This window comes from Ascidia mentula, chromosome 3, assembly GCF_947561715.1.
Source record: "Ascidia mentula chromosome 3, kaAscMent1.1, whole genome shotgun sequence".
Lineage (NCBI taxonomy): Eukaryota > Metazoa > Chordata > Ascidiacea > Phlebobranchia > Ascidiidae > Ascidia > Ascidia mentula.
The window spans coordinates 11,400,116-11,677,587 of record NC_138568.1 but is presented as its reverse complement, the minus strand read 5'-3'; the positions used below and the strand labels follow the sequence as shown (position 1 = coordinate 11,677,587).

Below are 277,472 nucleotides of genomic sequence, written 5' to 3'. Positions count from 1 at the left end.
TCATCAGCTGCACTGACGAGACCTTGTAGGTCTAAATAAATATTATTACCTCTTTTGCTTCTATGTGGAGAAAAGACAACATATTTCTTCAGGCTTATTAGATATTCCACAAAATTCAAAATTTCTTGCTTAAATGTTATATGGACAAACATATAAGAGACACAACGATTGCTATATACTGCACCTCAAACAAGTTTCTTAACTGCGAGCAACACTTTTAATTTAAGCTATTGAAAGTAGTGATTTGGTGCAGTTTTGGTAAGACAAACATAGTCTAATATTCCACATGTTTAAATCTATTAGGCTACTTCACCCGTTTACCATCATAAAATATATTTTGCTGTCAGACTGCTGTCTTACTTGTTTCACACAATTCTACATTTTATGTAAACAAATATGTGGCAGCAATTAATCCAAAATAAATAGGCTAACTTAATTACATCAGTCGTAATAATAGGTTATGAGATCACTGTTTTAGCAACAAGCCTAATTTTTCACAAGCTGGTAAAGTATGTTGTAGTAATTGTCGATCGTGCCAGCTGACGTCATGCAATATAATACGTCATTCCGTTAGCTGCATCACAAGCTCATAAATGCAAGCCCGAAGTTTTTCTTTCTACCCGAAGGCCCAAACCCGACTTTGATCGCGAGCGCAAAACAATGGCATATGCGGTCAGGTACAACACCCACAAATGACAACCGGTGTCTTCAGTAAATTTCACATCAGCATTGTATATTTTGTTGTAAACTAGGCAAAAACAAATAAACAAACGCAACACAAGACCTATTAACAAATGCAAATGCTGTCTTATTATTCAAGATAGTCAAACAATTCAGATATAAAATTGTCTATCACGCTATCCCTATAGTTTTGCCAAATTAAATGATGTTTGAAAGTAAATAACCAGATGTCAAATAATATAGGCTAATGTTCAAATTTCATGGATGGTGTGTTGAAAATTCGCTATGATGGTGCCATTTATCTCTGCATGTGTTCGGTTGATTGGAATCAGTGATATGTCTGTGAGGCCGGTTTACGAAGCGAAGCGTATCCCTTAGTTTTGTTCCGGTCGCGATGGAAAACGAAATTTAATGTTGTTCTGCTGTAGCCTATATAAACCAGGAAACCTATCAGAGTGTGATAAAGGACAAAACGGAGGCAATCCCATTTTTTCGGTGGAGCCTAGCATTGACGATAAAAATCACTACGTTTTAAAGCTAAAAATTGTGTTCATTGGGCTTCTTTTGCTATTAGGGCCTTTCCAATGGGAGTAAACAAACTGTGCAAAACGTTTAAAAAGCTTTGTTTAATCCGATCGTACCACTAGCATGCGGAAAACTGGAAGGTCAATAACTATTCAGCAGAAGTCGCCGCGGAGCACAAAGCGAATGTTTGACAACGGATTTTTGTAATCACGTTGTCACGTTCGTCATAGTTGTGTATTTTTCAAAACAAAAAATAAATACTTTTTTCATCACAACCTGTTCCGCAAATACTTTTCCCAAGTCAAATTACCAACATTGTACAAAAAAACATACGGCTTGTGGCGTGCTTGCTCTTTATTCGTAGTAAATCCAATGATGCGAAATGACGTGACACATGACACGTGAGAGAATCGCAAGAAAAGGGCAACACGCATTGAAACTAACACAGCCCGCGACGGTACATCTTTACAACATATTATGTCGCTACAGGCTAACAGATACTGCCAGCAAACGTATATATAATCTCTAGAAATCTGAAATGCAACATTTTCGGAGAAAAGTGCTGGTTGATAAAAGTGCCTTCTTGGGATGCTGCTAACATACATTTACGATAATATGCGGCTGTCTGTAGGCCACTCCTAAACAAGCGTGATAGCGAAACTTGGTTTGGACGAATTTTGGCGGTATAGTAATAAAACGCGGCTTGGCCGAATTAGGCCGTCAAGTATTTTGACCATCTCGCAATCCTGCTTTTTTCCCGGCAGTTGAATTATCAGGACTGACTATTAAATAATTTGTTGCTGCCTATTATACGTTTGGATAACTGTTCCTCCATTTCCTCACCCATCGTGGCGGAGCTTCTCGTCAAACAGCATCACTTTAGGGTTTACAGTGCATATAGTCCAATCTTTTGGGACCAGCAGCAGTCGCAAAAACCTCTTCATGTAGAGACTCTGAACGTCCGGTCTGCGGTATATTGATGTCAGCACGAAGACTGTAGGTATAAAGTAAAATTACAAATAAACTTGTTGTGGTTGGGTACCACTTTGAGGTAAAACAATTTCGACGCGTACCACCTGGTTGAGTGATACAAACTAACCAAGCGGATTAAGTAACGAATATTTTAAGATCATTTAAGATTTTTCAAATTCGAACCATACCCGAAATTACTATAAGGTGCTCGCGTACCACCTGCAATGCCGACGTGTACCACCAGTGGTACGCGAACCACCGGTTGGGAAACACTGATATAAGTGCTGAGTATGCTAATAACCAACGCGCTGCTCATTGACATGTTTGTTCTGTATTGCTCCACAAGCTGCCACACTTTCTAGAATTTTAACACTTAGCTGTTAGCTCGTAATTAGGGTCATGATTTTAATATTTTCTAAAATTTCGTACCAATCTCTGCAACTTTTGGCGAAAGATGTCCGTTTGAAGTTTTGTCGACAGTCGTCTTACTGGTCCAACTTTGTTTTGTCGCAGGCCAAAAAAAACAGTTTATCCCGCTGGCCAGTATTTTTCGGAGGATTGTTGTTGACATTAGCTTAACACATAAATTTTTCGAAAATCTTGATTACGCATACCAAATCATCTTATAAACCTCAGGGGTAGATTGCGTTGCTTCTAGCATAGTATACTCTATACTATGCCTCTATTTACATAGATTGTGTGACGTGTCGAAAGATAGAGCTAATGCTATTTCTATAGATTGCGTGGTTCTCAATAATTTTTGTGCGACAAAAAAGAAATAGTTTTTGCGACCTCTAGTAAACTACGGTGGCCCACAAGTGCCACCGCGAAATATTAACGAAGCGCGAAATATATTTTCACTGCGCGAAATATTTTGAGACTGCGCGAAATATATTTTCACTGCGCGAAATATTTTAAGACTGCGTGAAATATATTTTCACCGCGCAAAATATATTTCGAGATCGCGAAATATATTTGCACTGCGCGAAATATTTTTTCACCGCGCGAAATATATTTTGACTGCGCGAAATATATTTGCACTGCGCGAAATATATTTTCACCGCGCGAAATATATTTTGACTGCGCGAAATATATTTGCACTGCGCGAAATATATTTTCACCGCGCGAAATATATTTTGACTGCGCGAAATATATTTTCGGTCCCTCTAAAAACCCATTGTAGGCATCGTAGGCATCGTGGGCATCGTAGGCATCGTAGGCATCGTAGGCATCGTAGGCATCGTAGGCATCGTAGGCATCGTAGGCATCGTAGGCATCGTAGGCATCGTAGGCATCGTAGGCATCGTAGGCATCGTAGGCATCGTAGGCATCGTAGGCATCGTAGGCATCGTAGGCATCGTAGGCATCGTAGGCATCGTAGGCATCGTAGGCATCGTAGGCATCGTAGGCATCGTAGGCATCGTAGGCATCGTAGGCATCGTAGGCATCGTAGGCATCGTAGGCATCGTAGGCATCGTAGGCATCGTAGGCATCGTAGGCATCGTAGGCATCGTAGGCATCGTAGGCATCGTAGGCATCGTAGGCATCGTAGGCATCGTAGGCATCGTAGGCATCGTAGGCATCGTAGGCATCGTAGGCATCGTAGGCATCGTAGGCATCGTAGGCATCGTAGGCATCGTAGGCATCGTAGGCATCGTAGGCATCGTAGGCATCGTAGGCATCGTAGGCATCGTAGGCATCGTAGGCATCGTAGGCATCGTAGGCATCGTAGGCATCGTAGGCATCGTAGGCATCGTAGGCATCGTAGGCATCGTAGGCATCGTAGGCATCGTAGGCATCGTAGGCATCGTAGGCATCGTAGGCATCGTAGGCATCGTAGGCATCGTAGGCATCGTAGGCATCGTAGGCATCGTAGGCATCGTAGGCATCGTAGGCATCGTAGGCATCGTAGGCATCGTAGGCATTGAGCCTAGGCATTGTAAGCATCGTAGGCATCGTAGGCATCGTAGGCATCGTAGGCATCGTAGGCATCGTAGGCATCGTAGGCATCGTAGGCATCGTAGGCATCGTAGGCATCGTAGGCATCGTAGGCATCGTAGGCATCGTAGGCATCGTAGGCATCGTAGGCATCGTAGGCATCGTAGGCATCGTAGGCATCGTAGGCATCGTAGGCATCGTAGGCATCGTAGGCATCGTAGGCATCGTAGGCATCGTAGGCATCGTAGGCATCGTAGGCATCGTAGGCATCGTAGGCATCGTAGGCATCGTAGGCATCGTAGGCATCGTAGGCATCGTAGGCATCGTAGGCATTGTACGCATAGAGTCTAGGCATCGTAAGCATTGTAGGCATTGAGTCTAGGCATTGGACTCTATGCGTACAATGCCTAGGCTCAATGCCTACGATGCCTAGACTCTACGCGTACAATGCCTTGGCTCAATGCCTAGGCTCAATGCCTACGATGCCTAGACTCTACGCGTACAATGCCTTGGCTCAATGCCTACGATGCCTATAAGACTCTACGCGTACAATGCCTAGGCTCAATGCCTACAATGCCTACGATGCCTATAAGACTCTATGCGTACAATGCCTAGACTCAATACCTACAATGCCTACAATGCCTACGATGTCTACGATGCCTAGACTCTATGCGTACAATGCCTAGACTCAATGCCTACAATGCCTACGATGCCTAGACTCTATGCGTACAATGCCTAGACTCTATGCGTACAATGCCTAGACTCAATGCCTACAATGCCTACGATGCCTAGACTCTATGCGTACAATGCCTAGACTCTATGCGTACAATGCCTAGACTCTATGCGTACAATGCCTAGACTCAATGCCTACAATGCCTACGATGCCTAGACTCTATGCGTACAATGCCTAGACTCAATGCCTACAATGCCTACGATGCCTAGACTCTATGCGTACAATGCCTAGACTCAATGCCTACGATGCCTAGACTCTATGCGTACAATGCCTAGACTCAATGCCTACGATGCCTAGACTCTATGCGTACAATGCCTAGACTCAATGCCTACGATGCCTAGACTCTATGCGTACAATGCCTAGACTCAATACCTACAATGCCTACGATGCCTACGATGCCTACGATGCCTACGATGCCTACGATGCCTACGATGCCTACGATGCCTACGATGCCTACGATGCCTACGATGCCTACGATGCCTACGATGCCTACGATGCCTACGATGCCTACGATGCCTACGATGCCTACGATGCCTACGATGCCTACGATGCCTACGATGCCTACGATGCCTACGATGCCTACGATGCCTACGATGCCTACGATGCCTACGATGCCTACGATGCCTACGATGCCTACGATGCCTACGATGCCTACGATGCCTACGATGCCTACGATGCCTACGATGCCTACGATGCCTACGATGCCTACGATGCCTACGATGCCTACGATGCCTACGATGCCTACGATGCCTACGATGCCTACGATGCCTACGATGCCTACGATGCCTACGATGCCTACGATGCCTACGATGCCTACGATGCCTACGATGCCTACGATGCCTACGATGCCTACGATGCCTACGATGCCTACGATGCCTACGATGCCTACGATGCCTACGATGCCTACGATGCCTACGATGCCTACGATGCCTACGATGCCTACGATGCCTACGATGCCTACGATGCCTACGATGCCTACGATGCCTACGATGCCTACGATGCCTACGATGCCTACGATGCCTACGATGCCTACGATGCCTACGATGCCTACGATGCCTACGATGCCTACGATGCCTACGATGCCTACGATGCCTACGATGCCTACGATGCCTACGATGCCTACGATGCCTACGATGCCTACGATGCCTACGATGCCTACGATGCCTACGATGCCTACGATGCCTACGATGCCTACGATGCCTACGATGCCTACGATGCCTACGATGCCTACGATGCCTACGATGCCTACGATGCCTACGATGCCTACGATGCCTACGATGCCTACGATGCCTACGATGCCTACGATGCCTACGATGCCTACGATGCCTACGATGCCTACGATGCCTAAGATGCATACGATGCCTACGATGCCTACGATGCCTACGATGCCTACGATGCTTACGATTACGATGCCTACGATGCCTACGATGCCTACGATGCCTACGATGCCTACGATGCCTACGATGCCTACGATGCTTACGATGCCTAGGCTCAATGCCTACGATGCCTACAATGCCTACAATGGTATTTTAGAGGCACCCATATATTTTCACCGCGCGAAATATATTTTTACTGCGCGAAATATATTTGCACTGCGCGAAATATATTTGCGCTGTGCGGTGTATATTTTCTTCGCGCGAAATATGTTGTTAGTTTTTATTAGAAATGCCTGGCGGGAAGTCTAGTTGTTTCAAGTTTTCACGTACATCTATATGCTATAGTCTGTGCATTTAAGTTCAAATAGAAAAATAGTTTGAGTGTTTTATCCCTATTTGTAATCATGTACTGCACAAATTGTGGAAGGCTACTTTTTCAAGAACACTTGTATTGTGCACATTGCGGACGCGGTAAGTGGTTTATTCTTTAATTGTCGTTTATCAGGCTTGTCAATCTGTTGTTTTGAGGTAACATTCTTGTAAATGTTAATATATCAGACAGACATATATGCCAGTAAAATAATATTGTGCAAGTATAATTAGATTGATTCTGTGTTGCAGAGAAAGCCCATGGCAGCAATCATCCTACTTTGTCTAAATCTGAAAATGAGGGTTCTGTGATGGAAAATGTTAATTCCAGTATAAATGGTTAGTATGCCAAACAACCTGTAGCTGAACAACTTTGGTTAACTTTGCAAAACAAAACTTTAATAATACATGTAAAATCTACAGGTACATCATCCATGAAACGCAAAAGTGCAACAGAAATTTTGCCATTTAGTGAATTTAAAGCAATGAAAGGCTCACAATGGAAGCAAAGAGTGTCGAAAAAGGATGAAAATGAGGAAGTGTGTATTAACATAGGCATGCTTGAATATGGAGGGAAAGATTTTAAGTTGAAGCCAGTTCGGGGTCAATCCATTATAATTAATGTTGGAAGAAAAGAGTGTGTTCAATCCATACTGAATAAAGCCAAAGAACGGTACTTTCAATTTTATCCAAAGAGTCAAAGACATGGTGCAGTATACCATCTTGCTTTTAAAGATGGACGAATTGTTGAAGTATTGCCTGGAACAAATGAGCCATTCACTCTAGTCAAATACAAGGAGAGCATTGGTAAAGATTACAAGAAGATCATGTTATATCTACTTGAATGTGACAGTGAAGATGATGAAACAAATGATTCAAGTAACATTGAATGCTCTGGTAATGGAAAACAATCTCCCTCTATTCTACAAAGTTCATTGCCTGATTTTACTGATTACTTTGATTGTAGTGAACTGGACAATATTATTGGCAATCAATGTGATTTGTTAGCCCCAAAACTCGAAAGGCATGATGGCAAAAAATTCAATGATTTGAATGCTGCACTAGAGTCGTTGCATAAAAAAGTTGATGATTTAGACCAGTTGTTTATTTGTGTGCGCCGTGGGGCTCATATTCAACGTCAACTTAACTTGTGGAAAAGAGAAACCAAAAAGAAATCAGCAGAAAAGAAATTGGTTGTCCAATTTCAAGGTGAGACAGGGATTGATTCTGGTGCAATGGCTAAGGAGTTCTTTAGTCTTGTTTTGCAAAGTATTTGTGAACAATTCTTTCCTGATGGTGCCCCAGTTGACTCAATGCTTCATGTCCAAAATGGACATTTCAAAGCATGTGGTGAAATAATAGCTGCAAGTTTGGTGCAAGGTGGGCCTGCTCCACATTGCTTACACCCAAATGTGTTCACAATTCTTGCTAACATGGATTCAGTTGATATAACCAAACTAAATCTTGACCAACACTTTACTGAGAATGAAGTTCAACTGATACAGAGAGTTTGTGCTGACCCACTTGTTCATACTGACATAATTACAGAAAATGGATACACAGGCAAAATCAATATTGATAGCGCTAGTGAAATTAGTCGCACAATCATGGTAAGCATCACTAATAAGCGGCTTTGCTACCTCAAAGAGTTTGCTTCAGGGCTGAGTCTGTTTGGTTTGTTCAATGTTGTCAAAAATAATGCCTTACTTTTTGCACCATTATTCATTCCAGGCAAATTGACTGTTGATGCCAATTATGTGTCAAGTTTACTGCAACCGCAATATTCCTCAAAAAATTCCACAAAGCGGTGCGTAGAGGAGAAGATAATGGATAACTTTCAAGATTTCTTGAACTATATTGAGGATAACTGTATTCGGGCCCCCACAGAAGAGGTTTTGGCTTACTGCTGTACTAACAGTGAAAATGAAGTCAATGTAGAAAATATTGGAGAGACAATGACTGCAGCAGCTGATTGTACTCCAGCTGGTGTGCTAGGTTGGCTAACAGGCCAAAAACATAGGCCAATATTTGGTGACAGTTTGTCCATATCTGTGGAATTTAATCATGACTGCATGAGCAACAACCCAAACCACACCATCTGTTTTCCTGTTGTTGGCGCATGTGCGAAAACAATTACGCTCCCTACAAAACATATGGAAGAACTTCAAGATTTCAAATCCATCTTTATTACAGCAATGTCCAATGGCCAGGCATTTGGTTTACATTGAAAAAATTATTCTATTTCATTGTTTATATTCATAAGTAGTTGTCACTTCATTGCATGTTTCAAGTGTTATATGGCAAAACAGCAATTTATATTTTTTACGTTCTCACTATTGTGTTCGTGACCGTCAGCATTGTCGAAGCAAAATTAGTGTTTTATTTTTTTATTCAACTGCCTCCTGTTTGTTTTGGTGAAACGTATTTCATCCTTTTATACCAAAATTGTTTTTACCTGACACTTACTATTGCATTTTTGAGGTACTGCTGCATAATTGTGAGATTTTTGTGCCACTGCTACTTGCCACTGTACATTTATGCACTCACTTTTCTTCATTTACACTGCATGCTGTCTTTCACACTTTTCTATTCCATCATCTGTTCGCAATACAATGGGAAAAAAATTCGATTTGTATCCTAGCATTTACAAACCACCTCTTTTAGATTCTAGTAGTGCAGTACGCTGATTGTTAATCAGTGAGTAAAAAAACAATTTTTCACAAAGTTGCCTGTGTTTGTTGATGTAATTTGACAATTAACATACTTGCACTAACAACAAAGTTCAATATACTGAAGTACAAACATGCATAAATGGCTGTGTACTTTGACTTTTTATTCTTTTGCAACCTCCATTATCCCTTTGTACATTGCCAGTGCTTCTGCACAAGAGACAAATCCAAGTTCAGTTCGAACATAGTCAAAATATTCCTCATATTCGTTCACTTCTTCGGGTGGGGAAATATCATTGCACACCACTTGAAATTTCTCTTGTGAGACTGCATTTATCATGTCTGCTCTTCCACCATACCTTTCTGGCATTAAGTAAAGTAAATTTGGGCGACCAGCTATAACATTGTGTCTTGATTTTCGTATTCGATGACTATTCCAGTGATCCATTACAAAATTTAAGTCACTTTGTAGAACTTTGGAGAAGCAATACCACACACACTCCTTGCTTAAAGGAAGTGAATAATCAACAACACCTTTAAACTCGAGATCACCAAAAAAGTTTCGCCACCAAGAAGTACGAAACTTGCACAATGTTGACCACCAACTTTCAATTCTCTGATTCCTTGGTGAAGGAACGTATCGATGTGCATTGATACTGTTTCTGAAAAAGCACTGTGCTGCTGCCAATATCCCATTTTCTGTGCCCAAATCAGACACAATTTGCACTGGACAACCTTGTACATGTGAAACAGTTCTAAGGTACATGGAAGCTATAGTGTGTGGGCATTTATTGGAGCGTATAACATGAAGCCATAGGACCTTACGACTAAAACCATCAATGGCTGCATGTATGGAAAAACCAAATGGCTTTAATTTATCATAACCATCTATATGCCAGGCATAATTAGGCCCTGGATTGTTATACTCTCTGCGCTTCAGACGATGGCCCCTCCTGAGTTCACAGCCATCAGGATCAATTTTATTCAAAACTTCTGCAACAAAGGATCTTGGAACTCTCAAACCCTCCATCTCCAAACCATGCCACACAGAACGGTACCCCCCACATGAAGATGGACCTTCTAAAATTTCTTTGATTCGTTTTTCAGCATCATTTATAATATTCGGATCTTTTTGCCAAGCACCACGTCTATGCAGCCCCATTTCTTGTAAGCGTCTTTTCAAGGTTCTCAAACTGAAAGTTACATTGTGGTAATTTTGCAACAAATGCAAAATTTCAGAGTGTTCATATCCTAGTTGAAAGTAGTGGGTGATGAGGTGTGTTTCATCAAAGGTGGTCCCTGCAAGGAAAAATTGTATTGTCCAAACCGAAATAACAAAATTGCAATGAATGTAGGCCAACTGGAAATACACAATACAAACACACTTACCATGGCCACAATGGGTACAAAATGAATGATCAAGTCCCACATAGTGATCACAATTTAAACAATTCATTCAATTGAACAGTCCCTGCCAACAACTGGAGTAGGTAAATGCTTACTTAGCTGATATAGTCGGTCACCCGTCGTGCAAAAATACGAACGGAGTGAAATCAACGAGAACCTGGCCAGTCACTACATTTTGCGTCACAAGAAATATATTTCGCGCGATGTAAATATATTTCGCGCGATGTAAATATATTTCGCGCGATGTAAATATATTTCGCGCGATGTAAATATATTTCGCGCGATGTAAATATATTTCGCGCGATGTAAATATATTTCGCGCAGTGAAAATATATTTCGCGATGTTACGAAATTTTATTTGTAGCGGTCGAAATATATTTCGCGATCTCGAAATATATTTCGCGCAGTGAAAATATATTTCGCGAAGTGAAAATATATTTCGCGCGGTGAAAACATATTTCGCGCAGTGAAAATATATTTCACGCAGTCTTAAAATATTTCGCGCAGTCGAAATATATTTTGCGCAGTGAAAATATATTTCGCGCATCGTTAATATTTCGCGGTGGCACTTGTGGGCCACCGTAGTAAACAACTAAAAGCATGACTGTTTTTTTTGCTAGACCTAAAAATTACATTTGTTGGTGACCCCAAGCCCAAATTGCGTCGCGACCCATAGTTTAATTTGCAAAGCCAAAAGTATTTCTGTAACCAGCGCTCTTCAACGCAAGGGAGCCAACGTATTTCATCATTCGTTAAAATTTGCAAGTCTTCCAACACAAACAAAACATGAGTTAAGTACCATTCATAGCTTATCAATAGTCGCTTGCATTACGAGTCTCTTTATGGTCCCATACAGTGGCTGCAAAATTTGCATTGTTTTACTTTACTTAATAGGAATCATATGTACAGCAAATAATTAAAAAAACTCTATTAAAGGCACATCGTAGATTGTTAAAATTATAGGAGAAAGTCTATTATGAAGGCAAATACATGTGTTGCACTTATCTGGTTGTTGAGAGTCTGCTTACCTGTTGATGCTCAACTGAAATCATGCACTGAGGTGTGTATTCATTAACTATGTTAATTTGGATTTTTTTATTCGCTCTTTTAAAAGACCGACTTGGTGTACACTTATACTGAGTGTGATGAGAGTGGAGAAAGATGGCAAGTTCAGATTCCACGACAACCAGATCTTTGCCAACTTGTAACTCCTGCACCTCCAAGAAGGGGAAAAGCATGTGGTTTGTTGCTTTTGGATTTAAGATGCTTTACACTAAGGCGCTGGTTTCCAACTACATTCTATGCCTCTATTTTGAAGTTTTACCAATTTTTTATTTCAATATCATACTGGCTTTTCCCCTGTTGCAGTGACAGGAAAAAGAGTATCGTTGTAAATTTGTCTGTGAAACAAGTTGATACTTTTTATGTGCATCACTAGGTTACCACTGATAGTTCAATTGTTATTCTCGAAATATACATACAATGATGTATATAACAAGTATTTATACAAAAATCAATGAATATATGTTGCTGTCAAGAAACTAATAAACAGGAGTTTTTGTAGCAGTCTGCATAAAATCATGCTCCATGCTGCCCATTAAACACCCCTGGTCTATTACTATCAAGAAATTGAACATATATTCTATGTAGGTAGAACAAACTAATTTTTATGGATAAAAATAAAAATATTATCTGGAACAGCTTCTACAAAAAGTTAATATGAAGACAGTATGGATGATTTTACTAGCACAAAGATATTTAAATAGTTGCCCCTAATTACACTTTTTACAGGATTTTCATGTCGGGCTGGCTATTATTTGGAGCTTGAAACACAGCAATGCAAAGCCTGCCCTCCTGGAACATATTCATTGGGCAGTGGTGTTCGGTTTGATGACTGGAATTTCATGCCTGAAAAGTTTGAAGTTTATGCAGAGTCTGTTACGTTTGCTCAGTATGGATACCTTACCAAAGTTAACAACTGCAATGGGTTAGTTTTATCACTGTGCAAAGTCCCAATAATTTTTATTAAAATTGTAGCCTCACCCCAATGTATGTTATTTATTGATTTTGTTCTGTTCTGCATATAGAACGGTATATGTTCAATATATTTTAAATTAAATTATTACTTTGATCAGATCATTGTGGAAACCTGCAGGCCAATACGTGCAGTCAAATGATGATGATTGTACAAGTTCTTTGAGTTATTCTGTGAATCTTAAACAGGATGGCTTTGTTGAATTTAAGTATCAACATCCAGACAGCGATATGGTGTTTCATTTCTATGTAAGCATATTATAATTTTTGTTTTTAGAAAGTGTTTGTACTGTTATTTTGCTTTGGTTACCATGTATATATATATGTTTAGGTCCAAAATGGTCAGTGCCAAACCTCTCATGATAAAACAAAAAATGTGTTTTTAAACAATACTGGAACTAAGTGGAAGTCATGGAAGGTAGGCTTATTGTATTTTTAGATTTTTGTCTGTCATTTGATAAAGTTAATTTGTAAAATTCAGCAATGTTGTCAGATAGTTTATTTTATTCAGCAATATGTACCTGAAAAGAAGCATTATTGGTGTTGTGCTTTTATTGTAGGTAAAGTTAACTTCTGGACCAAATGTTTTGTACTGGAAAACAACTGGTATCATGGTTGGGAATAAAAAGACACTTGATCCAGTTAAGATTAAGGATGTTCAAATAACAGGTCAAGTTTATTTAAACAGCCTTTTAAAATTTTTCTAAATGAAGCAAAAACATTGTGTAGGTGTATCTTATACAACCACTTGTCAAAAATGCCATTCTGGTTTCTTTGCTTCTTCAAATGCCTCACAGTGGTGTGATCTGTGTCCAGTAAATACGATGAGTGCTAAAGGAGCAGAATCTTGTCAATCATGCGACAAAAATACAGAATATGCACCCCCAGGTTCTGAAAGTTGCTTGAAAAGACCACCTTGCACAGAGAAAGATTACTTTGCCACTCATTCAAAGTGCAGCGAAAACAAAACAGTTCGTGTTTTATTCTGCTATGAAATTGCAGGTTTTATAAATTTTGTGTTTTGTTTTGTCCAGACCAAAATTATGTACAAGTGGATTGAACCAAAAGTGTGTCTTGATTCGTTGCCATCATCAGCACCTCTACCAGATTCTGGCCAAAAAAAACCTTGTGCTCCATGTAATGCAGGGTTTTCCTACACAAATAATAAGTGTGTCCTTTGTGAGAAAAACTATTACTCTGATGGTGCATCAGGTAACTGTCTTGCAAGATATTAAAAATTTTATTTGCCTGATACCAAAAAAAGAAAACACTTTGGATGCCAGGTTTATTGATCGGGTAAAACGGTTGAGTGCCAGGATGTGGTGACCATGGTTTGATAAGATTTGACAGATTCTGTGTTGGTAATCATTTCAGCAGCTTATAAAAGCATGCTAATTACCTACAAAAATTATTTTGGCCTGTTGATATAGAAATCAGCTTGTTTAATATTAAACCATGCTAATTACGCTACAAAATCAACAACAGCTGCAATCATGCATTGACAAGGCCCCAATGTGTCAGTACTGTCAAGTAAACTTTGGGTTTGGCAACATTAAAACAAACATACAATGGAAGTTAAACTGCTGTCAATAGGTTACTGGCACTAATTTTTGTGTAATGTGTTAATTAGTTTACTATAAACTAACTGTTTACTTTTTTTTTTTTAGGTCTTGGTTATGACCAAACATTGAAACATGTTTTTTTCTTGTACTACATTTTTCAAATTAGGGTGTATCTCCATTTAAATGTAGTTGATTGCAGAATGTAACCCTGCAATTTGAAATTGTTTTGTGTATATACATGATTTTGTAAAATTCACAATATACTTTGTTGGGAATAAACCAATATATTGCTGGATTGGCCCAACTGACAATTTACTCTTTCAGCCTGCAAGTTATGTCCTGCCAATACTGCTCCCCATTATGGTTACTGGTATAACTGGTGGGATGAAATGCCTTCCAACATGAAAACATCATGTATTAGTTTTGACACCCGAGACTGCAGCATAAAAAAAGTAATACCCTTTTGTCAGTGAGACCTATGATTTATACTTGTTGTAAAAGCATAATGCCTCTATCATAATTTTTTAGGGTTGGATTGCAGTTGGGGACCAAATCAGAACTGTTGCTTCAAAATCAAATGATGCTTATTTGATATTAGTGCTACATATTGGTGGTTTTTTTGAAACTAATTTCCAGAATGAAGTTGGAAAAGTGACATTTGTTTTTGCCATGGACTGTGTCGGACAATGTCAACTCTATTTCATGAAGGTCATCATTTAAAATTGTTACTTTAGAAAAATGCTTTACTGGTATAACTTCTATGCATTAACAGGATATTCCCAACAAAGGAACAGTTGTGATTGACAGTTGGAGGGGAAGTCATTCACGTCAAACATATACATACACCAACTCATACCACAGGGGTCCACTGTCTGTTACCTGGGCATTCCAAAGAAGTAAACTGGTATATATATAAGTTATGTCATAATCTATAAGTAGTGTTGTTTTATTACATACTGTTTCTTAAAGGGTTTCACAGATGCAGCAAGACTCTTTGTAGTAAATGTTACTAACACTGTTGATGGATCAGCTGATGTCTGTCAATCTTGTGCTCTTGGACAGTCAAGTAAGCTGTCATATTAAAGAATATTTTGTTTGATTCCAAGTTTATGTTTTTTGTATTAAAAAAATAGTGGTAAAATGTTTTAATCATTGTTCAGATGAAAAATGCATACCCTGTCCTGCTGGATCATATGCAAATACAACAACTCGCCAGTGTATTGCATGTCCTGATGACACACATCTGAATAAGGATAAGACTGGTTGTAAAAATTGTGGACGAGGCACATTAAGCCGCATTGACAAAGTAAAATGCTTGAATAAGTGTTCTTTTATTTCGCCGAAGGTAAACATTTGTATTTTGTTTCTTTTGCATACTCGTTAAACACATATATTTGTAGAATGGTGTGGAGTATAATTTTATGAACTTGTCTTCATCATTTACTGCTGCTACTATGCCTAGTTTTACAAGTAGTGGGAGAAAATATAATCATGTCTACCAGCTGAACATTTGTATGAATCAGGTTCGTTTTCATACAAAACTTATATGTGTTCTTTGTTAAGTAAGTGTATTCAGTGTTTTAAAAACCTCAACTGCATAGACTAGGATTATTACAATTATATCCTCTTAAAACTACCAACCTCCAAGCTCAACGCTGATCGACCTAAAAGCGATGTTTATTTAGGGAGTTGGTTTTGCAAAGTGTGTAGACAATGTAACACTTTCAATGAGGGAAGCTTCTGGTGAATCAGTGCAAGGCATGATATGCCGATCAACAGCTACAGTAATGCAAAACAATAATGGTTAATGCTTTTATGCTTAAAACTTATGTTATACATCTGACTTAATGGAAAATTTGTAAACAGGAGACCATGTTTTGGTACATTCTCAACCAACTGTTGTTGCTGATACATTAGTTGAAGTATATCAAGCTGATAACCAGTCTGTCAACCAAAGTCCATTTGAAAATGATGTTGGAGTTAAGTTGGCTGATGTTGTGTATCATATGAGGTAATTTGCACATGAATGTGAAGTTTAAATGAGAGCTGCCTTTACTATGGATAGTTGCACCTTGGATTTAGTCTAATCAATTGCGCTGTGCTGTTGTTGGATCATTTTATTTTATTTTAGCCACTTTGAAGAAGGGAGCAAGGAGTGTAGCAAAGGTCGGCACTCATATGTTTATCTTCGGTGTGATCCTTTGATGGACAACTATGGTGGAAAAATACAAATGCCACAGTTGAGTAAAAAAAAAACACACCTTATTATATGTAACCTTCTGTAATAATATTTATTGTTAGTATAATATTTTTCTTCAAAATAAAAAAGGTTTTTAAATGTTATATTATTTGTTAATGTTTTGTGCAAAGTACTGTAATGTTTGGGAAAGAACATTTCTAGAGCTCCAAAATTAGTAAAAGACGATCACACTAGTATAAGAGCTTTATTAAAGAAATATTAATTTCGCTTATTGGCATCTTCAGTTTCTGTCTCAAAACAGAATATCAATAAAAAATTAAATTAATTAAAAAAAACACAACAAAAACAAAATAACCCAACATTAGGCCCACTTTCGGGTCTGCCCATGACAAAAAGCGATGTGTTCAGGAAAGTGTACATATGTCTTTGTTTAGAAACTGTCCTGATGGCACTTGTGATGGATGTACATTTAAATTTTTGTGGAGAAGTGTTTATGCTTGCCCTATATGTAAAGAGAAAGACTATGAAGCTATAACTGGATCATGTGTTCAGGGGAAAAAGGTTATCACTTTTTGCAAATGCTGATTATCGAATAATATGCACTGAAGTATTTTTTGTAGTTCACATACTGCATGTTTACCTTTCTTAGGTTACTAAGTATCGCTGGAAAAATTACCCAAAACTATGCAAAGATGGTGTTTTGCTGCCTGTTGAGATTTCTGAACCATGCAGTGATTTCACATTGTATATTGAAGTTGGCAGTTTTTTCATCATGTTGCTTTTGTTAGTTATGCTCACAGTGACATGTCGATATTGGAAGAAGAGTAAAAAGTAAACTTCATTCTTTCGTTATAAACCTTTTGTTGATTAATGTAATCCTAAAGAAGTTCTATATAAGGTTATAAGGATAAATCAGGGACAGGTCCAGGAGGGGTGATGGAGACTTATTTGTCTGGCACCTGGCTATCCCCCCATAGAAAAATCCTGGATCCACCCCTGGAGAATACCAGTTCATGAAGTTTACTGATATGCTTTTCAGGTTGGAGTACAAGTATCACAAACTAGTGGTAAACAGCAAAAACGGCAAAAATGAAGGGGAACTGCCAGCAGCTGATAGTTGTGCTTTAAGTGACACAGACTCTGAATATGATGGGCAAAGTGATGAAGTCATCTTCCAGAAAAAGAAATCCAGAATTTTAGGGAAGGTAATCATTACATTTCATCCACGTTTTTTTAGTTACTACTTTTTTTAGCTTTTGTGCCTAAACAAGAAATCATGTTTAAATATTATTTCTCTCCCAGTTTAGTCCACCGACTTTTTCTGTCCCAGCACAACTACAACCAGACTTAAAAATTAGAAAACAATTTTTTAATATTTTTTTTTCCTTTATATTTTCGGCCTTGTTGTTCTCAGGACTTGTACAGCAAGTGCTTAAAATACATTGTTATGTGGTTGACTGCAGTAGTTTGCTTTAACATGTCTGTCGATGTTTATAAAACAGTTTTTTTAAATGAAATGTGACAATTGTCAAAATTATTGAAAAACATGTGGAAGTCTCCTACACTGTTTTGTTCACTTCAGTTGTTAAATTGATTGAGGTTTCTGATCAATCAACCAATTTTGCACACAATAGGAAACTAAGAATGTGTTGCTTTTTGTCTTTTTTTTTTAGCTAATATGTAAAATTGTTTGGGATAAACTATAAAACATCGTGTGGAAGTTATAGCAGTTGTTGATTAGCATAAGAAAGTGACATGCAGCATGAGAAAGTGACATGTTGTTTTTTTATAGTGACATGTTGATTAGTGTAAAAGGTTGGTACCACCAACAAAATGTTAATGCACACAAGAAAAATCACTAAACTCTACTTTTAGAAAACTGCAAATTATGAAAGTGTTCATCTGCAACCTATGACAAGTGGTGTCTAAGATTCTGATAAAAACATAGCCATATTTCTTGCATAAGCTTCAACACAACTTTGTGGTTAATTGTTTCTATCGTTTTCTGTTTGTAACCTCATTAAAGGACCAACTAAATGTATGCAACTTGCACAGTGCTTGATAAATATCAATATAATTTTTCAACATGCACTATGATAATCTTCAAAATGCGTTTCATTGTAATCTTCATATTGTTAAAATCGTTGACAGTTGTGAAAGTTTACTGCAGTAATCAACATCTATTGTGTCATTTATGATCTGTTTTAATCTTGCTATCTTGTTTAGTTTTACTGTCTGTATTTTGAAGAACTGTTTGTTCGTTAATTTTTTTAAGGCATAGTTTTTTGTTAACTGTTAGTGGTGCTTTTTTAAGTTATGAAAGCTCTGTTACCTGTTGTCAACTGTTACTTACAATCCCCTGTATCCGAATTTTTTCAACCGTTATTTTGCACGCCACAGTTTACTGCCAAATTTAAATTCAGTTTTTTTATTTTATATTTTTTGATTTGATAAAAAAAACGCAGAAGGTTTGACAAACTTTACTCAATGCAAACAAGTTTATCTTGAGTAAACTACATTTAGGTGTGACAACGTGCAGTAATTAGGAAGTATTTGAAACGTTTTGGGCAAGATTAGGTAAAGCGCGAAAGCATATAAAAGTAAAGTGCGTTTGATGACGGCTACAGAGCGCTGAGCACTACACATGTCCTTACGACGCAGCCACTTTTTAAAAGGTAAATTTAGCTGATAGACAAATCCACTTAAATCGGATTTGCCCAAAGATATCATGGAAGCATTTTGGTAACAACACTTCGGGTAGTATTTTGAAGTAGTCTTCTGTGAAATAAAATTGTTTTGTAGTAGGAGTGGCCGCCGTTTCTCTTCTGCCTTCGCTTTTTTTTCCGTCTGTTTTTTTTTCGTGACTTTCCTCTCAGCTTTCCTTTCTTCTTTTTTTCTCCTTTACACGTATGGATGTTTACTCTTTCCTTACATTGTTCGCATTGAATGTCGCAACACCACTCGAATCTGCAGTTGCACGATACTGTTTGCAACCGTTCTTCAGTTTTGTATCCACGTCCACAACACAGTTTTTCGCAACTGTCCCTTCCTCGTGAAGTTCTGTTGCATTGCCGCCCGCTTACTCCCAGATAACCTTGAATTGTAAGGTAGTTTTATGGCAAGAAATTTTTGTTTGCGTGTCTGCAGTGAGATCTGCGCTTGCAGTAAATGCTGATATGTGTGGTTACACAATACAATTGTTTCGACTAATGGGTCTGCCTATTGAAAAAAAGGAAATATATTTGCTTAGTGTTGAAAGCAGCCAGTGTTTGCTATTGTACCTGGGGTACAAATATTTAATATCACCAATAAAAGCAGTGATTCTTATTTAACATCCTACCGAGACAAAGTTGACAATATAAAGTTATGTCTGTCTTTGACAACAGAAGATAGGTATGTTCGCCTCTTTTAAAAACTTTGCATTCATGTACATCGCTAGAAGCTTTCGTATGTTTTATGATGTTTGGAGATTTGTCAAAAATAAAAATCATTTTAGGTCGTTGGTTACAAAATTGCAAATGATTTGCGCATTGAAACTGCTTCACATAATCGAAACAACGATTTTGTTACGTAGTATGTGAGTAACAACGGATTTACCTTCATTTGGTCTGTAGTGGCAATATCGAGGCGAATCTTCAAAATATACGAGACGCTGTTTGTTTACTCGTCTTTCTTTTGGGACTGTCACCAGGGTGTCCTGTTGCACAACCACTTTGATTGCCTTATTGTAACGTGATTTTATATCATCGCTACTGAACCGAAAAAACTTTAATTCATTCCAGCAAGTTTCCATCGTACATGAAGTTGTTGGTCCGTGACATCTACACCGTTGGCGTAGCATTTTTCGAAGAGACTGGAAAAAAAGTTCAATGGTTTCGCTACAAAGCAATTTCTTTGAATTCCGAACTCTTTTTGCAAAAATTATTTGAAAACTAGTGAAATATGGAAGATGCTCGTGAATTGGTAAAACTGTTTTTCCACTGCAACAAAATTGCAATTCAAAATCTGGGTGGTATGAAACGCGGAATTGCAAAGGCCGTAAAGAAAGAATCACTGCGACAGATATTTACTTTTCTGTGACATGATATGCCACAAAAGCCTTTGTCAGGTGCTGGGTGATTGCGTAGCACTTTAACACCAAAGACCTGTCAATTCATCGGAAATAAGATGTTATCGGTAATTTAGGTTACAAGTCAGCCTATTTTACTAACATAATGGTTTAAAATCAAACTTTTATCAAAGTAATCTTTATTATAACGAGCGCGTGTACTTCAAAGAAAATTGAATTTGCCTCGTGCAAATATTACCTGCACGACGGCTTTTACCAAACATCAAACGACTTGTATGAATAGGAACATTACTGTAGTCCAGCCTATACTTATGTTTAGATTTACTCAAGACGGCGTTGAGTCTAAATTTATAACGTTCACTCCAGCATTTTTCCTTCAAATTTGTAAAAGGTTGCAGTAGCAACAAAATGACGTCAACAGACAGACACAGCGAAACTTGACACCGCTAATATAGTGCGAGCGGGTCTCAACCGGTTGGCGGATCTTTCCGAAAACTTTTCAAACTTTTAATGTTGTTGTGGGTGGCGGAAAAATATGTTTTGTAAACCCTGTAAAATGGTACTAATGTCAAGCGAAACCGCGAGTACAGATTTTGTCACCGTTCTAATATATTATGCCAGCCAATTTTGTTACAGAATATTTTTTTTTTTTTTTTAGGCAACACAAGAGTGTTAACAAAAGTATGCATGGTTTAATGCAGAGTAAACTCACCACAATTATATTACGTCAGCAAAACAACTCATTTGTTAACGCACAATTTGACTAAATGGCCAGATTTCATTTGAGCAAGCAGCAGCAGCACCCTGTGCTAAGCCAAGGATGTTTAACACGTGTACAGAAACTATTCCCGAAATCGACAGATAACTTGTGTCAACGTTTACCTTAATCTTATCAGTGGGTAATGCGCACAACTGCTGAAGATGTGACATACCTGGGAAACCGAGATAGTTTTTACAGCATTTGTTGTGAAAACTGTGTGGAGGTAACGAAGTCAATTTGCTACAGTTACACGTGATGTAGTAATGACATGGCATGCTTTTTCGCACGATACCTGCTAACGGGGTCTCCTTTTTTGGTATCAGTTTACAAGCCGTGTCAATTTAAATATTTTTGAGATTGGATGCTTGGCTATGAGGTAAACTACCGGCCTATGACGCGCACAAGTTGAGTTTCGCGTTAAAAGAAATTTTGATTTACCTCTACCACCGTTTGTATTCAGAAAACAAAGGTGATGTATAATTGTTCGACTTTTGTTTGCCTTTGTCCATACAAATTAAAGTATTCTCAAGGAGTTGGCTTCCTAGATAAATAAGGCTAAAAGATTTACGATGTTATTCCATCAGTGATATGCCGCCAAACGTATTTGAGTTTAAATTGCAACATTATGACACACCACATGAGCAAACAACTTTCCAGGTCTGCGTCAAAAGGTCAGAGATTTTGATATAAATTGTCTGATACGATAACATTACTTTTAAACAGGAACATATCATTTTACATCAAGCAAGCTTTATCAATACTTACTTCAAATCCAGTCCCTCTATTATGTTGTATCATTCCCGCTCTATTGTCGCTTTCTCTTTTTTCCAAAATACTTCGTGTTCGATTTATTGCAAACTCGATATCGTCGCTGCATCCGTTCATTCGTCTAGAAGCTGCTTTTAAATCTTAAACAGATTCTAACTTGCGATAATAATAACAACACCAACTTTGTGGCGTACTCACTGTCTGTGTCGTTGGTAGGTTCTATTTTAGCGCATCCACATTCTTCATTCTTTTGACTCCTGCAGCTTTTAGTAATTTTGTACGCAACTGCCGCAGCTTCAATGGCAATGGCAAAAGCAGATTCTTTTGTTCCTATACGTTAGCGGTTAATGTTTCTTTGCTCCCGCGTTTAATCATAATAGCAACCTTTACCGGAGAACCTCTTTAATGACCCTTGTGTAGCTCAAGTGCAGGTAAGAGATAACGAAATCGTTTATTGCCTTAATTTTACTCAACTTATGACATGGCCTACTGGGAGTGCTCTTCAAGCTAGAATAAGGGGTTTCAAAACAAAAACGCAAAAGCTTAAAATAGGTCACTTTTTGTTTTAATCAATGTGCTAAACTGTTATATTTTAAGAACATTTGTCCTAAGACAGTCATACTCCAACTCCGAATGACGTTTGATATTTTTGGCTTTAAGATTGCATATTGTTGGACCATAAAAGCGAATATGTGAGAATTGATAATTCTTGCAATTAGGATGCAATATAGTGCAATAATTAGAATGTTCTAAGTGGTTTTCAACGTTACAACAAAGGTATTCGACATTACAATATAAAGTTGCTATTTACCGTTTTGCATTAGTCTTGATAATTGCCAACGTCCATTGTCCAAAACAGAGCAATTCCACCTTTCATATCTAAATTGGTACTGACATTCTTGAAGAGCCAGTTTTTTTCCTTCACATACAGCAGACATGGTGGCCCTAAAAAAATAAAAATCGTCAAAAAGTATTTTGTAGGGCAGTTTTACACAAACCGTATAGCGGTCTTGTACGTTCTCTCGTTGTCGCAATCTTCCTGATTCAACCTCGGGCCTGAATTAGCTCGACTTCTGAACACAAAAATATGTATTGCTTTATAAAATATCGGAAAGTACTATTTCCTCGGAATTGTTGAAAAAATGAAAAAAAAATTTTGTATAACTTACTCCGATAAGTTTCGACCAGTGGTGACGAACGTTACGTTGACGGCCATTACAATAATAAAAAATTTTGTGAACGAATACACTTGCATTGTGAGAACATTACAAATTACAGATGAAACACGTTCCAGATCATAGACCATTAGGCTAAGAAAGATACCAGGTGGACAATCACAACTCCAAACTAAACTTTTGTATTGCTGCACATTATGTACCTCGCTTATAATTGAATTTTAAAAAAACCTTCACTAAAGTGCACCTGACACGCAATCGAGAAAATCGAACTGTCCTTTCATTTTAGCGAAGGCAAATAGGTCCAATGCAAAGTCCGACACCAAAGGGAGAAAAAGAGATACCCTTTTTCTTCGTTTGCTTTTTTCGAAAGTCGCTTTTATTGGACCATATGAAGATCCCCAGATACCTGTCAACTACAACAAAGTTATGTTATAACTTAAAACTTTAAAAAACAATAAAAAGAATAAGTGTTACTCCGACTAAACCTGTGTAAAACAATTCCTCGTTTACCCTGATTACTTCGTTACAAAAATTAAACCTTTTTTGTTGTTTAACTCGCAACGTCGTTTTGCACGAAACCGCATTTCTATATGTCAACCCTCACACGCCAGGAAGTGGTGAAACACTTTGATGTAAATCGCTGATGCAATCATTTTCAACGTCGCCTTCGGTAATGACTACTCAACGATCTATTATCCCTAACCCATCTTAGGAAAACAAACCAAGAAGAGTGTATTTGCACAAGGTTACCGCTTTTTCATTTCCTTGGTTTACTAAGTGAGTGAGAGCAAGGAAGTGCATTCATAACAAAGGAATGTGTGACTCCAGTAAAAATTAAACTGTCATGAACATCAAAACCCAAATTTACAAATTCTATCGAATTAACAACAAACAAGGATTAGCATAAAAGCCTTAAGAAACCGTGAAACAAACAACCATCATGGTGACTAATTTCAAGCTCAATGAGAAGTGTTACATTATGCCGAGTATACGATTATGCGAATGTAAAAATATGGCAGGAACCTGAAAGAAAACATCTTTTTGGAACTGTAATCAAAAATTGAAACGGTCGTATTTCAGTAAATATGCCATACACATTAAGCATAAACGTGTTAATGCTATTACGTCATAGTACTTTCTGTTTTGTTCAACTTGTTTGCAAAACATCAGCAGTTCCACAGCTATTGAAATCAAAAAAAAGATTAAAAAAGAAAATAAGAAAGTACGGTAACAAAAGTCACAGTTGCAAGTGCGTAAACTCTAAGATTTTTTTATAAACTTTGGTCAGGACGCAGAATCTCCTCTAGACTTCGTGGTAACAATTTGAGATATTTCATGAGGCGCATGCATTCCGCAAAAACAGTGTGCAAATTTTGCTGAACAATGGTGATTTGTAATCAACGAAAGGTGAGTTCCAATCCTGCGATGGACACGAGCAATAAGTTTAAGGGCATGCCCAAGCTTAAGACCCATTTTTTCCACAAGGTGACGCTCCACAAGCAAAGGAAGAGCGTCTCCATTGATTTCGTTTTCACGAAACACCTTCAAACAAACGTGGCGTTGCAAAAAGTGTTGAGATGAAGCAATACTGTATACGAACCTGTTTGTATTGCTGGCATCCAATTTCCTCCAAAAAAGTGCCGACGGCATCGACGGACCATTCTCCCATTTCCTCTAAAGCAGTAGTAAGCTCTTTTCTTAGCAGCAACTCACTGTTTCGCATTTCAACTGGCAAATCTCCAAACAGTGATGTAGAAGATGTGGGGCTAAATCCACTCGAAATTGGAACAGAATTATTAGATTTTGTACCGTTATGGAATTCAAAATCGTTTGCTTGATGCTTTGACAGAGGGGAAGTAGTTTTTCTTAAAAAATAAGAAACAATTACGAGTATTAATTTCTCTTGTTTTGTTGAAAAAGAACATTACCGTTGTAACATGTGAGCTTGTGAGGGTGGAGCACTAGAACTCAGTCGTCGCAAAACATCGTTTGATTTTAAGTGTGCAGTTTCATGGTGCGGATCATTCGCAGTGTAGGAAGAGTTTGATGAAAGAGCCGGTGGACTTGAATCTGTGTTTCTCTTGCATGATCTAATTTTTTTTATTTGTCTGGTCAAATGCATGATACCTTTACATATAATAACTAACCTTAAAACATAATCTGACTGATGCATTCTTTCGCCATAGCTGTTTTTATAGGTCAGTGACGTCATCGGAATAGCGTGGTTGTGAAGATTAACCATTTTCGGCTGGTTCGACTGCTTGTTTGTGGTACGGGGTCGGTTCTTATGTGATAGAGGAGCTAATAGCTTGGCAGATTTTGCCTTTTTATCAGATTTAAAGCGGTTCCTTCTACCATTGTTTTCAAATTGATGTTCCGCTTGAAATGCATTTGGGTATGATCCAAACCACATGTTATTCGGATCAAGGTTATTTTGTAGAGACGAATTCGTGCAAGGATCGATTCGGTTGAGAAAACTTCCTTCATGAAATCTAAGAGCAACCAACTAGATTATATTTAACACACAGGTTTTTACCACAAAAACATAAACTTACGGTAATATTCCATCAAATGATGCCAGCTGTTCATTAAACGGTTTGCGGTAATCCCAATGAGCATAAAGATTTTTTTTGTCAAAATTTTTGGTGCGAGGCGACGTTAACTCTACCATGGGTTGCTTTTTGACTAAACATACCAAAAATAATTTTGAAAAAACCTGCCAATGGGCAAGTAAATTTTACAAGGCGTGCACATAATCACACAACTGTCAGACTATTTGTTTTGCAAAGAATAATTTATAATCGGTGTTCTATATTGTTAATTTTCGATAAAGGCCTAAGTTTTTTTTTTACTTGTAAGTACTGCTACTCTTTATGGATTCGTTCACCGCTACGCAAGTTTGTGGCATTTCATTAACCCTAATGATGTACATTGTAAGACATTTTTTTCGAGGTGGCGTCGAAAATTGCAAAAAAAAACAATTGTCACATGACAAAAATACAGCCAAACCATAAAAATACGAACGATAGTATACTGCAAGCTGAATAATAGCCAATGTTTTTTCACGCAAATATTTTTTTCTTTTATCCTTGCAAAAGTTTCATTTATCCCAACTTTCAGAAACAGTGTTTCAGATTATTGCAAGAATTAGGTCACAAAATACTAACCCTCTGAACGACAATTTGGTAAGGAAGGTAATGGCATTGAAGGGGGTGGTGTACAGTAACCATTTGCAACTGCTCGCTTCATGGCGTCATACAATGCATATTCGCTGTAGCCAAACCCTGGTCGTGGAAGCGATTTGTGACCGTTTTCTCCAACGTCCAGCCACGGGCTTAAATTATTTGATGACTTCTTGTTAGTCCAAAAAGGAATAGAATGGGTACTGTTAAACAAATCAACGTATCTTCACATCAATGTGTTTGTAATTAACGAATGATCATTAAATTGCAACATACCGGTGTTGTGATTCTTGGGACTTTCGACCATATTGTTGGTTTCTGCAATCTAGAAAATGATCAATAGGAAGTCACAATACTGAAACTCTTATATTCCAGAATCTTAAAACCCGAAACCCGTTATTTTTGTATTCTGTAAGTAAACTTGATACACCAAAACACCAACAAAAATGACATGAACTGTATACAGTCGATAATAAATCGTAAACATTCATACAGTAATTTTTAAACTATATAAACCACGAAGTAAAACATTAAAAATATGTATACTTACTGTCCTCAACATCGGAATAACATTTCTTCGGTGAGGAAATTGACTGAACACCATCTTCGTCGCTCTACAAACATGGTTTTGAATAAAATAGGTTACTATAATCAAAATTCCTATCATGCTAATGGAAATGGTCAGAAGGAAAAAAACACACAGGATATTCATTGTAATCCGAATCAGTTCTTCTCTTTCGATTGCTGGATCCATTTCCGGTTGAATTAACTCGCATGTCAATAGACTCCACTCCATTTGGAGAACTTGCCTCGCACCGAGTATTCGCTTTTTTATTATGCAATTGGGATATAATGGAGTTTAAACCGCCTTCCCGCCTGCACAAACGTTACCAGTATTATGTTGGATTAAATTACTTGTTTTGCGCCACGTTTTGATAAAGTGGCCTTACCCTTGTTTAGATGATGACGAAGTTGAGGCGTCAGAAAAAACCAAAGACAGTGGCTTGACACTTGTGTCATCGACACACAAGGAAGTGTCGTGTTGCATGGTGGAATTTGGCTTCGCATTTTCCTGCGAAAGCGAACCAGAAGATCGTTTATTGGTCATAATCGCAGAGATTATAATTTCACAAACAAATGCAAAAGTTTGAAAAGTGTTGTCAACAAAAATCTTTTACTTCTATTGCCAGTCTAGACAATTTTTGAGATACAAGACGTAAATCGATCAGTATGAACCAAAATAGTGAGACAAATTAGTTTAAATTATAAGAAAATACATCGAATTTGTAAAATACGTCAAAATATTCAACAAATGACTGCAAAACTTTTCTTCAATACATTCACCGATAACCATAACTCAACTTATTTCGTATGTGTTGAAGGTCGGCTGATACAAACCGAACGATACTCTCTCTCCTAAACACACCTTTCCACTAAACCGTAGTGTTATTGCAGTAGTAAACCTGTATCAACTCACTAAAGATTCCAATTGTCACAAAAACATCTAGCCAAACACAACTCTTCCTGCTGAACTGCATGTAGTAGATATAGCATATTACCGCCAATGCTTAGCTATATTCAGTCAAACCAAATACAAACAGCGCAGAGTGGTGCACACTGTGCTTCATCGTTTCCTTCCCCTGCTTCGTTGTGTTCAAAACGGCACAGTTCCTTCCTTCCTGACATGGAACTGACGAGTTGTTTCCAGCTACTATGCTGTTGTGAACGCTGCGGTCCTAAGCTATTCTACCGTACCAGAAGGTGTTGTATTCTGGGTAGTTTGAAAGTCTGCATAACGCCTCTTGTACTTTTAGCCCCACCTACAATCGTCTCGGGACGCCCAGTTACAGCGATGTCAGTAGTTAATTTTTAGTTAATCTACATGCAATTTTTAATAATTTTACTTTCACCAAAACATTTACTATTGAGATTTACGCGCTTAAATTATGATCGGTGAATAAAACGAAACAAACTCACCGATTTTGCAGTCGATAATCCCTTGCAGTAATCGCATTCACAAACTGGAGGGTGAACTTGGAGAACACCTTTAGTCATCAAAGTTTTTAAGCTTTTTCCGCAGTGTCGAATACTCCGCTTCCAATCTTTAGCAGTTTCTCTTCCGCTTATAAATTGAAATTCGTTTGGGGTCAACCATTCGTCATTGAAAAGAATGGACTGTCCTGTAAGGATGTAATTAACAATGTAATACCATATACTGTACAATTTACTTAATAACGACGTATGCTCTTCGTACATCACGCCAAACTTATCTTTGAGGACTTTCTATAACACTAATGCCAATAGAGAATATTTGATAATGGTGGTGAGTTTCTGTCAGTCGAGAAGTCATAAATCGGTTTTATTTTAACTGAAACAGATCGTTCAGTGAGATATTATTATTGCATGCTGTATATCAGAGGTCTCAAACACGCGGCCTGCGGATGCTTTTAGTACCGCCAGTTAAGCAAAATTCCAATTACTTTTAAGTTAGTCGTTTTATTCGGAACCGATTAAAATGCTCGTGATTCATTGATTGTAAAGTTTTAAGAAAAAAAGCCGTTTTGGAAAGCTATTGCTATTGTTTCGTCACAAGAAGCCATTGTTCCTTTGAAAGCTGGTCTTGCAAGTTGGCGATTTTGCAACGTTTACTTTAACATTTCAGAAATTATTGTTAATTGATTATTGTTAAAAACTTTCGCGGCACATCTCTGCCCATTTTGCGGCACACCAATTCAACTACAGTTTATTCCTGTTGTGCAATATTTTTGGCAACAAAAATAATCTCGAGTTATAATTTGGCCATTCGGTAAGTTTGAGTTTGAGACCCCTGCTGTATCCTGTATAGCAGTGGTTCTTAACCTTTTTCTATCACGCCTCCTTTTTGTAACAGACTTGACTTGTGCACCCCCCCAAACTGTAAATAGGTTTCATACTAAAAGCAATTGTGTTTTTGTCGATCTACGTAAATAAGCTAGCTAGCATTAAAGTCACTACAAAAAATTAAGTTTTGGTATAGAGCTTGCGCCCCCCATGAGAATTGGTTGACGCCCCCCCCCCCCCCCGGTTAAGAACCACTGCTGTATAGGGTCCACAATTTGAATATTGTGATAAAAACACATATTAACAATACTCACCCTTGCTGCCTTGGCATAGTTTTGTGACGTATAAAAGTCCTTTGTTGCCACCACACTCCACTTCCAATATTGCCTCATTCAAATCGTTACTTTCCAAGCAAATGTCTAATCCTAACCTCGAAGAATCATCTGGTTTTTCAACAGTGTAACGTGTAACAAAATGGTGCAACGAAGAACCGTTTGTTCTTCCACCTCCAGTGTTTAATGACTCTTTGCAAAAAAGGTGATAAATCAGTCTTTGAAGTTAAAAAAATTCACTTTGACCTAAAAGCGCTACCTGGCCCTGGATTTGACATTTTCGCAGCAAGGGGTCGACGCACCACCATGCTTGCTGAGTCGTTGTGGCGCAATTGTTCAGCAAAAGTTTGTAAGGAAACTTCGGCATGAGGCGGCAAGCAAGACAAATCTTCTTTCGAAACCGGGCTGCCACTTTCATTGTTTGAAGTAGCGTTGCATTCATCCACAAAATTTTTCGTTTCTTGCCTAACACATTTAGACATTACCCAATGATTTGGCTTTTAAATTAATTATTACTGTTACTTCAGTCAAGACAGTTTCATTATTCGTAGTAGAAAATATACAGACTTGTGTTTTAATGACGACAAGTAGTCTTGTCCACACTTTTCGGCGACTGAAACTTCAACCGGTTCAAGCTTCACATTAAAAAATGCCCGAGTTGCCAAAAGATTTAGACTGTAAAAATATGAACATTTTCAATTGATATTCCTAGGGCTCCTAAAGGAGTAACACATTTCTGACGTTTTTTCTATTACACATTTTCAATTGAACAAATATTTTTTGTTATATAGTAGTGGTGGAAGTTCAAATTTAGCTGCTTCGCTTTGGCCTGAAAATTGGTATACTGATGGCATCACACACAATAGCAGCGCATTCTTAATTCTATGGCGCGTGAAGGATCACAGCGAAAACGCGAAGGCGAAAGAGTGACATCACATCCGGTGGAACGAGTCCGAGCTTTGCGCCTATTACTTATACACAAACAATGCGGTGCTGGGTTTTCGCAACAGTGATATACTATTTAAACAAATGAAATAGCATACCTTGAATAAAACCTGGACGCTACATCGGGAGTGGATGTGTGTAGGTCATCTGAGGTAGATTCAAATTGTCCTTTTGCAACGTCACCGGTTTCTTTTATGTCCAATTCCAACTTGTTTTCTGTTGTATCCAGGTTGTTGTCTATGCGCTGGGAAGATTTTAATTTGCTATTGGCGCTTTCCAAATTTCGTATGGGATTCGAAAATTCACTGTTAGTGGAAACAGATTCCGGTGCAATTAGCTCGTCATTATTTTGCTGTTGGCTTTTGTCAAGCTTTAATTTGGTGCCAACAGAGTCCCTGACTTTAACTTGTTTGCAAGGTTTATCATGCTGTAAGTTGTCTTCCGAATTCGCGGATTCATTTATCTTATCTAAAATTTGTTCCTCGTTTTCAACTGCAGAATTTTGTCCTTGAAACCCAGTCCTATTTTTTGAGATCTTCCGCTTGTCTCTTCTCATTTTGCCAACGTTACCCAAAACAACAGTGTTTGACTTTCACTTTACATAACCAAATAGTAGGTTTATGGTAGTTTCATACCCAGAACCTTATCCAAAACTACCATTGTTGACCTATATCAAAACTGACGGATAGTTACGTTTACAAGATTATTACGGAAAAGCCGTAATCCTGTGCCTATTTCTGCACACAGAAGCAACCTTTGCCAGTGCGTGATGTTACTTATCGTCGACTAAGCGCGTACGATGTCGCATGGTCATTTCCTCATAAAGGGCAGTTGCAGCGCAGGCTGTACGGTGTTGCTGACAGGCTGACAGTACTGCTTTCGTCGTGAGTATCTCGTCAGATCTGATTACTGACGTCATTTCCGGCTACGTTTTGTGCGACTGCGCGTCTCGTCTGAGGCTGTGAGCTGACGATGTTTAATTGTGAAAGTAACAAAATAACAGCAGTAGCTCGTTTAGTTCCTGGTCTCGTCGTTCACGAACTGGTCGAACGCGTGCCTGGCGGTTTTCCTCCTTCGTAAGCGCTTTCGCGACCGGAACGCGGAATCTCATGAGTGTGCGCACGGCGCTTTGCCTTGCATAGATTGCTTCCACGTGTATGTGCGCGCGCTTTGCTGTGATTTCTTGTCCCACGGATTTTTCTGTTAAAAGCGTGGCGATCTTAATTAACCAATTGTTGCAAGGGTTTGGCTTATTGTTTTAGCCTTTTTGCCTAGGGGTGCGGTGATTGCTTTAGAAAAGTGCGCAAAGATGTCCACCATAGGCAAAACTGGTAGATCTTTTGTCGTCGGGTGCGGCGGTATTTGCCTGTGGAAATTTGGAAACTTGACGATTTGGGCACTTTTATAAACAAATTGCGCTTGTTGTATATCAACACGATACGGAAGGCGAAAAGAACTAGAACATGATAAAAATAAATATTATTTGATAAGTGTTGGAATAAGATTCAATATCGAAATGTGATAGATACTTACGACGCTTCGGCGACAAACAAGAAAAATTGTTCTACCATCAGTAGACGAGCCATTCAAGAAAGATCGAATTTACACAATGAAATACATTTAAGCGATACTCTTATTTGCAATTAAATCTACAGCATTTCATAGCAAGTCCTATGGTTTCTTTAACAAATAACCATTACAAACAACACGTTCTCCGGATTAACTAACGCTACATGGGAATCTCTAGCCATGCACCAAAAGCCAATAAACGATTCTTATACTAGGTGCACAAATAAAAATTTATTTCACCATTCGGGTTTTGAGAGATGTCCAATTCCAATATTTTCTTTTGTTGTTTTATTGTCTAATTTACAAAGTAAATTCTCAAAAAAACTGTGACGGATCTTCAAATTAATTACCGAAATTTATTGTAAGAAAAAATCCTTTTTATTTTCTGCTGGAGTTGAAGATTTTGCTTGCCATAAGCTCTAAAAATGTTGTCGATGACATATTCGTAAGTTCTTTTTCACAAAGTATAAACATACACCAAGAGTTACACATTAAGCCATCCTTTATTTTATAGAGTATAACGGCACCAACAATAATATACTGCGTGGACACAATGGCAGCTCATCGCTATGTACAGGTAGAGCTGACAAACACAAAAACAAAGCTATGTCACAAACATTCAGATGCAAGTCTTCATTTAAATGCGTCGTTTTAACATGTTACGATATGTAGTTTGATAATGTACAAAATGCGAAAAATCTGCGTGCCTCTTTGCCTCACAAACGATTTAAAAGATCATACAAGCATTCACCGAAAATATACTTTCATCTTAACCAAGTGCTCAGTTGCAGTTCACCACGTATGCAAAGCAGCAAAAATACTAAATATAATGTCATATTGTATTTAGAATTTTTTGCGATACTAAGTTAAATACAGCAATTCATCTGTGTGTCGTTGTTCATTGCACACTAACATGAAACGGACTTCCGGGAATGTGATCTTCTCCCCATTTGACAATGAGCAAGTACTGGCCGGATTCCTTAGCAGTGTATGTGACCGTGTATCTTCGATGTCCCATGTGCTTCACATGAACTTCTTCACACGGCGTACTGGGTCCGTGGATACCAACCATAAGCATGTTACTACCTAAAAAGTAAAATCGTTTTCTACATTTGAGAGAATACACGTTTTTTGCGTGTTGCTATGTGTTGCGTCAAGTTTATCAAAGTACCTGCATTCCCACAATCCACTGTAAATGAGTTGTTTTCTCCAAATTTAGCTCTTCGCAAACCACCTCCGAATGATTTGACTTTAGAAGAATCCGATTTGAATCGACTCTTTAAAACAAAAACAAAATCGACAAACATTAACCACAGGATTTCCATCTAAACATATTAACATACAGAATCTGTCGCCCCACTTCCAACACCACTAACATGAACGGGAAAGGGACTGCTTGGAATATGCTCGTCATTAAACTTCACCGAAACTTCGTAATCACCTGCGAATACGAATAGTTGTTGTGGTTTGTCGGCATACACAAGGTACGACACAACTGATTTCTTGAAAATGCTAACCTGGCTCTGTTACCACATACGATACGCCGCATGATCCATCTTTCCTATCCTCAAAATTGATCTCTGCTTTAGACGGTCCTTCCACAGCTATGGACAAACCTCCAGCTCCTCCCTCTCTCGTCCAGATACAAAAATCAGCTGTCGAAAGGAGTACAGGGAAATGCAAGAACAGTTTCAGAACAACTGACACACTTTTAATTTTTAGTACCTGGCACTTTGACAGTGGCCGCTTCCAAGCCAGGTCCACTTGCAGTGACTTTTTTGGCTCCACCGTCACCCAATGGTCCAACAGTAAACTGAAATGGACTTCCAGGGACATGTTGGGTTAGATATTTTACACTTACTGTGTGTACTCCCATTTCCTGCAAAGCAAATACTTGTTTCACCCATAAAACATATGGAGTAATTACTGATAAGTGAAACAAAATATACAAATGAGGTAAATACTAAAAATCTAATCTAGTTAAATGTAAATTTAACCTTCAAATACCTTTGGTACAAATCGGATACTGTATGAATTTTTATCTGTTTCTACAATTTCTGCATTCTCTTTGTGTCCGCTCGGGTTTTCAACCTGAGCAGTCAGATCCGCAACGCCAGCATCTGTTTAACACAGAAATGAAATGAAAAGTTTGCTTTACAAACGCGACCCATGTTGGTAGAAGGAAAAAAGCTTGCCTTTATTGTAAAACGGATGCTCAAAAGTCCCAAACTTTGCCAAGTTTTTAGTAAATTTAGGTACAAACGTGGATGAAGAAGTGTTAGATAAAGAGGTTGAAGAGATAGGACGGCCAAATTTTTCTTGGACAAAAGTTTGCGTTTGTGCGCCACCTAACGATGAGCTTTTGTACGATGTTTGTTCCATTCTCGAATAGGATTGACTGTATGACGCACTGGATGGTCGCGATTCCGTAGAAAGTGACTTTTTCCAGTTTTCTTTTCATGAGAAAAGTGAGGAGAAAAATAAGGGTTGGAGAAAAGAGATGAAAAAGCGAGAAAATTATTCAAAAGGAAGCGAGAAATTGCACTGTCCTATATCTTACCAGGAATTATCAAGTTAAGATCACAAGTACTTCCAACAGTTGCAATGGATGCTGCTTTTTGCTGGCGTGTAATACTTTGTTTTTGAATGGTGCCATCGCCCTCACCTGGTGAATAACATGTACAAATTTAAGCAAAATTTTCTCCGATGCACAATATTTATCAGTTCGTACATTTCACCGTAAACGGTGAGCCAGGAACGTGTTTATCGGCAAACTTGACGTTAACAATGTAATTGCCAGCATCTTGTGGCGTGTACGTAACTTTGCATACACCGTCTTCCATATCTTCACAGTTGATATCCACCTTACTTGGACCCTCTATGGATAGGCCAAGACCACCATATCCTGTTGAATTGATGTACAAACAAATAAACCCTGTAATCAAGTATACACTGATACCAAAATACATACCTGCCTTTCTCGTGTCTACCATAAATTGGGTTCTTTCCATAACACAACACTTTTTGCATCCATCACCAGTTACTTTAACTTTACTGGCGTCACCAATTTCCGACTCACCAACCATGATACGGAATGGACTGTTTGTTACATGCTGCCCACGTTTTGTCACATTTACCAAATGTTCCCCAATTTCCTTAGGTGTAAATGAAATGCCTTCATTGAAAGAACGGACTTAGTAAACAGATGTGATCACAAACTAAAATAAACGTTTACCTATGTGACCGTTGTGCAATTTTTTTAGACAGCAATCTTCCTTGTGTCCCGAAGGAGCAACGATACTTGCTGCTAGGACTGACAGATCGCATTCGTTAATTTTTAGTGCCACGTCACTCGTAGTACCGTACGAAAGTTTGGATTTTCTTTGATCTGGGCCTCCTGCGACACAAAGCCAATTTGTAATCAGAGCAAAAAGCCAAACGAGGAAAGTGTCTCTTCCTACCGGCAATGTTAGCGAGAAACGGAGAACCAGGGATGTCTTGGTCGTCAAATTTAACAGTGATGGTGTATTCTCCCGGCGCAGTCGGCAAATAAGAAACTGAACATGTGCCATCCTTATTGTCTTCACAGAATATTTCAGCTTTCGAGGGTCCTTCCACCGCCAAAGCTAAACCACCTGAAATGATATATTAAGGTCAAGATGATAGTAAATATAATTTATCACAAAACAAATATAAATACCCGCTCCAGCATCTTTCGTTACAATCGTGAAATTTGCAGGTTCTCCGACTTTGCCAGTAACGAGTCCAGGCCCATAAGCTGTGACATGACCTGGCGCTACCACATCGGCATAGAATTGAATTGGGCTTCCTATAACGCAATTGTTAAAAAGTTGCAAAAGAAGGAGGTACTTTATCTGTTCTTTTCTAAACCTGAAATATGTTCGTTGTCCAAGTAAATTGACATGTCGTGCAATCCCCGTTCGTGAGGTTGATATTGGACCGAAATTGTACCATCTCTATTGTCCTTAATTGTAGGAGTTTCCTTGTGTCCACTGGGAGTAGTAACTTCACCTGTAGCAACAGGTTTGCGTCAGCATATAAACACGTTAAATAAGCAAATATTCAACGTACTGGAGAGTTTGCCATGTCTAGTGGGAAGATCAAACATGAGCATAACAGGTCGAAGGGAATCGGGTCCATCAACTTGCTCAATAGCCTAAAAGCAGTATTGAACTCAGATCTACGTTGGTCAATTTGTTATAATTCATTCACACATGGCAATAAAACTAATGACACAAATGCTATTTGACCAAAAACACTCCACCAATAAACACGTGTTTACCAGCTTTTCACCATTCATGCATGAGTAAGCAGGGGCAACTTCGGCAACTTGAACAATATCCTCATCAATCGGAATTTGTTTTGAACCACTATTGGCCTGTAACATGGTATGAATGACAACGAAGGTGAAACAGATCATGCATATCATACAATACAGCGCAACAAAAGCAGTAATTAAGTTTAGTCAGACATAAAAATATACAAACACTGGTTAATGTACAAACACGAATTTGAATCATGGCATTCCCAATATGACATGACTTCACACATAGAGCAAACATATCTTAAAACTACTATAAATTGAAAACATCAGATCACAAAAGCCATTTGCATTTAGGTACGTTGTTTCCAAATCGACATACCGTAACTTTGTATGGACTGTCGGGAACATCAACTCCCCCAAATTGTATGTTGATAGAATAAGAACCAGGTTCTGGGGCAGTGTAGAAAATGTCAAATGTGCCGTCTTTGTTTTCGACTACATCGGCTTCAAGTTGGTTCCCATCTGGCTTGACAACTGCGCAAGTTACTTTTCCTTTGCCGGCATTGCTCGGATCAACTGTAATAACCGCTTCTTCCCCAATTACAATGGTTGGACCCAAACCATCTCCTGTCAATGTACGTGGTAATGTTTATTAGAGGATTATAGCGTGCATGAACTCACGGAAAAGTAAAACGAACCTGCACCGAAAGATACTGAAGAAGCAAGAGGAGAAAAGAAAAAGAAATCGATGAATTTCATATAGTGATCGCAAGATATTCGAAGAAATCGAGAAAGTTAGCAATAAAAGTAAATGTAAAGAAAAAGTATTCAAATAAAAACAAAGTTCGTACCGGTGACGATGCATTTGCTTGCGTCTCCTGAAGGATGTGCGCGGATGCGGTATGGCGAATACGGAATTTCATCACCACCATATTTAACGGATATTGTGTATCTTCCAACAAGATCAGGCACATAAGACACCGTGTAAGTGCCATCTTCATTGTCTCGTATTTGTGCTTTCTTAGGGTTTCCATTCGGGTCCTGAAGTGTATCGCAACATTTTTATGTCAGAATAATTTTCAAAATAAAAAACTACATGTTGAAAAGTTTTAGCACAAGAATAAACCAAACATTGCAACTAATTAAGTAATCAATTTTGTGGTAACTGCTGTTAGTTTTGAAAAGATTTAAAGAAGCTAGACACCAACATGCAAAGATTTTTAAACTGATGTTATGGTGATTTGTTGAGAATTGATTGCCATTCATTAAAAAAACACTGAAGATCAGCTTTCTCAAACCACCAGTTGCAGTTTGGCATAAAAATTTGAAGCACACAAGGCACCGAAATGCTTATTGCCACCCAGGAAATTAGGCATGGGTCAAAGATAAAAATGCCATGACCCAACTTACAGTGGCCTCTACCACATTTGGCTGTTTCTGGCTTGCGGGGCCAACTCCCTCATAAGTGACTGCTTCACTGGCCTTAGCTGGCTTATATTTTTCTTTAATTTTTTCGCCCACGGGCATTTCCATTGCATATTTCTGACGGTTGGGATTCTACAATGATTTGGAAACCATTTTCCACAGTTACACGAAAATATAAAGTGGTAAGACTTTCTCAATCGTTGTGTTACGCACCGTGATTTGTACAGCCAAAACACCATCCCCAGCATCGGTCGCATCGATGTTGAATTCGACTGGTAAGGATGCAGGAACGCCACTTGTGGCTAAACCTGGTCCATTGCACTTCACCTGGACAAGAAACAAATATTGGACGTTGCAAATATACTATAGTCAATATGGGATTTGTACTTTGCTAGCGTCATGTGTTGGCTGAACGCGAACACGGTAAGGGCTGCGAGGAATTTCCTGATCAGCATACTGTACTTGAACCTGATAGGATCCTTCTTTACTTGGTGTATACCCAACTGTGTAATTCCCGTCAAGGTTATCAACTATTTCAACATCCTCCTTTACTCCTGGAACACATCAAATATCAGTCATACTTAACCGCAGTCGCGCAGCTTGCGAAGTACGTAGAAACGTCATGAACCTCTTGGGCCTTTAACCGCCACCTGAAGCGGAGCAACACCAGCTTTACTGCAATCGACGTCAAATGTCTGTGGGATATTCGCTCTAACTCCCGGTGATATCCCGGCACCTTTGCAAACGACCTATACGAGCATACGACAAACTTAGTTTGCACAACTTCACAAAAACCCAAGGACCCACCTTTGTTGGGTCGACAACATCTTTGACAGAAACAAGAAATGGGGACCCTGGAATGTTTTCACCTCCATAAGTGATGTTAACTTCATAATCCCCAGGTGCAGTGGGAAAATACTCAACAGCGCATGTACCATTTTTACTGTCCTGCATCCAACAAAAGAATTTGTAACACCCAATCACAATCTCGTAATTAATTTAGTCAACCGTGCAAGTAATTTTGGCATCCGAAGGTCCTTCGATTGCTAAACCAAGTCCACCAGTTCCTGCCCCTCGAGTATCAACAGTAAACTTGGCCGGTTTGTTGGTCGTCCCTTTTTCTAAGCCTGGCCCGTGAGCACGCACTTTGCTTGGATCACAACCTTCGTCAACATCAACGGGAAAAGGTGAACCAGGGACTGCGACATCATCGTATGTTACAATCACTTCGTGGGCACCTACAAAATTGGCGAGCGTTAATAGCGTGAAAATATTTCAGTGAAATGCAAAGTTATGTTTAAATATATCTGTACCCTTTTCAATCGGGGCGTATTTAACAGTGTATGTTCCGAGTCCGTCATCGTTTACATCTGCTGGAAGGCTTGATCCACTCGGGTTAATAACACTTGCTTTTATGTGATCTCCACCATGTGGCGCAAGTGAGCAAGCATCGACAGCAAAAGTTGTGTCGACATCAGCTAGAACTCCTAAAGCAATCAAAGCTTATTGTTATTATCATTACAGGACAGAAGCAATATATTTACCTTTGGGTTCAACTCCAGGACCGTATGTCCTTATGTTGCTAGTATCAATATCAGGTTTGACGTCAACAGTTTTTGGAGACTGTGGAACTCCGACACCCCCATAAGCAACATGAATCACTTCTCTTCCCCGCTTGTCTGGTACAAACGTAGCCCTGCAAGCATATCACGATTGCGTAACATAGGTGTAACATTAAGGCATAGCTTTTTTCATACGTGTGGGTTCCATCACCATTGTCTTTGACGTGTATTTCAGATAGAGGAGATCCGTCATCGTTAAAAACCTCAACTGTAAGAGGTGCATCGCCAGCATCTCTACAATCCACGTCGAAGCAACTAGGTTTTCCAACTTTTCCAGTTTCCAAACCAGGGCCGCTCATTTTAACTTTTGAAGCATCGAACTGTGGTTCGATGATTGCTGAACCAGAATAAATATTTTCTTATAGATGATACAAAAACAGAAGCGTCATGGTAAAGCAGAATATCCTACCGTTGAAAGGGGATCCAGGAATGTGCTCATCAGCAAAAAGTACGTTTATTTTGTAATCACCAGGTTCGGTAGGAAGATATGAAACTGAACAAGAACCGTCACCTTGATCTATACATTCAATTTTGGCTTCACAGGGTCCTTCCACTGTCAAACCCAAGCCTCCGGAGCCTAGACATAATATGTGTTGTTATAAACAGCAAACGCGTGTTTGTGATAAACTTACCGGCATCTTTAGTTTCAATGGTAAACGGCGCAGATTTTCCAACGACACCTTCCGATAGCCCTGGCCCATAAGCCTTGACTTTGCTTGCATCGGGAGGAACCAAAGCTTCCACGTTAAATGGACTCCCATTAACAGAAACTCCGTCGTATTTCACGTCTATTTCGTAAGTTCCTTTAAACAGTAACAAGTCTTGTTAACAAAGCCGCAACATCGTCAAAAGATGAAGTGGTCTTGCCTTCTTCTTCAGGTGTAAACGTAACTTGTTTTCCCAGCGAATCGCTCGTTTCCTTGTTGTAAACAGGAAGTTTGGAAGGTGAAATAATATCAACGTCAACTTTTCCTTTTCCTCCAGCACCTTTTGTCAGCACCTCAAATTGCTTGGGTTTCCCCACATCCATTTCTAAACAACGTCATGTATTTAATGTCATGTGTGTTTACTGTAAATTTCCATTTGATTTTTAATAAAATTATTTGCACGATACTTACTTTCCTCAAGTCCATTAACTTTAACTTGATCTACATTAAGTTTTGGAGCAACATTAACAGCAAAAGGACTGTCTGCAATTCTGTCACCACCATAAGTTACATCCACATCCATCGGTCCATCTCCGTGTGGAGTATAATGCACAGTATACGTATCATCCTGTAAAAACATATACGAGCTAGCATTTTGGTCGACAATGTCTATTTAAAGATAATACCTTGTTGTCAATAATTTCAGGTTCTTTCGCGGGAGCTCTGTAAGACCCACGGGCTGGTTTAAATTCAACTCCCGGTTTAGCTTTTCCCGCACCTCGGGTAAATATCGTAAAATTGGTGGGTTTGTCGCATTCAACTTCTGAATTGACGATAAAACAACTTTTAAGTGAAACTCTATTAACGAACATAAAACATGATCCGCGGTACCATTTGGTTCAATTCCAGGCCCTTCAGCTCTCACTAGTTTGGCGTTGTGTGAAGAAGCAACATCAACAGTTATTGGTGTGTTTGGTACTTTTTGTTCAGCGAAAAGAGCCATGATGGTATGTTTGCCTAAAATTTCAAATGTTGCCGTTTCAATTCCAAGTTGTTTTTTTTTAAATAAGTAAAAAAAGAAGTAACAACATACCCGGACCAGGGGGAGTATATTTCACAGTAAACGTATCGGATGCTTCGTTTTTAATGATTTCAAATTCAACATCCCTTTCGGTTGGTGCAATGACCCCGGCGGCACATTTGATACCAACACTTACATCGCCGGCACCTGCCTTGGAACAATCAACAGTAAAGTATGTTGGTTGCTCCGCTTTCAAACCCTTTTCCACTCCGGGGCCGTAAATTGTAACTTTTTCCGGGAAAGAATCTTCCTGGACCGCCACCTTAAAATAAGGAAAAATAGTAAGTAAACTGCTTATATCTTGAAGGTGTAACAGAAGAAACCAGAAACCTACCCTGAACGGTGCATTTTTAACTGCGACTCCATTGTATGATGGAATAATTGTGTGCTTGATTGGTTTTTTGGGGTTGTACGAACATTCATATGTTTTGTCGCCGTTATCTTTAATTTTAATTGGAATATCTTCGCCTTCAGCAGATTTTGCGTAAACGTCGACAGGTGCTTCAGCTCCAGCGTCTCTAGCGTCCATCATAAACGTGGTAGGGTGGCCACTAACAGGCACTCCCGACTCCAGTCCTGGTCCAAATGCTTTAACCTACAAAACAAGGATTGAATTTGCGTAATTCGAAGCCAAAATCAAGCATCCAAACCAACCTTGTCAGGATTAGTTTTCGAGTCAGCGGGTTGGATTTGTGCCATGAAAGGCGACCCTTTGATGTCGTTGTCGTCACATATGACGTGTACCGCATATTCGCCTTGCTCAGTTGGGTAATATTTCACATTACATGAGCCGTCGCCACAATCTTCGCAGTCAATTTGAGCTTGAGAAGGTCCTTCAATAGAAAATCCTGACGACAAAAGTAATATACTGTAAGTAACTTGTATGGGATGGTAATTTCACTTTGTACCAACCGAGTTGGCCAACATCGCTACCCGTAGTCTCTACAACAAAGTCAGCAGAGTGGCCGACTTTGCCTTCATGCAAACCCGGACCATATGCTCGCACTTTCTGAGGACCAACTTCATTGCCTACCGCCACCTTAAATAAACAGTATCTATTTACATTTGAATGCAATCTTTCGTCATGATAATACGTCCTGGTGAAAGAAGTTTCTAATCGATTTCCTAGAAATTGTGGTAACATCGTAACGTCAGAAGTAATGCGTTTATAGTTTAGAATGCTGTTTTTGCAATTTTAATACGTATGTAATTATACTTGCATAGTGTGGTAACGGTAATATGTTTTGGATTTGAGGAAGTAATAACCTGAAAAGGACTCCTAGGAATGGCTTTTCCTCCATATGTAACAGAAACTGCATGGTTTCCAGGTTTTAAGGGGTAATATTCACAATCATACACGTTCGGCTTGCTACCTTTCTTAATTGTTACCGGCTCGTTACCACCTGTTAACAAAGAGACATCGTAAAGCTCAAATTGCATTTGGCCATCAGCACACACAAAGTGCACTTACGTGGACCCTTGACAGTTGCTTTCAATTCCGCTTCCCCGGCATTTTCTGTACACACGTGAAAGTCGGCCTTTTCTCTCATTCGTACACCAGTCGGTTGGATTCCACGTCCATACGCTCGACAAGCGTTTGCGTTGAATGCTGAAACCGGAAAGATAATTGCATGATAATAAATTACCGTAAATATCAATCATTATCATCCAACAAAAAGTCATGTTTGGTGATATGTGCCAATAAGAACGCAATGAGAGTGCAGCGTTGTGGCCTTATGACTTATTGCTAACAGTGGGTTGTAAACCGTCGCTTCGAGGGAAAATAACTAGATTCTTAACAGCAATAAACCGCCTGTGGCGCAAAGCTGTGGCCTTTCTTTTGTCTCTGATTTATGGTATTTGACGAACAACGCGCCTTTTGTGCAAATAACGTTTGGTATTTTCCTTCAGAAAATGCCATCATGGGTGTGATTGTTGACCAAGAGCAAATGCACTGCACAAAGGAGAACCTGGCACAGTGGCGAGACTTAACGGTGTGACATTAGAACATGGGGCGACCTTGTTTTCTAAATTGGGAAATATGTTGATTGCTGCTTTTGAATATTTTGGTTCCGTCGTCACAACTGGAAATAATGCATGGCTATTTTATCAAAACAAAAACTTTAAACTCATATTCAAATACTGCAGTGTTTTTTTATCTCACAAGCACATATCTACCTGGTTTTATTTCAACCGAATACGGGCTTTTATGCAATGGTTGTCCAACGAATTTCACATCTATTCTGTGTAGTCCCTCCTCTTGTGGTGTGTAGGTGGCGCGAATTACGTCATTTCCCCGGCTTTCTAATTGTACGGGAATGGCATTTCTTTCTCCTGTCGGTCCCACTATTGTCACTTCAACGTTTCCTTTCCCAGAGTCTGAACCACCAAAAAAAGAATTAAAGAGGGAGTGTTGTAGAAAAACAACGCAGCAACACATTGCTCATTTTCAATGACGCATGCCACCGTTATGTGATTATTCAATATGCACCAGTAAGTTTCCTTTTTGAGTCAGCACGCTTGATTTTCTTTGTTTGTAAAAACCACAATGTTGCTACAAATTAACTGCAACGCAAAGCATTATCTCTTGACACAACTGAAAAATTAAGCTCGCGAGTTTTGTTCAGACATGCAATGAATATATCCGCACATAAAACCACATTTGCTTTAAGGTATGGAGATGTTGTGAGAGCAACAATAAACATGCAGAGCATGAACCTGCTCCTGGCTTATGAATACCTCCAGAGTATTTTCCGTATTTATTTCCAAGTGGCCTTGAAAACCGACCAGAAAAAGCAGCTGACAGATAACAATAGATCTATGGTTAGCGTTGGCGGTGTTTTAAGAAGAACAACAAATTCTGACTATCATCCGATTCAAAGGAAGTTAAATTCCATTTCCAAAATAACACAACAATGCAAGAGTATTTACAAAACCAAATTACCGGAAGTAAGAACATCAAAATAAGTCGATTCTCCAACAACGTTTCCTGGTTCCACGCCAGGTCCTTGAACCTTGACCTTGCTTGGGTCTGGCGGGGAAGCAACGTTAACCTGAAAGCCACAAGTCATGTGTGTTGGGATCATTTGTTGGATTTACAGGGTAACCAAGCAACATTATATCCTGGTATTCATTGCAAGTACCTATGCTCAATACATGGAAGTAAATGAGTCGTATTTTTTTTCTGTGAATGACGACATTTACCCGCAAAGGAAATGTTACAAGGCAGCTTCCCGCTCTCAATTCAATGACAGGCATTGAGTGAAAATATTTAGCAGCGGCGTCACTCCAAACTTGGTATGCAATAAACCAGCGAAAACCTACACCACAAAATTGTGTTGCCGTAGGCGACACGTTCGTCGCACGAGGCGGCAGCCCGGCAAGGTTTTTTGAACGACCACCTTACCTTTAATACCAGACAATGATAATATGATCACGCTGTACCCTTCTTCTGTAACCATATTCTACCGTCTGGGAAAGTGATTTTACCACCACGCGTAGACACAACCAAATTTACAACACTCGCATGACTCACAAACTTGCGCACAAACCTGCTCTCACCTTATAGGGGCTTTTGGATGCCGGCTTCCCGCTGTATGTGATACCCACAACATACTGACCAGGTTTTGTAGGATGGTAGTCGCATGAAAATGTTCCATCGCCGTTGTTATGTACATTCAAAGGTTCAGTTACACCATCTAAACAGCAGTGTGGTGTAAATACACATTAATAACAATATAAATGTCGCTACTTACGTGGACCTATGCACTTTACTTCTAGTTTTCCATCTCCAGCATTTTCTGTGTGAACAACAAACTCGGCCCTTTCTCCGGTCTGGAGCCCGTCTGGGTTAATTCCTTTTCCTTCCGCCCAAACAGCAGTCGGATTGAAAGCTGTAACCATACAAAGAAGATGTTTAATGTAAGTATGCAGCGACTACCACTAATTTCAATCGTACGCAATAGAATAGTAACTTCGTGTGGACTCTTCGGGGTTGTTTCTCCTGCAAACAACACGTTGATGCGATGCGGGCCACTGTTTGTGGGTGTGTAAGAAACTCGATACACATTTTCAGCCGTTGGTTTCAGGCTAGGAACAACTGTTTTGTGGTTACCATTCGGATCTTCGATTATCACTTCAACTTCACCAACGCCAGCACCTGCGCAGTTGATAATAAACATTCGTTCATTGATAAACTTGTGCGAAGTGTTTGCAACAAACCTTCAGTAAATACGTCGAAGTGGGTTGGGACAGTTACCACATTTCCCGGTTGAAGTCCAGGACCCTTTGCTACAACCTGACTTGCATTAACCGGCGAGTCCTCGACATTTACACCAAATGGACTCTTTTGAATTCCACTTCCAGCAAACAGCACTTCCACCTATAATACAGTGGCAGCTTTAAAATGTTTTTCATTCAATATGATAAATGACTTATGTGTGGACACAAACGCAAAAAGAACATCAACAAAACCAATTACAACGCATCCAACCTCATATTTTCCTGCTAATGTCGGGTAGTATGTGACCGAAAACGTTTTTAGCTTGTCATTGTTAGGAACCGTTTTTAACTCTTGTCTGTGGCCATCTGGATCAGTCAGATATACCAGCAGTGTGCCGTTTCCAGCAGAGATCGTTTCCACAGTGAAAGGCGCAGCCTGCCCGACTTTTAAACCGTTGGGCTCCACACCTATGTATCAAAGATATTTACAGAGTCTGTTAGTCATACTGAGGATCATTGTTTTGTAATAATAAATAAACAAAGTATAGGTATGTTATATATTAAATAACCTCTTCCATAAGCACGGGCTTTCTTTGAGTTTGTTTTTGGCCGTAGAGGCGCTCCCGGTTTTAGTTTTGATTTTGGAAATTGCGACAGATATGTCATGACACTGAGTTCGTCCACATTAGGGTTGGTAATTTCTTCTGGTGTGATGACCTGTAAGGACAGAGTTGCTTTCAAGTGCATTTGAGGTTGTAAAGCCAGGCATGTAGAGAAGAGGCAATTACTTTCTACCATTCAGCAAATTGTCGCTCTTAGCTCGAGGCGCAAATCGTTACGCGTGAGAAAACACGATGACGCAACCGACCGGCCGATGTAAAGTTCACTGCCTTATTTGGTAAACAATTTTGCCTGCACTTGTCGACGTACTTTTTTCCGTTGTTAAAATTAATAACCCTAAATTACCAATAAGTTTTCAAAATTCTACCTTTTATGAACAAAAAGAGCCGTGCAACAAACACATTGTAAGCTGTTGTGATATTATCAAATTTTCATGCACTTCTTGACATAAACTATGCGCACGTGCATTTTAGTAAAAAATTAAAAAAATACAGAAGTAACATTTGTTATTTTGGCTTAACTTTCAAAATAACAGTGATAATGTTTTTCATCGTTGAAAAAATAAAGCGTACAACTGGGTTAATAACATTACAGTGTTCTAAAATGTCCATAAGATCTGGGCAGAATATTTCTCGACGATGAAAAACAGTCGGTCGCGACATGGCAAGAGTTTAGCAAAAATTTGCGTTGCTGTTTTTATAGGAACTGTTCGAAGTTCTTCAAACAAAGCCAACAAAGTCATTCTTAACGAACCGTGCTATACGATTGATGGGCAAACTGAAAGGGCATGCACTATTAGGGGGAAATGGGTACCATTCACGTTGAAGAGTCTTTACCTGCGGAACACCAAGCCACTCATCTGCAAGCTTCATGGCTTCTGCCGCGTTTTCCTTACCATCATCAGGGTTCCAATCCTCCCAGTCAGGGCACAACCCTAATTGGTACATGTGAAATGAATGTGCAAAACGCAAGCAGATGGTTCATGCAACATATTCCAAAGATGCAACGTTCACATACGCCAATTCTAAGCTTATTCGGTGTATACAGACAAAGAGAAAGATAGGTCCCAATATAACTGGCATTCATGCCCTTATTCGTGTGTTTCCCACCTGTGCCACGCCCAAGTGATCATCAGCAATATTCATAGCCTCAGTGGTATTTTCTACTTTATTAACTGGGTCCCAATCTTGCCATTGTGGACACAAACCTCAAGAAAGATGAAAGAGAAATAAAAGAAAGCAATGAGCCCTTTTCAACAGACAGAGAAAACAAAGGTGAAAAAAATACAAAAAGAGGCGATTGAAGTGTAGTAAAGAGAAACGATTACAGTGTTGTCTGTAATACACCACTTCTAATTACACAAACAAGTTAATTTCACCAGTAACATTTTTTAACCATGTTGCGTGATTTTTTACGTAGTTACCAAATTAAACAAAACTAACTCGTTGAAATATATTAGCTAGTTACAATTTACGCACGCAAACTCTTACCAGGAGCACAATTATCAACAAGGGCACCGAGGGCTATGCCGTCCTTCCAGTTGTTTTTAAAATTCGTAATTGGCATTTGAGGAATTTTGTTTTGAATCCAACCAAGAAGACGTTGTTTAGGCGTAGCTTGGACTTTTTCTTCTTCCTCTTCCTCGTCATCCCACATGGGCATCGAAATTGAATAGTGGAGAATGAGGGTCCATATTAAGCCCAGGATTAGCTTTAAATTCCCATCGACAATAGCTTTGCTGTCTACAGAAACATTTGTATTTGTAATAAACACCAAGCAGTTAAAAGTTGTGAAGTTACATTACGATTTAATAACTTTTGAATAATCTTGAAGCCGCCCATTAAGTAAACATTTATCTTATTGGAGGGAACAGCCGCGATTAAACATCGTAATTGCATACCCACAGACAAAAAAGACTACTCTGAAATACCCAGTGTTATCTGTTATGTCGGTAAACCAGCAGGACCTGGTTAATCCACAGAAATGTGTAAAAACACACAAACGCCGTTTCCGTCGCCATTCGTTTGCACAACAATTAAAAAGTAACACACAAGCAAGTTTTAAGTTAGCTGGCTGTGATTATCATATGAGTCACAGTCTGTCAGGAAACGTGTTCACAGGAAACCTGGATACACCAACCGTTTAAAATATGAATGACATTACTTGACACATTTACACCACAAAGTTTATCCACAATCGTCGCAATTTTACACATAGATGGGAATTGAAGCGATAATAAGGTCAGTTGAGTACAAAGATTGGCAACAGCGCGTCTTTGTTGCTGCCTTGGGCTAATTACAACTGTTTTTGTGTGTGCTGCCTGTGGCACGTCACATCACAGCAAGTAATGTACCTGTACTTGACGCAATTACACGAACGCCCAAACGTAGCAACACAAATAACCTCTAAACCTTATGACTAGTTTTCTTACCAATACTAACGAGCTTTATTCTTTCTCTTTCCAAAAACTTTAATGCCACCGAAACGTTTTCTAGTTTCATCTGTCTAAAGTTGGGTCGTTTGTTGTACCTCTCCATTTTTTTCTGGGATAACACTTCCAGCAAAGAAATTAACCTCAAACCATCTGATAGGTCTGTTTCCAAATTTGCAAGACGTTTGTTGATACATTTCAGGTGTTCATTGCACCACCTAGTAAATGTATTTTTCTGAATTTGCTTCCATGGCGCATCTTCTGCTAACTCTCTTTCCGTAGCAGGCATCTCTTCGTCGTAATAGTCGCCAGTTGAAACGCACGCTTCAGCGTTGTTTTCCATTTTTGCGCCTGCTTATATACTGAGCGAGCAACGATTTGATTGGTAGAAAACACGGTGCGACGTTCCGGCTGAGTAGTTGAGGGCAGTCAAGTGTTGACAAAGACTGTTTTATAGCAAACCAAACAGTATGGTTAACATCCACTACTGAATAACACGCACACTATGCTGTAAGAAAGTTGTTTTACATTTCATCTTACAAGTCATTTAGTGCAAGCACTGGGTACATGATATATACAGATGTGTAGATGAAATTTCCCTTTTTTCTTAAAGTCATCTACATTATAATCTTACAGTTATGCAGAATTTGTCAAATAAACACCACAAAAGATAGTCTCCGTCTCACGCACCATTTAGAGTGTTTTGCTTTATCTATGTGCATCTTGGAATTTTTGAACTTCATATTTTAATAGATAATACCTAAACATTTGTTTATCCCTGCATAAGGTTAAGTCGCTCCATGGACACATTTTAGGCACTTCTAATATCGATGTAAATTTCCACAATACAAAGACTCTACTGGCGTCGCGTACTATTATGATTTTAAGGTATAAATACGCCTATTTGAAATGAATTTTGAAAAGCATTTGGTTATTTGTCTATTTATTTAGGACAGAAGTGTTGGATTGATCACATACTTTGGCTGTTAAACCGTTGCTGTACACGTGACCACACGTGATTTTGTCCCCTGTTACCGACATAACCGAAGTCACTGTATTTAACACGGTCGTAAAGTTTCAAGACAGATAGGCCTGCGTTAAAAGATTATGGAGGGTGACATAATTTGTACTACATTTACTCACATACTGCAATCACATTGTTATAAATTTAAGTTGACACACAAATTTCTTCGACGAGGAATATTATTTTTAGCAATTGCTATTTTAACCGTTTTAAAGTCAAGTTCACATATTGTAATCACATTGTTGTAAATTTAAGTTGACACACAAATTCCTTTAACAAAGAATATTATTTTTAGCAATTGCTATTTTAACCGTTTTAAAGTCAAGTTTGTGAAAACTGAGAGCGGTAGTTTTAATCTGTCAAGACGTAGAACGTCGACGAAGCAAGAGGTGCACTTAACTCGTATGATTCCCTTTTTTAAAGCGAATTTTTATTGCGTAATGGAGTCAAATTGAAAACCAATTAAAAATAGAAATGGCATACGTATCCTAATTTCAAACTGACAATAGTTTTGACAAGCTTTCAATTGCCTTGTTACAACATCAAAGCAATGAGGCTTATAAACTGCGTAGTTCGTAAGGTAATAAGAAACCCAACTACAAATAAAAAAAACAGAGGTTTTTTTTGCCTAAACTCAACTTCACTTTTCTCCTGGAATAAAGCATAAAATAAAAGAAATAAACCATTGAAAATCAATCTCGTAAACTTTGTCTTTACCTTGGTACAATATTTATCATCTTAATGCGATATTTAATACAAAAAAAGTGAACGAAATCTATTTTTTGTTTATAAATTGTTGCCGGATAATATTACTTCTCCAAAATACTGCTGTAACCAAGACCTTAAATATAGACTGGCTCGTCAAGTATGCTAACTCAGAACTATGTACCTCCGGGAATCCTGTGAGGGCGCAGACGAACTGCCTGATACTTTCAGCGTTTGATTGACAATTCGCAGTGTCTCTGTACTAAATCCAGCGCCTTACTAAGCGGCTGTTCAATGGCAAATGTGTCATTTCTCAAAACAGACGTTAAACAGCTGCATCATCTCTTATGTCGCGACTCGGGCACAGGGTTGCCATCAATGATAATTCTGCCTGGCTCCATGTTTATACTTACTCCATGTATGTATTAGCAAATAAATAATAATGAGCATCACAACAGTCGTTTTTAAGTCCTAATTTTATTGATATCTTACTCTGTTTCATTGTGTATAACATAGACAACCTTTATAATTGGCATAAGTATACCTTTTCCCAAATATCTCTGGTTTTGGATCAACACACGATATAAATAATGTCTAAGTCTTGTAAGTTTTTCAAACTATAAAATGTATGGAAGCTTAATCCTCGACTTTTTTCACAAATATTTCCAATAGAATGGTGTTATACCAACACGTGTAACCTCTTTGCAAATATATACACTTTTTATCGCCCGTTTTTTTGTTTTGTTTTTATTTAACTCCATTGGGTTGCTCTATCGTGTCATATTCATTATTTTTTAGCCAACTGCGAATTTTCCGTTTTACTGAAATCCTGTGTTTTTCAAATATATATACATTTATATATGTGTGAAAATGTGATACTTGCCATATTTTACGTTTTGAAAAAATTAGTTTCAAACATTTTGGCCATAAGGGGGCGTTATTCACAGTTCTTTTTGCGCTGGCCATGGCAACCTAGCAACCGGTACGCGGGTAAAATATTCTGCAAGGGTTTTTAGAATTTTCGGTAATTCTTGTTTACAATATAAGGTATTTTTTGTGTTTTATTGGTAAAATGCTTTGGATTTACAGGCTTAGCAGTTCAGGCATTGCAGCCTAGCTGGAACAGCCACTTTCCCTGACAAGTCGGAGCGAGTCTGTAAACCCAAAGCATTTTACCAATAGAACACCTATAAACCTAATGATCTCGATACAATAGCTGTGATCGCCAAGTAAGGACCTGCGCAGTGGGGCGATCCTTTTAATCATACCATTGCATAAAACATTACTGTGTAAAATTCTTGGAAGTAATAAAATATGTAGCATGTGAATTGACAAGGTGTTAAAATTCAAATGTTTATTATTTATCCTTCATCCAGGTTGAAAAGTTTGATAAATCCTCTGCTTATTACATTTTCAATACAACACAAGCTAAAGATGCCTGCAGGGAGAAACCCATTTCCTTTTCCACAGCTACAAAATGATGATGACTTTGTTGGAGCCAGAAGTACACAGGTACAAATTGACATAAAACATGCTTGAAATATACAACATCTGCAATTACTCTTGATGCAGAAAAGCCCTTTCCATGAAAGTGCAAGTGAAGCACAACAGATGAATCCCTGGAATCGACTGAATAGAACTCCAACTCTTGCTAGTGCCCGAAGGGAAATATATCATTTTGACCCACAAGCACCCCAGGACAGTCTGGATTTTGTTATTAAATCACAATATGACCACCACAACAAATTTCTAAGTGGAAATAATGATACACTAATACAGAGAGAAACAGCTACTGATGATCATGGGTGAGCAGTTTTTTTTACATGCTAAGTAAGCGCTAAAAGCATTTTTTTTATTTAGACGACTTCTCAAAAATCGACAAAAGGAAGTTCAACCCCCATTTAATCCACTGTATCCTCCACTTCGGGTTACTGATTCATCTAAAAATGAGAGTCCTCACAGCATTGAAGGCGCAATCCGTAAGTTGATTATGTGTTCTATACATATTTAACATACAATATAAGATTTATTGTTATTTCGAGGTTGGATTGTTGTACACAAAAATCCTGCCTTTCTGCAACTTAACCTTATACATTAGTTGTTTACCAGAGAGGCTCCAGCATTTAACATACAAATTTGATGTTTGTTTGTGAAAGAGCTAAAAAATGGCTTTTTAATTACTTTTTAAAAATTTGTTTTTTTTAGATACCATATTTCTGCTAATATGATAAACTTCAGCATATTTAATATATAACACACTATGAAGATATGTGACTATGGTATCTATGAGCATTCCCATATATGATTGCTCAAATAGTATAATTTGGGCTCTGTACTGATGCAAAGCAATGCTTTATGTCTATAATATGTAATTAAATATATGAATGCATCTATAATCAAAGAATTTGTGGCCAATTTCACCAAACATAAACAGAAAAACAAAATCCTGCAAAAAAGCTTACTTTTAAGCTTTTGATAGATGGTTAAATATATTTTTCATTTGTAGAGAGCCATCATAGTGCAGCTACGAACCGTGGCTACTCCAGAAGACATGATGGAGGATTTTACTCAATTTAAATATAATCTGCACTATTTACCACCATTGCTTTATCACTTATGTGGCAATTTTGTATTTTCAAACTGTAATGCTATTAATGCATGTTACATAAAATTAGCACCAATACATTTGCTTTCATTACAAGCAATAGGCTCCTAAGGAGTTATGTGTTTCACAGCAAACATGGAATAATATCTAGGTAAAGCAAGAAACATGTTAACTTAACACAGTGTATGTACATTGTAAGGTAAAGTGCTAAAGTGATTACAACTTAGGTAACGATATTAAAATGATATCACATTCAGTACATGTTTGATATAGGTATATACACACACAGTTTCACAGTGATGAAGTTATGTTTTTATTAGAACAAAACTATTTTGGGGTTCTGTCCAGTTGCACAACAGTCTCATGTACATCGGTAGAAGGATAAATTTCAGTTAGAAGTGCAGCAGCAATAGTGCTTTTTAACCTTCCTGCAGCCTGCAACAAATACAAGTTAATGAACGAACTCACGCTATGATCACTAAAGTATTTGTTAGCAATAGTGGCGTCTAGCGTGATTTGCTTGTTTAACTGTCAACATTGAAGTAAAATTAATAGGAATATCATCATTTCAAATAAACTGAAAATTGTCACAGTTGTAATTGACATACTGTTTGTGGTCGTTTTCTTGGCACATCTGTTTGACCTTTATATTGTCCAGAAACAGAACTCATTGGGCGAACTTTAACATTAGGCATCTTCACAGAATTGTAGGCAGAAGATGGACGACTCCTAGTTATGGCAAGCTTGGAAGTAGCTAAAAACACAAATCTTGTAAGTAGTAATTTGTATGGAACAGACTGGATAAACCTACTGTATATAAATGCTAAAACTAACCACCACACCTGGACTGACTACAGATGTTGCTATTGAAGGGGTAACATCTCTTTCAGACACCATGACTTGAGCCTGTAGGGAGTCAACACGACCAAATGCATCTAGTTTTAGGCTTCTTTCCACAGACAGTTGTGCATGCATTTGCTTTAAGCTCCTAACAGTAAAAACAGTCCCACCAACCAGTTCAAAACAAATTAAATCACACAACAAAATTACCGTTGGATTTTAGATTGATGAGTATGTTCAATTTGTGCAGTCCGCTCTAAATCAACAGTCATGTTTCTGAGTCGAGCATTTTTTTCGTCCAACTCAATAACCAGCCGTTTCATATTTCTTTGTCTTGCTTGCTCCAGTTGTTGCCTAAACACAGAAGTAAATGGAATTACTATTCATTGATCATTTCTGGTCAAGTACTTGACAATGTTTGACTGACATCTTATTAAATATAAATCCATGTACAAAACGAAAATCAAAATTAGTTTCTAGCATATACTTACTCCATTACCTGTTTTTTTACAAAATCATATTCTTTTGTTCAACCTTTTTTCCTGTTTGATGTTATTTCAGAGAATAAAAAAACACAGGCCACACAACATTGTGTACACTTTTTTCTATACAATGAATAGGATTTGCAAATTTGGCTTTAAATGATGTATTCATGTATGTAACAGATTTTGACAAAAATTTGAAGTTTTTATGCAGAATTGGTAAATTCAATGTAGGGGTTGCATCTTGTGTTAACAGCAATGCTACACAGTAACCTGTTTCTATGTTCTTGTAGTTCTTTGTACTCCTTTTCTTTTTGAATCTTCTTTTCCCTTTCTATTTGCTGATGAGCTTTGGTGAGTCTTTTCTCTGAATCATTGAGTGATTGGCGGACTGATGCAAGTTCTTCTTTAAATGAGTTCGTTTCCTCCTCAGCGATCATTTTCTTAGCTTCACAATCAAGTCGAATTCTAAAAACAATATTAAATGCTTGACTGGCAACATATTGATGAAATGCATAACTTGAAAACAATATTCACCTGTTTACATCATGCTTAAGTTTTTCTGCTGAGGTCCTGTGTCTGCCATTAGTGGTTGTTTGTTTCCAATGGTTTAAAGCTGTTAGTTTGCTCAGCAACATATTGAGCTCATAATACTCCTGTTGCATCATTGCCATCTTTTTGTCCTGATAAAAACATTACATCATGTAAGGAAACAGTATGCTGACCAACTTTGGTAAAAAACAAAATTGCTGTGTGGGTAATTTTCTTGGTATGGCCTCAGGTAATTTTGTTAGTATAACCTCAATGCAGTGAGTAGCAAGTCTGTCATTGTATCATACATGGGCTGGTACTGAAACTTTGTCAATAAACTGTGTTCAAATAATTTAGAGCAAATTAACAACAATGTGGCACAGAGAACATGATCATTCTTCAGGTTAGTGCATTACTTATAAATGTGGCTTATTAGTTTAGGGGGTATACAGGATATTTCCATGCTATTTAATATCAACTGCACTTTGATAAGCCATTATGTTGTTAACTGTTTTCACAAAATAAATCCAGCAAACTTGTTGTACGAAACTTACGTAGGCACTTGAGCCTCAGGGCAATTAACAACGCATAGTGGTTAATTTTCTCAAATTACGGTTGACACCAACCAGCTGATACGTTATCAATTGAACTACTCATTGCAGATTTCAGATGGAGTGATACTGACATAAAGAAAAAAAATTTTGCGTATGCAAAAAGTGAAAACGGAGATCAATTGGACCATTCTATACAGTCTCGTGTGAGTTTTGATAGAGCGGCAAGTTGTATTGGTGGACCATATAAAGTTGAACTGTCACAATTATCAGAACAAAAACTAAGAAAAGCAGTAAATGAATATTTACAATCTTCTGTTGAAATGAATGAAAGCTACACTTTCCCTGTACAAAACAAGGTAATAGGTAACTTGATGGAAAGTGTTTTGGCTTGCCAAAATTGCAACCAAGTGCTCACAAAAATTAAGCAACTAAATTGTTTTCATTTGATTTGCCAAAACTGCTTGGGATTTTTAAAAACTAAGCATCTGCAGTCAGGTAAGATGGTGAATTTGTCACTAAAATCACTAAAATTAAAAAAAGCATATGAACAGGTCAATGGATGATAAACTGTACAATTTGCCATATTGTTACATCATGGTATGGAAACGCACCTAGTGAATTACAAGATATTGACACTGTAAACAAAATTATTTCCCAAACTAAGTGCAAAAAAAATTCAAAATTTGGAAATGAAAAAACTGACTACATAACCATGTACGGGGAACAAGATTTGACAATAAACATTGTATCTTTTAATAAAGAAAAGCTTGAAATCAAAAAGGTGCTTGAAACTGCACAAGAAAAGATGAATAAATGCAAGTTGCAGGTATGCATTTTTTCATTAAGTAGATGACAAGTGAATAACATATGTTTTTAATTTAGTGTAACAAAGTTCAAGAGTATGAAAAACATGTTATGGATTCAAAAACTTTACTGGAAAAACAAATCAAGCATGCAAGTGACTTGTATGTTTCATTTGTGCGGTGTCAGCAAACACAGTTGTTAAAAGAGTTAACCAAACTCTTTGAAAAGGAATTTGAGCCAGTCAAGGTACTCAGCATGCATATCTAGGAAAGTGATTTTCAATAGCTGTAATGATGTGCAATTTTAGTTAATAGCCTGAAGACAATTTAGTCAATTTCACCAAACAACATAATAGTGCAAATGGGCAAAGTGAAAGCAATGTGAAACTACATGGATTGTAGAAAATTGTCAAAAATATGGTTTTATTTCGCAGAAAGCGAAGGCTGCAATTGAGATGCAATCACAGAGCCTGGAGTTAGTGCAGCAATGTTGTGCAGTTGCATCAAGAATATTAGAAAATGGAGGAGCTCCACTTGATTTAAACAACTTTAAAAAGATGGTTTGGAACACCATGAAAAAGAGTGAAACTGAGAAATTACCAAAGGAAATTCAAACACAATATAAATGTCGAGTAAGTCAAAACATTAGTGAGAAAATCAACTTTCTCACTGACTTTTCTGCATATTTTCAGACCTACTTTAAAGGCAATGACTTTAAGTATGAATTACTGGCTGAAGACCTTGGATCACTGGTTTCTAAATCCACAATCCTGAAGGAAAAAACAAACAAAAAGGTATGTCAATCAACTGAAAACTTGACTGCCATCGAACTAAATGATGAAGAACCTATCTACGACATCCCACCAGATGCTGCAAACAAGGTGAGGGAAATTTTACAGTTCTGTCAAGACTTTATGGACATACATTTACCAACTCAATTCTGCAGTATGCATCACTGAATAAATTGAAGAAAAATGATGAAAGCATATATGATGAAATTCCATTCAATGAGAATGTTTGTTTACTCAACTTAGAACCTGAAGAAGTTAATACGAACCCTCAAGACCCTGTAACCAGTTTTCCACATTCAACATCAAACATAGCAACTATCAATAATGAAACTGTATCCAAAGCCATGGAAATCATGATGAACAGAAGAAGGGCAATAAATGGAGACATTTCAGATGCTGAAGAGTCTGATGATTCATTTTCCAGTGACAGCTTTTCTTCAGCTAGTATTGTCCATGCCTCTCTTCCCAAAGCACCCCATTCAGAAGCACAAACTTCCCAGACACACACTTGTACATCAGACATAAATCAACACACTCTACCAAATAGTGGTCAACATAAAGCTGACAGCATTAAAGCCAACTTTGATCCGTCAAGAGATACTGAAGTTAGTATCGACAGCTCTGTGCATCTTATTCCAGATGTGAAAAGTCAACTTATTCAAAGGTTTTAATTATGCTGTGGCAAATGTTTAAAATATTAACATACAGTTAAACCTGCTTAAATTCATATGTTCTAAAACAATGTAGTTAGACTTTAAAAATGGAATTATGAATGTTTTCAAGACTAAACATAACAAAATTTTTTTTTTAACCTATAGCCAATTTTTTTGTTGTCCAGCATTGGTAGAGTTAAAAAGGGAAGATTTGCAACTGATGAAGTTTACCATTTTCCCCAACTTCCTGAGTTTACCGTAGGTTGTGATGGAACACTATGGGTTTGTGATGCCCAAAATCATGAAATTAAAAAATATGATACAAACACATTCAAACTATCGGGTATCTTTAAGACTACTGTTCAAGGTGTCAACCTAAAACCCAAGAGTATAGCAGTTAATTCACTAGAAAATCAGGTACCTAAAATTCAAACCACATTAATACAGGATTGTTTTGAAATAGAATATATTCCAATCAAACAGGTAGCAGTGACTTGTGGAAAATATGCAACAGTTTGGACCTTTGAAGGAAAACTTATCAGACAAATTGGACCGCACCCTGATTTTGGCAATTTGGGTGGAGTTGCATTCGATTCCAAAGCAAATATTATACTTGCAGATGTCGATAATGCAAGTGTTGTTTTTGTGAATCAAAGAACAAAGATTCACAATGTTTCTGAAGGTGGTAATGTGTTGGGAAAATCTCCATGGCAAGGAAGAATTGCTGTCAATCAATATGATGAGGTAATATCATGGTTTTAAAAGTTTCACTCATGTTTTAATGCAACAACTATGAAAAACACTATGTCCCCAATGCTTGCAGGTAATAGTGCCTGACTATGGAGGTCACTGCATAAAAATTTTTGATAAATCAGGCATTCTTCGGAAGAAATTTGGATCATTTGGTGTTGGTAAAGGCCAGTTTCGATACCCAAGTTGTGTTGCTGTTGATTTTAAAAATAGGTAAACTAATCTAAAGCACTATTGGTGCTTGCAAATATAAACAAGACTGCTTCTGTCACAGAATATATGTGGCTGATGAATGCAACAACAGAATATCCATGTTTTCACCCAATGGGGACTTCTTACATCAGATTGTTACAAAAGATGATGGTCTTTCATTTCCACATGCAGTGGGTCTTCTTTCAAATGGAGTTATAGCAATTGCAGATGATAGTAAAACTATCAAAATATACAAAACTTACAAACACCTAAATTAAATACAAAATCAACTTTTCCTGCACATGGCAAATTGTTGCACTTTTTATATGTAACAGTTTTCTGATTGGAACCGGAAATAACATGTAATGAATTATAGTAAAAGCCTAAACCAGAACAAAACCTTCGCATTGTCTATATTTTTTTCATTTTGTTTCTGTATTTTATTTAAAATACAAAATTTAAATAACATGTACTTGTATGTCAATATTAATTTTAAGGTTTGTACCCAACATACTGTTGTTGTGTTAAAATGTTGACAATATTTCAGTGTAACACTGGTAGCTACAAATTGTAATAAAAACCTTGGCAGCAATTGTTCTCAATCGCTCTTCAGCAGTTGATGAGGGAGATTCACTTTTTAACTTTCCAAGAGATCTCATCGCATCTTCCCTTGTTTCACCAATCAGTGTTCTTACATCATCATTGATAGTTAAATGAGATTGTGCAAGCCTTGCTTTCATTTGAAAGCAAACCTCAAACAAGTTTTGAACCAGCTCCTGTCCGAAAAAATCAAATGAAAAGTTATTACAACTGACAAATTCTTTTGTTCAGCTTTGTGATTATTTTAAATCAAACATACAGTTTTTATTTTAATAACAAATATTCCAGTTAAATTACACAACATGTGAAGATATAGAACAAATAAAATTCAAACAAAATTACAAAAAAACAGGGTGTTAGCAGCAAAAAGGTTAACTAAAATATTTATTGCTTATGTGTTATGACAGTACTTTTGAACTACATTCATGAATTCTATTTCATCAAAACAGTACATTTCCGCAAATTTCTGCAACAGGAAGGAAGGAAAATTCTACCTGATAATCTCGTTTAACATCTTCTCTTATATCCTGGTCCATTGCAATAGTTTGATTTCTCATTTCAGAAATTTTGGTCCGCAAAGCAGTGATTTCCAGAATTAGTTCGTGGCTTTGATCCGCTAACTGGAACTAAAGCATTTGCATATATCAAAATACATTTCGTATTATAGGATGTATTATCACCCATACTTCAATTCTATCTGGTATAAATAAAATTGAAAAGCTAATATTTTAAAATAGGGTTATTTGAAAGCTGCTCTCAGAAAGTTTAGCTGCTCTTAGAATTACTATTTTACACTAACCTGCGAGGAAAACTGTTCGGAATCATTCAAAGATTTATAATTAATTGACTTTGCCTCAAGTTCTTTTACATACAGTAAATGGTGGTAATGTTTCAACAAACTTTCATAGTACATTGAGTAACTTTCATAGTTTTCCCTTTCTCTGCAAATAACCATAGTTAACAATGCCATCTGAAATTACAAGTTTAATTAAGCCATATAGAAACAAGAAAAAGGTAAACCAAAATTTACTAATAAACATAAACACATAACTGTGCAGATATAGAAAATACATTACTTTAAAGTTATTGTTCACATACTTCCTGTAGTACTCCGAAAAATAATGATTATATAAATATAGATTGTTGACAAACCTTTGCATTACACTTGTTCCCAAATTGGATATGCAAAATTCCAAATGCTTCCTACTGAATGTGATATGCCCATTTTCAGTTACACATTCAGAATACAGTCTGTACAAAAAATTCGTTTAAATGAAACAAATGCACTTTTTTCGAATTCAGGACGTTATCAAAGTAACGTAAACATAATAACATGAATGTTTGTGATCCTTATTTGTTTCACAAATTTACTTCAGCAATAAAAATACATTGTTGTGTTGACTTACTTCTGCAAAAAGTTCTCCACCAAGAGTGGTCGACTTACAGTGAAATTTTCCTTTACACCATTTTCACCCATTGAGTGCCTCCACAAATCAGTGGGCAAAGCATTTTCTTCTCGGGAACGTTCTGCCAATACCTGTGTATATTCACGACTTACCATCTGCCTTACTTCAGTGATCATTTTGCACTCCATAATTTCAAGAAGTTTTATAAGCTGCATAATAATAAGTTTGCATATATTTGTGTGCAAAATATACTTCATACAACCCAAAACCATTACCATGTTAAGTTTTAGAAATTTTACCAAAATATAATGTAGAAAATGTGACATACTAAATCTATTTTAACAATGTATAACATCTGTCAATGTAAATTGTAGGATTTTTAACAAACACAAACCTATGATGATGCATACAATATCATTTAATGATGTTTTAATGGCGACATACTCACAAGTGCACACTAGTTTTTACATATTGTTACAACAATTAAATTTACAATATTTGAGTTAATTAAATCGTTGTTGACAAAAACTGACAAAACACTAATACAATGGTTCTTGTTAATTATACCTGCAACATTTTACAATGATAAAATAATTATCAAAACTGCAAGGGATTAAGTGATGCTAAAACATTGGGGCGCATTAGCTTACCAAACGAGCTTTTACTGCAAGTTCTGCGGCATGTGGTGGAAGTCTAACAGGTCCATCACTGTTGGCAATATCAGTATACTCATCCAGGTTTCCCATTTGCCTTGCCATTGATGTAAAAACAGGCAAAACAATTTCAGAACGAAATACATGAATAAATTCCCTGTAAAGTTTCATGTAATGTGATTTCAAACTTTACAAACAAAGAGAAAAATTCTTCCAACCTGAATAGAAACGGTGTGTCAATTGCATGAACTTGTAACTTATTTTTTCCCCAATCACATTTCATCATCTCAAGTTGACTCCATAATTTTAAGTACGTATTTTCCAATCTTTCAGAAAACAAAAAAAACTGTTTGTAAGCATTGCAGTAGCACTTTTCTTCCACCAAGGGCAAAATTTGACACTAAAGACACTTTTTGAAAGCAACATAACAAATTTTATCTTGTTTATTAAAACAGACACCTAAATATTTAAGTTACCTGTATGCTTCAACAGATGTTAGCTGTTCATGCAATGGTGCTGTCACAGCAACGTTAAGGCTTTTGTCTGGACCATTTTCAGCAACATTGTTATTCTAAACATAAAATTAAATTGCAGTTGTAATATTTATCACACAAAACTCTTCACCTTGTTTCCACTGTCAGGTCCTTTGCCAACATGTGTCAGCATCAAGTAGCCTTTGGGCATTTCATCTGCTGTACCTAGACTCATGCACAACACTGTCATTGTATGTTTAACCAAAATAAGTTTCTCATACAATACATACCTTGTAAACAGAGCAGTGGGGCATTGCCATCATTAATAATTTCTTGGATGTGCAGATTTACACCAAGAATGTCCCCATTTGCTGTTTTTCGATCCGTGAATGTTAAGCCGGCCAGACAAAGTTGAAGAGATGGCTCAATATTTTTCCAATACTCTGAGTAGGAGGTAGGGAATGGGCCATTGGAGTGGCTAAAACTATAACAACGCAAATACACAATATTTATGTTAAACCTAAAGTAGTTGATTGTTTGGTAAACAAACCTAATCCATGGAAAAAATTTTTTACATTCTTTTCTGTCAGCAATAAAAGGTTGTGGAACACTAAAGTGCATCATTGTTAAACTTCGTTGCTTTTGGTAGTTAAGTTTTGAAAATGCTGGTTCCATGTTGTATGTGACGCATTTGTATGCTGCCACTTTATCAGTTGCCAAAAATGTTTCTCTAAAAACAAAGTACAACAGTGACTTAAACCCTGCAGTGTGTTAAGCCTCCCAGGTGGTATTCAAAAAATGGTGCGAACAACCTAATCTTATGATTTAGAATGTTGTATATTCAGCCCTATTCTAACCAAATACTTAATGCTGTCATAAATTTTGGTTGTAAAAAATCAAGGTCCTAATATAAATAAAGGTTTGTAATTTGGATATAGTACACAATCCATTTTGTGTTGTAATTAGAGAACAAAATTCTTCAGTGTTTTTTTCATCAATCGCAATTTTGAAATTTTTTTTTTCAATACAAACAATTTTTTTAATTTTTTTTTCACACATTGCAATTGCTGCCAATATTAGCATTCTGAATATAAAAAATATACATCCTACCAGATTCCAGGTCATTTCTATAAGAAACTTATGCACACCTAATCATATGGCGGACAGCTGCTTCATACTGAAGAAACATAGCTTCCTTTCTTAAAGTTAGTAATTCAGCAACTTTTACAGGGTCCTTTGTGTAAGGATGTGTGCCCTCTGGTAGGCTGTCAATTTGTTTCTGAATTCCTTGTAATTCAGTTCCTATACCTTCACAAAAGCATCAGCCAACAACTTTTTTGACAAATTGAATGTTTACCTTCAAAACCACCCCAGTCAGGTGCCACTGTGTATTTGTCAAGAATTTGTTTGTCCAATGCAGTGCTTCCTAAATGAGCATGGGCACACAGATGTAATAGAATATCATGTAGTGAGGAAGTGATCATAAGCCAATTAGTAAGAAGTTTATGTTGGGTCTAACAAACATAAATTAAACATTAGAAAGTTAAAAATATAACCAAAGCTACTGAGCACATCAAAGTTACAACCAAAATTTCAAATTTAAACATCCAAATTTCGGATTACCTCATAATCCAAATTTCGATGCACGCATATAATTTCACTAAAGTGTGGAATAAACCAAAGATTAAGAAATGACTTTCCATCAGATGAAAACACTCTTCTTGGTCTTCTATGTAAAGTCTTTGGTTCAGGAACCATCCCATCCACATCATCCTTTACACATTTTCTCAATGAAAATCACAATGTAACATTTTAATATGTAAAAAATCTTACCTGCTTGTGCTTTTTCTCGTTGGGTGTTCCCATAATAAAAAAATTATCTTGCACTGGTTGAAAAAACTTCAATGTATAAATAATACTTGCATAATATGCAATGATTTGGGCACGCATTGCATGCAAACTCATTCGAAAAGCAACCCTGCATAAATTTGACTGGCAGTGTAAAAATAATTCTATGGTTTTAGTGAGCAAAATATATTGCTGTATTGTACATTCAAACTTACTCTCTGCAAAAATCTGATATAAGAGACTGTTTAAGTTTTTCTATTTCCCCTGCTTTTTTTAGCATCATTCCAGATGTTTCTTTTTTCTTCACAAATGCATTGACAACCACATCTCGTGGTCCAGTTTTTTCAAGTTGAATGGATATAAATGCCTCTGGTGACCTAATTCAAAACTTCCATAAGGTTCAAAAAATAAAACAGTTACTGCTAATTGTGAGAAAAATCACCGTTTGTGCTTATCAAAGCCAAACTTCAGTTTTCCAGAATAGGCCGCACCTCTTCGAACACCGCTTGGTGAAGCAGTGCCTGATTTTACGGTGCCTTGTGTTAAAGTAGTAGACACACTGTGGGTACTTCTTGTGTCTGACGCATCCCTGTTGTTTTCCTTTAAGTATGAAATCACTAATGGTATGTTCCTAAGTCGGTTAGCAACTAGCAATTTATACTTTTCCATGATCTGTTGATATTGCTTTAATTTCCTTCCAGTAGGAACAGTTGCTTGCCAAGGTGACAGCAGTAATCATGGCATTCTTATGTACAACTTGGCAAGCCAATGTTACCTGAAGGTTTTTTATTCCACTTTCTTTTAGAACCTGAAAAATTCCACATATCTACACTTTGCATGAAATGGTGCAGGCGTCATCATATGTCAGGAATTAAAATGTTTTTTTGCTCTGTTTTTTTTTGAACTATTAGTGGTTTTCAGCCTTTTTGAACATGGTTTGCACTTTTTTCTGGCACAAAAGTTTCATCCACACGACCAGCCAAACATATTAAACGGTTTAAATTTGGATTTTTGAAAACTCTAGTACATACATTCATTTTCATTCATTCATTGGTTTATTTTGCCCAAAGTATTTCAGAAATCAAAAGAGATAGGGAATGTGAGAGTGTGTTTATCTAACGTCTGTGATCATGTTCTTTTTGTAACCAAACTATTCTATCCTTTCTAGTGTTATTTACCTGTCTGTTAGTATACATCATGAATACTAACAGATGTCATTAATCTTGGTGAATATTGTAGCTTAAATAAGTAACCTAAAAGCCATGATGAGGGCCTTTGAAAATCACACGTTTCAGTAGACTGAAAACAGTTCTCAAGTAATATGTGGCCTTTTGGTTTGCATGAAACAACAATGCAGGCAGTGATGACAAGTGAGGCACAGACAAAAAGTTCCTCAACTAAAATGAATATTTATTTCATTCCCTACAACACAGTTCCATGTAAAAGTTACTTTACAACAGCCAATATAACTGATAATACTTTGGATTTACTAAAATTTAAAAAAAGAAGTCACAACTTGCTTCAATTTACAGCAAATTGTGACAGCATTGGAAAAACTTTAAAAAAAATCAAACTTGTCTCATCCTTCATTTCATTTACACTTGGTGAGTTTTAGATGTTAGTTTGATCAAGTTAACAAGATGTTAGTATGGGTAACCTGTATTATTCCATCTTTACTGTGAAATGAGAATTTTGACAAGTGATTTTCATCCATTTCCTGAATAGAAAGTTGCAGCTGTCCTGGGACATACCTGTTAAAAAATAATAAAAAGTCAATGTGGGTATTTTCAACAATAACATTGAATTCACCGATCAGCATTCATTTCATCTGGAATAAAGCTGCTTTGCATGGATGGTGGAAGATCAACTTTTTCTTTAAAGTTGGCAAATTCAAACTGAACAAGTCGTAGATACATATGATGTTCATCAAACCCCATGTCATCACCTGTTTGTTTATAGAGTCTATGTGGAAAGTATTACAAAAATATAGAACAATTTGCATAGAAAAAGCACTTTCACCTGCTCAATATTTCAGTTTCCCAAGCACTTTCAATTAACCTGTATCTTAAAACCACCATCTCAATTGCTTGTTGCAATATTTGCAAAGTTTGATGTTGATTTTCAGATTTAACAACAGTCTCATCTTTACTACAAAACATTGACTCAATCGTTTCTATCAGTAGATTAGGATCTTCAACATGTTGATCAAAAAACAACTGCACAAAAATATTGAGAATGAAATTAGTTTTTCTATGCAAGTTAAAAGCCTGATACATTTCGCTGTATTTGCACGGAAAATGACGATCCTATTTGGGACATTTCCTCCCATTCCCGATGTGCCAGTTCCAACACTTGCTTCTCCAAGGAAATCCTTTGACACATTGTTGCAGGGTTGCGGGCCTTTTTTGTAAACAGTAACTTTCTGTGTTAGTTGTAAAAAATAACATGCATACTATACATTTTTAATACTTGCACTTAAAACCATTGAGACTTTTATTTACAACCAAGATTGACAGGTTTTTTTTCAAAAGATTTAACATACAATTTATTGTCTACTTCAATTCGTACTTATTTCACCTCAAATATAGTTTCAATTGCAAGTTTTACAGCCAGATGAAATCCTCCAGTCACAGCTCCAAGGTTTGGATGAAACTCAAACATATCCATGTATTTAAGAGCTGGTCTGTAACATACACACAGCAGATTTGTTAAAGATCGACAAACAAAAGTGTTTTACCTTAGTGTGTTGGTTGCAATCTCCTGTTTCCCACTTAAATAAAATGGCATGCCATATGAATGTGGTTGTCGAACAACTTTTGCTAGATATTGCCTGTAGTCATCAATTTGACTGTTGAGAATCTGAGATAATATTTTAACAGTAAATAATGTCTTTAGCTTTTATCACCTGGTTTGGTACCTGAGTAATAATTGATGTTCGGAGGCGCAAACAAGCACATTCAGACTTGTATGTCTGCACAAAGTAATCTTCACTAAAATCATATCGAGGTCTTTGATAGATCAAATTTGTCATCACCTGAGAAAACTTGTCAGTAAACACAACTAAAGTAGTTCAGGGATAATGTAGCTTACTTGGGTCAACTCTCTTTTAGTTTGTGAAGAGTATGTATTCTGATATGCTTCATAAAAGCAATTCAATAGCTGAAAATTAAAAACATTTAAACTTAAGTAATCATGTATTTGAAATTAGGTTTTGGCAAGACACAAACTTTAAATTTCTGGAAATTGAATGTATATTTGTATAAAACTTTTCAATATAAAACTCTAATCTGACTAAAAATATATAGACACAGTACACGCATTTTATCCACAGAATATGTTTTCATGAAATGAGTATAAAAACACAAATCGCAAATTTTTTGACAAAATTCAATGTGAAAAGTAATAGTTATTATCGATGTTAGATCGATTATTACATAATACTTAATGCAGAGCATTGTTTGGTGCAATTAGAATTATTTATATCTAAAACTTGGTTTCTATAAATTTATTGGTAGCGAATGCAGAATATACACCCATGGACAACCACCGGCGCACATAACCCCATAAAAATACTATTGTGAAATATGCAGTTCGTTTTTTCGCTAAAACAACACAACTACCTCAACTGCATCGATTGCCGCAGACATGCAGGTTGGTTTTCTGTAAAACTCTACCTTAAGGAACAATTAAACAGCTACAAAAATGTAGGGGGAATTCCCGACAAAATTCGACCACCCTGTTTTTCTAAAATTGCCTGTAAGTCAATCGTGTTTTACTACGAAGTTTTTATGTCGATCCCATTTGCTGACAAGTGCAACATCCTAATGCACAACAAAAATTACCCATCACTCTTCAAGTTTAATTTTTGCGTCTCTGTCTTAAAGGGTTAATATTAACAAAAACAATACCAGGCAGATGAACTGTTGTTATGACAGAATTTTTAAACCAAAACTTAATATTAATTACCTTTAGTTTATTGGCAAGGAAGTTAACTTCACATGTCCACATATCAAAAAGCACTGCAAATCTATCCACATCTCTGTGCCCATATGATGAAACATCTACTTCACCCGGAGCTTCCTGTCTTCTTTGTGCAGTTTCAGCTGCGGAACGCCTTGGTACCATACGATTTGCTAAAAAAGGTATTAAACATTCTGAGAATACAAAAAGGCTGTATGATATTGCAGACAACATTGACACTTTTTGTTTAACATGTCATTAGCAACAGGAATAAGGTAAGCCTTGAATAGTGTTTATAAATTAATGAAAGTTTAACAAAAATAATACCTTAACATTTCTTTTACTGGCAACAAAATTAAATGTTGTAAAGCAGTAATGTTTTCCTAATATTCTTTGAGAAATTTTGACTTAGTTACTCATGTATATGTGAGAAAATTTGACTTGGTACTCATGTACAATTATCTATTACCTGTATCCTTCTCAATGTAATGAGATGCCACCAGAAGAAGTTCCTCTTCCAACATTTTTAAATCTTGCACAGCAACATCATACATTATGTAATAACCACGCTGATCTTGAACATGGGGAATAAAATTCAACCCCATTGTTCCGCTTGACACCGCTGCTGTAATAAAACTTTGCCATTCACTTCCATCACCCGCTCCAATATTACAATCTTGTAGCTGGGTATTGTCATCCAAATCACAGGCATAAAAATCATCATGATTCTCAACTCCCTTAAACTCCATGAACTTGTTTTCCTCAGTCTACAAAGTGTTTACACACATATTTTTATTGTTTACATTTACAATTATGTTATGACAAAAAAATAATCAACTGCTTACTGCAAAATCTGCAGGTGTATTAAACATGTAATGATGTGAACTGATGCCAGGATCTTTCTTATCTGTGCCTTTCTGGTTTTCCTGAATTGATTTTGATTTGTGATCTAAAGAAACAATGGGTTATCTACAAGATTCACTACAGGGCCCAGACCAGGGGACACCAAACTACAGCCCACAGGGCTAGTTCATCTACTCGCCAACCTTATTCCCCCAACAGAAAGTGCTTGCACTGCATTGTAAGATAAATTCCGGTTTTATTTCGTAAATCATTATATACTAGGCACTTTTGTCATCTTGTTTGGATCTTGTTTTTTTCACCCATAAAATAAGAATTATATCTCTTAAATCCCCTGTACAAGGCAACCGTTTTGGTAAAAATAATCTGATATTGAATCTGGCTCCTAATCATCACTGTCCAAACATATATGGACGAAAGGCATAACCCCTTGCAAGACCACAAAATAAGCAGGCTGCTTTTTGGTGATGCAGTGGGAAAATAAATATTCCAGATAAATTAACCAATTTTGAAGAACATTGTCAATAACACCAGGATTAGTTAATTAGTCAATTTTGGGCCACCAGGGTGCACAAATACGTCACAAAAAGGTCTACTTTTGTAGACATATGTCATATATGTCGTAGACATTCGTCATATCACATACAGTCCGCATTTGATAATGCGCACATTTGGATAAACAACTAAACATGGTATAGCAATCAACGTTACATACAACTACATGCATTTTGTCACCAAAAACTCCATAAAATCACAATAAAAAAAACAGTAATATAATTTACCAAATGTTTGTATATACCTTTAGTTTCAGAAGAACTGGACTTGTGAATTCTTTCATCCTGACCATCTTGTGCTTTTGAGTTAAGAGACAAGCCACCATCATAAATTGTGATGCTGCGCTCAATGCTGTTAAATATTATAGCATTTAAAGTAACATGTCAAGCCATTAAAATAGCCAAAACTTTTACCTGATCCCTTGAAAATAGTTAGTCCAGTTTTTTTATCATATGGTAAAAAATGTTTTAGTATTGTATATATTTGTATTAAATTTTCAAACCTTCTGAAATAGTTTAGGATTCCCAAGCACTGCCTCTTCATGTCTTTGATTTTTAAATGCCTCAAATGCAAAAATGAAAGATAAGCTCCCTGCAACGTAGTCTGTTATATTAGAAAGCTAAATTGAATTTGCAGTCATGTTACTGACTTGTACTACTGTTGGGTCTTGATTTGATGTTTCCTCACCCTCGTCTAATCCTAGCATTTGCATGGTATTTGCATAATCATAGCTTTCACGTTTTTTGTGTCCACCACCCAATCTGGAAAAAAATTTACCAAAATTACATGTTTTTTCACACTAAAAAATTAAAAATAAAACAAAAATATTGCAGCAAATACTGCGCTTCTCTTGCTGCCAGGCATGTTGCAATTTACCATAAAACTGATATTCATGTCAATTAGCCAGAAGATCAGTTTTATTGCAAATATTGCAGCAGTTTTACACTAAAAAATATAACATAAATCACATAGTTGATATAGTAAATGTAATTGTTATGTAATTTACTTCGTTGATGCCTTTTCTGCATAAGTGTCAGCGGGAGCTGAAAGGTTTTCATTGGGATTATCATAAATTCTTTGCCAAACTGATGATGATTTTAGTTTTCCATACCTGAAAATATAAAATATATGCCATTTACAAGATTGTCCACCTCACTTTTTAAATGTTGAGCACTTGTTTGAAGTAACTTGAAGCACTTGAACGGTTGGAGGGTCTCTTACTGCAACAGCATGTTCCTTAAGTGACTCAGTTATAATTGTATGATCATCAACATACAGAAATCTGCAAAAATATACATGAAACATTTTTTGTTTTTACTTAACTTCTGTGATGCATAAAATGAAAGGCAAAAAAAAACTTTAATGATTAAAACCTACTTAAAAATGAAGTTGTTTTGTATATTTAGAGGTATTAAACATGGGCAGATATGTGTGTTGAATATGGTCAGAAAAAGCTCATTATTTTGACAGTCTTGATTAAAAAACCTGTTCTGTGATGCCAGTAATTCATCTACATATTGCTTCTGTTTTAGGGTAGTCATTTGTCTTAGTTGGAGTTGATCTGCATGAGGTCTAATGTTGACAAATTTACTCCAATTTTCTGGTTTTACCAAACAGTGTGAAGCTGAATCAGTTCCCCAGTGTTCCTGGCCTGCAACTTTGTTAATAAGGTATTCAAGATAACATGGGAGAAAAATTACCTTCAGGGGCATTGTCATAATAATAAAAGGTCTGACATTCAACCTGGCGGTTGTGTAGCAGCTTGAAACGACGATTTACGGCGCCAAACAACTCCATTTCATCAGCTGATGTAATAATTTCAGACCTAACTGAAATTCCATACTCATGTGCAAGAGCTTCAAGTTTTTCATTGAACTGATGAAGCTCAGTGAAATGTACAGGAACACCAAGAGTTGTTTCATTGGAAACAAATCCTGCAGTTAGTTTGCAATATATTAATGGCATTGGGATAACAATATTCACCATTCAGCATACCTGAAAAAGCCAGTTCTGTTGCAATAGCAAAAGAGGATTGCCTCACTGATGATCTGGATGGCAAGGAACTTGCTAAATTATGCCAAGCTGACTTTGGATCAAAGGACACTTTTCCTGTTTCAATCTAAACAACAACAAAAAAAACAATTTTATATCATTTTTGTGATAAAACGATACAAAGATATCCACACTTTCCACTGCACAAAATCTACCTGATTACAGCTTGAACAATGTGAAAAACATATGCCTGAAGGCAAAACATACTAAAATTGACTAATTCAGTATGTAAAATTGACCAAAATTGACAATCACAAATAATATCAACCAAAATACCCATGCCTACAATGAACGGAAAATATTAAAACTTACTTGAACTTCATTATTTTTTGTAGTTACTGACTCTTGAATGTCGATGTTACTTTTATGGATTAAAGGCAACCACTGTAATATTTTAAGGTACGCACAAAATGTTTTGGTCAAATGTAGATTTGTGACAAGCCACCGTAAGTATACTGTCATGTCATCAGGTTGAACACTAGACAACATTTTAAGATTTCATTGGAACTAATTTTTTAAATATAGACTTATAAGCAAACAATACCATTTAAAATCTGTACTTTGCCCAAGGATTTTAGAATGATAGGCCATAGCAAGACGTTGTGCTCGAGTTTTCGAGTCACAATACTCCTTGTTAATTTCATCTAATCTGGATTTGTATGTTGGGTTTAATCTTTCAATTGTATCTGCATGTTCACATAATCGGCTCCATCGCAACATGTGTAAATGCTTGCATTGAACAAGTCGTTGCATTTGATCCAAATAATGCTTGAAACAAAAATATATACTTACATTTAAGTTTAACTTTTATCTCTATTTTACCTGGTGCAATAGCAATGGCAAACTGCTCTCACTAAAGTCAGAACTAAGAGCTGCTTCAACTTCAGTATTCATAACATCACCTTGATTTTTGAAAGGAAAAATTTTGTCGATGTGCAACATTTTGTTTATGGCAATTTCCCGCTGTTTTTGAAAGTATTTTAAACTCATTGGAGAGGAAAACGAACTGAAACAAATCATATTACAATTTAGTAACATTTTGTATTGAAAAGTGAATAAGAAACTTATACATTCATGTTTTTAAGAAAAATTTTTTTTTTACCTCATGGGTCTCACAAAATTTCCAAATGACATTTCACATTCTTCAATTTCATTTTTAAGTTCTGATATTTCTTTTGCCAGTTCTTCATCCAACAGTTTGGCCTTTTCACCTTGAGACACTTTATAATGCTCCATGATTAAGCTATTGTGAATGATCATCCATTAAGCACACATTTGTTGTTAGCACACCAAAACCTAGTTTTTTAGTATTTTCTATTTACCTACATAGAAATATTGCAGTGTAAAACTGCACTTAATTGATACCATAATTTTTGTCTAATTTCAAAATCAATAAAAGTGATGCACTGAGCCAAGATTTTTTATTTGTCTGAAGCCAAACATTCAGCAAAACTTGGCTTTACATGTGGCCCAGCTTGGAAAGTTTGCAATTTGACAAAGAAAAATTTAAGTGAAGTTTTTTTTGTTTTTACTGGGATAATTTAAATAACAGAATTTCTAAACTTATGTGATGAACTGACAAACGCTTCAAGGGTATCTTGGTTGAAAAAAAAATATGCTAGCATTATGAAAGTATGCTTTAGTGGTTCCCAACCAGGTACTGTGGCATCCTTGGGTGATATTCATCACTTTCATAGGTGCCATAAGATTATCATTATATTTACTCTGATAATTTTACACCATTCGATATACTGGTAATGAAACGCTAAATTAGGAGCCCACAATTTTAGTTCGATTCTCACCCCGCCCCCACATACATAATCAGATAGAAAGGCTGATTGCAGCATGGGTGGCAGTCGCTTATTGGTTTTCCACTATTGGGAGACGCAATATCTTTATAAATGCAGCAGGGGTGCTGTAAGCCAACAAAGCTCAGGAACCGCTGCTTTACATGTTAGCAGAAATTTGAATTATCACATAAGTTAAGTAATACTTATCAGGTAAATGTTGAATCACTGTAAGTGTTTTAATTATATAACATAAACAGTGGTTAAAATAACAAAATTAAGATCAATAGAACATAAACTACATTTGCCATCGATCTTAATTCCCATGGATGGATAAACAGTGCGCAACAAAACAACGTCTAATTTCTTGCTTTAGCCTACACCTTCGCGGTCGAATCTGATCTGGAAACATTATGCACGGCGTTGTTAGTTGCGACAGGATACAAAGTTGCCGGAAGAAGCCTAAATGATTTTCTCACGCTTTTTAGCGCTTCTTGTGACAGGTAAAGTCATGTCGAGATTTTTTCATTGAAAATTTATTTTCGATTCGTCAATGTCTGGAAACACTTATACCAGGAGAAAGTGAGGTAATGTGTGATCTTACTTTTCAATATTTCTTTGACACAAATGTGGGGATTGCGAGTCATCATAATGTCAACTATTTTAATATTTTTTTATAAACTCGTTCTTTCGATATAACTTTCTACTCTTTTACATTTACACACCGACGTTTTGATGTCTCCGCTAGGTTTCTCTCACTCGCGTTAAGCCTTTCGACGTGCGCTAACCATTTCTTTAGATGGTGTTCACTGTTCTCAGCTACGGGGTCTCTATACAATGAACGAATACAAATACAAACTTTATTTGGATTAAATTGGTATAAGTGGGCCAATTGCAACGTACATGATGCGAATATTTGGTCTGATCTTGTAGACCTATGTGTTACCGGTGGAACGGGGCGACTGGCCACAATTTGTAGCATAACCTATGTGCACAAAAAAATCGCTGCAGTGGCATGGAGAAAAGGTTGCCTTAGAATTGATTTTTGTTTGATGGGTCGCTGATGTTTTAGAGAGGTTTCCATCGCGAGTACCCGACATCAACACTGTCAAGACATTATCAGTCGGACACCACGATGACCGTCACAAAACGCAAGCGAGATAACTAACGAAAGGCGTCAGAAAGACGTGGTGTAAATGCACAAGAGTAAAAAGCGGTTTTTAAAGACCAAGTTTAAACAAAATATTAAAAATTTTCGAAGAATGACAAGCCGAATTCCCTACACGTTTATCACACTATCATGTTTTTTATCTACCATCTAACCTAACAGGGTAAGTATTTATGACGTGCATATGGCAGCAAAAAGTTGTAGGCCTATAGGGTGTCATTTTAAACAAAAAATATTTTTGGATTTAATTCAATTTAATATTTATCTAATTAAAGAATCCAAGACTTTCTACCTATTAGTTTTAAATATTTTACACCAAGTATAGGCCTGCCAACGAGGTAGGCCTATTGAAAATTAGGATTCTTTGATTAGATATAGGCTAGATAGGTCTACTGAAAACAAAGGAGTTACAGCCCAGAGACTATTTGGTGGATTTCCTAGTTATTCGACGATCATAGAGGCCTATAAATTCACAACTGCGCTTTAGAATGGCATAATGGCAACTTTGAAAACTTTCAAAAATATAGCTTAGGTATTATCCGAAAGTTAAATACTCGAAGAGTGATGAGCAAACTGGGAGTCGGTAACCCCTGGTACGCGTGCCATGTTAGGTGATTGTTCATGTCACCTTAAGTGATTTACGAGTCTATATACTTCATGCTGTATTTTGCCATACGTCCGGAGTTGTGTATCGATCAGGAGAAAGGCTAAAAGTGCCTAAATGTCTCCTAAATGCAAATCGGACGTGACTGGGGATAGCTCGGACAGTAAGTTTAACATTTTTTAGTATATTTCACAAATACCCGAAAATCAAACTCTTCACAATACCAGGATTGAGGCATTATAGCGCATGAAATATCAATCAAGCTTTCTGAAATCGGGGCGTGGCCACTTGCCACTTGAATCCTTTCACACGTACAGGATTTTATAACGCTTTGGGTAGTTCTCGCGTACTTTTTAATGCAGCATGGATATCATGGATTTGCGGACCAATAAATGAATTTTAAACTTTGGATCTCTTTTTACTACCAAAATTCGACAATTTTGCCCAAAACTCGAAAAGCGTTTTCTTCTCGCTAATTTTTGTTATGATGTCCGAAGTACTCTCGACCACGTGACAAAATAAAATACACGAAAATATGGCCGTATTGCTGAAAGTTTGTCATAATCATCATTGGCCCATCCAAGAATACGTAGTTGATTACACAATCAAGTAACAATTAGCCTACTGTATTTTGATTAACTGTACCTGATTTTTAACTTTGCAGGTAAAAATCGAAAATCTTGGTGTCGCTGGTAAATTGACGTTCATGATTATAATTTTCCAAACAGACATGATTTAATTCTAAACGTATCCTACATCCTTTTACATCAGGCTTTTGATGATCCAAATCGGTTGATAAAAAGCCATTGTATGCTGTAATGATTATATTTGACACCATAACCTTGTGGAGGAAACATGTAGCCTTCCGTTCTTATGTGTTGTGGGCGTAACTTATAGGACGTGATAAACGATCAATTATCATGTTTTGGTTAGACGTTTATGCTGTTTTTGCGCATTTTTTTGAACAAAAACGTTTTTTGCGTGGTAACACAAGTTACGCGGTTCTGGTTTTCAAGTATAGACTAAGTTATTAGTTTTCTTGGATTGATTAGAGCTGCAAACATCCACTTGGGTACGTTTTAAGTAGTACGAAGAGAATTTATTTATAAAGCCGAAAAGCACGGTGATTTCACAAATGAAAAAAATCCTATATACACTTCGACACAGCATATACGTTGCTTTGAACGTTTTGTTGTGCTTTGTTTGGTTATCCGACAATATCTTGCAATGCTTATAATTATATTTATACCGCAATTTCAAGTTTGTTTCAACGCTGGTAGGAGTTACAAAAGCTACGAAAGACTTTTAACAATTGTACAAAAAAAGTAGAACAGAGGAAAAGATATGTTTGAACTTCAAAGTTTATGGCAGAGCACCACTTGTTCCGCCCTTTTCCAACACTCCAGGAGTAGGGTCGTTTACTGTCTGGCGAAAGAGTAATCTTGCCCGCCCACCCAAAAAGAACCTAGAAATCACAAAGCTCTTATCACAAAATACTTCTAAGGTTGTGATTTCAAACAATTTTTTAACGTACCAACACAATCGTGGCAAGGGTTTTCTAATTAACTTATATCAAAGAATTAATCTAAACAAAGGCAGAGGTCCGTAAAGATTGTGATTCTTATGGCTGATGTCTCATAAGGTAGAAAACGCATAATAGCCGCACCTGAAAATGCTTCCTGCAATAAGTGCACCCAACAATGGGGCCACCCAATAAATCCAGTAATTATTCCACATCCCTGAGACAACTGCTGGGCCAAAGCTTAAGGTGGGATTCATGCAGCCACCAGATACACCAAAGCTATTAAAACAAAGTACAAATACACGATTTGGTTTGGAAATTTATTCCTTGGGACATTACCTTGCCAGTATGTCGATCAGAATGGAAAATCCGATGGCAAAAGCAGCGTTGGTTGAACTTAACTCCACAGCGGCCAACAAAACAACTAGTGTCAGCAGGGAGGTAAGCATGGTTTCCATAAGAATGCCTTGTCCAATCGTAACATGTTTACCCAAGGCGAATGCACCAGAAGGGGCTCCATTGGCGACCTAAACCACAATTTCGTGTAAATTAAAAAAATAATGTGTGCTTAATAGCGTTTGTTAAACTTTTAGAACCTTTCGTAAGGTTTGTGATACTACATTGACTTAATCGGAAATTCAAGCAAGCCCATGCATCCCAAGCGAAATTAGGCAACAAAAACACTTACGTAGGCCAAAGCAGCACCTGACAGGGAACCAAGCAACTGCGACACAAGATAAATTGGAACCATGGCTGTTTTTATGCCGCCACCAACAAACACTGCAGTCGTCACAGCAAAGTTCACGTGAGCGCCGCTGAATAAACAAATAAAGTTAAGTCGAAGTTCGAATAAAACTTACTTTGCTACGTAATTTTTGTTATACAGTGCTAAAAATTTCGGTTTAAAGCTCAACAAACAGATTGTGGAGTGTGCTTTTTTGTATCGGCAAACTGCGATAAACATGTTTACCTATTTAAAAGATATAGATATTGTCCACACCAGCTTTAATTTAGTATATACCATGATCTGTACACGAAATTGGGTAATTGAAACTTACCTAATGTGTCCGATTATCACGACCAGAATAGCCACTGATAAACCGTCACTTATAGCCGGGAGTAATGGATTTCCCATCACAATGCTCAGCGTCATAACAGTGTGAGCAGTGGAACAATGCAAAAAGGCAAAAATTAATTGACCAAAAAACTCAGCAATGGCAGGCTGTATCCATGTTACGTAAAAGTCTGCTGTTGTCATTGTGGATGTCTTGGAAACACTTTGTGAAGTAGGGGTGCTTTGAAAGTTTCTGTATAATGTAAATTTATTTTGCATCAATTAAAACAACAAGCTATGTTTAATGACTACCAACAAAAAGTCATCTGTTTGAAGGCAGGGTAACGAACTGTCATGAAGCATAACACAAAAATCAGACTTTTTTGGAGCAAAACAAAACTAAAATATCACCAAAAATTAACGTTGTAAGAATTTTTGTGTTGACATGCAAAACTCAACGTAGGCTGCTGCTCAACATGTCCCTATCGTTGAACTACGCTGGTATATACAGCCGCATTTGTTATTTTCCTGGAAACCTTATTTAACTGGGACGAAACGTAATTTTGGCATTTCATAAACCATAAAAAAATATTCATAAAACTATAGTAAAACATGCAAATGAAGAAAAGAGGTAACTGTTGCTAATTAATTATTCACATTTATTACTTGTCATGCAAGTCATGCTTCGCTTTGCATATAGTCAGTACTAAAACCACTTTAACAGCTTTCCTCGACAAAACGAAACCTGCATGCTCCCATGGCCAAAAACACACAACAATTCAACTTCAAAAACTTACGAATTTGTTTTTTGGCCCAGCAGTTTCTGTTTGGGGTCATTACTTTGGCCAGACATCTTGCCACTGCCGATTTCACAACGACACAATAACGTATGAAGCGCTTGATGGGTGGCAAGCACCGAGTGCCACCACTTCCTGACAAATCATCCACATGTCATGAGACGGCAGTTAATTTTTGCTTGCGCTCCTCGGCTGCAACGTATGCAAACGCAGCATCGGCAATAAAGTTCCAGCTTACACAATTCATATTATTGGCTCCACATTGCTTATAATAAAGTTCCAGTTTATTCCGAATTACTTAATTATTGTCACACTAGCTTCGCGTCACTGAAACGCCGATAGGAAATTGTTCACTAAACAGATTTCCTAGTTCCTTCACGATTCAGAGAATATGGCCAGGAATTTTGCAAAACATGTTGGAATGAAACAACGCAATTTATACGCATGACTAACAACTAACGAACGAAACAGCAAAACCAATAGATCGGCACAACCAAACAGAAATCGGACAATATTGATACAAAAACAACCTCGACAACACGAGACTTGGGTCAACAAGCGCCAGAAAACAACGGGGTTACTATCTGTCACTTATTTCAATTACCTAGTGCTTCATTGAGCAATCGCCGTAGCTTATGCAGTAGCTTAGAGTGACACAACACTCCAAAATTTGAGCCCAGTTATACCGTCATTGTACTGACGCCCGAAAAAGGTTTCCTTCCTCACTTTCCGTTAAAAACAAGACAAAAGATCAAACTGAAAATCAAGTACTTTCTCCTTTTATTCAGACTATTCACCTATAATGATACAACTGTGTAGTGTAGTTGCTTATTTACTGCACATCTAATCCAAAGTGGCCTTTTATCATGGTAGATTTAATCCAATCAATGCTTGTGTCAATCCTCGAGAAAAATCGTGGTCTATTTAAAGACGAACATGGGGCAACTTGTTGAGTAACCACTCCAATTGCGTACATCCCTCCGTTCCAATCGCAAGTCATCACACTTCCAACATCTTCCTAAATACAAACCAATTTACTGACCAACCGAAAACAGATACATGAGAGAAAAATGTCAATCAGCCAACAGGAGTCAGCCCATTTGCTTGGTGGTACCGACGTATCTGTGTCCTATTTTGTCAGCTATCCAAAATAACCTACAAAGTGTGGTTGACAATTTGCGTCTGTGCGATTTTTATTGAAAATTTATTTCTCCATAATGGTATCGTCACATATTGTGATTTATGCAAAATATAAACACAAAAGACATAAGTTACACGACCTCCTGTCGATAATATATTTCTTCGCCAAACAAAAGTAATTTCAAAACAAGACCTGACAAAATGTTTGTCTTGTGGAGTCGAAATGTCCGGCGCATAGTGTGGACGTTGTATCCACGCGAACACCAAAGTTTTGTGCAGACACTCGTTTGCAATGTTCGTCCGACAGAATGGGAAGTTTGATCTTGGAAAGTTTCGACATGGCGCTCTCTAATAATTAAATCAATGTTGAGAAATTATTACCAAGTTGTTCAAAATAATACGTGGTTGCAAGCGCGACGTGCCAATGGGTTACAAAAACTGACTGCGTGTTGCACTGAACTGTGTAAGATTTAGACACGCCCACCGAGTTGTGAACTATTAATCACGAAAAACTCATTACTTCCACCAACTTACGTGTGACGTCGTCGCTTCCCCATCCCACAAGCGTGCAGTATTTCTTGGGTAAATACAAGCGACTGTTAACCAACATGCTTTGCAGCGATGCAGAAGGTGGCTTCCGCAGCAACGGAGGTAAACAAAGTGGAAGCATGTGACTCTGCCCTTGCCCAGTCGCGATCTGTAAACAAATAATTTGTTGGCACAAATTACCACAAAAACTAACTTTACGCATTTACAAAATTGTTTTACCTTTAGCAAAGCAATGTCGTGATAAAAGTTTTCATTAAAAGTTGGATGAACAAAAACTGTTTCAACGTGAGTAGCGACTGTGTCATTTTCAACCACAATATGAAGGTTGGGGTTTTTTCGAAGTCGCTTGACAAGATTTTCCAATTTCCAAAGATTTGAAGCGCCATAGCCAACAATCAAAAGAGATTTTTGACTAAAAGTAATATTTTTCCTTTAACCGTTTGTATATTCAGCACACAGCTAAATGGGATTTACTTCATCGATTTGACTGAAAACTATGAAACAGGAAAGTTTTAAAGCATTTCTGTTTATGTAAGGGCCACAAAGAGTTAAATAAATGAACTTAAATAAAAAAATATCACAACATATTGTGTACATATAAAAACAGAAGACAAGTGCAAAGAAAAGACTTACTTTCCTACAGCCTGATGGACACACTGGGCTGCCGTTAACAGAAATTGTGCATGAATAAATGCTGCTCCACAGATGGGATTATTGCTCCCCACATTCCCACCAGATGTAAACACAGTTGCAAACCAAGCTACGTTTCTAGCTTGTTGGTAGGTACCACCTACTAAGCGACTTGTCACTGAAGGATTGAGTGGAGTGATTGTTGATGGTAAAACCCTATCACATCCTGCAAAGACAATCATCAACTTGTATTGGTTAACTATTATTTACTTTTGACTTTACCTTTGTTTTCATAATATTCAGATTTCCATAGAAGACTAAATCCTCTGTGTTTTGCAATATTATTGCCTGTGCTAAACTCAATTAAAACAGACCCATGAAGTGCAATTAAGGGACCAAAAGAGGATGATTTCCCTGAAAAAAAAAATTAACGTAGAAATGCTTTCATTAACACACATTGAATACTGGATAAACAATACAAATACAAGAACTTCCAGGTAATGAAACACTTTTTTTGGTTTTACTGCAAAAATATTTGCCTTTACTATTTGTTTATATCAATATTGACAATTTAATGATGTATTTTGCAGGAAAACTCTGTCCAGGCCAAATATAAACACACTGATTTACAGTCATGTTACTTCACCGCTCAATACAAATTTCTCTAAAAGACCAAAAGATTTTATGAAATGGTTTTAGTGAATCCCAGAAAAATTTTTTAGTTTTAAAAATTTCAACCGTAACAGTCTATCTTATTAAGTAACAAACCATACAGTTAAAAAAACAAAGCATACAAATAAAAATTAACCAAGTTTCAGAGAAATAAGCACATATACAAAGGACACTCAAGGAAGTTAGTCTCAAGTTATATATAAGCATGAAATGGTCGCCATAAACATTGCCCTCCATAAAATATATTTATCACTGTACAAAACTTGATATCTTTTATCTGCAGGCTGGTTCAATTTATAATTACACCTCATAAAGAGTAAATTCCATATTTGACGTCCATAAATCAATTTTAGAAAATCCGTGTTTATTAATTAATTTTTTTTTCAATTTATCATGTCTTTTGACCCACTGACACCTGCTGGTTACCATACTAGGTACAACCAACTGGGACAAACCAAAGTAAAACACCATAACATAAAGAGTATTGGCAATATCTGCCTGGAAGAATAAAAACTAAAGCATTGATGCTAATCACGGGGCAATATTGACTTATAAATGGATATAAAATAACCTTAATAATCTCACCACACAAGTTGGCTAGAAAGTTCATGTTTTCTACTTGGAATGAATCACCCTCCCAAATATTCAGATGGGTATGATAGCATTCACTTTCATCAGCCAGGGTAGAAGTTTCTATATCCATGTCGGTTACCCACAATCTAATGAGATGATCTTTAACTAAAACAACAATTGTATTGTGTAAGAAAAACCTGAAACAATGAACTGTAGCACTGCCACAATCACATTATGTAAATCATGTATAAGCAATGGAGCCAATATCTAGTGAGCTGTGGATAGGGCCACTGTTTTGACCTATATGTATATCATCAGTGTAGCTTTGGTGACATTTCAGCTAAATATAAGCAAGCCTTTTCACATGTGCGGACAGGTTGAAACATTGGCTCTGTCGGAATGTTTGGAAACAGCTGCTTTTAATTAGTATGTTACATGCACCACATCCTTCTTGAGTATCTTGAAATGCTGTCTTCAAAATATATGTAAACTACGTTGAGTGGGAGAATAAAGCTTGTCTTGGTAAAGTAAACTCTTGAAAAGAATGAAACATACCCATAATCTTCCACTGACATTTAAGATTGCTTGGGTAATAGTTAGGATATCCAGGGCTAAAGAGAGTGCCTTCATTTTTTGTAAGTGTTCCGCCGCATAGCTGGCTGTAAAAGAATCAAGATTAAACATAATTTTTTAATTTGCACAAGCAACAGCGTTGCATGATATGGTTGGGCTGTTTAAATAATTTATGGTTCAAAATTTCAAACTGACATAATGTATTTTTAGAGGCATAAATTTTTAAAATATGATAAAACAGGAGCACTCTAGTAGGTGATTATCTGAATTGTCCGTACATGTTTGTTTCAAGTCTAATGTAGTGTAGTTAGCAGGATATTGGCAAAAATTGTCTTAATTAAACAAAGCAAAGTCATCTTACTTGCAAATAGATTTGTTGTTTTGAAAATGTTGTTCATCACCCAATGAAAATGCTTTCCAATCATATACATACCTTTCACCATATGGAACCAGGTTAACTGCATTTGAGGTATACTCATTTAGATTACCAGCCAACCACAGGTTTTCAGTCCCAATATTAAGAACTGTTTGCTGTAGGGATGAGTCTCCACATCTAAAACGCTTCAAAGATCATTATAAGTTAGAAACCCTAAACAAACACACTTCATCCCAACCTGTGTTAATAATTGTGAATCACATTGGGCCAAAGTTAAAACAATAAATGTGCCATTATACCAAGGTGACCAACATTTTCCAGGAAAATATACACTTTCCACCATATCAGTTTCCCTCCATATCCACTGAAATTGATTCCAATTGAGTTTAGAATTGTTTGGACAAGTGGCTACTAGTTGTACAACTCTCGCATCTGTCTGTGGAAATTTTACCCAATAAAACTGGCACATATCAATAAAAACTATTCATTTAAGATTGTTCACAAATTACATTTTAAACATAGAAGAAAAATGGGCAGTAAAATTTACTCACTGCTTTAAGACACAATTCTTTCTTGTAAGGATGTGATTGCCTGATGAAAAATGGGAAAGCTTGCACTTCTGTTAAAGAAAAATAAAGGAATATCCCAATTTATCGCATAAAAAACTTATCTTACTGGGCAATGTGCCGCCCACACAAGTGGCTCCTTCCACAGACCATGTGCCCTGTTCAGTACATTTCATAACTGATTCACCTTTAGCTGTCCAACCTAATTTACAACGGACCAAACAACTTGCCCCTACTTTTTGATATTCAAAGCTGCAGTCAGCAGGCACCACAATTCCATTGGTGGGATAAGATACAGGAGGGCACTGAGCTAAAAATATTTTTAAACAAGAGTGAATAAAAAAAAATTAACAACAATTACAATAATAAAACAATCACCATTGCATTGTGGTGTGCCATATTCCCATTGACCATCTGGTAAACATGTTCTGAACAGGATTTCTGTGTCAAGGTAAAAATTATTCTCACATTCAATAAACACTTTTGTCCCATTTCCAATAGCAAGACCACCACGCCTTTTATAAGTGACATGCATTACCCAAATTACAAGATATGATTTGCAAACTTACAAATCCTTATATGAAACCTTTTTGACACCAAAACTGATCTGCGATACATGTGGACACAAATATTTTGGTACACATACAGGAAAATCATGTGTCCACTGGCCATCCATGCAAACAGTTTTGTCAGTGCCGAGCATCAAAAAGCCAGAATTACATCTAAACAGTATTTACTTTGGAATATAAAAACTGAACAATTCTATGATAACATGGTACCTGAAGTTGCAAGTATTTAGATCAAAATTTGGTCCAGTCTTGCATCTATCTGGGAAAACATTTCCACTGGCAGGCACGATTACAGTTTTGCAATAACCTGACAAAACTTTGATGGTTACAAGTATGAAAATCTTTCCACCAGCTCAAAACAAAATGGCTTTGGGTAAAATAAATATTTTCTGATTTAAAGTGAGACTGTCAATGCAGCATAGTCTTGAAACTTTTCAGGATATAGCTATCAGAATGCACCAGTGGTACTAATTAGTTCATAATATACAAATTCTGTCATACTCAATGTTACTGTACAAGAAAATAATGCGAAAATTTGCATCTACCAGTTGATCCAAATTGTATGTGAGCCATGTTCCAGTAGTTCATCTTTGGTAGATATATTGTGTTAAAATTTAATACAAGCTGTCCTTCGAACGTTAGCGGCATGCAAATGACAAAACTAATGTTTGGTTCATAAATGCAAGTATCGTCACCAATTCTCATGTTTTAAATTTTTAAGCATGCAAATAAACTTGTACAACAAAATCGCTGTTGATAATATTGGTATGCAAGAGTTAAACCGAAAATCAGTGAAACAGAGATCAGAAGAAAAAATATCGGCATGCAATACAAAAGTCTGGATTGTGTGGATGGTAATACAAAAAACTATATAGGTTGTAGCTTACAAATAAATAAATATGGTACACTTGGTTATTTCTTAAAATGCTTATTTTCATACACCTACTTATGCATCTTGAGTTAACTCCAGTCCAAACTCCTTCTTTGCAAGTTCGAGAAGAAGAACCAACTAAAGTAAGTGATATTCCGCATTTAAATTCACAAGTGGAACCCTCTCTATTGTTTGAACCATGACAAGAGCGTGGTTTTACTATCCCATTGTAAAGAGGCGACAAAGGTTTGCATACTTGCTCACAAAAAGGAACAGAACTTGACCAAATACCTGCCACAACCTTAATTAAGCCAAAAGTATTTTTGAAGGTTGAAATACTTGCCATCTGTCAGGCAGGTAAGTATATTTTTTCCCACTAATTGATACCCAGTTTCACAAGTAAATTGACACATTTTTCCTTCTGATATTTGCATTCCATAACATTCGATTGGCTCAACATTTATAAAAGTATCCACATTATTAAAACCATTGCATTGATACTTTCCTACATAAAAAAAGGCTTAGTGTCGCCATTGAAATATTTTTCAGGCAAAGTTTGCTTACCAATACACGTAGGTAAAGGTTTAATCCATAATCCATCTGACGCACAAACTGTTCTATCACTGTCACCATTGCTATTACCTGGACCACATTGCAATGTACATTCCATACCCTGGGTTGTGTGAAATTTCAAATAACAAATAGCATTTAGTATCTATAAAGAACTTGTTCAATCACCTTTTTGGTAAAATTTGTGCAATCAAGAGAATGCACATCTCCAGTCGAAGAGAGAGTAAGAGGGGGGCATTGATTAAAATCACGCATTGAACAAACTGTTCCTTTAAATATAATTGATTTTAATACATGCTGGGCAAGTAATAAAACAACCTTACCCTCTCCAAAGTGATGTTTAGCCAACCACTCTGATGTAGAATAATATCCATTTTCCATGACAACTTCGCTAAAACTACTTTCTGAAAATGTTGCAACCGATTGATCCAACCGAACTCCACGATCAAGAAACACATCTGAAAAAAAGTTTTCTTGCATAAAAATAATAGGTATGTAGTCTACTTGTCCTACTCAAATCTTTAACTCTAAGACTGTACAGTAAGTCTGTAGGGTTGGATCCACAATCCCATTGCTGCATTGGATCTTCATTTGAGCAGTTAAAAAGATAAAGCTGAAATATAACGTGAAGCTAAAAACTACTAAAAAGTATTTTTTAGTGAAATACATGCTATTTTTATGAAATGAATGAAAGGGCTCACAATGCCACCATGCACTACGTGGACTTATACATTTTGCTGAAAATGACTTTGACACAATTTGCACACACCCTACATACATAATCCTACATAGGTAAAACATAACAGAAAATCAAGAGGCAAGCAAATATATTAACTGCACTCCAATGTGTGGCATTTCCCCTAAAACATTTTCCAGACAATGGATGCAATAACTGGTTTGTTCCAGGTTTCCACTTGAAGAGTTGGTGACCATCATCGGATTCAATGTGGTTACATGGAAGTTTGACAAGTGGTTTAAAAAAATCTTTGGAAACGGACAAACACAAATCATCTATTTCTGAATTTTGCTTCGACACAATTTGAAATTGCACATCACCTAAAAATCATGGCAGTTTTGTCACAAAATCAAATTTATTGGCCTGTAGGAAAGACAAATATGTCATATAAAGTCAAGATTTGCAAAAATGTACAACAATTTAGTAATCTGAGGCAACAATAATGGTTTACCCCAGCTGTGTGTGAGAATAATTACACAGTATATACACGCTAATCATTAACTGGCCATTGATAAAACTCAAGCTACAAAACCCTGTTATACATCAAGCAATCAAATTGACCACAAAAAAGTTTGGAACCACTGGATTAGTTGGAGAATCCTTTTTATCTCCAACCAGATCAAATGCACATACGTAAACATTTTGGAGTCTCATCATTCCACTGGCTATCAATACATTCAATCTGATACATGGAAGTGCCGACCAAAACATACCCCGGTCGACACTTAAATGTACACACACCAGAACGACATGGTTTTGGGCTGATTTCTCCATTTATTATTCCAAATATTGTGGGACACGGTTCTATAAAAAAACACCATATTATAAACTAAGTTGGCCCGGGAGTACACCTCTAATTTTAGAAATAATCAACTAAAAATAATACATACTCAAACACTGCAAACTGTTTGGCGTCCATTTTCCATTAGGTAGACATGTACGGTTGCCATTTCCATTCGGAACAAATCCGGACATGCATTTTGCCTCACAAAGTTTTCCAACATTTGAAGGATCAAACACACAGCTGGCATCATAGTAATACGAGTTTTCACTTATATCTTCTAAAGCATCACAGGTAACTAAAAAAATAATAGGATTAAGCAATACAACAAAAAACACAAAAATTGCATATGGTTTTAAAAAATACCTGAGCACTTCGGTGGTGGAGTTGACCAGACTCCATTTCCCATACAAACTGTGTATGCTGCTGCACTTAAAAAGTTTTCACAGGAATATGAGCATTGCTGTCCAGCAACTATTTCATTTGCTTTGCATATTAGTGGGTGAACCTGGCCTCCTGGAATGTCACTCAAAGGAGGACACACAGCTGGGTGAGAAAGCAAAACAAATCACATGGAAGCAAAAGAACTATAAAATTAGTGAGCTGCAGACAGTAACGTCTTAAAATTGCAGTTGCTGGTGACCCAAATCATATAGAAGCAACACTGATCATCATGACTCTTGTGTCTCTATATGATTTGGGTTACACCCGACCCTATAACACTGTTGGATTTCAAGCATTTGTTTTACCAAAGATTGCTCCATAATGATCCATCTGTTTGGTACCTAGTTACAGCTGCCCAACAAATTAAAGTTGACTGAAAAGTACCACAAAGTTGAAAAATCTATTTCTGGTTTATTTACCAGATAATCCAGAGACTGTACTGCATTGATGAGACTTTACAGGTTTAGATAGTCTACACAACTGCACTACATGCAACTCACAAAACAATTCATGTTCTTTTCTACATGTGAGATCAGATGTTTTTTGTTTTTTTTGCTGTTAAAACTTACCGCCAGGTCGCCTCGAACATAAACTAGAAAAAGTGAAAGTTGTTAGATCAAATGTACTATAATAGCTGTTCGAGTCACTCCATCGTTCCAGAACGATATCATTCATATCCTTCACAAAGCATAAATTGTTGCAAAAGCAAGAAAAATGGTACTGATGTATATCAAAATTTACCCACATAGTAACAACGATAAATTTGTACTTACACGGTAAAATGTGCTGGGTGAAAGATTTGTTTCATAAAGTACAAGTTGAAATGGGTTGAAAACAGAACAATCCCAATGTTGCAAAGGTTCATTTACATCACATGGAGCAGTTCGTAAAATTTCACCCTCTGTAGTGGACAGAACAGACATACACAATCCACTAAGTCCATTCCTGTAGCACAGTCAATGCAAGGTTTTGAAGTGTATTGCTTAACATTTACACTCACTGTATATTAAGAGTTCCCAGCCAGTGCCAAGCTGCTTCACTTGTAACAGAGCTTTCCAGAATGCACAATCTTTGTTGTTTGTGCTGAACTGTCCTTTTGGTTACATTTTCATAAATACACACCGATTCCATGCCCAATTTTTGCAAAATATACATTGGAACACCAATTTCTGACAACATACTACTTGTTAGCAAACTGCCTGGTATGTTAAAATGGTTTATCAGAATATCATGGGAAAGGAATTGCTGTGATGCATGTTTGGGTAAAACTAACTTACCAACACAATGAGGAATCGCAGGTTTCCACAAACCAACACTTCCACACTTAAACTCTGATGTTGGGGAAGATACAAACTTTGAATTACATTTAACATTACATCTTGTTCCCCATGTTATTTGCCCAATAAATTTAGAGTCAATGATAGTTTTAGTTTTATTTATATCACAAAAGACAGTTCCGTCTGCAACCAATGGGTTTTCACAAGTTTCTAAACACAAATGAAATTAGTCAAACCTTTATTTAGAAAAACATTAAAAAATATAAAACCACACAGCATCAATGCAAGAGAAGTCTAATTGCCAAGCTCATTAGCAGAAAGATAGTCATTGGTCAATATTTTGTAACATACAATTCATAATATCCTAAAAATAAACATACTGTGACATGTGGGAGCTGGATCCCTCCATTCGCCAGAAGGCAAACATGTTGTCATGTGACTCCCATGCATTATAAAAGTTTTATCACAAGCAAACTGACAAGTATCACCTACAGTTATGAAGTGAGAGTAACATGATAGTGTTGGTGATGCCACACCATTGTAAAAAAAGCCAATAGGGGGACACCGACCTAAAAACACAAAAAAATTATTACTATTTTAAAAAAATGAGCATTAGGTCATGGTGGTTTTAAAATGTACGTTTGCACAATGGTGTTTGTGATGACCAAGTTCCATTAGAAGTACAAGATGTAGTGGAGTTCCCCAGAAGTGCATATTTGTCAGAACAAACAAACGAACAAATAGCTCTCTCAACCAAGCTTGCACTTCTGCACATCACTGGAATTACATTTCCATTTAATGGTGGCTTTACCGATGGGCATTTTTCTTAAAACATAGTAACGTTACAAAAACTTAACGTTAAATTTAAAAAAATACACAAAACCTACTTAAACAAATCCCTATTTCATCATTGTAGTTACCATCAGGCATGCAAGTTACTTCTGCTCTACCTTTCAATACAAAGTCCTCTGGACAACTCACACTGCAAATAGTGCCAACAGCATTCCTTAAAAGTTTTTTTAAGATTAAGAGTCAAAATCTTATTATTCCCAAAACAAGGACAAACCTTCCATTAATGCATGTAACAGGATCAATACTGCTGTAATTATGTGCAGTGATATTAAGGGAGTTACAAAATGGCTCACAATCAGGGGTAATATAAGATTCCTCTGTAAGTTCCACACTTTCCATTGAAATCCAGTTTCCAAAAATACAAGTAAAAGTCTTGGGACCTTTTATCATGAACTTACCGTTACAATGGTAAGAACAAACAGTTCCATTAGCTTGTGCTATCTCACTGCAGCTTTTTGGAAAAACCTGTTGAAAATTAAAAAAAAACAATGCTTCTGGCCCATCTGTTAATTTATATGTAATGTACAAGCAGAAACTGCAAAAAAATTACATTGTGGACTTACACAAAAGTCTCACTGCACCTTAGCATAAAAATAGCAACTTTTATGTTATTTGATGTCCAGTAGTTGAACAATCTACACTTTGTATTTGAAATTAAATTAAAGAAATAATGGTTGGATGAAATTATATCTGCCATTGCCCAATATTAGTAACAGAAACAATTTTACTTACATATCCATTACTTGGATGTTGCAACTTCATACACAATGGAATACACAGAGATGACAAACCAATCCATTCCCCATTAGAATCACAAACAAGATGCAATTCATTTAAGTATGTGCCTAACACAGTTCTTCTTGAAATTGGTTTATCAAAAAACAGAAGACAAACACATCAACAAAACTTACTTTCAGTTTGGTTGATACAACCATTTTCACCTCTTTCTGTCACAAGGCCGTTTTTAGATGCAGGACATCCACTTTGCAAAACAACAAACCCAGGTATACAGGTTATCGTACAACTGTAACCCTGTTTGTGCTCCCTATTTAAACAGTCTTCAGCAGGCAGAGTGTTTTGCAAAGAATAAATTTTGGGACAAGTTTCTAAAAATTTGAGATCAGATGGTCACACAAACAAATCCCAATGAAATTTTAGTTAAAACCAAAAAAACATAAGATCTATGAATAGACTGCCTTCAGTCTCACTAGTTTTGTTACTTGATATGATAGTATCTTATCACTAAATGTGTTGGTCAGCTACAAACATATACATACTTGTGTTATTTATGACCAAGTTATATGGTTCAGAATCATGTGGTAAATTAGCAAGTACCACTCGATTAGGTTAAATATATAGTTTAGCCTACTCTCAGGGTAAAAAGTGGAAAACACGTTAAATGTTGACGTACTTAAACATTTTGGAGTTGGGGAACTCCAACTTCCATCACTCAAACAAGTTAAAACTTGTTGCCCTTCAAGCAGCCACCCAGAACTACATTCAAAAATGCACAAATCACCAACTTGCACACCCACAAGTGATCCTGCTCGTGAAGTGCATGTTGGTGGGGAAACTCTTCCATTGGGAAACTCTTCAAAGCCATCACATAGTACTAGCATAACAGTTAACCTTTTTTTAATAACTCAACCACAAGGATGATCTCATAACAATCAGTACTTGAGCATTGTGGTACAGGGTTTGACCATAGACCATTCACTTGGCAAAACAAAACGGAAGGGCCGTCATCTATTCCATATCCTATATCACACTCTACCCTGCACATTGTTCCAGTAACAAGACTTGATGCTACATCTCCACAGTTGCTAGGATAGACCTAAATAGTTGCATGTTAGCACAAATAAAAAAAAACATCAGAAATTTGACTGCAAGAATCTGTCTATGAATCAAATATTCCTAGAGCTCCAAAAGGAGTAAAAGACGATCACACCAGTATAAAATCTTCATAATGAAATATTAATTTCGCCTATGGCATCTTCAGTTGTGGTTTTTAATCAATTAATTTAATTTTTTATTGCTATTCTGTTTTCAGACAGAAACTGAAGATGCCAATGAGCGAAATTAATATTTCATCAATAAAGATTTTATACTGGTGTGATCGGCTTTTACTCCTTTTGGAGCTCTAGGAATGTTAGCACAAATGTTGAAAATTCTTGAAAAGGATTTTACATTGCCATGGTTTGGATCATTTAGTGCAGAACATTTTCCTTCTAAACTGTGAAATGAACAAACAGTGGAAATTTCATCATGGACGTCCTCAACATTCTTTGCATACCTGAAACATATGTTGCCACAACCTTTTATCCAAACCTTGTGGGCAAAAATTAAATAAAAAGAAAGAATTGGCACCATTTAATGTTTTCAGAATCTCCACTCAAATCTGTACTAAACAACCAGAAATATCCAGTTGATGCAAATCCAGCATCAGGAAACAAATTTGTTTCTGAAAGATGGAATATCCAAGATGTTTCTTTATCTTTCATTTCACAAGACCACTGGTTCCAAATAGCATGTTTTTTTCCACATACACCACTGGTCAATTTTTCTCCTGGGTTTTTGGAGGTTACTAGCAAACATTTTCCTGTGTGAACACACCCATTACCACCAAATATCAAAATAAATTAAAATCTATTTAAAAAATACCTGTTCCTGCATTTTTTATGTTTACTTTGTTTACCCAGGACCACCTGTGCATCACACTTTCAACTGTAAACAAACAAACATTTCAAAAATTGTTTTTACTTTACCATCCTAATACATCTAAAAGCAACCTTGGCAGTTTTCCTTTGCAGTTTTTAGAACTTGCCCCAATTCATTCGATGTCATGCATACATGTGAATTTTCAACAGATTTAACACTTCGCTTCAAAAATAACATAAATTGCTTTTCTTTTGTACAGGGTGCAAAGCCTGCAGACCATTGATGATTGGACTGACAAAAAATAGTACGTTCACCACCTTCCATTAAACCAAAACCCACTTCACACTCAATAGAACACTTTTGCCCTTCTAGATAATGTGTGCTTTGTGGAGAATTATCACAGACTATTGTTGCATGTAACATTGGAATTGGTGCTGGACAATTGGGTACACACCAATCCATCAAAGCTAAAAATTATGAAGTGTAAATCAAAAACATTTAAAAATAACTGCATAACCAATAAAGACTAATCAAGTTAATAAAGAGTAAACCAGATACTAACATTGAATTGAGTTTCTCCACATCCCACTATTATCGCAAAACAATGTATCACTCTCAGCTATCAAGTATCCAGGATCACAAACAATTTTGCATGTTGTTTCAAGTGAAACAGCACCACTGGTACATGTAATTGGACTCACCTTACACAATATTTTCATACATTAGCTACAACACATCATGCAAGAACATATCTCACAACAAAAATTACTTTTCCGTTGTTTGGATTTTGTAATGCCGGACAAACACGGGAACACTCAACATCAAGGCCTGACCAAGTACCATTTGCATAGCATGTTTTTGAATGTGATGTTTGTTCAAGAAAAGTGCTGGTTCCTACAATGTTCATGTGATATCCCTCATTACATTGAAAGAGACAAATTACACCTGGTAAATGTGCAACATCACTTGAACAGGAGAGGGGAGACACAGAAAGTTGAGTTGACAAACCAACAGAAGGACATCGCCCTAAAAAGGTACGTTCATATGCTTCAATGATTGTAAAGGTCTGCAATTACTGTACTTTCAAAGTTCATGTTAAAAGTAGATTGGCTATGTTTAGACTTTTGATTGTATTTTTTACTTTTTGGAATATTACACAGTTTTAAACGCTTTTAACATTTCTCATAACACCATCAACCATAACACATTTTATATTTTTACTTATGCAACTTGCAGGTATTCCAGACCAGTATCCATCCCACTGACAAACTCTTTTTCCACTCCCTATCAACTCAAAACCTTCAGTGCATGAAAAGATACAGGATGATCCCTTAACATATGGTGGTTGTGTACACCAACTTGAATGGAAACAAGGGCATAAGTAACTTTTCTTAGCAATATAAAAAATTTCAACAACCTAACAACTTTGTCGAGGTTGTTGAAACCAGGACATGAAATTTCACACAAAAAACTTAGGTGTGACCAAATTCCTTCCGCCAGGCAATGTGTTATTCTATTTGAATAAGCCATAATTTCATATCCATCAGAACAGTAAAATACACATTCCTGACCCTGCAAAGAAGTTTAATTAGTTTTTTTGAGAATATTCAAATATTTGAGGGGAGAAAAACATTTTTAACCCCCTTTTATCATACTTACATACACTGACCACTGATCAATACATGAAGATGGTGATAGCAACCCACCACTGGGCAGACTTGATATTAAAGAAGGACAATGTCTTGATGAGTTACGAGCTGAGCACAATGTGCTCTTTAATGAAGAATCAACACTGCTACCAATGTGCCATGCAATGCCTAGCTTGCTGTTGGATGAAATTATGTCATCCTCCCTAATAAGGCTAATCCTAATTCCATCTGAAATTTTGCCTGAAAATAAAATAATTTTTGTTCGTTTGGTAACTTAAGAATATCGGTAACTAACCAGTAATAAAAAATCCGGAAACCAGAAAGTAGTCTTTATCTGACTGCACAGACATTAGATAAGGATAATGTGCATTATCTGAACATATCCATCGCTGTAAGATGTCAAGTGTGTTGCAATCTTTGGCCAGTACTCTGTTAATATATCAAGGATTGCAAACATATCTACATTATAGTGTACATTTTCCTATTCACAGCAAAAAAACAGTGTTGTACAAATAATTCAGCAATTTTTTTCTCTCAGCTATTGCCTGAATGCTATAAAAAAAACAAGTTTCATGGTAAGATAAACAAAAGTCAGTAAAACTTTAATTTATGCATGCCAAAAAACAAGTAAATCACAGGTGTGCATATTTTCAGGCTGTAATGCGGTAACTTAACAATTAATAAAACACTATTCAGGTATACCTAGATCCATGAGACAGACTGTCAGCAGCTAAACATAAACCACTAGGAATGTGCTTGAGCGAAGAACCTTCCCATGCCCAATTCAAAGACTGGTATTCAGGGGTGGCGCAAGATTGCAAAACAACAGAACCATCAAACAAGGAAAGACAAAAGTTCCCAGAAACTAAACTTGTGTTAATTGCCGTTTGAATTTGAATGTGGAAATCAACTAAAAGACAAATTTAAAGTTAAATCTGTTGAATATCAGTGCTTATACTGAAGCTTGGTCCTACGATTGCACTGTGGTGGGGAACCATTCCACATACCATCAGCCCCACAAACAAGTTTTCCATTTCCATTTGAGAATGAGTGGCCTGTGGGGCAATTAAACTTGCATACATCGCCATCAATTTGTTTCATGCAGTTTGGAGGTATATTTGGACATGTACCTAAAAAGTTTGACATAGTTGTTAACATGGTAAATTTTGGAAAGGTAGCTGATAACAGAATAATTTTCAATACGTTTGCATGTTGGAGGATTCTGCCAAACATAAGTTTCGGCAATGCAGTGGACAAAATTCGCTGATCCAATGCTGTAGCCTGATTGACATCCGTACCTTGCAAGTTAATTTGCCATATTTATTGGCCACATTTGTTAGGTGTATCACTTAAATAGTTTGTCATTGTCCAAAAAAATTAACCCAACCACTTGACATAAAAAACACATATTTTGCCTTTCATGCCTATTGCAAGACCTCAACATCATTAAATTTGGAATTTTACTACCATCAACAGCAAGTTGTATTTAAGGTTGCTAGAAACTTCATTTATATATTGTACAAACATAACTTTTGCTTACGTTGCACATAATCTCTGTGAATCATCTGGCATTTGACACATCTCAGTCTTAACCAGGATTCCAACACTCTGGGGATGGATGGGTGGTACAGGACATAACAGCTTGCTATAAACCAAAACTTGACATACGAAATCAAAGGAGACAATGTAAAGCAAAACAAACTTGTATGTTGTTGACACTGGTGGAATATGACACTCGGGGTAGTCAACATCAAAATCACCACTTGATGTACAAGTTCTCTTGAGAGTATCGACAGGCACATAAGGTAACAAACACGAGTAAAAGCAAACTTCATTTTCATAAACATGATTAGCCAAATGGCAGTTGGTAGATATTGCAAATACAGTTCGATTAGCTCCAGGATGAGCAGATGAAATAGTATGGGTGCAATTTGCTAAACATTGTGGGGGTAAATCAGACCATTTACCATTTCTACCACAAATAGTAACTTCACTTCCTAAAAATACAATGTATATGTCTTTACATACGGTCATGTTAACATATGTATGTTAATGCTCACCCTTCAAATGAAGTTGAGATAGTGAGCATTGAAATGTACATATATCACCATAAAATCTGGTATTATTGCAGGATGACGGACTGACAACAGCATATGTAGGTATGACAATTGCTTGGCATGTCTCCGTGCATTTTAAATCAGGCAAAGAAACTAAATTTGTACTTTGGTTAACCATTTGTTTTATTCTGGTAGGCTAACATACCATTGAAGTTCCATTGACCTTGCTCATCACATGTTGCTGAAACTACAGGGTAATAGAGGCCGCGAAATCCATAACCAGCTTTACATGTTATAAAACACTGTGTTGAAATATTCACAAGGCCACCATCACATCCCTTTGTGACTACGGCTTTGGAATGATCCACTGCAAGTCCAGCACACCTTATAAGACATATAAGATCAGTTTATACTAGTGTTTTTCCGAGATATTGTGTTTACCTGTTTGAATGCATAGTACATAATGGAGCAATGTGAGAATGGTTTGAGCTGTCCACAGCCCACCAATCTCCATCTGTACCAAGGGATTTTAAAGGACCGAGATAGTATGCGGCTCCATGATGGTAGTCTGTGTCACCTATTGTAAGAAACCATGGTTCGCTTACTAGCCTTACTTTTCTGGAATGGGCTTCTGCTGAACACTTCCACTTTTGGTTCGATTTTGCAGCAAGACAAGGTTCAAGTAAAAGAGGTGTCAACCTATACAAGAATTTCATGCAAAAAAAAAAATGTTCAAAACTTTACTTGAAAAAAAATGTTCAAAACTTTTGACACACCTCTCCTCTAGCTTGCTTAGTACACTTAAACAATACCCTGAATCAACATGCCTGATATGATTGTTTAAATACCAAGCCCACTGCCCTTCACTAGAAGAAAGGCACATTGACATATCTTCTAAATAAACTTCCAAAAAAGTGGTACTCTCGTTGTTTTTAGGATAGGAGAGACATACTGATGAAGTAACATCCATGTTGACAATGTAAAATTGCCGCTCTTCTGTAAATTTACAAGAATTATTCCCACAAATCAAATTTGTTTCCAGTAAAAACTTATTGTTGCCTTGACACAGTAGCATAGTGTTAGACCATTGGCCATTGGCTTTGCAGACAGTGTTATTATGACCCTTCAACCCAAACCCGGCATTGCATTTCAGTTTGCAAACAGACCCTTCTGTAGAATATTGTAGAGCACAGGAAGTTGGTTCAAAAGTGCCTTTACAAAAAAACTTTTTGATAAACATGAGATACAACACAGAAAAGGTTAAAACAAATCTTTACAAAAATTAGAAAAATGCTTTTTTACAGAATATTTTTTTTCACATTTTTGTTTATTTTCTTAAAGTATAGAAGATATAAGAACAGCAATTATTAATGTTACACAACACCAATTTTGAAGCGCTAACATATAACTTTTTTAATGCAACAATAGAATGAGCAAACATCATTACCATTGCTGGGATTTGAAATTGGTGGACATACTGATATGCACATAGGCAATACACCATCAAAGAAACCATTAGCTTGGCAAGTTTTTGAGATATTACTATTTGGCCCAGGGTTAGAAAGTAACACCAATCTGCCCGTTGTCAAATTTCTAGTTGCCAATGCTCGAAAGGAAAGGTTGCCACATGAGTATCGACAAACATCACCATTCCATACAGGGTAGGTGTCACAGATAACTTCTCCACCTTCTCCAAGTGGGCTTTCAACATTTAAACAAACTTTTTCACATCTCATAATATTTTCTGTCCATATTCCATTACCAGCACAAGTAACTTTCGTTGCAGTCTAATGTAAAACATAAACAACTTATAGTTTCAAAAAACAATCACGCAACTTGTAGTTTTACTTTTGGAACATAAGGGCTTTGACAAATGAGATTGCATGTAGTACCAACAGTGCTATTTGATTCCATACAATTTTTGGGAACCAGATGACCATTTTGAACCAATGTAAATGCTGAACATTGCACTACATGGAATAAAAACATGACAATAAGTGTAAAATATCTACACAAACAAACTATTTTTTTTAATTTTAACATTCTGTTAATGGGTAGATATCATTAAATGTAAAAAAAACACGATTACTTTGCTTTTCTGATATTTATCTCATAATATGGATTATTACATCAATTCAACTGTTGTTTCTAAATTAAAAAGTTGCTATAACCAAAATATAAAACTTAAAATCCTTTAAAAATCCCAAAATTTTACTTCAAAGCAATGAAAAAGGCAATAATGTTACACAATAAAGATTGATCAACCTTTTAGTGACTAAATTTGTTCTAAAACATTAAAATTATGTAAATAAGTTCTTAATATACTTAAACATTGTGGCATTTCTACACTCCAAGTTCCTGTATGTAAACATGCAACTGTATTTTCACCATCCAGAAAAAAGCCATCTGCACACTTGTATTGGCACAGAGAGCCAGAAAGTTGCTCATTTTTTGTGCAAGAGTCGGTGACAAAACCATTCATGGGAGCTTGCAATTTTGGGCAGGCAACTTCACCTGGGGAAAATGCAATATAGCAACAATTTGAAAAGCATCTGGTGTGGGCACTACTTACATAATGGCTTGGATTCATTCCATCTGCCATTCAGACAAGCTGAAGATGTTGATCCAATCAATTTTCTTCCCTTGTTGCAAGCAAACATACACATGGTGGCATTTTGAAGTGTGATATTTTCAGTACATTCCATTGGCAATATTGAACCATGAACAAGTTGTTTCATAGCAAAGCAACTGCATAATAAAATTGCAAGTTGTATGTCTATCATAAAATTTGAAATTATCGAAACATGCCCTGTATCCACCAAGTCAATCAATAGCCGGCTTCCGTTTATTGAGAGCGCATACCAAGGGAGCTGATCATTTTTTGATAAAACTACTTTTCCTATAGAGGTATGACCATAACCAATATTCAATTCTGTTCCCTAAAGAAACACTAGTTACAACAGTAAGTTGTTTATTGAATAGTAAATAATTAATTTTTGTGTAATGGTACCTTCAGCATCAATGAAAAATTATAGCCTTGATCCCATTCCCACAATTGGTGAAACCTGCTTGTCTTGCAGTCATCAATGTTAAGAAAAGCACCATTAAAGACATTTTGTGCAGTCAAACATTTTCTTGTGGCAATGTTTTGTATGTAACCTAAAAAAAACTGTTAAATATAAATTTTTAAATCTTTTCAAGGTCATGCACGTATAACCATTGTCCAAAACTGTCCACTTGTTAAGATAGTTGTACATCGAACACAATGTAATTGGTTGTTTTTCAACAAATGTAGTCAACAAGTTAACCGTCAGACACACATCATAGTCATTTGTCGTCTGTCTTATCATGAACTGTTTTTCAACTATACAGAAAAATGTCAATGCATTTCACAAAAACTAGCACACTTATTTTCCAGGATCTTTCAGTTACTTGGCCTATTTTTTAAACAAAATACAAGGATCATTGACATCCACTGGGATAAAGTCACAATTAAACGCAATAGAGAACATATAGAGCATTTAGATAACCTTAAATAGATGTAACATGACTGTGTTACATTTGTCCAGGACAGTGCTTTTCAACCGTTTTAAATTCTATCCGCACTTTTCCGTGGCATGAAAATTTCATCCGCACAATGCGACCAAACCGCGCATGAAATGTTTGCGAACCCCAGAAAGTACATAACTAATACCAACAGCCAGGCTTCATGTAAAATTGCCCTTTCTTGGACGTTTCAAAATTTAAACGATTGGAAACCTACCGACGATTAAAGGGGAAGGATTAGCGTTGCTTCTTGAAGCTAGTGTACCTAACCAAATATGAAAAATCTTAGACTAAATAGCCTTTTATCGGGCGGTTGTCATCCACACCATGTTGCCTATCCGAACAACAAATTTTCACATCCGCACCAGTGCGGATGGTCCCACAGGTTAAAAAGCACTGGTCCAGGATATTATGTATCTGAGTTCACCTGATACTAAAACCAAAAGTAAATAAATTGATTATACTTACAAACACATTGTGCTTCTCTGCCTGACCATGTCCCATCACTTAAACATGTCCTTTGTGAATCTCCATTTAGACTATAATCAGAATCACAAAAAATAAAGCAATTATTGCTTTCCAACATGGATTTGAGGGAGCAGTTGAAAGGCTGAATATATCCACTGGTTGGTGGCAACAAAACTGGACAGTTCTTTAAACATTTACCATGAACATCTGAATGTTATAAAAATAACAGAAGGTCATCATGAGTGAAAGTTCGAATGGAAACTCTGCTCAGCTTCATGACCTACATAAACTTAGTATCTAGTATTATCAATGGAACCCTACATCATTTGTCATGGACAAAGTTTTCTTTTGTGGTGTTTGTATGTTGGGAGACAATGTTTTTATTCTTACCACAAAAATCAAAACATTATTTTAAATGTTATTTTCATTTTATATAAAAAAAATGGTAATGTTTATGAATTCAAAACAGCAGCTTTCATTTATTGTTTGGCATACTGTTAAGTATTTTCAGTAAATGATATTGTTTTCATCTTTTTCCAATCTCTATAATCTGTAAATAGGTTTTTGTTTGAAACTGTAACTTGCTTCCTTTTTCATCAACACAAAACAAAAACAGTATTTGTCAAGGTATGGGCACATTAAAAAATATAGAATAATACCAATGAGTAAAAACGTTATGAACTAACAGTCTTGGGATCAATTTATAAAAAAAACATAAACATACAAAAGAAAAGCAAATTACTCCACATAGCATATTATATTTAATGAATTGGTGGCACAACCCGAAAAGCTGGGAGATACGAAAATCACAATTCCAAGGAGGTTTGACAGTGCTTCCAGCCTGTACCCAACAACTATTGATATCATAGGTGTAATTGCATTTACAATGTTTTTACTACTTTGCAATGGTTTCATAAAAATACAAAGATGACATTATTTAGGCTAACATTTATGTCATCATTATGGGTAAAATTACAAATTTGAAAAATCCCTGAAATACACCTAAATATTAATCTGTGCACAAACCTGACCACACTCCATCTGCCATGCAACGTACTTCCTTTGAACCTACAAGTTCAAAACCATTACTGCATTGCACAGAACATACTGTGTTTTCCAAAGATTTGTTGTAGCAAGTTTCAGGATAAAATGCACCGTTTTGGGGTTTAATTAATTCTGGACACGTTCCTGAGTGTAAACATTTTTTAAATTTAATACAGTGGCCTACAAACTTTGGAAAAAACAAATAATGTATAATATGTTATCATTTACAAATATGTTGTAGAAAGGTCAGTGCTCGGTAACTTTTTTTTACTGACATTACACTAACAAAATTTCAAAATTTTGTGTCGCAACTCAACCCAATTTGTAGGATGATATCATAACTAGGGCAATTTTTTGTCGTTAAAGTCAAATTTTTCCAGAACGTCTTGATGCTTTGAGTAGCACAAATATCACATAATTTTTGTTTCAGGGTGACCAGCAAACAAGTTATTAAGTCATATTTTATGCATCATGGCATAAAATATTTTTTAGGTCATTTAATTTATAAATTGAAAAGATTTTGATCAACTTCTACGTACATATGTTTGGGGACACAGTTGCTAGTCATTTTTGGTTTAAAAATAAAAAACATAAATAAAGATTGTTTGTTGATTTACTACTGGATTGCTAAGAATCGTGAAAAGTTTCCCAAAAAAAAGATTGTTTAAAAAGTTTTTTAAAACTGAGGCACACCTGGCACCATCTCCGGAAAAGCTGAAATATGTTTAGAAAATATTTTTTTTATTAAAAATTATATTTGTAATGCTTAAATTCAAACAAATATCAACTCACGAATGCATTTGGTAGGGGTCCAATCCCATGTTCCATTACTCATGCACTCAACATAATTGCTCACACCATTAATAACAAAACCTTCTGGACAAATAATCTCACATTTCTGACCTTCAGCCAATTGCTGAGAGTCTTTAGTGCAAAAACTTGGCAATGCTGTCATTATAGGAGGAAGTTCAATTGCAGGACATTGGTTTAAGCAGATTGGCTGATAAAAATAATTAAGCAACATTGGCATTGGTAATTTTTTAGGTAATTACTAGTGTATTAGTATTTTTTAGTCTAAGCCAATGCTTAGCAACCATTTTTCACATATATATTACATATTCAGCGGCACATCACAACCATCACTTTGCAAAAGGTCTGCAGTAAAGGAAGCTATAAGCAAGTTTCTTTTCCCATATGTTGTGTGTCTTGTGAAACCAAATATATATACAGCAATAGTTAAATAAGCCACCATCTGTTGAGATACAGCAATGTTAAATCACTTTTCAACTAGATTATGCTGGTTACTGATTATCTCTGATGGGCATAGAAGGCAAAGAATAATGAAATGCCGATGAATTTTCATTATTAGACAATATCAATTATGTACCTTATTTGTGGAATTAAACACTAACATTGTCCAATATTGATGGTTTTAACTGTATACCTCTTTGCCAGACCAGGTCCCATCACTGTCACATAATCGCTCACTTGTTCCCTGTAGAATATATCCTTTATCACATTTACTGACACAAACAAGACCTTCCAAGATTAACGAACTGTGCCCTGCACTGTTTGTTATGGCAGTACACAAAGGTGGAAAAATTGCACCATTAGCCAATGGGCTTAATGGAAAACATCCTTTTCTGCACACAGGAAGTGGAAAATTCCACCTAAACAAAAAAAGAATTATATTCTAAAAATACTATAAAGAACATTTCAAATTGTTCAGAGCGAGTTTGTGGTGCATTTCATTTAGCATTCATTTTATTACCTCCCATCAATATCACAATACAAAGTAGGACTTCCAACAAGAACATAACCTTCATTGCAAGTGAAACTACATTGGATTCCAGCTGACAGCAAAGGGTCAGAGGTGCAAGACTTTGGCCAAACTTGTCCATTTTCTGGAATACCTATTGTGGCACAAGTCTCTGCCATGATAAAGTAAAATGTGATAGGACCCAACACCAGGAAATATCTTGCAGAAAGATCCACTAAAAGCCTAATGTCAGGGTTTAGATATTTTTGTGCTTTACCACAAATGTTTTTCAGCTGAGGTGACTATGTGGCCTTATACCTCCATCAAATATCACCATTTGGTTTAAATTAGGGATTGAGTCAGTGTTTTCCACGTTATGGAAATATATCAACAAACACAATAAAAAAATAATCTTGCACTCCAAATGCACTAAACTTACTGTGACAAACAGGGATAATACCACTCCATTTTGAATTGCTTAAACAGGCCACAGCCCTCTGACCATGTAAGACATAGCCTGGGCTACAATAGAAGTGACATTGAGTAGTTTCCAATACTGGCTCAACCAGACAGCTTGTAGGAGTGACATGAACATTTGCCATAAGAGGCAAGGGTTGACAATGGGCTGCAAGATAAAGGACATTTCTAAAAATCAATCTTATAGCATGGGTATTCAGAAGATGCTGTAAACTTCTCACAAAGCTTTGTGGACAACCTTTACCTGGAGACTGTCCACCTCTGGTTTAGAACCACTGCTTCATACATACACAAGACGGAGAGTGTTTTTATACATTTAAATCTCACCTTTACACACTGGTGGTTGTAAACTCCATTCTCCTGTTGATAAACATGTTATTGATTCACTTCCCACTAGTGAATAGTTTGATGAACATTTAAATAAACATGTTGACAAGAATGTGTTATATCTTGAAAGGGTACAACCAAGAGGATACACATCTCCGTTTTGCAATGGCTACATTGTAAAAAGAAATTTTTATGAAGACAAAAAAGGTAAATTTTACCACAGCATTACTACAACATCGGAAATACGTTAATTTATATTCACTTTTCTACTTCACATGCAAGTATGCAAAAGTTTACCTGCAAATGGGGACAGATGATGTCAGAATTATTTAACCCTGGAGAAGCAACACCAGGCATTTCAACGTTTAATAAATCAAAGCTCTCAATCTCACTGTTTAAAAATGCTTCATATGAACTAAAACTTCTATGTGTTAATATCATTTTCTGAAACATACATTATATTAGGACTTGAACCTTTGTGATATGTTAAATATGTTGATTACATCTTGCAACTCAAATGTTTCCAAGTTAATATCTAAATTTGTCTTGGTTTGTAGATATGAAAGTAGTACATCCTTGGTCCTGGATCCAGATTCAACATTGCTATCACCGTACACATCAAGAACAAAAGTGAGGTCAATGCTATTATCAGGCAGACCAAACAACTGAGCAAGATTGTTTCTTGCCATTTTAGAAATCGTGAAAGATAAAAAGTTGTTTAATGCCTCTTGAAATGTTTTTCTTATCTGTAAAAAATGAACAATCTAAAACCTACATTGTCATGGCTCTTACATAAGTTTGTTTTTAATTTTTCAGAATTTTTTAAAGATTTTGGCCAAAAAAAAACAAGGTTCTCAACCGCCTTGGTGTCATAACTGTGTTTTTTTACTTCATGTTCAACTTGAGTCCTTAGCTTTACTGTTGTGTTAAAAGATATGTCCTCTCCTTTGACTTGGTACACCTGCATTTGGCCATATAGTGTAGTTCGGGATTTTGTCTCTCCAAAATCAATCCAGTACAATAATACACCTGTATGATAACAGTTATTCAATCTACACAAGTTCTTATCAGCCCATTTTTCTCCTAGGATTTACGTTATGCAAAAAATATTTCAGCACTGCTGTCAGTTTTAAAGTAAAGATAACAATAACCATAATCAGCAATATATATTATATACATCATGAAAATTACACAATAAGTAAGTCATTGTCATGACTTTCATAACACATTAGTATTTTGTACAAAATACAACTACGCAAATGAACAATAAACACAAAAATAAAACAGCATGGCAGCAATCAAAGATCATCGAGTCAGGCGCCCATAAGCTTATACTTTTTAAAAACATTCGACTTTGCAAACAGATTCACATCCAATTGTTGTAACCATCACTCTGTCCGGTTGGACGCGGTACACTCGTTAAAAAGCAATAAGTTAGACCTTACCCATCCACACAATTTCAAACCAGTAAAATTGTATCATACCTATCGTAATTCCCATTGATATTCCTACAACAAGGCTCAATATCACACATATTTTACAACTTCTTCCGGTTGAACTTGATTTTATTTTCATTTTGTTAGAATTGCATTTAGTCTTTTTTTAGTCTAAGCGCGTCTACTGCAATCGGCGGCGTACGTTGTATGTTGTCTAAAATATTTCCACTAGTGGCAATAAAGAGGTTACTACATGTGTTTTTACATTATCTTCCAGCATGGCACGACATTGGCAATTTACAAGCAGCAATGCACCAATAGTCACAATTTTTACCATTTCGCACACCATTCTGAGACAATCCTCTGTGAAAGCTTTCCTCATGCAGTGCGCAGAAGCATCTACATGACAATATTCTCATTTTTTTTATTACCGTGGCATCGCAGTCACCTATAGAATAGACCTTAGTAATGGCTTACGCTTTCAAAAAAATACGTAGGCCTATTCTTTGGTTCAACCATAGAATACTAAAACATAGAATACTGTTTTAGTATTCTATGGTTCAACCATGTAAAGTCGGCAATAACAAAAACATATTTCGTCGAAAATGCGGTTGCGGAAGAAGTTGTTTTAACGGTCGTTGGTCACCAACCATCAGATCCCAATCAAACAAACGATTTTGTTCATATAACTTACAATGATTCTACTACTTTCGTTGACCTCATCGGCACTTACTGTATTCAGTTGGAGCACTGATCTCGATTAACACTTCTTCTGTTCTGTCGAGACCAGTGCCCAATAATCACATTGCAAAAGCTGATGGCAGAATACTATTTAAAGCGACATATACTATATAATTTCCTGTACACAATGTGTTTAACTAAACATTCACATGATTCTACGAGATAAAGGCAATTACTAGCTTTAGTGCAAGAATGTCAAGCCGGATATGGAAGTGTACCATTTAAAACAATTTATTACTGGACTGTCAATGACATAGGCCTATATTAGGCTTGTAAAAAAATGATTAAATTAGAAACGAAACATGTTGAATATGCACCCTTGAGTATGCAAATCTTGGCACCTCTGGTCCTAAAGCAATATAGGCTGTTGGTGCTGAGCTGGGTAGGATATTGTGGTATCCTATAATCTTAAACCGGTTCATAAATAAAACAGTCGCCCAATGTTACAACTATTTATTTTAACAAAAAGTGATTGCTAAGGTTTGTGAAAACATAATTTAATGTAGAACCTTTCTATGCTGGCCAACCACAAACGACCAACACTACCTCACGGGTAAAGTATGAAATGTTGATCCAATCAACAAGTACCAACGGCGCCACGTCGGCCAATTTTTAATATTTTGAAGATCGCGTCTGTCCGAGTTATCAAAAAATTGGATTTGAGTCACGTATCTGTGTTTGCGGTGCCCGATAGACTTGGATCCGGTAATAGATTTATGTTTGTGTCGCAACGATTTTACCGCAAATGCGTGATGGAGAAACGTTTGTATTCAGACTTTTAATATCTCTGATTGTATTTCTCAATATACAAGAACAATGTACAAGGTGAATAGTTCACCAAGACAATGGTTTTAATTCAACTCGATCACAAAATAAATCCAACCTAATGCAATACTTCATCAGCACTTAACGTTCTTGTGATTTATTGCATTTACAAAAAAACGATTTTTAGTCACGCAAGTTAAATTGATTTAACGCCTCAACGCACAGAATTTATCTTTAATTAAAGTCATGAAGTGTCCTATATTGACACATCACCTTTGATAAACAAGCGTCTCTTTGCCTGTGTTTTGTAGCTATATGCCATGTAAAGGTTTTGGGGCTAATCTTCCGATCGTGGACTTAGGTAAAGTACAATGCGGAATATCGCGGCTTGCCATTTATAATGTCACGTGTGTAAATATATGACGATCCATCTTCCGCTTTCTGTCGTTATCTTTTGGGGTTAACAAATAATTTGTTATATCCATACCACAAGAAAGATGAGATGGACAATGTCGTAAGCGCGCAATATTATCTAAAATTTATCGTTGCGAGATTTAGGAAGAACCAACCAAGTGTAGCAAAACTTGCCAAAATATAGGTCTTAATGAAGTAATTGACATTCTGTTCCTTGACACCAATTTATACACTTCTTGATAATTTTAGTTTCCTATAAAGGAGACCTACGCCATTTTTGTTGCGTTTTCGTTTGCTTACAATTCTAAACTTTGTCCAAAGTAATGGAACACATATTTGGTCAAAGCGATTTGGTAACGTGCTACACGCTCCCTGCCATGCTTCATTGCGTTCACCAACGTAAACACGAAAAATACTTCAACCGATGAAACTTTGCATTGGCTTGGGGATTAGTCTCAAGCGCAGTATTTGTATTTTTGCCATATCTGCAAACACGCCCCAAAGGAAAGGTGTACACAAGTTTTAAAATGCATTCTGTTCTGTCGTGATAAACGTGAATACAAATCAACAGATAGGGTGCTATGAACGGATAAGCGAATTTTAAAGTGTTGTTCCGCAATTGAACCGTACGTAACTGTTCAAAATGCATCAAACCCTCTTATCTTGTCCAGATATTTAGGTCATACAAACTACATTCTGCCCACGTTTCATGTATGTATTGATGCATTTACAAATTCTTCAAATAAACAGGATTTGCAAGTACAAAAACAATTAAAGAATACTTCAGGCAAGTTGAAGAAGTTTGCGAAGAAACAAGTCAGATGCTTCTGAATCAAAACCATATTAACCGAGAAATATAAATATCACACCAAACACATTCGCATAAAATACAAAAGGATTTCGATCAACACAACCAACAATAATTTTTATCGGTAAAACAGGTCAAGAATATAATTCTTGGCGTCACAAAGTTTAAGAATTTAAATTATAATCGTTATTTGATATCGAACTTTAGGCTACATGCTTTTGCGACCATCGATAAAATAGATACCCCATGTTAGTTCAAAGCGAATGTAACACTGATTCGGTGTAAGGTGACATAACTTGACTGTCCGGCGCCAACTTTCCAGGCGCCTGACTTTTCTCCGACATCGCAAATGTCAATACGTACTCGAACGGAACGCGGCTACGAAAATTTTACATTTATACAAAAACGGCCAAACAGCATAAATGGCATGCTTTTAGGAATTATTCCATCAGTCAAAACATGTCCATGCTCATATATAGAAACTATTCTCGTGTGAAATTATGTTTTTGGTGGACAAAATGCCCTGGGACAATTCACAACGGTCTAAAATTGATGTCTTGCGCAATGGTCCCCCGCTGAGGAGCTAGGGGACAACAAAGCTTGTCGGCGGGGCGTTGGCGCCATGTTTCCCGCAATCGGCGACAAACATTAAAACGAGGCCCCGGCTGGTGAAGAGGGCGAATTTCAAAAATCTGTTGCTGACGGCAGTAAATCCATGACGATGTTCCAGGGTAATCATGCGCGAACAGAGGCCTTGTTTGGCAAACTTGCTTTAATTTAGTTTTCGCTATATTCTTGAAACGCTAATTGTTCGTTTCATTTGCCCAGTTATGTTGAACAATTACTCTCAGATGGGTATTGCACTTCTTTCAACCTTCCAAGTTTTTGCCACCCGATTTCATTCTTTCGTGCCGCTGCTCGTCAGTGTTTTAAAATTTCAACACTGACATTTACACTGCGATGTTATCGGGTACTTGACGTCTATCCAAAGGCAATACTTTTGTTCCAAAATTCCCTGGCAATACCATCGCAAAATTTTTATGGACATGTGACCGGCTGACTTGCAATGCATCCCAGTAGGTATGGAACAGGATTTACTGGTGTCGCAGCGGCCTTCTTTCACGTATCGTGGCCAAAATCGGATTCCCAAATCTTTCCATCTGTACATAACCGAGCAGGTAACAGCCTGTGTAATTTGGGATTGAATTTTGCGAATAAGTCGTTTCGTCTTCTTATTCTTCTTTCTGTTTTTTAAGGTCCGAACCAAAACCTTTGAGAGTTTTCGGACTTCCGGAGATACTCGCGTATGCTGATTGTATTGATGTTCAGTGTGATTGTTGTTCGGTTTTGCAGGAGACATGAAGTCAGGAAGGTAATCCACGCCAAGTCGTTCTATCAGCTGAGCATCATTGATGTCACTCGGTTTGGGGTCATAATCTGTATCGGGATCTTCAGATAATGCAGGAATCGGGAGTTTGTCTGTGGGTACTGGGCGCCGTTTGTTGTGTTGGCTCACAGGAAGAGATATAACCGTGGTCGCAAACAAAGCAAAGAGCAATGAAACTATTGCGATCCTCATGATGCAGACTCTTAACTTATCAACCTGTTAAACAGCTATAGAAATAAAAGTGATTGTCAAACTCTGAAAGCTCTTGGTTTATACTTTTACCAACTTCACAGGTTCATTGATTGTTGTGCTGTGCATCAGCAAAAATAACGAGCGCAAGCGCATCGTAGACAGGTAATCATTTCTACCGCTACCACAAACGTTTCGGGCTGTCTTGACGCCACTGTCTTCCTCGATCTGTCTATCGCATCTGCTTACCGCTTTACAACTCGATTGCAAGCAGCTTAAACTCCGACTTGTAACAATACCCAGTAAGCAGCTGTGGTCGTCACATTGTGAAGTCATATCTAAACTAACGGCGGGATTCCGCTGACCTCGCTGGTTTTAATTAAGAGCAGACGAATTCCTTTGGCGGTGCTTTTTTCGTCGGACCGCGGCAAACAGAGAAGCGATTCGGCACCAAAATCGGCGTATCAAGGCGCCATGTAGGCGGAGAGTATAGTATTGAAAAGTTAAAGCATTACCCCGTTTATTCTGTAAAATTAGTGTGAATATTTGTTGCATGAATTTGTTAGAATGACTGCAATAAGTAAGTGGCAATTGAAATTTTGTCGAACATACGCCAACCGAGTGCGGCAAGTTTTTGCTGACGTAATATTCGCATGTAGCTTCAGTGAGACCCCGGGTCGCTGTGTGTGTTTTCATAACCTTTTACCAAAAGGAACACGTGATGACAAGCGGCGACTCGTGCCTCCGCCGGCAACAAACACATTGGCCTAAAATAACGAATTAGACGCCATTGGTTCTGCCATCACGGCGTAATATGTTTGGCGGCAGGCAGGCGAAGTCATAATCTACGGCTCAGCACTTATCTATGGCACCGGTTAGGCTTCGGCGAATCAAAATAAGAAAGTGCAGACCTCCTGCATGTAGAATACAGGAAGGTAAATCGCATTGTTAGTACCATGATATACATCAAAACATTGCATTTGGACATTTTGTGTGTTTTTAAAATGCCTGAACACTTAATCATATCAAATTTACACAAGATCTGAAACAAAATTAGTTAAGCTTGTTTGTTTGCCTCGTGCTTGTTTGATCGCGCCCTTGTCCCCACTTCAAACCTGTAACTGTAGCAGCGGCACTTTGCACGTACTTCTACATTGCGACGAAGGAGCTTTTACATTTGCCTAAATGTGATATCGTTTTACCGCATCACCGTGGGAAGTTTTAGTTTGAATGCGGCGTTAGAGCTGCCAATCCTTGTTTGTACACCACTGGTTTGCTGTAGTAAAGTGGTGAGAGGTCTTCACCTTCAACCTTGCTGTTTATTGTCAGTGCTGCATGGGAGTAAATGCAACCCTCCCGACCGCCCAAATTTCTTTCTTCAGCTTTGTTGGCCACATCAGTCACCAAAGAAAACAAATGACCTGATTAAATCGCGGAAATGAACCACCGTGAGTCGCAAATCAAATTTTTAGGACCCAGGATTTTTAAAGCTCATTGTCAAACTACCTGGGTGGCCTGTAAGACGCCACGTCCGGCTCTCCGCACACAACCACTCAGCATGGAAAATATTGTCAAAAATAACAAACAATCTGAGTCATCGTAGCCAAAGCTATTAAGCGTCATCTAAATAATTTACATTTTTGCAGACGGAGCGTTATACTTTTTTTTACACGACGTGATATAGATGCATGTCAAGTAATACTCTATTACATGACTAATGTTACACTGAAAGACTGATTCCCGAAGTGTGATCAGGCATGTCAGGCACTTTGTACTAGGGCTCGGTAGATAGTGTACAGTTTCGTATTCGCAACGCGTCTTTCTCACAAGACGTGACTGCCTTTGTTCGAACATATTTCCGATACACGCAACGTCAGTTCCCACACAAGCTTTACAGACGTTCTTCAGACACAGTTTTCTCACCGTAATTATTTGCTGCTCGAATAAAATGAGCCATTTTAATAGATCAGTTATAAGCATATCTGCATGTTAAAGTAAGTACGTTACTCGACTCCCTTGCGCCTGGAAATCTCTAAATTGTTTCCGCAAAGCCTAAAAGGTGCATACACGGAAACACATAACAATGTTTTTCAACCATGTTACTACAATAGAAGGAACAACAGTTTCACACGTAGAACAGCAATTAAATCTATTTTCAAAGCGTTGGGAAAGTGTGAACTTCTTTGTTTTGATTCATATCTAGTTACAGCAAGCTACAAACATCTTCAACGGACGAATTCCAAAGCTGTACGGTGAATGGTGGACAGTTGTTTCCTAACATGTCGCAATTGAAAGCACATATTCTATGCTAAATGACTCACATTAACAATTGTAAAGTTTTCCGTTTTGCGCCTTCGTTATTTTAGTCATTTGCTGTATTACACAATCAACACACGGTGAATAATTTTTTCGTTGAATTGTCAACTGGGGTGATAGTTGTTTTCAGTTACGTCAAATATCGAAAAATACAATCAGTCTTTAAACTTCATCATTAAGTCATGTCTGACCTTGCTTTGAGTTGTGAGCCTATAGGACGCATATTGGTATTTCTATAAAAATAAGTTTCTGTGCTGGGAAATGCCCACCTATACGTCACAGAGCAAACATGTGATGCGTATAAGTCAATTTTACGGTTGAATAAGTTGTCATGGCGAATTTTAGGGTGTTTGGGGCAGTTTTAGTGGGGTTTTGGGCTATTTCATAGAGGTAGTTACTTGGTGGTGGGTGCTGCTAAAAATTATGGTGAAAATGGAGAACAAATTTCAGGCTGTATTTGTGGAAAAATTAATTGTTTAAGTGTCCAATTTTTCGTGATTTTATGAAGGATCCATCCCAGATCTAAAAATTTTGATCAAAATTAGTCTCTGAAAAATTGGTTTAGCCACCCCCCTGGGGGCTTTTGCCAACCTGGTTAGTCAATATTCTATGCAAACAAAAAAGCAACCAAAAATGGAACTGGATTTTGCAGAAAAATGAATCGTTTAACTGCCCACACAAGTCCCAACTCTTCTCTATGCAATGGCATCAAAGTCAGTTGCTGAAAAAGTGCCTAAGTATCCCCAAGGGCTGTTTATACCCCCCTGTTGGTCATAAGTTCTTCCAGGATCCTAATAAGTCCTTGCCCTGTACAGTCCCATCCAGAAGCAAATTTTTTTTTAGCTTTGAAGAATATTACGTCCCTATGTAAGTCACAAGACCCATCAACGGTCATTGGGAAACAAGTGGATCAGTCGCCATGTGCTTTATTGCAGAGGGCCTTGAAAACAGGATTTTCCCAATTTAATACCCATATAGGTCCTATGGCGACGTTTATTTCACTTTGCAACAAACAATTCCTGAGTACGAATATTTTTTTTTACCACACCGGGATTTAAACCCAGGATGTCCTTGCCACGAATCCCGATCAGGTTTTCTTCTTGACCAACGCTGCCAATAACCTGCCGAGTACGAATTATTTTTTTTTAATTATTTATTTGTTTATTTATATTTTGACCGCACCGGGATTTGAACCCGGGATATCCTCTGGGCACGAATACCGATCAAGTTTTCTTCTCGATTTATGGGTCGGGCGCTTGACCAATGCTGCAAATCACCAAGCAAACTAACTTGCTAAGTAATCCAGTGCGACACCCAACGGAAAAAAAAACATTACAACTTTTAGAAATTTATCTTTTTTTGCGATGTAACTTTTCAGTGTCTGCCTTTATAACAAACATTATAACAAGTTTTTATAAAAGTTTTACTATTTGTGGATACAACATAGTTTATACTGGTTTTCTGTCTATAGATGAGTTTTGCATTCTGATATAGCCTGCAATTGCAAGCCACAAAATATGCATATTTCTGGTGACTAGGAAGTAACGTCAGTAGTCCCGTTATTTGTGATCAGCTTCACCATACATATTAGCTAGTTGCGGCTCGCAGGTAGACAATATGTAACTGCAGCACTCATTCCAGTTGGTACAATCATTCATCGTACTATTAAATTGTATACTTGGGAAATAATACTTTTGCTAAGGGCTTTCTAAACTTTTCGCTTGCAACCCCTTTCAATCGACCAAAAATTGTTTGCGATCCCTGACGTTTGGTAGTCACCTATTTTAGAAAAACAGTAATTTCAAAACAACCATAAAATTCGTCGTGCGATACCAAATGTGGGAAGTCCTGCTTTAGTTGAATGTCAACAGACATCTCAGCGTTTATGAAGAACATTATGCAAATAAATAACCCCTTAGTATAAAAATTGGAGCTTTCGCATCTGCTGCAGAAGCGTGTTGTTTAGCTATATAGTGCACATACCGAGGCCGCTGGTGGAAGGTGAACTTTTTACTCTGAGTATTGTGCTGCACAACCATATACAATGTTCCAGTTTTGCGCAGGTACGATGTGGAACAGAAATCATATACATTTAACCGTGAAGTGTTATATTCTGGTGCGATTACCACAAGGAAATAAGTTTGCGACGCTGCAACGTTTTTAAGGGCTAAGAAATAAGCCAAAGTGGGGTTAAAAAATTTGTTCGTTAGTTAATCTTTTTGTCTCGTTTTATTTCAGTACATATATGATATTATCCATCCGCCCCGCAGACTATTTACCAATTTTGGTGGGGCACAATTCGTGACAGACTTATGCCAGTCTCGTTGACCAATTTTGAAGTATGAATTTCAGAAACATTCAAGGCAAATTGCTGCCTTTTGGCAATGGAACTTTTCTAGGGGTGACTACTCCTCCCAAGTATTTTACCTGGTGAAGACATAATACTTGTCCCCCACAAAATCCATAAATTTTAATGTTCGAAGAGTCGGATCAATGAAATATTTTTTTATGTGTTTGCTGTACTTTTGTTGACAGTTAGAAAATCACGAAACAAGAATTCTTATAAAAAACGAGCATAACATTTTTCTTTGTTTCATGATGTCCTCCTCCCCTCTTCCCGCAATAATTTACACGGGTCTCCGTCAATGGAAGAATTGTGAGTGGAAAAATAGTATAGTCCGCTGAGAACTTGTAGCCTAAAGGACTTGGCCTGAAAGGGAAAGGTTGTCGTCACCTGGTGTAGTGGTTCCCAACTAAGTGATGTTCCCAGTTCAAAACTATCCGGCCCGGCCGGTACGGATATTTATCAATCAAATCCGGCCGGATAACTTGGATCCGGTAGTTTGTTATCACCGATTCGTGTATTTTATCGGTATGGCAAAAATGTTTGATTGCCAAACAGGTTAGCTTATCTTATCATAGGTGGAACAAATCAACGTGGGCACTTATTAATATGATATAACTTGTCACGAAAAACCTTGATAACAAACAACAGAAAAATCGGAAGTCGGCGAGTATCACAGACCGGGTCCCAAAAACGAGTAATTTGCGAAATGTTTGTCCGTTTTTAGGACAAAAATGATTTTCCAACTGTCCGGTAAAATTAAGTGTATCATCCGGCCGGGTCCGGGTATTGAAAATTGGTCAATACCCGGATCCGGCGCAAGACATCACTATTCCCAACCATAAGATTCCTTAAAAGAAAGGTTTCAGGAGGTGGACGCATCACATTTGTAAATAACTCTAAGGGTCTCAGAGATATTTAACAGTGTCTCGATGGCCTGAGCGCGAATTGAGTCTCTTCAATTGTTAAACCTGCTTCTACCCCGTCCTGTATTCATTTATGTTATATCTGCTTCATTATGACGGTACATTACAACTTTTCAATACAACATTAATAGAATGTCAGCGTATAGAATGGCGAAGACTAGACTTGACTGAATTTACGGGTAAAAACTGGGCTCTTTAACGCTCTCCATTATGAGAGTTGATTGGTCAATAATGTCACGGTCATAAATGTCACAAGAACATAGGTGTGATGTGACATATGCATAGGAGAACATTTTATGTGGTAAACAGGATGTTAAATGAATCACTTTACTCGAGAACATTCGATGAGTTTATCATATGGGTCGCAGTATGGGATTTTGCAAAACTTGTGCATTGCTGCACACGAAACATTATAAAATATAAACACTGATTTCTGTGACGTATGTTACACATTTAAGGAACAATTGTGGGTCGGCAAATCAACAAACTGTCTGAGCCTAAATTTTCTCCAATACAAAAACTTTTCTTTTCTAAAGATAATTTTTTCTCTTAAGTTCATGATTTTTCTAATAACTTTAGTTTGAAATATTGCAGCATTAGATTAAATGAAGTGTACTGTATGAAATTGATTCTAAGCCCCCCTCAATAATATGGTGCATACGATATGTTACAAAATTAGTATCAGCCGCACATAAATGTTAAAATTAATGTTTGATTGCAAGTACCAAACCTGTCGTTCAAAATCGAGAGGTAGGCAATTAAACATACACAGTTAAACCGTTTCGGTAAAAGTGGGTTTAAGGCGAAAGTCAATGAAACATGGAGCAGGAGACAAAATATATGCGTGGCGCAAAAAAATGCAAAACGACCTCAAACAACGTACAATTGGCTGTAATTGCGAGAAGTTTTTGTCCACCTTGCAAGTAGATAGTAATTCAAATACTTTATCATTTTCCATTGGAAAATATCGTAATGTAGGCTAGTTCTTGTTTCTTTTCGTTTTTAAATATTTCCAGTTTTTCCTAAAATGAACTCTTCAAATATTTTAAGAGACATGCAGTATTTTTTACCCCATCTGTAAAACATAATGACGCCACAAATTGTTGTGCCACTAGAGGCGACAGTTGTCTTGTTTTCGTTCACAATCAGAACCCAACGTGGCTGGCTGGTGTTGTTGCAAGATGACTGCTGAAGTAGCTAGTGGAATGTTGATTCCTTCAGTTCCGCAAGCCTATGAAAGTGGTCAGTTTAATAGTGATACCTCAGATGGCAAAGTTATTGGAAAGTTGTCGGGGACAAACTTTGAATATTTAATCGTGAAAGACAAGGTTATCATTGGAAGAAATAGTTCACACGGAAAGGTCGACGTAAATATCGGACATTCATCGTACGTGTCAAGAAAACATTTACAAATAAGCTTTGAAAAGGGAAGGTTTTTTCTTAATTGCCAAGGAAAAAACGGCGTGTTTGTTGATGGCCAGTTTCAGCGACTTGGCGCGCATCCTATGCCTTTGGATAAAACGTGAGTGCCGTGTTGTTGATATGCGGGCGTAGTTAAACCAGCGAACCGGAACGGAATAATCTCGCGTCATTGGTCAAATGTGTCACGTGATACTCACGTAAACAAACTAGCTTAAAATGGCCTCGTGGTCGCACAGAAAAACATTGCGCAATCATACACGTTATTAATACAACCACAAACAACAAAAACTATTAAAATATATATTTGCACATGTGGACAAAATAAATTTTGCAACAAAATTATAACTCAAAAAGGTGTCCACTTTGTTTTTTTTCTCCTTTTTTAGTAGGCTACATCTTATGGACTGATTTTTTTTACACAGATGTGTGATACGGTTTCCAAGCACAACAATCAAACTAAGTTTTACTCCTTTTCCTTCAGAGGTTGCTCCATACAACACAGGAAAGGTTTGCACATTTGTTTATGCATAACAAACTTGCATTTTTAAAGCTAAAGACATACATACCTATTTCCGTTGTAGGAATTAGAAGCCGTGGCAACAGGTGAAGTGCACTCTAAGCCATTGTTGGCTCAGCCACATATAAATTATTTGGGTAAAACACGTGTATGTGATGAAGCTACTGCTAAAGATGGTATTCCCTCCTCACTGTCAGTTGTAGGCAGGCATGAAAAACACATAACCTCATATGAAGCTCGGGGCTTTTTAAGTGCACCTCCATCACCCACTGGCACAATCAGGTATACTTATTTGTAATTAGCGTTTCTTAACTAAATGTTAATCTTTTCATCCAACATGATGTTAACAGTAAAGTTTGTAATTTTTAATGTGGCATGTGCTAAAATTTGATTGGTTTGATATGCAGAATATATCAATTTTTCGCATTTGTATGATATTGGGTATACTGTCCTTCGCATTCAAAAAACTTCGATTCTGTCTTGTTTATGTTTCTTAATCATAAAATATCACTTAATTTTTTAAGTGCTGTCAATTCATGTCCATCAAGTCCAAGGAGTCGGCCTTCGCACTATGGAAATCATCATGAACAAGTCACAGAAAACTTAAATGCTGCTGCTTCTGCTATTGCATCGGTAGTTTTCTTTTATTTTGTAATTTATTAATTATTATGTGTGTTATGCTAATCCCACATTAAAGATTAGAGGGCACTGGGTGTCTAAAATCCAAGAAAAAGTAATTTAAAGTTGTTCAAATATTCTTACATACAAATGCATTTGCATTTTTTTTATGATTGCCTTGATTCATTGAATTTCATGGTTGACCATTTGCTAGTGCATTGTTTCTCATACTGTGTGCTGAGAGAGATTTGCAGGTGTGTCACAGAACTGTTTGGAAATTGGAAAATATACTATTCATATTACAAAGGGGAGAGAAAACATTTTAGAAAACAGAGCAAACTAACTCTCATTGGTTTCAGGTTTCATCAAAGTTAGGTATTTTTAACATATTTTCAAAAACCCACTCTTACATTATTGCTACCCCCCAAAAAAATGATTTGCGAGTTACACAAATTCTTTACAATTACCACAGGTTGTTGAAGACAATGGTAATAGTGAAGGAGTAGATTCCAAACCTCCGTATTCTTATGCTCAGCTGATTATACAAGTATGAATGTTATTTCTTTCCACATTGTTGATCTTTGTTTTCAACACTGAAGCATATTGGGTTGGTGGTTTACCAACAAAAAAACTTAAAAAATGTTTTCAGTATAAATTCTGTGTAAAAGTGGTGTTAAAAATAAAGAAAGCTTAAATTTTTTGCTGTTTGCAATAGTTAAAATTGCCAATTTTAGTTGAAATTGTGCCCTTACATTTATGGTTTTTAGGCGATATCATCTGCAACACAAAGACAGCTGACCTTAAGTGGGATCTATGCGCACATCACCAAACATTATCCTTATTATCGTACAGCAGACAAGGGTTGGCAGGTAGTAAATCTTGTGCTTCTTTTTGTATTACTGTCTAAAGTTGATGTTCTTTCAATTTTCGAGTAATCTTGGTTATATGTTAACCAAAATTAAAGACACAACCCACACAATGGACAGGTATTATTAAAGACCTAATTGCAGCAGGTTTATGTGAACTGTCAGTCCACCTGCTAAGACTTTCATACACTTAAAATTGTCTTGCAGAATTCCATCCGACACAACTTGTCGTTGAACCGATATTTTGTAAAAGTTCCAAGATCACAGGAGGAGTCAGGGAAAGGCTCATTTTGGAGAGTGGATCCAGCTTCCGAAAGAAAATTAGTAGAGCAAGCATGGAGAAAAAGAAGGCAAAGAACAGTTCCCTGCTTTTGTGCACCTTTAACATCAAGTGTCTCCACCATAACAAGGTAACAGAAATTTGATCTTGGGTGTTTTTGGTGCTAATGAAATATAACATAATTGCTGTTCTACAAGGTAACAATTATATATGGCGAGTGGCGGATCTAGAAAAAATATGAGGGGGGTATTCGGTTTCGGTACCTAATTAATGAAGCCGTTAGATGCGGTTACAATTTTTTTTCAGACATTTACCATGCTGTAATTTTTTGTCCAAATCTCGGTGGAAACCAGTTTAGTTGTTGAACACGTTGCCAATATTACGCATGTTAAAAACAACTGTTAGCGCTCGCATAGGTGCAAAGAGGAATATAAGGCCACCGCATGCAACATAGTTTTTATTTGTATGTTTTCTTGATAACTTAAGCCCACATTAAATTCCTTTTAGATAACACGTATATTTAAACCTTTCCTTCAACGTCGTGGTAATGAAACTACCGCAAGCACTACCACAAAAACTTGCATCGAGTGTTACGCAATTGCGAAAGCCAGGAAGCCGTATTTTGCAATGTGCCATTAATTAGCCTTAGTTTACAGCAGAAAATTGGGAAATTCCCAACAAAATTTCGACCCTCCGCTCTAAGAACAAATCTGTAATGGTCTAGGTCTAGTACGTGGTCTTGCATCACCAAATACACATCGATGTTTTAGCAGTAAATAATTTGCGAAATATTTAAAAAAAAATACAGACGAAATAGAAAATACTCGTTTAGCTACATTTATTTTTGTGCAATTTTGTCAAACAATTACAACTCTTACAGAGTGCGGCTTCTGTATAAAAATTGTAGCAGAAATGAATAAACTTATAAGGCCGTGCTTTCGAAAACTTTCGAAAACCAACGGCACAACAAACGATTGTTTCATAAGAGTCATCGCCGCGTGAATGCAGCGCGGGCGACCGAGAAACAAAGAAACAGCAAGGACGAACACTTGACCGTAGTGTTCGTTTCTGCGTAACGGAGAATTAATCGCACTTTCACACCCCACAAAACAATGTGCCAATATGCTGAGGGGGGTGTTCTGACACCTAAACACCCCCCCCTAGATCCGCCACTGTATATGGCTGATTTTGTAATACTGACTTTTTAGATTGTATCGTATTTATATGTTATATTGTTGTAGATCAGCTCCTGTATCTCCAGAGCACCCTATTCCTGTAAACCCACTTTCACCTATAAATACTGTCCATGGAATTCCATCTACACTACATAGTATTAGCAATAGTCATAAAATTAGTGAAGATGATTCAAAAGTAAAATTTGTTCAAGTACCTTCACGGTAAGGTTTTTACCCATTTCTTTTGACTCTTTTATTTATTGTGAGTCACTGAAAATACCTTATTGTGGCCAGTTGGGCTCTGTGCAGTAACATCCATTTTGCAGTGTTGATTATGTCCATTTTACAACAACAGTGTTAGACCGGTTATGACTAGAAAAGGAAGGCAACAAGAACGACTTAAAACATTTAGAATCTCACATAAAATCTGCTTGAACTAAGTTGTACATTTCTTTAATTAAACAAATCAGTGTAATGTAGCAAGTAGGAAAGCTTAATTTGATAAACTAACAAGCAATTTTTAAATTTATGTAAATCATACATCAGATGCAAACTATGGATTATCCCATTTTTTGCAGATTTGCTCAATCTGCACCTGGTTCACCCATAGGACATGAACAGAACAAAAATACTTTTCCATCAGTTCCTAATGTAGGAGTTATTCCTGTACCAATTGTTCATACTGCATCGTTTGAAGCGTCATCACAAAATAGTAACTTGATGGCTACATCCATGTGGTCACACAAAGTTGAACAAGGTATATATGGCTGATATTTATCTGCCACGAATTGGAATTTTACTACTTTTGTTGCAGTCTCACAAGCATCAGTTAATTCTCACTCTTCCCAAGAGAAAAATAATGGAAACCCAACAGACTTCAGTAGTACACCAGGTAAAAAAAGAAAAATGTGTTACTGAAAAGTTGTGACAAATGTGCAATTAGATACATGTGTTGAAGAAAATTCAAAAAAAAGGATGGGTTATTATTGACATCATGAAGATTCATAAGAATCTAAGATTGAAATCAAGAAAACAAACAGAGCCAAAACAGTCGAAATAAGACCGATATTATTAGTCTAAACCACTGTTTGTATTGTTGAGGAAAGCTGCACTAAATTTTCTTTTTATATTAACTGCAGAGAAACTATCAGTAGTGATGCATGCTCCTGCCAGCAGCTCAATAAATCCTGTTACGCTTTCCTCTGTCAACACTTCTCACCCTCTTCTTCACCAGCAACATGTTGTTATGGTAACTGGTCAATCTGGAACGAAAATTCCTCAAGCAATTCCAATTAACATTGGTACTTTTGTTGCCGGGGCAAATCCCATAGTAAATTCTGGATTGCCTTTTATGGTTGCAGGTGTGTATCTAGGAATGAAAAAATAAGCCTTTAATTAAATTGAAATGAGAAGATGTGAGAACATGAAAACGTATGATTTTTTTGTGGTGAAATGGAGACCAGTAAATTGTTATATACAGGAAGGTTCCAACCGAGTAATTTGCTTTTAATTTTTGTGTAATTTTATTTTGTAAATGGCATTGCAGCTATCTGGTAAATTTAAGTATATTATTTTGCAGGTAACCAACAGGTATTAATGAAGCGTATTGCGGAAGTGAACGATTGTGAAGTAACCGCTGCAAAAAAAATAAGAACTGAAGGTAACTACAAAGTTATGCATTTAATAACCTAACTAAAGCATGATTTGAAAGGTCTTTAAACAAATTTCATTTCCATTGTCAACAAAATCTTTCATTGTGTCTTTTTTATGCGAAGCAAAATTATACTTCTAAAATATAGTTTTCAAGAAGAGCCGTAATACAACATGCCAATCAGCCTTACTCGTACAGACTTATGTGTTGGTTAGTTATATGTGTAGTGCTTGAAACAACTGTAGGCTTGCAATGAAGCACAAGGTAGCGACAATATCCTGCACTTCCCACACAAGGTCTTTAGGGATCGGCCATGTAAGGGTAACCCGAGCACCCTAAATAGAGGCAGTTAGTTTTGTGGGTAGCTTAACATGATGATGAAAAAAAATTTAAAAAACTAGAGAATAAGTAGGAGGGTGGATAACAAAATTTCCTTCAAAACTCCACTTATTTTCAATATTTTTCTGTCAAATTATGAAGTGTTTGTGATTGGTTACATCAATACCTTTATGGATTTATGTTGGTGCATTTGTTGCAGGTCAATTTGATAACGACCAGTTAAAAACAAAAGAGTGAATAAAGGTGACAGCAGTGCAAAGATCAGCATAAATTCAATGCTATAAAAGAGTTCCTATCAGTGAATACTGACAATCGTATATCCTATTTCTGTTATGTAAGGCATGCATTTTTTGATAAAGCAAATCTCAAAGTTAATGAAAATGCAACATAAAAAGTTTGTTATTTTTATGTGACTGTATGGTGTTTTTTATGCTATTGCCAATCTTAAAACTTTGGCATATGTATTTTTAATCTAACAAGCCTTGGTTGGTGCAGAAAGGTTTAATATGAACTTGGAGAATGCTTGTCAAATTGGTGGTGCTTTTGCGGAAGAATCAAGCATACAATCTGTAGTGCCACACATTGTACATATATTTGTCCCTTTGTTCAGTTTGGTTTTACAAGCCTTTGTCGTGCTGGTGCTTGTTTGTTTCATGTCAATAATTGTAAAATATGGATCATAAACATCAAATGTTGTACGCCGGAAAAGATAGGTTGGCAAATATGTTTAAACAGACGAAGTATTTACTCACCTAAAATCTAATCATTTGTATTTTGCGCAAAAAACAACGACGCAGATACACATAAGAAAAAAATGGCACCTTAAGAGGTCATCGAGTCCATGCGGCCGTCGTAGGATCGCAGCCAGTCTAACTGGGAGGACATTTGCTGCACGGGACGTTACATATTGCTTTTTGTGTCCCCACCCCTTTTCTAAAAAATGCAGGTGTTAGTGTAAAACCCTTTGTTGAAAGGTTGGGAATCACTGCAATATACGCAGCAATTCAAACATCTCAAAAATACTGGTTTTATAAAAAAAAAGCATGAATTTAACACAAATATCCAAACTTCGTTTTGTCCTAAAGATCAAGACAAATTGTGTAGAATCTTCAACCTTGATGCAAAAATTAAGCGTTTACATTTTTCAATTTTCAAAATGAAAAGCGAAGCATGAACAACTAATTGGCAAAATCATACTTCGTACCGCGATAAGGTATTTTTGCTTTGTGGAGTTGTTTTGAAATCATGGAGAGTTCGGAAGAACGCAGTAATCTTTCATGCATTCGCAGCTTGGCCTTTTACCAGGCCAATCGCTCTACCAACTAGGCTACGGAAGTTCAGCGGTTTTACCGGGCATATTATGGTCAAGATAACTTTGCCAGGCAGCCTTTACATACACGTAGGGCATCTCTCTACCGCTATTCGAAAGAATATGAAGTTTAGAAACCGAAAAAAATCAAGAAAGAAACGAACAAACTGAGGGAAAATAGTTTTACGAAGGAAGACCGATGCTTTTTATTGTCTATACCCCTTTTAATTTACCTCAATACAAGCTCTGGCTTTTCCTCCGTGGCGCTCAGAATCTCTCTTTCAACTGACTCTATGCGGGAATCACTGACCATAAGCGATTTAATCCGAATAAACAGTTTATTTTCTGGCTCATCGTACAAAATCCCAAGCCGGCGAATAGCTTGTTGATTATCAGTGGTGATAGAAGTATCTTATCATGGCGAAATAGAATCTAATTAATTCTAAAGGTAAAATGCACAACAGTAGATCACAAAACATGGCTATAGGCTAATAGCGACACAGGTGGAAGAGAATAAAGGGGCAATGCTACATAGCCTAGTTACAGTTAAAACTTCGTCCGCTGCACTAAACTAAATAGGCTTTAGGCAATTAAAGGTCCAGGAAAAACAAGAAGCCGTGTTGGGCCCAACAAAAATATTCAACCATCCAATTATACAACAGCTTTGGGCCCAACTATGGTCGACAAGGAAGCATTTTCTTGGTCAATAGGGGACCAAGCGTTATAATGATTTGGGCGAAATACCTAATTTGAAAAAAAAAATAAAAAAAAGTAAAATATTGCGCCCGCCAATATGAGTCAGAGTGAAAGATAAAATTTATTTGACCGTGAGAAAGTTGCGTTGCCTACAAAAAGGGTTTGTTTGTCCGACTGGCGTCGCGATGGTTTTATTTCATTCGTAAAATTTATTTTATTTTTGTTTTATTTAATTTTTTTATGATTCAAGCTAAGTTTGATGTTCAGTTGTGTCTTTCTAAAAAGTTGCAACAAACATATTTAAATTCATTAGGATCCCTTTTGAAAAATTGTTACTGCACATCACAGAAACAATATTTTTGCCTTTGACTCCTGTATGACGTCATACAAAACTGGCCAATCAGCAATCATTTTCAGAGCCGGGCGAGTTTCAAAAAGACATTTAAATCACCAGTATAACAGTTAAGACTCAAGAGACGCGCTTGAACAATGGTTGTGATGTGTTTTGAAAATTCGTTGTGGCTTGAAGAGCGTGTATATTTTATGTAGCTCTGCACTGATGTGCGTATAAAAGTTAGTTACATTGTTTGTTATCTGTGTACATATTCACAGAATCGTCCTGGTGTAATGTTCTCTCTGTAAGAGACACTTTTTTGTTATTGGTAACAACGCGGTTAATTTACGATATATACGTAATAATAATAATAAAATTTAGCTTTCGTTTGTCAATATTTTATTATAAAGCTGAGTTCATTGTGTCAGATATAGGTTTCAGGTACAGTAGGACTTACCTGAAATTACAAAATGTCCCGAAAAGATATTCCTGCAAAAGATATCCCTGATATTCTGCATGACAGTGATTCAGGGAAAAGGTATCAAAAAGGTCGATTTTTGGGAAAGGGAGGATTTGCCAAATGCTATGAAATTACTGATCTTGATACCAAACAAATTTTTGCTGGAAAGATTGTTCCTAAGGTAAGGCTTGTGTTAATATAATAAAATATGGAGACGTTATTACATTAACTTTGCCTTTTGAATGTCACCACATTAAACGTTGTTTGTTTCAGTCACTTCTAATTAAACCTCATCAAAAAGACAAGATGTCACAAGAAATTAGCCTTCATCGCAGCCTTTGTAATGAGAATGTTGTTGGTTTTCATGGGTTTTTTGAAGATAAGGATTTTGTGTATGTTGTGCTGGAACTATGTAGACGACGGGTAAATGACTTTTTAGTCAACTTAAATTATTTATCTGAATTAAACCTAACTCCTACATGTTACGTTACAGTCATTAATGGAGTTACACAAAAGAAGGAAGGCTGTAACAGAGCCAGAGACTCGATATTACATGCGACAAATTATAACAGGGGTGCAATACTTGCACAACAACAAAATTATTCACAGAGATTTGAAGGTAACTTTGGAAAAATGGCCAGTCCATGATGTTTACTCAATATTCTGAAGCTTTCATAAATTCTGATATCAAAGTTTGTGTATGGTAGAAATATGTGAAATTGTGCTGCACTATAAATATATTTGTAATAATTGCTAAATACTGCTCTTCTGGCAAACTTTATTTTTATTGACGTTACGGCTGTTATGCAGCGCCTTCATCAGGAAGTATGAAATGTAAATCAAGCAATGTAGACAACATAAACAAACAAAAAGAAATAGAAAAGAAGAAGTGAAAAAATGACAAGAAAGGGAAAACACACCTGCACTAAATAATAGTCGATAAAAATAAAAGTTTCCCAGAAGAGCAGTATTTAGCAATAAAATATGCCTGGCAGTGTCAGTAAAAATTTATATTTGTAATAAGTTATAATTTAAAATATATAAGAACTTACAGTGTTTTATACTTGTTTGTCAATACAGCTTGGAAACCTCTTTTTAACTGATGAGATGGAAGTTAAAATTGGAGATTTGGGCTTGGCCACACGTGTTGGTTATGATGGCGAAAGAAAGAAAACACTTTGTGGAACACCAAATTACATTGCTCCTGAAGTTCTTGGAAAGAAAGGACATAGCTATGAAGTTGATATTTGGTCTTTGGGATGTATTATGTAAGATATAAATAATTAAGCTTTTTGGCACTGGCAGCTGTAAAAAATCTGTTTTGTTTTTAGGTACACATTGTTATGCGGAAAGCCACCTTTTGAAACTACATCTCTCAAAGAAACATATTCGAGAATTAAAAAGAATGAATACAGAATTCCAAGCCATGTTTCAACACCTGCTAAAAATTTGATCATGAAGTATGTGATAACATAGGCCTAGCACAACTATAACAATTTAAAAATTAAATCAAGAATACTTGTAAAAAGCATTTGGTTGATTGAAAAGTTCATTATTTAAAAAGTTATTTTAATCACCTTGGAAAAACTTTGTCTTCTTTACTGTAAATTTATTTAAATTAAAATGTAACACCCACTTTCAGAATGTTGAAAAACGACCCCCAATCTCGACCAGCTGCTCATTCTTTACTTCTTGATGATTTCTTCACCAGTGGATACCTACCTCCAAGACTGCCAACCACATGCTTGACTATGGCACCAAGATTTGCACCAGAACTTCTACATGTTGCCCAAAGAAAACCACTGCATGAGATTAATAATGGTAATGTTATTTAATGTATTTATGTATGATATAGGACTCAAATATTCTTCCGTTTTAAGGAGCCCCAAGTGCAACTTCTAATGCCTTGCCTCTTAAATGTGAGCCAACAGCACAGAATGAAATTCGAAGCAATGAATCAGCAGATTTTCACATGGGTGAACTACTTCAGCAACTAACTGCACTTCTTGATACTAATCCGTCCCAAAGAAGAGTAATTGAAATGGGTACGTTGTGTTGTTACCTGGTCTGACATGCTGCTTTTTTGGACATGAAATACTTACTTATATATCCAAATACAGATGAGGCTGAGGATCCAGCAGCTCACCCTGTTTTGTGGATAAGCAAGTGGGTTGACTACACTGACAAATATGGATTAGGTATGAAAAATATGGATTTAATGTGTTCATTTGGCGTATACCACGCTTTCGCATAGCATCAAGGGCTGATCCAGCTTGGCTGCAATGCCTTGGCTGCGAAGCCTGTGAACCTTAAGGAAAAAACTGTATGTTTTTTTTGCGAAATAATAGTTTTCATTTGTAATATGTTCAGGTTACCAGCTATGTGATAACAGCAATGGTGTCCTTTTCAATGACTGCACTCGACTTCTGTTGTACAACAACAATGAACAGATTGAATACATTGATAAAGATATGGTAGAAACATACCATACATTGAGAGCATACCCAGAAACTTTGATGAAAAAGGTTACACTGTTGAAATACTTCAGAAACTACATGTCTGAGCATCTTTTAAAGGTACAAAAATTTTAAATAGTTGATTCCATTGGTTATTGCAGTGCATTTGACAATATATTGGACATTTAAAAACAGGCTGGTGCGGGGATGGCTCCCAAGGAAGGTGATCAATTTTCAAGATTGCCTTTCCTAAGAACTTGGTTTAGAACCAGAAGTGCAATCATACTGCATTTAAGCAATGGAACACTGCAAATCAACTTTTTTAATGTAAGATTAATATATTATATTTTATTGGATGCCCTTGAATTAGTTTCAGTTTATATAGGTTTTGTTTTATGTTCTTAGTGTTTTTGTTTAATGTTCTTCTTTGAATTAAATGTTAAACTTTTTTTCTCAAATTACCTTTGTTAGTAGACCTAGGAAATTACTGGCGCATGTAGTTACTTACATAGGCTGTATTCTGTTTAAAAATGTAAAAAATTTCAGGACCATACCAAAGTTATTTTGTGTCCTTTGATGGGTGCAGTAACTTATATTGACATGAACAAAAAATTCCGCACTTTTCGAATGAGTCAACTTGAAAAGCATGGATGTTGTCGGGAATTAGCACACCGGTTGCGCTACTCTCGTACCATGCTAGAAAAACTGATATCCAGCAGATCAACAACAACACGCCATAAGGAAACTGCATGAAGACTTGTGGTAATTTTCAGGACGTATGATCACTTGTTATGATGATTATGCACAACACAAATGTTATTTGGTTCTAAAAATATGCCCTCTTCATATTTCTTTCAATGATAAATATTGTTGTCTTGTTTAAATGGTAAGTGAATATTGTGAAATATTCTTGGCAAATACCACTATCACTGCCATGTTATTCGTGTATAGGTGCATGTGATCCCTGCTTCTAATTGTGTCTCTCTTGAATTTATTTCCACATATGCTTGACAAGCTCATTTAAGTAACACCTGTATCAAGCTGAAAAAAGCTGTTTTTTGATAATTAATTCTTAGAAAGTGATGCGTGACAATAAACTGCGTTTGTGAAAAGTTGCAAACTCTCACCAGTTTGGTGTATGACAGCATTACATTTTAAAATCCTTCAAAAAAATAAAGCATTTGGAGCTTGTCGGCTCACGAAAAAAAGCCAAATGGCACGTTTAAATGAAGGGCCGGGTTATCGAGACATCCAAGTTCGTCTGTTGAAACAGTTGTTTTTCGACACGAATCCAAAGGTTCCAGTAAAATTATTTGTACAGTCCTTTGCGAAAATATGTTTTCAGGGTAAAAATCTATTAGCTTTGGCTATAAAGCATCTTCAGTGTGTGTAAAAACAACGTCAAAAGAGTAAAATTATATCTACTAAAATTCATTTCTGTCTTTAGAAAGCTCTGTGTGCAATATAACCCTTCTCACAACTAACCACCAGGACATGTACAGTAATATATAAAAACACGCTAGTAAAATATAAGATCACTTTGACGTAACAGAAATCTTGCGTGAATAAAACGTAACGGACACTCATTTGCAACGGGGCAAAATCATTTCCTTTATATTTATTGTGGCTCTACTTCTGTTAAGCCACATATCCTCGGCTATATTCAATGTGTTGGTGCGTGGTTCTTCCACGAGCGTGACACCGTAGCACCGTTCTAGTGGTGGTTGTGCCGCAAACACGCATTTGGATGCCGATCCTTGTAGTGGTGTAGTAGTGCCGTCCCGTCGTTCCTCTGCGAGTTGTCAAACTTGATCCATGTGGCATGGTGTCCCGACCAGCGTGTGGAAAAACAGTTTTTTGTTTGACCCACATATTGTTCTTTACATATGTTGTATGTAGCGTCATATATATCAAAGCTCTTGCAGGACAAATGTTGAGAACTTTTCACCCTTCCTGTCGGTGTTGGTAGATGTGTTACTGGATGGATCATGCTGTGTTGATGATGACCATGGTTTCCGCATAGGTGGCAATGCCCGCAGGGATAGGATCCAGGTACCACACATAGATTTGCCTGTGCAACTGCTACTTGCCTGTGGCGCAGCAGTTAAGAGGCCTGGAAATTGGGTCCCTCAAGTGATTTTCTTGATCTTGTTGTTGGGTCGCTTCGTGTCATTATGGTGGCGCTGTTCTGTCCAGTTTCTTGCCTCTGAAATTAACTGTGAGATCAAGCGTTTTTGGGAACTAGTATACTGTAACTTTGGCATGCAAGCTGTCCAGGCTGTTATTGTAATCAACTTGAAGTTGATTGAGCCCTCTCAGACGGATGGGTTCAGAGAGTGAAATTGATTTAAAGGTAGCAGTTGGATGGCGTAAAGCTCCATTCACAAACAATCTGTTACAGATGCTGGTAGACTTTGCGTGGCTTTTTGTGACGAACCCAAAGGGATGTGAATTTGTGGTGTTGTGCAGTACGTGTAGGAATTCTAGACCCTTGTCCGTTTCTCTCGTGTAGTTTATCTCTATACGCCGAGACAAACTTCAACTCGCGGAATCTTCGGTTCTTAATAAGTCAGATGTATTTTTGACGCCCAAAGACAAACTAATGCTGGTACACGGTTTGAATTTTTTACCGAAACCTCGTTGGACCCATCGTTAGAGTATGTTGAATGGTTGCAGGCGATAAAGCATGTCAGAAGGGTGAAACGGGATTATATGTTTGCTGGGAAGGAAGATGATGAGACAATTTACAATTTTTCGGGAATTTGCAATTTTAAATTTTTCGCGTCCTAGTGCTGACCTTCCGGATAAAAAGACCAAGACATACACAGAATCGGTATTTGCCAAGCTACGCAATATACAACCACAAGGGCAGCAAATGTTCACCTAACAAAACAATCTCTCTCATTCCCTTAGATACAGTCTAGGCTACGTAAGATTTTACGGTTGGTGAAACACAATAACATAGTATAATATGTAAATTTGACAAAGATGGGTAACTGGTCATTCTCAACGAGGCATCCTACAACATGCCAAATGAAGCAATTGGACTTGAACAATGAATCCATAAAACCTTACCCGCAATATATTAAGGCCAGGTTCGAAAATTTTGTGACGGACTTTCATCAAGCTGGTGCCATAAATGATGATGCTATGTTTCGACACGTAACAGGTATGAAACTTGTGAACGGGACATTTCAACACATACCCGGTCCGATTGCGAAATTCCTCACTTGTCAAGAACATGCTTATGCATACTCGCTTTTTAAGACACTTAAACTGAAGGTTATCCAATTGGTTAACACATCGATTGAAGATATGCCTGTTAGGCTTGTGCCGACTGCAGGTAACATCTCGACTATACGCGGCCCGCTGCATTTCTTCAATGCATTTTAAAGCCTATAAGTTTTCTGCCAATATATTACCAACCTACTCGATTGGGAAGAAGTTAACATTATTAGCATACGACAGCAACTATGAGACAAATCCGTTATTTATTGTTGCGGCAGATGTGGTTTCATTGTACCCAAATATCAAGCATTCTCTTGTGTGATCATCACTCAAAAATGCGTTTGATTAAGCGGAGGATTACACTCACTATTTTTACTGCCGAAAATGTGGTCACTCAATGTATAAGACAGGTTTTAAAATATCGAGCAAGGGATAGCAATCATTCGGTCACCATTGCCAGCATAGCAATGCATCACGTCATTTCTGGCATAGCCCAAGTGCTACGTAAAGCGGAAATCGTCAAACGTTTTATTGACGATATTGTTTTTATTTGTTTCGGGAAGACTCACACCAAACGGATTATCACTGCCCTGACCAACCAATTTGCGCGGTTGCAGTTGAAACTGACATTCCGCATGTCAAACACGAGAGAAACGGACAAGGGTCTGGAATTCCTAGACGTTCTGCACAACACCACAAATTCACATCCCTTTGGGTTCGTCACAAAAAGCCACGCAAAGTCTACCAGCATCTGTAACAGATTGTTTGTGAACGGAGCTTTACGCCATCCAACTGCTACCTTTAAATCAATTTCACTCTCTGAACCCATCCGTCTGAGAGGGCTCAATCAACTTCAAGTTGATTACAATAACAGCCTGGACAGCTTGCATGCCAAAGTTACAGTATACTAGTTCCCAAAAACGCTTGATCTCACAGTTAATTTCAGAGGCAAGAAACTGGACAGAACAGCGCCACCATAAGGACACGAAGCGACCCAACAACAAGATCAAGAAAATCACTTTAGCGACCCAATTTCCAGGCCTCTTAACTGCTGCGCCACAGGCAAGTAGCAGTTGCACAGGCAAATCTATGTGTGGTACCTGGATCCTATCCCTGCGGGCATTGCCACCTATGCGGAAACCATGGTCATCATCAACACAGCATGATCCATCCAGTAACACATCTACCAACACCGACAGGAAGGGTGAAAAGTTCTCAACATTTGTCCTGCAAGAGCTTTGATATATATGACGCTACATACAACATGTGTAAAGAACAATATGTGGGTCAAACAAAAAACTGTTTTTCCACACGCTGGTCGGGACACCATGCCACATGGATCAAGTTTGACAACTCGCAGAGGAACGACGGGACGGCATTACTACACCACTACAAGGATCGGCATCCAAATGCGTGTTTGCGGCACAACCACCACTAGAACGGTGCTACGGTGTCACGCTCGTGGAAGAACCTTCCACCAACACATTGAATATAGCCGAAGATACCTGGCTTAACAGAATTGGAGCCACTATAAATGTCAGGAAATGATTTTGCATCCTTGAATGTGTGTCTACTATCTACAATTATGTTCCCTAAAAGTCTAGTTCAGTGGTTCCCAAAGTGAGCGCCAGCGCCCCCCTGGGGGCGTTTGCAATCGTACGGGGGGCGCTGGAGACTGAATGGGCGATTAAGGGGGCGCTTGGTGACATGGCATTTTTTTTCTTATAGCGTAAGTCTGTGTTTCCCAACCGGTGGTACGTTTACCATAAGTGGTATGCGACCACATTCCAGGTGGAACGCGAGCACCTTTCCGTAATTTTCTTAGCTCTTACTTGGTGGAACGTGCGTTCAGCGCATTCACCACTCTTTTAGACGGAAAAAGAAATCGTCTTGATATCGACAATTGAGGAGACTTACGATTGTTTTTGTCCGACATGTAACCTGATATTGAGAAATTGGTGTCTCACCCATCGCATTAATTAACAAGCAACCAATAAATTCGTTGTGTTTTTTCTCTGTTCTGTTGGGCGTTGTTAAATGACTCAGGTGTTTGGGGGGCGGTACAGAAAAAAAGTTTGAGAATAACTGGTCTAGTTGGACGAACGGCGGAGGACTAGGCTGCTTACAGGCGGTCGTTACACTTAATTTGAGCCTATGGTTATACCGTACGTAACTTATATGTATGAAAACTGAAAATAGGTTTTGACCACCAGGTATCATGATGAAAGTAATACACAAAAATTACATTTCGTCTGGTAGTGCGATTCCTAGACGAAACCCGAAAACACTAAAATGAATTTCTTAGCAGTTACATAGGCTTTACTGTTTGTATTGAACATTGGTTTTGTTAAAATGTTTCGGTCAAGTTTAATGTCGCATTGCATCAAAGCCCGGGCAGCAGAATGAACCACAGCCTCGCAGGACGTATAGTTTGGTGACCCGTGGTCTGGAATATGAAACTTCGGCGCAAAATTACTCATATTGTTTCTGTTAAAATGACCAAATGCAAAGGTTATGTTGTCGAATTTTGGTAGTAGTAGCAATAAGGCTAAACTGTGACTACCCCGAATTGAATAAAATATAAGTCATGACAATCTGATTAAAAGGAGTGCAACAAACGCCAATATGACGTAATAACGACTTCCAAAAGTCGTCCTGCAAAATGTTGGATGATGACTGACCTTTGCCAGTATGTTGCTAATTTTTATATGCAGCCCAAGTCGGAAACTGTTATTTTGAAGATATGTAAGTCAAAACCAAAATTAAGTTTTAGCACACTTTTTATTTTTAAGTAAGTCCCATTTTCACAATGAGTAACCGTAACAAAGAAAATGCCGGCGATCGGCATAAGGCTACCAGTCGCCAGAATAAAGATGCAAAAACGAAAGAAAAAAATCCTAACCCATCTTGTGCGCGCTACGCAACAGCACGATACCTTGAGGAACCCAGGTATACCCAACAAAATTAAGTTTCCTGCAGTTTTTCCTTTTCAAAATGTTTTATGCATAAGATTTGACATTGACGGTCGTTCAACTTACGGGGATTACGGATTTACATCAAAACCCCCAGGAAATAGGCACTTCATACCACGACGAGCCAAATTAAAAGCTGCTGGAGGTTTGTTTAAAGTTAAAAATACTTCAAACAAATTAAAAACACAGTTTATAGGTCGATCAATATCCCTATACGAAAAGTGGCGATTGATGCAATACCAAAGTAACTGCATTATGAAAAGATTTTTGGAAAGGCATCATATTAATGTATCTGTGTTGCCCCCATGCGTTAACTATGACTTATGGAAGCACCCGAAGTGGAAAGCAGCATACAACAAAGTGAGATTCAAGCAGCACTGACTTAAAGTATATCCAATGATACCCCAACTCAGATAAACTGTTGAGACTATTTTGTTTATTATCTGCACGAATTCATGCTTTTGTCAAACAATTTTCACTAACCTAAATTCCTGCAAATATTTTGCTTTCAAGGTTGCTGCACTTAGAAAGTGATAATATCAAATTTGCTAATAGCTTACTTGTAGTTTGCTTTGTGAATTACGGCTTTCAGTAGGATTTTCATGTTGATTGAATTAGAAACTGAAAATAGGTTTAATGCCAGTAAACCAAAAGAGACATAGGTACATTCTATTCTACTGCATGGCTGCAGCCTCTGGACGAAGATCCGTGTCCAGATTGTGATGTGCGATTTACAGCGGACAGTGATGGAAGTTACAAACCAAAGATTGCCCCGGCCAGTATTCTAATGCCCTCTAGATGGCGAAAAAGATCATATTTGGTAGACTACTTATTTTGCACTGCTTGAAAAACATCGTTTAAAAGTCATTATGTACAGGACACAATAATTTTAATCGGACTGCCCCAACACATTACTGTCGCATACTTAAAAGAAGCAAATTCACAAGTATACGTTGAATACGTTGATCCAGGTATACTAATTATCATTTGTATATCAGATAACTATGAGGGGATTGGGTTTAAATAAGTTATCACTGAGTTTAATAGCTAATACATTTTAACGTAGGTATGCTATATACGTTTTCTACATTGCTGATCGTTGATTCACTTCCTTTGTTGCCTTTTTTTAGCTGGTCCTTCTGGTGATAAACGCGGGTCAAACGAGGTTCAAATGTGGATGCATTCCTATCTGGCACCGAAAATAGGAAAACCTATTCGGTTTCATCAGGCAGCTAAAGGCATAAATTTTCAAGTACAGCTATTTATCCACATTCTTTTCAATTGTTGCTTTTAACGGCAACCCTGCTGTTCATGGCTAAGCCAGAGGTCATACCGGTGTTGTGATTTTTTTGAGGTCACAAACTGATAACCTTGTTTTCTAAAAACCGCATTGTATTCGTTTTTGTGCTGATAGTGAATTAAAGTTTGTCCTTGTAAACAAAATGTGAAAGCCGAATTTAAAACTAAAATTTTACTTTTATACTAGTGTTACTGCTGTTTTTTGTATCGTTCCATCCTGCTGCGTATACATACCAAGACTTCCCAACTTTTGTAGTGCGATAAGAACGACGTCATGTGCCAAACATGGATTTGGTATTGGATATACTTTCGATGCATCCGACAGTTGTCTGCTGATGTAATGGCACGCCATATATACAGGTGGGCAAAACTAATATGTACGAACCAATACGTTTTATTCTTAAGCTTGTTTGTCAATAACCTTCACCACATTTAAGATTAAACTATTTCAACACAGTTTGTTTTTACATCATAACTTAAATTACCTGCAATATAGGTACAGGCTATATACGTATACGCCACTAACATCAGCCATATTTTCGCCACTGAAAAAAAGGACACTTTTCAATTATAAATGCTGTAAAACAGACAGAGGTTTTTTCTTTCGTTGTAATTATGGCCCTAATTTAGGTGTGTCCCAGACCACATGAAATTATAGCGGGAATAATTTTAGAAATGCTCCCAGCCGTCGCGGAAGCATTCCCTGAGTTACAAAGCAAACAATGGTGTTTGTGGGACCCCCGGACTCGCATGGGCCCTATTTTTCGGTACATAAAACCTGCGTTTAATTACATCTATATTTAGATTGGGGTGCGAGAGAAGAAGTCTGGAGAGAGTTCATAAGTTCAACTGTTGGCTTGCGGATTTGTTCAAACTTGGATTTTACACCCATGAGTCGCCCTCGCAAACAACGGTTGCTGAGCAAAACACGCCCAAAAGACCCCAACAAACCAGCAGGCCCGAAAAGAAGCAAAGTCGAATGCAGGTAATGATTGCCACAATTTGCACTAAGAATGAAATAGTGCTGTAAAGAATACGCAACTTTCGATATTTGCACAAGGGCAATACATTTTAATATTTTGATTTGTTTCTTCAAAAAAGCAAAAAAAAGCAATAAGCATATATAAAACTTGATATTTGAACCACAGCTTGCCTTGCAAAAAATATTTCGCAAGACTTCAGACACCTGTTTTTCGAAAACCTACTCAACCGATTTAACGGAAGATGACGATAGCGATTTAAGCAGTGACGTCACCTCAACGTGTGGTGCAGTGGACGAAATGTCGATAACCAGCGTTTCTTCCGACGAGGGCTGAAGCAAACAGCATGACATTTTCTACGCGCATTAATACAACAAATACCTCTTCTCACAAACAAAGAATTCACAGAAGTTTTTATTTTTACATTGAAAATTCAGACACGTATTTGATCTGGAACTAAACAGTACAGACACATGCTACAAAAACTTAAGCACAGATGAAATTCAGCAGTTTATCTTTAGACACCACAAAAAATCATAATAATACTTGCAAATGCTGTTGCACACATATACACTAACACTTTTTTGTGGGGTTTAGCAGCTTTAGTTACACACTAAGTAATAATCATATACAACTAAAAAATGACAGGAAGAATAAATTACAGCAATGTGGGTAGCTAGAGTGACTTGCATGATTTGACTGATGTGACCATTAATGACACATATGGAATTCCAAACCAGGTGTGCTTGTCATGTGGCCAAAATCTCAAACGAGGACATTGCTCAGGAGCTTCATGAGTCACATAAAAATATGCATAACATACGCAAGCCATGTATGATGCAAGGCATACAAGTATGTGCCTAAAAATAAAAAAAAATTAACTTTGTTTTTCTATCGGCACAAACTTTACCTACCAAGCACTATGGAGATATGGAAAATGAATTAAATGACAAAGAAATCGATCTGCTACCCAGCATGAAACTGCCATGAACCACCACACTGAAGACATTACACCAACATGAACCACCAGGGGACAGGTGCATCTAAACCATTTAAAACAAGTAAAGGGTTTTTCCACTGTATTTTTTTACAGAAATGTTTATTAATAAGCTGTGTAACCTATCCACCTACTTTCTTAACTCAACAATGAGCAACCCCGTTGCAGGAACACCAAATAAAAATAGAAGGCCATGATTCAGTTCTGGTTTAATCAAGGCCAACAGTGTTGCAAAAAATGCTGCTATAAAAATTGAGGTCTGAAATCGCCTTCTGCAAGTTAAATGTAAAGTAGGAAACATGTAAATTAAAGTAGACATGTAAATTAACACTGGTTTACCTGTCTTCTTTAAAAAAATTAGGCAAGTATATGCTTGGTAACCAGGTACCTAATGCTGCAAGGCAAACCCATAAAATAGCGATTTCATCAATTAATTGTCCAACAAGACTCAGCGTGGAATGAAAATAAACAGATCCAGCCCCTGGAAACATCACAACAATAAAAAATCTTATTATTCATAAATGAACTTCAATTGTGTATGCAAGTACTTAAAGGTGTTTTCATGCACAATGCATTTGCTTACCAACAATAATCAACAAGGTCCACACAACATAAACAGACTTTCCGATTTGCCTTGCGTACTGTTGAAACAGATACATCAGCATTGGAGGTATAACAAAAAATATTGAATTGCTGATCTGAAAATGTTTAACCTTTTTTAAATTTTGACTAATATTGATCAATTTTAAGTTTATCACAGAATAAAATTTATAACATAACAGAAAGCTATGTTGACGCCATAACTGATTATGTCCTGTAAATGGGCAATGTATGAAATTCTTATTATGCCTTTCAATATACCAAATTAAAAAAAAAAACTAATGAGAAAAACACCTCTTATTGGATGTATCATCTATGTCTTTTTATCCTTAAAGTTTAACCATCTATCTATGCACCGAAGTGACAGAGACATTACAAGCAGGTTAAACAAAGTGATGGTGATAATAGAAAAACCACCCGGTTAGAAATTACATCCCAGTCTGCAGAGTATGGCAGCTGCAAGCGCAAGTTTTTCTTCAACTTTGTTTGTTTACATGCCAAATTTTGTACACGATTTTTTCGGCACGCGAATGTCTAAACATAAAACTGTTAACATAATGTTTTTGTTGCTGCCAGGCATATTGTAACTTAATAATCTGTTCTTCTGGCAAAGATAAAACGTAACTTTATTCACCGACGTTTCGCCTGTTATTCAACAAGGCTTCCTCAAGGTAATGGTACAGTGCAGCACACAACTAACGCCAAAAAACGTGCCAACACGAAAAAGGGGATAACGCTAACACCGCTTGTAAAATCATGTGATGTATAAAAATTGGGCGGAAAACGTTTTTTGGCGTTAGTTGTGTGCTGCACTGTACCATTACCTTGAGGAAGCCTTGTTGAATAACAGGCGAAACGTCGGTGAATAAAGTTACGTTTTATCTTTGCCAGAAGAACAGATTATTAAGTTATAAAACTGTTAACAGAAAGACGTATTATCGTTTACGTTGCACGCAGGGTTTAGGGGTCGAGCACCCCGACACGATAAAAGATTTAGTCTTGCAAGCCAATGATCTCATCGGGAACTGCCATATTCTGCAGACTGGATTATACCCATATGCAAGCTAAAGGAACAAATGAGTTATAAACACATAAGTCATTCACAACATTGATAAACAGATACCAACTTGTTTTTACTACCTGTATACTATAATACTAATATGGCAGTAGCAACATCATTAAACAAACAGACAACATAGTTTCATCAACTGACAAACTAAGAATAAATACACCAAAACCAACTAAGCAAAATTGCTGCACAGGGTAGACAATATCTTAGATAATTAAATGAACATTTTATTCGAGATCACAATTTAAGCACATCACAATGGTCTATTACAGTATACTTACTGTGTTCCAAAATTCAGCAATTATTGGAAGTATGTCATAATTGTTTTCACACCAATCAACTTGAGATGAGAGGGGCATAAAATCTGACCACAAAGACTTACTCATGGTTAAAAACTTAAAACAATCCTAAACAAATGAAACACAAGTCAGTCGCCACCAGGACACAGTTATCGTTAGTTATTTATATTAAAAAACGAAAACAGAATGCTTTTTCTTGTCTGACTGAACGCTGCAAAATAAGAACGACAGCTGTTCAGCATGACCTATGTTTTGGGAGCGACTTGAGCATTTAGGTCGCCCTTGTGTTGTTCTCATCAGCTGATTAAATTGATGTTAGGTCCTTGACACGCCCCCTTTATCAAACACATGGTAACCGGTTGTAAAGCTTATTAGTTGGTGAATTTGCTTTAACCATCAATCAATCAGCCAACAGTTAAAAAGTAATAAAAAGTTATTGAAATATTAGCCGTGAATAGAATTGACCTTTCTTATTATGTGTCATGAAACTTTCCGGCTAAAAGTTTTTATGAAACAGAAAACAAATGTTCATTCACCCTAAGTAACGTTCCCTCGTTTTAGAACAGTTTTTAAATGACTTGCCGCGAATGCTTCGTCTGTGTAAAATAGAAATCTGTGCGAATTATCATGGTTAGGTGGTATAGGACAACCTCGTGTAATTTTTGGTTACATATTTGAATACATGATTTGCACCAAAACAGCGCCTCTAGTGTTAGCTCGAGTCAGAGGTTAAAGTTGTGTTGCGCGAGCGAAGTGCTGTTTTGTGTGATAATTTAAACAGTGCGTATGAGATCAAAACAAAGACATTGTTCTTGGTTTTTCAACACCGCTTTCTGCACTTTTTGCATTTACACATGTCTTTCTGACGCCTATGCTAGTTATTTCGTTTGCGTTGCGTCTTTCAACTTGTTAGTCTTCTTTGTCTTTTGTTACTGTCGTCTTTGATGTCACTCTATATATTGGCGACTCTTCCAACAAATAAACAGATTATAACCAACAGTGTTTTATGATAGGCAGGATCGCCCAACTGCGCAGGTGCTTACTTGCCTATCACAGCTATTGTATCAAGATCATTAGGTTTCCAGGCTTTGCAAACCTGCAGACATCCTATAGCTGATTAGCCACTTTTTCCTGGCAAGTCGGAGCGAGATTTAATAGATTAAGCTCCCGGTGAGGTTTAAACCCCCGACCCTGGACTAACCAGGCCCAACGTGATAGCTGTGATCGCCAAGTGATGACCTGCGCAGTGGGGCGACCATGCCATTGCATTAAACACTACTGCGTTGTCTGATTATAGTTGAGATCCCCTGCGTATATGCGAAGGTTGGCTGGAAAGTTGTGCGCTTGCGCACCAATGTACCTTGGCCACAATATACCCCGTGAAACCGCTGAGCTTCTGCTGTAGAGCATTGAGCCTGGTTAGCCCAGGGTCGTGAGTTCAAACCTCGCGATGCGATAGCTGTGATCGCCAAGCAAGGACCTGTGCAGTGGGGCGATCATGCCATTGCATGAAATATTACTGAGATGTTGATGTCGTAGAAGAAATATTTTGTTTTTTCTAAATGGTTGGGGAGGGTTAACCCATGGGGAGGGTTAACTTTTGATAAACTTTAAAAACGTTTGTAAATGGTTGGTAAATGCTGTCTGTCTTTCAAAGATGGACGGGCAGTTTGAATAGGCATATTTTTGGGAAGATGTTGTGTTGGAAGTGCACGTTGTCTTAATTCTTTACGACTTCCTTTTCTATCCTTAATTTTTTTAAAATTAAATTAGCTACTAAATATTTGTACTTTCAGAAACATTGAAGTATGTGTTAAGCATTTTGTTTAGTTTTATTTTGCCATTCACAATATATGTCATTTATCTCATCTGATAAATATTCTGTGAAATATCTTGGAAATTACCATTATAAGTCAACGTAGGCCTACCTAATAATATCTGCTGGAGTAAATTGTAATAATTCACAAATATTCACCAAATCTGTAATGCGGTTGCCCATGCGACAATCTAGTATTACTTTTTCCATTTGTTCCGCCCAGTTAATTTGATTTTTGTTGCAAACTGTCTTCGATTTAACATGAAAAAGTCGAACCCCTTTGTGACATCAGGTGCCTTTTTGTCGCAAAATGCAGTACATTCTTGCCATTTTTTCACTCATTGTGTTGTGTGTAGGCCTACTTAATAATACAAAGCAAAACCACAAAAGGAATTTTCCGTACTTACATGTCGGCGATATGCATTCACAGGAAATAAAGTCTAATCTGTAAGACCTGCGCCTAACAGTAAGACGCATTTTCCTTGCAAAATAGCTTTTCAGTCAATGACAAGTTGCATGTCAAACATCTAGAAATAGCTGACAACCCCAAGTTTTTTATCATAACTTTTAAAATCATTGGCTGCATTGTATTTGAGAAATAGTCGTCCCACAAGATGCAATTATATGCAGTGGTGCGTGACGAAATTTAGGTTTATATAAAATCACCAGGACATCGTTTCGGTTAAATAAGTGTTGCATTTCACAGCTGCTTGGAGTGCTTGGTCTTCCATGGAAAGATGGAAAACAATGAAGAAACCCAGCAACAGGACAAATCCAAGGAGCAAGTGTATTTGGATGGTATGTTAGTAGTGTTTCTATTTACAGCGGTGTTCGTATCTAACTATTTCCCATGTAAATCGAAACTCTTTTAGCTATGCCAAATCAGGAATTTGATGAAGCTATTACAGCTATGCAAGACAAAATTCAAAATGAGGTAAGGAAGAGCAAAAACGTTGCGATCGTCCGCGCAATTAACAATCGCCAAACAAAATCGTCCGTGCATAAAACAAACTTTTCAATCTGGCAAGTTGGTGGGCTGCAGGTATGAAAATTGTGCTTTTCAAAAATTACCACTTAAGAAGGTGCAATCAATGGGAATCTGCCAAAACAACATATTGTACCTACACCAATGCCAGAGTGGGAAGTTTGTTTATTGCGTGGAGGATTTTTTTGGCGATCATTAATTGCGCAGCCGATCACAACGTTTTTTCCTATGTTTTTTAATTAGCTATTTGATATTGTGTGGATTATCAGTAAAGTTTAGCAAAAATGCACAGTTTATTTATTATCAACATTTTTTTCCAATCTGGCACCAATGAGTCACCTCCCTACAAACGTTGCTTGGACCACTCTGATCTAACTCATGTTATTCACAAATGCTTAATTTCTAATTGTATAGCACTATTTAAGGTGACTGTACAGTCACAACAGAACAGGTGAGAATAATTTTCAGTGATAAAAACACCCAAAGGTAATGTGCAGGAAAACAATAATAATAATGTCATTATAGCATGTGATATTACTGCTATGCAATCAAGTTTTGTCCATCAAGGGCAACCATGTTAAATTATTGTAAATTGTTTCTTTTTGTGCTGGTACTTCCCAAATCATTGTATTCAGAGCAACATGGCAATAAAATTTATTTTATTAGTCTTTTTTATAATTTTTGACAACATGTAAATTATCAACAACTCATATTTATAAAAGTCAAAATGGATGCACTTTAAAACTCCGATGAACTGAAAAAGTTTAATAGGGTTGTCTTGGATAACTGTGAATATTTTTTCTGTTGGATGTAAAAAGTAATATTTTGTTGCGGATAGATTGCAGCTTCATCCTTTCTTGTTGAAGATAGAATAGACTTTTTAAGCCTTGTTAATGAGTACCCAGAAGACAATTTTCAATTTATCGACAAGATTAAGGTAAAGCAATTTAGACTACAGAAACAACTTCGACGAATGAGACTATGATGTTGTTATGTTCCAGGAACTAAACACCAAATACAGCTCCATTCGCAAAACACGTGGAGATGGAAACTGTTTTTTTCGTGCATTTGGATTTGGATATTTGGAATACCTGCTAATTCACAAACAGGAATTTTTGGAGTAAATATACACCAGTTTGCTATAGTTATTATACTTTAAATTTTTTTTTAAATTATTTGTTTGACGGAAGTAATTAACTTAACTGCTTACCTTAAACAAAAATTTGTAGCAACTGTTCTTTTGAGGTAAGCATAAATCAGAGTATGCACTTTATAACTCCCATCACTTCAAGTTATCCACAACTATACAACTTTTTGGTTTGCAGATTTAAACAAAATGCTGCTTCCTCATTTACGAAACTTATGGAATTAAATTACCCATCATTTACAGTTGAAGACTTCTTTGAAAATGTACAGGAAATTATTCCAGTATCTGTACAACAATATTTAAATCATGCACTTTTTTTAGTTTATGTCTGTTGTCAATTCTGTTGGTGAAAACATGCCAAAAGAGGAGTTGATAAAGTTGTTTCGTGATGAAGGCATGTCGAATTATTTTGTTGTTTACTTGCGATTGATCACATCTTGTCAGCTACAATTGGAAACAGCATTTTATGAAAACTTTGTGGCTGGAGGAAAGTCTGTTGTTGAATTTTGCAAAACTGTAAGTGAACACTGATTGTGGAGAATGACATATTTGTATTTAGTTTGTTTACTTTTTTGTAGGAGGTGGAACCCATGTACCAAGAAAGTGATCATATACATATAACTGCCTTAACAACGTTTTTGGGTGCAAAAGTGAGGGTAGCATACATGGACCAATCAGGACAAAAAGTTGTATATCACGACTTTCCAGATGGCTGTGAGCCATCACTCCATCTACTATATAGACCAGGACATTATGATATTATATACTCAAGATAGCGGTGAATTGTCCAGATTTAGGGTAAAAATCATTCAATGAAATGCACCTTACTGCCAGCAAGAAATGAGCATGGTGTTAACTTACACAACAGTTTTACACTTCATGGGTGCTGCTTGTGAAATAAAAATATTCACTGTGTTATACATGAAGGCCGTTGGTTGAAGCTCTGTTGAAATACTTAGGATCTCTATTGATTTTAAACACTTAACGCTAAACAGCACTGAATTCTTGACAGATACAGAGATATTCAAAAAATTATTGGTTCCGGAAAATAGTTTGGCATTTGTTCGAATGTAACGTCACCCCCAATAACAAAAAGTTGAAAGGCCATTGTTTGAAGTCATTCTGATGGAATACCTAGGATCTCTATCGATTTTAATTACTTTCAGGCTAAACAGTACTAAATTTTGACGGAAAGAGCGATTTTTTTTTTAAAATACATGGTTCCGGAAAGTAGTTGAGAGACTTGCTCGAATGTGACGACCCTCTAACAGCAAAAATCGTGGAAAGGCCAGTGTTTGAAGTCATTCTGGTGGAATACCTAGGATCTCTACAGATTTTTATTACTTTTACGCAAAACAGCAATCAATTCTTAACAGATACAGAGATTTACAAATATTATTGGTTCTGGAAAGTGGTTTGTCTCTTGCTCAAATGTGTATATGTGCCCTGTTGTAATAAAAAATCCAGGAGTTGCTTGAATGTGTAGGTGAAACCTGTTCAATGATGTGGAACGGATTTTACGCATTTTTTGGAGTCTTCTAACTGCTAGGATGACAATAGTTTCAAAACAACAAATTAAAAAACGGTGTTGTGCGCTAAGAAAATATAATTATTGAAAATATAAATATGTTCTGTTTTATGCCTGATCGATAGTCATTTAGATTTACAGTATAGGAGCTTTTTACTTTCTCTAGTTGGTGTTTTTGCTGGACATCTTTCATTCACTTTACATTTGAAATGGTAAACACTTCGTCTTTCTAATGATGTCTTTATAAATTTATCTTCTAATGGCTGATAGAAAACTCCATTGTTTATAAAAAATGAACCTAAATATTATAGGCCTATACCAAAAATTTCTGTGGAAATATTCTGTCAAGATTTATGAAAAAGTGAAACTAGCTTATGCTGCCCATTTGTGCCAAGCTTTGACATCAAATGTATAAGTTAGTTGAGATAAAAATACACCATACTAAAAATAGCAACAATTGTATTCAATATTTTGAACAGGATGGCTAAATCCAAACCATGTTCGCAAACCCCAGGTGAAAATTTTCTGCCACACCGTATATTTTACAGTATAGTAAGGCTGTAATTAAATGACGGAAAAACTCTAGGATCTAGTAGCCTACAACTAAATGATTGTACTTTGTGTTACATGACTCTTTTAATACATAAAGTTTGGTGTGTAGGGTCACAACAACCAGTTTTGGAATCCCCTTATATGTGTTTGAGCATGCAAAACATTATGTCAGTCACACACATAAAAAAAAACATTACGTGATTACAGCCAAGTGTCACTATTTTTGAATGTTTGATTAGACCCTGATCTAATGTTATGGAAATTAAGGATGGACTTGTTGTTATTAATAGTTTTAAATCTATTTGCAATCTACCCTACTGTGCTTGGAAAAGATGAAGTTGCTGCATCATTTAATCCATATGATATACTGAATGTACCGAAAATTGCGGATAGTTCACAAATCAGAAAAGCTTACAAAAGCCTTGTGAAAGAATGGCACCCTGACAAAAATCCTTCGCCTGATGCCCAAGACAAATTTATAAGAATTCAGCAAGCCTATGAGGTAATTATAGTAGGTTTTGTAACTTGTGAAAAAGTCACTTTTAAATATTATCTTGAAAAATACTGAAGTCAATAATCAATATACACTAGGGATAAATACTAGACAACACAGGTTTATTTACATGAATTGTTTGCATTTTTGCTGCAGAGGCATAATTCTGCTTTGGTCTTGTTAGTTGTGTTTTTAATTTGCTAGTGTTTCATTTGTGCATAAATCAATGCAAGACAATGTAAGATTCCAAGGCCTGTTGTTTGAGTTCAATGTAGAATTTGCTTTTAATATTCTGATTTGGTTGAATAGGAATCGAATAATACTTACTATTTGACCCATTCTGTATGCTTCTCAATATTTTTACTTACAGATTCTATCAAGTGAAGAAAAACGTAATCAGTTTGATCAACAAGGGTTTTCTCAGCAAAGTAGTCAAGAGTGGAGCAGACAGCAAGCATCATTTCATGATCAGTTTTTCAAATTTTCAAATGACTTCTTTAACTTTGGTATATCTAACTGTTTAGTGTTCATTTACATAAATTTTTCTTGTTTAATTAACACTGAATTCTTGGTGAAGCATTTAGCAATTGTAAGGCCTATAGTAACTTTACATTCAAACATACGGAATTACAGAAACAAACTTTTATTATTCATAGAATATGCCGAATCTTCTGGAAAATCTGTTTCCCATGCAGAGCTTAATGATAAAATATTACCCAACAGTCAAGTTACTCCACAATTGCTGTATGTTTACTCTACATTTTGCACACAATGTATAATAACTTTAAAAACTTCATGGAAGAAAGCTGCAGCAGATTTGGAAAAACTGGGTTGGTGTTGTGTTTTTTTATCAACTATGCAGATTAATTAAAGTTACACAATTCATGCAGGTTTGGGTACAGGGATTGTTGATGCAACATTTTCATCAAGAATTGCTTCATTTCTGCGTGTTTCAAGGGTCCCTACCACTGTAGTAATTTTTAAAGAAAGATATTCCTATTATAATGGCATAGTATCATATGAAAACCTCAAGTTTTTTGTGAATGCACAATTACCATCTGATTTAGTAACTGTGGTAAGTGTTTTGATGTTTGGTGAGATTTTCGAATTTATTTCAAAAATTGTTTTAGGTAACACCAAGGACAATTGATGAATTTTTGGGAAGAGTAGTCGAAACTGACAAGCCTCGCACTGTGCTATTTTCATCTCAAAACCAACCAACACTACTCTATTCACTTATGGCAATAAAGCATCACAAGTTCATTGGTTTGTTTTCCTTTGTTGCAGCTAACATTTTGAATTCTATTTCCGAATTTCACATTTAGATTTTGGATTTGTTTCTTTGTTAAATCCTGATTCAAAAAAAGTTGCTTCAAGATTTCATGTTTATGGAGGAGGCCCATGTTTGTTACTCTTTAAGGAGGATGCAACAAAGCCTGTTGTAACATTGCAGGTGTCTTTTTTGTTTTGTTGTTCCATTTTATGTGTTTGCTAAATGAGCTTGTCTTTTCTGCACTAGTGATTGGTCTTGTTTTTTTTTATTCCCAGGTAATATGTGATAAAAGACTAGCATTTAAATTCTCAACTTTAGTTTCTTCTGTATTCATTGCATTGACAAAATTGAATGTGGCATATTTTATTTAGTCCAGTGACATGCCACGTGGGGCAGTGGATGACCTACTATCTGCCAATCATTTTATGATTGTGCCAAGACTAACATCACAATTGCTGTTTGATGAGTTTTGTCCCCCATCTACTACTGAAGCTCATCAGATAAGGTAAATAAAGTATTTTCTTAAATGATTTTTCTAATATAATTGATATTGTAGAATTTGTATAATACTTGCAACGGAAAATGATGCCAAAGTCTTCAAAAAACTTCGTCAATTAGTTGGGAATGCTTTTGGTGAAGATGAGACTTTGTCAGGGTGGTTGAAAGTTATGTTTTTAAATGTTAAATTGCAGCAAGATTTTGTTAAGAACCTCAGTCCAAGTATAGATTCTGCGAAACTACATGTGCCAAAGGTAAGGGCCAAAAAGTCAATCTTTTATGTATTTTGTATTATGTAATTTTTTGCTATCAGTAATGTGAATATGTATTGGTCATTTAAGAAATTTTACTGTAGTTAGATGCAACTGCTCGTTAGTTTTGTATATGTAATCTGGATTTTAATGTTTTTGTTTGTTATAGTTTTTTCTTTTGTGGAGACAAAAGTACAAACTAGGATCTTTATCGACAAATGATGCCAGCTTTCTGAAGTCGGATAATGGTGGTGAATATCAATTTGAAAAGTTACTTTCTGTTGCATTGAAACTCAGCCAACGCAGACTGTTTGAACATGAAGTTAATTTGACAACACTGTATGATGAACTTTCACCGGTATGCTTACCTTTTAATGCCTGTGTATATATTACAGTACATTTTTTAAGAAACATATCAAAGCTGTTCGTTATTCAAACAAGTATGGTTGTTATGAATTGATTCAAAAAGTGTATTAGTCAAGTAAAGGCAATGTTATCAAAATCTGTTTCATTAAAAACTTAAATGGGGCATATAGATTATCTAATAAATAATATACAGATATTTGTTTTCTTAGAACATTTTTGCACATATTTTGGAATTTTTCAAATCCAAGGTTATGAAGGCAGTTTACTTTGTGTATGCATTGCCGGATCAAGAGTTCATGCTACTTATTGTAATGTTAATTGTTGCACTTCTGTCCATCTACTCTATGCTGTTTAAAGGGCAAGTCCAAAATATTTCATTCCTTTCACATATGTTTTCTTTCTTTTGTTAGACTGCCTTGTTGTTTCATAACTGTTAAAAAAGAAAGAATATTGTCTTTATTTGTTTATGTTCCAAACAATTGTACTTGATGTTGTAGTTTTTTGCTGAAATATTCAGTTGAGAGGTTTTAGCCATGCTACACAACCTGAACGAAAGTGCATTGGAACTGCACAGATATATATTTTTTTTGTTTATGACTACGACTGTTATGTTATGAACTTATCACCATCAATGTTCTGATATTTTTTCCAGAAAAGAGACAAAAAATGGGGATGCAACGAAACAAGATGATGAGGGGTCAGGTGATGACATAGAGGTTGATGTGGCATATGATGATGATGAGTCTGATGAAGAAAACCAACAATTATTTTCTTGGTAACACTTTGCTCTAACTAAACCATTTTTGAGTTTAATAATACTGTGAATTTTATATTTATTCACAAATTTTTTGTGTTCCCTCATGTTAAGTATTAGTGAAACTACTGTTATGATTTAATGATGTTCATAATCCTCGATATATGTAGGATGTTTACATTAATGCAAGACATGAGCCTGGTTGCATTTGATAAACTGTTGCTTATGTTAAGAGCTATAATGTAGAGGCTGACTGGCAACAACCTGACATCAGGAACCACCTTCAGTAAAATGCACTGATAACAAATGTGTGTTGCAGCAAGAAAAGATAACCATGATAATGATAAGCAACATGGTGTTTCAATTTTCTTGTCTTTAAACCTGTGTTCCACATGTGAAAATAGCAAAGTTGAACAGTTTCCAATCTTTGAATATAATTTGATGATATGTGACATTGTCTTTTTAGTTCACCACTGGGAGAATTGAATCCCCAATCATACGAGTCATTAGTGTTAAGTCAACAAAGAGGACACATGACCATTGTGTTTTTGAAAAAAATATTTGCAGTTGATGATAACATAACCAATGAATTCATTAATGTTATGCGAGTTCATACCAGGTTTGTTTGTTTGTTTAATTATAAACCCAAACAATATTTTCCAAACTTTTTGTCCATTTTTGAAGAAATTCCAGGTTTCATTTATCATATTTGAATGTCACTAAATTTCTGAGTTGGTATTTGGAATTGCGAAGAAGTTCTTCTCCACATCCACCAGACATGAATGGTGAATTTTGAATTTAAATGAACAAAATTTGTTGTCATGACTTTATGACTTATATACTTTCTCTCTCTCTCCCTCTATATATATATACATATATATGTTCATGAACTGTAATAACATGCATGTAATTATATGACTTACAGATAGAATTGAAACCAGTGAAGATCTGTCAAGTCTTCACAGCAATTGTAATTCTATGGCGGAGGGTGACTTGGAAAACAATTCATCAATGAACTTTGTTCATGGAACTGTACTTGCCATAAATGGCTCTAAACATTGGTACTGTATGTTTATTCCACGGAAAGGAAGAAGTTGGCCTGTAACACGCAGGCGCGATTCACCCAAAAAAGCTGACAGTGATCCCTCAAAAGAAGATACATCTCCAGTTGAAGATGAAAACACACCACCAAAGGAGCCAGACGTACTAACAGCTCCGTATACAAGCAATGACTATGGAAATGCTCTTATGCAGTGGATGGACCGCGTGTGCGAGGGTCAAATGCCCCGTCTCTATGTGCGACAGTGGCCCGGTCTCTACGTAAGGAAAGAGAGTGACGCATATGACGATTAAACCACGATACATACAATATGCATTTGCACCACTACGTTCTTTGCTGCTAATTTTATTTAATGTAGTTACACGGTAATTAAAATTGCAGCTTATTAGTGGTTTAACTATTGCCAGTCTATTTTAACGTACGGAAAATAAGCCTGAATAATGAGTTACGGTTTGGTTGAGATAGACATGCATATTCGGTGTCATCGTTGTGAGTCGTTACTTTTTCTGTGAATATACCTCTATGCTGGTTCAGGATAAACTTAAAACGCATAGTTTCATCATTCAGTAATGTTCGCACGAGCAAAACTTCAATGATATAAATTTACCTATTTTCTTTCCCGATTGTTTCGTTGGAATGCGTACTATACACAAAATTTGTTAAAGGAAATTCGCCAGGCCTATTTTTCTCTGTAAATTGAGGGATTTAAGCACTCGTACTTTCTTGTCGAAAGTGTGATGTGTTTGACAACAGTTTTTGTTTGCTGCCATCGTTGCACAGGATGTCTGTTTAACATAGTTTTATTGAATGTTGACAGAATTATTACCAGTATGTCATTTTTTACCTTCTGTTGCTGTGTGCTTAAAAAAAACATCACACTTTGATATCAGCAGTTCGTGCTTTTCTTCGTACAAACAACGTGTGTTATATACAAACATTATTATTGTTGTTTGATTGTGTTTTCGTGGTTCTATTCGATTTATATTGCCTGCTTCGTTGTGTATGTTTGTGGCATGTTTCTTGAAATATTCACGTATTTGACATTGGTATTTCTCAGGAATTGGGCATTAAACCGTGGGAAATGTGCAATTGTCTTCTATCTGTTTTTTGCCGTATAGGATGTTTTTGTTGAAATCCACCAAATATGTATGCTAGGTTAGATATTAAAATATTTGTTATAAAAAATGTTCTCGATTCGATGCTGCTTTTTGTTTGTTTTGTCTCTAGCACTGCCAGGATTTTTTTTGGCAGAAGATGTGTAGTCTGAGAAATGTCCTTGCAATAAAAACTTACTACCGATTCATCGTACTTTGTTTAGTGTTTTTTTTTTCAGAAAAGGTTGAATATTCACAAGAATTAAACATACGTATATTGTGGACTATGTAACCTGGTACTTATCAGTGCAGACGCAACGATCTCACCCCGTTTAGGTCTGAACTCAAAAACAACAAGACATACACGTGCAAAGTCTACTTAATATTTCTTACATATACGCAAAGTTGGAATGGGAAATATATGTCTCTCTACAGACCAAAATTAAGCACGCAGCAGGTTACCAGGCCAACATAGAGAAACAAACTTTTGTTGTAACTTTTTGTTTGGTGTTATGGTTCTCGGCGAAACGCTTTGTTTAAAAATTCAGTAAAATTTCAAAATTTGCTTGGATTAAAAAAACTTTAGTTTTTTTATGTGCTAATTGACGTTCGGTGGTTTGGGCGTTTGTTAACAACAACTAATAAAGCCCTTTCTCTTTTACATTGTCATACTTTTTGGTTTTGTTTCGAACAAATCAATTATTCCCACATCCCCACATTGAAGGAGAAAACCTTCCACAAATCGATTCAACGGATCGTAAAGTAAGTTTGGCAGGTAACGTGTAATTGTACTGTGTAGCCACTGGTAGTAACACTATTTTTTCTTAAATTTGAATGCTGTTTGCTAATCCAAAAAAACTGATTTCGTGGAAACGTTTTGCTCTTGATTATGAAAGTAAAGTAAGGATTTAACTATAATCATTAGTTTTCATACATATCGCATTCGCCTATAAACAACATTCCGAACGTACAATAAGCGGTAGCAATAATTTTGCTAATATATAGAAACATAGCAAAAATAAAGCATGAAGGATGGCATGCTAGTCATATTGGATTTCGTAAGTAGAGGTTTTAATCATGAAACGGCGAGTCGTACTACGATATAAGGATCGGACACACCTTCGCACGACGAGTATGGTGTTATTGTTTGCCTTTTTTGTTTTCTTTATATTATCAAAAAAAGTTATTTTTTTACAGATTTGGTAACGCGTTGTTTTTGTCTTTCGTGTGGCACCTTTAAAATGGAATTACTGCATCTGGTTAACGTCAAGCAAACAAGCGGCCCCAACATACGATTGGTGACAGACAAGTTGTCTGTCTTCATGGGCCCAACATAATTTCCCCTTTGCCTGTTTACTATGCGTTTCTTAAATAATTCCGTTCCCACGCCAACTTGACGTGCCCGCACAATATGACGTGGTCTCGACGAAATAATGCAGAAGTAGCGTTTTTCTACGGTTTAAATTAAGCGCGTGTAGTTATGCAATTCTCTGACAACTGGTCCAAGTGCCGAGTTTCTCATCATTGGTGTCTTTATAGAAAACAAGTTCTGTTGCCTGAACACTGTCAACCCTGTGGCGCCTCGGAGGCTACACTCAAGCGACGCGTCACAGGGTTCGTCTCGACACCAACTGAATCACATACATCTTTATCGCGGTACGTTGTCCCGATCCAAACCCTTTCTCAAGTGGTTCGCTGAAAAGGGTTTTGTTCGCAGGAATAGCGTTGCCGCCATGAAATATAAAAGTGATGTAATAATTAATGATAGTATTTTCAACAAGAAGCTATAATCCTTGTTTTTTGAAGCTACAAGCTTGTGGTATTCCTGTTAAATCCAAGAAGTGTCATTGGCGCAGACCAGATTGTCGGATACTATTTTTCTAAATTGAGCATTCTGTCCAAACAAAACAAACTTAGTTTTGTGGTTTGTTTTAACTGTTTCAACTCTTTGAAACGGTGCACTGGGATGAAGGTGGATTTGTTTAATTTTAATTGTGCATACGCTGAGATTTGTCCGGGTCTGTGAGAGACATGGGGGGCTGTCGCTTATGTTTTTGCTTCTCGTGATGAATGATTGTAGTGGCGACGTCTAAAAGCTCACTGAGCTAACAATACGCGTCCCGGGCAATCCCTGTCTACAACAACTTGGCTACATGCGGCTTTGTTCCTAACCTTTGAAGTAAAATATAAGTCATAAATTTAAACTTAAAGAAATTTTTTTAATTGTACGCATTTTTCTTGAGACAGATCCTTTACCGACCTAGTTAAATGGGTGTTTTGTTTTACTTTAAACTACTTTTAAAAATGTTGGACCTTGCAAGTAATTAGGCCATTGTTTTTACCTGTGAAGACAATTTATTGTTGGTTCGGCGTAGCGCAAAGAGCATGACGACGAACAAAAATCTTCGGTTGATGGATTGGCTCCTCGCTCTGACCACGCAAAATTCGAGGTTGGGTGGCGGAAAACTTTGTCGAAATGTAAAACGGGATTTCGAACATTTCTTTACCTCTGGTTCACCTCTAAGTGAGAAGCTTTAATTGAGCGTGAAACTGGGGCTCGATCTACTTACTTTTCTGCACGCGTTTAAGACAAATTTTAATCGGTTTGGAGATCTGGTGATGTATTTGGTGAGGAAAATTACAGAACGCACCACAGCACAACTCATTTTTAAGCATACGTGCATTTTTCGGTTAAAAACGCAACAGTAATTTGGAGGCGAAACCTGCTTCTTATCATTGCGTTACTTGATTACCCAATCAAAAAGGCAGCACGCGCGCTCTGGTAGTAGCCCGGTTTCTATTTCACTATCAAGTCAACCTTGTCGTCGGGGTAATTAACGCAGATGCCCACGCTGCACAAAATCTGCCCCTGGTCAACTTCATTTTTTCGCGCGCCTCGCTTCCATGAGTGCAAGAAAACAGATTGTTAAAGTCAGTTGTTTAGAGATCAGTGTTGTAGCGTTGTAAGGCCTATTGGCAAGTTTGTTTTTTAAGTGTTGAAACTAATATTTTTTGTGAAAGGTCAATGTTTTCTAATCTCAGTAATTTTGTTCATTTCACCAACAGTAAAACAGATCACCTAGAGGTGACCTCAGTAAGACGGAACTGAGCTAATTTAGAGCAAACAAGTTAATGTTAACTCGCGCTGCGCGAAGGTACCGTGTGGTTGACCTCGCTCGTTTAACGTCTGTTTACTCAAGAAGAAGTAGATCTTGTTTCTGTTTGAATTCAAGAATATAATGCGAGCGATGTGCGTTGCTTGGAGCTGGTAGTAAATCATTTATTGACATCGTGTGACACAGTTACACTAAAGATTCGAACGGGCAGTGTGTTTGGCGAAACGCGATAAGGGGGCCTATTTCATCGTTTGTCTAGTATGTGTGCACATATTCAATGTATATTTAAAACCGCAGAGCACGGGAGCCTGGCCAATGCGGAAAAACAGGCGGACTGTGAGCGCCGCTGGAACCCGGTGCCCCGTCTCAAATTAATCATTGCAAACGTCAGTATCGCGCTTTCGAGCCGGAAAGGTGGCGACCTTTAATAAACATGGAACTGTCACTTACGGAGTTACTGCTCTTGCACGTATGCGCCTTTCCACAAACATCGAACGGAATCCGGGCATAATTGACGCGACCCTGCGACGAGTTTGTTTAATTTATGTGCACGGCACTCCACTTTCTACGTGCTACGAGGCGGATTTGGTTGTTTGCAAATTACCCTGACATCATTCGCTACTGAATCGCTAAATTACTTAAAAGTTGTTGCAATGCGTCTCTTTCATAATACGAAAACATCTTCAAGTTATATCCGGTAGTGACGCGCAGCACGTCGTATTAACAGGGACCAATAATTTTGCTCTATAAACAGCGCACCTTTTCTGCATCACCGTTGCTGTCAATCAAGGTCCCCACCAGCATCCATAGTCTAAATTTTAGCTAATTGTTTTCAGTCACGCGTGCCAGTGACAAAGCATGAGCTATTTTTCTGGAATGTCGACAACCTCTCCGTTTAAATTTGCGTCCACAATTTGATACGATTAGGTTAGGTGTTGCGCAGAGTGTCTTTTTTGAGGTGAACATTCCAGAAAATGTGCAATATATCCATGTGAAGTGTATATGTGTGATATTAATGCGTTCTATAGAATTTCTGACAGTTAACTTGAAGCCAGCAACGCAACTCGAATTATTAAACTGTAAAATGGGTGGCAAGTAGTTGAAATGGCCGAAAAGAGACGATGTCAGTAAATGAAATGCGACCTGAAGAAGGCTATGCACGTGTTTCGCCATTTTATCCAGAATCAACATCGAGTCTGTGTGTGGCACGGCGCGGGTGGGGGGACTACGGTTGCCTCGCAATACCAAAGTAACGTTTAAGATCAATTTTTGATTAAACAACAACATTACGTTTATGTATAACCGAAATTGTTATTTTGGTTGCATGTGATAGTCAGAGGTGAAGAGGTGTTGTCTGTTTAGGTTTTTGGCATCAAAGTTTCATTGACTGTGTTTGATAAAAAATATGTTTGCCGGAGATTTACCTTATTCTTTACCGGTAACAAGAATTTCGCAATCCTCCGTTACTTCAGTCGATCAGCAAAGTTTACCTGAATCTTCAAGTTCCAAACTTGCGACGACGCGAAAAGTTTCAGCCAATCCGGATAAAAGTTTGATGTTGGAAAGAACAACTGCGTAAGACTATTTGTAACAGGCGTTATCTAATCTTTCGCAATGTGGGTTTAGTACTGACATGTGATGCTCATGGTTATAAAACAGATATGGTGACAGCGTTTGCAAATTTATATATTTACATTGAATTAAATATTCTCAGAGTTACATTAAAGTTTTTTCATAAAAAATGGTAGTGTATTTTAATACAGGGGTGCACAACCTACGGCCGTACGTGCTCATGTGGCCGTGGATGCTAATTCATGCAGCCGTACACATGCTTTATTGTACATTTGTATTTTCGGCCGTGCATTGTCAAAAACTCAACAGGTTTTGCCTGGATGTTTGGTTTATGAAATTGGTCAGTGTTTGTTACAATAAGATCACAAGAAAAATTGTTAGTTTGGACTCACTGGCGGCAGTGAAATAAAGTCTGTGTGATGCGGCCGGCATTAATAAAAAGGTTGTGTGCCCCTGCTCTAATGTAATGTGAGACGCCGTTTTTTGGTAAATGACGAGGAAACAAAATATTTTTTTCGGAATAAATAAGATTTAACTGATAATTACAGATATTCAACCAACGAAGATTTGGGACATTTTTATTACCAATACCAACCACAGGACAAAGAAATGACTCCCGAGGAAAACATAAAGACCTATCAACATAAAAGCGAAGTTGAAAGTGTTAGGGTTCAATCCACCACACCGCCGCCTGCAGCATTTTCGCCAATGTCCGAAGACATAGTTGCTGCGGGAGGAAGCGATGGAAGACTTCTCTTTCCGCAGCATAAAAAACTTGCGAACGGTTCAGTTCAGAGCATCATCAAACCGCGGTCAGGTGCAGTGATGTGTGAAAATGCGTCTTCCAGAGGGAACTCCGATTCCAGTCCTTTGAACTGTGGACAACAACGCACATGTTCCTATGAATCATCCGAAGATGACAATAAAGAAATGCAGTCAAACCAAGGTCTTTTTGGTTTGGATTCATATGGTGGAAAGCAAGGGGATGCTTATGCACCAATCAACTTCGCCCAGCCATCGTGTACCAAACATTTTTCAAATTTGCCTGTTTTAACTTCTACTGCCAGTACAACCACTAATTTCGGGCTTAGGCACAATTACTCAAACCGCCAGACTCTATACACCCCATCAAGCGAAAGTTCCCCTTTTCACACCGGCACTCTGCAAAATCAACATTTTAGCTCTTTGAAACCGGGCAGTTATTCCACTCAGACTGCAGGTTCTCCCCTTTATCCAACCAATCAACAGCACGCATATCACCAATTTGTGCCGACTTCTTCATACAATGGACAATCATATCCGTGTGATTATTCCATTTCTACGTCGTCGGCATCAAATGGCGCATCAGCCTACGGATACCTGGGACCTTCAGAAATGTGGAACCCTTCCGCCTCAACTATTGCTTATGATCCTAGCAGTGTAGCAGCTGTTGCCGCTGCAATGAACTATGTGCCCATCAATCATTCGTCAACACCATACATGGGCGGAATCTCCAACTATCAATACGGTAAGGCTAATTTCTGCAGACTTTGTATCACTGACATGATGTATTTTTGCTAATTTGTTTTGTCTGTTTTTTTTTTGTATAATGTGAATATGTTGAGGAGGGAGGAAAATAATTATTATAACTCATTATAATTCATCAAAACTTTCATCTGCGGAAAATATTTTATTTTTCCGCTCTTAATTTGCAGCTGTGCCCACAGTAAGCTTTATGTTTTAGAGTTGGGAGTTGTTCTCTTGGGTGTGATGAGTGAGTTTCACAAATTTTAGGGAGTCAGTTTAACTAGAGACAAATGCGAGTCTCACAACATGTGCATATTTTTCCACATAAATGGGTTAATTTGCATCTACTGGAAAAGACTCGCGTTATTGCATTTCATGATTTGTGTGATATGGTACAATATTCAAAGCAGTAATATTGTATTAACTTCTGCTTTTTGTTTCAATTTTAATTCGCAAACTCCTCGTTTAAAAATAATTTAGTTAATGGCTGCCATGCATTGTAAACTTGTTGGCAGTTTTTTTGATAAATATTTATTTTTTTTGTCCAACGTAACATTGGATTGATACTGGTGAATTGTAACGGGTATAGCATCTCAAACCGGATTTAGTGCGGTGGCTCGGATTAGGGTTACGCATGTTGACCGTTCGACTAAGCATGTTCGGTCACCATATTAACAACACTTACCAAACAGACTAAACAAGCAAAGTGCGTTATTTGCTACATCCTTTTGGCAATCAGGAGGGAAGGTTACCGTCTTATGCTTGAGAAGAAGTAAAGTTTTTGTGGCAACGTTTTATTTCTGTATCATTCAGTTCCATACACTTTTTATTCAGATGTATTTTAAATGATACAAATCGGTTTATGTACCGACTTCCACAAAAGCGGTCCTTGTTTGGCGTTTTTCCGTCAGCAACTGTCAACAGGTGGGAGCTGGCCCAGACCAAGGCGGTGCACAGGAACCGCCAAATTAAGGAGAGATGCTTTAGTCGGCTTTTCGTAATACTTAGAAGGCCTCCTTGCTTCTCGCTGCTACATTTGTTTGAGACCACTTTCTCACGCTCCCTGGACTAGCCCATTTCAAACACATCGAATAAAATTGGCAGATATTTTCCCTACGAGAAGTCTTATTTTTATATTATGGTGTAACATCCGAAGCAAAAAGTATCAAATTTTGAATATATCTTGCGATGAATGGTTTCTGTGACGTTCATAATTTTTGAACAAAATTTATGTGTTTTATTTCTGAATGTGTTCGGCCACTGAATATTCATATAAATTCACAGTTCCAGAGACGAGGGAATGCATTAACTGTGGAACTATCACCGCAACAACGTGGGGAAGAGATTCCAGTGGCCATTATTTGTGTAACTCGTGTGGAATATGGCGAACAGGCAATCACATGCGAGGGAACACAAAGCCGAAAGGAAAATTGGTATGACATCGACACAAAATACAAATCGATATAAATAGGATACTGTTAAGTTGCGCCAATTAAGCTTGTCGTATTTTCTAACAGGCCGCATGTCGTCGACAGGTGTGCTCAAACTGCAGCACAACAGTAACAACGTTGTGGCGCAGAAGTCCAGAAGGAAACCCAGTATGTAATGCTTGTGGCCTCTACCAGAAATTGCACGGGGTGAGAAATTTAACCTTGTTTTCATAAACTTTTCACGTACACGCCAACAATTGCTTTACTACCAGGTTCCGCGCCCGCGGACAATGAAAAAAGACAGCATTCAGACGCGGAAAAGAAAGCCGAAAGGACAAAGCAAGGGAAAATCCCAAAAATCGCGTCAGGTAACAACCACGTCATCAAGTAGCAGTGTGGCCGCATCAACTTCTTCGCCACAAAAACTTTACAACTCTGTAAGTGGAGTCAACTCCTCACTTAATCTGGTAACGCGAGAAAGCAATCAGTCCATCGGTGACGGATCTGTGGCTAACTCGCTACTTTCATCTACCTCGCTGTTGGACACAAGTCACATGACTTCGGGCATCGGAAACCTGAGCTCAGTGAGCGCACGCGACAGAAACAGCATTTCGCCCGCGCCAGGAGCAGAAAATTGTTTGCAATCCGTGTGTCTCGTGTCTTCGCCTGATTCCGGTATTGGAAACACCCACGGAAACGTTGCTGCTAACAGTTTGATGCAACGTTCTTCTCCGGATTCCAACAATTACAGCCCGTCGACGTCCTACGCACGTGGAAACGAATCTTACGAGCTTAAGCAGAAAATGCCTTCCAATAATAATGGAGAGTTTGGACCGTTATATGACGCAGTAGGATCTGATTCCTCTCAGTTTGTGAGCCAGGAAAATACAGTGCAATTATCAGAGGGAACTATCAGCAGTTTACCAATGGTCAACACTCAAGCGTTAGATAAAGTCGGGCCACAGTCGCCCAACTTCACATACAACGGCCTTACTGCATTGTACGCAGCAGGTTCAGCCACAGGGCCAACACGTGATTCGCGACGCCATTTTCATCAATATCACCCATACATGCGTTCTGCCGCACACCAACCCTTTGTAAAAGCGGAGCCAGCGGTCATGTAACTTCCATCACTGGAAGGCGGTGATACTTTTCTGTACAAAATTTGAATTTGTCTGAACTCCCACCCTGCTGCTACAATATGTCGTTGACTTTGCATGTACACTTTGTGATTGCACGCGTTGGTTTTCATCAATAACATAAAACTGCCGTACGTTTTTTTGCGTTAAATATTTTGTAACCGCAACAAGAATAACCGATGCTTGGAGAATTTACTATACATTTGTTTGCTGGTTCCGGCCAGTGATATTATTAACAACCTCGCGGGTTATGCCTACAGTGCACACGACACCATTTTTAAACGTACTCAAGTTTGTTCGTGATGTTAGTTCGAGTGCTCGTTTCGCTATATTATGAGATGCCTATCGTAATTTTGTACTTAGTATTTCGTGACAATAGTAAATTATTTACAGCATTTGATAGAAAATGGTGTTTACTGTGCATTTTGTTTGAATGCTAAATACTATCGCACATCAACTGGTTTAAAAGCAAGACATGGCACTTTCATGTAAACTAAGTTATATTTCAGTCATATACTATATTTTGCAAATCCTTGTGTTTCGATGGTTTTAAGCAAATTGTAACTTTTCTACGTGTTTTTTGTATTAGTTTGAGTTGATGGCGTGATCGCAGATTTATAGTGCTTGTGAATGCAAAAAAACTTTCTGATATATTCTATCATCTTGCCTTGTAAATAGCAGTTACACCAAAGTGTGTTCAAAATACAGCAGAAAAACAAATATGCGTCCTTTTGGCTTGTAAGCCTTTTGAGGATTGTTTTTGCATTTACTGCAAAATCTCTCGGCATCCACAATTAAAATACTCCACTCATGCAAAGTTATTCGCAAAAAATCAATGTTTGGCGAAAATTTGATAACTCAGAAAAATATTGTCAGTCGGCGTCATGTTTGCAACATTTTGAAATTGATATGTTCAGTGAGACGTGACTTTGCGAGGTATTTTGGATAGTAACCAATTCCTGTTAAAACCTGATGCGTACGCTAAAGTCTCAAGAATTTGGAAGAATTCCTACAACTCCTCACACTTCTACCCCCGGTCGTTATTTACGTGTAAGGTATACGCAATTCCTTAGTGGTCGAAATAGGTTCGCCTTTTTTAGAATCAGCAGCCACTTAGCGCATGGTACTTTCACACAAATGTCAAAACCGCAATTGCAGTGACGTTTGGAGACGACGACTTTAGCTTCTGGTCTGGCTCGTGTCACTCCGGCACTGATAAGCATTCTCGTTTCTGGCTAAGTGTGTCACCAAATCGAATCCAAGACGCCATTTGACACTGGCGTCAAATTAATATTGCCGTTAATGGATTTTAACGTCATCCCATACAATGCATTGTACTAAACACAAGTTCAAAAAACACCTTAATTTTGTGATGTGGTGTTATCTGGGTTGGCTTTTTCCGTTTGGTTTTGTTCAGTTAAATATTTAGGAATTATTTATTGTTCAAGTGTCAAAATGAGGAATCAAACACGAAGAAAAACTTGAGGGACTTGAATAAAAATTTCCAATTGAGAAAAAGTGAGAAGCAAGTTAATGAATAACGATGACAGAACGCAAGCGAAGTATGAGTTGGTGTGTACATCAATAATATTGCACCTTACTGCACAATAGTGGCAAAATTCACTCTTGACCGACTTATTTAGAATATTCTTCAAACACTACCAAGACACATTTTAAATGCAAAACAAAGAGAACACACGTTTAAACTGGCAAAAACAAACGAAATGCACTGTTGCAGTATTATAATAATTAAGTTTGTGTACATTTACCAAGCATTATGGCCTTCTGCCTTCATTAAAAAACGTATTACACAGTGACAGTTGCTCGCAACAGTAGATGAAAATGTGTGGAAAAAAATAACAAACGATTAATTCTGTCACCCTATAGGTTCATAGTTTGTCAACAACTTCACATGCAAGTTTCGTTGTTTACGAAATTTTCTGATTACAAGATAAGCAGCGCCAAATAAAATCACAAGCACAGGACATCCAACCCCTGTGAATATAATGCAAACAACCAACAATGATAAGGAATCAGAGGGCGGCTCTCCAGCTCCCACTAGTGATGTCCTGCCCAAAAATATTATTTATTACTTGCCTAAAAGTACACAGAATTCCTATTATTTTTTGTGGCTAAATCATTTTAGCAAGTTTGCAAATAGTGTATGTACTGAAAAGTTAACTTACTTACCAACTGACATATCGTGTTGCAACATAAAATCCATCATCTGGTTTTCCAAATGAAACAATTGATGTTTTAATGGATAGTTTTTTAATCGCATTACCAAAGTATGCACAGAGAAGAGAATTATTGTGAAATTCTAAAAAATTAACTGTTTGTTAAAGAGCTTCAAAAAATCAAATTAAACATACAGGTTTGTAGTATTTCGCCCTTTCAAGAAAAATGTGACATTCCAACTTACTTTTTGTAGTTGTATCATTTGCCAGGACAAGACCTGTAGTTTGCACATCAGATGAATATACACGTGTTGGTGTGGGTTTTGTGTAACAAACCTAGAATAAAGGAAGAAATCTTTATCATTTAAAAATTTCCAATGTTCACCAATATTATTACAGTTCTCCAAAGCCAGAAACTTGTGTAGGACTTGGGTTGTTTCCACCACAATATTTGTTGTGTTGTGAAAACTGAAGGTGAATATTCATCATCAATACTCCACTTTAAAATTTTCGTTACATCTCCATTTACTTCGCCCCCACTATTAGAAGCATTGCCTGGATTCGCCACAACTACTTTTAAAGCAAACCTATAAACATAATTGTTTTGCAAAATTATTCACCATGCATAACTGCCCAAGCATAGCAGAATTCTATTGTGATACATGTTTTCAAGGCAATACACACCTGGAGCCAACATAAGCTGTTGAAAAGTTATTAAAAACAACTTCAAGCATTGATGACTGGTTATTAAATGGTAAATGTGGAAAAAGTAATCCTCGTCCAGTTTTGTTTTTTGTCATGAACTTGAGAGTGAAATGACTCCAGTTGGTAAACATTTGCTTTGGTTGATTAGTTGAACCCTAATATTCATGTTAATTTATAATTATGAAGTTACTTAACTGCAAATAAAATTGATACCAATATGAAAAACTTGGTACCTGCATTAAGACAGAATTGTCACTTTGAGATACATTGAATTTCCAGTGTAAATCTGACAAGTCATACGTTGACACATAAAAGTTAAGTTTGTCTGTGATGTCAGCATTGTTTTTTGTGTCATTATATTCAATAATCTAGATATACAACATGATTATTTCATGCCATACAACCCAGAACAAATTCGCTTTCTCACCGACTGCAACAAATATACTGATGATTGTGATGAATTTCCGCATGAATGATTTGCACATAGTACTTTTACTGATCCTTTTATTGACCGATGACTGCTATGCACAAAGTGTTCCCAGTCTATGGCCACTGAAGATTGATTGCTGTCACTTTTAATCATCAGCAATGTGGGATACAAGGCTTCAACAAACGACCACAAATAGTGAAGACAATTAACATCACCCTGTAACAATAAGTGGAAAAGTTAAACTGACTTTCAAATCAGTCCACAATGCAGATATTTGCCAAAAAAAATCAAACTTGACAGACCGTTTTTCTAATTTCAATTGAAGGGGAAATAACTTTATAACCATACAACAGACTACAGGCAAATTACAACAGTAAAGAAATCTATGGAAACATTTTCTACTCCAAAGGAAAGACACAATTTACCTATGACAATCATTAGATGCAAAATATATCATGCCAGGGTAACCTATGACAAGCAATGTACCTGGACTTTTATGTAAACCAAATTAATTTCTGGATTTGGACCAAAGCACTCAGGTAATTTGCAACCAGGATTGACATCAATTGATACCTATTTCAAAAAGCAAATATTTGTAGTCACCACATGAAATATAACATAAAAGCAAAGATGTCATGAGGTGAACAAATGTTCAATATTTATACAACAAAACATAAAGTGTTTTGCTGCAAGGTATATCAAACAATTTTGTCACATAATATTCATTTCATAACCACAAAACATAGATGAAGGTCATACAACATACAATACATACAGTGGTAGGATGCAATTTTTTTGTCAGCCGGTTTTATCACAAAAGTTATATTTTTCAGCGGGTTTTGTTACAAAAAGTCATATTGACAGTAACCAGTGATGGAACCGATGCAACTCGGCTGAATCTCACCAGTGAATACATACCTTATTCTGAACCAATCCAAAAAACTCAACCAAAACAATTAAAATACTGAGCTTCATAACATTACAAATAGTTTTAAGGTTAGATTAATCAGGCCTACCGCCAAACAGTATTTTTTCTGTTCAAAAACAAACACGCTTTAGCAGAAAAAACATAAAAAATGTTTAGTAAATAAATAAAAACAAATGATGAAAGTAAACAAAAAAGGATAATACTCCAAAAAGTGAACAAAAAACAACTAACTTAGCAAGCCTAATAAAATACTATTATTTTACAGTTGTGCGGTATTGAATAAAAACTTTTGTCTTTCTCTTCTGGTACAGTTTAGGCACAAAAGAACATTTTTGCAAAATATTTACGCATGATTACACGGCATTTAAAGCGAGTTTTTTGACAAGCCACGTACATAAAGTTCGTTGAAATAGACAAATACTTAACATACAAATTTCGTTGATTTAGTGTCTTCAACCCACTCCTTGGACACACGCAACTGTTTGTTGCGAACTCTTTTATGTACTACCGTAAACTCAAAAACATTTTCGTTTGATATAGATTACTATAAACAGTTCATCAAAATTTTTAATTGTGCTTGATGTTTTTTCAATTTTTAGTAATCTTGCCACTATGACAGAATTTAATTTATACCAGACTCAGCTACAGAGCAATAACACTGATGTCGATGTATCAAATAAACAGCATCATTCGATGGGCTTGACTAAAATCCTGACTGCCTGACTTCAGCACCAGTGTTTCCAAAAAAAGTCAGGGAAAATAGCCATGCAATCATCGTACGTTTGAATTTCCTGACTTTCGTGAATGTGTATTGGAATTGCCTGACTTTCGTGAATGTATGTTGCAATTGCCTGACTTTCGTAAATGTATGTTGGAATTGCCTGACTTACGTTATTGTGCGTTGGAAGTGCCTGACTTTCGTGACTGTGTGTTGGATTCGCAGAACAATATCATCTTCAGACTTTCTATAGTTCTTTCAAGGGTCTAAGTAACAGCGCAAATACTCCCAATCACACAAAAGCTGTGCAATTCCCGTGCCTATACTAAAACGAAAGTCAGGCATTTAAAATACAAACATATGCAAATCAGACAATTGCAACGCACATTCACGAAAGTCAGGCAATTGCAACACACAATCACGAAAGTCAGGCTACTTTCCCTGAAAATAGTTTTGGAAACACTGCTGTTGAATTCAGGCAGTCGGGATTTTAGTCAAACCGTCATTCGATTGCGCGATAATTTATTTGACATTACAAACTAAGAGCACCTGGAAACGAATGAAGTTACTATTACACCGTAACTGAGCCAGGTAGCTAACCCTGATCCACATATAAGTCTATGTAACATACAAATTCACGCGGTCATTAATTGTATAGTATGTGGAATTCAAGCCCTTCCTCAAATCTCAATTCCACCTCGCAGTTCTTCAACTGGTTGCATAAGGTCGGTCAAGTTTTAATATTCACGTTTATTCCGGTAGTCTCAAAATAAATTCCTATGTTGCGATTTTAAAAGATTTTGACCACACCTGTTCACAAAGAAGATTAAATGCACATACATACTCATTACACCAGCCTCAACATTTCACCGGCCGAAACATGGGGATCGTAAGATAGTAGGTGATTATTTCGTCACAAGACGTCGACAACAAAATCACTGTAGTGGCGGGAAATAATTATTTTGTACTGGGGAGCTTATTGTCCGTAACATAGTACATTATTGCATTTTAATTTATGACAAAAAATAACTAATATTGGCATTTTTCACACCTGATAGTCAACGTTCGCAAATATTTCTACGTTACACAGACTGGTATGTGGATCGGTGTGCGCGACTTAGCTGTGTTATACTGTAGGTGTATTGGCATTTTCCGGAAACGAAATGCATGTATTTAGGGTTCCGACTTCCCGTTAACAATGGGTCTGACGTTATAATGCTGCAGGTAAAGATTCCAGAAAATGCATTGACTTAGATTAGACATGTTCTTCACTAAAACAAAAAGCGAAAAATCCTTTGCGGGAAAAAAATTACATTCAGGTGTAGGATTTATGCCATATTTACTCTAGTATAACACAAAACCCAACTAACCCCCTCACAGACTCACACTGTGCAATTAGTAATTACTGAGTTATATTTAAATTTGGCAAAACATACAATAATCACAATAACAAGATGCCAATTTTCAATTAGACAGGACGTAGCTCAGATGTTGTGTGTTAAGACATATGCAAAGTACAGAAGGTCAATTAAAATTCATAAAAAAACTCTCTCGCTAACCAGCCGAAGTGGTCAATATATAGCCTCAATTAATGGCGTTGAACGGTCCAAAATGCTATCCCAAAACATCTTATGGCTGATGTGAGCGGCAAATTTCGACCTTGATGCGTGGAATAAAGATAAATCTGCAAGTGCTGGGTTTAATCGGATTAATACCTCACACGATCGTGACAAGGCGAATTTAAGTGACCTGCGTTAATAAATGAACGTTGGGTAAAACAACTATAGAGCTATAAAAATACATTGCAACATGCTACATAGGCAAAGCAGAAATTATCGAGGAACGAATGTATGAAGCACCAACAACGAAAACTTACGTAGGCTACAGGCAAAGAAAAACGTCTGGAATTTACGCAAACTTGCGCGCCTGTTACATAACTTTGGCTTGTGCTGTTGACGCAAAGTCGGAACCATGAGTCAGCAAGAAAGTTTGTGCTTCGTGTCATCTTGTCACAAAAACAGGTCCCATGAGAGGGGGTGCAGTCGGTGCGCCGCACCATGATCAAGATCCGTACCAAGCCTAGGTAGCAAAGGGGCGGCCACAAACACCTTTGTTTACTTTGAAACGAAGGGATTTCAATTGTAAAGCTGGGTTCCACTATAGTATAGTATTATGGTAGTGCAACGACTTAAGGCCCGTTTACACTACAGACGATTCCGTGTTTGTTTTATTGTGCGCGCGTGCTGAGTTGTGCTGGGATGGGATGTGCCGGTCTGTTCTAGGATGTGCTCGCTTTTGCTCGATGAGCATAAATTCGGGCACAGTTGGGCACATTTCGGCACACATTGATGCGAAAGTGCAGCGCGACTGCCTAAAAATAGAGGACATATATTATTTTAGTTGTGGTTGTGTGATGTGACCGCGTTTGACATGTGAGCGATTTTTTTGAGCGTATGAAATGGTGCCGTAGCTGCATTACAAAGCGGTATGTGGAATGGCGTCTCAGCGGGATGCTGCTGTGGAAAACCATTGTCCTGGTTCAATTATACCATCTTTGTTTTCAGAATCTGTGGTGTTTGGTTCAATAAACTGTAGTGTTACCTTGCGTCGTAAAAAATTATGTAAAACAGTACATGTCTTAACTATGTAAAACAGTACATGCCCTTTGTTCATAAATATCTACAGCCAATAGAAACAACTTCAATTTGTACTTATAATATCGCTGGCGAGGCAGAGAAATGCAAGGCAAGAGTGACATCCTTAAAAAATTATCAACGTAACTTGTCACTTGCACTTGTCGTGCTCGATTATTCCAGTAGTGTAAACACCGTGTGTGCCAGACTGTGCTGTGCCGTGCCATACTGTGTTCGTGTGTAAACGGGCCTTTACACGAGACCAAATGCGATTCTGCTTTCGAAAAGATAGAATACTCGCAAATAAATTCGAATTACTTGAAACGTTGGTAGAGTTTTGAACTGAATTATTATTATGTTTAAGTTAGCATTACATTGATTCTAATAACTGAAAATATTAAAAATTTCTCATCCTTTTTTCCGAAATACGACGTTGTTTTGTAGGCCGTTTTTTTTGGATGCCATGTGTAAATAGAAGTGAAAATGACAATATTTAGGGACACAGTCATTTTTGGTTGTAAATTTCCGTTAAAATACAATACTAAATTAGGCAGTTATATGTGGATCGAGGTTTGCGACCTGGCTGGTCCCGGTGTAATTAGTTTCCTGGTTCCCCTACAATTAGCCTACTTGCGATCTCCAGACAAATAGTTTTTTCCCTCTCGAGGACCCTGACAAAAAAAATTTAATTGCATTCATCTGCATTAGTTTTTTGGTGCAACAAAAATATAGACACAATCACAAATAAAAATGGTTACAACTTTTGGAGTTTGCTACTTAGCCTACATTAGTTTATGGAACGGTTTTCAATAAAAGTGCATGGAGAATATTGTTTAATAGATGAGTTAAACGTCGAATTTAGAAGCAGTACATTACCCGAATATTACAAATAAATTGCAGAAAAAACAAGTTTATAAATTAAAAAAATCTTTATATGTGGCATCATAGCACGCAAAAAGGCAGTTAAAGTGGTGGGTATTTTTTATCAAAATGATTTTCTTATTCTTCTACCTTTAGTTCTGATAGTCACTTACTGTACGTTTTAAATTTATGCAACCAGTTTAACTAAAAACTTTATGTATCATTCTATCTCCACACAGAAACAAAATGCAGCAGAACAAAGTCATGTCACGTGACTTTATTTATGACGTTTTTCGAGGCTAGCCAAACAATATGGCCGACTGTTGTTGTACAGCACGTAGTTGTATTATGGCTCATAATGTATTTTCTGATTCATTCATAATGTAGGTAACAAATGTTTAAACAATATTTTGTTGTAGGAATTCTGTTTTTTGTTGTTTAACGTTGTAAAATGTAACAAATAATAAAATAAATCGGCAAAAACTTGCATGATTTTCTTGTATGTGCTATTTGCACAATTTTTGCTAGTTTAGCTTCAGCACCTTAAACCATGTATTTGACATTGTACAAATACTGCATTTGCAAACACATCTGACAATTAACAATAACATGGCATCGTGATAATTTTAGCCTTTTAAAAAGTTATGTTTTGCTTTATTGTACAGCAATCGGAGAGCCTCATGTTAGGCCATGTATGATGCTTAACCTCACTACTTGATTTACATTGCTAAAAGTGATAAATAGCTTGTTGATGGTGTTCCAAAATATATTTTTGATGTTTAGACTGCTTAAAAACATCATTGATGTGATATAACATTTTGCTTTTTAAAAGAAGTTGAAGCTGTGTTGCCATGGCAGAGATACCTGTAATTGATCCCGATTTTGAGCCACAGTCTCGTCCTCGATCCTGCACATGGCCTATGAACAGGCCAAATATCTGTAGTCGCAATAGTGAAAGTCAGGATGGGGATATTGCGATGAAACTAGAAGCAACCATAGAGGAGTGTGGTTCACAGGAGCAGTTAATGGCAGATGCCACTGAAATTTCCCATATGGTAAAACAAGAACCAAAACAGGAGTTATGTCCTACAATGAGTCCAAGTGCATTTCCCTCAACTGATTACTCCAGTGTTCTGATGGGTTCTCCAGCATCCAATCTTGTTTCAAACATTTTGCAAACACCATTAAATGTAAAGACTGAGTCAACTTACACTGTAACTGAAAATGTCAGCCAAATACCCACATTTACCTCTGCTCCACAATCTTCACATAATGCAGGAAATGAGGGAAATAAGAGAACCAGTTTGGATATTGGGTCAGTTTCTAACACAGAATCTCCACCAGCTACCACTGTTTCTGTGGTAACCAAAGCAAAGACATCATCTAGAAAAAATGCTTGGGGAAATATGTCATATGCTGACCTCATAACCCAGGGAATAGAGAGTTCCCCTGACAAAAGACTGACTCTTGCACAAATATATGACTGGATGGTGAAGAATGTTCCATATTTTAAGGATAAAGGTGATAGCAATTCTTCAGCTGGATGGAAGGTAGAATTTGTTTTATTTTGTTTGCCTGTGATGGATAAAGAATATCATGCTTATGTTGTAGTGTGTTTGTCAGAATCAGTTGTCGGCAACCTGTGGTTTCAGAGCTATGTGTCTTTCCCACACTTTGTTATAGCTGCATAGAAGACTGTAAAGTAAATAAAAAAGAAACTGTTATGGTGCACTCAGTTGTTCCATAAGGTTTTGCAATTCCATAAAAACATATAGTGACACTTACCATCTTTTGTGTATGTTTAAAGGGTTAAAATAATCCCTACCAAGGTTTTGTGGCTCCAAACATGTTTTAGCTTGGTGCAAAAAGTGTTTAGCTGGCTCCTTGCATGCCAAAGGTTGCTGACATCTGGACTAGTTATTGTAAGGTAGCAGCTTTTTCAAGATAAACTTTTATCAATGCATGTGGTTCACATAGCTTTTATGCCTACATTGAACCTAGATGAAATAAACCGGAAGAGTTAAATACTAGATCCAATTACTTCCTGTGGTGACAACACTTTAATATTGTGACGTAGGCAGAGGAAGCCCATTACTCACAATTGCAGATGTGATGATGCAATTTCAGTTAGCATCAATTGTTCTTATAACGACTCTTCGATACTGAAAAATTAGTACCACAAGTTTTGTTTTATTCCTTTTCTTTTGGAGACTGTATTAACGTTCACGTACCTTCTGTTTAATTTTTAAACAATATAAGATTTTGGACATATCAAATAAAGCAGGCACTATTTAAAACAAAATTAGCTGATAACATTCAGGCTGTAATTTGATTGATATTGTAGTCGATAACTTTGAATTGCTCACTGATAAAATTAAAAAAATGAGTAGTGTAAAATTACAAATAATTGGGAAAACTTCTTTGAAGTATTCTGGTACAAATTGGTCTCACCTTATAATAGTTGTAATTAGGCAGTTGCCTTCACTATAATATCAACTAGTACCAATGTGCCAATTAGCATTTTTCTCTTATGGAACTGATTTTATGGAATCAACAGAGAGGCCAATATAACAAATGTTTTGTTTGATAGAAATTACTTTTAATCACCAAATGTTAAATTACCTGCTTTTCAAAATAGACACAATAAACATCTTTGACACAGTCATTGTATGTAACAGTGCAGTTGTTTCACAATATCTGTTTGTCAAAATTAGAATTCTCCTACTACTGCATGCAGCAGGTTATAATTATGAATCATGGCTGTTGCTGAGGTGTGACATTAGGTCATTAATTTAATATGGTCCGGCACTAAAGTACTGCCTTACAAAATGTGCAACGTAGTGCCAGTTGTATTTTTATGTCATTATTGCATCTCAGAACTCCATTCGGCACAACCTGTCACTTCATAGTAAGTTTAAGAGAATCCAGAATGAAGGCACGGGCAAGTCTTCTTGGTGGGTCATCAATTATGATGCCAAGCCAGGCAAGCCAGCACGGCGCAGAACAACTAGTATGGATACAACCCTTGCTAGAAACAATAAACACAGAAGTAAATTGGCAAAGCAAAAGGTGGTTTCTGTTGTTTGTTTGTCCTATTATTACATTTTATTTTACAATGTTTTTTGTTTAATTTTTAAGGTCGATCAACAAAAGAAAGAAAAATCAATAAAGCATGATAGTTCCACTTGGACTAAGAGCCCATGTGCAGATCGCACACAAGACTATGAAATACCCAGCAAGTCTTTTGCATCTGAGTTTAGGTAAGTTGAGTGATAGTATCATGAGCAGTTAAAATCCATACCTTACTTGTTAGAAACCGCACCAGCTCAAATGCCAGTAGCATCGGTGGTCGGATATCACCACCCCATACAGGATTACTTCAAGATTTGGAAGCTGATGGGCCCCCACCACTTTCACCATTATCTTCATCATACACACCATCAAGTAAATGCCAATTTGTACATTTTGTTTCAACCCCTCTCAATCACAGAAATGGTAAAATAGCCACATAGTAATTTTTAAAAGGAAAAATATGTGGTAATAACCGTTTAATATTTTTTTATGAGGTGAACCCTGTGTTTCAGGCAACTTTACAGAATTATTTGGACAAGGCCCTGATGCGTTTAGCTTGGTTGATAGTATCGACGATCCTTTGCACTCAGATTTGTTGGACAGTCTTGCTGGTAAAGTTGGTTCATTCAATTTAAGTATTCTTTTTTTGTAAAGCTAATTTTATTGCTTACAAGGCATAGACATGTTGAACCCTTCATCACCAATGACTTGTGGCCAAAGCAATGTGATGACTGCAGCAAACAATGACAGGACAAACATTTATCTAAACACACCAACAAACAATTCAAATAGTCAGGTAAATAAAGTATATTTTGAAATAGATTAATAGTGGCATTATATATGTGTGTGTGTGTAATGTAATTTGTTGTTCACATGGACAGGCCAACTCCATTACAACCATAAACAAAGCCGTTCTTTCAAGTCCCAATTTGGCATCATTGTTACAAGGAACCACCACTACCACGACTATTAAGGTGTTACAAACTGTGTTATTTTGGTAAAAGCATTTTTGGGAATGTGGTTGTAATATTCATTCTGTTATTTAGTCTTTGACATTGAATTCAATGCCCTTGAAGCAGAATGTAGATCTTGGAGGTCCTGTTCAGCGAGGTCGTGCAAACACCATGCCACGTTTGAGACCACAACCTAAATACAACATGTCAGAATCAATGCAAAAACCTTTGGTATGTGCCCAATCATGCTTGATGTAATACCCCAGTACAATTTTTGGGGTTGCCACTGCTTTGAATTGTAAAAGAAGTATTGTAAATTGATTGTTAAAATATTTTACCATTGTTTCCAGCAAAGTGCAGAATCCTTGTCACAAGAAACATTACTTACATCATTTAAAACACCTGAAACTTCACTTTCTGCTTCTCCACACAATGTTTACAACATGGTATTATTATCAAAGAATATTTACTGAAAAAAGACAGACTTTATCAAACTAAACAATACCTAAATATTTTTAGGGTTCTTATCGACAGTATCCAGAAACTCATGCCCAGACACCTAAACTAAACATGCTTGTAAGTTTAAATGAATATGCTTTGTAAAAACCTTGTTAAACTTATTCTTGTTCAGGGAATTGATGCTCCAACCAGAATATCATCATCTGCAAATGAGACAACAACTTTATACCAGCTGCTTGGAAGTCAGCCTAATAATGCTATGAAAAGCCAGCAACACTTGCAACACAATGGCTTGGGTCTTCAGCAAAATCCTCAGCAGGTAAAAAAGCATTAAAATGGTGTGGCTCATTTGCATTTACAAGCAATACTGCTGCTCTTACATGAAGCAATAGTTTTCTTTTTGATACTACTTTTTTCTCTCTGTCTAAACTACTAGAATATATATTTTTCAAAATTTTATATGATTTTTATAGCCTGGCAACATTCCAAACCAACTGCAACAACCACCACAAGTTATAATGGACAATCAAAACTTGGGAATGCATGAATATGCTTCACCGTTCCCAAAGGTAGCTTATTGTAATGTGGCATTTTTTTTTCAATTTCATGTTGACAAATAATCTGTGTCTGCTCACAGCAAAGTACCATGCTTGGATTAGGAAGGGCAGACAACCCAAGCCAGCATCACCAACATCCTATTGATGATAGCAACCTCATGCAAATGAGCCAAAGAAAATTTCCATCGGACATTAACATAGACAACCATGAATTTTTTGATCCTGGTCCAACCCTTGGACTGGACCAAATGCTTCAGGATATGGATGTTCCCACTGAATATCCGATGGATTTTGGGTATCCTTTTCAACAAGACTCCGGTAACATATATGTTTTTTTCCTGCCAAAAAACTTTAGATTCTGTGTTTATTTTTCTAGTTTTCTGAGTTTCTACATCTTGACACTGTCCGCAAATTTTAGATATTATTGAAACTATGTATTATTATTTCATTAAATTGTGTTAAACTGTATGGACCAGTTTAACTTAAAACACAGAATATTGATGTTGTTAAAATGAACTTGATTTACCATAGCTTGGTGTCTATTGAGGCAATTGACCTGACTTACCTTCAAGTTGAATATTTGCAGTTACTGGGGTAATGCCTGGAGTGGACTTGGATAGTACAATGGAGACAAACTCAGCATGTAACACTAACAAGCAAAATGAGTCCACCGAACACACCTATCAGTATAACACAGGACAGTTAGGTTTGGGAAATATGGCAAATCTTCAGCAAGGACAACATCAATATCAACAACAGACCCAACACCAGGCACCACCACCCCAGTACAATACACAACAACATCAGATGTTCCAAGACATAAATCCTTACTGTGGGAATAACCCGAACTTGTTGGTGGATTCACATGCCAATGGAGGTGTTATGATGGGTACTGGCGGAACCAGTGGCTCACCTGGAATGGGTAACAATGCTTTTGCACAACAATTTATGCAACCTCATCCTAACTTAAGACAGCAATCATCTGTTGGGTCAATAGGACATTATCGAATGTAACAATTCTGAACTTGGGTCTGTGCATTTCAACATTTCCATTCAGACATTTTTTGTGAAAGGTTTCTCTGGGTTTTTGTTGATCTTATCATCAAAACTCCAATGCAGTTATTAACTGGAGTTTGCATAAATAGCCATAGAGATTTCTAGGACGTAAAGGTGTGGTAAAGGAGGTGTACCAAAAACACATGTTTGCCGTTAATAACGCCAATGTGTGACACATCTTTAAAGTTTTTTTTTCAAAAAGTTTTGATCAACATCTATCTGTACATAAGTATTGTGTTCATCGTGCTTTGAAATATATTATTTGATCATTACCATTGTTCCAATCGCCTTGTTAAGTTAGAGTTCACTTTTTCAAGGATGACTCATGAATGGTGCTTTATTTTGGTTATCGAGTTAGATTTTACTGCTGTATTATTCGCCTCTTTTCTTTTAATGCCTTACCCACATGCTTGTTGAGGTGCATTTTTACTTAGCAAAGCAGATGCGCTGACCTTTTTTCCAGGCATCGCGCAGAGAACTCTTTCAAATCTTTACTGTGATGTGAAAATGCAAACGTTGCATTGTACTGCAGAATGGACTTTTAATCAGGCATTTTAACTAGTTTCGTCCAGGTACGTGGTTGCTCCAAAGCGATATTAAAATTTTCTCGACAAAAAAGAATGAATTGTGTACTTAACAAATGTCGATTCCTTCCCTCGCAAGTTGTTGACAGGTTTATGTTTTGTGGATTGTGTTTTTCGTTTCGTTTTAAATCATTTAAATCTTCCACTTTGCCTGTTGTTATCGCTTAATATTTTGCTATAGTTGGCAATGTAAACTGAGCATGTTGGTTTATCCAGTGCTATGGCGAAATTTCGTGGAGTTGCTCTTAACGTTGGTGCGCGACCGCCGACCTTCCATCGCGACACTGAAAAATATTGGAGTGGGGATTTTATTGTTGTGAGGCAATTGCTTTTTGTGTTTTTCGCCTTTGTATGCATGCGTTTGGTCGTAGCAACTTCGAATTGAGACGATAGGCATTGACCTTTTAAGCTCACCAAGCAACATGTTCATGTGGTTGCAATCGGTGCTCAACCCATTATCGATGCTTTATTTTCGTAGTTTTCTTTTCGTTCAATATACTTTTTGCTGTTTTTTTCAAGCACCTGATTTTTGCGCTTTTAAATGCATTTTAACCTCAGTCATTGGTCCCGCAACTCTGCTTGAATAATCCAACTCACCTTTTCGCAAATCAAGCGTTTTTCCAAGACATTGCATCTTCACAAACAGGCAGCATATTTACAAACATGTTTAAGCACTACATTATGAACTTACAGCAATTCAAAGCACCACGTTCATGTTCAATCCATTCTTGTGGTTAACAACACAGCATCACTTTTTGTAGGATTTCGGTTGCCTCTCCCTACTAAGTTTTTTCGAGTAACTTTTTGTTAGTTATGCAGAACAATCACTTTTCAGCCCCTCAAACTGCCGAAATTTGTGGAGTCTGAACTAAGTATGTTCGGGCGTGCTTTTAGTTCCTATTTCTGTCGGTAGTGCTTTTAAATCTTGCAAAAGTTTCGTAATTGAACCGTGCTTTTATATTTTCCGTGCTTTTTGACATTTTTATCGTTATGTACAGCTGTTTGTCTATACTCTACTGTTATTGGGCGAATGTTGACGATTAACATGTTAAATTGCCTTAATTTATGCCTCTGTTTGTAAAAGGTGAAGCAAAATCGGTATTTCATTGTTATAAGTTCTTTCTTTAGTGCAGGTACAATTGCCAGGTCATCAAGTGATCGATTGCGTCATATTTGTTGTGATTCGTCATCGAGTTTCCGCTACTACGCTTTGTAGTTACACATAAAAATGTGGGGACAGGAAATGATGTAATACTTCCCACGTACGTTTATTGGAAGGCCCATTAGGTTGCACATCTAAAGCAATAAAGTGGATGTAGATTTATATGCGTCATATCTATTATATCACTAAACTCCCATGCGTAAGCAGCATTGTAGGCTACAAACGACCGAGAAATAGTTAGACTTGGTTTGATTATCGGGACACAGCATACATCACGGAATCTTCGTACTGCTGGCGAAAAAAAACAGCAAATACATACCATTGTTTAAACGTGTTAAATCGAATACTATGAAAAATTGGAGACAAATTATTTCTTCGTCACATTGACCACGTAATGTAACTGTCAAAAGGAGTGTCCGAAGCCTGGAAGTAAACTGAGGCGTGTTCCTTTGAATTGAGAGGTTCAGGTGGTGTTGATGATCCCAATAACGTCCGAAACGTAAGCTATATTCTCCGTTTTTTTTTTAAATATTATTTTCTGTTTTAGTAAAAAATACCTCAGTCAAGGTCTTCAAACACCTTGGACTTTGGACAAGAACACAATAATGTTTTAAACAGGTCTTTTATTTGGAGGGAACACCTTAGCGAAAACTGCGAACATTGGTGTGAACCAAGGTATAAACTTGGCGTTTGGCTTTCACTTGGGCTTGAAGTTCCGATCGATAGCCAAGCAAAGTTGGGACCCCATCTGTTGGTATATCCGAAGTATATTAAAAATTGTTACAGCAGGCGAATTCACCGAGTAAAGACGGTACTACTGTATATATTTTGCCATCACAGTGATTGAAACGTTAGGTTTATAAAGGAATGTAAATTTATGTTGCCCTGTGTCGAGGTCCGTTTAAATTATTGGGTGGTGGGACAATCATTAGATTATTCTCCTTTTTCAGAAGATTGATTTTTTTTCTAAAGTTTCTACCTGTCAACAAAACTACAGCAAATACACAATTAGGAATTATTTGTCCGGTGTCCAAGCATTGCGACGCAAAAAAGGGCATGGCGTGAAAATAAATACGGAACATAGCCTATACTTATCTTCTCCTTGTCGCTTTCAAACACACAATGTGAACAAACATTTATGTTCTGTTTGAAATAACATTTCCCCACTAAAATAAGCACACAAAGAATGACATTCACGGAGAAGCAAACTATGACGAGCTGCAGAGAAACTGTTTGATTAAACGTCATTTTTTTGTGTATTGAAATTCTGTACAAAGCGCAGCTGGCATGTAGGTCAATCGATTCGTTTCTATGTATTAAACCAAGGTATGTTTGTTTATCGTTTTGTGTAATAATTAAAAGGTTGCAAAGGTAGTTTCTTTGGCAGATGTTCTTAATAGTGTTAGGAGTCAGATAAACGACAGTGTTTCGTTCTGCACACCTTAGGTCGCTGCAGAGCTATGGACACGTTTCTCTCAAATATTTCATTGATTCCACACGTTTAATATTCGAGGGTGTTAAAACACCAAACATAACAAATTATGGATTTTGTGGGGAACTAGTCATATTATGACTCCACCAACCAAAATATTGAGGAGGTCCAATCCCCTGCGTCCACCCCGGGCATTCCTTCTCTGCTAATGCCAATAGTGTTTCTTGTTTTACTGACTTTGTCATTCTTCCAATTGATACAGTGGCCAGTATATCCATCATATGGATCATTCGCGTAATGTGATAAATGAGTGTTCGTTAATTAGATGACGTCAAAATTTTATACAGGGATTGTTACTAGGATAATAAATTAGTAGTTGGAAATTTTTTTTTGAAGTTTTCGAGTGCTTTCTCGAAATTTCTGACAAACGAGCCATGAACCAAAGAGGGACCTACTGAGTGTTCGACAACAGGACGCAACCTCATATTCCAACTGCGTGAGGGTCAATTGCAGGTTGGCTGGTTGTCAAGCTGTGTAGGTTTACAAAACAAGCTTATGGTCCACATGCGCCCACTGCAATGTTCCAATCTTCCACCCCATCGGACATTAAACAATTCGAATGTGATAGATTGACCAGAAAAAAACAGCTGTTGGCACCACCCCCTAAATACAATTGTGATACTACCAAATTAACGTCAATTCTCCTTCTCCAACATGCCATATGTTGACCGGTAGCATGGGTACAATGATTTATAAACGTTAAATCAGTGGCAAAATACAGTGGTAAATACAACAAAAAAATCACAAACAGTTTCAGTTCCCAGGTTTAAATAATCCGCAGTTACAAATACGACAATCAACTTTAGGTCTTTCGTTGAAGGTTGTTAAATTCTCCAACTTTTTAAGCAATTCCGTTCCTTCAATTAAAATCCTGTAAATACAAGATTTATATTAAAACATAACATTGTTTGAAACGATTTGAGACAAACATATAAACACATTTTTAATCGAATACCACAACTTGAGAAGTCATATTCGATTTATCGCAAGAAGAGATCGCGGATTGTATGAAACTGTGATATTTTTTATTTGTGTTTTTTTTCAAGCAAAAATGTATAAGGCGCATAGTATTTGATGTCCCATGTGAAAATTATTTAGGTCTTTTATTGTCACAAGGTCATATAAGACTGTCTGATGAAGTTGTTTGTCGACCATAATATAGAGATTCTGAATAACCTAAGCATAATATACAAATAAGCACAAACTAAGCACAGTTACCCAAAGGCAACATATTGACAGTCCATCCATTGCGTTGGTTGTAAGGTAACATAAAACTGTGATGCATTTGTGTGTCTTCCTTTATTGGCCATTCCTAGAATGCCTCGTGCGTTATGGGGGATAGAAAAGTTTTCATCTTCAAACACCTCCCCAAAAATAGATTCCCCGCTGTCACCGCGCCCATGAAGAATGTCTGAGAAAAAAAAATTGAAGACAAAACGTTCTGACAACAAATCTCACAGAGGACATATACAATAAAACAAAACACAAATACTCCCTTGCACAATGTTGCTTCCCGAACTGGGGGACAGGACCTTACAGAGGTTACATTCCAATTTTCACAAAAAATATACAAATGTCAGACAAAGATATTTAATGTCAGACAAAATAATTAACAAAGGATTATATTCCAAACAGTCCTCAATAATGCAGGAAAATTTTTAAAGGAAACTCCCATGTTGCAAAAAAAACTATTTAATTAAATATGTTTTAGCCCCAAAAAGGTTTCACTAAGATTAGATCTATTGGAAATTAATGAATTTACCGCCGGCCTGTATCCATCCATTGGGCACAATTCTGTGTATTGGTGTATTTTTGTAATGCAACCGTAAACCACTTGGTAATGTTCCTTTCTCCCCTGTGCAAAGAGCTTGGAAGTTATTGCAAGTTCTTGGGCATGCTTCAGAGAAAAGTTCAAACACTAGACGCTTTTGTTCTTGACTGTCAATGACAATGTCCATAAAAACAAATGTGTTCTAAAAATTAAAAAGTACTCTCAAAGAATAGTAATTTTTTAAGTGTAAGTGTGCTTAGAAAATATACCTTGCTTTCAGTAAAATAATCAGCATATGATTCTTGAGCTATAGCAGTGTATAGTTCAGCAGGCCGAAAATCCTCATAGCTAAATTCATCATGGGCCCATTGTAGCAACTCTTTATGATTTCCAATTAACACATCATCAACAAAGCAAATAACTGGGTCTGTGTATGACCATACTTCACCTTTAAGCTCCTATATAATAATTAAATGACAAAGATTGTCAAGTCAATATAAAAAAAACAAAGCAAAGAAGAATCCAATATGCAGCAATCACAGGACTCCGACAAATAGAATACAATATTGATTGGTATTTTGTCATAGGGTATGTCATGTATTAGAACCAACAGTCTAATAAGGCATTGTAGTTTTGTATGCCACACAGTTGCTATGCCAGTTGAAATAATTATGTTACACATGGAAAGCATATAGTTCAAGACTATAAATTGATGTATTGTATTCAAAAGTTTGTTAAACCACTATCATGAGTTAACAAATTAACTTACAATCTTTTTTGCCTCAATAAAAGTGTTCCATTCACATTCAAGCATTGGCTTGATAAAAGGGTCAATAAACTTATCACCAAACTTGTTTTTGAGATCCTGAAAATAAACAAGACAATTTGATGCTTGACTGTTTATCCATTGCAATGAAAAAGGTTACCTCTGCACAACACTTGGCAAAGTGAAAATACTCGTTCTTTAACAATCCATAAATCTTGATGCATTTTTGCTCTCCCATTGCTGCACTTTTAATATCTAGTGATTTCCTAAATATCTAAGTTTTAAGTAGATAGAGTATTAGAGAGATGCACTATGTATTTGATTTAAATTGAAACCCTCTTCTTCTGAGATTCTTGCTACATAAGTATAGACAAGTTTTAAAGACAGCTGAACGTAATAATTTCCAAATTTATTTTAGGTTTGGAAAAGCTTGCAAGCTGGTTTACATGGCAACAGGCAATTAACCGCTTGAGGTGCTAAAACATTTTACTTATATGTACAGCTTTTCGGTAAAAATAATGTTTTAAAATAAGACTTTATAAAGTAATGGAAGTATGGAAAATACAGCTGTGCTGATGATTCTTAAAGACATTATCAGGGCGTCATTTTGAAACGTAAGATCATCTTAAGTTTTTTTTTTAAAGAAGACGAACGAATAAAAAAAATGATTTTAATTTAATTTATAAACTAAAAAGTGTGACATTTTTTATTTTGCAAACAAAATTGAAAAAAAATTCAGTCTTTTTAATAACACATTACTTTTCCAACTATAATGTGTTTTGCGTGATATAATTTCTATCCATAATTTTGAAAACAAAACATCCAACGGATTTTTGTATTCCCTGGCAACCGTGATCGACGAAGGAGCGTGGTGTGAGCTTTGAGACAGGACAAGCATATCAAAAGTAAAATACTATACTCACTAGGCACTTGCAAACAGTTTGAGTCGTAACTACACTGTGGATCTGTTGTACATGGCATGGCAAAGTGCCCGTCCAATTTCCTTAATCTGTGCTCTGTAGGTAGGGTAGGTATGTCACTGATAAACATTAGCGGTTTATTGTTATTGAGGTTGAGATATAATTCGTGATGAATCTGCTGCTTTTTCCAAGGTGTATGCACAGTTTTATTGTCAATGGGTGATGCATATGACAAGTTTAGAACTTGTCTGTTACTGTTTCTTTTTTCAGAATTTTACAGTGAGGATACTGTCTTAGTGTTATGATAATATGATCTAGTAGTTTTTGTTGCTTAAAATAAATTTAGCATTACTACTTATGTATGTAAATCCAAACAAACAGCCAAAATATTTGCACTGTGTACTTGGTTTTTCTGTTTTCATTTTTTTGTTACCTCCAGAAGAGTGTGTGGTAAATTGTCTGTATTAAAAATAAAGTAATTTGTGTATACATATTTTTTCTGGAACTAGGAATTACCTGTTACAGTTTTGTGAAATATGGCTTCAGCTGCTACAATGATAGGAGATGGACCAAAACCCAAATCAATGGTTCGTGCCAAACATTGGAGTGATGAGGTTGAAAATGCCTTTCGATTTCAAGAAGCTGGATATAGAGATGAAATTGAATACAAACTGATAACTAAAAATGAAGCTGAAAGGTGGCCGAAGCACCCAGGATATGTAAAGAAATTAGTGCGGAGGGATGGAACTTTTTATTACTTTAACCAAGCCAGGGAATGCCAAGATAAGGAAGTTCACAAGATCAAACTGTATCAGTATTAATTTGTTTTCAGCATTTCTGATATGTTTACCTAAATCTGCTGAATTCAACAGCAATAAATCATAATAAATGTAATGAAATGCTACCAAGCTACATTTATGTACTTAATTTTTGTTTGTTAAGTTGCTTATTTTTTAAGCCTGGAATTGGAAGTGTTAAATATTTGTTGGCTGTTGTTTAAAATCGCTGGTTTTTATTGTTTGTTTTTAGACTATTATAGGAAAATTTACAGTGTTGCCAGATTTTCGTGTAAGGAAATAAAGGTAAGTTTATACATCAATATAAAATATCAACATCCTCCTTCATCCATTACAGTAAAAATATACGATACTGTTGTAATATTTTGCAATATAACCACAAAATAGATTGCTTTGTTATTTATTACTACATAACACCTTGAGAAATAAATTGTTAAAGCTGGTGAAAAATATATTAAACATGTAACAAATTCCTCTTAAAATTTGGTAAATCTGGCTTGCAGTTGGTGAAAAACCTTCAAATAATTGTGTAGAACTTGTTTAGCTGTAGGTCTTTTTTGGGGGTTTCCTAATTTGCAAAGACTGTGTATCTCTTCCAACACAGAGAGAAGATTTAATGCTTGGTTTTGCTCAATTGACTCTTTAATATTTTCCATCAACAAAAATTTGGTTAAATCTGGAATTTTCCAAATGTCTGCTTTAATTGTTGCCGGAACTCTACCATCTTGTTTCCTACATTCATCTGGATTATACCTTTGTTCTGGAGCAAGAAATGCTTTGTTCGTCATTTTGCATTGTGGTTCAGCTCTGTAAAAACAGGCAAAACTTTATTACATTTTTTGCACTTTGAGCGGATAGATTTGTTATGAATTAATGCAGACTGAGACCTTTAGAAAAAAGAACATTTCCATTTTTCAATAATAAGGTGTATGCTTACCTGCATGAAGCAAAATGCTGACGTGAAATTTCATCAACTGGTATTTCATCAACATCATTTAAAACAACTCGAAATGTGTTTGTAATTAGGAACTGACTCAATGCCTAAAATGTTAAGCTTAGTTTCCATTTTTTGGTTGTCATAAATTTTTGTACCTGCATTGGGTCGTGCAAATCACAGTGTACTTTCGGCAATCCACTTTCATGGTGAAGAAAGACAAAGGTTTCAACTATCTGAATTGCCATTGAAAAGCGCTTTACAACAGGCATACTTGCATATGGATTGGTTTTTATAAATTTATCCAAACTTCCATACTTATTGCATTGTTCAGTCAACAAGTAAAGTTGAGTTCCGTTTTGACAGTAGCCAGCAACCTGAATGTTTTGTTGATTGGAATAATGTAGATGTTTGCTATGTCACTAACATACCTGTATTACATGCTTGCTGGGTTGAAGACCAATTAAATTTTGTATTCCTAATTTTACTCGCTCAACAATCCACCGATGATGGAGTCTGCTCTCACGGATTTCAACTAAAGCCAAATTTCTAGCCACTCTATCTTCATTTCTCCATTTAACCAAGTAAACCTGGTTTGGTACAATATAATAAAACATGGTATGCGATATATATATTATATATATACTTATATATGTGGAGGATGGCTGTTCCTAATATACTGTGTATGAAAGGATACATATGGTGCATAGGTTAAACTTCTACATATAAAAACTTCTGCTGAATGCATTAATATTTCATGAAAGTGCCCCAATATATTGCTCCTTTTGGATTGTCTGCTAAAGTATTCAAACCAAATGTATACTGAGAAAACAATTTTTTTTACCAGTTTTCCAATCCCTCCACCAACTTTTTTCTTGTGTTGATGCATTTGCTGAATAACTGAACACTCAAGCCATTTATGGCATGTTGTCATATAGTCTATACGAAAATAACCATATTTGCATAGTCTTGAAGATGTCTCTGGTCTGCTTTAAAAACATTATGCCTTAATGTATGTATAACTTTACTCAACATATATACATATCAGAAAAACCAACCTTACGTTTAAAACCGATCCGAACAATAAGTTTCCAATGTTAGTTAATTTTTTTTGTATATTCACACCTGAAATATTTTCCATGGTCCTAAGTATTAGGCATAACAAAAAAATATACAGTACAATGCCTCTTATTCTCATCATTACTGATCTGATGAAGGAGTAACAAGCCATTTACTAAATTTGTTTTGCCTCAGGCCGTTTACCTTCTTTGTGTGAACTGTAAGAATTTTAATTACAAATAAATTATAATTACAGTTACGGTATGCTAGAGTGTATACCAAAATCCATTTTATATTTAAAAAAATGCTTACAGGTTGCCAACAATGGCGGATTCAACATCAGTTGTTGTATCTTTGGTTGATGAACTTTATCAGTTTCAAGACAACTTTCTCCGTGACAATGCTGCTGAATTGTATTCCAAAAAAAGGACACTGGTTCAAGAAAAAGTAGAAGAATTGTTGGAAACCTTAAAAGCCTATGAGACAAATTGCCCCAAAACGACATATTTGTTACAAACTGCAAGGGGTCTAAACATATTATCTGAATATAGCCAACAGTGTGAGGAACATTTGTCAAAAGTTGTAAAACGAGATCCATCATTAATTGAAGCGTGGAATATGCTTGGTGAAACATTTTGGAAAAAGGGTGACATCCTTGCAGCTAAAGACTGTTTTGAAGGCGCACTACGGCGCAATAAGAACAAGGTGTCCCTGCGATCTTTGTCAATGGTACTGCGGCAACTAAAACCTTTGCAAAAGGGGGATACAGCCAAAAATATACTTCAAAGTGTGGAACATGCAAAAGATTCTGTGGAAATGGATACAAATGATGGGACATCTTGGTACATACTTGGAAATGCATACCTTGCCATGTTTTTTGTCAGTGAACAAAACCCAAAGGTGATAATTACAAAAACAAACAAAAAATTTCTTGTGGAATGTTGATCTGTGATAAGAAAGAATGTATATAAATTTTTGTAGGTTTTAACCTTGTCACTTAGTGCATATTCACAAGCGGAGAAAGTTGATAAAGCATCATCTTATAATCCTGATCTTCATTACAATCGTGCCCAAGCCTACAGGTATTTCACTTTTACCAATTGTTGTTATGTGCATAAAGAGTAATTAAACTTTATGCAACTCTTTAAGATATGGTGAAGATTACACTCTTGCTTTGGAGGAATGGAAAAAGGCTGTGTTGCTGGATCCTTTGTGGCAAGAACCAGTTGCTAAAACAAAAGATTTAGTCAAATATCTTCAAATTGTGTCTGACCTTGTACAGAAAAAAGGAAAACTTAAGACAAAAAGAATTAAAACTCTTTTGAGTTCTCTTAAAGACTGTGATCAAGGTATGCAACTGCTGCTTTAGTTGTAATCAGCATTGTACTGTAACCCTTATTTGAAAATGAACATAGGTCCTGGTGGCAAGCAGACAATAGATACCAAAACATCCTTCACACAAGTTCCACTATCAGCTCTGGATGTTGGTGGCAATAAAGATAAAGTGTGTTAAAGTTCTTTTGTTTTCAAAATAATCAACTAAATTAAATGCCTTTGTTGAACAGATTGTGTTTGGAAAGGTTGTGTGCAATATGGCTGGTGTAACCTTGGTTCCATTTACATTTGCAATAATTGACAAGGAAGAAAACTGTTGTGCAGTTACTGTTTATAATTTGGCGGAGGTAACAAGAAATTGCTTTTAATATTGTTACATTATATAACTATTTCTCATGTGACTTTCCAGGGCAAAGGCATGATTATTGGTGACACTGTGGCAATACCCGAACCATGTTTCACAAATCACGATTTGTCATTTGATGAGCAAACTTTTAAATTTTCAAACATTAGAGTTGATAACCCAATGATTCTTGCTGTAAATGGCCGACCGTTGGGAAGTGAATACTGTGGGTTTGTTAAGGCTTCTATGTCTGCTTCAGACCATTAGTGTTTCTTACCTGTTTTGTTGTTTCAATATGCAGTGTGAACGTTGATATTATTTAATAAATGTGTGTCAAAATTGCACAACTGGTTTAATATCACAAAAATCACAACAACACTTGCATAAAATTGCACAAAGTTTCACAAAAAATAAAATTTCTCAGACTTCTATTAAGTGATGCAAAAACAAAACACCATTATAATGTGCTTTAATGAAAATTGATAAAAGTTTGCGATAATCTTTCAAATTGCCCTGATTTTGATTTTCCATGAAATCACAGATTTCATCAATAAAAGGTACCAGGTCAGCATACTGTTTGTTGGTCTGTGGTAGGTTTTTGATCGATTGAAATGCCTAAAAAGATCGTGGTGAGTTTACTGAGTAGATGTTTAAAAATGTTTCTATACCTTTTCGGCTATTTCAATGTAGTCAGTTGATATGGGATATACCCTTGCATGCCACTGATGCAAAAACATTGTTAAACACTTTGCAGCTAGGCGAAAACCTAAAAAAAATATTTTAAACAAACTAAATTTTTCATTTGAAGTGAAAAGGCACCAACTTGTTGAAAAGGCAGACTGTTTCCCGATCCCAATAGTTCCTAAAAATCCACTTCGCACTTTGTCAAGTGAAAAGTTTTCTAGAATTGGTAGCAACTTGGTTGCCTGAACTGCAACAGTACCATCTGAAAAATCTGTTAACAGTTTCAAATCTGTTAATTATTTATAATGTATGACAAATCAAATAGTTGTTACCTTTTGTTGTATTACTTGAAGCAGCTTGCCACATTAGCGAACAGGCATAAAGAAACTGGTCAAAAAGCAGCAAAATTTTAGCTTCATTTGTGCGTCTGTAAAGTGCAGTAACATAACTTCAATACATTATTATGCCTACAATGCATTGAAAAAACTTACAAACATGCACATTGTGGCAGCCATTCCAAAACTTTGTTTGTTACGTCCAACAATGCTTGTGGCACTAAATTTGTACAATCTGGCAGATCTTGTTTGAAATGGTAAAAGGTTGGCATAACATCTAGATCCATTATGGTGGCATGCAGTGTTAGCAAACTGGAATGCTTACTACATTGGATACACAGCTCCTAATAAAAAATAATTTTTGTTGAAGAACTTAGTTGTGTTTAGTGAGCTGCAGACTGTTGTGTATACTGTTTCGACCTAACAGATTCATGTCAACTGCAAAGTCACCACAAAGTGGAATAGTCACTGTCTGGCTAGATAGCTGACAAAACCATCGTCAGTCAACAGCTACATTGATAAGACCTGATAGGTCTTAGCTCTATAGCTGGCGAAACAGCGAGCACAACTATCTGCAGCTCACTTATGATATTGGCTTATTGGTCATACATTATTTGTGATTATATAGAGTTAGCTTCGTGTTTATAAACTAATTTGCTACCTCTTGATAGGCAGAAACCTGAAAGAGCTTCAAAATGTCACTCCAACAATCAACAAAACATGTAGGAGAAGACGACACACCAAGGACATCAACTGAGAAACAAAAACATGATAATTTCTGAACCCAAATGCAGACAATTGAACTGCTTACTCGTAGCACTGTTGACATAACTTTCTATACAAACTTCAATAATTTGGCAAGAAAATTCTGGAAAAATAGCAATACTGCATGAAGCCGCCAAGCAGGCAAACAAAGTTTTTTTGGATAATGCCCTTGACCTTGAATACACACAATCCTACAGAACAAAAGGATAGACATTAGTACATATAACATGAACATCATAAATGCAGCACCTGGCATTGGGCAGAAATGTGCGTTGGCCCCATTTTGTCTGAACACAAAAGGTTTTGGCAAAATGGTAGCCTTGCAAGAACGTTAATAAACCCCCGCAGAGTTGGTTCTTGAAATGTGGGGGGCATTATATTGAGGTAATCGAATATGGTGAATACTAATGACGTCAGATTGTGTAAATCCATATCTTAAAACATGTTTACACAAAATTAAATATCATAAGCAATACCATTTTGATTGCAGCCTTGAGCAAATAAGTTTACCATGTGCTGCAGCCATTTCTACACTTTCCATTGTAATTTCAACAAATCTTGTTAAACGTTGACACATTTCCGAAACACAACCAAATTCATCCGGTTTGCTTTTTTGAAGGAGTCTTCCCACACACCGAACATATGATTGTTGTTTAAGGACATCATTTGCAACTAATGCTGGTACCAACATTCTTCCATCTGATGCCTGTGCAAAATTAAATTTCACATGTTTTGTTTTTCACGGTAGACATGTTACAAATATATGTAAAATATGCTTCAATGATTTGAAAATACCAAATTTTCGAACAAAATATCACATTTACCTTCACTCTTTCTTCACTAACAAGAGGCAATCTGCAAATTAATTTTAGCAGCCTAAATACTTGATGATGGACATCTTTTTTAGATTGCAGTGGTTGTGGAAGAAATATGCTTGGCCAATTATAGTGGTCAGACACCAAATTTGCCACATATTCAATCTGATCATTTCCAATTAAGTGTATTGGGAATTGTTCCACTTCATCATATACTGGCAAGAGTTTAGTCATTCGAATTTCTTTTGAACCTAACACAAGCAAAAGCCATTTTTATTGAACATTAAATTTAGATGCATTTGTCAGTGGTTTACCTAAAATAACTATAGCATGAAGCAATTGTCCAAGAACTCGACTATTAACAGAATTTTCCTCCCAAATGTTTTGAAAGTTAGTTGGTGAGATGTATGTCCCCATAAAGCTTGTCCATGGAATATCACAAACCACCATACACAAAAAATCTTGAATAAGATTGGAGTTGATTTCACACATCTGAGACAAAAAAGTGCAATTTAGGTTTTTTTAGAAACAAATTTATAAAATTTTACCTGGACCATAATGTCCAAACTCTCTGGTGATGGAATAAACTTGCTCCAAGGAAGATTACTCAGCATATTATGATATTTTGTAAAAATGTAGTTGGGTAGTTCATGTTTGGATTGTAAAACAATTTGGGCATAGTGTGTAAACACACACTGCAGTGATGAAGATGTTTGGTCCCTGCACAGTTTACCAACCAAAAATAGAATTCTCATCAATATTAATTAAACAATTTGGCCTCACTGACCCTTTACAAAATTCCACCATCACACTTGACAAAGACTGGTACATCCAGTCTGCCAAAACTTCTTCGTTGTTATTCCACGGCCACAATGCCCTATAAATAAGTCACAATACATTAATCAAAATTTAGCACCTAAAATAACCAGGTAACTATACCCTGCAGTGGGATTGTATTGAATGGGGTCAATCCACACATGGTATAATTGAATCACTTCTGTTAAGGGGCACCAGTGTTTGTTAGCTGACAATTTTTCATCAAAATATTCATGTGAAATTTTGTGCTCTTCCACGAACACAAGCAGAGTCTGGCCCAGGCAACAAAACATTCTTGACAACAATGGAACATAACTCTGCCACTTAGAAAACAACTCACTACACCTAATCCATAAATGTATATTAGATACACATGGAGCACACGCTCTGAGTTGCATATACCTATGTTCTTGATTTGTAATCGGGATTCTAAAATACCATGTAAAGTTCTCAAACAGTTTGAGAAGTGTGTTCCAGTCAATAGTTGTTGAATACATTTTATTAAAATCAGATGAACAGTTTTCTGTGTCACGTGTCAAGGTTTGATTAAAAGATGCAGACAAAACTATTTCCCACACATTTGGTTGGACATGATGTGAACAGGAAGCTAAAACATAATGGAGATGAAATATTTTATAATGAATAATATTTTCATATTTCTTTCTTGTAAGTTATATTAATAGGTAAATAACAATTAAGTTTAAAATAAAATTTAAAAAATATGTATAGTTTAATTTAAAATTGATAAAAATATTTCAGACAAGGTATATATTATTGTCATCATAATTTTGTATTATTTCATTAAGTACCTGAATGTACCCAATACATTGCTTGCTGTAATAATTCAAATAAAACAAACTTTTCAATAGTGGGATAATATTAGTTTACAAATACAATTAACCTTCCAACAAATTTTCCACTGCTTGTTGTAACGTTTCCGGGAATCTGTGTTTTATTATTGATGTGAAATGATTTAAGTAAATTTCTTGCATTGCTGTATGGGATGGCTGGTGAGTAACAGCTTTGTACAAAACATCTTTGTCCCTGTTTGAAAAAATACATAACCTCATGTAACAAAATTTGTAAAACTGTAGATAATGTAACTGTAATGCAGGTTTACCTGTCTTCTCTGTCGTTTTGAAAGTGATTGTCGTTTTGTTTTATTCTAAGATTACAGCTGATCAATCCCACAAACACATGTTGCATTAATTCCAGTCTCTCACTCAGTGCTGGTTGCAATTCTTCCAGCCATGTTGAAACCTCAAACTGTTGCACAATAATAAAATAATACATTTTGACAAAGAAACACTTTCTATAGCTACAAAGAAAGAGCTATAAAATTTCATATACTTTGTATGTTAGGCAACACTATGTGTTGATATTTATTTGCCACAACAAATACATGACAACCTTTGTTAAAAGAACAAAGAGAACATCCGCATCTTCATCAGTATTGGTTGATACAACTTTCATAACCCGTTGATACATTTGTATGTAGTTGTTAATTTGTGTTTGCAATGAAACATTCTGTGTTGCACCAGGAGCAAAATGTGGAGATAACAAGGCAGAAGAAGCAGGATTACTTAAAACCTCATTTAATATGTTTTCTGCATGTTCACTTGACTGGGAGATAAACAGCTTGAAAAGGAAACAGTCTGCTTTAACTTTTACTGGTTTACTTAAGAAAATACATTACTTGGCCAAGAATTTCCACGCAGGAAGAAAGCAAATGTCTTGTAGGGTGGCACACTTTTCTCTCCTTGGAATACATGTTCGCAAGCAAATAAAATAGTTTTGTTCCAGCCTCTTGCACAGAACTACATAAACAATAGAAGCCTAAGTTTCATGTGTAAAGTTTCTCATAAATATACCTACAGAGTAACATCAGTTTTGAAGGTTGGGTTGTTAGAGTTACCCTCCAATGCATGGATAAGACTTTCAAGGTGCAAAGCAGCAAAACACAAATCGTCACTAGTATCTTCATTAAGGAACTTATTCAGAGCTTCTTGGTACAAATTTCTAAAAAGTTCACAAACTAATGTAATGCCAGTTTGCTCCCAAACCTCATTAATATATGTTTGAGCTTTTATTTGGATTAAAATGCATGTTTTACTCTCTACAAGCCACGCCTAACATTTGCAAATATGATAAACCCCAACATTATACTCCAAGTTTTGTAGAATCCCACTAAGGTTAAAGTCACATCTCTGTGCAAATAAAACAGCAAACACACCTGTTAGCTTTTAACTCCTGTGAGACGGAGCCATGGATTGTTTTTTCTTTAAATCGAAGACGTATTTGTGCAGGTCCTGAACATTTGTGTGTCACAGAAAATCCAGATTGACACTCAACTTTCTGCCATAATTCTACGTCCTACAAATAACATTAATTTGTCAATAATCAAGGCTAAACTGAGTTGTGAGTAACATACCTTCATATGATATAAATTAGGAAGAATGCTAAGATAATCTGCATCAATCTTTCCCAAGCGATTTTGTAGTTTCAGAACATCTTCAGCAAAACTTGATATTATTTTAAGGTCCTAAAACAAAAGATAAACCAATGACTTAACTTCAGTAACAAACATTAAAACTTCTTACCAGGTCAATTACTTGAAGAACAGTTTCATATTTCCATATTTGGGAAACATCACCAAGTGCAACTGGTGAACTGAGGGCTCCGTATGCAGCCACATAAGGTAGTGGTTTTGGTTCTTCAAACTGATTGATCAACTGCGTAATCTTCTGCATTCTTTGATCAACATCCTGTTCAGTTGAAAAATTATAAATTGTAAACATAAGTTGGACATTTTCATAAAAACTGCTTACTTACAATACTTGTGACAAAGCTTTTATATGATATAGCTTTTTTGTCCACTTTTGTGCTTCCACTGGGTTGTAAGTCCTTCTTTATCTTTTGGAGCTCACCTTCAATTCTATTGTGCCAAAAAAACAACATTCAAAAAAAATCAATGTTTACTTGAGACAAACAGGATACCTTGACAAGTCAACAAAACTGTCAAATGCATCTTGTTGTTTGGTTCGTACAGATGCCAACAAATCAGGGTTGTACTGTGGGGGAAGTGATGGCAAGTAAAGGTTAACCTCATGTAGTTTTGGCTCCTCAAGCCAAAGTTTAAAAGATAGATACAATTGAACACACCTATTCATATGAAAATAATTTATTGTTTTGAGAAACAAGGTGGAATAGTTTTAAATACCTTTCATGATGTGATTTCATACCATCTTTGGAACTCCTGCCTGAAATTATACCTACATGGTACTCTGAGGTACTTTGCAGTTGCAAGCGTAATTTGTTGTATGTTGGCAAAATAGAAACTGCTGAAAAGAATCTACAAATAAACCATAAAATGTCTGATGCCTGTTACATAAAACTTTCCTGAATCAGTTACAAACAAATTGAATGATGTTAATTTTGTCCCTTAGTTGATGTTTATATTCGGACACCTACAGACGAAATTTGAAAAATAGTTACCTGTAGCCTACACTACTTTTGCCATTTGGTGGTAGATGAATAAACCTCACAAAAAAATTAAGCCAAATAACTTCCAACAAAGGGTGGTCATAGGGAGTGTGAAGTGCTAACTCACCCCACCTACAAACAAGAAAAAAGTTATCACCACACACTTCTATGTTTGGATCATTGTACATGCCTATATAGGCAGAGATTTGCAGGTTGCGGTATGTAAGGTAGTTTTAATTTTGCAGCAACCTTCTTGAAACAAGTGTCAATGTTTAGTTTGGCGTCATGTTGGAGCATTGATACCACTGCTACCCACAGTCCACTATCATCTTCATATCTGAGTGATAAAATAACTCTCAACATAGTTTTTAAATGTTTTATATTTGCTGTACCTTGTTTCAGCTTCCAATGCAGCATAACTAAAGTATATGTTTATTCCATGTTGAAATGAATTTACAAGACATGGCATTTGGTTGGCATTGCTTCCAGACATAAGGTTCAAGATGGAAGAAACAACAGATGAGTGGTGGATGTTTTGATTTGTAATTGGTTTATGTAACATCATTTCCACCAACTGTTGATACAACATTGTTCTAAAACATAAAATAATGTGTTAGTGTTCTTAACTTCAAAAAGTTCCCATGGGATTTCAGAACTCACTTAAACCCCAAGTTGCATCGTTCACCAATTATAAAACCATGTTGAAACAAAAAGTCAGCAATGTGTTGCAAATGTACATTTCTGTGCCAATCATTTATGGCAAAAACCAATTCAAGCCAATATAAAGCCAAAAATGATGACTCCTCACTGCCAGCATCTGAAACAACAAAAATTATAACAGAAAAATGGAAAATGGAACAATTGAATGGCTATACCATGGCTAAGATGAGAACTAATTACAGACAAAACAAGTTGTGTAGGTGTTTGTTGCAGCTGAGTATCAGGCATAATGCGACTTGCCAAGTCTGAGAAGTAATTTTTATCGGCAGAATGGAGCAGCACCAGTAAAACATCTTTAAATCTGTACACATACAAGTTAATGATCACTGAAAAAAACTTCCACAAGATTTTTGTACACCTGTCATTTTCAGCCAAGTTCATTTTAGCTTTGCAAAATATGGGAATGACACAAAACAAGCATTTCGTAACTGCCCTTGTGTAACCAAGCTGTGCCAAAACAAGCAGAAGCTCAATTCCTTCACTTAAAAACTTCTCCATACTGCAAGAATGAAAAGGCACTTAAACAAATTTTTAAGTTTCATTGAGTGGGACATACTTATGTCCAATACTAGTCATCATGATAGCAAGGAAGTTTGCAATGGGACAATTGTTGTCTATAGCATCCAGTATTGGCACAAGTGACACTTCACACTTAAGGTCAAGGACAATAAAGTCGACCGTATTTTCTGCATGAACATGATTATACACAATTGTTCAAATTATAAAAAAATATGCTGTAAGTAAATTTTACATAAAAAATCTGTAGATGATTTACCGTTTACTATGTATTCCCTGTGGTGTAATTTTAACTGCAAGATCATTTCCCAACACCACTTGGTAAACTTGTGTTCCACAGATGGGGCAAGGCGAGTCACTGAAGCTACTTTTGAAACCTTCAAAAAAAAGTTTTTAGTTAGCAATGTAACACAATATTTTTTAAAAAGAGCTAAAACACAGCAACCTGATCTAAACTTTTCAACATTATGTTGGCATGTTGTTTATCTTGCATTAAATGAGCATGAGCTTCCACCAACAATATGCCAAGATGACAATGAGTTTGGTGGGGCAGAAAGAAGTTTCCATCATTCCCACATTCAAAATTGAGGCCCTTGAAACACAAGTGGAATTGTTTTTTTTTTCTACTGCCAGAAGAAAATATAAATTGAACTTATACCTTGATTATATATTGAGCAAACCGAGATTCAATGGAATCAGGACTAAAATTAATTAGAAAACTTCTCAACACTTCAAGGTCCTCTGGACAAGGTTTCCATAAATGAAACGGAACATCATTCATAGAGTATATTGCCATTGATCGAACTTGACCTTAAAACATCATACATAAGTTTGCATTCATTTCTTACCATCATGCACACAAAACTTTTGCCACCATACTTATATTTTCATTTATAAAATGAAGTATGGTTGAAATTGTAAATGGATGATGAAATGTGACGGAAGAAAGAAGTTCCCGTCCAGTTTTGCAGCAAATGTCCTTCGTTGATTTATAGATGAAAGAAATCTAAACATTCAAAAATTAATGTAAAAAATAACCTTGTTTCAATACAGAAAAAATATTTAATGTTTAGACAGCAATAGCAGTATAAATGTTTTGTTACAAATTATTACTGTTTGATTAACCACAGAAAAAAGCAAGGCAAAAAAATTTGAAAAGCAAGATACCAGGCCATGACCAATGCAGATTACCTTGTAAATGTCTACAATAACATTATTTATAAGGTGATCCTCTTCCGATGGCCGCATTTGTGCCAAGTTGGCAAAAGCAGTGAGAAGATATACAATTTCATTAGCCGGCATAGCTGACAACTGCTCTTCAAAGGCAAGTTTTGTGTCAGAGTCTGGACATAAAAAAAAAAAGTTGTGTTGAAATGGGATGAGAACTGAAATCAATAACCTCTGAGGTTATATCGAAGTCCATGGCATTTTACTTGCAGTCACATGTGGAAAACAAAATAATTTGTTGCAAGCTAACACATTGGAAGATTTACCTTGGACAAATTCAATCCAGTCCTGTTTTGAATATTCAGCTCTGACAAGTTTCTCCACTTCAGCCCTTGCACCAGCTGGTACATTCATCAACAGGTAAAGGGTTTCAATTGCTCGAAGAGACATGGAGCCAAATGGCAAATCCGCAATAAACTGGTAAATTCCCAGTCGTGCAACTGACAGCAACTTTGATATACATCTCTTGCAAAATTCATCAAACTCTAACTGCAGTCTTTCAAGAGAGTACCTGGAATGACAAAAAAATTATACTATTTGATGAACAGATTTGCCTGTCCTTTACATTTGGTGAGATGCCTTCTCCAGATCCACTTTATAATGTTCCAGATGTTCAGATATCAACAAAACAATGTTTCTCATAGCTTGGGCAACTCTCCTCACCAGTTGCTTATATCTGGTGAAAATGATGTTATTTATTTCAAAGTTGGACCGAGCAGAATGATAACTTACTTTGGTCTTCCTAGAATTTGCAAGCTTTCCCCGAGAATGTTGCACAATTGATCACTAACTACCAATGTGGCCATCACATCCTCACTTGGAAGATCGTTTTCAGAATATTCATAAACATCTTCTGCTAAAATAATTCTAATGATAACCAACACAAAAATCCTAATAACTGTAAGCGTTCACTTACATTAGAACAATTAAAATAATCTTTTTGTAATACTTTACAATTATTTTTTTGTTTCAATGCAATTATAAACAAACTACACCAAACAACGTAAAAAAATTAACCTGAAGAAAGTGTTAAACCAAGGATATGGACAAGTAAACTTTGAAAGGGAACTTGTTGAAACAGTGTTATGAGATCGTTCTCTAGAGGCATGATATTTGTTGAAGTTGGACAATTTCCCGGATCAATTTCATCACCATCTTCATCTATCTACTCATGTTAAACAAGTGAATCAATATGAAATAAAATGTTAAAAAGGTCACACACCACTGTCCATTCACTTTGTTGCTGATGAGGCAGATGGTTACCATAACCATCAGACGAGAACTGGGATAAAAAATCTTGTCTGCCTTTTGATGGATTAAGTATAAGGTACAACAAATAAATTGAATGGTCAATGGAAGTTTTGTCCTTGCTGGTGAAAGGTAAGGGCCCTGAAACCTTTTTTTAAATATTGTTAGCAGTGCATGGAGAGAAATCTATGCAGAAATTTTCCTACTTGGACTAAACCGTTCATCCATAAGTTAATACCGGGTGGGCATCTAATCACATGGTTTAAAACGAACAATTCCTCACGAAAATGTCGACCAGATTCATTTTCACATTCATTAGATTGAATCATATTAAGGACAACCTATTCCCAATAATATTTTTTTGTTATGTGTACAAATGTAAGACATTTTAAAAAATTAAAAAAAAAAAATTAAACCAAACTAACCACATTTTTGTTTTCTACATTACAAAACACAAATATTCTGAATTAGTTGTAAATTTAACAGGGTGTTTTTATAACAAATTTACAAAGAGTATAACATTATGAACGGAAAAGTGTTGGGTTTTTGAATAGAGTCAGTATTATTGATTTATGATGACAAAGGAACCACCTTCTTGAATATAAATTTTAATAATTTCAACCTAACTATAAAAAATCTTAAGACAGGAAGTTGAAAATAAAACCACTGATCAAAAAAAAGTGATGTAATTTTTTACCAACGATGACCAGCGATCAATGTCCTTCCAAAATCGGTCTTCAACTTCATCAGGATCTTTCCTTTGTCTTTTATAGTTAAACACAATATTCAAAATTTCCTTTAAAACTGCCAGGCATTCATCTACAAGTTGCAGAAGAATAGAAAGCTGTGAAGATGAACTGGTGGTCTCTGCAAAAACAAGCACATAAGTATGTAATATACACTGCAATACCTGTGCATTCAAATCATACCACTATTAACTTTCAAGTTATTTCTGTGATATTTGTACTTTTCTGTGACATCATATAAAAATTGTTCACATCTAAGACGACAAAGTGTGGAGATATAAGAACATGTAAGTATGTCATCGCTTGCCAATCTGCGGCCATCTCTGAGTGCCGATGTAAGTTTAGAACATTCCTCTTTATCAAAGGAGCAAACTTCATAATTGTGACTGGTTTTTACTTTTCTCTGGTCTTGGCAATAAGCCTAAAAATATAATAAAAGGTTTATGATGGCCTTCATGTTTTAAAAAGTATTCATACCTCAGCAGAAACATTGCCTTGTTTGCTTGCAAACACTGATTTAAACAGATTGTTGATATCATCCTTCTGTGCCTCAAATTGTTTTCTTGATTTGATAAGCTTCATACGGGCCTATAAAACATAAAATAAATCCCCATGTAGTTCATACAAGTTATAGCAGTGATTACCAACAGATCCCCACATAAATTTACCTGAAGCTCTTATGATGAACTACGTACATTTCTTTAAATACACGAATTAGTGTGAAGTAATAGGCAGGAAGGATTAAAAATCAAACTTTAAATGAAAAAAACATAACAACAACGAAAACAGGGAAACAGAAAATAACATATACATGTATATATGTAAACTTTTTTAGGAAGATTGTTTTTTCTCTTTCACAGACTTTTGGAATCACCCCATGCACTTCTTGGGGTGCTGCGAACCCCAGGTTGGAAACCACTGAGCTATAGGAGTATGTTGCTCTTATAAATTGCTTGCTTTATAAATAAACCATACAAACCTGGTGGTAATTTTGCAAAAGGGTCTTAAAATGTGCATGATGTATAGCTGATTCAGTGATAAACTGATCTGTGTACATTTCATTTTGTTCCAACAAAGGATTTTGATAAAAAAATCCCATCTGATTATGTGTAAATGGTTTCTAAAATTACAAAACAAAGTTACTTTCAAGCACTGTTGGCTTTTTTTGGCTTAAGTACCATTACTGCACTCTGTTTTGATGTACTTCTTTCCAATGAAGGGTATATTATATCAGAGTTCTGCTCAGTTGTTGACAAATCCCAGTCATCATCTTGAACAGGTAATACAGTATTTATCTATGAAAAAGTACCTCTTTTAAAAATGACCACCATAATGTCTGCACAAATAACAAATCAGTCACGAATAATACATACCAATGTGTCGTTTTCATCTAGTTCATCCTGCACTGGCAAGTGAGGGCCAACACTTCCTTCATCTACTTTGTTTAGGTCAATATCTGTATAAAGCAAACCTTACTACAAAATAACAATACAGTTTTCACACTTGCAAACATTCTGCTAGACATTTTAAAATTCACTTTTTTATGCATTAAATGTGTGTATTTTGAACTGAATAACAGTGGTATATCTGTAATATTTTTTTAAAATATAAGTATAAGTTAGTAAGGGATTAAAAGAGGTACACTAACCACAAATTGGTGAAACTGCCATTTCTGCAAAATCTTCATGAAGAACATTGGATAACCCAATTCCTACATCATTATCATGAACCTTACTTAATCCAGAAAAATCAGAGTCATCCAACTGAAAGTCTATATCAATGTATGGTTGATTGCAAGTGCAAATGTAAAAAAATTTATTATCTCCGATCAAACTGACCTTAAGTCTCTAATTTTTAAAAAAGCAAAAAACTCTACATACGAACATTGAAGGTGTTTTGTTCACTATTATATGTATCTAACATATCTAGCTGGCCTATTACTATGTAAACGGCATGAAAAAATCAAGCATGATAACATCACTAAGACATAGCCTATATCATCAGTTTTCTTAAAAATAAACTTTCATTATTGCATAAACAGTGGTAATGTAGCTGGTCACCTGACAATTCAACATTGGGAAAACATGACTTTTCATCATTTTGGTGTTGATCTAAGATGTCTCCAAGCTAAAATTTAAAAACTTTATGTTTGTATGTTTGTAACTTACTTGATGCATTTCTTTCACAGCTCAAATTTAACCAGTATTTGTGCGGATTAAATACAGTTATATTATGAGAAAAAGTAAAACAAACAAACAACATACATTTCCGTTATAGTTACAGCAAAAAATATTTTGAGCAGTAACATACTAGGCTATATTTTACCTCACTACCACTACGTGTTTCTGACTTTGATTTCTTTTTGACTTTTTTTGGTTGAATGACTGCTTCCATCACAAATGTTTACAATTCAAATCCATTTAAACACTTGAAGTTATCTTAAACTTTCATATATCATAAAACTGTAGACAACAAAAATGTTGCTGCACAAATAAAACCCAAAGAGACGCTAGTATACACCCTAAACAATTGACAAAAAGCAAACAGTTGCTTTGCAAAAAAACTCAAACCAAAGTACAAGACTATAAAACGAAACATTAATGGTTTTACAATTAAATATCTAAAAAGGACAAATTGACCAAAAAGCTCACAGATGATGTTTGTTGTGGCACGTGATATTGACATCACAGACTCGCAGTTCAGCCAATCAGACTCTTTGTCGCTCCCTAACGCTTTACTTTTTGTCGACAAACCGATATATGCCAATGCCGTGATATCAACTTTTTTCAAAATATTGGACACTTGTAAAGATTTCAAATCCGGTATATGTTTTGCTAAAATGTGGTTGGTCACAATTTGAGAAATGATTGTGTTGTCAGGCGACTGACTTGATAATTAATCCATATGGTTTTCTGTACCTTAGCTATACAGTTATCGTTCAAGTAGCAATATTGTGAACCTTGTGCAATAGTTTTCGTGCAAAAAGGGTTAAAATGTGGCACGCTGGTAAAATTCCATTTTTAGGAGACAAGAATTGTTCTTCACTGTTTTCAAAAAGTCTCAACACAATATATGTAGGCTCACTAAAAAAATTAAATAGGTCTGTAACAAAATACGAGAGAAAAACAGTGCCCCCTTTGTGTGAGTCGTGTCTACACAAACCGTGTAAACAGAAATGTTTGTCGAAAGTCCTGATTTGGGTCTTGACAAACAGCTTAAATAGACGTTGCTGCTTCGTTACAAGCCAGTCGTCTAGGTTTAGTTTGCTGCATTCACTTTGCGCGAATCGTATACAAAAACAGATATTTTTTAGTGAAGTAGAGCCAAAAATGTATATGAACGCCTACTAAACTTTGTTTTTATATTTCAGAAGCATAAAAAGATACATTTTTAAGGGGATCGCATTTTTGGTCGAGGTCATGGTGTCCTTCCAATGTTTGTTGGTATGCGTCATAGCCTTGTTTTGTGGTGCTCCAGTAGTTGGTCACAGATTAGCAAAGCCTACAGAGAAATGTTTTAAATCGCCGATGACAATCTACGACGAGGATCATCGATTTATAACATTGCAAAACAACACGGAGGTTTCCCTTTCACAGTTCCGTGGTAAATATAAGCACAACGTTATGCAACCAGAGGTAATGGTGGGACAGTGATTGTAACAATTCTCATTTGTTACTTTGAAGGCGAAGTTTTGTTAATTGTCAACGTTGCCTCATTCTGAGGGGCAACTTGGCAATACGAGCCATTGAATGCACTGCACGATCGCGAAGGAATAACAGTTCTTGCTTTTCCTTGCAACCAATTTGGACTACAGGTATGCAACATATAGAATGAATCAAGAAGTCTATGGAACGTATATCTTGAATATTATTGCAGGAGCCAGGCAGAAACGAAGAAATTCTATCAATATTGGAACATGTAAGACCTGGAAATGGTTTTCAGCCAAACTTTCCTGTCTTTCAAAAGCTGGAAGTAAATGGCGATAACGCCCATCCTTTGTTCGGGTTCATGAAGGTAATAGTCGTATCATGCAGGGCATCAATGATCGTTAGGGGTATTAGCCTTCAGGGGGCTTAGTGGCTTACTACTAGTATACTAACTACAACTCCGCAGGATCAATGCAACGTTGTTGTTTCTTCCTTTGCTCCAAAACACCGCCTGTTCTATGATCCCATACGACCAAATGATATTGAATGGAACTTTCACAAGTTTTTGGTTGATCACACGGGCAAAATGTACAGGTAGGCCTGTAATTTGCTTCCCAGACAGATAACTGGCAAGCAACAGTATCTTGCCTTAATTAATATCAACAGGACGGTGCTTTAACAAAGAATATTTATTATGAAAAAACTAAAACTTCACAAAGAAACAAGCCAAATTCCTTTTAGGCGCTACCACCACAATGTGTTGCCGACATCAAGTATTATGATGAGGGACATCAAAACATTGCTTCAACGAAGACAGGAAGCTAAATAATTTTTGTGTTTGTCAAAAACTTTTCTATGTTACGTTTATGACGATTTCGTTCTAAAGTTCATCTGAAATTGGGCGAAATTTGAAGCTCGGTATATGCCAGTTTAGTTGTTAAGCAGTGCAACAACTTGCGGGTATTGTATCATAGTAACAATGATTTGTTTACGGCGATCACATTCTTCAATAAATGCTGTTCAATCGTTGTTTTACTTTTAAGTAGAAAGGCAATCAGCTGCAGTGAAACTGAATTTATTTTCCGATGTCTTGTTTCAATTTGGCTTATCACGAAAATAACGCAGTCGTGTTTTATTATGCTTGGCAACATCTTACACTACAGAGGCAAACTCAAATAACAGTAAGCCTTCAATTATTTCTGAAACCGCGGGGTGCTGCACTTTCCAATCACGCCTCACACAGTATCTACATTCAACTGGATATTATTTCACATACAAACAACATTGATGGAGTTTATTGTTAGGCGCATCAAGCACCATTGAGGAAAATTGCAAAAACATTAGCAGGTAACATGACGAGAAATAAATACGATACACAATAACGACGTATGTAGATTACGAAGTAAAACGATGATCAGCAATGTTAATTCGCTGTCATAGAAAAGAACGCCACTTTAAGTAAGAGAAAAGGAACAAACCGACTTTTCATTGATTGTCGCATCGGCCATGACAATACAAAAAGCGATAAAACAAAACGGAAAAAGAACTGTATGCTGTTTTGAGCGCAAGATTTTCAAACTTTTGATAAAACAAATAAACGTTTTTGTATAAATAGGTTTCACACAAACATGCGCTGGGTAGCGACTGTTGTGTCAAAAAGTAGCTTAGCTGCTGAGGTCTTGCGTGGAAGCGGAAATGGCCATTTGTTGATAAAGTAAAGACGTCCCGAAAAAATAATTTCGTGTCAAATCTGATTTTTGCATATGTGAAACTTTTAGGGCCACAACGCACGAGGTAGAAAACTGTGGAATGACCACAGTGCGCCGATCAATTTACAACCCGAACCCTATTACCAAAGCTACTTTTTAAACAGCTCTGCGGAAAGCACAAGGCAAGAAGCTGACGTCAATCTATAACCCATTACCTAAATATGATGTGTAATATTGACGAACATCAGTCAAAAAAGGGCAAACATCGAATGCTCTTGGAGCATAAGATTAACAACAATAAGCGTAAAAATATGGGATATCGAAGCTAAAATGCAATACAGGCATTTGTGATAGACTAACTAGAAAACTGCATTTTTACACTTCTGTTCCCGACTCGGCATCGTCATCTCGTAAATTGTTTACTATTTGGATATCTAGCTGGTTTCTGCGATTATGTAGAAGTGGTTTGGAAACAGCTTTTTTGTTGTTAGGCTTTGTGGTGGCACTCGCTGATTTTAGCAGCGGCGTTTCACAGCTATTAAGATTCACATTAGAAACACGCACTTTTCCACAATAATTCTTATCCAATTCGTCATCATCAGCGTATTTGTCCAGATCAACAACCTTTGCCACCTGCTGCTTGTTCCTGTTTCCCGTCGGTTCCATCGCCAACTTCTTGCGTTCTAATATCTCAAGGTCTCTTTCCTTCCTCCTTACTCTCCGCCTTTTAGCTGTGCAGAGCCAGCAAGTTGCCGCGACGATAAGGAAAAGAACGATGGCGCCGACTGCTGCTGCAATCGCGACAACGTTTACCGAGGGAGAGAGTTCCGCTTCGTCTATTCGTATTCCCCGCATGTTTGTTCCGTTCTGTTGACTTTTTCCGTCTAGCCATCCTACGTTAAACGAGTTAGGAGAGTTTGCACTTCGTCTGCTGCGAATCTTAGGTGTCGACTCAAGGTTAAAGATCGCAGACCTCCTCACGCGCGACATCGTGTTATCTGGGCTTATCACGTATACAACCTGCAAAAACATGTTCCGTCACATCGGCACTAAGATCAGCCATACGGTTACGGCACAGTTGAAACTATAAAATATTATAAAACCTTGTTTAAGATGAGATTTCCCTAGTCACTATGTTTAAAGTAAATAAGCGAACTCCTTAAAGATGGCTGTAACCTTGCCGTCTAGTAAAAAAACATGCTTTGTAGTAAATGCGTACCTGTATATACCACTGATGTCCAGCCTCCACTTTATAAAGTGCGTCGACTTTGATCAGAAAACCGTCAACGCCTGGAATTTCGCGCATGGAAGCGAATTCCGGACGATCCGAAGAAAAATACGCTTGGAACGGAACGTCATGAAATAAACGATCTTCACCGCCACGGTTTGATCGATCCTGAGGTTTTTGTATTTTTAAATAAATGTGACAATTGTGTTAATGTAAGAAACTCTTACCAGTAACAAGAAGCGGTGCTGAAGGTTTTTGTTTGGCTCAATACATCCATACTGGGGACCGTTTTCGTATAACTCGCCTGTTGGATCGAAGTAGGGAACGGAGCCGTCTTTTCCCGTACACAAATAAACCTTTTCCAGTTTCAGGCGATACGCACTTCGCAAATCTTGGTTCGGTTGCCACAAAACCCGACCAAATATGGTCTGACCTAAACACATAATACAGATTAGAGACATTGTATTTGCGGAGGATCTGTATACTCAACGGACTGAAACTACCTTTCGTGTAAGTTCCAGTGTAGTCAAGATCGCTGATGTTGTCGTCAAACGTTTGTGGGTCGGTCATGAACACCTTCTCGTTATTGCACAGTTGAAATTGTGTTTTAAGTGTGTAGACGACCGGCACAGGACGATTCGCTTGTTGAAATTCAAGTTGGATGTCAAAACTGTGTACGAGAAAGTCACGTTTAAACAAACATACACATTACACAACGTTCAGCATGTCAGAAAGTGAATAGTACCCAAAACAGTAATATTTCATGTCATTGCATGAAATATTACTGCGTTATCTGATAAGGTGGTAGAGATACCCTACGTATATGTGAAGGTTGTCTGGCAAGTTGTGCGCTTGCGCACTAGTGTACCTTGGCCACAATATACCCCGTGAAACCACTGAGCTCCTGTAGCTCAGTTGGTAGAGCGTTGGGCCTGGTTAGCCCAGGGTCGTGAGTTCAAACCTCACCGGAGTTTGATTTTTTAAATCTTGCTCCGGCTTATCAGGAAAAAGTGGCTGATCCAGCTAGGCTGCAATGCCTGGGCTGCCAAGCCTCCAAACCTCATGATAATACCCAAACATTTAGGATTTTTGCTGGTTTTACCTTTCAGGGGAAACAGCGGAGCAAGGTGCGTCCTTTCCAGGTGGCGTGGATTGCCATTTCTGTGTTGGTAACACTGTACAAGGCAAGAGCTCCACAACATAATTTCCCGTGTAGTCAGTTTTACTGTATGTGCTCACAGCTCTCCATTTCTGGTTGGGAGAATCGTAAGTGCTCTCCGAAAATACGTTAGTGAGTTCAAACTCTATGTTCATTCCTTCAGGCGCGATCACCCTTGACACCTGCAAAGGATTCAAGCCAAAAAGAACAATGAAAATAATCAACTAGCTACACACTAAACATTTCAGCACTTACTCTGTTGGGCAAGGTGCGATGTCTCAGAACAAATTGTCCACGGAACTTGGCGTGAGTTTCAAATTCCAAAACAAGTCGTCCGTCCTTGTCAGCTTTTATCTGAAGCACACGAAGCGAGCCGGAGGGAGCTCCGTCCGTTCTTATGCCTAAAAAATAAGTTGAGTGAAATAAAACTGTTTTATGAGGGTGTCATGTTTCGTAATATTACATACAAGTCAAGTCAATGCTACATTGCTGGATATAATTACACAGTTCTCACCTTTACTCCCAAGAATATTCTGGTATCTGAATGAGAATTGCATGTCGGTGTTGTGACTGATCGAACCCCATCCACGTGGAGCGAGTACGTATACGTATGAAACATACAACGGAACAGTGACAGTAATCTGGGACTCGGCCGCACCGCGTAACTACAAAATAAAATGGAATGTAAGGTTTTGTCACTTTTTGGATGAAACTATGAATTTGCACGGGTTTGATTGGTTTGTACCTGATAGTCAGGGTCTACTACACCCCGGCAATAGTCGATCAACTCATTCACTTCATAGTATGTATCAAACTGCCAAGTACAACTTTTCAGGTTGAGATACTTGTAGAGGTCGATTGTACGAGGTTCGCGAATAGTTGGATCAAACTGGTAAGGTTTATCATAACCAGGCCCGAAGGACAACTTCGAGTAATCTGTCTCCGATATGAAACCCAGACCTACAACAAGTATTAATTACAATAATGTGGCACCAGTGTGTCGGCACACTATTAGCATATCGGTCCGGAACGTAAGAGTCAGTTACTTTTTTGTATTTGTTTGATTTTCTTTTTTTTACAATTGAAATTAACGAAACTTTTGACGTAACAAAATAAAAAAAACGCTCTTTACCTTTTCCCAGTCCCGCTTTTTCTTTATCACTTGCCGAATATCCGAGGTTGGAACAAACATGTTGACTTTGGTCGATTGAACGAGATAAAAGAAGAAGAACATTACTGAAAGGCATCGTCGATATTAATGGCAGCCGCCCATCCTGGTGTGGAATTTTTACCTAAAACAATCAATAAAATTTGGATATTTCTATTTTACTAACATTGCTGAAGAATTTCGTTAGATTGTCGACATAAATAGCGGTATAGTTCAGAAACAACACAATTTAATCGTCTATGTTTCGTTTTCGTTTCTTACCGATATATGGACAGTATTTGGATGTTCTTCGGCATCTGCTGGTACATAACGCAAATTGGCGATGAAGCTTTGAGCTTGGAAGTTGCGAGGAGAGCCAGAAACTATCGAACTATGACAAAGTCCACTGTCCGTTCCTATGGTGACCACCTTGCTGACCAATGGCGTCCCTGCAGTGTGTGTGACGCTGTCAACTGCTTGCGCAACACATCGTATGTTGAATCTAAAAAATAACATTGCTTATAGTCTTAGTTGCCGCTTTTACAACTTCCGATAAAAACAAAGTTAACAAAAAAATACAAGAAATGCACACCTCCTTCCGAAATAAATGCTGTCCAACACCTTGGTGTCGACACTTGTAAAAGGTGTGTTATCTGTGATCGTTTCGAAAGGTGGAACCCCATTAGCTTCTTCGGTCGGCATAGCAACCTAAAACACAAAAGAAAAAATTGACACAAGCTGTTCTTACCACAACTTCAGAAGTTTGAAATAGAACACCGTGCAAGACTTCAAAGATCAAAAAAACAATTGTTTATTTACCTCCCACTTAAATTTAATAGCTGATGCATTTATTGCAGCTTCCTCGCACAAACTCCTTGTGTCGACGTAATATGGGTATTTTGGATCGCACGGAGTTACACATATGAGTGGGTAACCAGGGGAAGGATCGCTTTTAATTCCAGTTGCTACGTCATCGTAATGCAACAAAGATACCTAAAACGCAATTTTGTTGCTAACTGCCTAATGCCACAAGTATTTTCATTTTCTTGTTGAAACTCACCACAATGGGTATTGAGGGTAAAACAAGGCTTCCAGCTGCGTCCTTGTCGAGAATGGTGACTGTAGTTTGCGATTTTTCTCCAATCACGGCATTGACAGGATCGTTTGGTCCGAGTTTAATGAGGAAAGTTTCATGCCACTCTGTGTCCTCATTAGACAAAATGTTCACCTGATTAATGAACATAAATGTTTGTTAGAAGCCAGAAGGAGATTATTCAATTTTGCAAACCGACCTTGAATGTAACGCTCTTTTGACCAGCCTGAAATCTCAACAACCTGCTCTTAGGTTCATAATCAGATCCAGATTTTGCTGAACCATCTCTTGTGCTGCATCGAACCTACATAGAGCAAAAGATATCATGTTGATGTGAAGCATTTTGCAACTAAGGTTTAACATTAAACCTCCATTGTTTTTCAACAATGGTAAAAACATCATTATAAATAACTCACCTTGCTAACTTCGCTGACGTCACCACTCCTGACAACTCGAACAGTGAGAAATCGAGTTCCGTCGTTCGAGTCTGGTTCGCGTATTGAGTATTCCGCTCGTTCAAATTCCAAAGTGGGAGCTGTTGAAAGTTTCATTTAGGTGTTTGCGAAAGCTGTCGTATAGCTTCAGTTTCAAATGTCAATAAATCTCACCATCTTCATCATTTGTGATTGTAATTTGAACCTGGTTGTTATCTCCCACCCTCGCACCATACCAACCATCACTCATACCACTCTCCAACTTCGCGCTGAATCCTTCATTCGGTTCATATATACCATCGTTCACCAACGAAATGTTGCAATGCCCAAGCTGCAATAAAAACGTTAAACTACATGTAATGATAACAGCATGGTGACGAGCAGATTTTCTGTGATTTGCAACATGTGTAAGCTACATAACGGAATTAATTCTGATTTCTGATCGATGACAAAGTCTAGGTAAATATTTTGTTGTTTTTGTGATTAATTACCGTTTGTCCGGCAGCAAACACCAAGCGAGATGTTTCTGTGAACGAACGTTCGATGAAATCATCATCCACAACAGCTGTGTTCTGACGAGTGTAGCAAATAATCGAAGCTTCGCCACTAGTGTCGCCAGAGCGGCGGATTGCAAGTGAAACAATTCCGTCACTTTCCTTCACCGATACACGCGTTTCCACAAACTCGAATTTAGGAACTGCAACGTGAAATATTTTTGTTCATTATCAGTTTCTATAAAGTGATTTTAGCATAATAAACGCAATAATCTATCCAACAGCGACGACCAACGACTTCATCCTTACCATCATCCAAAGTGTCGTTAATTACTATAAGTGCTTCTGAAGGGGAAATCAGGCGCCCTTTTTGCACGGAGTTAAGATAAACGATGAAAGTCTCATTTCCTTCAACGGTTGGTGATTGGGAATCATCGAGAAGAGTCAGAGAACATATCTGTAGCAAAAATATGTTACAGATGCCGCAAACATCAAAATACTAATTTGTTTTTTTTATACCTTGGTAGTTTCGTCATGTCGGAAAGTGATTTTTGTAGATGTAGCCACAAAATCATCACCAGCAACAGCAGATACAGGGTCGGTTTGCTTGGTTGAACACCAAACATCAGTTGGGCGTGATAAATCAGATCCACTTCTTTTAATCTTACAACAGAAATTTGAATTCTTAACAAGTTCACGTGTATACCGCTAAAGTGTATAGTGTTTATCAAATCATACGGGATATTTAACCAAATATGTTTGTTACCGCATTGCATACTAGCAGACTGTACCGGTATGTCTATGGTTCCAGCGTTTTCGTTGAAAACAAAACGACGTTGGGTTAAGAAGACGGTTGGTGCGTCATTTGGTCCAGTGATTGTGACGGTAGCCTGCGCAAAACAACACCTTCTATTCACACAACATCAGACACGTTACGCATCGAGTGATATTGCGCTACGAACAAATAATCGGTCACAGTAAAGAAATGTGCCGAGTGAATATAATTATCAAATGATGAATTCACTGGTTTACCTCAGAGAACTTTCCGATTTTGCAACCCCCAGAAGCATCGACGATGTGAACTTTGAACTCTTCAGAGTCCTCATAGATGCTGTCGTCGATTATTTTCACATCACAAGTAGTCGACGAAACGCCTGCGATAAATTACAACCTGACTGATGCGGGCAGGGATTGCGGATTGACAACAGGGGATTTGTAGAAGAGATTGGTACAAAAATTGGTGTTACCGTCATCGCAAATATAAAATAGGGATCACAGAATAAACTTGACATAACACATAACTTATCTCAGTATTACCTGGAGCAAAAGTTACGATGCTTTCTCCAGAATGACGACCACGGCTTTTAAAGTCAGAACCTGATTGGATTCTGTCCAATGGCGAACCACTTGCTGTTTTTGATTCCGTATAACAAATAACAGAAAGTGCTTTCTCGATGTCACCTGTACCACGAAGTTTTCAACTATGTTGTTGGATCAATTGACTATCAAGTTATATTGCCAAAACTCACCAGTTCTTTTGATTGGTATATACACAGTCGTGTCTCTTTCCTCCACCGTGTATTGGGTTTCCACAAATTGAAGAAGGGGCATGTCATGATCGTCGTTTATGTAAACAGTGGTTCTAGTTATATTTCCTGACAGAGAGAAAAAGGAAGTACAAAGCATTAGCAAGTGATATAACACTGTTGTGTGGAAGCGAAACTTCAACTAACCGAGCAAGGAGTAAGCAGGGATTGTTAATTCAACCGTAAAACTTTCAACCCCCTCGTACGTTTCATCATCATTGATTTGAATGGAACAGATTTTTTCTGTTTCGTGTTCATCAAATTGAACCTGTAGACAATTCAGTTTAGTATTTGTTTAACTCCAATCCCCCAATGTTTATCAACCACAACCCAACAACATGGAACAGTGTACAATTTTGAAAAAAATATAAATTATCTAGAAAACATGGGATTGCACAATGAATAAACTGGATCAATTTAAACCAAAGGCCCCCTGACAGGCTGTCGATCTTGCACCGTATCGATATGTACCAACCAACAATATTTAACAAACTGTGTCATTATAAGAAGCTAGCCTATCACACCTAGTATCTGATGAACACTGGCCCCCTGCTCTGTGTGTGCACCATGGTAACCACGAGTCCATGGTTCCCACGACCGGCACAATAATGTTGCGTTAGCGATTAACATGTCGCGACTATGGATATATGTGGCCACGTGCAAGAAATGCGCACCCCAGTATGTAGGGCAGACGAAAAATAAGTTTTCCACCCGCTGGAATGCCCACCGGTCTACCTGGTATCAGTTTGATTGCTCGCTAGACAGCGATACTGCTGCACTAGGAAACCATTACCTAAACAAGCACAGCCTAACCTTCCAGCTAAGACCCACGCTGCCATATTGCTATGATGTGACGTTAGTGCAGAAACGACATACAGGGAGTTTGGACCAGTATGAGGACTTATGGCTGCATAGGACACGGGCGTAAATTAATGTGCGAAGTATGGTAACACATTTATGTAAATAGTTTACGTTAGTTCGCCCTTTCACACCCGCATCGCTTATGTTTTCGTTGAAACGGGTTGGTGCCTGTATTTGCGTTGTTTCTTGCCGGTATTCTGGTTTTATCATTTACCGAGTCTTATCGGTCGCCCCGCGTTCGCCTGCATTTAGCGACGTCCATTTCCTTCCCCCCCCCATTTTCAGTTTTTATTTTTATCAAGTTGTTTAAGCCCTGTTCGTGTGCTCACTGGTTGTCAGCGCCAGTGGTTTTTGACAGGGCCCAAGTTTCGATTTAGGATTACATTTTTAACTTTTTTAACTCTTCTTCGTTAAGTAGCCTATTTAAATTTTTTTGTTTGTTTTTTCCGTTTAGCAGTTAAAGAAACTGATGATGCCTTTGTCGGGGGAAATTTATTTTTCTAAAACAACATCCACCACCGAGCTGTCTGCAGATCGCTTTGCTAATTTTAACGTATAAGCATTTAAAAAACCTTTTTTTTAAAAAGGCAGATTTTTCGACAATTTTTGAACATAGATTTTGACAGGAACACGAGCGGACCTTACAGCTTTCTCCTTACATTTGTCAACAGATCTAATCGATGCCAAATTGCGAGCTAACCTGTGCTGCGTGGTCCATGTAGTCAACAGCGCCCGCTTGTGATCTTCGTCCATCGGTCGATGACGTAGCAGTTCCTTGTTCAGTCCGACACAGTACAATGGCGTATTCATTGAGGTTCCCTTTTCGTTGTACAGTTATGTCGATTGTTTTGCTTTCCTCATTTACCTTAAACCACAACAAAAAATAATTTTGATGAATTTTTTGCACAAGTAATTCTCTAACAGATAGCCCAAAGCATTCAGTATAAATATCCGTGTGGTATAATGAGGCAAGTAAATGCCAATTGCCCGCGCACAATAACGACACGCTTGACCGGATTTAACAAAACATCCATGAATAGATAGTTTACATAAACGCCGCGAACACAAAACCGTTTCAACAATGGGCGCGAATTTGTGGAATATATTCCACATCAGCTAACTGCTAAGCCCGCACAAGTTGGCGGCTACTTGAATGTGCAATCGAGCAATAATTTCGCTCTTCAAAAATCGATTTGTCGTGAGGAAAGTGCTTAAATTCTTTGTTTACGAGCGTGTTGTGATTCTTGATACCATTTGTTCACGTACCAGCTCTACTATATGAACTAACTTGTAGGTGCACAAACAGAGCATAATAAACAAAGTCGGGGCAAGAGCAACAGTTTAATTAGGATATATCTTTAAACAAAAAAACAGGTTGCAACGTACAGTGTAATTGTCTTTGTCGAACGAGATAACACTCCATCTTATGTTGAAGGTGTTGCCAGTAACAACATTAGGAAGCGAATCGCGGACGTTAAACATGAACGAGTCACGTGTTTGTGCGGATGGAAGGTCAGTAAGTACATAACGGATCAAACCCATGTTGATGTCGGCTGGAATGTAAAAACGGATGTTTACCAAAACCGTAGATATTTATTTATTAAAGCACTCCCAAAATACACACTGAAACTATGACAAGCAAACACATTAACATTCAAGGTCGCGGGTGTAGACGTAAAGTTCCTTCAAACGATTTAGTGTTAAAAGTTTACCTTGTGTAAACGAACGAATTTTGTGTCCGCTGTTTAAGGTAGACTCAAGGTAACCATGTCTTGGTTCTGACGTCAGGGCGTACGTAATAAGATCGGGAGGGGTGTCAGGATCCTCGGTCAGTAGAGCGTTCTTTGTGATTGAATTCATCATCTGGAGATTTTTTAGCTTGTCATTTGGGGTTTCGCGTTTTTTTGTGCCAAAAAATGAAGCAAAAGTGAAGAAATGCGACAAGCTTTCTTTTTAGATCAGAATAAATTTAGGTAATTACAGCAATCAGAAGGTGGATGCTTTGTATTTTAAAAAAAATTTACCTTATCATCCATGTATTCAAGATGCCTTAAACCGACGTTGGTGATAAGTCTTGGTGTGCCATCGTCAACTGGAACCACTTTTACCAGAAAAGTCTATAAACATGACCAGAACGTTACTTTGGAACGACATATGATACTGTGGCGGAAATAAATATTACCTGAGGTTGCGTTGTCGTTATTAAACTTTCTTCTTCGGATATTTGAAACTCCTCATTTGTGCCATCAGTGACAGTAAAGACAAAACTAAACAAATACAACGTTTTTACATGTTTCTTTAAACCACGTAAAATTTATGTTCATTTTGACACTGACCTGTCCCGTACGGAGTTTGTCCCGTCGTGGTTATAACTAATCCGACTTTCATACAAATCTTGCATTGTAAATGTCGTCACAGGTACGTAATGACGCCCGTTAGTGGTTCGTTCCACAACGCCGTTTTGTGGCAGTTCCACAATAGTAAACGTAATGGATTCACTCTGGAAGCACAAAATATAGTTAGATTTTGGCAACGACGGTAAAAAATACTTTTAAAAGTAAATTAACTCTTTTTGTGAACATTCTTGCACAACGACTTGCATCGAAAACAATAACCACGGCGCTGGTGGTAATAAGATTACGTAACAAAAAAATACTCGGTAAAGTAATGAAAAAGCGTTGAAAGATTTCGTTTCAAGTCGAACCGCGACGTGTGTTGAACGATGCGTGACGAAGCTTGACGGTTTTAGGTTCGCAGCAAGAAAGATGGGAAACAAAACCCGGTTGTTTTAAGTTGCCGAAAACCAACACCCAAGTATTACTTTGTTTACTTAGTGAGTCGAAAAGTTAAAAACGTAACAAAAATATAAAAGTAATCATTATTTTAAAAGACCTAAAATGCTGATTGAAAATAAAAGCAAATAATCTTACAGCTGTATCTTGATCCTCCGCACGCAATTCATATGACGTAATAGTTTTCCTCACACCTTCTTGTACACGAATACCTTGGTTAACCAACACGGGCAGCGAGTTGTCCACAGGGATCACTGTGATGTAGAAGTTCTGCATGATCTACACCAAACAAACACCGCCATATTACTTGGCATGGAATGGAGATAATGTGATAAAGGGAAGTTATTTCGAGACATCCCGACCACGGAAATTTTGAAAACCACAAACAATTAATGTAGCATGATTTTCTAAGTTGAGATTGAAGGTTATTCACGCGACGCAGCTGTGTCTGTGTGTATAATATATTTACACTTGATCAAGTGTGAAGTGCACCCGGGCCCACCGGCCGGCAGCGACAGATTTGTTGCGCAGCAAATGAACAATCCGTGGAAATGAATGTTTCAAAAAACTTGACGCAACCACTTCAAATAAATAGTAATATATTGTGCCTGTACTTTTATATTGCACTTTCTCTTACACTTATAATCGATTTTTGTTAACCAACATCAGTGCAGCCTACTTATGTAATAAGTTCATTGCAAATAATTGGCTGCAAAACAAGGGTTTGTTTCTATCTTGCATTTCAATTAGAACATTTGCAATGAACAATATATGCATTTCATGTAATGTGTCAGGTTTATATTCTTTTTAACACAACGCATTTGAAACATTCGTCCCCAACCCCAATCCAGATTTTAAGCAAACAACCTTGTACCAGATTGTTTCGATTATAATTGAATATGGATATGCAAACAACTGTAATTACCGCATACCTCTGAAAGTAACTTTCATAATACTTACCAACATGAATAAATAATGCTTCCACATGCGCCCCATCTTTTTCCTTAAATACTACAACGGTTTCAGCACTTCATGACTATTATTTAACCTTCGTTGTAAAGTGGTTTATCCAGCCACTAAAGCTTTTGTTCTCACCACAAAAACTGACCTGGGAACAAAACTACACACATCAAGAAGTTTCAGTCAAAACAGTGGCAAAACTGGAAGACTATTCTCTCCAACTTGGTACTGCTGACGAAGACTGACTTCAACACATGCATTTAATGTTAGGTTTACTGCTCGTTTTGGATCAAATATTTACTTGGTTGTAAAGCTACAATGAGTGAAACATACTGGAGGTAAAATCGCTAGAAAATTGTGTGGTTGGTAATTGCCCGCTACTCGTATGTACACGGCAAACAATCAAAACTGTCACCGGACAGCTAAAAGCATTCAAAAAAACTTGGCCATTAGCGGAGTGGTCACTTGTATTGGTGCTCTGCCAAACCTCTTTGCCGATTTGACGAAAGACAGCCTATGCTACTGACAGCAAGAAAACTACGACAACGACAGCGGCGAACAGCAATGCTGTCGTAATTGAGAAGGCGCAGTCACAATAGTTCTAATCTGGAATACGAACCGCAAACCCACATTTCGTCTGAACACAACGAGCGGCAACAACTCAAGAAACTAATGAGTGTTGGTAAGCCGCAAGATACACACTTTGACACTTGGGTGGTCGATCCGATTCACATTCACAGTGCTGTGGGAGCAGGGGGATACCTAAAGGTTGCTGTAAATCAAACCCCAAGTATCAAAAAACAGTATTTACTCAATCCGAAAAACATTCTTCTCAATACGAGGTTCTGCTCTACACCCTAATATAAAATATCACAAATCTACGCTTTTGCATGACTGTTTCTTTTTGACATGACACACAAGTACAACCGAATTAAAGTGCTTAACTTCTGACACGAAAGTAACTGCGCGGATCCTGTGAAGTGCCATACCCTTTACATCGTTCCACCTTTTGTAATGTGGTCGTGCATCGCTGCTACGCCCGCTTTTTTCACGTAAGTAAAAACATGGAGACGGAGAACAAAAATAAACACACATCGGCGTTCCTTGATCGGGATCCAGTCACAATATTGCTGGTTGTGCTCAAAATGACAGGGTTCCAGAACATTGTTTGTTGACCCTCCCTGGATTATATTTCATCTGAAGATTAGTTCAGAATCTTGCTTGTCCAGCGGTTGCGTCTACTTATCGTTAACTCGTCATTCAGCGCACTGCACATATTACACTCCCTTCTTTGCCTCGCAAAACAATATAATGACCGACAAAAAAATTAAACAAAACTGACAGAATTTGTACAAATGAATTTCCTGGCTAAAAACTCATGAAAGGCGACATGTGGGATACAAAGCCCACAGTCCACAGAAAATTCAATATTTGAGGAAGTTGTGGCAAGCTTTTGTACTCAGCGTAACGGGTGACCAAACAACCGGCGACGGCGACGTTTATGAGGGAAAAAGCGAAGTCCGCCGAAACTCTTTACAATCAGCAGAACAGATGTCATCCACTTACAAAACAACCCATCGTGAAAAGTGGAGTTGTTGCGCGAATGAGAAATGGAAACACTGCCATTACGACAATTGGAAAATTACACTATTTGGATGACGCCAAATATAATAAAATTGATTCTGATAGAAATGACAACACCGGAAACTTGGTGTCTGATAGTAGAAGAGATCCCGACATTTAGTTTAACCGCCCTATATTCTGCCGACAATCAGCAAACACAGGCTTTGTAGTGGTCAGCTTTTGTGTAACATCACCTATTCTAAGACACACACGCTTATCTGTCCCACTTTATTTATTTATGATAGTCCACGCACAGTAGCCTTTCGGCAACCACCTAATGTTGGTGCCTGTTAGTTGAAATGGTGCCAGAGGAATGTTGATGTTTATGACGGCATAATTACAATCGCTTTATTCCCAAAGGACCTCAACCTCGTTTTAGACTACAATCTAAGTGGAGCTACGTACAACGGATTGCAGATATTACCCCCTCGTAACGAACCCAATACTACTGCTACAACTAAAGTTACACTTTCAGTTTCATGGCAATAATAGCACAAAAAAGTACAAGTCTGTTCCAGAACCCTGCTAAACTAACATAAAATTATATAAATAAAACTTTACTCCTACAACACTGGCGAGTACAATAGCAGTTGCCAGTGCCGCGAACAATCCCGACAGACAAGTGACTTCTTCTAACCCCACTTTACCACGTAATAAAGACGCCGAAGGTATTTTTTCGCAAACCGCTTTCAAAGGAGACATCGAGGTTTTTCGCGGGGCGAAGTCAGCTTAGTGTTTGTGTGCGGAATTGTAATTGTTTGCAAACAACTGTTTTTCGACAACAGATCGTTCTTAGCAAAATATTGCTGCATGTTGAAGATGAACGTAAACGCAATTTATGCGTATTCGTAGTTATTTTTAAATACACAATATACTGATGAAAGATCTAATATATTTGAGTACATATCTAATGTATTCCAAGTTTCTTGACAAACGTCCTATAGCTTAATTAAGCACAGCATAGTGTCAATGTATCCAAATTACACTGACTGTAAATAGGATGCAATATTATGTATATATATCACCAAGTATTATGTGTTCGTTTTAATTTGTTTGTCAAATTGTGACTTATTTGCTTATCGGGCTTTGGTTCACGGAGAACAGTTCTAAGCAGTTGTCGACTTGTGTTTGGAAAGTTAGGAAATTTCAACTGAATTTGCTCACCGAATTTGAACCGTCCGTTAGAACGAAACTGAACTGGTCTTCAGTCCTTTCACTTTCTCCAGTGTGAACGTATTTTACAACCTCCGACACAATATCATCTTGATTGAAATTCACAATTCCAACACCTTTAAAGCCAAAGGTTATGATGGATTCAATGATATAAATCTAAATTTACGCGGCTGCATACACATGTTACTTGTAAAAACTTAATAGGTTTTAAAGTGGATGTTTGGATTTTAAAATTGGTCAGTCTCTGTTACAAAACAACATGAGAACACGAATTTTAGGTGAAGAAAAATTGTTAATATAACATTTCATTACACTTTTAGAGAAAATGCGATGTTATCAGTTTGGAGCCACTGGAGGCCCAAATAAAGTCTGGGTGACGCGGCGGGCAATAACAAAAAAGGTTGTGCGTCCCTGCTACAGAATATGATATGCTGGAATTAAATTAACGGTCATACCTGGTTCACTGCTGAACTCCAACCTTCCCCACTTAGGTTGTTGAGTGATTTCGTATTGCAATCTTCCTGAGTCATCAGTTGCAGATAAATGCTGTGTCAGAATAGTTGCACTGCCTCCTTCTTTTACGGTCAGACCTTTGCACAAAACTGGTCGTAAGTATACGGAAAGAAGGACGGAAGATGAAGGTTTTCTTCTTGAAATCAACTTTTTTCTGACGCCAGCGGGTGCGAAAAACAACATACAAATAATTTCAGAATAATACAGCATTGTGTCGAAATGCAATTAATTTCCTAAAAATGCTTTGCAGAAAAATTTCCATCAGTTTTGTTTAATATATTTGAAAACGGGCAAATACCGTTGTTGACTAATATCCTTGGCGGGTTGCGATCTTCGTTCACATGGATATTGAAACGATGATCAATCATGCCGCTGATGACGTCAAACATAAAAAACACATCACCACCGCCTTGCGTCAGTGGATGGAAGTAACGAAGATAACCTGCAACATTTATCAGGTTTTATAATTATTCACTTCCAACAAAGTAATGGTTTTTACCGTTGTCTATATCGCTTTGTTTGAATTCTCTCAAGCCTGTAGCGGAAACGTTTCTGATAACGTTATTTTTAACAAGTTGAAGTTGACCAACGTTAGGATTGCGAGTGACAACATAAGCAACCATTTCACCAGTGCTTGAAACACGCAAGTTGTCCGAGGTTATCACAGTAGTTGAACCTCTTTCAACCGTCAAACCGGTGTTTGCTTCAAGAACAAACTCGATTGCCGTAAATTCCCCGTAATCTTGAAATTCATCTCTCTTTGGTGGTTCCAATATATTGACTTTAGGTAGCAGCTGAAACCGAACAGAACAAGGGGTTACAAAATTGCGATAAGGTTTAGACTTAATTCCGGTCGATATGAAGGAAATGAAAAACAAGCATAGTTAAGTTATCTGATAATGTTATCACTTGGACAATGGTCAGTGTGCGTGTGGACAGGCCACTGATAAAAACGATTAAAACTCCCCACTTGCAACTTTCTGTCGGATATGCACAAATTGTAAGAAACAGCCACACAAAATATTAGCTTTGGTTTTCCTATTTAAACCACATACAACTTTATGTTCCGAATCACCCCAATTTTCCACAAAACAAATATTAAGCAAAGGGTAAAGTATGGCATAAAACAGAAAGTATCATTTTCTTACATCAAATCCAATCTCTCCGTTTTCTACATCGAAGCCATCGGTTAATGTGAAGTCAAGCGTATCTCGCCTTCGTCGTCGAATTATCGTGACGTCATGTGGTTTAACTGTTTCGTAACAAATCTTTCTGTCCAAAATATCCTGTGATAAACAAGCGAAAAACTTTGTTGTTGCTTTGTCCCGTAGAGAAAAGTCTGGTAAAATATTAGAGCAGGGTATACCTGGTAAGTAAATGTCGACCCGATGGTTAACTCAGTAACAGGTTTTTTCATTCCCATGCCACCATTTTCTGCAATTAAACAACAACGTAATGAATAATAGAGGTTCGATATTTTAATACAAACATTTTTAAAAATGTTATTGTCTCTTTCTCGAAAACAGATTAAGTTCACACACTATTCCTCAACCCATCGCAATGCACAAGTTTTTTACTTAATTGTTCGTCATTCCATCGATTAAAACAAAAGAACACAGAAATCGTACTTTTCATCATCATCGATCCGATCTCCCACTCATCAGGCATGTCTGATGCTTGCTTGCTGGTAAATCTGACGAGTTTCCCAAACTCCAACTCAGACATAATCGTGAATACAAGTTGATCGTTCGGAGTGTCGGAATCATGAACCGACAGCGACACGTTGCGTATTAGAACAGCGTGTCCATTCCGACACTCGATGGTGCTAGCGAGCACCTTTGGTGTTCCAACTGTGACTGTTTTGCTCGTAGCCTGTATGTTTTTCAAACACTAGATAAAGACGACAATCAAATAATTAGATAAATTGAGTCGTACGTGAAGGGTGATGTTGAGGCGATAAACTATAGTTGACGTAATTCCGTCGGTGACGCGGAAAGTAAGGAAGTCGTTCATTTCTTCTGGAATGTCACTAAGTACAGGTACGTAAAAAATAGAACCATCCAGAAGATCACGCACGCTAAACCAAACATCCTCTTCCTCCGCAACACGTAAACTCTCTACACAGAACAAAGAGAAACGTTCCGTTATTTGATTTCGATTGCAAAACTTTTCAAAGAAATAACTTTTGTTTTTACAATTGATTGCCTTATGTACAAAGTTTTTTATCACAAGCAAACCTTCAGAGATGGTGTTGATGATGCGTCCCAATGTTGGTTTCCGCACGATTTTCACAGTTAGGTCATCAGCTGACGTATCAACATCCGTAGCAAGTATTTCGTGCGTTGTTAACATTACTTCATGTCCGTCTTCAACCTGCGCAGCACATTTATATATATTTAATGAATTTCACACATGTAATATACTTTAAATGTACACGGTACTACACGTCAATGGTAATTATTATAATCCAACCTGTTTTACCACAAACCAACAGCTTGTTGTTACGAAATGCATCATTTTTTATTGGTAAGCAACGGTAGCTTCAATGAAAGCAAAATATGTATTTTAAGACAATAGCTGGTAAATCGTGGTGTGAAATAATGAACACAATCCGCTACACAAATTATTGTTGTGTTTTAATGTTAGTTATAATAACATACCACAAGTTGTTGGTTAACATGAACAGAAGGTGGTTGGCTGAGTGAGGGGTTGATGGTTATGCTCAAAACTTGACCCGCAAGTTCGTTCCCCGATGAATCAGATACAGAGAAATAAATAACATCCGACACGGACTCAGATCCAATATCACCCCGACTTCGAAATCTGAATACAGTTTTTCATCTGAATATATTGTCCATTGTTTTGGCATAGTATATAACTTAGGCTAACAATGTTAACGGAAACACAGACATTATTTCTCATATATTCCATCGGAATGTGAGTTGGTCGTTATTTTTTGCTTATATTTTTTTGACACATTTTATAATTTTCTTAGCACTTTTTTTACCTAATTTTTGATTGGTTCACGTCTTCCTGTGTAAATGTTGACCCTGGAACAAGGGGACCCGAATCCAAATTTTCCAGTAACCCATGGATGGGTTCTGATTCCAAAAGAAAAGTTACCTGCATATAGTCATGCCAACGATAAATACATACACACGTTTTTTATCGTTTAGTTGGTTCTAATACGAACCTGGTCGTCAGATGAAGTTTGATCGAAGTAAGCCAAGTGTTCACGTGACAAAATAACATCAGTAGCCTCAGGAAGAACAATCGACAACTCACAATAGGGATCGGGATAAGGTCCCGTGCTATCCCCTTCCACTACTTCAACCTGGGATCAAAGAAATCAGTCAGTATCATGGAGTATAATAATATACAGTTGTCAGCATTTTACCTGAATAACTTTAGTAAGCGTGTGTGTGACGTCAGTTACGCTAACTTGCAGTTGGTCGCTTGAAGGGGAATCACTACCATCGTGAATATATTGCAAGTTGCTGTGCTGGATCTGGTAGAAAAGGAATGAGTAAAACATACAATAACTTGGCAATGACGCAAGGAAATGGCAATAAAAAAGATATATAGCAAAACTTATATCTTCACCTCGTGATATGTAAATGCATCTCCTTCTTCTAGGATCATCCTTGAACCTCCATCGTTCCTGACCACTGTACCGTGACGAGCAGATTTGACGAGAGTAAATATTAGATCATGTGATTGTGTGTCGGGGTCACGCACTGCTAACTGCTCATGTCCTGTGCAATGACACACGTCCAAGTTGTGACCTTTCGCGGCCCAAAAAAATCTTACCTATGGTGGCCGTTCCTCCCACAGTAACATGTATAGTGGGATATTGATTGACGAAGGTCGGTCCTTCCGAGTTTCCCGAAGTAAGTTTAATAGTAAAGTTGACGGAGGGGAGAGTGTGCTTGCCGTCAGAAACAGTGAATTCAAAGTCCAGACGCGGTTTCCCAACACTACAAAATAGTTGGACTTCTATATCATCGGGCGATTATCGCGTATTTAAACTTGGGACTAATTTAACCTTTCCACGAAGCCAACAAAATTCTTGATTAATTTAACAAACATTAATACATCACAAATGCGCGGGATTGGGTCAATTACTATTATTCTCGACAAAACTTGAATACCACCATCAAAGAATGTCTAGTGATCATTAGAGAGACATTTGCCACTGTATCCGTACATGCCTGTATCTATTGTATATGTTTATCACCGGAAACTAATATACATTAGATGTTACAGATCAGTGCCGAATGTATGTACATTGCTCAATAAAGCGCAAACCGCACATTCAAGTCAATTTTGCAATTAATATTGTCGACACCAAACGTTTTAAACTCAAATATTAATGAAGCTTTCTGTTATGTTACTTCGTTTTGACTGGATGCATATGTAAGTAAGCTCAAACAAGCGTTTAAACATTTAGACATTATGTTGCGGTTAGTACCTAGCAGCAGCGGTTAATGTCTGGTATCCTCCATACTCAAACATGTTGTCGCGATCATCTTGATTAGACGAAAGGGCGCGGGATCCGCCAATGGGAGGTCGGTACATGATTTTGTTGGAGTCAACATCAGCTTGCGTGAACACCGTTATTGGAACATAGGGATGGTCGGCATGTTCGATGCTCCCGTATTCCGGACTCAGTGATCTAATAAAAACAAACATTACCAGTCATGCGCCTTTCAATTCAAATCCGAAAACAAGTCCCATGGACAAAATGATCAACATATAATAGCTGAAGCCCAAATTTTCAGAGGAATTTGTGTCTGAATTACCTCGTGATGTTGTAAATGATGTTCCTGTCTGGAGTGTCTTCGTCCGTGTAATGCAAGTATCCGCTGTGGAGAATAGTAATCCGACCTTCGTTGGCCGATATTTGGGGTGGTGACGTTACCCCTCTAGCGAGTCGGGGGGGATGGGTGTTTTCACTTACTAACGCCACTTGGAGTTTGTCGCTTACAAGAGGTTCGGCCACGTCGCCGCTCTCGTCGTAAACCTAAGTAACAAAGTAATGGGTGATTTTGTGCAACTTACAAATGACACCAACGTAAACCCAACAAAACAATGTTAAATGGATCAACAAATTGTTGTTGTATCCGAGTTGTTTGATCTTGGCAGGCTTACGCATGATTACCAATAATCTTTAAATCAATTTATTCGACTTTTATGGAAAAGTTGTAGCTTTTCTAAAAGCTGTCAAGGCCAATATATTAGAACGCAAAAGTAAAACGTTCATTGTGCGCGTGATCGTATCATTTTTCGGACACTATACGCACACTAAACGAATAAATATAATCGGGTAATCTTTAAGGATGGAGCATGTAAAGTCATGTCAAAAAAAAAAATCTTTTATACAAAAACGTCCAACCTCAAATTCAAGAGCAGCATATTCGGCTTCCTCCTCTTCATCATCCCCTCTGTACCTGTACCACACAGATCCGTCATCTACGTCACGTTGGCTGAAGCGGATTACAGGTTGTGACCTATAGTAACCCTGGGACGTCTGCATCCAATCGTCTATGTCGATTCCATATCTATGCGGTGCGTCAGAAAGCTCGGAGACCATTAAGAGGATTTCACCACTGCCATAAATACACGAGGATGTATTAAAGTTTTTTATATTATCACAAAACAAACAATGATATGGAAATAAAAGCTTTTATGTATTTTATGTTTTAGTATTCCAGCAAACCTTTTGGGGGTAGTTTTCGGATTGAGAACGAACACGATCTTTGATTTGTCTTTTATGTTGCCTCCGATCAACTGTAGTTGGTGATTAGTGATGCGTGACAATTGACCTTTAACTACCCGGGTTATTTTATTGTTTATGAGGACAGGTGAAAAATCCCTCTGTGAAAATATAATGTGTTTCTTTGTACTAGTTAACAGCATGACAATAACACTTCCCGTGCAAAACACCACTTCAGACTTAACAAAGATGTCTTTGTACTTTGTTACCGAGTAAGTAGAAATACTAAACTTTGCAATATCTAACCTCGGGCAATATGGTCACGTGTAGAACGGTGTTGATCACGTGGTAATTGTCGTTTATCTGCAGTGTTACGCTGTCGTACACAATCCCGCTTCCAGAAATGTTATTGTAGGCCACATAATAAATCAGATTTTTTTGCATGTCGTTGATCTGAAACGTTTTATGTTGATTTGATGGAATGGAAAGAGAAACCACACAAGAAGTGAAAACCATGAACATGATAAATATATGTAATTACATATGTATGGCTTAATCTGATACCTTGAAGGACTTGATTGCAGTCTCGTAGTTTGGCAACTTTACCAATGAACCATATTTGGGTATGTCGATTAACGTAATTGTTACGTCATATGCATTGTCTTCGTCTCTTATAAGAAGTCCGTTTAATTTTGCGGACTGACCAATACTATGCATCAAAACAAGAACTTTAGATCGAAATGCCAGAAACGAAACTCACAAAGATTGTGATTGACAAAATATCACAAGGTTTGTTACCTCACAAAGAGTGGATCGTTATGTACGACCTTAGGCGGAGACTTGGAAACCACAACAATATCCAAAGATTTTTGCACCGAGCTGAGTTGATTGTCTGAAGCTTTGAAAGCAGCCACTCCGTGGCGCTGTTGCGATGAATCGTGGATGAACCACAAACCCCCGTTGACCACTTTCGTATATCTTATACGCTCACCCACAGGAATTTTGGTCTGATATTGGCAAATGCAGATAAGATTATACACAGTTTAATACAATCAAAATAACCAATGCAATAGTTACCATACACTCTATGAAATTCAAGGTTATACGATACGGACCAAGTCAAATATTACCCTTCAATATTGACTTACATTATCCACTTCGAACCAGCCGTTTGCAGGCGCCATTTCAACAACTATGCTCAAGTCATTGAGACTGGTATCAAGGTCGGACACACGCAGCACCTCTACCATCGCACGTGACCCGAAACCGACCAATAGGCGACCGGTAACCGTAAGGGATGGAGCATGCCGATTGACCTTTCAAACAAGTATTCATTAAATTTACGTCATAAATGCGTGTAGAAAAAACTTTCCGCCCTTTACCTCGCAGATTCGAGACTTTTTGTTGCTGTAGTAACCATGACCACAATGACGCACACAGTTGGAAGCATTCTGTTGACTTCTTCTTGAATCTTTATCACATCAACACGAAATATAATGCACGCCAATGATTTTTTTAGTGGGTTGTACCTGTATCTTCGAGGTTCTCAATTCCAACCATGAGGAAGGTGTGAGCGTTACACTGGGTACAACTATTCGCGTCATCACACGACAAACAGTGGGGAGGACAAGAAACGCAATTTCGCGTAATGACGTCACCAAAATATCCGCGAGGGCACGACGACACACATTTATTGTCTAACAAAAACACAAGCTTTAATCCAAAAGTATTCTGTCATTAGAACCATTTTACTTAGTCGTTAACATGTGGAAATTCTTGGAAGTTCTAACGCTTATATTGCCTTACCGTGCACATAATATGGTGCCGCACAAGCTGAACACTGCCATCTGGTGGTACACGACGAACAATGATCTTCAGAACACGGCAAACATTCCGTTGAAGATTGGTAAAAACCTAAAAACAATAAGATTATGAAACGGTATTTAAAAGTTGACTTCTTCAACTGTTCAAAGTCGCGTATTTCACCCACTCTACACAGAGCATGAAAGTATATGTGACGAACTACTGCGTAAAGTCCACACCCATCTACAGAGCGAGCCAATATACAATTAGCTTCAACAAAGAATAAAATTTGGTCGTGAAGTGACACTCACCTCGGGAGCAGGTTCCAACACAGGTGCCATTTTCGAGCTTGTGGTCGGGCATACATTCCAAGCAGTCACGTGACGTGGGACCAGAGCAACGAAGGCAACTCCAGTCGCACTCTCGACAAACTGCAGATCCCATATGACCTGAAATGAATTTATTAAAATGGCGTGGCGATAGACAGAACTACCTCACCAACACAACAACACATGAACCAGACATTGCGAACAGAGCAAGAAACAAGAACCTAATTGACGACAATTTCAAAGATGCAATTACATTTAAAAAATTTCCGAACTGTTTTCTTTGATGATAAGCAACAGTAACTAATAATAAAGTGTGATATGTGCAATCATGTTGTTACACTTTTAAATATTGATTTGAAGCTTAAACACACGACTATTTAAATACAGCAATTTCCTTATCATACTTTGTACTATTCCCCAACATATACACATTGTACTTCCACTAACCAGCTTCATGGTGGACATAAAATTGTTGAATGCATGACGAGGAGCAATGTCCATGTTGCAACACAGCGCTGATGTCACGGCATGACGTACACACAGGTTGTGGGGATGAACTGAGAGTGGCGCAAGTAGCACAAGATGGCGGACATTTCTGACAGGTTCCTAGAGAACAAAAGTTATCGGCGTTTTCAACTGACCATTTTCTGAATGAATATTCACATATTAAGCTGGTCAGTATTTTTTGTCGATTTGTCATGCTTACATTTTTCGACTAATTCAATTTCTCCATAGTTAACAAATGCACATTAATCGGAACATAGTAAGTAATATGTGTAAAGTGTAATCCAAAAATGCTATAATGTAACAAGGAAATGAATTTTTTGACATGTCTAGCCATCTAGACACCTCTAATCCCAAAGAATGAAATATTGAAAAAGCTGTCTGTCAGCTCCACGCTGTGACCTACCTGTACCCACAGAGGCGTAGTATCCCGCTTCGCATGAACCCACACAATTGCTCGAGAGTTGCGAAAGGAATTTACCGTGAACGCACTCCTCGCATCGGTCGCTTGATTGACAGCTACTACAATCCTCGCCACAAGGTAAACATATCGTGCCAACCTCAAGCCTCTGAAAAATATATAAAAACATGGGTAGATGGGCGAGGTGATTGACATTGGCCGTGAAAGGCATTCAACCGATCAACAATGTCAAGACTTGCGATGGCTCTTACATCCATTTGCCAAAGAAAGGTTGGTGTCAATACACACACCTGGCCCATGGAAATAATGCGCAGGTTATGAAATGTAAAGCAATTACGTTTTTGGCGGAACAAATCTATGCGGACGGTGTTAACAATGGCTTCAATAACAACGTCGTGACTTACCAGCGCGAATGAATTAGACGGACATTCCGCCACACATACATCTTCCTTCAAAACTCTCGATTGCACACCGCAACTATCGCTCGCGTTGAAGCAAATTCCGTAAACGCTATCGACATCCAGGGAACTCTCTCGACAATCTTGTTTGGTGATGCAATCACCAATCCTTTCTGACGTCACAATGAGAACGTCGGTACGAAATTTACACGATGAGCAGGAGTTTGGACCCACACACGTCCCACATGAATTGAGACAAGCTAGAACGAAATGCTTGTTGGCAGTTTATTGTAAAAAAAAACATTTTCAGAGTTCAAAAACTTTGACAAGAGTCTAAGTTACATGATACCAAACCGTTGCTCGCAAATGAATGAATGTCAACTCAACTTTTATTGAACATGAAATTTCACCACTTACGTTTACACACAATTCCGTCCAGGTAATACGAACTTCTACAACTTTCCACACAAGTGCCTTTGCTGGAGTTTGCAATGTGTGTTTGAATGACATGTGATGGTGATCCGCAGAGCGTACATTCGTCGGCACTTGAACCTGTACACGACTGGCAGCTTTCGTGGCAACCTACAATCAACGTTATTTTGATTAAGAATCAAAAACCACCAACAGCGCGTTTCTTAATAAATCATGTTATTTTGCTTCAACTACTCGTTTATTACGTGTACGTTTGCACGCTGTAGTTGAAACCAGCGCAAAATCTTACGTTTGCAAATGCCGTGTTGGGCGAAATGGGTTGTTGGACAGCGAGCGATGCATCGACCGTTGTGAAGATACGATCCGGCATTGCAAGTGACGCAGTTGGAAGGGGAAGAACCCGTGCAGGTCGCACACGAACTGTGGCATGCTAAAAAAAAGAACACAGACAAGTTAGCAAAAGGCATCAGCAGTAGGCTGTTTCATGAAAACCAACGACGAAATAGTGTTTTATATAAATATTAGTATGCGGCAATTTTAAAAGTCACCTATACTTATTGAACTCACCAGCGCATCTTGAGATAGAGAGCTGAAAATATCCGGACGAACAAGATTCTTTGCAGAGTTTATCTTCCATTAAGTGATGAATTGGACAAGAGAGACACGAATTCTTACCACTACATGTCGCACAGGAGTCTTCACAAGCTGGTTAAAGAACACCCGTTATAGCTCAGTCGTTTCAATACGAAGTAAAGTTGTGATTCATACCAGTGCATGATCCGTTGTTATAGAAGAAACCATCCGAGCAACTTTTTACACATGCGCCACCTTGTGTCAGACGGGTTTTGTCGACACATGAGTGACAACTTGTTGCGTCGTCACAAACTTCACAACCTTTTCGGCATGCTGGAAAAAACAATTTGGAATCAAATCCACAAGAAGCAAACAACGAAATTGGTGATCAATCATACGATAAACCAAACTTGAAGGAGACTTTAATTTCCCAGGGGAAAGCAGCCAGGCGTTTACTTTCATTCTGTGGTTTTCGACAATGGTAAGGAATACACTAACCCGCACAGCGATCACCCCTCAAATAGAAACCGACGTCACACGCCGCGACACATCGACCCTCCTGCAGAAAGCTCCCGGGTTGGCATGACGTACATGTGGATGGGGAATTTCCCATCGAACAAGTGGCACACGACGAATGACAAGCTGCGAAGGTGGCAAGGTTTTAAAATGGAGCAAATTACAGCGATTAGCTGTTGAAATTGACACACAAGCCGGCACTTGACTCTAAAAGCTAAATTTCAGGTTGCGAAATTGAATGGATCAAAATTATCGGTTGGCTATAGTCCCCCTTCCGAGTTAAAATGAAAGAATATAAACATATCACAATTGAGAGATTATGAAAAGTATGCGTTAGACACGCCTACATACAATGCACCGATGTCAAGAAAATTAAGTGTCTGCGTACATATATTTTATTTAACTTCACCAAATTTTTATCAACTGTACAAAAACTACACAGATATCAGGAGGGGGTGAAGTAACAATAAACATGCATTAAAAAATGTTTGAGTTGAAATGCTTTTTGTTGGTTGAAACAAATTTCATATTAATAATATATTATCTATTGTTTGAAAAGTGGCACCACAGTAAACTTAGCAGACAAGTTTTATCCAAAATTACAAAACCACCGAACAAATTCAATGGTGTTTTGGATCTATTGAAAGTCGCACGTTCAAAGCAAAAGGGGAAGGGGAAGCATACCGAGGCATTGCAGGCCTTCCTGGTAATATCCGGGCAGACATCTGCGCACACACTTGCCCTCCTGAAGAAGTCTGCCTTGCTTACATGAGGTGCAGTGACCGTAACCTGGCTCGTCGCAAGTCACACAATCGTTATGACAAGTGACAGGCTGACAATCCGGACAACATTCGCCTGTTTGGTGAAAACACAGAATGAAGACGTAGTTAAGGTTTTAGTACAGCCGAAACGTTTTAGGTAGATTTTTTTCGAGAAAAAATTGCATTCATTCACATAAACAGTTTATGACCAACAACACATTGTTTAACATGCTTGGAAATGCATCAATTTCTACACACAAAATAATTTACTGTATAAGTTATTACCAACCTGGTACCACTTGTGGTATTGTTCCCACAGGACATAGTGGACACTGTACGTTAAAACATTGAACAACCCCATGGACACAACTGCACCTTTCGCACAAACCACCCTGCCACTCGTCACCATCACGGTAGTTGAAACCATTGTGGTGACACGAAGAAATCACAGGTAGGCATTCGGGACAGCAGGAAATGTGAACCCGTCTTTCATTCTGCGATGAGAAATCGCAAAATGTACCACGAGAAACCCAAAATTATCGAATAAACACATTTGCATGCAGTTTTGAAAACACAATTAATCAGTTCTTTTCGTTCAACACGCGAAATTATACAAACCGCTCACCGCAAACTAAAATGAACTCGACTCACCCATTTGCATTGAACCGGTGTGCACTGAACCGGTGAGGAGCGAACGTTTCCTTGGCTACAATAGGCAACTTGACATTTGGAAATATTCCAAAGCTCTCCATGGTAATGTGTAGTGCCGGCATACTCGCACGAACCTTGGTAAATAGTGAGATATGTTAAGGCGAAGAGAGATATCAGAATGTATGGTCAGAATGACAAATTGACTGTGCGAAGGGAAAGTATTTGTCCCAATGACTCTTAGGAAAATATTTGACATGAAAAGTTGACTTACATCCAACAAGGCAGATGCCAACAGTACCACGAGGTCCACTAATGTTATCCACACGAAACCGAAAAAAATATTTCAGGAAAACACCAAACCTTGAGATGCAACGCATCGAGGACAACACTCGTCCTCTCCCCTCAACACTCGTTGCCCGTCAGGGCAGGAAACATCCATAATATCGTCATCACATTCCTCCCTCTTACATCTCAATTGGCCATTTTCACACAAACATCGCTCACAAACATCAACATGAAAACTTTCACCGGATTTGTATTCGTGATCCTGTCATTGAAAACGTGATTAACTGTTTCTGTGGTACAAATATTTGGAGTTTGGTTCTTTAAATATCGCATGTCGGGCTTTACAAATTGTGAAGGGGTCAGATTGGTCGAAGGAACATTAAACTTTTTAAAATATATAGATATCCCACTGACAACTTTACGTTCGTCTTGTTGTTTAAGGGTGCGGTTTTCTTTTTTTAATGGTCAACACCTGACGGGCTGGGCTAAAAACGGATTACCTGATGGATGCAGGAGCGACCGACGCAGGTAGGGCAGCATTCATCCTTCAGCACCACAGGTTTCTCGCCAGGTCCGCATACTAGTTCATCGCACCGAGCCACATGGAGCAGTACCTTGCCTGAAAAAAATGTATTCAGACATTATCGACCTTCATCTGTCAGCTTGAATGCTTGTGAACCTTTCATCAAACCCCATCCGTCTGCCATAGGGATTAAATATTACATCCGACAGCGACCACTGTCGGAGGGCAGAGTGGGGCCGGATGAGTAGTGTGTAATGGGGAGGATGGAAGCAAATATTTGCTCACACCGTGTATTGAAATAGCGCGCCGGAAAAATGCGCGCGCGCAAAGGTCTCACGGTGAAGCGAAAACAAACATTACGAAACAACTGACGTAACGTGCTTTAACCGTGTATCGCGTGCGATAAATATAATTTTACGATCTCACCATTCGAACAAACAGCTTTTTCGCACTTAGATGGTGACCACATTTCTCCGTCACGATAAGTGAGTCCTTGGAACGAGCATGAATCTGAAGATCACCAATCCATGTAAGATAAGTTTAGCAAATCAAAATACCAATAAAACAATGAAGACTTGGTATCGTGTGTAGAAAAACTATTAACATGACAATACAATGTAAGTAATCACACAGCGACGAACCTGCTAGGCTAACACATATAGGACAGCAATGCTTGGGAACTTGTTTTTTCGTTTCGCCGTAACCACATTGTAATCTATCGCAAGTCAACGGCGAGCAAGAAACGACGCCGTCGTTACATCTACACCTGCTACAGCTAGATCCATCCCAACGCGTGTCGTGCTGCAAAGAAGTTCGATGGCAATCAAATGTGCCCTGTGACTCGGGTCATACAAAAGGAATGTGATAGGGGCAAGTTTACGAGTCTCGGTTGACAAAGAGGATCGAATGCGGTGGCCTTTGTCCATGTTTAAATACACTTCAACGAAAAGCAATCAACACAAGAGGAACTCACCGCCACAATTTCGCCGTTAAGCTCACAATGTCGTCTTGAAACTAAACTACACACTGGGCAGCAGCGGTTAGCAGGAATAATCAGTGATTCTCCCTGTCGTAAATAAATATAAGTCAAAGACATAGTGAGTTTTAGATAGAAAATGTTTAAGTTGGTCGAAATGTATTGGCCTTCCACTGAAGGTAATATACCTTTGTCGTGTCGCACTGGGGGTCAGTGCAAGTCTGTTGTTCACACGTCACCAATCCACCAACACATGTACATGATGTGCATGAGTCCTTCTTCCACAATGTGTTATTCTATAAGACAGCAATTGATTAGTGACAAAACCAACACAATTAAAGCTGTATCCAGGCAACAAAAGTACCTTGTGTCTGATAAAACCGAAATGCATTGAGCACTTGGAATTAATTTATCAACGGTTAAAACCGTGGAAGCGTAGGCGACTGAGTTTTGTTTATTTTTGTAGCACGCACAGATCGCACCAAGCCAATACTTGGCCTGATCAAACCTCAAGAAGGTTTTCGTCGGCACCGATGTCGGAAAAAAGGAAGGACCAAAATTTAAAATTGCCCGCACACAGAAGGTGCGGCGCGTACAAGATTGCTATCCGTATCAATTACGTGGTAACCTTGCGCCCATCAGTAACGCATTATCATTCCATCCAGAATATACCGGGGCCCGAGTTCCATTTTTTTGCAAAGGAACCCAAAATATACAGGGTTGAGTTCATTGGTCAGTATCACTGGAACTCGACTAATATCCGACAGACGAACCAATACTTGCTGCTTCTGCAACGTTTAGGGAAGTACAGGTGTCGCCTCCTGTAATGTAACGTTTGAAGGCCAGGTGCGGTTAAAATAAACGCAACGGTGGCGAGTTTACGGTACGTGGTCGTGTATCGAATGTTTTACGGCGACCTTCGAACAGCAAACGCACCGCTGGCAACTCACTCATAAGTTACTATAAATACATACAGACCGCGACCAAACATAGCGGCTCCCACAGAAGGCACTCAACATTCCGGTTTCACTAGAACGGCCATGAATACAGTTGCGTGTAGACGTTTTGATAACATTCGTTCGGTTATATCCACAGATTTATTCACCAAAAGAGGTTATAGTTCCAAGCAATACACATGTCTTGTATCAATTCGGTCGTTTTCTTGTGCGCAAAAACATTCACACTTGCGCTGACCCGAGAGATTATTTCAAGTTGCCGCTGGGGAAACTGCAAGTCGGTGCGAAACATTCCGCGTTGCCACTTGCCCGTTGCGACAACAAACACGCAGGAGTAAAGGCAGAAAGCTGGAGAACCATCATTCCTGACCAATGTGAGGCAAGTAAAAGCTTTAACTATGCGATACGCAGTCATCTCACTGACATCCTACAATTTGGCACGCTGCAGATGTAGATAAATGGATTTTTCCTTCCCTTTGAAAAAAAGAGAATCGCCCGAATTGTGTGAGGTTAACCTTATTACAAATACGCTATAGTGAGGGAAGTCGAACCGATAATGATATTGGGAAATCTGGGTTTCGTCTCCCAATTCTGAAGGAAACGTTTGTGACACCACGTAGAAACTGTGCGTTCCATTAAAATCACAGCGGACGAAAAATGGTAACAAATTTCGCAAATAACTCAAAACCCGAGCTTCACAGGTTGTTTTGAATGCAAAAGACGCAAAAAAGTTTAAATTTTTGTACCTTTGGTGTACAAGAGTCATTTGCCTTTCGGGAGTTTAAGGCACAGAAACCAACGAATTATCTTCTGCAAACAAGCGTAAAGCTTGTTCATGCCGCGGTTATTTTGGGGAAAAAAATTAAACTTTGGAGAGAAAGTAATCTGTATCCATGTAAACCTGTTAGCGGCGAGAAAATATACAATACCAACACATGAGATGCATGAAAACAAATCGTATTGTAAACTACATTTTTACGTTGCAGAATGAAAAAAAAAATTGTTACAGTCGGTGAAACAAAATAAACGAAAAAGAATTGACGGAATCAACCACTGACCTATAGGTTTATCCTCAGTATCCTTCAGTTGGCAAATCTTTTCGCTAACCATGATATACCGGTATCAAATGTTCGTGATTGCATTTTGACCAGAAACAATTTCTCCATTGACCAACAGCGTAATTGCCCTGGGGTTTCCGCCGCATCGGGCGACAATGCAAAGAACTTACAGCGGCGAGAGGGGCAGAAGTGGTTCGATCCTACGATTGCATCAAACCGCGCCAAGCCGAAAGGAAACCGGTGTGCGGCACAATCGCCTGTTTCTCATTTTACCCCAGTTATACGCTTGTGCTTCAGATAAATGGACAAAAATGTGGGAAACCTTTAACCTGTAGCAAACTTTGAAAAGAACCAAACAATGCCAACTCAGGGAAATCCAGCAAACGAAAGGAAAAATAGACACAATTTGACAAACCAGATAGTAATCTTCCGTTAAGATAAATATTTGAATACAACGCTTTACTAAATCCGGCAGTGTTGGCTGAAATCCTTTGGCAACATAAGCGAATAATCGTAGAAGTCCGAATAGGTAGAAGTTTGGATTTTAACAAGCACACGCACGTATGTCGCAATCGCAGGCGCCGTCGGCATTGATGCATATCTCCAGGCGAGTGATTCGACATCGTGATTGACGCCACCAAATGTCCGTTTCCCGACACTCGGTTTGTCCATCCGCCACCGGCAACAACCATTTAACCTCAACCTCGAAGGGATTGTAAACCGGGTGTAGATTATATGCTTAAAGCTATGGTAAAATGCCAACACGAGGACAATGCTTCATCTAACACTACTTACATCAATATACGTCACAATGCCCAGTCAGCGTCGCTTGTTCATTTAACACTGTCTTCTCGACGCAACCAAAAATCCCACCCAACAAATGACACGCGATCAAGGAAAGTCCCACAACCAACAAATTGTCAGGGGTATTAAGATCGACTATACGACTTCAACACGACGAATATTTGGTAGACAGTCGGAATTGCGGGAATGCACGGTTCGTTAAATGGAGGACCCTCATCGTGCTAGTCACTGGCTCTTTCAAACTCAACAGTGACCACTTGAGTGTATTTTCTTATCTCTGTTTGTTTAAGCTTGTGTTACGCGCTGGTCACTAGAGTCGTCCATCTGTACGAAACCGGTGGTCCGGCAATCCAACAGCGATCGGTCGAAAGTGATAACTGAAGCTCCAAAATACCAACAGTGTGCTCTTATTTGAATAGGGTTTAAAAACTGACGAGGCGCAACGGGAAGAGTATTTGAGATTAAAGATTGAGTGCTCGTGATACGCAGCACAACCTTACCACAGCAAACAAATGTCAACTGGAAAAACTTTGACATTTAACACAAAATCAATTGCGCAATGACCGTTTGGACGTTTCTGGATGAAAACTTCGACATTTAATATCCGTCATTAAATTGCGAAAGGTGGAATACAAGGAAAGAATGAAAGTATCCGATTACAAGTAATACCGTGCGCATTGCAGTCCAAGTACCGACCAATCGGTGGCAAGGGTCGATCAAAATGAGCTGTAACAGCTTCCGGAACTGCATCATTACAACACTATTACGTTACAACAAGAACAAATGGCGACACATGTATGTAGGAACATACTGAAACAAATAGGGCAGTGGTTCCCAATGTGGGCGCCAGAGCCCCCTTAGGGGCGTTTGCAATCCTACGGGGGGCGCTGGAGACTGAATGGACGATTGGAGGGCGCTTGGTAACATGGCAAATGTTCTCTTATAGCGTAAGTCAGTGTTTCCCAAAAAAGTGGTACGTTTACCACAAGTGGTATGCGACCGCATTCCAGGTGGTACGCGTGTACCTTTCCGTAATTTTCTTACTTGGTGGAACGTGCGTTCAGCGCATTCACCACTCTTTTACATGGAAAAAGAAACGTCTTGATATCGACAATTGAGGAGACTTACCATGGTTTTTGTCCGCCATGAAACTTAAAATTAATAAATTGGCGTCATTGCACCAACCTCACCCATCGCATTAACTAACGAGCAACAAATAAATTCGTTGTGTTTTTTTTGTCTGTTCTGTTGGGCGTTGCTAAATGACTAAGGTGTTTGGGGGGCGGTACAGAAAAAAGTTTGAGAAACACTCACCCAGGGAGGGGAAATTTTAATAAAAACTTATTTTCGTTGATAAGAACTTCCAAAAAAAAACACCAGGTGGCAACGTGCAATCAGGGTTGCAGTGAATTTTTATCCAAACAAACCGCAGACGTTCGCAATGGAGACCTGCGCCAGACGACGGGAGAAATTACTGCAATTTGTGGCAATTTTTCACGCGTTTTCATTCGTTGTGCAAAAAACTCAATGCGTAGTGAAATTTATAAAACGTATTTCTTATTTCACTTTCCAACTAACTATAGGCGGTTTTCTAAAATACATGTACCGTATAGAAACTTGAGATGAGTAGTCGACGAGCAAGCAGTACCTGGTTTCCAGTTTTTTGCGGTTTTGGCGCCTTCTTATGACCTTGTTACAACATTGGTTGGCAAGGCGTAAGTTCCCACACCAATGCGCGTTTTCCAATGCTTACCACACCGAAACATCGGGGGTCGCCAGGTTTTAGATTACGCACTTCAAACGCTATAGCAGACAGAGTAGGGGCAGATTGTTGAAATGTAATGCATTCCTCACCAGTTTCTCACTGCAAAGTTGACGAGACAACAATGCATCGAAGCGGAACGGCACTGGGCTGACGCAAAACGCCCACAGCAACATTTGATGGGCGAAGTTGGCCAAATGGCATTTCAACCTTTTGACGACATTTCTGTCACAGTTTTCTTTTCTAAGACGGCATTTATCTTCAAACCACATTCAAGGAAGGTTTAATTTTAGTGAACGATTAAAATCCGTATGTTTTCAGGGTTATACAAAACGAGTACATACGTTTTTTTTATAATAATTCAACAGAACAAAAGCGGTGGATTTCAACGTGCCTTGCATGAATAGTTTGGGCTTTAAGGCGAATTGTAACGAGCCGTGAGCCGATTTGTTCGCTATTTATTTGTGCGAAAATGTGCCGGCGAGCGTACAGGAGCCTCAGACACGCGACCATGAAACGAGACACAACCGGTAGTGGACAACAATAGCGAACAACCAATTTTCGGGAAGAGTGTTCGAACGTAAGCCGAAAAAGCACACCTCAAATAACGGGCTGCTGTTTTACTTTTGGTACTAACGCATGGAGGTGTTTTGCAATAATATTCCAATAACAGTGACGACGATGTGAAAAAACAATTTTTAAAAAATACGTGCACAGGAAGTTTACGCTTAGAAAAACATTTCAAGCTCAATTCGCACAGACGCGTTACGTCACCCATCACAAAGCAATGTCGTTGAAATTCCCATTCAACAAAGCCCGGCCAAACCCATCACTGCTCTGTAAGTTTCAACGAACAACCGAACACACAAATATTTTCTTTCGAACGATGAAAAATATGAGTGGAATGTGACTGAAACCCAGCACAAAGGTGATGTTTTAGGACTTACTATGGATATAATGGTTTAGGTTTGGTTTGTGATTCGGGAGTGAGAAAACGTTTCCGTGATAACGATGACGTAAGAGAACCAGATATAGTTTGTATTATTAGCAGAAACGTTATCGAAAATACTACAAACTTGAATTTTTATGTTGGTATCTTGAAAAACCACCTGCACAATATCTGCTGTAGAGGAAGCTGCATTCACAAAAATCGCTGCAGAAATTACACACTTTCTTACAAGACTTCGATAAAAGCCAGATTTGGAGCCGTTGCAACTTCAACACAAGCCCTCTTGTAGTTGGCATATGCGAGGATTTACTGTTTAGGGTGGGGCGAAAATCCTACAACTCTAAACTCGTACCACCCTGATACCAACACAGTAGAACTACTTTTACGATGGCAATTTTTAGTTGCTATCAGCCACGATGGCGCCATGGTTTCGTAATACCGTTTTGCCGAACACAATTTACGTGGAAAGTTAAAACAAGTGTAAAGTTTGGCTAAATATAAGACTCCACTTAGCCTTAGAACTTTGTGTATCCACTTCTTTTGGCGACAAAAGAAGTATGACTCGTTATTAAAATTCGCGTGAGGTGTATCTTTCTCACGCACACGTGCTAAAGTACTTTCATTGCATTATGACACCACAATAACGAGGCTATTGTCACAAATCGCCCAAGATAAACTCATGCTTTTGATGTTACGCGCCACACTTGGAAATAGTTTGTTTTGTGGATTTCAGTTTTTAAAGTGGAATGCCGTCTACAGCACATCAACAACAACAACAAAGTTAAATCTATACATTTATAACATCGATTACGTGGTTTCGTATCTTAACTTAATATTTTGGCATCAAAGAGTTTCGACGGAAAGTGACGAACGAACACTGATGGATCGCACAAGTCACAAAAGTATCGACTTAGCAAACTGGGTCGCACACAATAGACGATACTTTCAAGCTTCGTCGGCGATTTAATGGGAGGTGGAGAAAGCAGACGGGGTGGCACGCACTGTAAGTGAGGGGGGTTGGCTGCACGCGATGCTAACCGCTCTGGTGTTACTTCACTTGACCCAAAGGATAACGTAAGTACTCGCAAACAAGGTGTGGATTTGCCTTTTTTCAGCTTACCAGGTTGTTCGCACAGCCGATACCACGCACGAGACGGCAAAAGTTTGTTTTTTCTTGACAAGACAGCAAGAACGATGTAACCAAGTCCAGCATCGGTGATAAGATTTACCTTCTCCGTGTGTGGGAAAAGTACTTTGCAATTGATGCGGTTTATTTCATACATTCCGTGATAGCCATACATTTTCTCACCTTCACAAAAAGGCGAACACAATTTCAAGAGGTATCGCTATGTTCACTTACACATACTATAGTTGATTGATTAAATCTGCTCGACTTGGCAACGCGCTGACGTAACATGTGATTAACTACTTGTACCCAACATTAAATGTTAATTTAACACACAATTTGACACTTTCACACATATATGTAAGTGGCTTAATATTAAACAATTTTTAGCACCTCTGTCGGATACATACACACTTTATGACGTAACGAGTTTCCCACGATTCCACGAAAGTGACATCATACCCCACAGCTATTACGGAAAGGGAAAATCGGTTGTAAGTCTGACGCGGCGCAAATGTAAGTTTTTTACGGATGAAAGAAAGACTGTCAAACTTTCCTTTGGATTTCTCTTTTAACCAAACTAATTATTTTGATATAAATTTAAAAGTGCAAGGTAGTCAAAAAGGTCATACGCATTGACCTGTGTCAGTATTAGGACATTTCATGAGAGCAACAGGGATATTAAAATCAAACGGAGATCATTAAACCGATTAGGCGGACTAAATTAACAAGGTAGACTTAACATGTCCTTGCATTGAAGCTTTGTCGGCTGCGAATCGGTAACTGCGACGAACACCGGAAACCACGCGACCTTCGTAACTTCGCATAAGAAAGTAGTTGTTTAGGATTTCGCACAATACATGCCGCGGGCCTTTTTGTCGTACGGTACGAGGCGGAAATTAGACTGGCAGTACATTCGCCAAGTTTTTATCACCGTAAACAGCGAACATGGCGAAGTCGAAACTCTTGGCGGCTCTTCATGCCCACAAACCCGGCCCATTGGCGCCATTCGATTTGTTTGCTGCCAGTGTTGTTTAATACAAAGGAGCAGCAAAACGAGTCATAAAATGTGACAAGAAATACGCTTTCTGCTTGAGGGTAATAATACTGCAGACATTTAAAATCTTTTTATAACAAACCATTCAATTTGAAACTATGTCCGATATCACATTAAGTTTGCCTTGCAGGAATTGTGAAGCATTGGATCTTGTTGGCATATTTTGGTAGAATGTGTAGGGATGATTTGGGGCGACTCGCCATCCTACAGTAAGTGATCTATCACAGAACATCAAATATCCACGCCACCAGTCAATACCTATTCTTAAATATCGCCAAACGTCTTCTGCAGGACAACCGCGCCTATGTACACATATTGCTCAAGTGGCTTAAATGCCAACGTGACGTCACGTACGTGCTTCAGGTAATAGATTTTTGAAGTTTACTAACTTTTGTAAAATTATGTGACACGCGATGTGCGTATGATGCCCAACAACTGTTCATCGGATGCGTAGATCAGAGACGTCCCATTGTATGATGAAGTGTCCCCCTTAACGCACGCATGAAATACCTTCTGCCGGCCTGTTTCATCGAGGGTACATTTGACTTTGTCGGCAAGTGGCTTGAAGCACACTCTATAACTTGTTACATTGTAGAATGACTTCAAACAGACGCTCAACATTCCAGCGGGCTGCCAACTGCAGTTCACGTTCCTATGCAGCGGCCACGATTTGGATTAAACGGCAAGTCAATAAAAGGCCGTTACCAGGTAACACAAGTAGCTGTATAGCTCGCACACGCAACGATTGCTATGACCACAAGCATTAAGTGACTGTTAGACCTCAACACACTTAACCGTATCGTTACACCACAGTTGTCTGGAAGTTGAACAATTACGTGACGTCAAATGTAGGCTTTGATAGAAGGGGTAAACGAAGTAGAAACTTCCAATGCAGGTGCGTCCATACAATGCAACATGCCGATCGCGGCAGGATGTTGGACAAGGAAATCTACAGAGCGAATCTCCTTCTTCTACTTTTGATGGTGAAGCATGAATGATAGGAATACTACTTTTGACAATTCCATGTGCAAGTGAATGTGACTCTCAAGCCGAAAAAAGAGGGGGCAGATATATTGTTCGCTCAAGAGTCGAACCGTCCGTCGATTTTGAAGCACGAAAAACAGTGTGCCTGAGTGGGTGGTTTGTTTGTCGGCTAAAGATAATGTCACCTTCGCGACAAACAGCCTACATAAGACAAGATAAAAAATAGAGAAGTTCGGTCAAAGTACGAATGTCGCCAAATATTGCCGAGCCCACACACATTCACGCGCTTACGCGAAACGAATTAATAGGAGGTTATTTTCCGGCGAGTCGAACAATGTCGCACGGCCACAACAGCTGGTAATGAGGATAAGACGGGCTACGATTATTTTGAAGTTGTCAAACCCTTCCAGGAACGTTCAATCATAGCAGATACGTTTTAACTTGATTACAGCGAAACCACGAAGTGGGTTTTTTCTTCAGTAATTAACTATTGTGCAAATACAGAGCATCGGCAAATAATACCTAAACCTAAAAGGTAAAAGTGAACATTCAAGTTTGAAAATCAAACCAGGCGCACAAACGGTTTCCTTTGTCGAACTGGTCGCAGGTTGGCGGAATACGGTTTACAATGAGCCCGGGGTTAAAATGCGTCATCAAGTATCAACACGCCGCTTTACCATCCACTTCATGCTTGGACGTAGCTTACAGGGAATTTCAATAGATTGAGAAATTCCACACTCAAAACTGGGTTCAAGTCAGTCGTTTTTTCACACCATTAGCGGGGACGCGTTTGCGAATCCTACAATACTTGCGTATTTCGAAATCAAATGTCAATTAAAAAAAAAACGCAAAACAGATGGGACATTGCCCATCGATTTTTACGACATTTCACTTTGATACTACGTTCGGACCACTTGGAATAAAACAACACACTACTGCGTGACACGATGCGATGGTCGCAGTTTCGTAGCTTCACACTCTAACGTCTGTCGCCAATTTTAACGCTATGTGATCGGCGCAGTTGCCACGTTCCATCTATTACCCCTAAATACACTGGTTGTTCATAAAAACGACAAATGGTTAATAATGACGTCACACAGGAAGGTGGTCTGGTGGCGACAAGTTTTGTTGTGATTCTCCCCATTATTTGCCCGTGAAAGTGCCACAAAAAGAACTTTACCATCCAGAAAAGAGAGTTATGTGACAAAAGCTACATAACCAAAATCACAATCTTCATTACTACCGCGGGTTATGTATCTACCAATAACATGGGTATCTGAACCGTGTGGAGAATATCCGGGCGATGCTCGCACGTCGCTCCTCCCATGAGATAAATACTTCATAGACTAAAAATGACATCACGCGCTAAAGGTTACTCGGGACTTGGGCAAATGATCCAAGGAGGAAAGCTAGCTGTGATGACTACTGAAGAACCAACTACCGACTAATTGTCTATCAATAAAACAAAATTTGGTTTTGTTATAGGAACTGTTATCGATTGATCTGTCCGCACGCCCAACCGTCAGTTCCAGGCCCAGGACAGAGAGTCTCTGTCCGTAGGAGTTGGCGATAACGCTAAAACAATCAACCATTGTTCACCTTCATTACGTTTGTTTTACCTCTCAAAAACACAGAAATATAAATTTAATATGAAATAACACAAACAGAGGCTGGATTGGATTGGCACCAAGGTTATTGCAAACAAGCCAGACACGGTCGATTTATTTTCTAGAATTCTGTGCTAAACCAGCACTTAGCAAGCGTTCGAAAATTGCCGCGGATGACTAATTCTCTGTTAGTTACCAACCATTGGCGTGTGTTAAAGGGGTGAGGCACATTTTCTAATTCCTCAACAAAACACTCGTGGGAAATGCGAACACGGAGTCGTATACTAAAACAAAGACTTAGATTCTTTGCTGGCACACAAATTAGTAAATTGAATCAGTTTTGAATGTTGTGAATTTCTACAGAGTTTGTAACAACATAGGCCAGTTCTATTGTTACAATCACCTTTCCCCAACAACAATGTTTTAATAACACAGTGTTCAATTCTAGGCAGACAAAGGTTTACAGGTGGTATAATGTATGCCTGATAAATCCACTCAATACATACAGGGTATCGTCAAATTGAACAATGGCTGAAAGAACAGATTCAACAAAAACAGTTCGCAGACCAAAAGTCTAAATTTATGGCATGTGAGGCAAAATTTTTGCTTTTGCAAACTCATTTGACCCTCAAAAAGGCAATTACTGTTACTGGCTATTGACTAGACTGGGAGAAACCCAGGCATTATTTATCGGTGATCACAAAGAAGTTGAAATCAATCTTGTCTGATCATCTTTCTGATGAATCAGTACTTAGTGTTAATTGATGCTTTTACCTCAGTTTCACAAAACAGTGAGGAAATATAATCCAAATCAAAACAAAAATACATGTTATTTCTCATGTCAAGACTTACTAAGAATGTTGCATAACTTCTACAAACTCACATTACCTTTATACATTGGCAAAAACTGTTTACTGATGATAAATTATTTTGATGAAACATTCCATTTATACTCAGACCATGTTTAAGTTTAAATTTATACCAAACAGAAAGTACCTTAATCATGACTCCATCCTCAAGGCAGTTGCCTGCAATCAAAACAAAACAACATCAGTTAAAAGCATACATTTGTGCAAAAATTGGTAACATAATAGTGTGTTTTAGACAATGCTTTTAAAACCAAGTTACATAGGCCACATAATTTTAGACATATATATCCTAAAAGAAAATAAACAATTGTGAAGTAAATAAATGTTCTCAAATTTTTAGACAGCAAATTTCTTACCACTAATACAAGGAAGAGTTGTAAGTAGCAGCAAGTAACAAAACCACATTGTGGAGGTTTTATCCTTTTCTGTCAGAACCCCTCGGACCCTTGACTTACACATATTCTCAATACAATATTTGCATACCTTTCTAAACTCATGAAGGTTCCTTTTTATTTATACATAAAAGGCTTAAAAACAAACATAATTTATATGCCAAAAGTAACATGGATTACTAATTTTTTTGCAAGGTCAAAGAGCTTAAAACGAACGTTTCGAAGCAACATACTGGCGTGCAATGTAATCTGCAAACGAATCGTCGCGGTAATCCAGTAGTAATTTTCCGGCATTGCATAAAAACCATCTCGATGTCTGACTGTCTGCTAATAAGGTGCAGCTAGGCCTATAGTGAAAAAATACCAACTGCAGTTTTCTTAATGCTCTTACTTTCTGCCTGACACTCGTACTGTACAATTACAAGACAAATAAGTATATCCATTAATGTACACAATTTTTGGCATCGCCAAAGCCTAGGTGCACCGACTTCGCCCTGGTTGGTGCTACCACTATTGCTTTTCGTGAGATCTTGATCTTCACAACGTCGTTTTGGCTCTGCAGCGCCCTCGTGTAAATATTTAAAATCCAACAGATACCTTTTTAAAAACTTAATTTAAATTAAAGCAAAAATTACATTATAACATAAAGTGGCTTTTTATCTATGACTGACGAGATAACCAATAGTCGTTTCATAAATAAAAAAAATACTTTTACTGTGAAATGTCATTATGGCTATTCACAATTTGTATTTCTGTGTAGGCCTAAGTTTTATCAGATTAAACCAAGTTGTCTGCATGATCGTTGCCTCGAATTTACATACGGTGCGTGCGCGATCGACAGCCTGCCAGTATCTGGATTGTTATAGCAGACCTATATCAGTTTACTATTCTGCAATACATTTGGCTCAATTCCATGAATATCATGGTTCCGACTTCGCGTCATCAATGGGCCTGACGTCACAATGCTGCAGGTAAAGAATGGCTGATATTGCATTGGTTTAGATAGGAGTTATTTACTAAAACGCGTGTAGCGCAGTCCTAAATCCGTTTGTGGAAAATTTTTTACGTATAAGCAAAGCAGAAATTGTCGAAAAATATTAAGTACCAAGCACCAAAAAAGAAAATTTACGCTTAGGTGAAGAGACACTAAAGCTTATCTGTTATGTTTTATGTCAGTACATACAACCAAGTTGGGAACATATCATTAATTTTACGATCTTTTGCAGAAATTTCGAAAGTGACCTAGCTAGAGAATCATTAGAAAAGATTTATAATTTGATTTTGAGTCTTTTGTTTCATATGCTCCGATTTTACCCCAATGAAACAGTAAACGTTAATGCAATGCAGCTGCCAGACGCGCTGGTTGCGGTTAGTTCCATACTTTTTTCTTCGCTTAACGTAAATTTTTGTTTTTGGTGGTTCGTACTTATATTCTTCGACAATATCTGCTTTGCCCTAATAAAAAAAAAACTACCCCGAAATGATTTACCCAATAAGAGCTACACGCATTTTAATAAAGAACCATTGCATTTTCCACCAATCTTGCAATCAATCTTACGTGCAGCATTGTGACGTCACGCCCATTGTTGGGGCAAAGTCGGAACCAATAAATTTCCGGGGAAAAACTCAATGAATATTTTGGTGACGATTATTTATACTATAGTATACTCTTATGGTGGTGCAACGGCTCCTCTTTTCTTTGTTTCTTAATTCTCTTGGAGAATCTCCGATACGCATGATTTCCAGGAGATCAAATGCCACTTTTTGCATGTAGAGAGATAGGATACTCGCAAATAAATTCGAATTGCTTTAATTGTGGGTGGAGTTTTAACGAATTGTTAGTAATATAGTGATTCCAATGAGTAAAAAATAATAAATAATTCATATCCCTTTTCACAATAATACGATGTTTTTCTGAAAAGTATTTTTTTTAGAAAGTGTTTATTGAAACCGACGTTTCGTCTACCATCCAGCGGCTTCCTCAGGGTTATGTCACATCACAATAATGCATCGAGTGCATAAACACTATCTGTAATGGATGTTTAGAAGAAAGTCCGTGGTCAAGGCACAAGAAACAGCGCCATCTACCGGTACGATCGTTTTGCCATGTTCGTGTTTTAACAGACACGCTAAGGCGTATGATGTTGGATTATGGTACTGCGGTCTACACAAAGCCACACAGAACACTGGGCAGAATGGTGTCACACCCTATCGAGAAGGGTACGGCCCAACCCAAAGGCGTTGTGTTTTATATTCCATGTAAGGACTGCAGTGGAGCATATATCGGTTAAAGACTCGGTTAAAAGAGCATGGCCGTGACGTTGCAGCAAAGAATAGCCAGAGGACAGCACTGGCGAAACACGCTGCCACCGAGTTAACTTTGATGAGGTCCGAGTCCTCGAGATGGAGGAGAACCACACAAAACGCTTCACATTCATAAGAACGACCATTGCGTGAATGACAAGGAGCAATGCGTCTACTTTCCAGCGGTTTACAACAATTTGTTGTAAGTGTTACGCCCCGTTACACACCTGGTCACGTGACGATACAAGCAGTGCCAATGTTATCTTTTCCCCTTTTCTTGTGTTTTTAGTGTTTATGCGCTTGATGCATTATTGTGTGACATAACCTGAGGAAGTCTCGCCGGATGCAGACGAAACGTCGGTTTTAAAAAACACTTTCGAAACTTCAGAGCCAGAAGAGCAATTCCCATTAATTACTGTACCTGGCAGCAAAAATAGCAGTAAAAAGTGGAAGTACTCAACTTAAATTTGTTTTTGTTTTTTAAGTGTGTCCTTGGATGCCTGTGCTGACGTAATGGAACTGTGACTCAATCATGGCGTAGTTTGTGAGTAGTAGTACGGCTGAAAATGCTTTTGTTTGTAATAGAAAGACATTCAAGACAAAAAACGTATAGCCTGCCACAAGCAGACTATTTTTTGAAGTTATTTTATAGGGTCTTGCAATCTTTACAAATGTGCTGCTTATTTATTTGCATGTATCTTGACTCTTATATTAGGAAAATTTTTACTAGGTTTGGATCATTTTTATGTGTTGGTCAGTATCAATGTACTCCAAAAACTAAGTGGCCAAACAGAATTTTTGGAATAATCTGTAATCTTTGACTAAATTTATAGGAACATATTATCAGATATTATTTTGCCCAAACAAGAAAAGCAAGACAGAAGAATAAAGGTTACACATTTTGTATTGCTTAGCTTTTAACTTTTTTTTTTTACTCTGTAAATTTGGAAACAACTACTTAAAAGGAATGAATAAAAACGCATGCACATGAAAACAAGGTTACATCCACGCATTTTTTAACAAAGTGACTTAAAAAAAGGAATATCTGCTTATGATTATGAAATTCGTCACATTGCATAAATTTGTGTGAAATGTACATTCTAGAAGCTTAATAATTTTGTCTGTAGTACTGAACTTGACCAGTTTTACAAACACTGTTTCTGAATAAGTAGCCTCACATCTATTTGACCTTCGGCCATCGGATTATGAACATTATTTGCAGAATTGCCTGTAGTAAATAATATTTAAATCCTGCATGACAATTACGATTTTCAAAAAAAATCAGCTTTTTTACACTTACAAAAGACATTTCAACCATACCTCTACTTATAAAATGATGTCATGGTTTCTTCACTGTATTGATAACGTCAACACAGGTGTACTTATACAAACCCCAAAATTACATGGTATACTTACACTTTAAACTTCTATTCACACAAGGTGTACAATAAAACTGTTCGACAATACATCGCCGTATTTCGAAAAGAAGGGTAAAAAATATTTAATATTTATAGTTATTGGAATCAATAATATAGAGCTAACTTAAACATGCTAAAAATTCAGTATGTAACTCTACCCACGTTTCAAGTAATTCCAATTTATTTGCGAGTTTTCTATCTCTTAGAAATCATGCGTGACAGAGACAATCAGGAGGAGTCGTTGCACTACCACAGTAGAGTATACTATGATTATACTAAAGCAGGAGTGCTATGAAAAATCGTCAGAAAATTTTATTTTTGAAAGTAAAACGTTTTGCTTGTGGTACATTGGCTGTTATCTTGTCACTAAACTTAGTGAGGACTAGAAGTGCCAACTTGCGATATGCTGCTGGAATCCTGATAACAGCCTATATCTGTCCCACCCAATGGATACCCTACAAATATGAAAGATAAAGCAAAGAAGAGTCGTTTCAGAACTTAAACGGACTACGTTGGCAACGACTGCACGAACATTTAGTTGTATGTGACGTAAAAAAGTTCCCTGAGAAGCATGGGCGTGTTGAAGAGCTGGGGGCAAAATATCAAGTAGCCTGACATCGACAACTATAGACTTTTTTTAGCTTTTTTTTTAATTTGAATAGAATTGAAACTAGAGTTATACTGTATGTTTTTTAAATTTGAGGTGCTTTGGTTTTTCCTAAATTAGATTACGGAATTGCTGACATATAAAAAAAATCAAGGTAAATGCGTACCCTACTACATCAGAATTAATTTCATTAGGATCAGAATGGCACCGATTTATACGCCAAGATCGGCATGTTTTATGCCTAACAATTCACCTACGTATTTGTCAAACCTTGCCCTGAATGAAAACGGCCGTTGGACAAAGTAGTAATTTTGATAAAACCGAAAATCAAATTACAAGTTAAATACTGCATATTTCTATTCTGATTGCAGTTAAAACTTTATCACCTCTTTTGCAAGAAAATATCAAGATGTTTATGATACAGTGACATCAGTGATACTTGGAAAGGGCAAATATATAGATGTGTGCCATTGGAATTCCGTCATCATGGCCCTGCGTTTCAGATCGTAAAACAAATAGGACTGTTGTTTTCGTTGAATTAAAATATAAACCAAAGTTTGCTACAGGTTTCCTATTCTTTCCGGTCCTGCATCAGTGCGATTCATTGTTTTTTTTTGATTGGCAGTCCTCAATAAAATACCAAGAAAGAGATCTAAATGCAGTGCTTTCTCAATTTAAATTAAGGGAGTTTCGTGTGTAAAGTTTGGTATGTGTTTTTCCTAACATAACTTTTTTCCCTAAATAGCAAGTGACATTTTCAGTGCACGGTGACTTTGTTTTGCAGTTTCTCGTAATGGTGGGCTGGTTAGATTTGGTAAAGCATTATTACCGAAATATTTGAGTTTCTGTGTATAATATAATACTGCATACACCACTTATATAGGCCAGTCTGTACCGTATGTCATAACCAAGCGATCAAAATAACGCAATGGGTAGGTTTTGTGATGCAAAGAAGTGCAGCCAAATTTTTAAATGTTTTTAAAGCTGTAGTTGAAGATTCGTAATGTTCAAGCCTCCCACGCAATTTTGTTCTGTTGTCGCCGTTACGGTGTCACGCGCCAGTGACGATGATCAATGCTTTACTGTGACGTACAATCCAGCTCAGGCAGTCACATGACGCTCCGTCACGAGTTGTTTTATTCTGTGATCGTTGGGTCGTGGCTGTGTTAATTTTGGTTCCTTGCAGTTGTAAGGTTGTGGCTCAGGAACCATTCAAATTATTTTGAAAGCTTATACATGAAGTTGTGTTATTTGTACATAAGTTGAGATTTCGGTGATTTCATAAAAACAAAGGAAAGTAAAGATAAATGATTTTTGAACTGGGCTCCTCTTATTCTCTTAGTACTTATACGTTTGTTGATAGTAAAAATGATGAAGTTATATTTGTTTTCTGTGAATCAAACATTTAGGCATGTAATGAAGTATGAATGTGAGCTGCTTTGGCGTTGCACAAATTGAATTTCAATAGTCATGAACTGATTTGATTTCCTAGCGGAGACCAAGAGGAATGTGTATACAAGTCCCATGATATACTGACAAACAAGCAGAATTACTCTTTATAAATGGGATGAAAAGCAGTTTTCTGTGGCATTTTATTTCATTGGCCACTAAAACAAGATGGATTCGTTACAAAAATTACACAAGAAGATTAACCATCGACTGACAAAATGTTCATTATTCAGGTTTGCTGCTTTTGCCTCACAGTATTTGGACAAAAATGATAATAATTTATTGAAGGAAAAATTTATTGATAAGTCTGCTGTTTGCCACCATTCACACAAAATTGTGTAAAGGTCTTGTCTTGATGAGTCACTTGCATTGTTTGATGAGTCATGAGCTACTAGCTTATGACCTTATAATCAAAGCCCTCCATGGCACAAAGTCTTTATCATTTACATTTTTCAATCTCTTGTCTAAAATGGGTGTTAATCTCAGCAGAAAGTCGATGATAGCCGACATTTCACCAAGCAAGGATATGTCCTTTACCTCTCCAAAAAAATCAGACATAGCTGTATTTGTTGGAAGGCCTCCACCTATTGTACGACTTGTGCTGTTTCAGGAACTTGACAGTGAACGGAAGAATGTGTTTGACTCGAAATGTTTTCAAAAAATTGCTGCCGTAACAACGTCAGAAGTATATCATGTCGTCTTTAATGAAATTTTCCCCTTTTTAAGCATGTATTTTTTTAGGATATTGATAAAGATGTGCAAGAAAGCAATAAACCCGCTGTGCAATATGAGGTAAACAATTTTAAAATGTTTGGATAATTGACGATTTTTTAAACTGGTAAATTCCAATTAAATTTGTTTTAATTTAGTGCACTAGAAATCCGTCTGACTGGGATGTCCTGGGTGAAATGCTCTTTGGTTGTGTCGGAATGGTGCAAAAAGCCCCTTCCCTGAAAATACACACTATTCGGTAAATGTAAACTCACATATTTGTTTAATGAATATTTTTGTTAATTTATTCAATGTCTGTCTGTTGTTTTAGAAACCCTCCACAACTAATGGTAAGCAGAGTTTTCTGTTTGCCATCTTTTAAATCCCCAAATACAGTAAACAGTTTGGACAGAAGATTAGACATCCATCTTGAAACACAGAAACCTAATCAAGTTTACAGCAGGAGAAAGGCTCAAACAATGCCAGGTTGAATTTCACTTTTTTTTACTAGTTGCTAACATCATAATTACCTTTATGCTGCATAAAAGCTTCAAATTTGTTCTGAACAATGTCCAAATGATTTAAGTTTGATATTCCCTTTAGTTTCAACTCCAACACCTGCAATTCCAATGCAAAAAGAAGCAGTTGCGCATTCCGGGAGTATGCACAGATCGGATTCAAGTAATTCACTAGCTGCCCTTTTTTCAAGTTACCAAGGATTGTCCCAAAGCTTCACAGGTTTGAAACTTCATAAACAGTTTTTTTTTTTGTCATCAGCTAAAATAATGGGTTGTATTACATAAGGATCCTTGGGAAGTGGTTTGAGACCTTTGTCTATGTCTAATAAAAAAGCTCATTCCTTGCCGCCAAACCAAAGGGACAGCTTTATGTTGCATGATAAGGTAAATTTATTAAGATAAACACACTTTTTTCATTTATGCCAACTTCTGCATATTTTTTGTAGATTGATGATGCAGCCAATCCTATCCGACAAAATCGAATGCGAATTGGTTTTGCAGTAATATGTGAGCCGGAGCCCAACAATTTCACGTAAGACAGAAGCAAAAGAAAATACTCATTGATGCAATCCATGCTATTTGTTTCCTGTTGTGTAGAATGTTTCAACGCTTTTTCTTTGAACGGTTTCCCATTTTTGAAAGCCATCTCACTGAATTAAAGGAAAATATCGAAATTTCTGTGAAAATCAAATCAAAGCAGGAATTTATTCAAGCAATGATGAAGGTTAATTTTATAACTTTTGTGTTTGATATTTGTTAATAAATCCATGTTGTTTTAATACACCTTAGAGCCTTGAAACATTTTCCACAAAGCTGCATAATATTTACACGACTCAAAGACTTCCTGAGCCAGTGTGGTGGACACTCACATCTTCAACTATTACCACTAGTCACCATGAACTTATTGTGAGACACTTTTTAAGTGATCTTACAAGGACAGTTTTAAATTACAACAACAAACAAAAAAACTAGTAAGTGACGTTTTTTTGTATTTTAGTTGTCATAATTGCAAGTTTGAAACTGACACAATTTTTGTTGGATTTTCAGTTTTTTCAGCGGTCTACTCACAGCAGTGCTTACTTACCACCTAGGTTGGGTTGGATTTTCATCACCTTCCAATGGCAACAGATCAAATGAACACAGTGAACAATACAATAACTTGTGGGCGCAGCTTGGGTAAGCATGTGAAAAATATACATTTACAATTTTTTGTATTATTTAAATGTAATTTTTTGTACAGTGATTTATATGGAGCTGTTGGTTCACCAACGAAAGTTTGTCGAACGGTTGTTAGTGGATCACAACATGAAGCTGTTTCCACAATTCTTTCTGTAATATCATATTTCATTCAATGCAGCAATTTGAATGATGGTGTCCAAGTGCCTGATCAGCTGACACCTGTGGTAAGTAAACAATGTCCTGTCATGTATTTCCTTCACATGATGTGTAGTCATTTGGTCACAAGACTATGATTTTATTTTTTAACTTTATTGTTTTTCTTTCATAATTTTGTCATGTGTTATGAATGATGGTATTTTGGTATTCTACTTGGTCTAAACCCTGTTTAATGTTGCGTTTAGGCTCTTAATCACACAAGAGATCCAACGAAAAACCTTTCTATTGACTTTGTGCCTTGTGACCTAGAGGACTCTGAATATGTGCTTGTGTCAATAAAGAACAGTGAAACCACTCCAATAAGAACTCCAAACTTGCCTAGAAACACTGTTGCAAGAAGTAAATCAACCCCTTTTCAAAACCAACCATCACTTTGGATGTTAAATCGAAGCAACAGTGGGCCGATGGTGAAAAATAAAACAGACAAAACTAATCTGTTGATGAATGGAATTACTTCAAACAGGTTTGTTAATATTATAAGTTTACAACACCCTTTTCAGAGAATTGTTTTATGTAAACATTTTATGCAGTCAAAAACACATAAAACCAATAGCATAATGATAAACGCAATATAAATATGCGATTTCGTGTCACATGGTAACATACATTCAGGCAATCTGGTCACATGCCAGTGTGTCATGTGGTTGTGTGAAACATGTGACTTAAACACATCTTTCTTCACATCCTTTTTTTCTGATATATTGCACAGACATCGAACTTACTCGAATGATGCCATGTCAAAGCGACCGGTTCAGAGCAGAAGAACGTCAAGTGAGTTTGTCGCTAAAACTCCAGTAAAGACGCTAGCTCCAAAACCTCCCGCCCGACCACGAAGCAAACACTTAAGTGGGCCACCGAAACCAACAATACGTAAGCCAAACTTTTATTTTCGGAAAAACTATTGCGCCTTTTTGCATTTTTAGTAAATATGTTAGTTGCAGGAAAAGTTGAAGGTCCGTTCTGTGTGAGACAAGCGTCACCGGCGTGCAATTTTGAGAAGATCGATTGGCCAAAAGTACCGACCCATAATCCAGATGCTCCCAACTCTATCAAACACGTCAAGTCAACACCTGCCATAAATCAACACTCGTCTAATGCTAACGGCAGTGGCGTCCGCCGTGTTCAAACATTCGTGAACATAATTGAACCTCCCATTGCAAATGTTGTAAACGTGCAAAGTTCATGCGTTGCATCACCTCGACACGCGATCACGCCTCTACCACAAACACCAGAAAAATACTCGATTAATTCCCCTGTTCAGGGGCACAAGAAAACCTACTCGGTGGGAGAGCAGGTTATTGTTACAAATTCCGCTTCTGATGCTGCAACATTTCCGAAAAGCAACAAAACAACTCTTCCAGCCAGATCAGTTTCCAATCCTTCCACCACCGCCAAACAGGAAGTTTGCGAAAGTGGTCGAATCAATTCAACAAGCAGCGGACCACGGTGCAAGCTGGGAACAAGAAGACACGCGCTACCTACCTCTCCTTCCCACGAAACAGCGATAACCGCGAACAATGCTGACGATATCTTGATGTCTGAAAGCCCCAGCATGGAACGTTTAAAACTGATGCGAATTCCATCGGTTGAAATGAATCACAATGTGTTCGATGAATATTTCGACGATCCGTCGCCACAATCGGTCGCTGTTCCACAGACATCATGTGACCCACATATTAAGCAGGAAACCGCGCCTATCCCGTTTCCAAATAACAGATCAAACTCTCTAAGAAAACGTCCACCACCCTTGCTGCCTGCCAAAGGGCCAGTAGGTGTGGTAAGTTTTAAAGCGAGCAGCGAAGAAGTGCAATTTCACGAACAAGTGCGACGCCAACAATCAACAATACTTGTGCCAAAAAGTCCGGTCAGTCCAAAACAAATTAACAATGCCGAAACTTCTGCCGCCGTTTGCCCAGGTTTGGTCCCAAAACATATTCCCGTGTCGGAAATGAAGTCGCACCCAAAAAATCCGGCTAATAAGCACTTTTCACCGGAATGGGATTCACTAATGGCAGAGTAAGTATTCTTTACGTTCAAATTCTGACAAAAGTTAGGATTGTCACATGACGTAATCATTGCAATGAACAATTTGTAGCTATAATCCTGAATATCTGAACGATTTCGTCATACATGGAGTTCCCAGTCAACCAAACCTCCACGAAAAAATTCTGAAGGATCTTCGGCAAACCGTACGTAACCCACCATTAGACGAACGAGTTAGCGAGGCCGTTTGTATCCATGCTGACCTAGACAGTTGGTAAGTAGTTTTTTTTGGATTTGGTTTAAAACAAGTCATTTTAAATATATGGGATGGGTACAAGTTTTGTGAAAAGTAACATTTGTCAGCAAAGGGTTCGAAATTATTTTTGCCAAGTTTGGTTTTACCTGGTGTTTGGGTATACTTGGCTCTCAAGGGTTGCATCACGTGGGTTTTCTTTTACCAACAGCACAGTGAAAGTTTACAGCAGCCAACGACCCCACAGTGACAAAGATTGTATGCCCGCCAGAACATCGAAACTGGTGAGCAACATCGTGCAGCAAATTGCCCACATGTCCGCCATGAATGTTTCACCGCAATTTGTAAGTCCCATTTAGTAGTTGGTCGTTATATTCACTCCGGGAGTTTTTGACGTCCGTTTTTTTCACAGTGCATGGCACATTTGGAGGCAGAGTTACGACAGCTGGTACTTAAAAGTCGGATGTTGGCGGAGTATGTGAGGGGACACAAGAGGGTTACTGTCGCGCAATTGTCTGCAGTGTTGGGGTGAGTACAAGTAGTGTAATAATGGATTGGTATTAAGTTCTATTCTAGGCAGAATATACTGTTTTATGAAGTAGAGAAATGTTTTCAAGATATTGAATTTTTTCTGTAGGATTGAGTCGCCCGACCTGCCACTACTGATGGCAATAGCATCCTGTCACAGTCCTCATGTTGCTCCAGCGATGCTATAAGCACTCCGACAACTCCACTGTCGTGTTTATCTTACTGACGCTCCCAGCAGTTTTGCCGTCATCGCATAACAGTGTTTTCACTTGTTTTTGTTCATTTATTTTCGCCATCTTTGCACCCCTTCTCTGTGTAAAAATAGCTGCGTGGCACCCCCAATCATGCGAAAGGAACTGTTCACTGTTTTGCGTTGTATAAACGGAAAACTAATATCGTGCATGTATAGCTTGCATGTGGTGCTGCTTATCTTACCTGCAATAGCGTTGTTTCAATAAATCGTGTGGTACGTAATGATTTGTTTTATAACACAGCAAAATAACAATCAAACATGTACCAAACAACAGCTAAAGGTGACATACAGTCTTGTTTAGTATAGGAAAAGAAGAAAGGGATTAAATGAATGAAATAACTTGAACAGTAAAAAATAGGCCTGCAAGATGATCCCATAACTCAACAGAATGGGCTTAAAAAGGCACAAAACACTGATATACAAGTTAATGCACTTCACAAATTGACAAGGTACTGAATGTTAATTTACAGAAAGGAACAACTTTAAAATAGTAAAAGTTGCACATGTTTCAAACTTAAAATCCGAGAAACAAAGGTGTGTTATTATTCAAGTTTTGAACGGTTTTTCATGTGTTTAACTAGTGCGGCAACACTTTTTCTTGTAAATGGCCATCCAAACTCATTCGGAACCTTACCAGGGACATTGCACTCAAAATATGACACAAGTGGAAACCAGATCTGCAAAATAAAATTTAAAACAACAGTAATACTCAATAAACGATTAAGCACTCGATTGATTTATCGAGTAATTGAACAAAATGTTCTGTGTGGTGCTTTGTTCTACCAGAAACAAATATTTAAAAAAAATTTTTGATGGGAGTGTACTTATACCTTTATTCTTTTGCTATGTGAATATGACCTTGTATTGGTAAGCATGTGATAGTAAAGAAATATCCTTGAAGTTATGTACAGGGCAATAACTCTGAAAAAAAAATGTTGTTGTTGTTGCAGTTTTAAAGATTTACTCATAAACTTACACATCAATGGAGTAATGTTCATGTGCAGCTAAAATAAAAAAAACACCAAACAGATTCAATACCCATGAAACAGTGTGAACAAATGGAATTTTCCTTGGTGTATCTGCAACATATTTTGTAGTAACAGTGGCAGGAACTTAGACACGTATAAATTTACTTACATTCTGTAATAAAATGATTAAACAATGTGAGATATGCAGTGTGTCCACTAAACATGTAGTCTCCACATGTTTGAAGACCAGTTAGAGACATTCCAAATCCAAGCACAATTTCAGTAGCTCGTTTTATTCTTTGCCACATTGAGTTGTAAATGGCTGTAAAAAATGGCTGGAAGTATTGTTGAAGATACACAATGTGCAATTCAGTTAAGTATTTAGTTCACATTAGATATACATGACACAAATCTTATGTATTTACCACTGCACTGCAAGTGTTCTCCTGGTACAGATAAGGATGTGACAAACATAGTTACAGATCTCAAAAGAAATACAGTGCTGGTGATACTAAAAAATCTCCGTAACACTATCGCCCTAAACGAAAAACATTTGTACACAAAAAATAAAAGACATTTTAAAGTTTACCTGTGTTTGTGACAAACCAAAATGGAACAAAACATTGCACATAACAGTAACCCACATGCTTCAGCAAACTGAAATGCATATGGTATAAGAGGTATGTTATCCAAAAACACATCTGGCAAGGGAGGGTATTTCTTCTTATCTGGTACTTTTTCATGAACAATTACCATCACATATGCAGTTATCCAAGATGCAAGAAGTGCATATGTAAATCCCACCTGTTATGTAAGGATATGTATTGAAACAAAAAAAACAATGACACCTATTTTTTACATAAAAAGGGATATACCAGCAATTTGTTGTATTCTGGCAGAAAAACTTTGTTGTGAGATTTTACTTTTAAGCAGTACACATCATCGTCTTCATCAGATGATACAACACCACTTGAGTCAGTGTTATTCAAGTTATGGCTCTGAAACCTTTTCTTCACAGATAAATACTTTCCATTTACAGTTTCTACAATCATATGTACAGTAACTGAAACTAATCTTTGTGTAAACTATAAAATTCATGTGCATGTCACCAACTGTAAACTGTACAATGAGACTACACTTTTGTGCAAATGCCGTACATGCAAAATGTAAGTGTACAATATATTGTTTTGTTTACGTTAGGTACCGAAGTATAATCAAAGAAAAATTGCATCACACCATTGTTTTAATTTTACAATAATATTTCAACTCCTTAGTCTTGTGACTAAGTCTCAAGCTAAGTCAAAATTTGACTCTGTTTACCATCCCCAGTGGTTTGTTCAAGCAAACTTTTTTCTTGGATTTTTTTTAAACTTTTCTCCAACTTCTTGATGTCACTTAGCTTTTTTATTTCAAGTGGTGGACTACGTAGATCCTTCAAAAAAAGGGTTGGATATTTACAAATATTGGTATTTCTTTGTAACATGTTTGTATTATCACTTTAACCCAGATATCAGCAATCCCCAGAATGCAAGGTGTTTTTTTCAGAACACAACAAATGATTTAAAAGTGCACACTTCAACGTCTGTGATTGTGTTATGTTCATATATTTACATGAAATCATAAAAAATTTGACAAAAATTCGCATGCAAAATTTAATATTTTTCTTGACCCAGGTTCTAAACCTTTTGTAAATATAGTAAAACATAAAGAGAAAAATTAAGAGAGATTCTAAAAAACAGATTGAAACACTGTTTTAAATGTATGTATTACATCCTTTATTATCTTAGTATCATTTGTTGTGAGTGTGGATTAGTTTATGTAACATTTTGCAACCAAAATAAATAGAAAAGAACCTATTATTTTTTTGAAAAATGTTTTTTTTACCTTAACTGTCAACGTCATCAAAACTTCTCCATCAACCCCATGCTCATCACAAAGTAAGGAGGCATATGTGTCAAATCCTTCTGATTTCAACCAACTTTTGACATTATCACATGTCCATTTTGAAATTAACATTTCATTACTCATTGTAATTAAACGAAATATTTTACATTCTGTGTGCAGAAATACAAATAAACCAAATAAATTATATAAACACGTTTTTATATTCTATGCATTTAGTTCTTTCCAAAAAAACTCACTTTCTTCATTACCAAACTGAAACACATTTGATATGCAAAAAATGCTTAATTTTTCGATTTAAACCAACGACATCGAACTGTTGAAAGTGTAGCACAGCAATAAACTGCAGCGCGTAGTGTTATCATGTTGTTTGGGTGGATCGCAGATGTACAAAGTCCAACGAGACAGTATAGCTTGTAGGAGCGCGTTACAAGGTATTGATGACAAACTGAAGTTGGTTGCACACACCTAGAAAACAGACCGTAAAAAGCTACGAGTCGCACATAAACACCGAAAAAAATTGGAACAAAGAAAATTACAATTATTGTTTTATTTATATGTTTAGCTCCATTGCACCCCACCGGATAGGACACGTGACTATTCTGACGTCATAAATTAAAAACAGCTGTTTGGTGTGTGTATCAATTTATTACATTACAAAGTACATAGTTAGCCGCATCTCTTTTACACCTAGCTTCTCTTATGGCGCCTTGTCAATGTATTGTAAGGGTAGAAAATGCCGTCGGTAGTTAAACCTCTGTTAAATACCGACATTTAGCCGTTTCACATTTTTCTTTGTAGCCTATATACACGATCTTCCGCATGTACCTACTTTCACAACTAAATTCTTTGCCGACGAGACGGTTCTTGCAATGACATATCCTCATCACGACTTGATACGTACAATCTCGAGTTAATAAAGAAACTGCAAAACTGACTGGATGAGGCACATCAATAGGTTGAAGGGTCCGGATGATTTTGACAGAATTGCACCATCGCGACCCATCATCAAGTCTGTGCAGAAGTCTCAATCTGACCCCATGCTGGCTGCAGGTTCCGTCACCGGTCTGTTGTTGGGCCCAAGTTCTATCTGAGGCCAAAACTGAGATCTGTGAGTGGCATCAATCGTGGCAGCGAGCAAATCCAGCTTTAACTGGTCCATATGTAAGAAAATACAAACAAACACTGTCTGATCAGCACATCTTTTGAATTGATTACAATCGCATATTTTTCGGGGTGACCTCTAGCCCCGCACAATTCCAGCGTTGCATGGACACTGTTATTGCTGGATTACCAGCATACTTGGACGTTCTCGTTGTCACAGATTCGGCAGAAAAAGACACGTTTAAATCCTAAAAAATCCGCTTAAACGTCTACAAGATTTTGGATTTTCGCTCGGACTAACGTAAATTCTTCAAGATTTTAGTATAATCTTGTACATATAATTGACAAAGAGAGAAATCATCAATCCAAGCAGTACGTGAGCTGCCATTTGTCACAAAGACCTTTCAACTGAAGGCCTTTCTAGGAAAAGTCATCCATTATGGGCGTTTTGTCGCAAGCCTCTCCGAGAAAGTAACACCCCCTATACGCTCTCTCCTGCCCAAATCACATCCATTTTACTGAACCCAAAATTCTACAGAGTTATCAACTACGAACTCTGCTCTCACTTTTCGCACCCCATCACAGCATAGATTAACATAACGCCAATAATGAAGCAAGTGTGCACGCAACTATTCGCGTCTGGACCAAAATAGCTACTTGGAAAAATCTTCGAAAATCGAGGGAATATTCTGTACTTGGTGCAAACTGAACAAGGTTACTAGAAAAGGCACGTCAATCGACTTGAACGACGATTGCCGGATATTTCCAGCGATACCAGTAATAATGCTGGTTAAGACGACACAGAAAAATGTCCACATGATGACACTCAACAAAACAACCGCGTCTGGACGTTATCCTACATGCGAAAGAAAGCGACCATCAGATGTTTATTCTTTGCTGTTGTAATAAATTGTGCGGGAAGATGATATGTATCATTGTCGCATATTCATATCGTGTTGTTAAAGCACAAACGGTGACTTTTTTATTCTTTTTTTCAAACGTTTTTTTATTCGATTTCGAGTGGTTTCGGGCGAGCTCTATCTTATGATTAAATTTTGAACATACGTGCGTATCTTTTTTGGTTGCCACAGGAACCATTACCAGGCGTATTCTATACGTAAGTTATCATTTATCTTAAAAGGTGGATAAACTCGCCCAGCACTATAGTAGGCTACATGCCAACATATAACTTATATGCAGGGGAAGCACGCTATCCAAAAAGTTTATAAAACAGGTGGGCAAACTTTTGAAGGGAGTAATTTTTCCAAATTTGACAGTGGGTTATGTGAATTTAAAGAGTACAATATAGTGTTAACACGTGTTAACAATTTTACCATTTTGTGCTTATCCGTTACTGAGTTTCTGTCAGCCATAGAGAATATACATGTGATTCCAAGAAATCAAACTCTCACTACAATTTTACGAATAGGAACATTGTGAAACAGAATAATTGTACCAATTTTGCTAAATTAAAAGACTCAATGGGAAGAAATCTCATTACATTATCGGTACACTTTTACACATCGCAAGCCGACAGAGGCAAATGCCTGCAAACTATGGTTGGCCATCGGTGTCATAATTCGCCATATTGTACGTGTACCTTAGATAACGTGCGTGTACCTTGTTAACAAACGTGCACGTTATTTAAAGCCTTGTCAGCATTGTCAAAATCCGAACAAGAGCGACATCATGTGGAATAATAAGGTACGCGCTTATTAGTGTACATGCAAATTAATAGGATACATTTCATGGCCAACCGTGTCATAAGTCAAACTCATGTACGCGTACCTAATTAACGAACATGCAACTTATTAACGTACTCATAACTTAGTAACGTGCGCGCATAATAAGTTGGCCAGTCATAGCAGGTAAAATTATACTTGCATTGCCATCAGCTTATGGACGTCGACATGGCCTTGTTTTCTTTTTTTGTTGAAAAAAGAACGCTAAAGGCGAACAATTGAAGAAAAGGCTAAGCAATAAGACAAAAAAGGCAACAAGGATTAAACATGATGGCGAGAAATCAGCACAAGAAGCCAAGTTACATGGGTATGCTTCACGTCAAGCAGCGTATAGGACCACTTTCTTTTGTAATAATTCGATTCGGTTATACGGTATTTCTCACGGGCGATGTTTAATTTAATGGATCTTGTTGTTTGCAACATATTTACAAATTCTGTTGTTGTTGGTTGCCTCTTAGCGTATTTGCATCTATAAATTACAATTCGGGCACACAGAAGGGCGCAGTTTACAAAGCATTCAAAGATATTGTTATTTTGATGTATACCGAGGAGGAAAATACAAGGGGACACGAAGTTTAGCACTGAACCAACCGCATACATTTTTCCAGTAACGTGTTACAATATGGAAATTCACAAATAGATGTAAAACAGTTTTCGCGGCATTTTCGCAAAAGAAACATGAACCTGTTTCTGTAAACTTCAGATCCTTTAACTTTTTGTTGGTCACATTGGCCATGAGATTTACCTTAATTTAAAAGCTTGTTAATTTAGTTTCCACTGTAGCTTGAGGTATATATTTGCCTCCAAGGTACTCTGCCAAGGACAGCTTGTGCTTTGGGTTTGAATCGTATATTGGCGGTTTGAAGCCAGGAATATAAAGCCTTTGTGCTCTCGCAATGTCTCAAGATATTTTTTAAAACGTCTGTTAGCTTTTTATGTGAAGGCACTGGTCCATAGTCCCACTCCTCGGGTATACATGCTATAAGTTTGAGAAACTTAGTGAAATCTATTGTACTTGGGCCAAGACTAAATTTTGTAAAATTTTTGTAGTGCATCATATTTGAAATATTCTCCATATGTGGTCTAGCAGGTCGTCGTTGGCCATTACTCCCGCGTCTATAAAATTTTCGAAATAAAAAGGTTTACTGCGTTTTTTTATTGATTTGTTAAGCCAGAGAGGTCTGTTGCATGTGTGGTCGGGGTTTTTGCTCAGGATTGATTTCGCAATGTTTATGATACAACGGAGGGTTCTTAATGGGATGAGGCTCCTCAAAATTAAACTAGATGGGCTGACTGTCGAGTTTAATAGTGCCTCCAATCTGTTTGGGTGTAAGAATGGAGTTTGAAGATCAGTTATATTTTTTGTTTCCTCGCAAAATAATTCCATAACCGTTTTAAATTTAATGCCAACATATAGTTCTCAATACCTATCATGCCCGCCCCGCCGTTATCCAAACTTTTACACAGGTTAACTCTTTTAATTCGTTCCTAAGATGAGCCCCATTTAAATTTAAATAAGGCTCGGTCGATTTTACAAATGCATTTTTTGGGATGATCACTGGTAGGACGCACAGTTTATATGTCAATAGGGGTATAATGAGACTCTTAGCTATTGTTTTATTTTGCCGAGAAGGGTTAATCCTCTGGTCGCCCAAAGGTTCATTACTATGTTCGTATTTTTTAGTGACGGGGAAAATTTCAGCTCGATAAGTTCCTCATCTTTTTATTTTAAAGATTCCGAGGGCCATTGAAGTCCATCCTTTTAAAATGGTTTGTGTTGGTTTGAGCGATTTGGACCTATGAAAAAGGCACAGGACTTTTCCATATTTACTTTGCAACCTGTCATTTCGCCTAACTCCTCTAAAATTAAAATTTGAAAGATTTTGGTGAAATCCGTATCAGAACCTTTAGAACAAACAAGTGTATCATCCGCAAATAAAAATGTTTTGTATTCTTTATCGTTCAGTCGTATGCCTTCAAAATCACCCTGTCTAAGCGCTGTTGCTAGGCATTCGATGCAGAGCACAAACAACGTTGGGGAGAGTGGGTCTCCCTGTTCGACGCCACGTTCAATGTGAAACGATTCTGAGACAATCGCTATTGGTGACTCTCGCAGAAGCATTTTGGTATAAGCATTTAATGAGATTGACAAATCTAACTCCGAACCCGAACGCAGAGAGAGTTGCGTAGATAAATTCCCACCTTAAGATGTCAAAGGCTTTATAAATATCTAAAGACAGTATCCCCCCAGGAGCGCGGTAATGGTCCGTACTGCCAGTCATGTTGTACAGCAACCGGATATTTGTTCCTATATACAAATGTGGTAGGAAGCCGTTTTGGTCGTTGGATACGATATTGTCGATACCGCGTATTCTTGTGTTGACCACTTTTGAGTTTACAAACGTTTAGTAGAGTTATTGGGCGATAATTTTGGGCCTGTAAAAGGTTTAGGGTGATGAGTCCTTCAGATTGCGTCGCGGACACCGGTTTTAACGTAAACTCCAATGCATTTAGGTAGACCAGATTGATATCATCCCAAAAAATCATGTAAAATTCAACCGGGAAGCCATCCAAGCCTGGCAATTTTTTTTGCATGGTTTTATTACATTTAAAAATTCCGCTTCCATTGTCTCCTCATTTAATTTTTCCGTTTGTTCGCAGGTGATTTTTGTTAGCGCGAGCTTTTCTAGGTTACTTACAAGCAGGGTATTTTGAGTCGAACATGGAGGTTCCTCATACAGGTGGTTATAGAAGCCAACTAGATTATTAAGCATTAATTTATGGTCAGCCATTTCGGTGCGGGAAAATTTTTTTTGTAGAGGGAAATTTAAATCGAAAAATGTCGGTAAGATTCGAGTGTTGCATGTAGTTTTGTAAGGTATCCCTTGCTCGTTTGTAGGGGTGTTGGGCGTCTTTGGTCAAATGCTAGGTTAAAATCCCCTTCCATTATAACTGGAGCACCAGAAAAGTTTGATATGCTCTTGTTTTCTGCTTTCAATTTTGCAAATATCACTCATGTATCCATCTAGTGGACATCTGTAGTTTGCGTCGTTACTTTGTTGTTAGTCTAGACCAGTCCGCAATTATTTTTTGGCGCGACTGACAATAAATATTCCCAATGTCTGGTGACCCCAACAGGAACTTGCAACGTGAGGTTTTACTGCAATTACCTCTGCCTTTGGCAAATTTAACACAATTAAATTGCCACGTATTTGGTGTTAAATCCCTAGTTTAACAATATTGAGCAGTTAAATTACATATATCTTTTGTCAAGCGGTCGTAAATGTGAGATTTACACCCCAAAGACACAATATTTTTGTTACCTAATCAAATGCAGCTTTGGCGCTGCTATGCTAAAGGTTGCACATCCCTGGTTTAATCTATAAGGGTAAGTGCCTATATTAGTCTCCTTTAGCACATGTTAAGTTGGCATTTTGCTAAGTTTGCATCTTTACGTCGCAATTTAATTGTTTTAAGTTTGCCAAAAGCAGAGGTGACTGCAGTAAAACCTCACTTTGTCTGATGAGTTTGACTTATATCAGTTTGACTTATGACACGGTTGGCCAAGAAATGTGTCCTATTAATTTGCATGTACACTAATAGCGAACGTGCTGCTTATTATCGCGCGCGTACCTTATTATTCCACATGATGTCGCTCTGATTCGGATTTTGACACTTTTGGCCAGGCTTTAAATAACGTGCACGTTCGTTAATAAGGCATACGCATGTTATCGACGGTACACGTACAATATGACGAATTATGACACCGATAGCCAAGCATAGCATACGTTCTTACACTGGTGCCACCAGAGACAGGTATATATCGATCCGTCGTACATTCTCAAACGCTGAGGTATATAGGCTACTATGTTACCGTCAGGACTGCAACGCACGACTCTTCGACGTGATTTGCGTGATACAGTTGTCAGTTACTAAGGCCATTATTCAGCAACCAACTTTGGTTCTATTGTTTAGAGGAGAGTTGGGGCCTTGCATAAAACCACAATAGATTTATTTTACCGCAAAATCTAATTGCATTTTTTTCTGCTCTTTACCCAATATAATTTCCAATCGGGGGTCAAATCCGGCAACCAATTTTGACCTTAATACGTAGATGAGGAATGGATCTTACACGAAAACCACAAATGAATGGGCCCCTAAACGATTCATTTTTCTGTAAATATAGCCTGAAGTTTTTAGTTCAACAGCACCTGGCAAGTTGCTACCTAATTCAAAATGCATATAACCCCACTAAAACTGGATCAAAATTCTCCCTAGTAACTACCTTAAAACATATGTTTCCTTTGTTCAATTTTCTCCAAACAGTTCAACTTCGCTTCAGAATTTATAACACGGTGTAATTGCTCTTTTTGAATGTAAACTACAGCATTCAAACGACTTCCCGACAGCAAATTCGTGCATTTTTCTGCAACATTGCTTCAACGGTTTACTTCACAACATCAATGGATCCGAACATGTTATTTTCCCTCCCAAAACAATGAGACACTTGTCTTTGTACACAAGTTTTTTTCGCATAAAAAAAAGCAAACAAGACATGAGATTAGTCTAGCTGCCACAACCAGTACAAACAAAGTGTTCAACTTACATTGACTTCAAACATAATGAAGTATAAATGCAACAACAAGTTAGTGCAAGAATGAAAAGTGGTAAGGCACAACTAACAACATGATTCTGTACAAGACTTGGCAGTTTTCCAATCAAGTAACACACATCAACCATAGCATTTTGCAGAAATTAACAGAAAATAATGACTTGCAATTACTCGGGTTTGAACATCAGTGGCACAAAACAAAGATTGGAACAACAATGGATAATTGAGTTGGTATAAAAACTAAAATAGGTAAAAGTATGAAACTGCTACTGGCCATTTCACCTTCAACCTTATTGAAGTGTACATGATTTGCAAAATAATACTAGATTACACAGAATGGCAATAAAACATCACTTGATTTACTGTACTAGTAGTGACAAAATACCAAAGTGTTAAAATTCATGACAAAAAATTACAGGACATGTTGCTTCATAGAGATCATCTGCTAGTCAATGCAATGGAAAAAATGTGGGATCAACATATAGTTTTCAGCAAAGGCTTATCTGCATTTGTTTTATTCTAAGTGTGTTATGACATGCTTGAACATGGGATATGAGGTGCACCCATTTGCTGAAGAACCTTGTCAAGCCATTGTAAAGGCCCATTTAGATGCATCTCTATCCAACATGGTGTGGATGTAACATGTTGCCTTCTGTATTCTGCCCCCCAACCTTTGACAAAGCTCATGCGAATAGTGCACATTCTAGTTAACTGATAGACAGCTTCAAATCCTTGGTTGACTGACTGGGAGAGCAGAGCAGCAAATTCCTGTTGAAACAATGTTTTTTGGTGGTAGAAAAAAACAAATTCCACAGAGAAAAAGGTTGTATGAACATAGAGAATCCATTGATACCAATGTACAGATTTGTAAAACATTGGTTCATATGTGATTAAAGAATAAAAAACTGGATTAATTTAAAAACCAAATTGGTTCATAGTTATAAATCCACAAATTTAATGTATGTCTAAGCAATTTTTCCACTTAACTTGTGACTTGCAACCAATTAAAATTCACATCATTGCAAGAAGTTACTTTGCCTCCCAGGCAGTACAAAAGCATTTAGCAGGACATCATAAACTTTACCTGATTGTTAAAAATCTTCAAATGGCAACCAGGAGGTATTTTTACAACAGTTGCAGGATGCCAACCATATCTTCTGTTACAATTGGGACTCTGGACAAATATGGCACTATCACTTAGGCATTCAGCAAACACTTCTCCAGCAATGTAATATAGACGAACACCTACATTAATTGAAACAATGCAAGATTGGAGAAAAAACTGTACATCCTGTGTTTCTGGACACACTGGGGTGTAAATTTACAAGTTATTGATCTATGTTTTTTAGATCTTTTTTATATATTCCCTAACTGGCATTAGTGGCATATGTCACATTTTCTGATGTGATGTCAGTAATGACACTACTTTAAAAAACAAAAATTGCAGGTTGAGTTAATTCCATATAAATGCAGAAAATCATTAGCTTTAATAGTACATGCAATCATGAGTAACTAGAAAAAAAAGCATTGTCAACTGTTTTCTGAGAGAGGATAGAGCTAAGCAGAATGTAAATTTCACAACCTCCATGAAATGTAATTACCACAGACACCAATAATTTGAGTGAAATACCTTTTCCAACATGCCTTCTGGTTATTTCAACATGTTGGGTGCGGTTTACATTTGAAAGCAAGCCTAGGCAAAATCTTTCAGCATTTGATGGGTCAGTGAAACCATCCACAGTCAGTGAGGATTGAGCAGCATGAAATGTTTCACCTAAATTAACAACAAAATTAATTGTTTTTTTCTATTATCTATGTTTTCCACAACTTGTTTTCACATATATATAAATAAACACATGGTAAAAAAAGAATAAATAATTCACCAAAGTGACTGAGTAAAATACTAATTTATTTATTTTGATATATTTGGTAAGTTAATATATAAGCCTCATCTTGCTTTGTTCAAATAAATTCTTGGTTCTTCAAAAATGCAACAATTTAAGACAAAATTTAGCAATAAAAACACAATGCGTTATTTTCAACTATATTTTAACATACCAATACGTTGATTGAGTTCATAATATGAAATGGAGCACCAAAATGGAGGCTCATGGTAGGCAACTGATTGAACATCATCAGATCCAGACCCTGAGCCTGTTTGACCCCCTGAACCATCTTAATAAAAGTAGACCAGTTCAGACACATATAAACACCATTGGCAATGGAGCTGAAAAAAGTATTTCTAACAACATTTACAGCCTGTATCTCTAATAATCATAATTTTGTTGTCTGAATTATGTAGATTTATTCCGCAATACACAGGTCAAGCAAAAAAAATTTACCAGAGAAAATTTACGAGTTCTAAATAAATATAACTGTAATGGACTTAGCAGTTATTCTCACAGCATTTATTATCCTGTTTTGTTAGTATTTGTCATCATATAAGCAATATGTCAGATCCTTTTGTAAAACACCTGGACTCCTGTATGTTCATACAAAAAATAAATTTATGCCCGAAGGAATAATTTTTTTCCCTTGCACAGTAAATTTAAGAAGGGTTAAGAAAGTAAGTATTTGTACCTATTCTAAAATTGCAACCTATTCTGAAACAGAAAACAAGGCTTAATATTATTCTTGTAAAGTACGCCTTCTTCACTTAAAACAAGGCACTGCGGTATTCTCCTGCTTGAGCATAAACAAATCTTAACATTGCAGAATGTGGAACTAAATTACCAGAAAAAGTTCCAGATGGTCCAGGACTAGACATTGTAGACCCTGATTCACTAAATTCACTATCTTCACTCATGTAACCCGGTGGTGGACTTTCTGGGATTGTAAAATTTCCAGATGGCTGCATACCTAAATAATAAATATAAAATTAAAGAAATTATTTTCATGTTGGCATAAAAAACTCCAGCCCCTTGGGTTTTTATGGCCAATCCGACTTTTAATACAATTATTGTAAATATGCTACTTCATATAAACTTCAGTGTAAATGTGAACATTCTTTGTGCATTTTATACACGATTGGCCCACCTTTCAAATTGTTCAATTGACATATTTTCAACTGCAAAACTTTTTGATAAGAAGCATTTTTGTTACAGGTAAATTGAATGATTTGGTGGATTGCACAACTACATAGACAAAAATTTAAACTGCATTCTGGACAAACTAGGTTCGTAAGTTGCATTTTCTGGAACTATGCTCCAATCATCAAGCAGTGGGAGTTCTGTGGGCATTGGTTCACTTTGACGAGGTACAAGAATTGGTGGAAGGGCAGGAGTCTCAACTCGAGTGTAATGATATGGATTAACACAAACCTAAAGAAATATAAAGCAAATTAATTGCATGCCCACAATTACAACAACAATTAAAAAAATATTTGCATATTATTTAAGACACCAAAACATGTGTCTACCTCATCTCTTTTAAGCTGAAATGCGTATTCACATTTTTCAACTGGACGTAGTTCATGGTGGTTTCTAAGATCTGGCCATCTCCATAAACGACAGTACAACACATGGGGCAAGGATTTTTTGTGAGATACCTAAAATTTCAATATACTGGGCATACAGTTTTCTTGGATATATTTTATCATGCCCAGTAAAATTGCAACACTTAAAAATATTATTCTGTATGTGTATATTTTCTTGCATGTTGCACCTGAAGCCTTCCATCCAGAGAACGTGGTATTTTGACACATTTTGTGTCAATTGATTGTTTTGTTACAGCTTTTTTAAGATCTTCCAATCCTCCACTTTTCTTGAGCTTCTTAACCAGACTTTTTATAGCCTTTTCTGCAAACTTTTCATCCTTAAAATAAAAAAAATAATAGGGATAAAAATCACATTTTAGGATATACTTTTTTATGAGTTAGTTGATATCAATGTTGATTTTACTAATTTCTGCCACATAATCAATGTAACTTTTCCATGTAACAGCATCTTATCTGCTCACATAATTACAGATGCAACACACCCGCTTTAACACGTCTGGGCCAATACCTAAATACAAGCGTGTTTCCATAAAAAACGGAATCTATTCTATAAAATTTTTTTGCGATTTTGATATACTTAACAGAAAGACAATGATGACCATTAAAGAGAAATAATTTTTCACATGAAGGGCTGTTTTTGTTCCTATTACTAACCTAATTTTTGAAATAACATTTTATCTTTGGCCTTAGAATATAATTAGCCTATTTTTTTATATTTTTAACTCAATGCCAAGATTTAGGCTAATAATGGAAAAAAATGTGCTACAGCCTAAACAGCTACATTTTTCAAATCTGTTATTGAAAGTTGTTTATTTTGTAGAATAAACGTAGGACAAAAAGAATTTGGTAAAAATTAGATTGTTTTACCTGAGCTGACATTTCACCTCTTTTCCATCCAAGTAGTTCCTTTACAATTGGGGGTGTAAATTGCAACATACTCATGTTTGTTAATAATTACATCAAGCACTCTTTTCCAAACTAAAAGTAAAATGAAAACGTCGGTAGGCCTACAACATGTGATTGTGAATGTCGCTACGATATATTTGGACCACACTACCTTACACTCGACTAACTTGGTAAAATGAAGAATTTAATAGTTGATAGTTAGCAACCAGTGTTAACATTTTTAAGTAAACACAAACGACCTATCTTACGTTTTACTAAAAAAAACTTTGCTTTAGAACTGAGTCTGAAAGCGAACAGTTGCCGGAAAGTTTCTGAAGATTAAAAAAAGCAGTAAAAGGTACAACACAAAATAATATTTCTTGCGGCTATTGTTGAATTTATTGCGCAAAGGTATCCTATATAAACATTATTAGCTCTATTGCTTATACGTATCCTACAATCATCACATATTTCCACTACCGTACCAACTGACGAATGAACATACGAATGTGCTAGCAGTAAAAAAACAAAATATTTACCATTTTATTTGTTGTACCTTAAAGACCCCAAATGAATAATTTGACGATTCCCGGGTAAATGTTACAAACGACCAGAGCGCTGACGTCAAACCTGTTATTTACCGTTTTTGAGACGCAAGTGTAGACAAAATTCAGACAAACGGAGTGATTCATCCCAGTAGTAGTATACGCAGTTTCCGCTAGGTTTCCGTAAGATTGGAAGGGGTTTAGGGGAAATTATGTGATGTAAAATTATGGGCTCTATAGTTTACATTTTGTGACTGCATTATGTTTGAATAGAAGATAATATTTGTTTGTACCAGCGAAAATCTGAGGGATTTGCAGAGATTGATCAGTTCCGAATGCAATGGTATATAACTACTTGGGTTTGGTAGTATAAATCGCTTGTATAATATCATCGGACTTCTGTCCAGCTTCGTTAATAAACCATTAGAATTGAAACTGCGTGTATACACCCTGTCTGCAGCTCTCATTGATTATTATGGCTCTTTTGCGCATAGAATTGAAACTGATTATGTGATGTTTCAGTAGTAAAAGCTCGCTAATAAACATTTGCTTTTTTTTTCTTTTAAAGCTGGTGCAAATCCCGCTGCTTGGCGTTTTAGTGTGACTGAGTGACAATCGTTGCTAGTTGTAAATCACAGGCGGCTCTTATCGTCTGGCAATAAGGCAGAAATAGTTAAAAAGCATTGAAGAAACTTAAAATCTTTATAGACGCAATAAAGACGCGTTATGAAATTCAACTTATGACATTTTGCATGTTTCTATTCTTGAAATGTTTCTTGAAGCGATGAATCGACATTCTCAGATTAATCCGATAGGGCCCTATTTTTCCTTGTTATGAAGCTTTTTCCTCTAAATTTGTACTGTTTTATCTTGGACCGTAAAGTTGGACGACGTTTCGCAAAGATGATGTAAGGAACTGTTTCAATCGAGTTTCGTTGGGATGTTTCAACTTGCGATACGGATGGTGTTCTTGGGGCAAACTCCGGCAATAGCTCGACCGGAAATCTGTCATTGTCATTTGCATCTGCAGGGTTAGGGTAGTAATATGGCCAAACCTGCAACACATTCTTGGATGAAGTTAGGAAATAATTAATCCACGCACTGTAAAGTTGTGTTTTTGTACGTAAAATGCGGTGACGCGATGGCCAGAGACAACATCGGTCCTATATAGGAAGGGAATTGCACTTTCTGCAAAGCTACAATGTGGCAATTCGATTTTTTGTAAATGCCCAGTTTCGTTTGACAAATTCAGTCCACATAGTGCACGATTGCATTAACTTTTTCAAACAAATCTACGTAAATAGAAACACCACTTTTGACGGTGCAATAGCATGGTTGGTAATCAACAATCGGCCTTTAGGAGATTTTTCTGGTCTATTTGAAATACATGGTTATACAGCGTAAGACAACACTTACACGTTTTTTTTTCAACATGATTTTCATTTCTTCCTCAGTATAATTTCCCGGTACGTCGATGCCAAGCAAGCGTAGGACCATTTTGGTGCTTACGTTTTCCCACAACAGCTTTGCTCGGGGAAACACCAAACGGCGGTCTGCATCCTCTATATATGTTTGTTGGTTACCATATTCTTCACAATCTGTATCACCTTCGTCAGATGTTTCAAAATCTTCAACGTCTTTTGCGGAAAAACGCCGAAAAACTTTTTTTACTGATTGCAATATTGACATTTTCAATTGCTCAAACAGTATTCGGACAATGTGTTGTTCTTTGTTTTGTCACAGTTACTTTAGTTTTACCCACTGTTTTATCTTTTTTAATAATGCACCAATTTTTACAAATGCACTTTGTTTCTGTTAGATCAAGCTGCACCACAGATACATCATTCAACTTTACGGAACATATTTATTTTGCCTTGCAAAGGAACCCAAACAGCGTTACAGCTACAAAGCAGAACTGCAGATTATGCTCAACTATTACGTTTGTAACATGAGGCCGAAACCGAAAATTGTAAACAAAACGCTCACGAGTTCGAGTCCGTTGCTGGCAAACGAAACGAATCATTAAGTTATGACAGTCTTGCAACGAATAGCATGACAAATCATTTACAGACGGTATGTATTTTTGGACATTTCAAAGCCTAATATTTTCATAAAATGTAAGAAATTTAACACAATAATACACACCATTTTAACTAGTATTAACAAATTTAAAATTGCAGTGATCAGGAGTGAATTTTCCATTGCAAGTCGTTTTTTCCACTTTTTTGTTGTCTAATATTTGTTTCCTTTATTGAAAACATTCATGAGGTATGATCAAGACAGGTAACGAAAAAAAATTAATTGTGCGGTGCCGAAGCTACCGGAGTTTGACTATTTCTGCGACTCATGCTGGGTCGCTTTACTAAAGATCTGCTTGGCGAGCAAGAACAACTGAGCATAAATATTAGTGCAGACCTTAAATTAGGCAGGAACTTGACCAATAATATAGGACTAAGTACGGTATAAATATACACAAAAGAAAACGAGGCAAACAATGCAGGATTATAATCGATTTGATAATTGGCTATGTCCATTAAAAAGGTGATGATTGTTGGTAAAGTACAAGCAACAAACGTTGCAGTAATTACAATCATAAATCGTATGCGCGAGTGAAAACGAAAACCCCGTGATTTTCTTCCCGTCTTCGGGGATTTAACATTCTCAGGTGGTTCTTCAATTTTCACCACAGAAGAACTAGCAGGGCTTGTAACCGGATCTTGAGAGACAATTTCTTTTTCATTGATATTTTCAGAGCTTAACCTTTAGTAAAAAGAAACAAGACTTTAGATTATAAGGGCACAGTGGCATCGCAGATATATGATAACTGAGATCTCCATGTAGGGGCGTTCGCAAAATGCGTCATGGTATCCTTCCTTTTGGCTTGCAAAAAATGACAGGTATACGCACAAATTGTGCGTTGCCTTGATTGATTTTACGACAGAACAATTAATAATTATATATATTTAAAAAATGCAAAGACTTACACATTGGTATCATACTGATTCAGTGCAGGTGAAGGCGGTGTCATAACTTTGTTAAATGCACGAACAGCGGCAAGAATAATCATCAACAGTCCAATCACCTATTTTTTTAACGTGTATATAGTCATAACACATATAATAACTATATTTTATTACATAGTTAAATTTCACATTGCGCACATACTGTTACCTCTAAAAACCAGGTTCCAATGGATATTCCTATATAAACATGGTGTATTGGCGGCCATACTTGAGAACAGCCATGACCTGTTGGGCAGTGTCCGTTAATCGCTTGGCCACCCGGACAAAAAATGCAAATATCCTCACAAGATAGTTTTGCAACAGCAATAATTGCAAGAATTAATGGACCAATCCACGATATAAATACCAAGAAAATGGCACGACGTTTCTTTGCACTTGCCATCCTTGAAACAAAATTTATATTATATAACGGAGGCTTTCGCAAATTAAATTCTTTTATTTCATTGGAACGAGCCGCGGAAAGTATATGATTAGACGTTACATTGGCAGATACAAATGGTTTCTGTACCATCGTTTTCTTCGACGAGGTTTCGGCGTGGAACTGTCGTTGACAAACTGATTTGTTGCCTTACGGTTGACGCTTCGTCCGACAAAATACGTGCTGTCCAAAACAACAAATAGAAGTGCACCAATATTTCCGCACATGACAAATAGCATTGATACCAATGAAGTCTGACAAATTGTCCATACGGTCTGCGATATGCAAGTTAAAATTAGTAAAGTAAACAAAACAACAGGTTTTGTAACGCCTATAAAATGACAATATGTTTATCTTGGGCGTTGTGACAAAAAAACTTTGGTTATTATGTTTGTATTCAGATCACACTTTTTGGGATGTGAAGAGTTTCTCCCACGATGAACGTGATTATAGCCACCCTAAATTTGCAAGAATGTTTACAAGTACGTCATTCAAAGCATATTGTTCCTCGAAAACCGGAAGAGTCGTGTCACGCATACTGTTGAATTGCGGCCACATGTGCAGATATTAGTTTAAATTTGGTCAATCGGGCTGCTGCCACGGCGCTTCGTCATGATGCGTTTGTTAGCAGTTCTTTGTCGTGTAAGAAAATTACTGTCACAGCACAAACGTTTCTTAAAAGCTTGAAGTTTTGATGTTTATTATGTCATAAAAGCACTTCTTAACTATATAACTTATAATAAGTAAGGTTATCTCTAAAATCTTACCACGCGAACCGGGGCAGATATTTAAGCAAAACACTAAGTTACCTTCGGAGCAAAAACATAACGTTACCAAATACAAAAAGCGAAAAAAAGCATACCCGTTTCGCCGATCCAAATATGTCAAATGTTCCGAGATACTGATCCATAAAGATCCAAATTTCCAAAGCCAAAAAAACAATGTTACTCAACAAAGTACTGTCCACACAAATAAACATGTAGCTATGCCTCCGAAGCTTCTTGTTGTTTACGATTGTTGCGATAAACACAATCAAATTCAATATCGCACATAGAAAAAGAAATGGCAAAAGTACCAAATACTGCCATTGACTTTCTTCAATACATGTCCCGTTGAATTTTTCCATTGTATGCTGTATACATGTAACCTACTTATAGCTACACGAAATAATTCCTGTAAATCAATCAGGAAAATCAATTACTAAAGCCACACTAAATTATTATGTCAAGAGACTTCCCCGCACATTGAAACGCATCAAGCAGTGCATGGTGTCTGGCTGATGTAAAGCACGAGGTTTTTGAAATGCGGTGGTGTTTCGTTGTGAGTCACAGTGCATTCGTTTCCTGCTGTAAGGGCGTAATTCTTTCACTACTCATGCTACGATCATCACGTCAGTAAATAGTTGACAGACGTAACTGTGCATTCCACGCGGATAAAGGGTCGGCCTGTTATGCAATGAGTTAATTACCACAGAATAAATTTAAGTAAATATACAAATACTAAGTAAGGAATTTTATTTGTTGTTCTATGGAGGTTGCGATTTCTGAATAAACCTTTTAAACCAATTAAATGTAAGTCTACCATGCAGAACCCCTTAAAAAATACCTTGTCTATTTTTAAGATTTTAAATTAGTCTAAATAGGAAATAACAACAAAACAAGAACGCAGCAAAAAACACAATTCAATAAACGCAGGAACATTATGTATAAACGTCAATCATTTTTCCAGCAGTGTATAATGTGGGCCGCAAGAAAGACAGTTGAGAGCAGTATGCGGTTTTCGGAGTCGCGGATGAGAACCACTGACCAAGAATATATTTTCAACCTCGTAAAATGATTTGGTTAACGTTCTATCCGCAATACATTAAAGCAGGACAGTTGGACGCACAATAGCGTACTTTTCAAACGTTTCAATCAAATGCCAGGTAGAGAATATGTGAGCATGGTTTCGCAAAAATATCACACAAAACAGAACCATTGCAAATTCGTGGACACTGAAGTCGTAAAAAGATATCGACAACAGAAACTGATCTGAGTTGATCCTCACCTGAAAGGCAGAACATCCTCGTCCCATGCACACAAACATCGCAAACTGCTACGTGGTATTTTGTTTGACAGAAATTCATTTCTGGCTTTCGGTCACTGTATGCTGGTTACGGTATGATGGTTTTTAAACTCCGGTTCGATAGTTTCGCTTTCATATTTCACTTGTTATTGGCGCTATTTGCAGTTGTGTGAGGTTTCTTACAGTTGGACGCTGTGGATTTTGACTTTTAAAAGGGCGAACGAAAATTAAAGTAGAACTCGGTTATCCTGGATATGATTCATCCTACAAATGTGCCAGGATTAAACACAGTTTTAGACTTAAGACAAACGTCTTTGGACATCTAATCGGGAGTACATACAAATTAAGGCAAACTACGGGAGTACATACAAAGTAAGGCAAACTACATAATCAGAAAAAGTGACAGAAATAATCACAATTTGAATTAATTGCAGTGCTGCGGCACCCCGGCTGAATTCACTGCCTTAACTGCTGATAAATTCAAAAAGTGGGCGTATAATATCTCCATGTTTTCCGCCGTTCGTGATGCTTTTCGGATTCACCACTAAGTCAGTGACGTCATAAACGTCAATAATTGGCGAGGTCATCTTCTGAAACCAATTACACTCTACTTAAAGTGCATGTGACACTAAAAAACAAAACATGTTAATAATTAAACTAAGGGATGTTCATAATTTCAAAACATTTTTGGCAAAAAAAGTAGCTTGAAACGGCGACTGGTTCCGGAGATACAGCTGATCAAAGTCGCATTTTTACCGCTGCGAATAAAATGAGAAGGGGCTGTTACGTTACGGCCAACATATGTAAGCGTCCAAGATCAATAATCTGGACAAAATCGGTTACCTAAACATGTGGCTGCAGCGACAAACAGGGATCGTACATATTTTCATTGAAGAGCGGTAATTGAAATCACTTACCCTATACCTTGCACTGTGTCCACAATAGGTAACTTTGTAAACGTTAGGATAGTCACACTATACCTTGCACTGTGTCCACGATAGGTAACTTTGTTAAACGTTAGGATAGCAACGCTACCTTGCATTGTAACGCAATAAGTGATATACATTGCCTTTGTATCTTGTACATACGTGGATGTGTTGTTGACGCATCAATCGTAAGCAAGCTTGAGACGTAATAGAGTCACTTGGAAAGCATTTAACGTTGTCGTTGTTTGTGATTCATTCTATGTTTGAGAGGCTAATGTATGGACGTGTTATACTTGGCATTAAAAGTTGAGTTCGCAATTTACCCGCGACAATTAGAAAGTCTATCAACACAAGGCTAAAAAGTCGTAACATGCAGTGGTGACAGGGGTTTCAGAAACAACACGCCAATCGACGCCGAAGTCAAAGCTATTATGCAACAGATGGCAAAGCAACAAGAATTGATGCTAAAGCTTTCTGGAGGCAACTCATAACGTGCAACCCGTGCAAGAGAAAACTGCACCCAAATTTAAACAATTTGATAAAACAAAAGAGAACTGGGAGCAGTATTTGCAACGTTTCAACCAGTATTTCACTCTTTATGACATATTAAGTGCAGAAAAGAAGCGTGCCAACTTTTTGTCATGGATAGGATCAGACACCTACTCACTGCTGCAAAACCTTTATGGGGGAGAAGATATCACGTCCAAATCATTTGATGACCCTGACAGAACGACTGTCACGGCATTTCAAAGACAGTGTGCATATCCAATCTGCACGCCGAGAGTTCTTCAACTGCAAAATGGATTCTGGACAATCTTACAGCGATTGGGCTGCGAAGATTCGTGGACTGGCAAGCAATTGTCGATTCATTTGCGAAAGAGATGAATGTAGTCAGAGCTATGCCGACAAACAAATTAGAGATGTCATTATCAATTCGACACCACACGCAGATGTGAGCCGTCATTGTTTGTTGGATCCTGACCCATCATTAGAGGACGTACTGAAGAAGGCTTCAACTTATGCCGGGACACTGGAGACAGACAAAATGAGTCCAGGTTATAAGTCGCGGCAGCGAAGAAAGGAGGATAACAAGCCCTCAAAGACACAAAATAAAGGAAAATACAAATCTTGTCCCCAGTGCTTCGCGAAGCACCAAAGAAAAGACTGTCCAAGGCGAAACTCAAATTGCCATAGATATGGCAGAGTCGAATTGAGTACCGCCCACACAGTCCAAACAGTAATGCGGAGCACACTGCATACGCGTCATCTCGTAAGGTACAGAATATGAGCCGCACAACTAAACCTGCTGTGTTCTACCGAAGACGTAACCAGATGTGGCACGTGCTACAATCAACGGCAAACGCATAGATTTCCAGTGGGATACTGGAGCTACCTGCTCAATGGTTGGACTAGCAGGTTATCGCGAACTTGGATCACCGCCATGTTGTCCAAAGGAAACTTCTTTGAAGGTATATTCGGGCAAACGGTTACCGCTAAAAGGTCAATGCTTCGTTTCCGTAAATGTTGGAGTACGTAGAAAGGAAAGCATGCGTCTGCTGGTGGTCGACGACGAAAAAAAACCCAATTTTATGATGTGATGCCTTTGGATGGTTTCACAACAACCCAACGACGCCAATGCAGCTTCCACAAGAAGCCATTGGATTTTCCGTTTCTACGAGGTTAATATATGTGCTTCCGTAAAGCAAAGCTAGACGGCAAAAGATATGGTTCTTTAACTCATTCGCTATTATCTCAGGGTATTTGCTTCCCAACATCTAGGTCTCTGCACTAAGATGAAAGTGCCAATACATTTAAAGCCTGGCGCACGGCCGGCTTTTTTCAAGCACAGACCAATTCCGTTTACTCGAAGAGAAGCTGAAAAAGATGAAATTAAACGAAAAGTGAAGCTTGGCGTTTTAAATCACGTGGATTACAGTGAGTGGGCTGCACCAAACGTTGTAGTTAGCAAACCCAACGGTTCTGTGCCCATTTGTGGGGACTTCAAAGCACTGAACAAACAAATTGAAGTGGATCAGCATCCTCTGCCCAACTTCGACGAGTTGTTTGAAAAATTACGAGAAGGCATCAAATTCTCCAAACTGGATTTAGCTGACGCATATATGCAGCTCGAGCTCGAAGAAGATGCTAAGAAACTTTGTGTGATCAACACACCTTTTGGATTGCTCAAGTACAATCGCATGTGTTTCGGGGTGGCCTGTAGCCCCGCACAGTTCCAGCGTTGCATGGACACTGTTATTGCTGAACTATCAGGTGTTGCAGCATACTTGGACGATCTCATTGCGACAGGTTCGACGGAAAATGAACACGCTCAGAACCTCGAAATTCTGCTTAAACGCCTGCAAGAATTTGGATTCCGGGTTCGTTTGGACAAATGTGAATTCTCCAATGATTCAGTGGAATATCTTGGACATATTATCGACAAAGACGGAAAACGTCCGCCAGATTCATCAATCGAAGCCGTACGTGAGCTACCATGTCCCAAGGACTTCACCAACTGAAGGCCTTCCTCGGTAAAGTCAACTATTATGGCCGTTTTATTGCAAGCCTCTCCGAGAAAGCAGCACCCCTATACGCTCTCTTGCGCAAATCGCAACCATTTTACTGGAGCAAAGCGTGCAACGACGCCTTCCGACGTCTCAGGAACGATGTTGTCAATACAACGACTCTTGATCACTATGACGCATCAAAGCATCTCATCCTGGCAACCGACGCATCGCGGGTGCCGTGCTGGTGCAGGAACAGGACGCTTGAGTATCCGATCGCTCATGCGTCAAAAACGCTCAACGAGCATCAAAAAAGGTACTCACAAATAGAAAAAGAAAGCGCTCTCGATAGTTTACGGTGTAACAAAGTTCCATCAGTTTTTGTACGAAAGGAAATTCACCTTGGTCACCGACCACAAACCGCTGCTGGCTATTTTCCCACCAGACAAAAACATTCCCGTTCTCGCTGCGCAAAGAATGCAGCGATGGTTGATAAAGTTAATGGCGTACCAGTACGACATTCGATACAAGGAAACGCAAGAGCATGGGAATGCAGATGGCTTGTCACGTTTGCCTTTTGGTCCGGATAAAAAGTTC

At 37.3% G+C, this 277,472-nt stretch overlaps 33 protein-coding genes and 1 pseudogene across 43 annotated transcripts in view; 15 read left to right on the top strand and 19 right to left on the bottom strand.

The window, feature by feature from the left end:
- Positions 1–643, bottom strand: part of LOC145894149 (phosphatidylinositol-binding clathrin assembly protein LAP-like) — a 7,642-nt gene extending 6,999 nt beyond the window's left edge. For 2 of the 3 annotated variants that reach the window (XM_082982624.1, XM_082982622.1), the window contains exon 1: positions 1–643. This exon is cut by the window's left edge and continues 1,645 nt beyond it. The gene's annotated coding sequence lies outside the window, so the exon portion shown is untranslated. The other variant, XM_082982623.1, reaches the window with a different exon arrangement.
- Positions 644–6,550: 5,907 nt separating this feature from the next.
- Positions 6,551–9,129, top strand: LOC145895057 (uncharacterized). Its single transcript, XM_082983804.1, has 3 exons — positions 6,551–6,696; positions 6,847–6,933; positions 7,018–9,129. The coding sequence occupies exons 1-3, from the start codon at positions 6,630–6,632 to the stop codon at positions 8,820–8,822; spliced, it is 1,959 nt and encodes a 652-aa protein (XP_082839930.1). The 5' UTR covers positions 6,551–6,629; the 3' UTR covers positions 8,823–9,129.
- A 190-nt stretch (positions 9,130–9,319) lies between these two features.
- Positions 9,320–10,955, bottom strand: LOC145894840 (uncharacterized). The gene is made up of 2 exons (XM_082983500.1): positions 10,653–10,955; positions 9,320–10,562 (listed from the first exon to the last, which is right to left on the bottom strand). The coding sequence occupies exons 1-2, from the start codon at positions 10,717–10,719 to the stop codon at positions 9,427–9,429; spliced, it is 1,203 nt and encodes a 400-aa protein (XP_082839626.1). The 5' UTR covers positions 10,720–10,955; the 3' UTR covers positions 9,320–9,426.
- A 505-nt stretch (positions 10,956–11,460) lies between these two features.
- Positions 11,461–19,172, top strand: LOC145894319 (endosome/lysosome-associated apoptosis and autophagy regulator family member 2-like). The gene is made up of 21 exons (XM_082982866.1): positions 11,461–11,730; positions 11,785–11,911; positions 12,462–12,657; positions 12,806–12,953; positions 13,036–13,122; positions 13,265–13,373; positions 13,434–13,675; positions 13,739–13,916; positions 14,591–14,718; positions 14,795–14,974; positions 15,039–15,170; positions 15,236–15,332; positions 15,427–15,611; positions 15,667–15,789; positions 15,952–16,069; positions 16,133–16,277; positions 16,398–16,505; positions 16,901–17,027; positions 17,116–17,297; positions 17,506–17,671; positions 18,342–19,172. Exons 1-21 carry the CDS (start codon positions 11,647–11,649, stop codon positions 18,393–18,395), a joined length of 2,916 nt encoding a protein of 971 aa, XP_082838992.1. The 5' UTR covers positions 11,461–11,646; the 3' UTR covers positions 18,396–19,172.
- Positions 19,173–19,176: 4 nt separating this feature from the next.
- On the bottom strand, positions 19,177–23,330 carry LOC145894320 (protein Wnt-2b-A-like). Its single transcript, XM_082982867.1, has 7 exons — positions 23,233–23,330; positions 23,062–23,136; positions 22,875–23,008; positions 22,262–22,393; positions 22,061–22,203; positions 20,064–20,319; positions 19,177–19,560 (listed from the first exon to the last, which is right to left on the bottom strand). The coding sequence occupies exons 1-7, from the start codon at positions 23,316–23,318 to the stop codon at positions 19,193–19,195; spliced, it is 1,194 nt and encodes a 397-aa protein (XP_082838993.1). The 5' UTR covers positions 23,319–23,330; the 3' UTR covers positions 19,177–19,192.
- Positions 23,331–23,979: 649 nt separating this feature from the next.
- LOC145893850 (uncharacterized) lies at positions 23,980–31,183 on the bottom strand. The gene is made up of 15 exons (XM_082982214.1): positions 30,619–31,183; positions 30,143–30,250; positions 29,835–30,040; positions 29,558–29,767; positions 28,401–28,603; positions 27,374–27,495; positions 27,125–27,299; positions 26,974–27,037; positions 26,700–26,748; positions 26,409–26,626; positions 25,797–25,926; positions 25,389–25,733; positions 25,170–25,331; positions 24,842–25,106; positions 23,980–24,783 (listed from the first exon to the last, which is right to left on the bottom strand). The coding sequence occupies exons 1-15, from the start codon at positions 31,074–31,076 to the stop codon at positions 24,526–24,528; spliced, it is 2,973 nt and encodes a 990-aa protein (XP_082838340.1). The 5' UTR covers positions 31,077–31,183; the 3' UTR covers positions 23,980–24,525.
- Positions 31,184–32,573: 1,390 nt separating this feature from the next.
- On the bottom strand, positions 32,574–48,908 carry LOC145893848 (filamin-C-like). Of its 2 annotated transcripts, XM_082982212.1 has the most exons (51): positions 48,423–48,903; positions 47,482–47,733; positions 46,828–46,925; positions 45,940–46,087; positions 45,642–45,838; positions 45,371–45,530; positions 45,108–45,308; positions 44,905–45,042; positions 44,711–44,847; positions 44,094–44,202; positions 43,889–43,948; positions 43,328–43,528; positions 42,621–42,758; positions 42,416–42,552; positions 42,062–42,188; positions 41,804–41,997; positions 41,484–41,744; positions 41,162–41,411; positions 40,960–41,085; positions 40,755–40,891; positions 40,540–40,696; positions 40,289–40,453; positions 40,054–40,224; positions 39,831–39,998; positions 39,557–39,758; positions 39,344–39,495; positions 39,113–39,286; positions 38,808–39,037; positions 38,607–38,747; positions 38,428–38,548; positions 38,187–38,353; positions 38,013–38,126; positions 37,785–37,931; positions 37,226–37,415; positions 37,073–37,087; positions 36,754–37,001; positions 36,393–36,488; positions 36,182–36,266; positions 35,981–36,121; positions 35,790–35,918; positions 35,551–35,724; positions 35,325–35,486; positions 35,061–35,264; positions 34,821–34,994; positions 34,650–34,754; positions 34,097–34,209; positions 33,815–33,968; positions 33,607–33,744; positions 33,433–33,530; positions 33,261–33,366; positions 32,574–33,175 (listed from the first exon to the last, which is right to left on the bottom strand). In XM_082982212.1, exons 1-51 carry the CDS (start codon positions 48,763–48,765, stop codon positions 32,988–32,990), a joined length of 8,043 nt encoding a protein of 2,680 aa, XP_082838338.1. In that variant the 5' UTR covers positions 48,766–48,903; the 3' UTR covers positions 32,574–32,987. The 2 variants fall into 2 exon arrangements, with proteins under 2 accessions (XP_082838338.1, XP_082838339.1); XM_082982213.1 differs by lacking the exons at positions 32,574–33,175; positions 33,261–33,366; positions 33,433–33,530; ... (1 more) ...; positions 33,815–33,968; positions 34,097–34,209 and adding an exon at positions 34,244–34,542 and having other exon boundaries at positions 48,423–48,908.
- Positions 48,909–51,117: 2,209 nt separating this feature from the next.
- LOC145896113 (cilia- and flagella-associated protein 276-like) lies at positions 51,118–52,834 on the top strand. Of its 2 annotated transcripts, none has more exons than XM_082984963.1 (5): positions 51,118–51,133; positions 51,528–51,663; positions 51,724–51,956; positions 52,012–52,130; positions 52,658–52,834. In XM_082984963.1, exons 2-5 carry the CDS (start codon positions 51,586–51,588, stop codon positions 52,726–52,728), a joined length of 501 nt encoding a protein of 166 aa, XP_082841089.1. In that variant the 5' UTR covers positions 51,118–51,133; positions 51,528–51,585; the 3' UTR covers positions 52,729–52,834. The 2 variants fall into 2 exon arrangements, with proteins under 2 accessions (XP_082841089.1, XP_082841090.1); XM_082984964.1 differs by lacking the exon at positions 51,118–51,133 and adding an exon at positions 51,139–51,175.
- A 170-nt stretch (positions 52,835–53,004) lies between these two features.
- LOC145896111 (uncharacterized) lies at positions 53,005–72,077 on the bottom strand. Its single transcript, XM_082984960.1, has 47 exons — positions 71,863–72,077; positions 71,583–71,766; positions 71,305–71,528; positions 71,073–71,238; positions 70,704–70,827; positions 70,409–70,642; positions 70,194–70,359; positions 69,883–69,990; positions 69,715–69,819; positions 69,358–69,469; positions 69,211–69,299; positions 68,953–69,059; positions 68,138–68,241; positions 67,762–68,059; positions 67,299–67,465; positions 66,423–66,491; positions 66,250–66,366; positions 66,070–66,191; positions 65,910–66,015; positions 65,607–65,732; positions 65,352–65,548; positions 65,142–65,294; positions 64,990–65,083; positions 63,994–64,140; positions 63,775–63,932; positions 63,548–63,709; positions 63,318–63,462; positions 63,108–63,257; positions 62,842–62,998; positions 62,633–62,792; positions 62,035–62,214; positions 61,775–61,968; positions 61,636–61,709; positions 61,488–61,582; positions 61,230–61,337; positions 61,009–61,168; positions 60,359–60,567; positions 60,105–60,203; positions 59,752–59,893; positions 59,447–59,578; positions 58,934–59,128; positions 54,616–54,761; positions 54,352–54,546; positions 53,807–53,950; positions 53,599–53,744; positions 53,365–53,510; positions 53,005–53,191 (listed from the first exon to the last, which is right to left on the bottom strand). The coding sequence occupies exons 1-47, from the start codon at positions 72,018–72,020 to the stop codon at positions 53,084–53,086; spliced, it is 6,882 nt and encodes a 2,293-aa protein (XP_082841086.1). The 5' UTR covers positions 72,021–72,077; the 3' UTR covers positions 53,005–53,083.
- Positions 54,769–58,923, top strand: LOC145896112 (uncharacterized). Of its 2 annotated transcripts, XM_082984962.1 has the most exons (11): positions 54,769–55,012; positions 55,272–55,658; positions 55,715–55,989; positions 56,046–56,213; positions 56,401–56,598; positions 56,659–56,847; positions 56,913–57,421; positions 57,596–57,827; positions 57,894–58,154; positions 58,234–58,373; positions 58,435–58,923. In XM_082984962.1, the coding sequence occupies exons 1-11, from the start codon at positions 54,982–54,984 to the stop codon at positions 58,628–58,630; spliced, it is 2,586 nt and encodes an 861-aa protein (XP_082841088.1). In that variant the 5' UTR covers positions 54,769–54,981; the 3' UTR covers positions 58,631–58,923. The 2 variants fall into 2 exon arrangements, with proteins under 2 accessions (XP_082841088.1, XP_082841087.1); XM_082984961.1 differs by having other exon boundaries at positions 56,401–56,847.
- A 3,326-nt stretch (positions 72,078–75,403) lies between the features above and the next one.
- On the bottom strand, positions 75,404–77,830 carry LOC145894846 (aquaporin-8-like). Its single transcript, XM_082983507.1, has 6 exons — positions 77,693–77,830; positions 76,900–77,148; positions 76,530–76,656; positions 76,181–76,368; positions 75,986–76,120; positions 75,404–75,784 (listed from the first exon to the last, which is right to left on the bottom strand). Exons 1-6 carry the CDS (start codon positions 77,746–77,748, stop codon positions 75,682–75,684), a joined length of 858 nt encoding a protein of 285 aa, XP_082839633.1. The 5' UTR covers positions 77,749–77,830; the 3' UTR covers positions 75,404–75,681.
- A 691-nt stretch (positions 77,831–78,521) lies between these two features.
- LOC145895609 (uncharacterized) lies at positions 78,522–104,431 on the bottom strand. Its single transcript, XM_082984412.1, has 73 exons — positions 104,341–104,431; positions 103,746–103,885; positions 103,360–103,602; positions 103,154–103,300; positions 102,857–103,025; positions 102,492–102,677; positions 102,065–102,224; positions 101,738–101,963; positions 101,086–101,293; positions 100,276–100,437; positions 99,250–99,456; positions 98,453–98,599; positions 98,246–98,394; positions 98,044–98,174; positions 97,808–97,983; positions 97,561–97,749; positions 97,084–97,205; positions 96,683–97,022; positions 96,012–96,231; positions 95,677–95,934; positions 95,441–95,619; positions 95,239–95,388; positions 94,881–95,175; positions 94,719–94,786; positions 94,153–94,308; positions 93,881–94,088; positions 93,474–93,607; positions 93,189–93,418; positions 92,947–93,101; positions 92,751–92,887; positions 92,299–92,555; positions 92,092–92,230; positions 91,847–91,996; positions 91,661–91,798; positions 91,239–91,470; positions 90,999–91,164; positions 90,549–90,705; positions 90,283–90,483; positions 89,783–89,977; positions 89,604–89,716; positions 89,086–89,336; positions 88,907–89,025; positions 88,659–88,844; positions 88,400–88,588; positions 88,020–88,229; positions 87,743–87,911; positions 87,516–87,687; positions 87,312–87,420; positions 86,665–86,844; positions 86,408–86,596; positions 86,151–86,321; positions 85,617–85,837; positions 85,295–85,394; positions 85,105–85,239; positions 84,950–85,050; positions 84,776–84,884; positions 84,555–84,716; positions 84,287–84,502; positions 83,551–83,647; positions 83,341–83,493; positions 83,150–83,286; positions 82,881–83,081; positions 82,757–82,824; positions 82,444–82,641; positions 82,191–82,390; positions 81,812–81,915; positions 81,269–81,421; positions 80,294–80,425; positions 80,015–80,237; positions 79,601–79,793; positions 79,367–79,529; positions 79,026–79,180; positions 78,522–78,710 (listed from the first exon to the last, which is right to left on the bottom strand). Exons 1-73 carry the CDS (start codon positions 104,429–104,431, stop codon positions 78,525–78,527), a joined length of 12,483 nt encoding a protein of 4,160 aa, XP_082840538.1. The 3' UTR covers positions 78,522–78,524.
- Positions 104,432–106,918: 2,487 nt separating this feature from the next.
- LOC145894882 (noggin-2-like) lies at positions 106,919–108,630 on the bottom strand. Its single transcript, XM_082983549.1, has one exon. It carries the CDS (start codon positions 108,597–108,599, stop codon positions 107,958–107,960), a length of 642 nt encoding a protein of 213 aa, XP_082839675.1. The 5' UTR covers positions 108,600–108,630; the 3' UTR covers positions 106,919–107,957.
- A 6,708-nt stretch (positions 108,631–115,338) lies between these two features.
- On the top strand, positions 115,339–121,752 carry LOC145894224 (forkhead box protein K1-like). Its single transcript, XM_082982736.1, has 13 exons — positions 115,339–115,704; positions 116,027–116,111; positions 116,186–116,403; positions 116,646–116,754; positions 117,212–117,286; positions 117,507–117,608; positions 117,813–118,015; positions 119,127–119,282; positions 119,639–119,817; positions 119,875–119,952; positions 120,200–120,421; positions 120,640–120,720; positions 121,250–121,752. The coding sequence occupies exons 1-13, from the start codon at positions 115,364–115,366 to the stop codon at positions 121,285–121,287; spliced, it is 1,887 nt and encodes a 628-aa protein (XP_082838862.1). The 5' UTR covers positions 115,339–115,363; the 3' UTR covers positions 121,288–121,752.
- Positions 121,753–123,821: 2,069 nt separating this feature from the next.
- On the top strand, positions 123,822–127,388 carry LOC145894072 (serine/threonine-protein kinase PLK1-like). The gene is made up of 11 exons (XM_082982513.1): positions 123,822–124,030; positions 124,123–124,272; positions 124,343–124,468; positions 124,930–125,117; positions 125,181–125,309; positions 125,492–125,670; positions 125,730–125,894; positions 125,970–126,047; positions 126,220–126,425; positions 126,501–126,632; positions 126,852–127,388. The coding sequence occupies exons 1-11, from the start codon at positions 123,860–123,862 to the stop codon at positions 127,056–127,058; spliced, it is 1,731 nt and encodes a 576-aa protein (XP_082838639.1). The 5' UTR covers positions 123,822–123,859; the 3' UTR covers positions 127,059–127,388.
- Positions 127,389–127,888: 500 nt separating this feature from the next.
- On the bottom strand, positions 127,889–128,955 carry LOC145895608 (uncharacterized; annotated as a pseudogene).
- A 3,303-nt stretch (positions 128,956–132,258) lies between these two features.
- LOC145894226 (uncharacterized) lies at positions 132,259–135,140 on the top strand. Its single transcript, XM_082982738.1, has 9 exons — positions 132,259–132,482; positions 132,544–132,650; positions 132,702–132,865; positions 133,197–133,325; positions 133,383–133,476; positions 133,636–133,757; positions 134,061–134,164; positions 134,609–134,789; positions 134,953–135,140. The coding sequence occupies exons 1-9, from the start codon at positions 132,343–132,345 to the stop codon at positions 135,118–135,120; spliced, it is 1,209 nt and encodes a 402-aa protein (XP_082838864.1). The 5' UTR covers positions 132,259–132,342; the 3' UTR covers positions 135,121–135,140.
- A 39-nt stretch (positions 135,141–135,179) lies between these two features.
- Positions 135,180–137,853, bottom strand: LOC145894227 (alkaline ceramidase 2-like). The gene is made up of 6 exons (XM_082982739.1): positions 137,732–137,853; positions 136,365–136,479; positions 136,121–136,262; positions 135,916–136,053; positions 135,699–135,827; positions 135,180–135,644 (listed from the first exon to the last, which is right to left on the bottom strand). The coding sequence occupies exons 1-6, from the start codon at positions 137,834–137,836 to the stop codon at positions 135,461–135,463; spliced, it is 813 nt and encodes a 270-aa protein (XP_082838865.1). The 5' UTR covers positions 137,837–137,853; the 3' UTR covers positions 135,180–135,460.
- A 2,352-nt stretch (positions 137,854–140,205) lies between these two features.
- On the top strand, positions 140,206–142,611 carry LOC145894415 (ubiquitin thioesterase otubain-like). Its single transcript, XM_082982999.1, has 7 exons — positions 140,206–140,363; positions 140,438–140,499; positions 141,389–141,487; positions 141,552–141,670; positions 141,876–141,960; positions 142,019–142,213; positions 142,276–142,611. The coding sequence occupies exons 1-7, from the start codon at positions 140,303–140,305 to the stop codon at positions 142,471–142,473; spliced, it is 819 nt and encodes a 272-aa protein (XP_082839125.1). The 5' UTR covers positions 140,206–140,302; the 3' UTR covers positions 142,474–142,611.
- Positions 142,612–144,017: 1,406 nt separating this feature from the next.
- Positions 144,018–149,780, top strand: LOC145894152 (dnaJ homolog subfamily C member 16-like). The gene is made up of 14 exons (XM_082982627.1): positions 144,018–144,279; positions 144,641–144,776; positions 144,927–145,100; positions 145,161–145,345; positions 145,401–145,536; positions 145,596–145,723; positions 145,915–146,048; positions 146,100–146,295; positions 146,462–146,650; positions 146,868–147,016; positions 147,311–147,433; positions 147,879–148,031; positions 148,097–148,197; positions 148,338–149,780. The coding sequence occupies exons 1-14, from the start codon at positions 144,028–144,030 to the stop codon at positions 148,763–148,765; spliced, it is 2,484 nt and encodes an 827-aa protein (XP_082838753.1). The 5' UTR covers positions 144,018–144,027; the 3' UTR covers positions 148,766–149,780.
- Positions 149,781–154,087: 4,307 nt separating this feature from the next.
- On the top strand, positions 154,088–158,314 carry LOC145895607 (uncharacterized). The gene is made up of 5 exons (XM_082984411.1): positions 154,088–154,257; positions 154,803–155,761; positions 157,051–157,193; positions 157,278–157,397; positions 157,463–158,314. Exons 1-5 carry the CDS (start codon positions 154,088–154,090, stop codon positions 158,312–158,314), a joined length of 2,244 nt encoding a protein of 747 aa, XP_082840537.1.
- A 1,438-nt stretch (positions 158,315–159,752) lies between these two features.
- LOC145894898 (glycosylated lysosomal membrane protein-like) lies at positions 159,753–162,786 on the bottom strand. The gene is made up of 9 exons (XM_082983567.1): positions 162,560–162,786; positions 162,128–162,214; positions 161,639–161,857; positions 161,445–161,579; positions 161,191–161,366; positions 160,904–161,093; positions 160,752–160,842; positions 160,520–160,649; positions 159,753–160,398 (listed from the first exon to the last, which is right to left on the bottom strand). The coding sequence occupies exons 1-9, from the start codon at positions 162,614–162,616 to the stop codon at positions 160,206–160,208; spliced, it is 1,278 nt and encodes a 425-aa protein (XP_082839693.1). The 5' UTR covers positions 162,617–162,786; the 3' UTR covers positions 159,753–160,205.
- Positions 162,787–167,450: 4,664 nt separating this feature from the next.
- LOC145894764 (uncharacterized) lies at positions 167,451–174,524 on the top strand. Its single transcript, XM_082983411.1, has 14 exons — positions 167,451–168,331; positions 169,659–169,850; positions 169,920–170,041; positions 170,095–170,225; positions 170,366–170,464; positions 170,528–170,649; positions 170,735–170,827; positions 170,900–171,037; positions 171,157–171,252; positions 171,326–171,382; positions 171,438–171,584; positions 171,739–171,834; positions 171,903–172,140; positions 172,409–174,524. The coding sequence occupies exons 1-14, from the start codon at positions 167,633–167,635 to the stop codon at positions 172,834–172,836; spliced, it is 2,658 nt and encodes an 885-aa protein (XP_082839537.1). The 5' UTR covers positions 167,451–167,632; the 3' UTR covers positions 172,837–174,524.
- Positions 174,525–176,791: 2,267 nt separating this feature from the next.
- Positions 176,792–178,923, bottom strand: LOC145894879 (putative inactive peptidyl-prolyl cis-trans isomerase-like 6). The gene is made up of 6 exons (XM_082983546.1): positions 178,814–178,923; positions 178,657–178,752; positions 178,157–178,345; positions 177,879–178,089; positions 177,335–177,527; positions 176,792–176,987 (listed from the first exon to the last, which is right to left on the bottom strand). The coding sequence occupies exons 1-6, from the start codon at positions 178,889–178,891 to the stop codon at positions 176,870–176,872; spliced, it is 885 nt and encodes a 294-aa protein (XP_082839672.1). The 5' UTR covers positions 178,892–178,923; the 3' UTR covers positions 176,792–176,869.
- A 1,163-nt stretch (positions 178,924–180,086) lies between these two features.
- Positions 180,087–180,603, top strand: LOC145896061 (meiosis expressed gene 1 protein homolog). The gene has a single exon (XM_082984869.1). It carries the CDS (start codon positions 180,110–180,112, stop codon positions 180,392–180,394), a length of 285 nt encoding a protein of 94 aa, XP_082840995.1. The 5' UTR covers positions 180,087–180,109; the 3' UTR covers positions 180,395–180,603.
- Positions 180,591–184,461, top strand: LOC145896059 (tetratricopeptide repeat protein 5-like). The gene is made up of 7 exons (XM_082984865.1): positions 180,591–180,655; positions 182,678–183,263; positions 183,345–183,445; positions 183,513–183,712; positions 183,779–183,867; positions 183,929–184,045; positions 184,108–184,461. Exons 2-7 carry the CDS (start codon positions 182,688–182,690, stop codon positions 184,306–184,308), a joined length of 1,284 nt encoding a protein of 427 aa, XP_082840991.1. The 5' UTR covers positions 180,591–180,655; positions 182,678–182,687; the 3' UTR covers positions 184,309–184,461.
- On the bottom strand, positions 180,747–182,675 carry LOC145896060 (protein O-mannose kinase-like). 3 transcript variants are annotated; one of them, XM_082984866.1, is made up of 6 exons: positions 182,363–182,675; positions 182,149–182,293; positions 181,736–181,894; positions 181,463–181,681; positions 181,308–181,411; positions 180,747–181,177 (listed from the first exon to the last, which is right to left on the bottom strand). In XM_082984866.1, exons 1-6 carry the CDS (start codon positions 182,533–182,535, stop codon positions 180,847–180,849), a joined length of 1,131 nt encoding a protein of 376 aa, XP_082840992.1. In that variant the 5' UTR covers positions 182,536–182,675; the 3' UTR covers positions 180,747–180,846. The 3 variants fall into 3 exon arrangements, with proteins under 3 accessions (XP_082840992.1, XP_082840993.1, XP_082840994.1); XM_082984867.1 differs by having other exon boundaries at positions 182,149–182,290; XM_082984868.1 differs by having other exon boundaries at positions 182,149–182,675.
- LOC145896058 (ectopic P granules protein 5 homolog) lies at positions 184,375–197,860 on the bottom strand. Its single transcript, XM_082984864.1, has 53 exons — positions 197,722–197,860; positions 197,457–197,523; positions 197,045–197,167; positions 196,770–196,852; positions 196,575–196,691; positions 196,376–196,516; positions 195,874–195,984; positions 195,580–195,817; positions 195,348–195,517; positions 194,857–194,991; positions 194,625–194,798; positions 194,420–194,567; positions 194,135–194,258; positions 193,968–194,078; positions 193,669–193,913; positions 193,367–193,518; positions 193,055–193,181; positions 192,834–192,985; positions 192,621–192,767; positions 192,435–192,552; positions 192,216–192,345; positions 192,018–192,158; positions 191,815–191,960; positions 191,600–191,756; positions 191,332–191,532; positions 191,130–191,276; positions 190,952–191,071; positions 190,677–190,808; positions 190,454–190,618; positions 190,289–190,391; positions 190,057–190,221; positions 189,888–189,998; positions 189,690–189,829; positions 189,332–189,475; positions 189,153–189,273; positions 188,867–189,094; positions 188,577–188,722; positions 188,358–188,500; positions 187,859–188,063; positions 187,580–187,801; positions 187,428–187,517; positions 187,189–187,360; positions 186,955–187,132; positions 186,650–186,891; positions 186,336–186,531; positions 186,075–186,259; positions 185,872–186,016; positions 185,722–185,813; positions 185,217–185,404; positions 185,058–185,152; positions 184,865–184,996; positions 184,710–184,807; positions 184,375–184,656 (listed from the first exon to the last, which is right to left on the bottom strand). Exons 1-53 carry the CDS (start codon positions 197,788–197,790, stop codon positions 184,462–184,464), a joined length of 7,827 nt encoding a protein of 2,608 aa, XP_082840990.1. The 5' UTR covers positions 197,791–197,860; the 3' UTR covers positions 184,375–184,461.
- Positions 197,861–198,770: 910 nt separating this feature from the next.
- On the top strand, positions 198,771–200,043 carry LOC145895083 (glutathione peroxidase-like). The gene is made up of 5 exons (XM_082983833.1): positions 198,771–198,999; positions 199,080–199,210; positions 199,273–199,410; positions 199,510–199,637; positions 199,785–200,043. Exons 1-5 carry the CDS (start codon positions 198,816–198,818, stop codon positions 199,870–199,872), a joined length of 669 nt encoding a protein of 222 aa, XP_082839959.1. The 5' UTR covers positions 198,771–198,815; the 3' UTR covers positions 199,873–200,043.
- Positions 200,044–200,322: 279 nt separating this feature from the next.
- LOC145896153 (extracellular matrix organizing protein FRAS1-like) lies at positions 200,323–241,397 on the bottom strand. Of its 2 annotated transcripts, none has more exons than XM_082985013.1 (77): positions 241,232–241,397; positions 241,003–241,034; positions 229,892–229,999; positions 229,701–229,793; positions 229,369–229,528; positions 229,154–229,237; positions 228,705–228,823; positions 228,280–228,466; positions 227,920–228,053; positions 227,558–227,762; positions 227,192–227,362; positions 226,490–226,633; positions 226,187–226,324; positions 225,986–226,123; positions 225,708–225,848; positions 225,404–225,568; positions 224,993–225,246; positions 224,574–224,736; positions 224,111–224,269; positions 223,646–223,783; positions 223,338–223,445; positions 223,061–223,228; positions 222,914–223,002; positions 222,680–222,847; positions 222,330–222,538; positions 222,096–222,240; positions 221,838–221,984; positions 221,535–221,692; positions 221,211–221,424; positions 220,618–220,838; positions 220,287–220,490; positions 219,626–219,792; positions 219,419–219,570; positions 219,213–219,323; positions 219,009–219,149; positions 218,823–218,938; positions 218,476–218,638; positions 218,053–218,188; positions 217,751–217,932; positions 217,444–217,687; positions 217,182–217,249; positions 216,964–217,101; positions 216,315–216,609; positions 216,114–216,257; positions 215,758–215,892; positions 215,294–215,418; positions 211,685–211,825; positions 211,091–211,254; positions 210,937–211,021; positions 210,779–210,871; positions 210,467–210,617; positions 210,141–210,307; positions 209,455–209,619; positions 208,041–208,161; positions 207,837–207,962; positions 207,625–207,768; positions 207,340–207,461; positions 207,099–207,197; positions 206,827–206,970; positions 206,617–206,764; positions 206,305–206,510; positions 205,988–206,144; positions 205,796–205,914; positions 205,579–205,683; positions 205,347–205,514; positions 205,106–205,279; positions 204,879–204,994; positions 204,569–204,788; positions 204,272–204,431; positions 203,885–204,099; positions 203,654–203,804; positions 203,395–203,540; positions 203,083–203,321; positions 202,484–202,650; positions 202,208–202,413; positions 201,972–202,148; positions 200,323–201,772 (listed from the first exon to the last, which is right to left on the bottom strand). In XM_082985013.1, exons 1-77 carry the CDS (start codon positions 241,332–241,334, stop codon positions 201,128–201,130), a joined length of 12,225 nt encoding a protein of 4,074 aa, XP_082841139.1. In that variant the 5' UTR covers positions 241,335–241,397; the 3' UTR covers positions 200,323–201,127. The 2 variants fall into 2 exon arrangements, with proteins under 2 accessions (XP_082841139.1, XP_082841140.1); XM_082985014.1 differs by having other exon boundaries at positions 220,323–220,490.
- A 5,612-nt stretch (positions 241,398–247,009) lies between these two features.
- On the top strand, positions 247,010–252,891 carry LOC145894114 (folliculin-interacting protein 2-like). 3 transcript variants are annotated; one of them, XM_082982578.1, is made up of 19 exons: positions 247,010–247,278; positions 247,535–247,730; positions 247,787–247,837; positions 247,915–248,015; positions 248,088–248,242; positions 248,360–248,494; positions 248,561–248,658; positions 248,721–248,806; positions 248,872–248,998; positions 249,064–249,245; positions 249,322–249,450; positions 249,515–249,677; positions 249,855–250,132; positions 250,379–250,539; positions 250,605–251,685; positions 251,765–251,926; positions 252,117–252,249; positions 252,318–252,433; positions 252,543–252,891. In XM_082982578.1, exons 1-19 carry the CDS (start codon positions 247,214–247,216, stop codon positions 252,619–252,621), a joined length of 3,498 nt encoding a protein of 1,165 aa, XP_082838704.1. In that variant the 5' UTR covers positions 247,010–247,213; the 3' UTR covers positions 252,622–252,891. The 3 variants fall into 3 exon arrangements, with proteins under 3 accessions (XP_082838704.1, XP_082838703.1, XP_082838705.1); XM_082982577.1 differs by having other exon boundaries at positions 247,532–247,730; XM_082982579.1 differs by having other exon boundaries at positions 247,532–247,730; positions 250,611–251,685; positions 252,543–252,890.
- A 38-nt stretch (positions 252,892–252,929) lies between these two features.
- LOC145894115 (sphingomyelin synthase-related protein 1-like) lies at positions 252,930–255,704 on the bottom strand. The gene is made up of 9 exons (XM_082982580.1): positions 255,539–255,704; positions 254,975–255,086; positions 254,530–254,696; positions 254,244–254,458; positions 254,080–254,192; positions 253,824–253,976; positions 253,663–253,765; positions 253,517–253,607; positions 252,930–253,363 (listed from the first exon to the last, which is right to left on the bottom strand). The coding sequence occupies exons 1-9, from the start codon at positions 255,680–255,682 to the stop codon at positions 253,229–253,231; spliced, it is 1,233 nt and encodes a 410-aa protein (XP_082838706.1). The 5' UTR covers positions 255,683–255,704; the 3' UTR covers positions 252,930–253,228.
- Positions 255,705–262,915: 7,211 nt separating this feature from the next.
- LOC145895351 (SMAD family member 3-like) lies at positions 262,916–267,509 on the bottom strand. Its single transcript, XM_082984140.1, has 9 exons — positions 267,378–267,509; positions 266,678–266,827; positions 266,433–266,561; positions 266,187–266,334; positions 265,748–265,873; positions 265,073–265,189; positions 264,645–264,788; positions 264,099–264,259; positions 262,916–263,782 (listed from the first exon to the last, which is right to left on the bottom strand). Exons 1-9 carry the CDS (start codon positions 267,450–267,452, stop codon positions 263,543–263,545), a joined length of 1,290 nt encoding a protein of 429 aa, XP_082840266.1. The 5' UTR covers positions 267,453–267,509; the 3' UTR covers positions 262,916–263,542.
- Positions 267,510–270,271: 2,762 nt separating this feature from the next.
- Positions 270,272–272,426, bottom strand: LOC145895606 (uncharacterized). The gene is made up of 6 exons (XM_082984410.1): positions 272,244–272,426; positions 271,472–271,656; positions 271,112–271,346; positions 270,925–271,022; positions 270,598–270,700; positions 270,272–270,331 (listed from the first exon to the last, which is right to left on the bottom strand). The coding sequence occupies exons 1-6, from the start codon at positions 272,358–272,360 to the stop codon at positions 270,272–270,274; spliced, it is 798 nt and encodes a 265-aa protein (XP_082840536.1). The 5' UTR covers positions 272,361–272,426.
- Positions 272,427–277,472: the final 5,046 nt, after the last annotated feature.

What these genes read in the sequence shown, in the direction of transcription:
- LOC145896060 (XM_082984866.1), bottom strand. Translation starts at nt 182,535, where the DNA reads ATGGCTTGTTACTCCTTCATCAGATCAGTAATGATGAGAATAAGAGGC. An exon ending in GTGGAGGGATTGGAAAACTG is followed by an intron (nt 181,895 to 182,148) that starts GTAAAAAAAATT and finishes GTACCAAACCAG; the next exon opens with GTTTACTTGGTTAAATGGAG. An exon ending in CCAGCAAGCATGTAATACAG is followed by an intron (nt 181,682 to 181,735) that starts GTATGTTAGTGA and finishes CAAAACATTCAG; the next exon opens with GTTGCTGGCTACTGTCAAAA.
- LOC145895609 (XM_082984412.1), bottom strand. Translation starts at nt 104,431, where the DNA reads ATGAAAATAAAATCAAGTTCAACCGGAAGAAGTTGTAAAATATGTGTG. An exon ending in AAACAGTTTGCAGTGTTTGA is followed by an intron (nt 86,322 to 86,407) that starts GTATGTATTATT and finishes GTTTTTTTATAG; the next exon opens with AACCGTGTCCCACAATATTT. An exon ending in AGTTAACTCAAGATGCATAA is followed by an intron (nt 83,648 to 84,286) that starts GTAGGTGTATGA and finishes AAGTTTTGTCAG; the next exon opens with GTTATTGCAAAACTGTAATC.
- LOC145894764 (XM_082983411.1), top strand. Translation starts at nt 167,633, where the DNA reads ATGGCAGAGATACCTGTAATTGATCCCGATTTTGAGCCACAGTCTCGT. An exon ending in GTAAATTGGCAAAGCAAAAG is followed by an intron (nt 169,851 to 169,919) that starts GTGGTTTCTGTT and finishes TTAATTTTTAAG; the next exon opens with GTCGATCAACAAAAGAAAGA. An exon ending in CACACAATGTTTACAACATG is followed by an intron (nt 171,253 to 171,325) that starts GTATTATTATCA and finishes AAATATTTTTAG; the next exon opens with GGTTCTTATCGACAGTATCC.
- LOC145894226 (XM_082982738.1), top strand. Translation starts at nt 132,343, where the DNA reads ATGAGTAACCGTAACAAAGAAAATGCCGGCGATCGGCATAAGGCTACC. An exon ending in GGCGAAAAAGATCATATTTG is followed by an intron (nt 133,326 to 133,382) that starts GTAGACTACTTA and finishes CATTATGTACAG; the next exon opens with GACACAATAATTTTAATCGG. An exon ending in CGTTGAATACGTTGATCCAG is followed by an intron (nt 133,477 to 133,635) that starts GTATACTAATTA and finishes GCCTTTTTTTAG; the next exon opens with CTGGTCCTTCTGGTGATAAA.
- LOC145894114 (XM_082982577.1), top strand. Translation starts at nt 247,214, where the DNA reads ATGGATTCGTTACAAAAATTACACAAGAAGATTAACCATCGACTGACA. An exon ending in CCGGAGCCCAACAATTTCAC is followed by an intron (nt 248,807 to 248,871) that starts GTAAGACAGAAG and finishes CCTGTTGTGTAG; the next exon opens with AATGTTTCAACGCTTTTTCT. An exon ending in CAATTGTCTGCAGTGTTGGG is followed by an intron (nt 252,434 to 252,542) that starts GTGAGTACAAGT and finishes TTTTTTCTGTAG; the next exon opens with GATTGAGTCGCCCGACCTGC.
- LOC145894898 (XM_082983567.1), bottom strand. Translation starts at nt 162,616, where the DNA reads ATGAAGCTCAGTATTTTAATTGTTTTGGTTGAGTTTTTTGGATTGGTT. An exon ending in TTGGATTGGTTCAGAATAAG is followed by an intron (nt 162,215 to 162,559) that starts GTATGTATTCAC and finishes TTTTTGAAATAG; the next exon opens with GTATCAATTGATGTCAATCC. An exon ending in GCAACACGATATGTCAGTTG is followed by an intron (nt 160,399 to 160,519) that starts GTAAGTAAGTTA and finishes ATTTTTGGGCAG; the next exon opens with GACATCACTAGTGGGAGCTG.
- LOC145896061 (XM_082984869.1), top strand. Translation starts at nt 180,110, where the DNA reads ATGGCTTCAGCTGCTACAATGATAGGAGATGGACCAAAACCCAAATCA.
- LOC145894882 (XM_082983549.1), bottom strand. Translation starts at nt 108,599, where the DNA reads ATGAGGATCGCAATAGTTTCATTGCTCTTTGCTTTGTTTGCGACCACG.
- LOC145894072 (XM_082982513.1), top strand. Translation starts at nt 123,860, where the DNA reads ATGTCCCGAAAAGATATTCCTGCAAAAGATATCCCTGATATTCTGCAT. An exon ending in TTATTCACAGAGATTTGAAG is followed by an intron (nt 124,469 to 124,929) that starts GTAACTTTGGAA and finishes TTGTCAATACAG; the next exon opens with CTTGGAAACCTCTTTTTAAC. An exon ending in TGGTCTTTGGGATGTATTAT is followed by an intron (nt 125,118 to 125,180) that starts GTAAGATATAAA and finishes TTTTGTTTTTAG; the next exon opens with GTACACATTGTTATGCGGAA.
- LOC145895606 (XM_082984410.1), bottom strand. Translation starts at nt 272,360, where the DNA reads ATGTTTATTTGTGTGGACAGTACTTTGTTGAGTAACATTGTTTTTTTG. An exon ending in TTGGAACCTGGTTTTTAGAG is followed by an intron (nt 271,023 to 271,111) that starts GTAACAGTATGT and finishes TTAAAAAAATAG; the next exon opens with GTGATTGGACTGTTGATGAT. An exon ending in AATCAGTATGATACCAATGT is followed by an intron (nt 270,701 to 270,924) that starts GTAAGTCTTTGC and finishes TTTTTACTAAAG; the next exon opens with GTTAAGCTCTGAAAATATCA.
- LOC145896153 (XM_082985013.1), bottom strand. Translation starts at nt 241,334, where the DNA reads ATGTGTAAGTCAAGGGTCCGAGGGGTTCTGACAGAAAAGGATAAAACC. An exon ending in CGTCTAATTCATTCGCGCTG is followed by an intron (nt 224,737 to 224,992) that starts GTAAGTCACGAC and finishes TATATTTTTCAG; the next exon opens with AGGCTTGAGGTTGGCACGAT. An exon ending in TGTTGGAACCTGCTCCCGAG is followed by an intron (nt 223,446 to 223,645) that starts GTGAGTGTCACT and finishes TATTGTTTTTAG; the next exon opens with GTTTTTACCAATCTTCAACG.
- LOC145894319 (XM_082982866.1), top strand. Translation starts at nt 11,647, where the DNA reads ATGAAGGCAAATACATGTGTTGCACTTATCTGGTTGTTGAGAGTCTGC. An exon ending in GTCAACTCTATTTCATGAAG is followed by an intron (nt 14,975 to 15,038) that starts GTCATCATTTAA and finishes ATGCATTAACAG; the next exon opens with GATATTCCCAACAAAGGAAC. An exon ending in TATTGGAAGAAGAGTAAAAA is followed by an intron (nt 17,298 to 17,505) that starts GTAAACTTCATT and finishes TATGCTTTTCAG; the next exon opens with GTTGGAGTACAAGTATCACA.
- LOC145894152 (XM_082982627.1), top strand. Translation starts at nt 144,028, where the DNA reads ATGTTATGGAAATTAAGGATGGACTTGTTGTTATTAATAGTTTTAAAT. An exon ending in GAATTCAGCAAGCCTATGAG is followed by an intron (nt 144,280 to 144,640) that starts GTAATTATAGTA and finishes TTTTACTTACAG; the next exon opens with ATTCTATCAAGTGAAGAAAA. An exon ending in ACTGAAGCTCATCAGATAAG is followed by an intron (nt 146,049 to 146,099) that starts GTAAATAAAGTA and finishes TTGATATTGTAG; the next exon opens with AATTTGTATAATACTTGCAA.
- LOC145895607 (XM_082984411.1), top strand. Translation starts at nt 154,088, where the DNA reads ATGTTTGCCGGAGATTTACCTTATTCTTTACCGGTAACAAGAATTTCG. An exon ending in ATGTTGGAAAGAACAACTGC is followed by an intron (nt 154,258 to 154,802) that starts GTAAGACTATTT and finishes TGATAATTACAG; the next exon opens with ATATTCAACCAACGAAGATT. An exon ending in CAAAGCCGAAAGGAAAATTG is followed by an intron (nt 157,194 to 157,277) that starts GTATGACATCGA and finishes ATTTTCTAACAG; the next exon opens with GCCGCATGTCGTCGACAGGT.
- LOC145896058 (XM_082984864.1), bottom strand. Translation starts at nt 197,790, where the DNA reads ATGGAAGCAGTCATTCAACCAAAAAAAGTCAAAAAGAAATCAAAGTCA. An exon ending in AAGGCAATGTTTCTGCTGAG is followed by an intron (nt 195,818 to 195,873) that starts GTATGAATACTT and finishes TTATATTTTTAG; the next exon opens with GCTTATTGCCAAGACCAGAG. An exon ending in TTATTGTAGACATTTACAAG is followed by an intron (nt 193,182 to 193,366) that starts GTAATCTGCATT and finishes TTGAATGTTTAG; the next exon opens with ATTTCTTTCATCTATAAATC.
- LOC145893848 (XM_082982212.1), bottom strand. Translation starts at nt 48,765, where the DNA reads ATGGAAAACAACGCTGAAGCGTGCGTTTCAACTGGCGACTATTACGAC. An exon ending in ATACGGAAAATACTCTGGAG is followed by an intron (nt 43,529 to 43,888) that starts GTATTCATAAGC and finishes TTGGTGGTTCAG; the next exon opens with ACTCTGGGAAAGGAAACGTT. An exon ending in ATTGCACAACGGTCACATAG is followed by an intron (nt 35,265 to 35,324) that starts GTAAACGTTTAT and finishes CTTTCAATGAAG; the next exon opens with GCATTTCATTTACACCTAAG.
- LOC145894320 (XM_082982867.1), bottom strand. Translation starts at nt 23,318, where the DNA reads ATGCAAGTGTATTCGTTCACAAAATTTTTTATTATTGTAATGGCCGTC. An exon ending in ATCAAGACTAATGCAAAACG is followed by an intron (nt 22,394 to 22,874) that starts GTAAATAGCAAC and finishes GCTAACGTATAG; the next exon opens with GAACAAAAGAATCTGCTTTT. An exon ending in CCACTACAGACCAAATGAAG is followed by an intron (nt 19,561 to 20,063) that starts GTAAATCCGTTG and finishes TTACAATTCAAG; the next exon opens with GTTATCTGGGAGTAAGCGGG.
- LOC145896112 (XM_082984961.1), top strand. Translation starts at nt 54,982, where the DNA reads ATGTGGCACAGAGAACATGATCATTCTTCAG. An exon ending in TGAATAAATGCAAGTTGCAG is followed by an intron (nt 55,990 to 56,045) that starts GTATGCATTTTT and finishes TTTTTAATTTAG; the next exon opens with TGTAACAAAGTTCAAGAGTA. An exon ending in TTAATTCACTAGAAAATCAG is followed by an intron (nt 57,828 to 57,893) that starts GTACCTAAAATT and finishes CCAATCAAACAG; the next exon opens with GTAGCAGTGACTTGTGGAAA.
- LOC145895351 (XM_082984140.1), bottom strand. Translation starts at nt 267,452, where the DNA reads ATGAGTATGTTGCAATTTACACCCCCAATTGTAAAGGAACTACTTGGA. An exon ending in AAATGCAACTTACGAACCTA is followed by an intron (nt 265,874 to 266,186) that starts GTTTGTCCAGAA and finishes TTTATTATTTAG; the next exon opens with GTATGCAGCCATCTGGAAAT. An exon ending in TGAACTCAATCAACGTATTG is followed by an intron (nt 264,789 to 265,072) that starts GTATGTTAAAAT and finishes TTGTTAATTTAG; the next exon opens with GTGAAACATTTCATGCTGCT.
- LOC145896059 (XM_082984865.1), top strand. Translation starts at nt 182,688, where the DNA reads ATGGCGGATTCAACATCAGTTGTTGTATCTTTGGTTGATGAACTTTAT. An exon ending in AATCGTGCCCAAGCCTACAG is followed by an intron (nt 183,446 to 183,512) that starts GTATTTCACTTT and finishes CAACTCTTTAAG; the next exon opens with ATATGGTGAAGATTACACTC. An exon ending in TCTTAAAGACTGTGATCAAG is followed by an intron (nt 183,713 to 183,778) that starts GTATGCAACTGC and finishes AAATGAACATAG; the next exon opens with GTCCTGGTGGCAAGCAGACA.
- LOC145896113 (XM_082984963.1), top strand. Translation starts at nt 51,586, where the DNA reads ATGCCTGCAGGGAGAAACCCATTTCCTTTTCCACAGCTACAAAATGAT. An exon ending in ACAGCTACTGATGATCATGG is followed by an intron (nt 51,957 to 52,011) that starts GTGAGCAGTTTT and finishes TTTTTTATTTAG; the next exon opens with ACGACTTCTCAAAAATCGAC. An exon ending in CAGCATTGAAGGCGCAATCC is followed by an intron (nt 52,131 to 52,657) that starts GTAAGTTGATTA and finishes TTTCATTTGTAG; the next exon opens with AGAGCCATCATAGTGCAGCT.
- LOC145893850 (XM_082982214.1), bottom strand. Translation starts at nt 31,076, where the DNA reads ATGAGAAGAGACAAGCGGAAGATCTCAAAAAATAGGACTGGGTTTCAA. An exon ending in TTATTCCGATGTTGAGGACA is followed by an intron (nt 26,749 to 26,973) that starts GTAAGTATACAT and finishes ATCATTTTCTAG; the next exon opens with ATTGCAGAAACCAACAATAT. An exon ending in CAAGCTCACATGTTACAACG is followed by an intron (nt 25,107 to 25,169) that starts GTAATGTTCTTT and finishes TTATTTTTTAAG; the next exon opens with AAAAACTACTTCCCCTCTGT.
- LOC145894227 (XM_082982739.1), bottom strand. Translation starts at nt 137,836, where the DNA reads ATGAGTAAGTCTTTGTGGTCAGATTTTATGCCCCTCTCATCTCAAGTT. An exon ending in CTCATTGTTGAGTTAAGAAA is followed by an intron (nt 135,828 to 135,915) that starts GTAGGTGGATAG and finishes TAAATGGTTTAG; the next exon opens with ATGCACCTGTCCCCTGGTGG. An exon ending in CCATATCTCCATAGTGCTTG is followed by an intron (nt 135,645 to 135,698) that starts GTAGGTAAAGTT and finishes TTTTATTTTTAG; the next exon opens with GCACATACTTGTATGCCTTG.
- LOC145894879 (XM_082983546.1), bottom strand. Translation starts at nt 178,891, where the DNA reads ATGGGAGAGCAAAAATGCATCAAGATTTATGGATTGTTAAAGAACGAG. An exon ending in TTATTGAGGCAAAAAAGATT is followed by an intron (nt 178,346 to 178,656) that starts GTAAGTTAATTT and finishes ATTATTATATAG; the next exon opens with GAGCTTAAAGGTGAAGTATG. An exon ending in ATTATTTTACTGAAAGCAAG is followed by an intron (nt 178,090 to 178,156) that starts GTATATTTTCTA and finishes TTTAATTTTTAG; the next exon opens with AACACATTTGTTTTTATGGA.
- LOC145896111 (XM_082984960.1), bottom strand. Translation starts at nt 72,020, where the DNA reads ATGATCATTCACAATAGCTTAATCATGGAGCATTATAAAGTGTCTCAA. An exon ending in TTACATTGAGAAGGATACAG is followed by an intron (nt 67,466 to 67,761) that starts GTAATAGATAAT and finishes TACCTTTTTTAG; the next exon opens with CAAATCGTATGGTACCAAGG. An exon ending in GAACATCAATTATTACTCAG is followed by an intron (nt 66,192 to 66,249) that starts GTACCAAACCAG and finishes ATATTATCTCAG; the next exon opens with ATTCTCAACAGTCAAATTGA.
- LOC145894224 (XM_082982736.1), top strand. Translation starts at nt 115,364, where the DNA reads ATGACTGCTGAAGTAGCTAGTGGAATGTTGATTCCTTCAGTTCCGCAA. An exon ending in CTGCTTCTGCTATTGCATCG is followed by an intron (nt 116,755 to 117,211) that starts GTAGTTTTCTTT and finishes CAATTACCACAG; the next exon opens with GTTGTTGAAGACAATGGTAA. An exon ending in AAAAAAAATAAGAACTGAAG is followed by an intron (nt 120,721 to 121,249) that starts GTAACTACAAAG and finishes CATTTGTTGCAG; the next exon opens with GTCAATTTGATAACGACCAG.
- LOC145895057 (XM_082983804.1), top strand. Translation starts at nt 6,630, where the DNA reads ATGTACTGCACAAATTGTGGAAGGCTACTTTTTCAAGAACACTTGTAT. An exon ending in TTGTGCACATTGCGGACGCG is followed by an intron (nt 6,697 to 6,846) that starts GTAAGTGGTTTA and finishes TCTGTGTTGCAG; the next exon opens with AGAAAGCCCATGGCAGCAAT. An exon ending in TGTTAATTCCAGTATAAATG is followed by an intron (nt 6,934 to 7,017) that starts GTTAGTATGCCA and finishes TAAAATCTACAG; the next exon opens with GTACATCATCCATGAAACGC.
- LOC145894846 (XM_082983507.1), bottom strand. Translation starts at nt 77,748, where the DNA reads ATGTCTGGCCAAAGTAATGACCCCAAACAGAAACTGCTGGGCCAAAAA. An exon ending in CTGGGCCAAAAAACAAATTC is followed by an intron (nt 77,149 to 77,692) that starts GTAAGTTTTTGA and finishes TACATTATACAG; the next exon opens with AAACTTTCAAAGCACCCCTA. An exon ending in CAGGTGCTGCTTTGGCCTAC is followed by an intron (nt 76,369 to 76,529) that starts GTAAGTGTTTTT and finishes ATTGTGGTTTAG; the next exon opens with GTCGCCAATGGAGCCCCTTC.
- LOC145894840 (XM_082983500.1), bottom strand. Translation starts at nt 10,719, where the DNA reads ATGAATTGTTTAAATTGTGATCACTATGTGGGACTTGATCATTCATTT. An exon ending in TTGTACCCATTGTGGCCATG is followed by an intron (nt 10,563 to 10,652) that starts GTAAGTGTGTTT and finishes TTTTCCTTGCAG; the next exon opens with GGACCACCTTTGATGAAACA.
- LOC145894115 (XM_082982580.1), bottom strand. Translation starts at nt 255,682, where the DNA reads ATGAGTAATGAAATGTTAATTTCAAAATGGACATGTGATAATGTCAAA. An exon ending in TAATCATTTTATTACAGAAT is followed by an intron (nt 253,766 to 253,823) that starts GTAAGTAAATTT and finishes AATATGTTGCAG; the next exon opens with ATACACCAAGGAAAATTCCA. An exon ending in CACATAGCAAAAGAATAAAG is followed by an intron (nt 253,364 to 253,516) that starts GTATAAGTACAC and finishes TTTATTTTGCAG; the next exon opens with ATCTGGTTTCCACTTGTGTC.
- LOC145894415 (XM_082982999.1), top strand. Translation starts at nt 140,303, where the DNA reads ATGGAAAACAATGAAGAAACCCAGCAACAGGACAAATCCAAGGAGCAA. An exon ending in AAGACAAAATTCAAAATGAG is followed by an intron (nt 140,500 to 141,388) that starts GTAAGGAAGAGC and finishes TGTTGCGGATAG; the next exon opens with ATTGCAGCTTCATCCTTTCT. An exon ending in TTGAAGACTTCTTTGAAAAT is followed by an intron (nt 141,961 to 142,018) that starts GTACAGGAAATT and finishes CACTTTTTTTAG; the next exon opens with TTTATGTCTGTTGTCAATTC.